This window comes from Aedes aegypti, chromosome 2 (genome assembly GCF_002204515.2).
Source record: "Aedes aegypti strain LVP_AGWG chromosome 2, AaegL5.0 Primary Assembly, whole genome shotgun sequence".
Classification (NCBI taxonomy): Eukaryota; Metazoa; Arthropoda; class Insecta; order Diptera; family Culicidae; genus Aedes; species Aedes aegypti.
The window spans coordinates 155,189,794-155,407,305 of record NC_035108.1 but is presented as its reverse complement, the minus strand read 5'-3'; the positions used below and the strand labels follow the sequence as shown (position 1 = coordinate 155,407,305).

At 36.9% G+C, this 217,512-nt stretch overlaps 1 protein-coding gene and 1 long non-coding RNA gene across 12 annotated transcripts; both read left to right on the top strand.

The window, feature by feature from the left end:
- Window positions 1-3,542: 3,542 nt before the first annotated feature.
- On the top strand, window positions 3,543-216,002 carry LOC5569585 (anion exchange protein 3). 11 transcript variants are annotated; one of them, XM_021842861.1, is made up of 12 exons: window positions 33,171-33,682; window positions 72,729-72,906; window positions 185,626-186,072; window positions 201,727-201,833; window positions 202,315-202,450; window positions 202,515-202,955; window positions 203,026-203,172; window positions 207,062-207,451; window positions 211,757-213,651; window positions 213,714-213,908; window positions 213,979-214,207; window positions 214,548-216,002. In XM_021842861.1, exons 2-12 carry the CDS (start codon window positions 72,847-72,849, stop codon window positions 214,620-214,622), a joined length of 4,122 nt encoding a protein of 1,373 aa, XP_021698553.1. In that variant the 5' UTR covers window positions 33,171-33,682; window positions 72,729-72,846; the 3' UTR covers window positions 214,623-216,002. The 11 variants fall into 11 exon arrangements, with proteins under 11 accessions (XP_021698562.1, XP_021698553.1, XP_021698563.1 ...); XM_021842862.1 differs by lacking the exon at window positions 33,171-33,682 and adding an exon at window positions 72,232-72,286; XM_021842860.1 differs by lacking the exon at window positions 33,171-33,682 and adding an exon at window positions 72,427-72,647.
- LOC5569587 lies at window positions 173,128-173,684 on the top strand. Its single transcript, XR_002500104.1, has 2 exons — window positions 173,128-173,242; window positions 173,362-173,684. It is a non-coding gene; the product is annotated as an uncharacterized LOC5569587 (long non-coding RNA).
- Window positions 216,003-217,512: the final 1,510 nt, after the last annotated feature.

The following is a 217,512-nucleotide window of genomic DNA, read 5'->3' as shown; positions in this document are numbered from 1 at the left end:
TTTGTTTAAGTCAAAAAAATTGTTATCATTTATTAGATTTTGTCACATTCCTTGGCTTAAACTTAGATAGGAGCAACCCCAGCGTTAAAACTAAAACCCCTCTGGAGTTTTTGTCGACTAAGCGAACGTCAAACATGATTAAAAGTGTCAAGGTTCATTAAAGGACCAAATTTTAAAATTAAAGTTTGAATATGATATATTCGTATTTTGAGCTAAAATAGTTGAAGTTATATGCCCTTTCGTGTTGTTAAATAAAAACAAGATTTCATTAAACGTTTTAGGACCTTTTTGTTGTACGATATAACTTTATCAGATAGTTTGGGGTGGGCTCCACACTTTGAGTGTACGCATAAGGTTGATCCGTTGCTGGCACTTCTGATGCAGATACTTGATGTGCTTTCCTCAGGTACATTTGGAGTCGAACTAGATCCCTAAATACAAATGTGAAAGGCCATGAGTGAGTTCCCTACTCATGAATTGATGCTCGATCTCTGCTGGGTCTCGCTTCCTTGAAAAAAAAAAAACAACTAACTCAGTTTTTTTTTTCGGGGAGAATTGTCTAAAGTTTCTTGCAGTGGTCTTTGCAGATCATCCGCCCCTAGTCTTGTTACAGAAACAACGGCATCATCTGCAAGCTGGCGAGCAGTTTTCCACGCGACAGTCATCAATTTTTCTGGCTTAGAAATTGTTAAACGGAGGCTTAAACATAATCCCTGAGGGAGGCCCATATAACTAATTCGTGAAGTTTTTGAGGTTCCGTGAGAAAATCTCATACGTTTCTCAGACAACAAGTTATGCAAGTAGTTGGATTGGGGCAACTTAAGAAGCTGCACGCTGACTGGCAGTGGAATATTCCACTGGTCAGATAAATGGTACAGTACCGTCCCTCTCTTCACATGCTTGAATTGAGCACGAACATTGGGGAAAGACCACACTCGTGGAGTTTGTCTGAAAGGATATCTACACATACTGAATGAAAAGCCCCTTTAAATATCCAAGAAGACTGAACCCATTTGATTCTCATTAACCGTTGAGGCGTTAAGGAAAAATACACATTAAGTAGGGCTATCAGGATATTGAATTGAGAAATATCCTGAAGAGCACTCATCAAATAAAATTCTACCGTTGGAATTACTTTGCGAATTATTCCATGAGCGACGGTTGGCATTAAAGACACCTTTTGACTTATTGCGAGTCAACTTCCGCAAGTCATTTTGAAGTAAATTAACTTGTTGCCCAGTGCATTGAAAAGGCATATAGGCAGTTTCAACAGAAACACCCAATTGAAACTTTGGTTTCATATGGCAAAAACAGTTGATGTTTCATACGCCTATGAATGATGATTGCAATTCAACCACATGCGCCATCAAGTCGATCATTACGATACACGCTAAGTCTGAACCAGAAGATTATAAAAATCGAATGTACATCGGATTTTTTCTCGCTAGAGATCAGTATTTGATCCATATTTTCATAATCGGAAGGTTTTGAAATATCATATTCGTTGATTTTCTTGTATCGACAAATCTATTCGATTATATATTGTAGAGCGGATTCGGAGAGCGCATTTTCCTCCAACCCAAAATATTAAAAATACATTTAAAAAATTATGAAACCATCCAGCTTCTTTTCACAGCAAAATAAACCGAAGAAGTTTTTTTGCTGTCCATGAGAACTCTGATATTTCTTGAAGTTCTGAAAGTTACAATAAATCGGTTCTCATATACTGCTTCAAGTCTTTTGGTTAAGGTTATTTACATCTTCAACAACCATTGATGAAACCCGATTTCCTGACAAAATTTTCCGAAATTTGTGTGAAAAAAGTTTTTCTATATGAACTTATAAGAATGTGTTTGATCAAAATATTTAAATAAGCATTGTCAAAAATTAGTCAGTGAAAATTCGGGTTTTCATGGAAAACATTCAAAACATTAGTTGACCAGTACTGAAATCCAGCTAAAAAAATACATATTTTAGATTTTGAATACAATTTACTTTTATTTTCACATGTTTTGACATTGATGATACTTCCAAAGTTATCTGTGATTAAAAAATGCTTAGATCTACGTTTTATTTCGTGAATTCATGTTTAAATTCATAAGAGCTGAAAAATGGATTGCATAACGCATACTATTTTTTTTAATCGTAAAGTTGTGTCTGCGTGGTTTAAAAATGAGCATGCTCAAAAATACAAAAAAAATAAAATAAAAATGTGAAGATGGGGAATTAATATTTTTTTGATGTGTAATCTTCTAATAAATTGAGTGTTTCCTTAAATTTTATTACTCGTTGTTTTCCATTTCTCCCATAGCTACTAATACCACAGACAAACAGACTGATGTTTAGTGAATAAACGAAAGTGGAAGAGACCTACTCAGAGATTTTTTTTCCAGGACGGTGTCCAAAAAAGATTACCACCGTTAGCTTTCGCCGGTCCAACGAAAAATCGAAGGCACGGGTCTTAACAAGGATCGTAAAGGGATCAATAGTAGAAAAATAGTACTGAAAAGCACTGAGAAGTACAGTTTTATTACTTTAGGTAGTTTTTAAAAACTTCCGAGAGCAGAAAGCGTTTGTATACGCACAGCACGAGGGTGCGATGCGCACTGTCGCTACGCCACTGATCTCGCCTTTCCTACGCGGTGCAGCACGTTTTGGTGTGGCACTATGGGCGGTTTCCATACAGACTGGCGGCCAAAAATATTTTTTCCATCTCATGTCGTATTTATGAGTTTAATGATACAAATTTGACGTTTTATTTTCAAAAACAAGTTTTCGAGACTAACTTTTGAATAGGACCTATAGCGAAATATTAAACTTTGTTACTTATAATGCATATAAGCCATTTATGCGATTAACGTTGTGCAAACCATTATAAATATTAGAACTTACATAGAAATGATGATTTGAATGATTTAGCGAAATTCAGTTATTTTCTAAACTTGTTTTTAGCTGTTTTCAATAGAAAATGGTTAAAAATATTGGAAAAATTCAAAAACCCTTAAATTAAAAAAGTGCAAATTTGTGCAGCTAAATTCTTTACGATCCTTTAGTTTACATCCCAAAGTGCCCTTGGAACTGAATTTAAGCCTGGGACAACTTGGGACAAAAAAGTACTCGATGTGAGAACTAAAAGCTTATTCGATTTTTTTAATTGCTTCATAAAAAAGACATCATAAAAGCCACTATTTTGAAGCTTTTTTTATTTGTTTTATTGTTTCTAGGAAGCCTTTTTTGTAAGCTTTCAAATGGTGTAAAAACATTTTACATAAGTATTATATAAAAAAAGTTATATTAATTTGAGTAAACCATAGTTTTTGTTAATAAAAACAAGTTTTTCTCCATAGGCTCAACTTTGGCACCTCATATCTGAGTGTGCAATGCAAATCATGCCCTAATATTTTAGGGATTTCTTAGCAGACATGTTTACAATGAAATGGCGAACAAGAATTGAAATTTGGGGCACATCACTTTTTTGATTATTGGCCACCTGATAAGCCATAGTGTGTGGTCGCGAGTCGTGTGCCTTTCGCACTATTTTTATTGTTGCTTCGGCTGATTGATGGTGTGAACGCACGTTTTGAGCGCTCTTGCACAGTTTGTAATAACCGCCGAACTGGTGTGGTGATCGATAGATTCTTACTACGGCAATAAAACTAGACCACGTTGCACGGCTTTCGGTTTCGGAAACCGGCGGTTGCGGTATTAGGGTAGGCTCGCCCGATTTCGCTATATTTGGTCCTGATCGGTTGGTGTTCTCGCGTTGGAATTCTAGACACGTTCTTACATTGGGAGTGCGGCTGGTAGAAGATCTACGCTCGCTGATTGTACCGTTGTGATCGTCCGTTCTGTAACGTATGTGATCTTGGTTGAAGTGAAGGCAAATCGGGGTGTGATTAAAAATAATTTAGTGCTATGGTGAAGTGTTTTGTAGGAGTTTGACCTCACATTGATGGACAACGTCGCTAGGGTTGCTCTAAATGAATAGGATGTGAAGTAAAAAGTCCAGATAGCTTTTCAACCGTGTTTCATTCAAGTGGAAGGAATAGAAAGCACGTGAAAGTAACCAAGCAGAAAGGAAACATAAAAAACTCCGCTGGGAAAAGAAGAGAGCAAAAATAATCGCTGAATCGATATTAGCAGTGCATTTAACGAAAATGTAGAAAAAAGGTAAGGTGAAACGAAAGTAAAGGGATGCTGCACATTCACAACACTAATGTAGCATGGGCACAGAAAAAGTAAACACAAAACATAAACACCGAAGTATGCAATGCAATGTGTGGCATGAGACTGTGTTGGTGTGTGTTGATGTTTGGATTCTTCATGGGAGTCACGTGACTTGAGCATATTCGTTGCAACGGAGATTCATTTTCGTGTCTGTGTGGTGGTCAAGTTATGCAAAAGATTATTCCGGTATGCTTCTATGTTGTTTTGGTTTAGCTCTCTCTTTGCCAGGGGGTTTGAAGAATTTATGGTTGCCATGCCAGTTTTCATATCTCGAAAAGTGTATTGCGCGAATGCATGAAACAAGTTTTGTATAATTGAAAGAATAATGTTTTGGCTAATCAAATTTTGACAAGAATGAAGTGCAAGGAAAATACAGTGAATATAAGGGCTCGCCAGTGAACGGAAAAACGTTTTTGTGACCATAGGAAAATGAACAATGCTCATTCAAAAACTGTTCCATAATAAATTAAGCTATTTATTATTAAATTTATATCACGTTCCATAAATAAACAAAATTGCTTCATAAATTACATCAGTGACACCGGTTAAAGCCCAACTGAAAATGGCACAAAAGTCAAAACTGAAAAAGCAGTTTTCTCCTTTTAAAACAAAAAATCGAAAAAAACACAATCTTCTTATGTGGCAAAAAAACATCTGTGTGTTTTTACTTTCTTCGTTTCGTCTATTTAAAAAAGAAAACTGCTTTTTCAGTTTTGACTTTTGCATCATTTTTACTGGGGCCTTAAACCATTTCCTAATTTAAGGTGAAAAGTTGTACCACAGTTGAAAAAAAAAACAAATTGCATCATCAATTTCATAAAATATCACCAAACATCAAAAATGCTTCTGAAAGGCTCAAGTTAAATTGGTGCAAATCTCAAAACTAAAAAATCAGTTCCCTCCAAAGTAAACGACAAATCAATAAAAGTAAAAACAAACAGCTATTTTATTTGCGAAGTAAAACAGCTGCGTGTTTTTACTTTTATTTTTATTTGTCGTTCATTTTGGTGAAAACTGTTTTTCAGTTTTAACATTTGCTTCATTTTCACATGGGCCTTAAATACAATCAATTGTTTACCATAAACTATACCATATATGCAACTGCTAAACTAATATCCTTTGTTCTTACACATGCAATTGTCATTTTTGTATTACAAAATCATCTCATATTGGTTTGTGTTAGGACCTTCAAATTAGGGATGCACAAATTCACAATTTTATTTGTTTCTTAAGTTAAGTCCCCCAAGGAATTTTGGAATATCTTCAAAACCAGATGACAAATGATCAACATCGACACAGATCCTAAAACTAGAAGAGTTTTTTGAGAACTTTTTAAAAAATGGTGCAAAAATATTGAAAAACAAAAAAGTTATAACGATTTGAATATTTATTTTGCGATAAAAAATGAAGCTGCCGGTAGAGGGGTTAATAATAGTGTAATTTGAATTTCGTTTAGATCAAATTAATATTAATTATGGAGCATTGCTACATAAACTATGGGTACATTTTTTGGTCGCTATGGGTCATACTTCTACATATATGGCAAATTGCGTAACGGGGAGGGGGAGTAGGATCAAGCGACTCATACACATTTTTTTCACACAAAAAGTTTTACAGAGGGGGAGGAGGAAGATCAAAACTTTTCAATTTCAGCGTTACGTATTAAATGGATGCTGCCAATGGTGTGTTTTAAAATAATTTTCAAATTTCACCTGTACATTTGAAGTTATTTATGAAGAAATTTAATTTGAGGGGCCCAAACACAAAAGTGTGTGACATTTTTACCAGCTTTGAGTAAGGTATACTAAACATTCTAGAGAGCTTTCAAACGATATTTTTGGGTGATTTTCCCATCCGACGGAAGAAAAAAAAAATAATAATTTGAAGCATGACTTGATTTTTTAGCTTCTGAGCAATTCTCGCTGAAACCAGGCCGCCATCGGCACACATCGTTAGAATACCACAATGTATTGTTTATACAGTCGACTCTCCACATCTCGATGTTCTACACCTCGATATCTCTCCCTAGGTCGATGATTTCATAAGTCCCTTCAGTCTGCATACATTTGACTCTCCCTATCTCGATATCCTCCATATCTCGATGTGTTTCTGTTGATTGTTTGTTCTCAATTTTCTCTCCGTATGTCGATATGACCAATATCGAAGGTTACTAGACCAATGTCTTGGGATTCAAAACAAATTAGGAACACAACATGACGTCTGTTTGTGTATTACTTTCTTGGCAACGGAGTGTTTTTGACGTAGAAGTACGTCTCTCTTCTCTATACAGGAGTGAAATTGGAATTTCAAAACCAAGAGCGTTACGTTGGCATGAAATATTTTAAACGTTTATAACTTTTCGCTGGCTTAACGAAATTTCTTGATTAGCATCTCAATCGAAAGCCAAGACATCAAAGCTTCATGTCGTTTACTTACTGAATCCCACATACCTGTCCAAATAGTTTAATAACTGTTTTAAAAGAGAACGTTGATTTCAAGCAAATCTATAAATAGGGGTGGCTAGAGAAAATTTGACGTCATTTGCTTTTCACTCTCCGATTGGCTCGCATCTCAGCAGGCGACAGATCGGCTTGTTCTGACCGGGCGTGCTTCTCAGGCACAGACATCGATAGCGAAGGACGCCCCCGTTTGTCTTGCTTCGCTCAAATCAAACTGTCGAGCGAGCGAGAGAAGATGCCGTCCGAAGATAAAGCCATCACCGCTGCCGCCGCCAAGAAGAAGAAGAGGAAGCAGTCCACAGGAGAAATTGCGGTCGAACTGTGAACACGGTCTGGCGAGTCATTCTCGCTTTGTGGTTCACCGCTTGTTTGCGTTCACCCAGCCATCGTCATCGCCGCCGCAAATTTCATCGGCCGAGGAGCTGTTGACTCGCGCTTCAAAATTTCGACTCGTGATGAAATCATCATTGGTGGTCAAGAAGCAATCCCGTTAGGAGCAAATACCAGAAGCCCCCTGAGTTTTGCTGGTCCGAGCAGTGTTATTTATCCGTAACAACATCGAAGCTAACAAAGCCATCGGTTCTTTTCAGAGCCATCAAATTTGTGGAAAAGAGTTAAAAGAGAAATATTTGCGACTTTATTTATAACTTCTAGTATTCCTAAATCAATTTCACGGCCTCATACAAAATTTCATTTGTCGTGAATAATTTATGACTCAACCATTTGAGATTGTACTCGCGGACGCTGCTGCAGTGCCGTCGGGGTGAGTGCACAACATTTCACAACGATTGCAAAATAGAGTGGCTTTTCCAACAGCGCCTTTTATGTTCCATATTTTATGGGAACACTTTGATTAGGAAAATTATCCCATGTGACAAAATTGCGACATATTTAGAATGCTTTTGAAAAGACATTCTCATTGAACAATTGTAATAATTTTGGCACCCATGGATCAGAAATTTACCGTCATAATAAAGAAAACTATTAATTATCAATAGCTCGTATTGAATATTTAGGGAATGCCAATCATTCCAACAATTCATGTTCGACCAATTTCTCACGTATTAGTATTCTCCGCAATTTTCAAATAATTCCAAGCAAAACACATTATTGGCACATACCCATTTCCCAGATTGGTCGATCAGAAAGCGAAGAGCACAAAAGGGAGGAGCATCATCTGCTATTCCAAGGTTATAAAACATGCTGCCTTCGTTGGATTCAGTTTCATTCCATTTCCGCTTTCGAGCTGGTAAGAGCTCTTGCTTAGCGAGAAGTACCTCGCTGCTAGAAGCATGCTGAGCTGTTAATCCAGAATCTGGTTTGTGAAATCGCTCAAGATTTCAAAATTGAGCTACGTTTCCAGATTTCAACTAAATCCCTGTGATCCGCTACCCTGTTGCTGTTGTGCACCCATGAAATATTTAGCTGGTTTGTCGAATAAACTGAGAACTTATTCACATTTTTTTCTTCTTCTTGGCATTAACGTCCTCACTGGGACAGAGCCTGCTTCTTAGCTTAGTGTTCTTATGACGCTTCCACAGTTATTAACTGAAAGCTTTCTTTGCCAAAGTTTCCATTTTTGCATTCGTATATCGTGTGGCAGGTACGATTATACTCTATGCCCAGGGAAGTAAAGAAAATTTCCATTACGAAAAGATCCTGGACCGACCCGGAATTGAACCCAGACACCTTCAGCATGGCTTTGCTTTGTAGCCGCGGACTCTAACCACTCGGCTAAGGAAGGCCCCAACTTATTCGCATGCATTTGCAACTTTTTCGATTTTCCATACAAAATGACCAACTTTGGAAAGTTAGATCTCAATTATTTATGGAAATATTTTCGAATGAAACATTCACAGAACATCAGATGTAACTTGAATTTTAACATATATTTTTGAAATTTTTTCCAATCACAAGTTTATAAGTAATAACGGTTTGACTAAACTGTAATTTTCGACGAAAAATTCAAAACTTTTTATCTTAAAATCTGATAGCCTTACACAAAAACTGTCTCCAACAAACTTATTCATCTCGTCAAAATCTACAACGTTTCTGAAGATTCCATGAAGCTATTCCTTCAATATGTTTAGTTATGTCAACCATAAAAAATCGTCAAAAAATTCTTTTTAGTCAAACCGTTATTGCTTTTCAACGTGTGATTGGAAAAATCACTCAAAAACATATGGTAAAATTTAAGTTATGTCTGATATTCTGTTAAAATTTCATTCAAATCAGTCCATAAATAACTGAGATATAGTTTATCAAAGTTGGTCGTTTTGCATGAAAAATCAAAAGAGTTGCAGTTTTTATTTCTCAGCGAAGAATCACACCATCAACGAAAATAGCGCGAAAGCAATAACCAATCGCGTGCGAGTAGCGAACGAAGTGACGAAACAACCAAGCGAGAGCCCCACCACTCGCCATCGGTGAACGGAGCTCGAGCAAATAAAACCACTGGTTGTTCTGTTCCCAGCTCATTCACAAATCGAACGGCATAACGAACGGATCAAGCAGCGGAGCAGCAAAGAAGAGCGCGTGAAAGCCACAGCAGTGTGCGAGTAGCGAACGGAACCAGAGAGCAAAAGCAACAACTGAAAATCATTCAGTGGACGGATTAGTAGTCAGCGCCAACCGGCGACCTGTTGGAAAGTAACGCCAGCAAAATATACACCATCTGCCTCTCCTTACCATTCATATTCTTGTACTTGATGAATTCAATGAAATGGTTTGGTTTGGCGATGGAGCAAAGAGTTATTTAGGATGATTTTACTTAACAAAGAGTTCTTGATTAATATTCCAATCAATAAGAGTTGTTTTGAAAAAGTTCACTTTTATCAGAAATTTCTGCTTTACCAAAGAGTTGTTAATGAAATTCCAGCAGCAAAGGGTCGAGTTTCTCCCCACGAATATTTCCAGCCAGGACCAGTCATGGAGGACAATCCATCCCGAGCATCACGGCCCCCGCTTCTAAAATTCTCGAGTACGGAAATTGGAAAATTAATGCATAATGCTCATCTTGTACATCCCTTGCCAAGACATCAATTTCATATAGCCTATTTCTCATATTAACGCAATAGACTAACATGTAGAAAAATTTCAGATCAATAGTTGCTTATTACAATTGGTCAGGAAACAGTTTATTGAACAGTATTTAAACTCTGTCGCAATTTTAATACATTTTCCAATATAATACTCGAGAATTTAGGAAGTGTTCCCCCATTATATGATAAATCAACGATGCTGTTAGAAATATTGCTGTTTGCGTTTGACGTGCAAATCCAGTCTAGCTGAACTTAAAATGCGGTAACACCAAGTAACCAAAGGATTCTTAGCAACCATGATGCATATCACCGCCAACCTAGCAAAGAAAATCAAATTTTGACTTCGCCTTCCTTGTTGAAAATCTTACCGCATTTGGTGTTCCCGCATTTGGTATTTGCATTTCAAATGCACACAGCAATACCATACAATGCTGAGTAGCATGATGTTATTACGGTCCGACGGCGCTGCAGTGGTAAATTCTCAAATTCATATAATTATGTGGGGTAAATTATGTGAAACAAATTATAGTATACCGCGATATTTAGATCATTATAGATAAATCAGTAAATATCATCCAATAAACCCTTTTGTGAACGTATGTTGGCCCAGAAAAGAGCCGATTGAGCTTGGATGCTGTGACCACGAGTTTACCAGGAGGCGAAATCTAGAAGCGCGGATCGGTCAACCTAGAAATCTTGAGCGATTTCACAGACCAGATGCTGGATTGGCAGCTTGAAGAATGACAGCTCAGCAGATTTCTAGCAGCGAGGTATTTCTCGCTGAGCAAGTTCGGAGGAGCTCTTACCAGCTCGAAAGCGGAATTAGAATGAAACTGAATCCGACGAAGGAAGCATGTTTTATAACCTCAGAATAGCAGATAATGCTCCTCCCTTTTGTGCTCTTCGCTTTCTGATCGACCAATCTGGGAAATGGGTATGTGCCAATAATGAGTTGGGCTTAGAAATTGCGCAAACCACAGAACGACAAATGGTTCTTTTCAGGACTACCAAAATGAGTTCAAAAAGAGTTAACTTCTGAAAACTTCATCCGATCAATAACAACACAAAACTAGTACACTTACAAATTCATACACATGACAAATCAAATTATTAATCATCGTAGTTCTACGTCAACCCCGCGGTAATGTAATAGACATTACCCACCCCAAATTTTTTTTCTATATATTACACAGCGTAACAAAAATGACATTTTTGCGTGTCTCAAGGATTAAATTATGTGTCTCTAGTAGATTTGGGGATGCTGAATCTGGTGCCATTCTCAGAAATGTTCCAGCACGTCACAATTTTTAGCTACAGGTTGCCAAAGTTGTATAAAACAATGGTTTTATTCATGTTTGCATGAAATTTAAAGTACGATTTATCAAATTTTTTTATGATCTAATCCGCCAAACATGCAAAATAGAACTTGAACTTTCATTTCGGACATAATTTGATTGAAATTGCGCGATTAAATTTCGATTAAACCGATTTTTTCAACATGCTTGCAGTCTCCATACAAAATTCTTCGTTTCTTCTATATGGCAAAATACAACAATTCTCTAAACCATCAAAAAATAACTTTTCCGCATCGAAAGTATTACAAACTTTGATGATAAGTATTGTTATACACATAAAGTTTGAATTCTGTGGCAAATTAAGCCAATATATTACCTTACAAGCTGGCAAACTTGCATGCAAGTTGGCTGAAATAGTCATTTTTTGCATTTTCAACAGTCAATATCTTAAAAACTAGACGTGCTATGATATTTCTGAAAACGGCAATGGATTCACCAACCCTTAATTTAGTGAATAGCAGTATTTTGGTGCTGGAGACGTGTTCCGCAGTGTTATATATTACTATATATTGGGTATTGGGGAGGGGTAGCCTAAGGGAGTTAATTTTTTTTTTTTTTGTAAAATATTGTTTATTTAGTTCTGGATAATTAATAACATATTGATAATATAAAATATTAATCTGCTAGATTCAGCATGAAATCTAGTCCATCTACATCTATTCTATTATTAACTGATTCATTAACATAGTTGATGTATTGAATGAAGATTTTTAGAGATTTGTTTCGGTTCACTTCTACAACATTACTAAGAGCAGGTCGATAGAGATCGTTGAAGGTTAGCCTTTGCCACCCTCCCAGAATCGTCGTAATTTTCCGTTGCACGAGAGACCATGCCTGAGCAACTCGTGGGCACTCTCAAAATTTATGCTTCAGTGTCTCGATGGCCACCACACAGTGCTGACAGTTTGGATCGTTGGCTCGTCCCATGATGCTCATCAATCTTCGATGTTCAATCTTCTCGTTGACTAGAAGGTAAAGATCGCTACGCTGCTTCGACGAAAGTCTTTTTGATGAGATATTTCTCCAGATTCTTTTCCAGTTTTGTCCTGGTTCATTTCGTTCTACTCTTGGTAAATCAATTTGATCCAAGTAGAAAAGATGTATTTGCTCGCTGGTAGGATTTAGCTTGATGTGATGGGGAAGCAAAGGAATTTGTTGGGATAAAAGTTTTAAGCAGGGAAATTCGGTCGTAGGTGCAATGTTTTGGGCAAGTTGGGAGTGATAGAAGGGAGTGGAATCAATTTCTTTTAGATAACGGTTGATTAGAAGAGCTTTGCATTTGATTGCTGGAAGATGCAAATTAAGCTCCCCATTATCTCTGCTGCGCGCTAATTGAAACATCGGTATTCGTGCTGGCAGCCCTCGAAACAAGAACGTTCCCATCGATGCTGTTAGTTTCGCCGTGTGCGCGCACTGTGGTGGAACTATGGACGCGAGGTACCATACCTTCGATGAGATGAACGTATTCAAAAAGCACCACCTTCTGTTGTAGAGTGAGGGATCGCATACATGCATCCAGATGATTTGTGCGATTCTAGACACAAGGCTGTCCTAGTTCAATTTCACCATCTGTCTCACGGAGTTGGTAAAAATAACACCCAAAACTTTAACTGTCTCCGCTGTTTGCAGACCAGGTATCATCAGTGGATCCCCATTGATGAATCCAACATCAATCGCTATTGTTTTTTGCATGTTCAACTTTGCGCCGGCTACGAGTTCGTAACAGGAAAACAGACCAAATATACGGTTGATTGTACTGGTTGCTGTTACTATAACAGTGATGTCGTCAGCGTATGCGACGCAAAGATCACCACCACATACCCGCTCCAATCGTGTGAGAAGAGGGTGAAGATAAATCACAAAAAGCAGCATCGACATCGGGTCTCCTTGACGCACGGAGCGTTCAATTCGAAACGGTTGAGATAGTCGCCCATTAATCAGAAGCCGTGACGAAGACGCGTTTGCCACTCGAGAGAGCCAGTCGACGAAATCTGGATTGAGTCCCAGAGAGAGGAGGGTTCGGTGCAGGAACTCGTGGGATACGCGGTCGAATGCATGATCCATGTCGAATGAGATCATTTTCGCTCTTTGCTTTCGCGCGATCAGCTGAGCAACACGATCCTTCAGTGAAAGAGTAGCTTGGAAGATGGAATGCTCGGTATTTGCACATTTTTGTGCGTCGCTCAGAACTCGATGAGTCTGTAGGATTTTTTCCAATCGTGCTTTCATGACCCGACTGAGAATTTTGTAGTCTACGTTTAGCAGGCTGATCGGACGGTATCCTCTCGTGGACCCATCGCCGCCTCTCTTTTTGATCAGCACAATGGTCCTATCAGCAAATTCCGGGGGAAGCTCGTTGGTCATTGCTTCATTCATTACGAAGTACAGTTCACGATGTATGACGTCGAATGATCGTTGGTAGAACTCAGCCGGTAGACCATCGGAGCCGGGTGATTTCCGTTTCTGAGAGGTTTTGATTGCGCTCTTGAGTTCGTCGATTGTGATCTCTGCCATTACAGCAATATTGTCTTCGTCGTTTGCTGGGATAGCTCTCTCAGTTTCAAACCTTTCTTCCGCGTCTTGTCTCGTCTCTTCTCTCGCATAAAGGTTCCGGAAATATCGGAACATGTGCTGCTCAATTTCAAGCGAGCCTCGAAGTTGATCTCCTTGCTCGTTCTGTAATTCTGTTATCACAGTTTTTTTCCTTCGTCTGTCGCCCACCTGGAAGGTGGACAAGCTCTCTCCCGCCACAAAAGTTTCGTTGATCCTGATGAAATTTTGCGCAAATTGACGTTGTAGCGTTAGCATTTGTGCTTTTACACGGTTGATGGTCGATATCATGCCTGGATTCTGGTAGTAGCCGTCATATGCGATTCTTAATTGCCCGTAAAGGCGCTGATGTTCGGCGTTGAAAATGTTGAATGCTTCTCTGGATTTCCAATGATAAAACGATTTAATTTTTGGCTTCGCGTACGACAGCCACCATGCCAACCAGCTGGGAAAATTTCTCCTTTGCCGGGTCCAAAACTGCCAGCGAATTTCGAATTCTTCGATATTTTCAGCTTGCAAAAGGTGAGGTCGAAGGGACCAGAAGCCGCGTCCTTGTTCGCGGCCAAGGTGGGGGAGACAAATTCGCGCTGTTAATGCCTTGTGATCGGTGAACGCACACACGTGCGTGAACGCATTCCGTAGATGTTCGCATAACCCTGTGCTCACATATATACGATCTAGCCTAGATGTCGCGTTGTGTGTGATGTATGTGGGTGCAGGTGTGTTGGGATATAGTTTCAACCAAACATCGTGTAGTCGCAACTGTTGTACGGTCGCCTGCAGAGCTGGACTTGTATTGGGACTTGTTGAGTCCCCCTGACGTAACACGCAGTTAAAGTCTCCTGCAAGGATGACGTGCTGCGTGTTGAAGCGAAGATAATAGGCAATCGTACCGTTGAAAAACCTTTCCCGCTCGGCCCGGGCAGCTGTGCCTGACGGTGCATAGACATTGCAGAGCGTCGTGTTCTGTATCCGCAAAGCGATGAGACGACCATCTAGGCTCTTCTCTACATGGGAGAACCGAATGTGGTCTTTGAGTGCGATTGCTGTTCCCCGCCTGGCGTGGTCTACATTGAAAATGACGGTGAATCCGGGGAGAGAAAGCTGATCATTCTCTACCTCTTGTAGAACAATGATATCGAGATCGAGTGTTCGGATGAAGGTCCGAAGTGCTTCGATTTTCGTGGCGTTCGTGATGTTGTTGATATTTACGGTAGCGAGATTGTAACTGGTGAACTCAGCCATTAGATTGCTTCGTACCCTCCTTCTCGCTTGTTTCTTGGTTCTCCTCCACGCGGGGCTTCTTGCCTGGTGGTCGGACTCGGAGTTGTCGCTTGGAGGCAGCTGAGCCGACGGACGAATCTGTTTCGTTGCCATCTGATGTTCCACTAGCAGATCTGCGAAACATTCCACAGCTAGCAGAAAGCTGTTGACCTGTAGTGGCGGTCACTGACCCACCTAACGGGGGGAAATTTTGTTCGGAGGTGATTGATGGTGGAGGTTGTTGTGGCTTTTGTTGCGGGATTGGTTTCGGCGGTGGCATTGATTCTGCCTGCACGGAGTCGGGGTTAGTTTTGTTCGCTTTGGAAGCGGTTTGGTTCTTTGTTTTGTTGCCCTGGTTTGTACCAGCGGCGATCGTAATGTCTGCCTTGTGGCTGGTGTGGCTCATCTGCTTGGCGGCATCAGCATAAGACTTTTGCACAAGCAGTTTCTTGTTTTGCACGCAGGTTAGTCCTACATGCACATAATCCCGGCAATGCTTACATGTGTTACGCTGCCCGAAATAGCCAACGGCTGTCAACTCTCCGTCAATCGTAACCCACGATTCAATGTTTTGCTTCACAATCATCTTGACGATTCGAACGCCGGTCAAGACACCTGCGAAGTCGACATCGATTCCGCTCCGTTGCTCACGAATCTCGATCACATCACCGTAGTTTTCGAGAAATTCGGTGATTTTTTCATCGGACACATCTCCGTCAAGTCGTAGAGTCTCACCTCTACCGCTCCATCCTCCATTGTTATCCGCAATGGATACTTTTTTCCATCGACAGATATTTCGTGTTGGTTGTCGTGTTCTTCGCAAATACGTTGCGCCAGCGTTAGATCGACAACCTTCACGAACGTAACACCGAGAGCTCTGCTGTTTTGAATTCGCAACACATCACAAGGTTGAAGACCCAGAACCGTCGCACAAAATTTGTAGACTTTAGCAACGTCTGGTTTCTTCGGCACACTTGAAAAGTCTATGCGAAATGTATTCTCCCGCCGGCCCATGACGAAGTTGCGGTATGCACATAGGCACCGATGGCTTAGCGACGAGAAAAATAACCGAAAACGAAATTTATAATTTGGTTTGGGTTCGACTTCCACGGATCGATAGCAAAAACGCGTCTATTTAGCTCGGAAGTTGAGCGCTCACTGTTAATTGAACTGTTGACTGGATGAAAGTGCGTGGGGTCGCCAGCCTTTTGTCATGAGCAAACAGCCTTAGTGTTGTCTTCCAAAGGTCTTCAAAGATATTAACTAGCCCTGCTACAACAAACCATCAGGTAGATCATTCCATCCCGGTATGATTCTGCAGCCATAGGTAATCCTTGCGCTGATGGTGGCTAAAAATCATCATCATCACTTTCTTGGCAACGGAGTGTTTTTCAATCTAGTATTCATCAGAACTGTGTTCTTTGTCTCGATCTCTCCGTATGTCGATGGTCCCTTCGATATCGAGATGTGGAGAGGCGATTGTAACTAATTAGGCTCTGTTCTAGTAAGCACGTAACGCCAGGAAAAAAGAACAAGAAGATTGAGCGTTATGGTAGCCTTAATATTCAACATGTGCTAATAAGGTGAAAAAAATTCTATTACTTAAAATCGAGATGGCGTCAAAATCCAAGATGGCCGCCAGATTTTTTCACTCAAAATAATACTCTTATTCTTCACTCAACTCGAAGAAAATACCAACAAAAATGATGTTTGCATTTATTGCACTCGCCGTATACGTTAAAATCGTAGAAGATGATTTATAAAATCGTTCATTTCATAGTGTAAATACCGTTGCCCATCTAGTTTTTATAGCCTATCTTACTTAGTTTTTTTCAGCTTTCTGATGGTGATCTCAGAATTCAAAATGAGCGGTGCGATAATAGTGGAAAAACGGTTTTTCTGACAAAAATCAAGATGATGGCCAAATTTAAAACGACCAACAATTTTTTTTAGCTTCAAATGAAAGCTATATCCTTCCTCTATACGATGCCATTAAATTTGTTATGTGTTTCAAGGAATATATGAGACATACCTATGATTTATTAAGAAATGGGCTTTTTTACATGCTATTTAGTTAGCTGGCGTACAAGGGGTCCACCAATTTGAAAAAGACGAAAGGACCACCCTTTAGTTTTTTTCATATACTAGCGATCAGTGGCATAAAATTGAACATTTCTGCGAAAAGAAACTTCAAAGTATATTTTCTCAAAACTAGGCTTTTGTCACTTACACTACCTCATTTATCCATGGAACATGCCACAAATTGTAATGGTGAAGAATTATTGAGCATTAAATAGGCTGCCCTCGTGAACTCCATATACTAAAAACTTCACCCCTTCACTCAACGTTGATTTTCGTAGATATTTACCAACTAAGAGGGAAGTTCTACGAGTCAATGTATACTTTATTTCACGGTGCCCCGATAGACCATTATTATGAAAAAAGTCCATCCAATCTGAGCCCAAGGCTCGATACCTGAGGTCATTTTGCATCTCTGAGCCATTTTTTTTTAAATCGCTAGGAGGAATTGCGAGAAATCTCAATTTGAAGTTTTTGATTTAGAAAACACTATATTCCGATATGGGAAATCATAGCACTGAAAAAATCTACAAAAACGCTCAAAAAGTTGGCCAAACTGTTCTAATATATAATCGTTAAGCCCCAAACACAATGTGAATGGCAGCACGGTACAACGGCAAAATGGCAAGCCCATCTTGATCTACATCATACTTGTCAAGTCCAGGTTGAAACTGATATATTGACATGTCATTCACATCGGTGTTGCCGTTTTACCGTTCTTGCCGTTTATTATTTTATTTATTAGAAACATTTACAACTGGCTTAATTTACCAGAGTGGCTTAAGTATGTTTTACATGACTTAAGCCAGTAAGCTTAGTTTAATAGAATAAAATCTAAGAAATAAACTTCAATATACAATTGATGCGTTTGATAAACGTGAAACATTTGATGCTGAATACTTTTAATTACCAGATTATTTTTCGACTTTTACACTAAGTGACCAGCCCACCAAAGTCTGCCGTATTTATTTTACTTAATACAATTTGCTTATTCGTACATCTGGTACTACTCTTGATGGTTACGTCTAGTTTTCCACCAAATATTGCGCTCAGTACTTTACGTAAAAATATTCTGTTCAACATTCTCGGCCAAAACAGGATTATAACTACACAGGAAACATGATTGTCATATGTCACAAGTGTTCGAAGATAAACAAAGCCCTTAACAACTTCAAACAAATCTCCAATAAGTACTACTTAAGTATTAACATCACTAGGACTACCACTCTATATATCTGAAACCATTTACCACGTTATTTTTTCGGGATTCATTATCAATCTGTTTATTCATTTATACACACTTAAATTATTTTACGGATTCCTGTAAAATCTCAACAGCTGAACAGTTCGGCGAAATAAACTAACGGAGTACGGTAAATTTTTACAGTATTCCGTTAAAAACCATAGGAATCCGTAAAAATTCGACGGAATTACGGTGTTTTATTTCACCGAACTGTTCAGTTGTTGAGATTACGGTGAAATTCACCGTAAGAGCTTAGTGTGTAGGTCGCGTTCGACTTAGTAACGAAAATCTAGTTGTTGTAGGTAATATCAAAGACTTCAAAATAAGACTTACAGCTAATTAAGCTGACAAATACAATCAAGTGTAAGAATGGTAAACGAGGAGCCTATTTGTTTTAGTAAAATTACATGGAATGAAAAGAGACGAGTTTCCAAATCTACTGTTCAATATTGAGTGTAGTAAAAACACGTGCCCTGGCTGCGAATATTTTCTCTTACGAATTACTTAACAGGCTTAGGGAGCCACAACTTGCAAAGGGAAACAACATTCCTACTCAACAACTCCAAATTAGGAGACTGTCAACCATCTTATTACACTGTGGAAGAATCACCTGGAATACGACTTACTTCACCGGAGATCTAACACTGACTAACTTGAGGCGATTGCAAGACTGATGGCCACATCACGCACACACTAATAGTACGATCATAGCACCAGTGTTGTGAAAAACTCAATTTCTCACAAATCACGCTTGAAATTTATCATGCGTGAGTTGTCAATCATGCAACTCAGCAGTCAAAAAATCATGGATGAGTTAGCTCAACTTTTTGACTCATTGTCTCGTATTTCCACAGTTTACTCACATATAGCAATAATTTATTGTTAGTCTGGGTAAATTATAGTAATTCTTTCTAACGTAAATAACAACATTCGGGTTTCACAAGTTTTTGCCGAGTTTCGCGACTGAATTATTTTTTACGGTTTGAGTTGATTTTGCATCAAAATCTCAAGCGTGAGATTTGCGAAGCAGATCTCTAATGAGTTTGCTCCAAGGGGTGGATCACTCCTGATGCATCTGATGCATCGGAATAATTTCATGCATTTAAATGCACGTAAATGCACACTCAACAAATTTTCAATTCATGGCTTGCTCCAACTATTCGTTGTTGTTTTTGTCAAAGTGTCAAACTCATTCTTCCATACTCACTCATAAACGGTTGACCAGAGGAACTAAACACATTTAATACCTGTAAAGTAAATTGAGAACCGAATATCGGCATTTGGGCAACAGCTTCATCAAAACGGGTTAAATCTCTTCGTGGATAGTATGCAGTTCAGTTACGGGGAAACGCAGCTTTATGTCTGTTATAAGCAGGACTGCATCCGGAAGTGACTGTTTTACGTGCTTTATGACCCTGATAATCAAATACCGTTATATCCCGCCAGCCTAATGATAGGTTGGCCACTTGCTGGCATTTATGCGAAGGTTAAATAGAAATAAATGGAAAGTTCAAGGCAATGTTTCCTGAAGATTTATCTGATTATACCTATTCATATCAATGTCATGTTTTCTAACTTGGGCAACCACGGAAGGTTGACTTGCTTTCCAGCGAGTTTTCTACATGGCCGGGAGCCTGCGGATCCCTGGTTGTGGTGTTAAGTGGGTCTAGACTCTAGAGCAGTGATTCCCAAAGTGGGCGAATTCGCCCCCTGGGGGGCGATTTTTGGGACGAAGGGGGCGAAAATTTTCAAAACAGAATTTGGGGGGCGAAAAATCCAGTAAAGGGGGCGAAAAGTCTAATGTGGGAGAAATTGAAAAATGACTCATAACGTTTGGAGGACACACGATTTGATAGAAATTTATGCTAATGCTTCTGAAGGACAATCAATTTCACTCTAAACTATTTCTAGTTTCACCTTAGATCGAATATACCTCTGATCTAAGCATGGCCATTTTAATTTATTCTAGATAACACTTGATGATTGTCAAAAGAAAATATTTGTGTTATGCATTCAGATTTTTTTCATATCATATGAGTTTTAAGAATTTTAGATTTTCTCAAGATCAGAATGATTTCAAGATACGGAGAGCATTGATAACACACATTGACACCGTCTCCAGACATTTAGCTGCACAGACTGTAACTTAACACTAGACAACGGACAAGCATGCTCCAGTGGCACAGCCACGAAACATTTTTGGCGAATAGTGTCAATGGCTGAAGCGGGAATCGAACCCACACCCCATGGCACGATGCGATCACTGCTTGACGATACTATCCACTGGACACAAAGCCCACAATACTCAATCTGTATAAAAAAGTGAAAAAGTTTTGTATACCATGAGTTGGCTTGAGAACGGATCAATGGATTCGAAACACTTTCACTGTTGCATTTGTTCTGGACTTTAAAGTAATCATCCGAAGAAAAAGTTTAATAAAATCTCTAGAATAGTCGGAAAATGTAAGAAAACTAATCTGTAAATTTGTTTAGGAAATTTTATGACTTGATGGCAAGACGAAGTTTTCCAGGATCACTAGTATTTAACATAAAGATTTTTTTAATATTTCTATTGTTAGCATCCAGTTTTTCACAGTAAAAAATATGTTGTACTCTTTTTTTGTTATTTAGGTTGCACTTTTTCTTTTCAATCTTACTTCTTATGGTACAAATATTTTAATTAACAAATCTCTGAAAATTTGGCTGACAAAATCAGGTTCCAACGATGAATTAAAGCCATTTTGTGGAGTGTATATTTTTTCCAAAGGAAATATGTTTGATATTTTTAACACTTTTGTAGTAATATACGAGTAAACTTGATAATTTTCTATAATATTGATCAAATGTTTAGTACTGTATATAGATTAATTCAAATATATGAACTTGTATATTAACCATTCATCAGGGGGGCGATTCCAAAAAATATTGGCCTCGAGGGGGCGAAAGTCGAAAAAGTTTGGGAAACACTGCTCTAGAGCTTATCGTACCCTACTTGTCCTCTATCCACATTGAAGGAAATAAAACAAACTTAACAATAATTAACATAGTTTTTGTTGCTATATTTCCACTTAGATTTTAATTGAAAAACTCGATGTGGAATTCCATCCGTCACCAGTAAGGCACAGACTATGAGTTTTTCGGTAAAGATGTTCCGGTTACTCCTGCTTCTAAACAGCACTGTAATCAGGAACTTGATGCCTCAAAGACCTATGAACGGCATCGAACATGCATGCATTTCAAAAATAGTATATTTTTTCCATTCTTCAACAATCTGAATATAATGAAGTTTTTATTTAATTAGTTGCAGATTATAAATAAAATAGAAAATAAAATTAGACTTTCACCCTTTCACAACAAACAACGATGCGTTACTATAGCACGACACGATGGTGCGGATCAGGGCTAAGTTGATTGGAATGTCGAAAAAATGCATCTGATGCAATTTGATGTACATTCGATGTACACTGAACAAGTGATCCACCCCTTGGTTTGCTCTCACGAGAGAGCGTATTGATTGAGATTTTGAGTGTGAGTCTATCAACACCAGGGTTCTGAATTATCGTATCAATGATGCGAAATCTACGATTTTTCGCACGTAAGGAGAACGCTTTTTCGCTTCCTCACGTGAATATCTTTTTTCGCTCACACTTATTTTCCCTAGAGTTCGGTTGGAGGATAACCGAAAATCATTCCACTCCGGGGATAATTTCTTTTTCACCCCATCATATTTTCGCTCACCAACTTCTCCCGAGAATTATCACTATGTGGATAAACAAAAACTGGTGCCGCCGACGGGATTTGAACTTAGAACATTGCTAAAAACAGCCGCGATGCGTGCACGCTATCCATGCTACCACATCAACTTGACGAATTCAGCAGTTAATTTGATGCATAAAAGCAACTGCTGCTTGTGGCGATGGACAGATGAAAAGTTCTGCAGAGGAGAATGATAAAATAAAATTCGCACAGCTGTGGAGTTGTGCCATTATCTATTTTCGCTTTGTTTTGTAGACGGAAATTTCGCAAGGTAGCTTTTCGCTGAAAATTTGTGGTGATGGAGAAATCCATTATCGTGAGAGTGAGTGAGAATTCGGAAGCTTGATCAACACTGCATAGCATACGCACGCATGCATTACCGTCTCAGCTGTTGCATGCATTACCGTCATAACTGTTGCTTGATAAAGGCTTATCTGACTTCATAGATCCAATATTTCGTTAAACATTTTGCGATCCTTTATCGTACAACACTGAAAAGTGTTTCGAAGACTAAATCAGTTTTCAACAATAATGCAAAATAGCAACGATGAATGCAAGCACGTCTAAATGGAACATCATTGTCAATTTTCCCTGTAAAAAAAAGCTTATTCTTGGCTCTCTAAACACATCTATTTGAGAACAGGAGCCAAAACTATTGAGCGATTAAAAAAGGCAAACTTCAGTGTGCTGGTCATTTTGTGCGAATGTCGGAAGAAAAAGTTGCATCAATCAGTTCAATCAATTTTGTATCTTTTTTCAGTACTATTGTAAAATTTTATTAAAGATTATATTGAAATTTTTAGTCAAAAACTTCCAATCGAGATTTCTGAAGATTTAAACAAGGTATTTTTATTTTTCAAATTGGTTCAGAGGTGCAGAATGACCTCAGGAATCAAACTCTGTGCTCAGATTTGATGGACATTTTTTTCGGTCTGCCGGGGCACCGTGTATTTAATTTCAATAGTTCGTGATTAGGGTGGGTTTATGACAAGAAAGAGTTCTATCAATTTTTCAAAACTTGATATTGGTTCTCCTTCAAAATGTAAACAATTTATCAGTTTTTTTCTATCTTATGTTTTGCATATTCATGATAACATGAAAACGATTAGAAAGATTAAAAAAAATCAATCGTTAAATTGTGGTAACAAACAGTTTTATGTGAAATCCAGCAAGTTACTGCTTCAAGTGTGCATTTTTTGTCCAACGAAGGAAGCATCACTCTTTAGCATTCAATAACCAGTGGTACAGTGGGAAAACATTTATAAAAAATGGTGGTCCTTAATGTTATTTTTTTTTTTTCAAAGTCCTCGGAGCCGTAAAACTCACTTCACTGGAAATTTAAATAGTAGATCAATCTTTAACTTTTAACAACTGGGAAATCTTCACATGCATCAGAAATTTCGTCTGGATCAAGGTCCAGAAAAATAGAAAGTTTTATGAAAACTCAAGCCATTTGGAGTTTCCCAGCATTCGAATCGCTTTAGTATAAAGAATTCATATCACACAGTTTCATTGCCAAAAATTGGTAATCTGAGAGGTTTCAAAAAACTCGAGAGCGGTTGTGCTTCCGGATACCACCAGCATCACCACGCTCTTTCTGTGTATAACAAGCGTGCTCATTTTATGGTGCGCGTATTAAGTATACGATGCGGACCGATATTGGTTAGAAAAAGATAGGAGCGTTAAAAATTAAAAAAAATCCATATAGAAAATCATCCTCACAAATGAAAATGAACCAAAACTTACATACGTTGGTTCAAGAACTAGGGGATTGGGTACTTTCATGATTTCCTAAGGGTTGGAGGGGGGGGGGGGAGTTCTTTTCGATCGAATTGTCTGAAAATTTGTAATACGAAGCACTTCAATACGAGGCAGCAAAAATAATGTTTAGATTGAAAGCAAAAACAACAGAAAACTAAACATGTTTGTTAGCTGATATCTTATATATTGTCGAGCTGTCATCGTATTGTTCCAAATTTTATTGATCGTTCTATTTTCCAGATTTGGAATTAGGAAAGGTTTAGATAATCCTAGTTTGGCCAACAAGTCTACTTTTTAATTTCCTCCAATTTAACAATGCCCGTACGTACCCGATAGTAGCTTACGCAACAAGTTGCAGATTGATGATTTTGACAGCAATTGTCGTACATTTATTCAACGAGGCTCGCGGACGTTAACGTTGCGTTGCGAGTTGCGTACAACTTACAACAAACAAATGTTGTATGCAACTCGTTACAAAGCTAGATTTTTACACCACTCGTCGTAATTATCCAACTCGGCAAGCCTCGTTGGATAAATGCACGACTCGTGCTGAAAAAATCATTATTTTGGAACTTGTTACATAAGTAACTATTTTGCAATTTCGTGGAAGACCATTTGAGTATTTATAGTACTTATAATCTTTCTTCTCTTGGGGTACAATCACCATTATTTTGCATTGTGTGAAAACAGTAGTAATTAAATACACATCTAAAAACAATTGCGTTATGAAAAAACGTCGCCTGATATCAGTTGCGTAATGAATATTACGACGCATAATTCAGTGCAGGAAAGTAGGCCATTAAATGAAATTAAATGAAATTTTCATTAAAGATTGGCGTGATAAGAACAACCTATTACGATGAGAAATTGCAAAATAGTTGTTTTTGTAATTTCTCATCGTAATATGCTGTTTTTCATCACGCCAATCTGTCATTATACGGCCTACTTTCCTGCACTGAAGTATGCAGTACGGGAATAGTCATTACGCAACTGAAAACAGTGCTGTAATGATTCGTTACGCAACGCTTTCTTGATTGTGGGCTTCGTGGCCTTGCGGTTAGCGGCGTCAGTCGTCTAGGCGTATTGTGCCACGGGGTGTGGGTTCGATTCCCGCTCCAGTCGGTGGAAACTTTTCGTCAAAAACGAAAAATTCATCGCTGGGCTACTGGGTGTTTCGTGTTGTCCGTTGCCTAATGTTAGTGATCGTTCAGTCTGTGCAGCTTATGTGCTAAAGACGGTGTAAATTGTCTTTTTTTTTTTTTTAAGCAACTAATTGGAGTTGCGTAATGAATCATTGCACAACAATTTTTCAGAAATTGTAAAATGATGGTGAACGCAATCCGATATAATTTCTGATACCCTTCTACGAAATTGCAAAAAAAATGTTGTACGTAACTCGTTGCAGAACTCGATTTTTACAGCACTCGTAGTAATTATCCTACTCGGCAAGCCTCGTAGGAGAAATTTACGACTCGTGTTGTAAAAATCTTTAGAAAAAAAATATGGGATGAATTTTTGCAAAAATCCCTGATAAAACTTTTGAAAAAAATCTTGGAGAAATAATATTAAAATAAAAAACGATGAGAAATTGCAAAAAGGAAAAAAAGTTCCAGGAAGAAGTAAGGAGAAACTTCATGCCTAGGGAAGTCTAGAAAATTTCCTTTACAAAAAGATCCTCGACCGGTGGGAATCGAACTCTCAGTATAGCAGCGCGTTTACCGCTACGACCTGGGAGGGAGGCCCAGATACTACACACGAAATATGAAACAAAACTTTTCCAAACTGCAAGATAACTCCAGTTCACCAACGACAATCAAGGCAGGCTGGAGAGAAATCGCTAGTTTTCTTTTGTTGTGCACTTCCGATCTTCCTGGACAAACATGGGAAAAGGGCCATAGTTTTCTGTGCATGTTATTTTCATTTTTATCTGAAAATAGTGTTTCAATACTTACATTCAATCGAAATAAAAGGTGCTATCGTGACATTACTGTTTGAACGTGCAGGAATTGTTTTTCAACCCATTCGTTGTCAACATGGATGAAATGCAAAAATTTATTTTTATCAATTACGCGCTTTTTTCATGTTTGTCCACTCTTTAGATCTGGGCTCACAGTGACAGTTCATGACAGCAGAAATCTCGACTCACCTTGACGTACAGAAATTTTGAATCGGTTTCTCCTTCCCAGGCTACGACTATTCAAGCTTCTTGGCATAGATTACTCATTTTGCAACTATTCATATGCAAAAAAATATAAACTAGAGTATAATTCACGTTTTGCTGTTGAACGTTCATATAGAAGCCTTTATGCCTTTATTTTTAATCAATTCCACGATATTCTCGAACAAAGTGTGTTTATTTACACCGTTTTGACTCATATCCCGAACACTTAAGGCCAACAGTGGCTTCAATTGCATATGATAGGCATAAATAAGTTGATATTTGTGAAAATTCTAATTTCTCGCCAAAGTCTAACTGTTAGCTGTTGGGTGTGCTGATAAAATCGTTTGTTAAAACTTGTTAACTATTGTTTTTACGTAAAAGTATGGAGCAACATTTTGATTCAAATGCCAAACACTGTGTTCATTCTGTTTCATATTCCGAACAGCATGAATAAATCGTAATCAAATGAATAATTTCGCAAATAAATTTATCTGATCTGAATCTACTGGTCTCAAACTAAAGAATCATTACTACTCCCGAGGTATAAAACGTAAAAAGGTGGAAAACGTTAAAATTGAATTGCAATTGACTGCTATTACCTTGTTATTCGATGACATATTTCAGTGAAACATTTTAACCATATAAAAACCGAGTGTTCGGAATATGAGTCTGTTCGGAATTTGAGACAAAACGGTATATGCTTAGTTATACATACTTCACTAGCAGTGAAAAATGTATGGGTTCGAAAATCCATATGGAACAATTATGCTGTAGGGGGCAGTAGGCAGTCTATTTTACTTATAGAAGTAATAAACCATAGAAGAAGAATGTCGCTAGCGTCGCAGCAGGAACATCTTTTCCTGGCGGAGATAGGCGGGGCTATAAATGTCAACGCGAAAATGTATGCAGTTTGACACTTACGTACCCAACATGTTTCTGAGCGAAAACAAAGGGAAAACCAGCGACATTATTCTTCTATGGTTTATTATTTCTATTATTTTACTATCACTATTTTATGGAGTTTCAAAGAGTTCGTTACTTACACCAGATAGCCTAGTTATAGCAAAACTTTAAATCGGCTTCAAACCTCTTAGCAAAATGTAATTTGTTTTAGTGGACCCATTTTTGTGATCTAAGTCATAAATTTCAATAAAACGCTACACGCCTTGAGGTTGCAATTCCCTGTGTCCTTTGTTCGAATTTGTTCGAAATATACTTAATTATTTTTTAAAAACAATTCATTTATGTTGGATTCAATGCCCAAACATGAGAATCAATCAATATCCATTTAAAAAAATATTATTTAATACAAATTCCTATGCGCTTACAATGGATTTTATCATGTTTGTTTCAATGTAAAACACATATTTTTGAAATTTTACTATACATTGTCTGTAATTTTTTTGAAATTTAAATTTGTTGCTCAGACTAACCTTTTACAAAGGACAAGACAACATTTTAGTTTCTCTCGTTTGCTCCAGGCATACCTTGTTGTATAATATATATCTGTCTTTAGCAGAGTTGCTTGCTGTCACTATCAACGCTTGAAATTAGCTGATTTGTACAGGCCGACTGCGATACAATTCGGATCATTCCATATCACATCAACATCATGCTCTCTACTCCATCACCAGTGCATTAATAGCGATAGACTATGGATATCACTGATGGCTCAAGTTAAGCCTTAAATTAAGCACATAAAATGGCAATTTATCAGTACTATATTCTTGATAGTGCTGCAGACGGATTGAAACTGTGTGTTGGTCACTGAAAAACACTAATAGCGTGGGTAATTACCACGTGATCACTCATTCTGCAGTGATTGTGATCTAGAGTGCGATGTCACATCACAGCTGTTGGTTGTCAGATCCAAGTGATATTGATAGTTCGCAACTGATACTGATAGTTGTAGTCCATCAGCTATCAGCTGATTTGACCGATATTGTGCAACTCTGGTCTTTTGTGCCTGGTGTAATTTTCCAAAATTAGCCTGTAGTGAATGAAAGAAGCTTCGTATCACACAGGATATTTATATATTAAAAAAATAGCATAGATTTTTCTTTTCAAATATGAACGGTATAAAAAAGTTCATATGAAATTTAAATATTCTAATAACGATTTTAATCCTTATGGCTTGTTCGAAATTTCATCCATTACTGTTTCTTCACCTATAGTTAGATTCGGATGCACATACACATGAATGGTAGCGTTTACTCACTCCTCACCTATTTTGATCCTCAAATACGTTTTTGATAGGGTTGTTAAGCGATGAAAAGTTACAGTTTGTCGTAGCTTGCTCGAAAGAGCACATTTTTTCTTGACACCCCCCTTGGTTGCGCCACTGAGTCGCCTTGATTTTCCATTCGCATACTGCTTTTGATTCACCTCCATAAGTTTTCCGGTCTGAAGTACAAATCGAACCCACACTCTTTACTACAGTGCGCTTGACGATATGCTTGATGACTCTAATCGCATGGCTATGAATCCCTGTGTGAATATGTATTATTAACACAAAAGATATAATTGCGAAACAATATTCAACACGGACCCCGGCAGAGATCACAAACTCCTTCGAGTTGAGGCACGCTGGATGTACGCTGTAGAAGAAGACTAATCCTAATACCATTAAGATAGCCAAAATTCCATGGAAACTAGCGAAACATCTTGAGAAACATCGAATGATGGAGATGATGAATACGGGCTTGGCATGGAGCTTAACCTTCATTGAAAACCGTATGATGGAAGATATATGAGTCTAGTTGCTAAGTTGCCGGAGTAGATTTTTTTTTCTTCTTCTTAATCTTTAATCAGAATTGCTAATGCGATAAAAAATGGTTCGGTCTTTATACCTCTACTACCACTGTCCCGGTGCAAGTGCGATAAAACAAAATTTGCGATAACGCCAAGGAGCCAAAGACCAGTTTGACAAGTTCTTTCGCTTTCCACTCGCCGGTTGAAGTTACCACGGTTACCTTCCATCCTCAGATACCGTCCTTCAATGCTTCAGGAGCCCAGCAACAGGTTCGTCGTTATGCTGCTGCTGGAAAATTACTACAGTCGTTAAAGGAATGACGTGACGATTTTCAAGGTTGGGGAACGCCGCTTGCCGGTTCTGAGAGATGATTGTTGATTCCGGGGCAATTAGGACACACCCATCCCATTTATTGGCGGTGATTGTTTGAGTCACGCAGACTGATCTAACGGTTGTCGAATTGTGGTTTGATTTTTTTTTGTCAGCATCGTAAAATAATACTAAGTGGATAATTTCTTTGTGTTTCAAGTTTAAAAATATATTTGTGAATGGAAACTTTTACGACTTTGTGTGTAGACGATGAAATAAGATTAATATTTGATTGAGTCGGTTGGTGTCACAAGGATGTCTTGTATATAGGAAAGCGTTATTAGCATGTATATTTTTGAATACTGCTATTACACGCATAAAAGTACCATGTTATTATTTATCATTTTTACAATTTCCACCGATTAATGTAAAATAAACTTTTACATAAAGTTTAACAAAAATTAAAACAGTAAAATTTGCTTGGAATCTCTGTAAAAAAAAACTTACCGAACAGGGCAGAAAGACCTATAGTTGAATGTTTACGCATAGCTACAACACTCCAGATCACACTATACAATTCAAAGCGCTAATCTCGAACAAAATACTAAACATGTAATTTCTTAGAGTCTGTTACTTTGGAAAATATATTTTTTCTTACTATTTGTTTTACATCCCATGTGAATCAAAGCCTTTTCTACGACTTTGTATTCCACAGGTACATTCGCAGTTATGAGAGCCGTTATGTTTCTTAAATGCGTTGATCGAATGCAGTAATGTTATTTTATGTTGTATGAGAAAAACTAATCTTAATTTAAATAGCTTGAAAATGAAACTTTTTGTTTCGAAAAAATATTTCAGCATCTTTATGCACAACTAGCTTAGGCTTACCAGAAGAAAATTAACGAAAGGAGGACTTTTTGTGTGTTTTTGTGAGTTGCTTATAAAAAGGACATTTAGATTTTTGCTGAATTTAAAGCTACTCTACCAACCGGATCCGAAGCGAACACCATCTTTGCAGGGTTGTTGTCCGGCATTCTTGCAAGATGCCCTGCCCATCGTATCCTTCCAGCTTTGGCCACCTTCTGGATACTGAGCTCGCCGTAGCACCCGACGTTCGAAGATTTCAAGTGCTTGCAAGTCATCCTCGAGCATCGTCCACTTTCCATGCCCGCAGAGGACTACCGGCCTTATGAGCGTTTTGTACATGGTACATTTGGTGCGGGTGTGAATATTTTTGACCACAGCTTCATGTCGAGGCCATAGTAGGCCCGACTTTCACTGATGATGCGCCTCCGTATTTCACGGCCAACGTTTTTGTTAGCCGTAAGCAAGGTTCTAAGATAGACGAATTCGGCGACCAACTCGAACATATCTCCGTCTATTGTAACAGTGCTACCTAGGTGAGACCTGTCGCGCTTGGCCCCACCAGCTAGTAAGTACTTTGTTTTGGTCGCATTCACCACCAGTCCATCTTTTGCTGCCACGCGTTTCAGGTGGGTGTACAGGTCTGCCACCTTTTCAAATATTCGGCTGACAATCTCCATATCATCATCCATCTCTCCGCATAACACCTTCTAGCGCAATATTGAACAGGCACGAAAGTCCATCACCTTGTCGTAGTCCCCGGCGGGATTAAAACGAATTGGAGTGTTCGCCTGAAACCTTCACACAATTTTGCACACCTTCCATCGCCGCTCTTATCAGTCTCGTAAGCTTCCCGGGAAAGCTGGTTACCCGATCTTCCCTAAGATTACTCGTACCCCGGCCAGCGGCGTACCGCGAGGAGGTAGGGATTGGAGTTGCTGGGCAAGAGGCTAAGGACCACACAAAGGTGTCTATTTTATTCCTGCAGGTGCGCAAGGTACCAATGGCACACCATGCCCAGCCATTTACCGTGCCTACTATAATAGAATTAATAATAATAACATTTAAAATAATCCAAATAATGAATCCAAAGGGTCGGAAAACGATAAGCCTTCATATTTGGAAAAATTCCTACAGAAAAACCCTTCAACAATTCACCTAGATATTCATAAAAAATCCGAGAAGATCTTGTCAAACAAAACTACAAGATATTGTAAGGTACCCACTTTGCATAATTTCAGAAAGCTGCCAATTATCGGCGTTGTGAAAAATTTCATCAAAAGCTGTCCGAAAACCTTGTACGATATTTGTTAAGAATCTTTGTAGAAATCTACCAAAGGTTATTACAACGTATCTAAGTCGAAAATCTTACCACAAAATAAGTTGCTTTGAGTGGAAAATCTTATATTGTTTTAACTCTATCGATAACTGACAGGGCCTTGAGGAAGATCTCGACAAGAATGTGAAAAAATCTGCCTCTGAATGGCGTTGCGGACCCCCTGAGAAGTATGTCATCAAACTGGCAGGAAATGGCAGTCAATTGTAATTCAATTTAAACATATTCCAATCTATTTTAGACCTCAGGAGTCATCACGACCCGCTAGTTCGAGGGCCGTAAAACTAGCTCAGACAAAATTATTTGCGAAATTATTCATTTGAATACGATTTATTCGTGCTGTTCGAAATTTGAATCAAGGTGTTCGGAATATGAGACAGAATGAACACAGTGTTCGGCATTTGAATCAAAATGTTGTTCCACACTTTAACGTAAAAACAATACTACAACTAATAAAATCAACATTATTATTGGTACACCCAACAGCTAACCGTTAGACTTTGCGAAGAAATTAAAATTTACACAAATATCAGCCAATTCATGCCAATCTGATGCATTTGAAGTCCCTGTTGGCCTTAAGTGTTCGGCATATGAGTCAAAACGGTAACTGTTTAATCAGATGAAATATGTTTGAGAGTGGTTGGTTCAACTCTTATTCTGTGAAAATTTTTATTGGGATGGTCTGGTCACATCACACCATTTGCGCTTGCAAAGCTTCAATCGCAGATATATTAAACATGATGAATGCATTATAAAATAAGAAAATATGCTTCTTAATCCTTTCTTGTAAGGGTAAGTCATGTAAAATAAAACAAAAAAATACTCAGTTTAAAGCAGTGAATCAAATTGTCATCAAAGGAGAAGAAAAACAAACAACAAAGCAAGCTTGCTCACAACCGTTTATCTCAACTGTTGCGGATTGGGATACAATCAAAAGCAAAATTGTCATGACAATCACAGGACGCAACATTGTTGCAACCTTTCAAACTCGCGATTAATCATTTCAAACACATAACAAAATTTATTTTGTGGATGCTGCTCGATAATGTGCCAATGTTTACAAACACAGAGAAAGTTCTAGAAATTTGCAATGTGAAGCTCAGAAAATCGATGCGCACTTGGTGATCAATCATTGTCATATTCTGTTCAAGTAGTGATAAACTGATGTTGCGGAAAGAACTTGTTGCAACAAGAATAGAAGATGATAATCTCTTTGTTGTTGCGTGTAGGGTGACAATTGATTCACTGGTTTCACTGGTTTCACTGGATTCACAGATTAAGCAAATCTACTAGTGAATACATTTTATGAATATATTGCATTTTCCATGTTACGATGATTTTCGTATTTTTATGGCCCAAACAACACTCTCATTCTACTTCTACTTATCACATATATTGAATCACAATTCACTTAGTTTCTTATTAATATATATTTCGTGTAATGTAAAAATGCATAATAACAAGTAAGAACGAATCAAACAGCGCAATAATCACTTATTTCTAAAAACAATGTGTATGAGAGCATATTAGAGTTATCTTTTACACATTTGTCTGAATTCGGTAAAACTCAATGGACTTCGAATATGAGATCATAACTTCGCATTAAAATGATTGTCAAACGATATGAATCTAAGAACGCAATGATCACATCATGGTCATAGAGCTTACTACTTGTCGAAAACAACGCTCGAAAGTGGAATATTAATGAACGGACTCTGCTCGGACCACTCGAAGAATGAGGAGCGTCTTTGCTGAACCAATCAGCTTCAATTCCGCGAATTGGATTCTACTTAGAGATACGGTTCAGTTTTCAGCCATTTCATTGGTTTTACTCGCGTCTCCTTAAATGCTCCGATAGAACGAATGCTGGCGGGTGAAGGAAGACCTCGTTAAGTGGACCGGTCAGCAGCCGACGCCGGCCGGGTATCAATTGCCGATGGCCGGTCGTTCGCAGCATGTGCGAAATGTTGGAAAATATTGGTCAAAAACGTGTTTCCCTTTATTCAGTGTTAGACGCGGCACGAGATAGCACGGTTTTTTTTTCTGGTGGAGAGCTTGCGCATGTTCGGTTGGATTTTGTCAATTCATCGCTCTGGTATTAATCACTTTTCGGTGGTTCGCGAGTGCCATTCGCTTGTCGTACGATAGAAAAGGTGTCGTCCTATTATCAGCTTACACGCTTAAACGAAGCTACACAAAATTGAGTACGATTCGCAAAAAAAAAAAAATCGCTTCAGGATCATGTGTGCAATTTTAATACAGTCTGAAAAACTGCTCCTGGGATGATTTCGTTTTTTTTCGAAAAGACAAATGAATAAGCTTCGCAATACGAAGCCTCTCTGTGTGTCGCGTAATTTGAGAAAATAAAGCTGAAATTAGCAAAAAAAAATAAAACAAAAAAAAATTCAGGATTGTTACGTTTTTTACCTAGTTTGTGTGATGTTGCATTGTTGATACGCTTTCGTCTATCTTCGGCTTAAAAGGACGTGCAGTGGAATGGAACGGGCGTTTCGTTGGTTCAAAAAGGTATGGTAATAAGTGGTTTGGCCCGAAGCGGGGCAGTAATCGCGTCAATAGCGAAAATCATACAAAAGCAGAATAAAACCGGCGATTGATGAACGCCAATCGATTGAAAGCCGAACTGCATGTTTGTACCGCCAATCTTCGCCAACACCATGGCAAAACGGAGTGTTTGTATGCTATAATTTGGATTCATTCGCAGGAATGATAGAGCACATTGAGCGCAAGCAAATTTTACCTAGTTTTGTGTAAGTGTGTGTATTAAGCAGTTTACTAACGATGAGTTGATTGACCTGCTGAGACCTGCAAGTGAAACGAATGCTTGTAACTGATGAGTCAAACTAAGTCTAAAGTGAGAAAGTGTGTAGCGATATACTATTTAAGTATATCGTCCCAATAATTCAAAGTACATCCATGATGTTCTCTTCAAGCGTATATCTCGATCAAAAACAAAATGTGGTTATTGAAAGTGCCGAATGTTTCGGATATATCACTGAGAAAGGATACCATAAACGTGAAATCTATGAATAGCTGTTCCAAGGCCAGCGATATCATACGATATTTTATTGGGAGCGAACTCCCCATCAGCATCCTTATCAGCAATGAAACAATAAACAGGTATTCCTTACAAAGTTTAAATAGTTGACTGGATTCAGTTCCTCAATTTGAATCCGACAATCTAGGACTTGAGCTGGTTGAAGCAAGAGTTTTGAAAGCATATCATACATGGTTATCTTTTCTGAAGATGTCTGGACTTAATTCCCGGTCCATCAGAATCAGTTAATAACTGTGAAAGTGATTATTGAAAACTACGTTGAGAAGTAGTCTGTGTTCCAGTCCCCACAGTGACAAGAAAATGGCGAAGATAGGGTTATCTTAACTTTAGTAAGGACCTTGGGTCTTTTTCGGTCCATTTAAAAATTGCGGAACCGGTTCCTGGAGTCCCGGAAGGTGGCCAACCTGAACAATTCGATGAAACCACTCGGATGTATGCCCCAAAACCAAATAAATTGTGCTCAATTTTTACGATTTTTATGTTTGGATGTATTTTACCAAAAGGATTAACGGATTGCTATTTTGATCATTTTGGAGCACCGGAATGGCCACATGGAAACCCATAATATGGGATCACTAAATTTTAGCACCAAAAGTAGGCATGCGAAGACTCAATCTTCATGATTTTGAATCCCTGTGACTCTGCTAGTTCAATTCACTGCGGAACACGATTTTGTCTCAAGCACCAAAATACCGCTATTTACTAAATCAAGGGTTGTTGAATCCATTGCCGTTTACAGAAATATCATAGCACGTCTAGTTTTTGAGGTATTGGCTGTTGAAAATGCTGAATTTGATTAGGGTAGGTGTACTAGTTATGGCCATAGTGGTTCCCTATTTCGCCATATGTAATAACTTGAATGTCTCAACACTTTGAAAAGTTTGTTTGTATTTTAGCAGTAAGATATAGGATATATCTTGATGTTAAAACATTCGAAAAGATTAAAAGTTATCCGAATTTTGCATATGGCCAAATAGGGAACCACTATGGCCATAACTGGTACACTTTCCCTATTTCAGTCAAATTGCATGCAAGTTTTCCAGCTTGTAGGGCTTAATTTGTCTCAGAACTCAAACTTCATGTGTATAACAATACTTATCAACAAAGGTCATAATACTTCCGATGCTCAAAAGTTATGTTTTGTTGGTTTAGAAAAGTATTGTATTTTGCCATATAAAAGAAACGAAGAATTTTGTATGGAGGCTGCAAGCATGTTGAAAAATTCGATTTAACCTCAATTTAATCGTGCAAGCATGCAAAATAGGACTTCAACATTCATTTCAGATATAATTTGATTCAATTATATCTGAAATGAAAGCTAAAGTCCTATTTTGCATGCTTGGTAGATTAGATCATAGTATTTTTTGATAAATCATTGTTTAAATTTTATGTAAACATCAATGAAACCAGTGTTTTATACAACTTTGGCGACCTGTTGCTAAACATTCTGATGTGCTGGAACTTTTCTAAAAACGGCATCAGATTCAGCAATTTCAAATCTACTAGAGACACATAATTTGATTCTTGAGAAACGCAAAAATATCATTTTTGTAACGCTATTTTATAGATAAACTATCACTTTGGTTCTTCTGGACCACCGGAATAACCCAGGAATGATCCCCGGAGATACCCGAATTGTGGGAAATTTCAGTTTTTGTACCAAATTCAAAATCAGTTTTTGTACCAATTCAAAATCATGAAGATTGCGCCGTCGCATGCCTAGTTTTGGTACAAAAACCGAAATTTGCTACAACACGGTGGCCATTCCTGGGTTATTTCTGTGGTTACAAAGAGTCAGAGTGGTCATTTATCTGAAATTGAACAAGACGAGTCACAGGTATTCAAAACCATGAAGATTGAGCCTTCGTATGCCTTGTTTTAATACGAAATCTGAAATGTCCCACAATACGGGCATCTCCGGTAGCCATTTCTGGGTTATTTTTGTAGTAACAATGAGCCAGAGTGGCCATTCACCTATATTTGAACTAGAAGAGTCACAGGTATTTAAAACCATGAAAATTGCGCCGTCGCATGCCTAGTTTTGGTACAAAAACCGAAATTTCCTACAACACGGTGGCCATTCCTGGGTTATTTCTGTGGTACTAATGATCCAGAGTGGTCATCCATCTAAAATTGAACTAGAAGAGTCACATGTATTCAAAATCATGTAGATTGAACCGTCGCATGCCTAGTTTTGTTACCAAAACTTAAACATCGCACAATACGGGTATCTCCAGTGGTCATTCCAGGGTTATTTCGGTGGTCCAGAAGAACCAAAGTGGTAATTTATCTATAATGGAACTAACAGAGTCACAAGGATATAAAACCATGAAGATTGAGCCATTCCATGCCTACTTTTGGTGCTCAAACTTAGTGGTTCCATATTACGGGTTTTCCGGTGGCCATTCCGGTGCTCCAAAAGGACCAGAATAGTCATCTATTCATCATTTTGGAAAAATACAACAAAAAATAAAAAATCGTAAAGTACAGTCAGGTCTCCTATTAGACACATGGTTGGGGGGCGTAATAGGAATCTACGTTATAGGAGACCCAGGGCTTATGGGATTTCATCACTTTGGGGGTGTCGTTGAATATCTCGTATGCCAAAAGAGATAGTACAGTACTGTCTTCGGCGAAGTTTCAGTACTAAGTACGATCTACCTTTAGGAGTTGAGGATCATCCTTTTAGTTGAGAACTTGGCCGGTAGGGGCGCTTTTTCTGATTTGCACTATATGAACCACGAGGGATAAGAATGCAAAATTTTGTAACATATGATATCTCTGAATCCTGATGTTTTGGAAGGTTGGTATCTTCGGAAGAGTTGTTAAGTAGCTCAAGGGCTGACATGTGGTGGTCATTGTGATACGGAATTACGCCACCAGGCGGCGCTAGTGGGCATGGAATTTTTGTTTTGCGCATAGCTCAGAAGCCCGACCACTTAGAAAGATGGCGTCTTCGACAAAGTTGCTCAGTATCACAAGGGCTAACATTATTTGAGCCGAAAGTTTCGAAATTTTGCCACTAGGCGGCGCTAGTGAGCAAGAAATTTTTATTTCGTGGATAGCTCAGTAGTCTGACCACCTAGAAAGTTGGCGTTTTCGGCAAAGTTGCTCAGTGTCACAAGGGCTAACATTATTTGAGCCGAAAGTTTCGAAATTTTACCACTAGGCGGCGCTAGTGAGCAAAGAATTTTTGTTTTGCGCATAGATCAGTAGCCCGACCACTTAGAAAGATGGCGTCTTCGGCAAAGTTGCTCAGTATCACAAGGGCTAACATTATTTGAGCCGAAAGTTTCGAAATTTTGCCACTAGGCGGCGCTAGTGAGCAAGAAATTTTTATTTCGTGGATAGCTCAGTAGTCTGACCACCTAGAAAGTTGGCGTTTTCGGCAAAGTTGCTCAGTGTCACAAGGGCTAACATTATTTGAGCCGAAAGTTTCGAAATTTTGCCACTAGGCGGCGCTAGTGAGCAAAGAATTTTTGTTTTGCGCATAGCTCAGTAGCCCGACCACTTAGAAAGATGGCGTCTTCGGCAAAGTTGCTCAGTATCACAAGGGCTAACATGATTTGAGCCGAAAGTTTCGAAATTTTGCCACTAGGTGGCGCTAGTGAGCGAAGAATTTTTGTTTTGCGGATAGCTCAGTAGCCTGACCAAAGTTGTTCAATATGACTCTAAGCTATCGACTATCCTCGCATTGTCACGTTTAAGTAAAAGTGCCTGGAGAAAAATATATACATTATTTTTTATAATCGGATTAAAGTATGGCTAGTATCCTAGTATTTTCGACGGATTGGGAGAATTTTTAATCAATTATTTGATATGAGAATGAGTGAGGATCCGTTAACTACTCAAATATGTGATCGTTAGCTTTTCATATGAACCAGCGAAAAAAATATGTATGTTTATTTTTATTTCGTCATTGCATGAACTTCATTTCTTGAACATTTTCCAAGGTATGGATTGAAAAGAAATGAAGTTAGGTTGGAATGTCAGTCATTACTAATAAATTGGGAATTCCATTCGCTAACAATCTTAATGAGATAACTATGACTGGCTTTATCTCTTTAGTTACACGACACTCTTGTTTGATTATTTTTAAAATATAAACCTTCTTTTTCATAACGATAATTCAATCTCATAAAAAAAACTTTTTCTCCCGATTTCTACGTATATATAAAATCTCGAAACTTTCGGCTCAAATAATGTTAGCCCTTGTGATACTGAGCAACTTTGCCGAAGACGCCATCTTTCTAAGTGGTCAAACTACTGAGCTATCCGCAAAACAAAAATTCCATGCTTACTAGCGCCGCCTAGTGGCAAAATTTCGAAACTTTCGGCTCAAATACTGTTAGCCCTTGTGATACTGATCAACTTTGCCGAAGACGCCATCTTTCTATGTGGTCAGGCTACTGAGCTATGCGCAAAACAAAAATTCTTTGCTCACTAGCGCCGCCTAGTGGCAAAATTTCGAAACTTTCGGCTCAAATAATGTTAGCCCTTGTGATACTGAGCAACTTTGCCGAAGACGCCATCTTTCAAAACAAAAATTACTTGCTCACTAGCGCCGCCTAGTGGCAAAATTTCGAATTTTTCGGCTCAAATAATGTTAGCCCTTGTGATATTGATCAACTTTGCCGAAGACGCCATCTTTCTAAGTGGTCAGGCTACTGAGCTATGCGCAAAACAAAAATTCTTGGCTCACTAGCGCCGCCTAGTGGCAAAATTTCGAAACTTTCGGCTCAAATAATGTTAGCCCTTGTGATACTTAGCAACTTTGCCGAAGACGCCATCTTTCTAAGTGTTCAGGCTACTGAGCTATGCGCAAAACAAAAATTCCATGCTCACTAGCGCCGCCTAGTGGCAAAATTTTGAAACTTTCGGCTCAAATAATGTTAGCCCTTGTGATACTGATCAACTTTGTCGAAGACGCCATTTTTCTAAGTGGTCAGGCTACTGAGCTATCCACGAAACAAAAATTGTTTGCTCACTAGCGGCGCCTAGTGGCAAAATTTCGAAACTTTTGGCTCAAATAATGTTAGCCCTTGTGATACTGAGCAACTTTGCCGAAGACGCCATCTTTCAAAACAAAAATTACTTGCTCACTAGCGCCGCCTAGTGGCAAAATTTCGAATTTTTCGGCTCAAATAATGTTAGCCCTTGTGATACTGATCAACTTTGTCGAAGACGCCATCATTCTAAGTGGTCAGACTACTGAGCTATCCGCAAAACAAAAATTACTTGCTCACTGGCGCCGCCTAGTGGCAAAATTTTGAAACTTTCGGCTCAAATAATGTTAGCCCTTGTGATACTGATCAACTTTGTCGAAGACGCCATCTTTCTAAGTGGTCAGGCTACTGAGCTATGCGCAAAACAAAAATTCTTAGCTCACTAGCGCCGCCTAGTGGCAAAATTTCGAAACTTTCGGCTCAAATAATGTTAGATCTTGTGATACAGAGCAACTTTGCCGAAGACGCCATCTTTCTAAGTGGTCAGGCTACTGAGCTATGCGCAAAACAAAAATTCTTAGCTCACTAGCGCCGCCTAGTGGCAAAATTTCGAAACTTTCGGCTCAATTAATGTTAGCCCTTGTGATACTGAGCAACTTTGCCGAAGACGCCATCTTTCTAAGTGGTCGGGCTACTGAGCTATGCGCAAAACAAAAATTACTTGCTCACTGGCGCCGCCTAGTGGCAAAATTTCGAAACTTTCGGCTCAAATAATGTTAGATCTTGTGATACAGAGCAACTTTGCCGAAGACGCCATCTTTCTAAGTGGTCAGGCTACTGAGCTATGCGCAAAACAAAAATTCCATGCTCACTAGCGCCGCCTAGTGGCAAAATTTCGAAACTTTCGGCTCAATTAATGTTAGCCCTTGTGATACTGAGCAACTTTGCCGAAGACGCCATCTTTCTAAGTGGTCGGGCTACTGAGCTATGCGCAAAACAAAAATTACTTGCTCACTGGCGCCGCCTAGTGGCAAAATTTCGAAACTTTCGGCTCAAATAATGTTAGCCCTTGTGATACTGATCAACTTTGTCGAAGACGCCATCTTTCTAAGTGGTCAGGCTACTGAGCTATGCGCAAAACAAAAATTCTTAGCTCACTAGCGCCGCCTAGTGGCAAAATTTCGAAACTTTCGGCTCAAATAATGTTAGCCCTTGTGACACTGAGCAACTTTGCCGAAAACGCCAACTTTCTAGGTGGTCAGACTACTGAGCTATCCACGAAATAAAAATTTCTTGCTCACTAGCGCCGCCTAGTGGCAAAATTTCGAAACTTTCGGCTCAAATAATGTTAGCCCTTGTGATACTGAGCAACTTTGCCGAAGACGCCATCATTCTAAGTGGTCAGACTACTGAGCTATCCGCAAAACAAAAATTCCATGCTCACTAGCGCCGCCTAGTGGCAAAATTTTGAAACTTTCGGCTCAAATAATGTTAGCCCTTGTGATACTGATCAACTTTGTCGAAGACGCCATTTTTCTAAGTGGTCAGGCTACTGAGCTATCCACGAAACAAAAATTGTTTGCTCACTAGCGGCGCCTAGTGGCAAAATTTCGAAACTTTTGGCTCAAATAATGTTAGCCCTTGTGATACTGAGCAACTTTGCCGAAGACGCCATCTTTCAAAACAAAAATTACTTGCTCACTAGCGCCGCCTAGTGGCAAAATTTCGAATTTTTCGGCTCAAATAATGTTAGCCCTTGTGATACTGATCAACTTTGTCGAAGACGCCATCATTCTAAGTGGTCAGACTACTGAGCTATCCGCAAAACAAAAATTCCATGCTCACTAGCGCCGCTTAGTGGCAAAATTACGAAACTTTCGGCTCAATTAATGTTCGATCTTGTGATACAGAGCAACTTTGCCGAAGACGCCATCGTTCTAAGTGGTCAGGCTACTGAGCTATGCGCAAAACAAAAACTCTTGGCTCACTAGCGCCACCTAATGGCAAAATTTCGAAATTTTCGGCTCAAATAATGTTAGCCCTTGTGATACTGAGCAATTTTGCCGAAGACGCCATCTTTCTAAGTGGTCAGGCTACTGAGCTATGCGCAAAACAAAAATTCCATGCTCACTAGCGCCGCCTAGTGGCAAAATTTCGAAACTTTCGGCTCAATTAATGTTAGCCCTTGTGATACTGATCAACTTTGTCGAAGACGCCATCTTTCTAAGTGGTCAGGCTACTGAGCTATGCGCAAAACAAAAATTCTTAGCTCACTAGCGCCGCCTAGTGGCAAAATTTCGAAACTTTCGGCTCAAATAATGTTAGATCTTGTGATACAGAGCAACTTTGCCGAAGACGCCATCTTTCTAAGTGGTCGGGCTACTGAGCTATGCGCAAAACAAAAATTACTTGCTCACTGGCGCCGCCTAGTGGCAAAATTTCGAAACTTTCGGCTCAAATAATGTTAGCCCTTGTGATACTGATCAACTTTGTCGAAGACGCCATCTTTCTAAGTGGTCAGGCTACTGAGCTATGCGCAAAACAAAAATTCTTAGCTCACTAGCGCCGCCTAGTGGCAAAATTTCGAAACTTTCGGCTCAAATAATGTTAGATCTTGTGATACAGAGCAACTTTGCCGAAGACGCCATCTTTCTAAGTGGTCAGGCAACTGAGCTATGCGCAAAACAAAAATTCCATGCCCACTAGCGCCGCCTGGTGGTGTAATTCCGTATTAGAATGGCCACCACATGTCAGCCCTTGAGCTACTGACCAACTCTTCCGAAGACACCAACCTTCCAAAACATCAGGATTCAGAGATATCATATGTTACAAAATTTTGCATTCTTATCCCTCATGGTTCATATAGTGCAAATCAGAAAAAGCGCCCCTACCGGCCAAGTTCTCAACTAAAAGGATGATCCTCAACTCCTAAAGGTAGATCGTACTTAGTACTGAAACTTCGCCGAAGACAGTACTGTACTATCTCTTTTGGCATACGAGATATTCAACGACACCCCCAAAGTGATGAAATCCCATAAGCCCTGGGTCTCCTATAACGTCCTGGTGTGTCTTATAGGAGTGAGCGTAATAGGAGTGCACGTTATAGGAATGCGTTTAATAGGAGACCCGACTGTATTGGACACAATTCATTTGGTTTTGAGGCATACATCCCAGTAATTTCATCGAATTGTTCAGGTTGGCCACGTTCCGAGACTCTAGGAACCGGTTCCGCATGGACCATACTGGACCAAATTTTTCAGGGGATGTGCACCGGTAATTGGTTTCTTATTACAGAGATGCCAAAATCCATCAACCGAATAGGACCAGTGTGAATTACATATACAAAACTGCGATGGAAACTTACTTTTCGGATGTTCCGGGTTTCCGGAACCGGGTATGAATAACTAAGAGATTTTAGAACCTCTATTCACAGTCCACGTGAATGCCTATTCAACAATATGAGGACGATTCAGATTTTCCGTCTAGTTACGAAACATTTCCTGTGAGGAAAGATACAAATATTTCAAATCATTTATAGCAAGCACAATTTTGTCCCAAATTACTAAAAGTGGAATCAACAAAGTGCGTGCAAATTTATGAATCACGGGATTAATCAAATCATTACGTAAAATAAATTTTGAGCTTTTTCAACTGTATACTAATTTGCCTTGGTGATCTAGGTTAGCAAAGAAATCTGTGATAACCAGGCCTTCAGATCTATAAGCGTAAATATTATTCTTTCGAAGGTTTATGAACAACATTTTTATTCATATACTGCCGTTATACGCATAAATGTCCCATGTTCCAGAATATGAAACCGAGAAAAAACGCGATTAAAGATTTTAGTACATTTATGCTCCGTATTGGTGAAAGTTATGACAAATTTGAATACTATCTTCATAAAAATATGAGGCTATGGGTGTTCTTTATAGTTAAGAACTGGTTTCAGCGGAAGAATTCGAATTTTGCTATGAAATTCAAAGTGGGACGGTTATGCCTAGAAATACCGCGTTTTGAAGGAATTTCTACGCATTAGAGCCCCACTAATTGTAGCAGACCGATTTTGTACAATCAAATTGCTTTTGGTGGTAGCTTTGACGAGAGTTTTATACCGAAAATGGAAGATGTGTATTGTAAAGCCTATGTTAAGGGTCCAAACGAAGTGGGGGATGGGGATCCCATCAGCACACGACCAAAGTTCTCATCTGTGTTGATTACCCGATCTTCTCTTAGGTTGTTCGAACCCCAGCCATTGCCACGAGAAGTTAGGGATAGGGCAGAAGGTTATGGACCACAAGAAGGAGTCTATTTTATTCCTTCATGTATGCGAAGTACCAATGGTACACCATGCCCAGTATTTACCTACCAAACGAACCATAATGTGGCATTCAATTTTCAATTAGTTGTAGTTTCTAAAAAATCGTTAACATGAATACAACTTCACACCGCACAAAAATACAGGCAACAGAAAAATGTAATGAAGACATGAGCTCAGAAAACCAGAAACATCAAACAAATGTACATGGTCAAGCAAGTTGCTGAAACTAGATAAAATTTTGCGTCGAATGCTTCTGGATGCATCCAATTTCATTCATTTTTTCAAAAAGTTTCAAGAATTTGAATTTAGCAAAAAATTTCGCCTAGCTCAATTATTTTGTCTATCCCTGTACAACACCTGTCTTAGAACACTATTGTGCGAAACAGGCAGTGTTCCACATGGGATGTAAAGCCGAAAAAAAAGATGATATAAAACAATTTGACACAGCTCAATGAATCCTATAAATTTAGTATTTTATTTGCAACAGTTTTTGGAAAATACATAGTGGGACAGATATGCATAGAAATTCAGTAGCGAGACAGTTATGCGTAGAAATTCAACAGTGGGACAAATTGACTTGGTATGCTTTTCATAGATTGTTCGAACAAAGTATATTTTTAAATTGTTTTCTAATAATGTAGGTTAAAATAGACTTTTTGGCTACAAAAACTTGAAAATGACAAAAAGTAACACATGAAAATATATTCCGTCATGTTTTGAGCTCAACGAGCGTTCAAAGTTATACAAGAACTTCTTTGAGTACAGGTCTTCAGATCAACAAGCGTAACAGGTGATTTCTCGAAGGATAATATTTGGTTTATTCAAATGGAATGAACCCACATGAGTGTAAACCTTGTTTATTTATCGTGAATATATTACTGGTTACGTATGTTGATCTGAAGACCTTAGCTCAAAGGAGTTCTTGGATAACTCTAGAAAGCTGTTAGACTCCAAACTTAATAGAAAATGTTTATTTGATTCTACTTGGATGTGAACCTTATTCATAAACCATCGAAAGGGGTCTGGTTACGTAGAAACTTGATGGCATAATTAATTGAGTCTGTATAGGTGAAAACCTTATTCATTATCGTCAGAAACGTAACAAGTTACGCTTGTAGAACTGAAGGTCTTTACTCAAAGGATTGACCTGAAGACCTATGCTGCTTGGATAACCCTAGAAAGCTGTTGGGCCCCAAACTCGATAGAATGTGTTTGTTGAAGACCTGTTCATATTAGAAAAAATGTTTGGAAATCTACTGGTGAAGCAGTATTCTGAATTATGATGCTGAGAACAATGTCTGGTCAAATCTTTAGCTCATTTGAGAAAGAATTCAGTATGCTTCAAGTAAAAGATGTGTTTTTGGACTAATTTCAAGGTTTGAATAATCATAACCAGCATGTAGAGAATCAAAACCACTTGCTTTTACCACTTTTTGAAAGCTAATTGTTTTCTGTTAAAGTTTGTCGAACACGCTAATAAGATTGAATTGAGTTTTGACCTAGGAGAAGGTCACTCTACGCACTTCAGTCGGCACAGCTTCAAAGCGCCAAGGTGCGCCAAGCTACGCCAGACGTACTACGCATGTATCCAAATTATTCCAATTTGTATTTGTTCCAATTCTAAATGGGAGATCGCTCTCTCCAAGTTTAGGTTTTGGATAATTTTTATGAAATCAAACTGGATACTTTCAATAGAGCTACCAACCTGTTGTTACAGGAAACCTATCTGAAAAAAGTACTTTCCAACCCAAATGTGACGTAATTATATTTGCTACTAGAGGGCTTTACGCTCAAAACAACTGTGAACCCGCATGATCTGCCATTGCTGCATAAGTTCAAGTGGAATGCTGAACAATCGCCTGAATTGCGAGACAATTAATGACAATTCCTTTCAAATTAACGCCTTAATTGATTCTCCGCGTCTGTCGCAAGTGTAGTGTGTATCGCAAACGTATGATCAGTTGAAACGTTCGAGTCAGCACAACCCACTCGGTGCACTGCGACTGACTCAATTTGAAGACTGTACGGACTTTGCTATAGGTAGCTATATCTATTGCATATGAACAAAACACACGATTGACAACATCAACGGCCAACACCAATTGATGCGCTCGTGCCCAAATTACTCGTAAGAATAACAAAGCCATTGGCGCAGCAAATGGGTCGATTAAAATCAATGAAGCAACCATAAGATCAATTGATATTGTAACCTGTCTCATACGGTAGATAAATCAATTGACTATGTTGATACATTGCGATTTGTTGCCTGATTGATTGAACTTTGATTGCCGTGCGATAAACATCGGAATGTAGAAAAGTGAAATGCCGGGAAGATGAGTAGTCATGCGCAATAACTATGAGCGTCGTCATGTCTAGTCTGCTTTCGTAGAAGTTAGCAATTAATGAATGTCAAATCTATCAGTTCGATGGCATAACGCGATAACTCACACTAAATCGTTTACACGTAACTCGTAAGGCAGGTCTGGAGCGACTGAAATCAGTTGACTCATTTTCGAGTACCAAAGCGGTCTTATATCAGTGCACTCTAGCAGGAATACACGAAACACGAGAAACATTAAGTACATAGATGACTCGAATTTGACAGCCCCCTTTTCAAAACTTTTTGTGGTTCCCCTTGAAAATTTAAGCAATTTTTTAATGTTATTTCTTTTGAAGGGAATCCCTCCTATTGTATTTATTTATTTATTGTATATGGTCTTCGATAAAATACACATTCAGAGTAAATTCAACAGAATTGTAATAAATTTGGAGAAAATTCGATGATTAAACGGAGACAACAAACAGTTCTACACGAAAAGAGCCGACAAAATCGGTATATACATTAATTCTCTGCCCAAAATCTCTCAGTATAATCTTTCTTCCTCACGAGTGTTGTCTTAATTAGAGATAGCTGGCATTTGGGTAAAGGCAACTTTTCTTATGTTTGGGTTGAATGAACTTAATTCTGCGTAAAACCAACCCAAAATTCAGTATTTTTTTAATAGAGTTAATAGCAAACATGGGAACATTGAAAATGTAGCCAAAATCAGAGTTCTTATAAGCACTTCCACATTTATCAAGTGAGAGTTTCCTTTCTCAATTGACTTTTTTTCGTGTGGCAAGCACGAAAATGGCATTGGAAATCGAGAAAATTTCCCTTACGAAAAGTTCCTAGACCAGCGGAATTCGAACACACGACCCTCAGCTTAGTCTAGCAGAATAGTTGCGCGCTGATCACGGAGTTCTTTCTGGCAAATGTCTAAAGGCTAATTTAAAGAATTCCTCCAAATCTCTTACAGGGGATCTACCAGTTCTTGACCACCATTAGAAATTCAAGAAGGATTTTTGAAATTTGACACAATTCCACAATCATTCCAGAAATTACTTCGGAATTTCCATTTGAAATACACTTGGCGGTTTCTGCAAGAATTCCTCCAGAGATTCTTCCAGGATTTTGTTGAAGAATCCCTCCAGTGTATTTTCTTCGGGAATTTCTACATCACCTGTTTCTGGTATTAAGCATAAGCAAAAGCATAGATGACCGTATAATTTGTAGTTGCTACTCCGTGATTGACCAGAACAATCGAAGTTGCACATAGATTTACTGAATGGGGCTTGGGATTAGCTTACCATTCCCCAATGTGCACAAATCGAGAGCTCAAATTTTAAAAGTCACGTCCTTACGGTCATCGGGGAAGGGAAGGAATGTTAGTTCGACAACCGTTGTTACTAGAGACCGAGATCACCTCTGCATCTCCACAATTGTCATGGAAAGGATATTGGGTTAGTGGGATAAGGTAGAGATCTGGGAGTCACCAATGTTTGGTGATGCGATCCATGATATAACCACGCCTAATCGGATTCGCGAAATAATTCGATAATTGAATTGTACGCCGAACAAGTGTGCGTCACTCGCCCACGCAAGAGTAAGTGACGCGATCAATAGATCAAACACTACTCACGATCCGCGGCGCTTTGTAATTTCACTGATCGAACGACGCGCGACATATTTCATCCTGTCCTCATCGCCCGACCCCGCAGGGGCAAGCGACAAGATCGAAGGATCAAACACTACTCTACATCACCTGTTTCAGGTATTAAAAAAATCTTAAAATATTGGAAAATAGATGAAAAAGTTTTAAAGCAAACCGTGAAATAACTTGTAGTAATCCCCAGAGAAGTCGCTGATAAAACTTCTGTAATAAGTTTTGGATTATTTTCTTGAGCACTCTCCAAAAGAATCTAAAAACATTTTTTTGGAGGATTATTTGACGAAATTTTCAAAAAGAGCGTCCTTAAAAGTATGATTTCTTGTTTCAATATGTACTTCACCACCAATATAAAAATTTAGACACTTTGAGTGCTTTGCGAAGCCTCATGCAGTCCGATTCATTTTCGCGTGCTTGGAGTGTTGTTTTTTTCAGTTGGCACTTCATTCGCGCGCCATCGGAGTTATTTTATATTCCTGCTAATACGTTTGTTGACGCTGCGATTGTAGTTGTTCAGTCGAGGATGGATTACCAATTGGTGAGCTCGTTTCATACTTATAATAACACATTTGTATCATAACACGTATTTTTTTATGAATTTGTTGAAGAAACTATGAATAGTTCGTCATTTTAAGTGTTGACATAAGCGCTTATTCATGTTTTATAAAATTTCGAGGTTCAAACCTTTGAATAGTTCGATGTTTAAGATGTCGACGCATTGATAGATAACTTTTTAAACAGAGGTTACATGAATCGCATCACTTACCAAGGGGAATCCTGATCATGTAGCTTTGAAGCCCTCCCACTAACAACACTCCTTCCCGTGGCAACCATGAAGATGCAGAGGTATACTCGGTCTTTAGTAACAATGGATGTCACACAAACATTCCTTCCCTTCCCCGATGACCGTAAGGACGTGGCCGGCGCCGTTATTGACATTACTAATTTCAGAGTCCTCAAAAATGTACATTGAAGATGGTATGCTACTCCCAAGCTACATCATTTGGTTCCCTGTATAATTTCGATGATTCTTGTCAATCACGGAGTAGCAACAACGAATTGTACGGTCATCAATGCTCATGCTTATACTCATGCTCAATATAAAAATTTAGACACTTTGTTCGAAAATGTTGCGGAAAAATAAAAAGTTAGTGTAAAATGTTAAAAATAAAGGCATAACAATTTCTATATGAATCTTCAACCCAAATAGCAATTGCAAAACGTAAATTATGTTCAGATTGTTGTTATGATCAACAAAATAAGTGATTTCATATGCTTATAACTTTATGAGAAATGGATGGAATCGGATGCATTCGTAAGCAGTCGACGGCTGGTATAGTATCAGTAACTTGCTTGGCCATGCATGTTGGTCTCCGGACACCGGAGATGTTCCGGATGTTCCTAGGTCATGTCAAAATGACATTTTTCTGTCGCTAGTATTTCTGTGCGGTGTGAAGGTGTATAGATGTTTACAATTTTTCTAGAAACTAGACTTAATAAGAAGTTGGATACCAGTGGATGCATTAAGATTCGTTAGAAATCTTCAGAAATATGACCATTTCCGTAAAACTGGTTCCATATTTTGGGTCAGTCATATTTGTATTTCCAATCATGTATATATTTTCCGGAGCTATATCCAAATTAGCATCAAACTTCAAGATGATGCTTCTGGCAGCATATTCAGAACCATCAGACGCACTTAACTACTCTAAAGTAGGTTCCAGTGGCCAAGTGGGGAAGTGGCCAATTAGGAAATTTGATACCCATATTGATATTGTTCCAAACATGTTTCTAAGATTCTATCCCATTACCCTGAATGCGATTTCCCCGAATGCCATTACCTCGAACACCATTACCCAGAATGTACCATTACTCCGAATTCCATCTCCCCGAATGTTATTTCCCCGAACTTACAATTATCTTGACATGATGATATTGATGACATTTCCCCATGATATCGGAATTGGGGTAATGTCATTCGGGGTGATGAGTCGTTCGAGGTTTTGGAATTCGAGGTAATAGCGTTCGAGTTAATGGCATTCGGGGTAATTAGATTCGGGGTAATGGGGTAGAATTGTTTCTAATTGGCCACTTCTCCTAGGGCACCTAGAACCTACTATAAAGTGGTCATTACATCTAATGGTTCTAAATAAATGCTTATTTACGCTAAATTTATGCTTAATTTAGAACCATCATTTTTAGTCTTGCCATTGGAACTCGCGAGGGCTGTTTCCCAAGCCTTACCATTGAAGTTTTACATACATGACTTAGCTTTCCCGTAAATTCCCGTAAACTGAGCAAAAGCTTTTACTTCACTCAAATCCATCTGTCAATTCATTTTCTTGAGCATTTACTTAAATTGGTATGATGAAACTGAGCATTTGAGCATTTACTTTTCGAACATCCATATTCGTGTGAATAAAGTTGAAAAACCTGAGTAGATGCTCAGAAAATCCTGAGTCACACAATGACCATGTTCAGTTGAAAAAATCAAGCATACAAATTATATTTAAATCGTGAAAAGAAGCATGTACCGTTTTGATTCATATTACGGGCACTTAAAACCTCAGTGAAGTCTAACTCATCAGGAAGCATATTAAATGAATCATCGCTATCGAGCCTTCAAAACATTTAACTTTCGAATGGTGAATAAAGATTTTGATTTCTCAACATAAATACTTTTAAATAAATATAAATGTGTGGACTTCATGATTCTTATTCCGGACGCTTATTCTTATTCCGGACGCTTCCTAACTTTTGCCTCATATTCCGGACACTTTGATTCAAATTCCGGACAGCTCATAAAATCATAGATAGAAAAGTCAAATAATTACCTTTTTGCCTCAAATTCCGAACAGACTCATATTCCAAACACTCGGATTTTGTATGACGATGTGGTTGAAATGTTTAGCTGAAATATGTCATCAAATTACTATAAAATGGCAGCCAATTACAATTCAATTTAATCATCTTACAATCTTATTTATACCTCGGGAGTAGTGATGATTTACTAGTTCAAGGTCAGTAAAGCTGGCTCAGATGAATTTATTTACGAAATTAATCATTTGGATGCGATTTATTCGTGCTGTTCGGAATTTGAATCAAGGTGTTCGGAATATGAGACAGAATGAACGCAGTGTTCGGCATTTGAATCAAAATGTTGTTCCATACTTTCACGTAAAAACAATACTAAACAAGTTAACAAGAACATTTTTATCGGCACACCCAACAGCTAACAGTTAGGTTTTGCGATTAAATTTAATTTTTCACAAATATGAGCTAATTTATGCCCTCCAGATGCATTTGAAGTCACTCTCGGCCTTAAGTGTTCGGAATATGAGTTAAAACGGTAATTGAAATCGGCAAACCACGAAAGAGGCGTTTAAGGCAGCTGAGCATTATTAATTTTCATAGATGTCTATGGAAAATGTTGACTAAAACAAGCCTCGAAAGTGATAACGTTTGGACGGCAAAAATTGAAACATTTCGTATGAAATGTTTCCCATACAAAGTACAGTGTCCGGAGTTTGAAGCTGTCCGTAATATAAATCAAAACGGTAAGTAATCCATTAGTTGTGGGTGATCCTAAAGTTGCGGTGTTGCCATTTATATCGATTTCCTAGAATGAGCCATAAAACCGACACTGCCAATCGACGTATAGGCTTGTTGATACACGGAATTAATTAAGCATCGAAAACATTATGATATTTATTGATAAGTATGCTTAAACATATTGAAATTGGGTTCTGTGGTAAATCTAGCAAATAAATCAATGCATGCTGGAAAACTTGCATGCAAGTTGGCCAAAGTCTGGCTTAATTACGCAAATGCCAGTATTATGGTGCTTGGGACAAAAAAAAACTATTCCGTGGTGTAATTTATGACACCTTTCACATTTGTTATGGCAACACTGAACAACTTCAGCCGTCTATTGTACCTGTAGAACAAATGATGTTCGACGTTAGTGAGAAGGAGTCTGTCACTGCAATTGCCAACAAAAAGGGGACAGAGTGAATAACGTGCTCGACGTCGTATGGCAATTGGATGTGTAAAAAAGTTATTGGTTAAATTACGTTTAAATAATATGCTAACTTTGTACGCTAATCATATGTTGCTAAATTAGCTAGAAGTGCGTTGAATAGCAGAGATTTGGGTAAGGATACTACATATGTATCGGTACTCAACTATAATTGATCCGCATTCGTAGGTTAAGAGAGGTTATAGGTATAGGCAACTAATGGTTACCTTCCATATCGACCAAATGTTGGATTAAATAGGTCAAGGCAAGGTAAAACTACACATTTTTATCAACTATGATATATTCTACTTCAAAATTATAATTGTAGTATTCAGAGCTCAATTGCGACTCGCCATTGAAGGCAATAGAGAAGTTGGAGTGGTACGGTAGAAGACCATGTAAGCAAAATAAAACTCTTTGTTGGATTATTTACTAAAGCTTTAAATATATTTTAGCTTTGAGCTGTGTTGAGTAACTCCGCTGCTACATCGATTTCACCGATCCGAACAACATTCTTATATGGCGTTTTTCTAAGCTTTTGCATTACGAAAGTTTAAAAGGGAACGTAACTCTATATTGTTGTAAATTCTCTTCAGTTATCGAAATGAAGGAAAAAAAGCTACTTAATTTGATTTCTCGGTTGGATAAGGGGTCCAGTTGAGAAGACTTTAAAGAGTTCATTCAGGGTTCTTAGATTCTTCTAGAATTAATTTCTGGTAACTATTACTCCAGTAACTATGCTATGTACATTTTTGCACGATCTTCTGGAAGATTTATTTGACGAATAGTGTGTGTGTGTTTTTTTTTTTATTCGGTTGCATGCTTTTTTTCGGGCGGGTAACGGAGTCAAGATCAATCGTGTCCGGTTTGCATTATGCGAGTGCCAAAAAATATTCGTGTTCAGTCGAGAATGGATTACAAACTGCTGAGCTCTTTTAATGCTTATAAATAACACAGGCAACATTGCGTGTATGTTATTCCAAAACAAACAAGGGATGGTTCGACACTACAAGTGTCGACATGAAGCCAGTATATGTAGTTTAATATACACATACTTTACAAAACTAGTTTTAAGTAAGAGTAATATTTTTCGTCCTTATCCATGAATCGCATCACCGACCAAATGTGACTCCCAGATCTTTTTCCTCTCCCACTAACAAATACCTTTCCCATGGTGATTATGGAGATGCAAAAGTGTTCTCGGTCTCTAGAACCAACAATCACTCATAAACATTCCTTCCCTATCCCAACTGACTGTAAGGACTTGGGCGGCGTTGTTATTAAACAATAATATGATAAAGCTGCTAAAATGTGAACTTCGTAAGTCAGTGGAAAGTCCCAAGCAACCATTGATAAGTACAGTAAGTTGGGGCCTTCCTTAGCCAAGTGGTTAGAGTCCGCGGCTACAAAGCAAAGCCATGCTGAAGGTGTCTGGGTTCGAATCCCGGTCGGTCCAGGATCTTTTCGTAATGGAAATTTCCTTGACTTCCCTGGGTATAGAGTATCATCGTACTTGCCACATGAAATACGAATACAAAAATGACAACTTTGGAAGAAAGCGCTCAGTGAATAACTATGGTAGTGCTCAACACTAAGCTGGATTAACAAGCGACAGATAAAACAAACGAACTAAATATGTACGTTCAAGTTTCACGCCTGTTAGTCTACCCACATCGCTAGATTGATTGATCAGGATTGATCCAGTTTCATTTCATATGCACTTTGCTTGACAGAATTTCATTACTAATGGCCCACATAACCATATGTATAACTGTCAACACGTTTACCCTTAGCGATGCACGTGACTGGTAGTGTGATTTATTTTCATGTGTTACAAGCTCGCAACCTAATTTATGCCCACTACTGAATGCAAATGTAAAAAAATCGCTACTCGCTGCAATATGATCTATGGATGACGACGATTGGAGCGGACAAAGTGGATACGTTTTTTTATTTCATTTAGTTTACTTCCGATCCGCTGATACATATGTGCAACCAAAGCGTGCAAGGTGAGGAGCATCCATGTTCGCATAAGTGACGTAAACGCCATTGAGAATTTTGACACATTGACTCTATTACTCAAAGTATGAATGAAGATGCTGTGTATTAACAATAAAGAGATTGTTTCAAGCCTCTCCTAGAATTTTGCGTGGTTCAAGCGTCGTTGAATTATCGAAAAGATGTTGAAAACTATAGTGGCACATACGTCGATTATGCGAACATGGGCAGTCGTGCTGTAGATTTAAATTCGATATAGTGGTGTAGTCACCGAAAAGGTGGGCACTTGCTACAAGTGGTAATAAAAGATAAAAATAATTACGTACCTTATTCAGTTATACGAACATGTGTTGTAGGCATGTAAACATCAGTGAAAATCAGATCACATACTGCAATGAACTGCGATGATGGAGGTATGACACGCTCATGGTTGGGTTTGGCACAAGCTGCATGAAGTAGAAAAGCGATTAAATGAATCATTGATCGTCGTAAGGTCGTAAAATGAGTAATTGTTCACCTGATGATATTTAATTTCGCATGACTAGCGAAATATATTGCTTCACAGCTCAAACATGCACTGAATAAACATCCTTTTTTAAAAACGTCACTATATGAGCCATTATTATTATCTTTATTATCTCCAGCCGGAGGCTGGTTCGTCTCCAATATATGAGCCATATTTACCGGTATTTTATAAGTTTCATATTACATATTTGAAAGGATTTAATCTTCAACCAGATATACTATCGGGTCCCTAAGATGAATGATTCAAAAGGTTACTATACTTTTTCAAAATGTCGATTTTCCGAATATCGGTTCTTCGAACACCAGTTCCACGAATGGCAATTCTCCCTATATCCCGTGTCCCCGAAAAGCTTTTGGCACTCATAATTGTCATGACCTTATACGTTTCAAGGTGGTGAACTTTTATTTGTTTTAATTTCTTTATTAGTATCATTCCAAACATTACATTCATTTCTTATATCTAGGTGTTCTGTGTTATTAGACAACACTATCATCCTAATTTGGTAAAACAAATTTAAGATTTTATTAACATTTTGTTAACAACATATAACATTTCATTTGTCGTAGCAGTTTAGATTTTTTACAGGTGAGTTGATTTCACCTACTTATAAGAGAAAAAAAAACGCTTTAAATATACTTAACCTAACTTAACCTAAACATATAACGCATTTATCGTGGCAATAGAAGATTGTAACGATTTTTGCCTGAAATTATTTATTATTTTATTTGACATTCGTTCCAATGTTTCAACATTGGATATTCTATGTAACTCATTGGTACTATACCAGGGAGGAAGCCTCAGAATCATTTTCAAAATTTTATTTTGAATTCTCTGCAGAGCTTTTTTTCTGGTATTACAACAGCTAGTCCATATTGGTACAGCATACAACATGGCTGGCCTGAAAATTTATTTGAATATCAAAAGCTTGTTCTTAAGACAAAGCTTTGATTTTCTATTAATAAGGGGATAAAGACATTTTACATATTTATTACATTTGGCTTGAATGCCCTCAATGTGATTTTTGAAAGTTAAATTCTTATCAAGCATGAGCCCTAGATACTTAACTTCATCTGACCAATTTATTGGAATCCCTCTCATCGTGACAACATGTCTACTTGAAGGTTTCAAATAAAGAGCTTTTGGTTTATGTGGGAATAATATTAGTTGAGTTTTGGAAGCATTAGGAGAGATCTTCCATTTTTGCAAGTATGAAGAAAAAATATCCAAACTTTTTTGCAATCGACTACAGATGACACGCAGGCTTCGACCTTTGGCGGAGAGGCCTGTGTCATCCGCAAACAAAGATTTTTGACATCCCTGAGGTAACTCAGGTAAGTCAGATGTGAAAATATTGTATAATATTGGTCCCAAAATGCTGCCTTGAGGAACACCAGCTCTTACAGGAAGTCTTTCAGATCTGGAGTTTTGATAATTAACCTGAAGTGTACGATTTGACAGATGACTTTGAATTATTCTAACAATGTATGTTGGAAAATTAAAGTTTTTTAATTTTACAATCAAACCTTCATGCCAAACACTGTCGAATGCTTTTTCTATGTCTAGAAGAGCAAGACCAGTAGAATAGCCTTCAGATTTGTTGGAACGGATCAAATTTGTTACACGTAAAAGTTGATGAGTGGTCGAATGTCCATGGCGGAAACCGAACTGTTCATTGGCAAAAATTGAATTTTCGTTGATGTGGGCCATCATTCTGTTCAAAATAACCTTTTCAAAAAGTTTACTGATGGAGGAAAGCAAACTGATTGGACGATAGCTAGAAGCTTCTGCAGAATTTTTGTCTGGTTTTAAAATTGGAACAACCTTAGAATTTTTCCATTTGTCAGGAAAATATGCTAATTGAAAACATTTGTTAAATATATCAACTAGAAATGATAATCTACTTTCTGGAAGTTTCTTGATGAGGATGTAGAAAATTCCATCATCGCCAGGAGCTTTCATATTTTTGAATTTTTTAATAATAGTTCTCACTTCTTCCAAATCAGTCTCCCAGGCATTTTCGAAAACGTTCTCTTGATTGAGAATATTTTCGAACTCCTGAGTAACTTCATTTTCAATTGGACTAGTAAGTCCTAAATTAAAATTGTGCGCACTTTCAAACTGCATAGCAAGTTTTTGAGCTTTTTCGCAATTAGTTAGTAATAATTTGTTTTCCTTTTTCAATGCCGGTATAGGCTTCTGAGGTTTTTTCAAAATTTTAGATAATTTCCAAAAGGGCTTCGAGCCAGGGTCCAATTGAGAAATTTTGTTTTCAAAATTTTTGTTTCTTAATTGAGCAAAACGCTTTTTGATTTCTTTCTGCAAATCCTGCCATATAATTTTCATAGCAGGATCGCGAGTGCGTTGAAATTGCCTTCTCCTCACGTTTTTAAGACGGATCAAGAGTTTAAGATCATCGTCTATAATCACGGATTCAAATTTTACTTCAGGTGGTGAAATAATTGAACATCTAATATGGCGGATCTTTTAGGTTTCACCGTCCTCAGCATTTTCGGCAACGGTGGTAGGTCATTTGGCATAAAGTCGTTAGGCATAAAGCCGTTTGGCATAAAGTCGTTTGGCATAATGGTCATTTGGCATAAAGTTGTTTGGCATAATGGTCGTTTGGCATAATAGCCATTTGGCATAATAGCCATTTGGCATAATAGCCATTTGGCATAATAGCCGTTTGGCATAATCAGTCTGAAACCAAGCATTTCTTAAGATGACATTCGTTTTAACGTTTCTATTGAATCTATCTGATGACATCAGGCTTGTTTTGGAGTTAATGGGTTACATGTATGCCCTGATTCGTTACTCGCCACACCGTAACGCACATGCGCTAGTATCTACGTACGAAAAATCGCTAAAAGGTAACCCGAAAAATATTTGTATGGCGAAATGCATCTAACGAATTATTTCTCAAAATTGGGAACTATTTTCGAAAAAAGATTTAGTACCGGTTGTGCGTAGAGTTACTGTGCACGTGCTGTAGCCTTATGTGCAGGAGCCTCATTGCTTGCAAGCGCACGGGCGCTATGTACATTGTGAGACCTTTTTTGGTGCGCCTCATTTTTCTTGAGATGTGTCTCACTGGGGTACCATGCGCTCCGTCACATGTGCTGTTTAAAATTCAGCGCAATAATTGTGATTACAAAAGTTTTCAACGAGGATCGAAACTGTAACTCTTGGATCGCGAGTCTTCGACCATATCATGTAGACCATCTAGACACCTGCATAATGAGGCGAAAATAGTTGTAGAGGCTTTTCGTTACTAAACAGTTGTTTCACAACTTGGATACCAATGGTGAGTCGTAGCGCCGAGCAGCGCATGAGACGAATCTCCCCGAGAGCACATCACCCAGCGCGCGTTTTTAGAATTTTCGTGAGACTCCGTCTAGCGCAGCACACTAAGATTCCGATGAGCTGTGAGACGGTTTGGCTAGAGGCTCGTCTGTACATTTATGTTCTCCTGAGAAATATGTAACTCTAGTTGTGAATAAAAGCTTTAATCAAAAAAATATTTGGTAGGCGTGATAGCCATCATCATCACGATGGCTATCACGCCTACCAAATATTTTTTTGATTAAAGCTTTCATTCACAAAAAAATTGAAGTTCGATGCCTTTCCCCGTACAAAATAAAATGAGAAAACTCCTGCTGATCAACTGTGAACAAGAGCAAAGCAGGTAATCCATTGACACAAAATGACACTTTATTCAACAATCATATGCTCTTGAATAAACTTAAGCATATGAGGAAAGTTATTGCCAGTAGTATTTTATTATTTATCCAGAAATTACCCTTCTTCCAAATGTTAATTCTTCTTTGAGCTTTGCCATTGGAATAAATTTTTGCACTGAAGATTTCGATGTATTTAGCACAAATTTACCCTTCTTTCAAAAGTTCTATGTTTTTTTTTTCTAAATATGATGTAACCATAATTATAGGTATAAAAACTGTTGATTTAAAATTTTAATAAATTTCACCTTCTTCTATACATAAGCTGTTTTTTGGAGCTATATTTTTTAAATATTTTATGTTTCCATTTGACAAAAGGGCATTATTCGATAACATTGATTTGCTCAAATTTATAGCACTCATAAGGGGTCGTCCATAAATGACGTAGCTTTTAGGGGGGAGGGGGGCTTCACGAATTTGTGACGATGTGTGACGAGGGGGGGGAGTCCTAACTAGTGAACGTAGCATTTTGAATCATTTCGGTTAAATGAGGCGCTGAAAAAAATGGCATACAATTTTTTTCATCAAACTTGTTTTTATTTCTTTTGACTTATATTTAAAGTAGTGTTAAAAAATGATGAATCAGCTTCAAAACATTAATATGACAAGATTGAAAATTATGTAAACATTATATTGTATTCATGTCTTAATAAATTAGATACATCATCATGGCTTAGAATCATTGAAAGATGCTCACTGTATCATCAAAACGTATTTATTTTGACAAAAAATCAAAATTTTGAAAATTGACCAAAAGTTTTTCTTAGAAAAACTTTTTTAATTAAAAATGTCTCCATCATGAAACTTTGTCCCAAACATCTGTTTACTATCAAGACTCTGTGGTGAAAATAGAAAAAATATTAAAAATGAGGATTTTGTGTAATTTTAAATTTAATTTTTGTTTTTGATTTTTTATGAAAATAAATAAAATATTTTTTCAGTGTATATTTTTTCTAATAGTCCAAACGTTTCACTACTACTTCTTCATAGAATATTTTTCTCTAAAATCAACAGTTTCCGAGTAAGAATTTTTCAAATAAGTTGCATGAAAAAATTTTCAAAAGCTACAATTGAGTCGAAATGTTCAATTTTTCTATGGAAAATGCTTATTCTACCATACCAAAAAGATGTGCAAAATTTAATCCAAATCGAAGACTATCGAGCACAATTTTTCATATTTTCGACTCATTCTAGATGGAATTCGTCAAGTGTAATCTTTTCTATATCTGGCCACTGTTTGCTAAATGGATTTGAATTCGGATAATAATAACAAATATCCATTTCAAATTAAATAAGATAAAAATAATCCTCTAATATCACAAAATTTCTTTTCAACATATTACAAAATTTATTGTACTTGTTGCTGTTACCTTCATCAATTCAATTAAAGATTTTTCATTTATTCTGCATTTTCAGCTTTAAACTTTTTTTTCATGGTAACAATAACAAAATTAATACAATTTAGCCAACAACTTAAACAGTAGAAGTTTATTCAAAACTATTTTCCAAATTACTTTTGAGCGCTACTGTATTTTAAACTATTCTTCTTCTTTATGGCGTTACGTCCCAACTGGGACAAAGCCTGCTTCTCAGATCAGTGTTCTTATGAGCACTTCCACAGTTATTAACTGAGAGCTTTCTTTGCCGGTTGACCATTTTTGCATGTGTATATCGTGTGGCAGGTACGAAGATACTCTATGCCCTGGGAATCGAGAAAATTTCCTTTACGAAAAGATCTTCGACCAGCGGGATTCGAACCCACGACCCTCAGCATGGTCATGCTGAATAGCTGCGCGTTTACCGCTACGGCTATCTGGGCCCCGTTAGATTCGTTATTCGTTAGATCATCCTTAAATTTCAGTCGGTAATTAATATAAAACTTTGTATTGAAATTCTGAATTTTTTGGTTTAACCCAACTACTAAGGAAAGTAAATAAAAAAATGATAGGGGGGGGGGGGGTTACTTGATATGCTACGTATTTTCCAAGGGGGGGTATCAGCATTTGTGACGAAATGCTACGAGGGGGGAGGGGGGGTGTAAAAAAAATCAGTGAAAAATGCTACGTCATTTATGGACGGCCCCTAATTGTCGTAACTTTATACATTTCAGGGTGGTGGACGAACTGGCCATCTTAAATGCACCCTTCTTTATTTAATGACCGGTTCTTTTGAGTTTTACCGTCCTCAGCGTTTTTGCCAACATGCGTATAGCCAAGAATGACAGAATACCTCCTTCTTTTGATTGCTTATCGTTCTTTCTTCTTGACTATCCAGCCACTGAAGACTATTATGGCATCTATTTAAACTGCATCACTTTTGGGGAAATCGGTCAATCGGGGAAATGGCATTCGAGGAACTGGCACTCGGGGAACCGACATTCGGAGAAAGGACATTCGGGGAAAAGTAGTACAATCATTTCGATGATTCTGAACACAGGAGCGGACGAATTTTCGGACCTCTTTTTAGTCAAACTCTTACTTTGTTTCGGAGTTAGCTTTAAGCTGAAATAGTTTTAATTCGTTAGGTTTTTTTTGCATGTTTTTACAATTTTAGGTTACCTTACATTTAGTAGTCCTGCATGAGATAATCGTCCGTCTTAAGTGTAACAATCGTGTATTCCAGTTTCTGTTTCTGTGCTATAATTTAATGTTTGTTTAGGATAACCAATTCATCTAGGAAACAATTAATTGCTTACATGTTATTTAAATCACTTAGGCTAAGTAGAAACACATTTTTGGAAGTTTAGGAAATATGGAAATGAATTCAGATTTTATCGTGACTTTGCACCTTTGTATAAATCAATAATGACAAATTAGTTTGCTTCTGAGATTTCTCTCTGTCGCTTTGGCCGTTTGACAGTCGCTGTCCTATCAGCATTCGCCGCGGGTGGTACTGAACGGCTGGTACCGAACTCGCTGATAAGGGTTGCCAACACAATGGTTGATGTCTTTTCATTTTATTATGCCTCAATTTGTTTGGCTTCCAATTTTCTATTGGATTAATCATAAATTTTGCCTTCTTTTAAAAATAGGCTGTTCTTTTATATTGACTGTTTCAAATTATTTTATTTAGTAAAGCTAAATGTTAATCATTTTTATTTTTTGCTGTTTTATCAACTCCTGCAATGCGTGCTGCTAAAATGATAATTACTTTAAAAGTTGCCAATAGTCAACATATTTTTTTTTGCAAACGCATGGTGCTGCAAAAAAAAAAATTATCTCAATCACAAATTTTCTCTTCTTCCGATAATAGACGATATTTTTTATGTACACTTTCAACATTAAAATTTATATTGAATCGTTGAAAAGTATTGCTACAAATATTTTCTTTTAAAAATGTTTTGTTCATTTGAGTTATGCTGTGAGAAGATTTTTTTGCGTTAGAGCCTCAAACATTTTAAACGAAAAATAATCTTCTCTCGCATATAGGCTATTTTTGCATTATGCTGCATTAATAGATCTTTGGATTTTTTTATATTTTGCAAATAAATTTTCCCTTCTTTTATCAAGTAATTTTCATCAAGTGTTACAGACAGAGCTTGATCTGCAGCGAAAGATTCTATGAGCGTTCCTTTTATAAATATCTGCGAACTTTCTTTGCCAATTTAATATTTTCAAATATGTATATTACAACAATATACCAACAAGCTCAACTATATTCTGGGATGTAGTGAAAATTCTTATTCCGAAACGATCTTCCACCAGACCCGTTACGAGTTTTATTTAGTAAAGCACTCTTATTTCACAACAATTTTTGACATTCATAGCTTGGTAAATCTCTGAACAAACACCACGCTTTTTGAGAACCTACCAAAAAATGTTGCTATGACCTCGGTGGTGTTGATCTCGGTAAAAGCTTAAAAATGCCGATTTTTATTTTAAGTCAATCATTATGCCAAACGGCCATTATGCCAAACGACCATTATGCCAAACGGCCATTATGCCAAACGACCATTATGCCAAACGACTTTATGCCAAACGGCTTTATGCCAAACGACCTTATGCCAAACGACTTTATGCCAAACGGGGTACAATCTTCGGCAACATGTGTTTAGTCGAGAATGATCAAATACATCATTGCTTTGATTACCTATCATTCTCTTACCTATCATTGAACACGCGCACTCAGTTTTGGGGAAATAGAATTCTGGGAAAAGGGTCATTCGAGTTGCTGGCATTCGGTCAAACTATATACGGACCAAAGAAGTTCTAGGAAAAGTAGCACAACTAGCCTAAGAGCGTAACCTGGATTTCCGTCAGGGAGGAAGGGCTGTTTAGAGTACCGTCATATATATCCTTAGAAAAATTCCTGGTCGAATCTTCCATGTGATTTTGAAAAAAAAAAACTATAAAGAAAATCATTTTGAAGAATATTTGCTCGAATATATATACAGTCAACACTCCACATCTCGATGTTCTACATCTCGATATCTCTCCCTATGCCGATGATTTTTTCAATCCCTTCATTCTGCATACATTTTCACTCTCCATATCTCGATATCCTCCTTATCTCGATGTGATTTTCGTTCCCAATTTTCTCTCCATATGTCGATATGCCCATTATCAAAGGTTACTAGACTAGATTTTAGAGATTCAAAACAATTTACAAAGGCGAAATTTTGTTTGTTTTTAATTTTCTTGGTAACAGAGTAATTTTCGTTAAAAAATTGTTCTATGTCTCGATCTCTCCCTATCTCGATGGTCCCTTCGATATCGAGATGTGGAGAGGCGACTGTAATACAAATGGATATTTTTATAAAGGCACCAACATGTTAACGCAGCTTTTAGTGACACAGTGAGAAAACATTTATTACGAAAAAACAGACAGCAGCGAAAATGGAACTTACACGTTGATCATGCATCGAATTAGGTTTAAAATATTGTTTTGACTGTTGTGTAAATAGGGGAAAAGCACAAACTTTCAACCTACAAGAATTCTGTGCCACTTTCCAAATTTCCATACAAAGTAATCTTAAATTACATGGATTCTTCAAAAATTAGTGATGAGCTTGAAATATCTGACCTACTAATACTTTCATTGTTAGGTTTGCTTCTTTTGGTGGTTCATTGTCAAAAATTCTGCTTCCTCTTAGCATTATATTTTCACTGGAATAGAGCTTGCTTCTCAACTTAACTTTTTCTAACAAAGATGCCATTTTCGCCTTCATATATCGTGTGCAGACACGAAGATACTCTGTGCCCAAGGAAATCATGGAAATTTTCATTACGAGAAGATCCTGGACCGACCGAAAATCGAACCTAGACACCATTGGCATGGTTTTGCTTTGTAGCCGTGGACGTCCCCCACGAAATGTGCACAACAACAAAAAAGTCATCAATCACATTATTATCTCGTTAATCAACTTTTGACGCTCAATGGTTCGTTGATAATTTACATCCAATTTCAAGTCGCAAACATAACAATGTCACACTAACGCTTTATCGGTTGGGACTTGAAATTAAAAAAAAAAAACTTAATTTGGTCAAACGCAAAGATTAGAACGATTGATACGGAAACGAATAATGATCGGCGGTCATAAATTTGTAATGTCAGTGTAGACTGTATCGTGGGAGTTTATGATCATGGATAGAGTTTGTGTATCGAAAGGGTTTTGCCGTGAACTTTAAGATAGCGCTGATTTTAATTCCGCTCTTTTATCTTTTGCTGACATTATCAGTCACATGTGTTTTATGATTCGATCTATGACAGATTTCTACAAAAGGTTTCCGGAAGTTTAAAACAACTGAATCAATAAAATAGTAAAATAGTAAAGATTTAGAAAATCTGAAAGTTATCAATAAATGTGTTAGTGTTCATTAAGGAAATTTGAGCAAAACTGTTATTTATCCTTTCATTACTTTGTTTAATCGAATGAACCACGCTTTTGAACATATGAAGCGAGAGAAGCAGGAATCTGGTTCAGCAATATATTGTATGAGTTTGTTTGCTGGTTTGAGGGTCGTTCGCTTTTATTTGAATAAACAAATAATACTGAGTAACCAACAATTTACTTTCACGTGAATTATCCCGTGGGTTGCACCGAAATCTTTACAGCTTATTCACTCTACAGTGATATTGTTCCTATCTGACTCACCGTGACCCTACTGAAAACTATTTGGCTCGGGAATGATTTGGAAAACTGTCCACGAAAATGTAGCAAAATGTGCAAATGGGTTTTTTAGATTGTAATAATTATCGAATCGGAAGACGGAGATAGAAAACTTGCATTTTTTAGAGGAGGAAAGCTAATTCTTAAAACAAAAAAAGCAGAATGGGAAATTATGGCGCAGCTGTACCATTCTCAAAAAACACACAATTTCTATAAATGACCTCTTGCATCCTGCTTAGTTCTTCGTACCGCGAAGCGAAGTCTGCAGTGGTGGTCATAGAAAAATCTTTACTGATAAATGTGTGATGATCGAAAGGTAGATGCAACACTTCGACAAACACTTGAAGGACGATGAGAGCATATTCAGTAAGATGAAAATTAAAACAGTGTATAAAATTATACTAACTACAACTTCACTTGAAGCATTTGATGGTCATTTGAAATTTGATAATTTCAGTGGTTTCATATGAACAAAGTAACCTTCACTGGAAACTCCAATCAATCTGCAAAAATCAACTACGCACTACTAAAAAATCATCTGGATTTACGTCTTTCGGATGTACCTCTAAGTTTGTGTCATTGAAATTTGACGTCTGATTCAGAGATTGTCAATAATATTAACATCATTTTCGCGGACCCTTTCATATTATTTTTTTTCAAATACATTTTAAAGAACACATTTTTGTGTCATTTTGATTCATATCATGGACACTCAAGCCCCCGGTGAAGCATAACTTACCAGGAACATTTAAAACCAGTGAATCAATTGTCAATTAACACGCAGCAACAAAGACATTGCCATCTCTTTTTATTGTTGCAACCAGTCCTTCCGCAACAACAGTTTATCACCAATTGAACAGAATATGACAATGATCGATCACCACATATGCTGCAATTTTCCGGGCTTCACATTTTCGAGATCTTTCTCCGTGTTGGTAAACATTGGCATCGGACAGCATCCATAAATCAAAGTCGGTTTTGTGTTTAAAATAACTGACTATTCGCGAATTGAAAAAGTTCCAACAATGTCATGACAATTTTAGTTTTGATTGTATCCCAATCCGCAAAAGACGTTGGGACAACGGTTGTGTGTGAGCTTGCTTTGTTGTTTGTTTTTCGTCCGTTTTGATGACAATTTGATTCACTGTATAAAACAAATAATTTTGTATAATTCCTTTGCGTTATCAAACTTCCAAACCATTCGACTTTCGAATGCACATTGGTCCACGGAACGAAATTAAGTGGAATAAATTAATAACTTGAGAAATATAGGAGATAGGGTTTTTGTGTCTTCTGAACATTTGTTTGTCTGGTCAAGGAGCGTTATATGCAAAAATGTCCTAAGCGCCACCTTTTGAAATTCGCTCTCGAACTTTTTTCTTTCAAAAGACAGCACAACAAAATGTTCTTCAATATTGAAGATTATAGAAAATATGAAAACTTTGTGGAGTATCATTTTTTTTCGATTTCTAATAATTTGGGAGCTATAGGTCACTTAAGAACTTTATGGTCAAAAATCGATTTTTCCTCAATACTAACAAAAATATCAATTTTACAGGCCTACTATGTTCTGGAGAGTTTTAGATATGAGCAAAATACACATTTTCTCTGGAGACGTCATACCTCTAAAATTTGCATATGAAAAGATATAAGCGTTTTTGTAGTTTTTTCATTCACTTTTCCAAGTGTAACATTTCAAAATGGCGCAAGTAAATCAAAAACTTTTCCTGCTACTTGAATAAGCATGTGTTAAAGTGTATTTTAAGTAACTTTGGTGATAGAATTTTTTGATTTTCTCTAATAAATTAGTTTTGAATTATTTCTCATATTAACTTAGAAAACATTTTTTCCGACGTCTTGGGATCGATAAAATCGAAAAATACTATCATGAAAGTTTCATAAAATACACTTTAAGAGATGCTTATTCAAGTAGAGGGAAAAGTTTTTGATTTCACTAGCGCCATTTTTAAATATTACGCTTGGTAAACTACAAAAAAGCTTATATCTTTTCATATGTAAATTTTAGAGTAGGCCTGTAAAATTGATATTTTCGTTAGTATTGAGAAAAACCCGATTTGTGACCATAAAGTTCTTAAGTGACCTATAGCTCCCAAACTTTAGATATGGAAAAAAAATTATGTTTCACAAAGTTTTCATAATTTCTATAATCTTTAATATTGTAGAACATTTTGTTGCTCTATCTTTTGAAATAAAAAAGTTTGAGTGCGAACCCGACCAGAAACACATAACAAGATTATAACACATTCCTATCAGCAGCAGTTAAAAATATCAGAAGTTGATAAAATTTTGTTTTCAAGATGGCTTTGTTCTCAACTTGTTATATATTTAGTAACACATTTATAACAACATTTGTTATATTTTTGACATCGCATTTAAAAGTTTGTTGCAAATAACATCCGATCCCGACCAGAAACACATAACAAGATTATAACACATTCCTATCAGCAGCAGTTAAAAATATCAGAAGTTGATAAAATTTTGTTTTCAAGATGGCTTTGTTCTCAACTTGTTATATATTTAGTAACACATTTATAACAACATTTGTTATATTTTTGACATCGCATTTAAAAGTTTGTTGCAAATAACATCCGATGTCATAAAAAGTAACAAAGTTTGCAATAATTTTGTTATTTTGTAACATCCTTGCAACACATTCTGTAATAATTTTGATATAATTGTATCAGGGTGTGTTATATTTTAGTTTAATTTGGTGCAAATTTTGTTAGAATTTTTGTTATTTTAACTACTAACGGTACATGTTTTATAACAACTGGTGATATAAAAAAATCATATCAAGGGAACACATTCTGTTATAATCTTGTTTTTTCCGTCTGGTCGGGAATTTCAAAAGGTATGAAATTTGGCGCTTAGGACACTTTTGCATATAACGCACTTTTGCCTTGACCAGACAAACAAATGTTCAGAAGACACCAAAACCCTATCTCTTCTATTTTTGAAGTTATTAATTTATTCCACTTAATTTCGTTCCGTGGACCAATGTGGAATGGTGGGTTTTGATTCCGCAGCATGAATAATTAAAAATAAAAAGAAATGTGTAGACTTCCCTTGATTCTTATCCCGGACGCTTCCTCACTTTTAACTTATATTATGGAGACTTTGATTTGAATTCCAGGCGGCTCTTAGAAATCGTAATTAGAAACTTGAAATCAACAATTGAAATAGCCCAACCATTTGTGCGACGTCTAAGGCAGCTTGGCGTTTTAAATTGTAATAGCAAATGTATGTTAAATGAATCTCGAACTTTCGAACGGCAGGAATTGAAACATTTTGTGTGAAATGTTTCTCATACAAACTAGAGTGTGCGAAATTTGAATGAGAGCGGTAATAAGGTAAACCCAAGTAACCAAATATCACTCTAATTCACCCTGCATGCTAATATTGTGCTATTGTACAGCTGACACGCCCTAAATAAGTCGTTCAACAGCACTATAAGGTGAATTAACAAGCTAGTTGTTACTTGGGAATGAGTTCCACAAAAATCATCATTATTTTTAAGAGTAATGAATTAGTCAACATCACATGAGAGTAATTTCCGCTGAGAGCGCCATACAATTTAGACTATGAAATTAAAAAAAAATGTAAATTTAACAATTCTTGTTGTGTATAGAAACTGTTTAGATATAGTATAGAAACTGCTTCAGCTGAGATAAAATTGGTAGACTCCATTAGTTTTTAGAACCCTTAGGTTTTTAGCAATTCTTGGCTCACAAAACATCCATATCTCAGAACTTTCTTCTTAGACATCTTCATAATAATATGTTTTTGACAAAGGGAGCATAGCAGCTTTGTTATCAGGAATTAAATTTTTGGCAGAAATATTTAATTGTCCTGTCATATTGGAAAAACTTCGAGCTTGAGGACAATTGTCTCATCCCTTTTCCTCTATGATCAGTTGTTCATGGAGGTACCTTTATGATATTTTTCTAGTTTTCCGTTAAATTTTAAACTCGAGACAAAAAAAAACCTTGTTCAGAAAAGTTAGGAAGTCATCATTTGCCATTCAGGCTCCTGTCAACGTTCACATATGACGATGTAGCACAATGACAGAGCTTCAGAATTCCTGCGCGAATATTAAAAAAAGAATGCAGGAGTGATTCAAGAAAAATCTTGAAAAATTCTAACAATAAACCTATGAAGGAAATATCCGAAGATTACCTCCAGGAATAATGAAGAAATATGTATAGTGAACAGTTGCTTAATATCAATCATATCAGCTGATGGCTGATGGTCTAAAACTATCAATATCACTTGCAAGCTATCAATATCACTTTGATTGGACAACCAACAGCAGTGATGTTTCAATCTAACTGCAACACTGTCAAAAATATCGTACTGACAAATTGCCATTTTATCTGTTTAATTTAAAGCTAAACTTGACCCATCAGTGATTTATCCATATTCTACCGTATTGCAGTCGGCCTGTACAAATCAGCAAATTTTAAGCATTGATAGTGACAGTGAGCAACTCTGATAATTTTGCCTAATTTCAAAGGCTTATGAACAATTGATGAAATTGGATGAATCCGGAAACAGTCGACGGCAAATTTGGTCTAGTTTCAGGAACTTGCTCGGCCATGCATATTGGCCACCGGACACCGGAGATGTTCCAGATATTCCGAGGTCATGTCCAAATGGCATTTTTTCTGTCGCTTGTATTTTTGTGTGATGTGAAGTTTTATAGGTGTTTACATTTTTGCTAGAAACTAGAACTAATAGGAAGTTGAATGATGCTGGACGCATTAAAATTCGTTGAAAAACTTCAGAAATATGACCATTTCCGTAGAACTCACTTTTTTCAAAGTATTTGTTTTGGCACATGTGAGTCATGTAAAACCATTATTTACAATATTCATTTGTAACTACGCAATAATTGAATATTATTCACGAAGTGTATGATGAAGAAAATACTTTAATATTGCTTACCTAACTGCAGATCGTGACCAAATGCCTAATTCACCCCTACATGGGATACAGTGGCGCAACCAAGGGGGGGGGGGGGTTTGGGGGTCAAACAACCCCCCCCCCCCCAGAGCCGAGAATAATATAAGGCTTATCTTGTATATTTCTGTAGTTCATTAACATTCTACACTTATTGATCAGTAATTTAGGCTCGTATTAACACTCTGAATTTCAGTGGTTTGAACAATAACATTCTTATTCTATGTTTTCTTTAAATTCTTGGGCCCCTGAAGAGGTTAATAAAACAAAAATATTTGCAAACTTGTACTATAATATGGTACTGAACAAAATATAGTACAAGTTGGTCGTTTTATCAAAACAAAATGGTCGAGTTTGGAGGATTGGATCTCGGCTTCTAGTACTTGGATTGACTTAAAATTTACATCCTAACTTGGAAATACATAGGCTAGCCGGAAATTCGCAGCTTTAAAAAATCAATCTTTTGAGTAATAATAAATCTCCAAATTTAACAAAAAGACAAAAAGGGCCTTCCTTAGCCGAGTGGTTAGAGTCCGCAGCTACAAAGCAAAGCCATGCTAAAGGTGTCTGGGTTCGATTCCCGGTCGGTCCAGGATCTTTTCGTAATGGAAATTTCCTTGACTTCCCTGGGCATAGAGGATAATCGTACGTGCCACACGAAATACGAATGCGAAAATGGCAACTTTGGCATAGAAAGCTCTCATTTAATAACTGTGGAAGTGCTCATAAGAACACTAAGCTAAGAAGCAGGCTCTGTCCCATTGAGGACGTAATGCCAATAAGAAGAAGAAGAACAAACATAAAACTGTTCATTTCACTATTTTGCGAAATTGATCAATAATTCAAATTTGTTTTTCGAACTATATTATTAAGTAAAAATTTTGTATTCAAATTAAATCAAAGTGAAAGTTAAGACATTTTTCACACGATGCGAAACATACGATGACAAAAAAATTTGTGTTTGAAATATCATAAATTTTTTGCTGAGTGAAATTATGTGAAGTGAGTGAAAGCTTATTTATGAATTTCAGTGCAAATTACAAAAAGCCCACAAGAAGCCAAGACCCAGGTCTCCAAGTTTGATCTTTTAATATAAAAAGCGACCCGTGGCAATTTATTCTGTTCAGTGCTGTACGACTATAATATTGTTTTGCCTTTTCTGAAAACTTAACTGAAGCATTTGTGTCAGAAGTTGGTCATCCATTCAAATATATTGGGAAAAAGGTCCCACCCGCAGCATAAATAATCTTTCAATTTGCTCATTACATTGCAAACTTTCCCGACCTTCAGAGCATATGAATTTCCGTAGAATCGTTTCTTCAATTTTAAAAAATTACTCAGATAATGTTTTCTCCTTCTGCATATCGAATACTGTAACATGGGACGACAACGAATGGTATGGTAAATATTCAACGAACACAGATAAGTTAATGCTGATTGAGCATTATCACGCGTTATGTATTTCAATCTTGTTTAATGAGTTTAACCAAGTATGCACATTCAAAACAAAATATACTAAAACTCTACAACCCATTTTTTTGTTGAAACATAGAGTGCAGAACCATTTGGGCACTTCCCTGATTCACTTTGGCATGGGGGGTTTTTCTCGGTAGAATTGTCTGAAACTTTTGTGTAAGAAGCGCATCAGTACGATGCATATTGTGGCCAAATATGAGCGCTCTAGCTTTTAAAAAACCCCACTGCCGAAGTGAGCTAAGAATGGGGTCTGGCTTCCTCCTTTCCCAAAAATTTTTACCTTCAAGATATAAAAACACCCCCCCCCCTTAAACCAAATCCTGGATGCGCTACTGATGGGATAAAATAGATATTTTTAAGATATCGGAAAGAACGATAAGTTTTTTTTAGCGAAAATAAATATATACCGTAATTCGGGGTGTAGTTGATCAGCGGGGAGAAGTTGATCATTCCTGTACCCACATGTTTAGACTGTTATAAAATCTATGACCCGATTTCAATTATCACAATTTCTGAGTTGTGGCATTACCTGATAGCTACTCTTGATTTTCATAAATTCGGTTTGGCATTCAAAGTAATTATTTCATGGAAAAACAGATTTTATATGAAATGTTTGATGAACTGTTAAAGGGTTCTTCTCCAAACAATCGACTATTTCCACGGCTATACAAAGCTACAATTTTAATAAACTGTTTTATACATTCCAGATATGTTCTGTGTACCCAGTTTTGAATTTGTATTGAGGATACAAATTCTTTTATTAGAGAAAAAATGATCTTTTTGCAAGAGGGTTGCTTATTTTAAAGAAAATTGCCTACCTTTAGGCGTTTGATGTGGTGTAATCTGTAATTCACAACTTTAAATTAAAAAATTAATCGATTTATCAATAAGTTGTAAGATTTTTAAGTCTTGATTCAGATTCAGAGACCCCAAATTTAGTGAATAGCATACTTTTTTATTTAAGGAAACCTATCGCAGTAGTTGATCAACTTCACCCCGGAATCAAAAACACCACTTTTTGATATCCAAATAATGTTTTTGTTATTATGATAATAATTCGTCATAATTTCGTTTATATAATTTGTTAAACATTCAACCTGTACAGGTTTTAAAAATATTGGGATGATAATACCTGCATCCCGCTAGGAATTATAGCACAGAATCGCTCAAAAGTGATCAACTTCCCCCCAGTTTACGGTACTATATATAAAATCTTAACACAATTGAAAAGACTTTCATGCTAAATTATGTGTTTCTACAATGATGGCAATACTAATCATTGAAAATAATTGATATGTTCCAGTTTAATCACTAATACACATTTGTACAGCATTGAGAGTAGGGTGTCCATTCTAAGAGTGTGTGACAGAAAAATAATCAAAACCTAATATCCAAGTTCATAAACTCTCAATTGAAATATTCAAATATAATAAATTGCTCTAAGTTTTGCCGATGCAACCGTTAAATTATTATTATTATGCTTTAAAGTTTTTGATCCATTGCAAAACTTTTACGAAATATGTATAAGTTTTGTTCTCATGCTTCAAACTACTTTGTGGTCCTAGACCACACAAAAAAAGATGCTGGATTACGGAGTTACACTTTTCATTTTACAGTTGAACTATATATCCGTAGGGCTCACCCTGAAGTAGAATCAATAAAAAATGAACGCCTGAGAATCGCCTTATCAGCGATTGTTTTTTGAACTTTGTAAGACGGCGTGTTTTTTAATCATCAAAAGCAAACATCTCGATAAATAGATATGTTTGAATGTTTGCCTTTAGATCTTACAAATAAAACAAGGAGCGCCTCACGATCAGCCCCACCGAAAACAAGAAAATGGCAATAAATACCGCAGGAGCATTGCGTTCGCGAGCCAAAAAGTCCATATCTTCTACTACCGTTCGCCGCAAGCTTCCTGCGGGCTTACTAGTGAACGAGATAACAAAGCTAAGTTGTAAGAGCTACTGTTTCAACTTTATCACTGTCGTCACAGGTGTATCGATGATAAAATAAACGGCTTCGACGACGACACGTCAAGACACAAGTTTATCATACTCAATGTAGAGCTTCATGTGACCGCTGAGATAATCGAATTCGTTCGTTGACACCCTTTGATTTATTTTTTCGGTTTTTTAATTTTGAGTGTGTGATTACTGAATGCCTGGGAAACGCGTACGAAATTGTACCTCTACCGCCAGGTATCAGTAACGATTGCGCACTGGCCGGCAATTGTTCTATTTTTCTCGAGTTGTGTGGTACCTTCGAGTGGGTTGTGCGTGGTTGTTAATCATCGTAACATTTCGTTTGATTTCTAGGTCTCTAAATTTTCCTCTAATGCATAAAACTTTGTGAAGTGATCAATAATGTGTATCTTTTTTCTCTTGTTTATTTTTCAGAAATTTTCACGGTTTTGAGTTGTTCAGAAAAAAAACAAAGAGGTGTGAGTGGTGATTTGGAGGAAAATTTAGTGTGATTTATTTTGTGCAAGAAAAGTTTAATGCTGTTTGAAGAAAAATGAGTCGCCGAGATAATAACGTCAGGAAGCTGTCATTTCTTGGTTTCAACACTAAAGAGGTGAGTAACAATTAGTTTTTAGGAGAATGTGTGGAATTACGAAAATCAGATTTCTTTCGTATCTACAAAACTAGAAGGAACATGTTTTAGAAAACTATAATCAGTTTAGTAGTACATTCTACACGTGGAAGGTCTTGTTCTATTCACATTTGTTGATAATGCTTTTGAGTTTTATTACATAACATCAAATATTCTCCAAAATGATTAACGTTTTGTCCCTGAATCCCTTTTTTAGTCGCTGATGAAACTAAGGAAAAAGATTAAAACAGAGATAGTCATTTCAGTTATTTGCAAATACATATATATTTGAATGTTTTCTAGAAAAAAATAAAAAATCGATTCCCTATCAACATAATGGATGACTCGATATAATGGTCCCTTATGGCAGCATTCCAAGATTTTTTTTTATTCACAACTTGATATTTACTTAAATCATTTTTTTTAATATCAAATCGCGGAATTTCGGAGAGTATATGAAAAAGTTCTGCCTTTCTATTGTTTATTGATCAATACTGATCGATTTGAACCAAGGCATCTCAACTGGAGGACCGCGGACTCCTAAGGGGCCATGACGACTTCTCAGGGGGTCCACGAAGTTTTTTGTAAATAAGTGTCGATGTTTAAATTGATGAATAAATGTGAGGAATCTATTCTTCTTGCTATTTTTTTTCAAAAAATATCATTATTTACAGGACACAGATTTTTTTATATTTCAAATATTTTGAAAAGTTAAACTATTTTGATTTTGATATTTACATAATTACAAAAAAATACTTATAATGCAATATTGTCAATAATAAATAAACATAATTTTATGTTACCTTCATCGTTTGATTTGTTTCAAGTTCGAACATTAAAATGAAACTCACATCGTTCCGAGGAGTTCCTGGCAGATTTTCAACTTAATTATTGGCAGTTTTCACCAGCTCTCTGAAGAGATTCTTGGCCAAATTCTGAGGCCAATTAGTGTCGGTATTAAAGAAATCCGAAATCATTCACTGTGTTCACTCATACCACTGGTAGAATCTTCTCGAACCTATCAATATAATTTTCGATAACAGTTTTTGACTGATATTGTCAGTGTAAATTAATGAAACAATTCTGAAAAAAAAATAGATGGATGTCTGTCAAGAAGAGCTGCTAGCAAAATTATTGACCATTTTTTTCAACGACCGTTAGCTCCCAAAAATTCCATCAGAAAGATTCTTAAAATATCAAAGCAGCTTGCTGTGATGATACTTGTATTGATCCGAATTACCGGACGCTTCGAATCCCGGACAGCGGTCTTAATTCTGTCAAAAATATTACATCGTCAACTTTTATGAATACAGAATGTAGAAGAAGTCATATATATGGATCTCAAGCAAAAATGGAATTAGGTTAAAAACTATCGATAAAAATGCGGGCGTCTGGCTTTCGAAGCGTCCAATAATTAAATGTAAGATGCTACCAAAGACACATTAAAGACCTTCATGTCCCTTGCAGTTGTCCAAAATTTTATGGCTCATAAAGTAATCTAGAATGCCGTGTAAAGTGTACTGCGATCTGTCAAACTTGGGTACCTTTTGCACTACCGAGGGACCAAATGCAGTACTAGGAGTGGTACCAAATCTGAGCCCGAGTGGGACGGACCTGATGCTACTTAACCTGGCTTTGGAACACTTTCTAGGAACATCGTGTGTTTAAATGGTGCCTTTGACCAAAGAAATCTAAAAAAAATCTTGTGAAAATCTTTAAGGATGGCTCTCGAAGAAACCTTTCTCGTACTCTTCTCCAGGGAATGTTTTTAACAATTTGCTGGCACGAGTTTTTGTTGGAATCTTTTCAGCTGCTAAAGTTTTTGTACGACTCTGGCAAGATCTTTTGTTGAAATTGCTTATCGGACTCTTAGAAAGATCAGAGAAGTTATTGGGACGGACCTGGTGTAGTGGTTAGAACACTCGCCTCTCACGCCGAGGACCTGGGATCGAATCCCATCCCCGACATAGTCACTTATGACGTAAAAAGTTATAGTGACGACTTCCTTCGGAAGGGAAGTAAAGCCGTTGGTCCCGAGATGAACTAGCCCAGGGCTAAAAATCTTGTTAATAAAGTCAAATCAATCAATCAATCAGAGAAGTTATTTGTTATTGAGTTTTGCATCGTTTTAGAAAAACGTTGAATAGGATGGCCCTTATTTAAGTTTAAATGAATGAATAAGTTTGATGAAATTTGTGGCTGCGCTCTTCTGTAGGTTGATCCATCAACTGTGTTACTTGCTCTTGTGGAGGAGAGCGATGCAAAAAATGTAAGGATCAGTCCGCATCAGTAGCGTTTGCTCCTTCAATTATATTACTTGCCCTTGCGAGGGAGTGCGATGCACTATGGAACCGACACAAAAACAGAACGAAATGCTCGCGAGCATAAGAGTGCTGATTTAATCGCATCTGCCTGCTCGCGAATAAATGAAGTGATTCGTGAACGTGTTCGGAGCGGTTCAAAGTCGATTGCGCTTTGAAAAAAAAAAAATATTACTCCTCCTAGGTTGCTGATTTTCAAGATTTTTTTACTAAAAACTGGTTCGGTTACTCACGAGCAAAAAGAAACGCGAACTTTTTGCTATTTGTTTAAGTCACAAACAGGTGGATATGAACTTACTCACACCAAGCCTGTTCGCGAGTCTGTCATGTTTGTTTGCGTCGATTTTCACTTGTGATGCAAACATTTCCACTACTGATATGGATCAGTCGTGTCCGGTTCGCGTAGCGGAAAGAAAAAGCGGCATGATTGAGTCACCCACCTTATCCCACCAGCCCAATATCCTTTCCATGACTGAGGAGATGCAGAGGTATATTAGGTCTTTAGTAACACTGGTTGTCTAATTAACATAACATTACGGGGAAGGGTAATGGGCTTGGCTGGCGCCGTTATTGACTTTTAAACTTTGAAGTCTCGATTTGTGCACATTGAGAATAGATAGCTAATCCCAAACCTCATTTTTTATCTCAATTTCGATTGCTCTGGTCAATCACGGAGTGCAGCTACGAAGCGGTCATCCATGCTCCTGCATATGAAATTTGTGGCTGCACTCTTCTGCTAATAGAAGATCAGGGATTGAATCCTGAGAAAATTGAGAGAATTTCTCACGTATCACTCTCTGTAAGTATCATAATATGCTACACATTATGAGAGACTGTTTATCGTACACTGCTACAACTTTGATCAGATTGGGGGGATAAAAGTGCATGATAAAACCTCTCTAAACCTGCTCCAAACCTGGGAGACACTATTGCTAATGGAAGTTCGTACCAGTAAAGAAAAACATCTATCCCCAACGGTAAATAAGCGAGAAAAATGGATTTTATCATCGCTCTCTCTTTGGGGCTCTCGTTCTCTGCTTCCATTTATCAAACTTGTTACAACTTGCGATACATTGACGATCGTGGACCGCAACTGATGGGATGTTTTTCCTCATACTCAAATGAGGGCAAATTCTGCAATGCCTGTAGTAGATGTTATTTTTAGCAACTTTGTCGAAGGCGCTTTTGATCTTATTCTTCATTTGAGCTGAGTAAATTGATTCTGGAAGTTTTAACTTAGGGTCTTCAGGAGAGTTGAAGAGGAAGTTATGATACACATTTTTTTTCTGAACATTGCAAATTTGTAATTCTTGTGATTTTTAAGTTATAAGTAAATTAAAGCAGAAAACTATGACAAAGGACTTATGGACTGTCTATTAATTACGTAATACAAGTAAGGCAGTTTTTAGGCCCCACCCCTAATGATAAGTTTGTTTACATAAAATTTAATGATAATTTATATGGCTCATAGGAAAATACAGTAAGGTAGGGTGGTGCTCTCATAACATTTTACCCAATAAATGGACAAAAGGTGGGATTCAAACCCACGATTCTTGTATGCTAGACGAGTGCTTTATCTACTAAGCTACCCGAGCAGAAGAAAATAACTTCTGAATACCAAACTAAGGTATTCCATACCAGATAATTTACAATACTTACAACCTGAATGAGGTATGAATGAGCCCTGCATAAGAGGTAAAATACCTCAAATAATATCTCAAGCATATTCTACGAACACCAAACTGATAACTAGATCAAGTATTGTAATACCTCAATAATACTTGATGAATTTTCATATAAAAGTGAAATTTTTCAATACTAGTTCAATACCTCCAGCAGACCTCAATAACTGACTAATACCTCAATGAAGTATTTTCAATTGTTTTAAAGATATTTTTTTCAATACCATTATAATACTTAATTGAGGTATTGACAACTAAACAATACCTGATTGTGGTATGATACCAAAATATGGTATGCATAAGTTATTGGGGAGTTATTTGTATACTCGGGATACCCAGCCACTTGATGACCCAATAACTACAAGCTTCGAATTTAAATCCCCACAATTCAAGCAAACCGTTCTTATGACCTTTTTCTTCTTCTTCTTCTTCTTCTTCTTCTTCTTATTCTTTTCTTCTTCTTCTTCTTCTTGGCATAACGTCCTCATTGGGACATATCCTGCTTCTCAGCGTAGTGTTCTTATTAGCACTTCCACAGTTATTAACTGAGAGCTTTCTTTGGAAAATTGCCATTTTCGCATTCGTATATCGTATGGCAGGTACTCTATGCCCAGGAAAGTCAAGGAAATTTCCATTACGAAAAGATCCTGGACCGACCGGAATTCGAACCCTTTCGCTTTCGCATGTATGAAGAAGCAGTGTCAAGTCAGAGCATACCAAGACCATTTTTTGTCCTTTTCATGTATTTTATTTTCAAACTGAACTTTAACTACAGTTTTTTCAATAAGTGATTATTTAGAAGTTGGGTTCTATGCACTTTTTTCAGAATTAGAATATCCCTTGATACTATACTTCATAGAAATTTACGTCAAAGTTGAAGTTTTGAAGTTCGTAATGAGAAAGCCTATTTTTCACTTCTGGATATAAAAATGTACTGAATTTTCATCAAACTTCAACAAAAATTGTAAGTCAAATTGGTCAAACAAAATCTCACTGGATTCTCACTAAATTCTGAGCGTTAACTTTACACAATTCTGGAAAATTTGCAAGTTAGATCCCTGGCAGGACTATTGAAAATGTTAGGAAGAATTTTAGAAAAATCATGGGTATGATTCTTATAAAATAATTTACCTGAATTTCATGGAAAACTTATGCAAGATTCTCATGTGTGTTGGTCAGGATTTTCACAGAATATTTGGCAGTATACTGGATAAAATCAATACTGAATTTGGAACATAATCATGAGGGCATTCACATAATCCTAGGTGAGATTTTATTAAAAATCTGGAAGAATTCGAATAAAATACGACGCTGCAGTTCAGTAGTTGTCCTATAAATTCATTAAATACAAGGCGAGATGCTAAAAAAAAACTCGATTAAGGTGGCAAGCTATAATATTTACAGATATTAAAAAAAATTAAAAACAATTTTTTATTGGAGATTTTGTTAGATATTATTAAAAAAAAAATTTGTGGACTACAAAAAGTTTGGCCCGCCATCATATTTTGTTGCTGAGATTTGGCCCGCGATTCAAAAAGGTTGGGCAGGCCTGCTATAAATAATACCTATAAACCTATAAATAATTGGAAATGCACAGACATTTCAACAGCTCTGACATTTTAATGATAAGAGTCAGTCAGATAATAATTACATGTCAGTGGCACGCTAAGCCTAAAAATAAACCTTCAACTCTTATCATGCATTCGGTTTGTCTGAATCTAACCGGTAGCTTCGAGACCGTGCCAAATTTATGAAAGAAACAACATTTGAAGCTGCACGCCGGTTTCTAATCGGCAAACGTATGACGTGCAAGGCAATCTGGAGACAGATCGATTGTCGAGCACAATTCGGGGCAGAAATTGCCGTGAGATAAGACTTCGTCAGTCTACTCTGAGCCGGAGATTATTTGGGATTGATACTTGGAAATGGAAAATACAGCAGGTTATCAAGGAACAATAAATTATTCAAACGAAGATGGATGTAGGAGATTCATCCATAATGTGATTTACGTGTCTGCACACTATGCATGTCCTCTTCTTCTTAGCCTGGAAGTTGCATTTCGACTAGTAAAGAGCCTGTTTTTCAGTTTAGTGTTCTAGTGTTAGGAATGATCCTAACTTTGGGACTAGGAGCCTCGAATAGCATTCGAAATGAGCCAAAAGATGCAAAAATGTATATATTATTCTTGAGTTCCAATAACATGAGAATAGATTGGTAAACATAATTCATAGACAAGGCCTTGCAAGGGAACCCCATAGAACATCGAAAAATTATGCGAAGAGTGGTAGTCATGGAGGGAGCTTCAGAATCATTTTCAAAATTGTATTTTGAATCCTCGGTAGATTTTTTGTTTCCTGGTATTACAACAGCTAGCCCATAATGGTACATCGTACAACATAGCCGGCCTGAAAATTTATTTGAAGATGAAACTCTTGTTCTTAAGACAAAGTTTTGATTTTCTGTTATTAAGTGGATACAGACATTTTATATATTCGTTAAATTTGGTTTGAATACCCTCAATGTGATTTTTGAATGTTATTTTTTTATCTAGCATGAGCCCTAGATGCTTGACTCCATCTGCCCAAATAATTGGAACCCCTCTCATCGCAAAAACAAGTCTACTTGAAGGTTTCAAATAAAGAGCATTTAGTTTATATGGGAATATTATAAGCTGTGTTTTGGAAGCACAACGAGAAATCTTCCATTTTTAGAAGTACAGTCACCCCACGCAGTTGAATCACCCACAATTTATGAATCAGCTGACTTCAAAAGACAAAATTATTATCAAACTCGTCACAAAACATCACAGAATTATTTTTACTGATAAGAAACTATGTGTAAAAATAATTCTATGATGTTTTGTGACAAGTTTGATAATAATTTTTTTTTTGAAATCAGCTGATTCATAAATTGTGGGTGATTCAACTGCGTGGGGTCACTGTATGAAGAAAAAACTGCAATCTCCTTCTGATGACACGAACGTCCTTTGGCGGAGAGGCCTGTGTCATACGCAAACAATTTTTTGTACATCCCTGAGGTAACTCAGGTAGAAATAGATTGAATGGGGAAAATAGGAGTAAGAGATAAATAGATATTACTACGAAATACGAGGGAAGAGACAAGTCTGGGATTGAAACCATAACATTTTTTGCTCATAAAGCAAAATCAATGGCCATTAGATCACTGACTCGGTTATTTTATTTGGTGAAATAAAGATGAATCGAATTATCATTTTAAACCTTCTTATCGAGTAGCCAACTGATAATGAGTGAGCAATCGATCAAATTTTCTGCAGTAATTTAGCGTTTTCGTCCAACTATTTAGTATTATAATTTTTATTTTCATTCAGAGGAGCATCCCTATACGACACTAGTGGTCTAGGTAGAACCAAGGGGCGGGACAGCCTACTGATCTTGAGCTAGATGGTATGTTGCTTTTGAGCACCTCTCAGCAACTCCACTCGCCCGCCTCCTTATGACATAGCAACCGTTAAAGTTGGGTTGTTTTTTCGCAATCGAAAATTTGCGCTTGTTGTAGGTATGCAGCCAACAATCCTCATCAGAAGTCTTCTGCTGAATGAAAACGCTCATCTTCAAGTTGAATTATAATAGAAAAAACAAAGCTTTCTTGGATTTCATTTATCAATATTTCACCTCTCTGCAGTAGAAGTTAATGGGCATTTATTATAGTTTATTTGAACCGAAAATCATTCGTGATGCATAACGTATATTTAGGTATAGGTGATACCAATTACTCTCCAAGAAATCTTTAAAAATTTATATTATAAGGTAAGATAAAATGGCATCGATAAAATTTTAATAACATGAAAAATTCAACCACCAAAGCATTTGCTGACAAATGGAACAAACCTTAGAGAAACCTGCTATAGTTTATTGAAAATTACGTTACTAACATACCATTAAAAAAAAAAGTTTATGCATAAGTGACTTCAAACCTCAATAAAAATGCTTATTGAGTGAGCTAAATGCAATAATAAAAATGCCGTTTTGCGGTCATTTAAAGCCTAAGTGAAGTTAAACTCATCAAAATGCATGTAAAAAAACATTCTACCGTTTTCATTCATATTACGGACACTTAAGGCATCATTGAAGTATAACTCATCAAAAAGCATGTACAATAAACCATTCCGTTTGATTCCTCTACGTTATCGAACCTTTAAAACACTTAACTTTCGAATGGTGAGTAAAGAATTTGGTTCCGCAACATGAATAATTTTAAATAAATAGAAATGTGTGAACTTATCATGATTTTTATTCCGGACGCTCCATCACTTTTGCCTCATATTCCGGACACTTTTCTGTTCACCAAGATGACTATCAACAACTTCGCGCCCTCAACTAAAGATCCTGTCCGTATCTTCAGTAAGCAACGAAAACCATTTTAGAGCTCGGCGTGATGGCCGATGCCTCGGTACTCAAGACTGCACAAAAATTATCAGGACTATCATCATTCTTTTAGTAACGAAAATTTAAATGATCTGTACTTATCGAATTCTAGAAAAAAGTAAACTCCGTACAAAATTTGTTGAAAACAGATGCAACATCGAAGCAAATTTGACGGCATGAAAAATGGATTGAAGTTTTTTGAGCAAATGTGAGTAACTCAGAGTTTGCTCGATGCGCATAGCCTGCTCAGAGCAAGGTTGTCCTCCCCCTAGGGTAGAACAAACATTGACAACACTTCAACCCAAGAAAGCTAAAGAAATTTCAAATCCAAAGAGATCCTGAACCGCAAATTAAAAGTAGCTGTTCTTTTTAGCCGTCGTCTAAGACTAAGAAAACTCTATGGGTTTAAGATAATTCATTATGACAACGTTACAGGTAAACTTTTTTATTTTGTCAAAATGTTCCAGTTCTTGAACAGATATGACAGAAATAGACCAAACTGGGCACCCAGCACAATCTTTGACATTTGTCTTATTTGCTTACTACTTGATACTTGATACTCCACTGCGTTGAATCTAGACCGAATGGACAATTCATCTCAACTGGCCGATGGCCTAGTTCAGGTTCTCTACTAAATATTATTTTTACTTGCCATTCTTCCGGCATACGTACCACGTGACCAACCCAACGCAGCCTGCCATGTTTTATGAGTTTGACGATATCCACTTCTTTATATACTTGGTACAACTTATCTGGCAACGTCGCACGACGTTGCCAGATGCCATTTTCTTGTTTACCACCGAGTATTGTTCGCAGCATTTTACGCTCAAAAACTCCAAACGCTTTCCGGTCGACCTCTTTTAACGTCCAGGATTCACTTAAGCGACTTAAGCTAGTTACGGAGCCCGTAAAAAGCCCTATTCGTAGCTACAAGACGCATTTTCACCTCATCGCACGTCACTAAAGTACCAAGATACCGTTAAGTCACCAGTCACCGTGCGGCCTCCATTCACCGTGCACATATACAAATTCCTACAGAATATTCATACAATTTTCACAAATTATTTTTTTGTCAGCAAAATAAGATAAAACTGATGAAAGGAAGTAGTTTTTGTCATAAGCATTTTTAAAAACCTAGTTTATGTAGTAAAAGTCATGTGAATTCTGTTTGATAATAAAATTTGTCAACACTCTTAGTAGGAACACCAAAAATTCACATTTTTCATTTTAACGATAGAATATGATTTTTTTTTCAAAATTTCAACAAGTTTTAATTGTGGATACTATTAGTAAGATGTATTTCATCGTATGAGCAATGAGATTTTATGCAAATTAGAATTTTATATTGTGTTTCAGTCGAAACCCAAATGCACGGTGAATGGATCTCTCTCAGTATGTATGGTTCCTATTACCGTGCATTAGTGTAAAAGGCATGAAATTGTTCGGTCATATTGGATTTATTGTTATATCGTCATTAAACTACTTCATACTTAATTTTTGAGTGAATATGGAATGATTTGGACTATACAGCCAAACCTCCTATAACGATTTTAATGAAAAAAAATTATTTAGCCAGTTTTTAAACTTTTTATGGATTTTATTGTAAATGAAGATTTGAACAGTCTTAAAAATGAGTGCGCTCACTATTAGCAACATAGTTGCTCCATCAACAACGTTTCTTCAAGAAACAAAATTTTAATCATGGCGAAATCTATACGCACGGTGAATGATGCACTAGTGTGCACGGTAAATGGTGACATAGAACGGTACGAGGCGACCTTAACATGAGATTTTCAAACATAATTTTTGAGTAATTTTTAGTTATGCATCACTAGTTTTAGATTTTTCCCTGAATTATTATATAATTGTACGCTACGTAGTGGTATTCTAATACGCTTCAAATTATTTGGAAAAGTTATATTATTTTTGGAAGAGCAAATTTTTCTTAAATGCACGGTGAATGGTAGCTTGACGGTACACAAATTCTTCCACTACTTCCAATTTTTCACCACCCAGCACCACTTTGCTACCAACGTCACGATTGGAACTACGCTGTCTACCGGCGATCATGTACTTTGTTTTGCTGGTATTGACGGTAAGCCCAGAGGGGTGCGTACTCGAATATTTTGAACAATCAATTTGAACGCAATATTTTCCACCAGTGCTAACCGTTGTTTGTTTGCTTGTCTCGCAGGAAACCATTTTCAAGGTACTTAAAACTTAAAACACTTCACACAAAGCTTCTGCAGTTCGATGCAGGCCAAAGATCCAATCAATCAGCCGAATCAGATATTTTCTGACCGTATTTTAATAAGAAATATATTACAAAAGTGTGACAATACGTGTAAAAGGTATTAGAAAAAGCGTAAAAGAGTGGGGAGGGGTCTAGAAATCCCGAAAAACGATGGACGTCATATTTGAATCGTCCCTTATCTATTTCTAATAGAAATAATGTAGAAATTGCTGTAATGTTCTGTTGCTATGTTCCGGAATTTTTATTTTCTTTTTTGTTGCTGAATTTCGATACGATTTCTAAAGAAAGCTAGTGCACTAACAATATCCGGAGATTACCGCCATTAGTAGCAAAATTCCGGGCTTATCGTGAGATTCACAGGAGAGGCTGATATTGTCTGGAATAGGCAGTAGAGTTCATTCATACATCGGGCATACATTCTTTCATGAATTTACGATTTTTTTCAAAAGTGTAAAATTTTGTGGAAACTGTTTCCAGTTAGTTTTTTTTTATTCCTGAGAAAATTTGCTTTCATTTTCATAAAAAAAAACTTTGTTTCTACGATGCTTCTTTCTTGAGTTATGATTCTTCAAAGAAAAGGCTCAAAATGGCACATTTGCACATTTTTTTTACAAAATTGGCCATAACTCAAAAACGAAAAAAAAAGTAAATATCAAAAATGTCAGCGATCATGAAATTATCTTCTCAAAAATATTTTTTTGAAAGTTTTCCACGAGTTGGAGCATAGTTTTTCCGGCTTTTCTTTACGAATTTTCTCAACGGTAAATAATTTTGTGGAAAACTTTTTCCATTATAATTTTTTTTTATTCCTGAGAAAATTTGCTTTCATTTTCATAAAAAAAAACTTTGTTTCTACGATGCTTCGTTCTTGAGTACCGTAATCTGGGGTAACATTGATCAGCGGGGTAACATTGATCGGGATGACTCATCTTGTTAAACGTTCAAATAAAGATTTATTGATGAACCATTTTCGAACCATGAATGGTGCCTCTGTTTCGTATATTCATAAGCTAATGATAGTTAAGGTTTTTTCCAAAATTGCGTTTGATTCATGCGCAAATTTGTCAACTTTTTGAAACAATGATTTCTATCATTTTCACTGACACCACCGATAATTCATGTCTCACATGAGTTCTGCAGACGATGCACATTGGTCCCAAAGCCATATCTAGGAAGACAAAAACGATTGCGCCTAAACCGTCAATTTTAGATATATGGTGTCTTCGGCAAAGTTACTCCATATTTTTCAGACATTTTTTTCAGAGATGTGAAATTAGGGTGGCCCATATGGTTTACGAGATCAGCACATAAACTTTTTTGCTGACGCATTTAGGACTACACAATGTTCTACAATGTTTTAGAACAATCGATTTGGAGCAACTTTGCCGAAGAACCCAAATTTCTATCTCTTATGGTTCGCGAGTTATGATTTTTTTTAACAAAAAAGTTAGGGTGGTACTGAAAAATCAGTTTTTTCTTGATAACTTTTCATACGATAATTTCTCGCAAATTTTTTTTCCGAGCACTTTTAGAACTTTCGATTGCGCAACTTTTTGCCGAAAAAACTACTGTTCTATCTCTTATGGTTACAGAGTTATCAAAAATTTTCTTCGAAAAATTGTTTGTTTTCAAATGCCGCTATCTCCGAAAGGCGCAAACGGATTTTCAATCTTCTGTCGGCATTAAAAAGATTGTCTCTTTCTCTGTTCATGGTGAAAAAACTGTGAGGACGTTTTTTGTTTGAAAAGATTGACAAAATTTTGAAAATAATATGTTTCTTAACGAAAATTGTCCATAACTTGAAAAATATTCGAGATAGCTCTTTGGTGCCTTCAGCAAAAATGTGCTTAATTGAAAGTTCTGAAAGTGATTCATACAAAGTATTCATGAAAAATTATCGCTTTAAGAAATATTCACCATAAACCGAATTTTATATCATAAAGAAAGCGAAAAAAGAGATGTTTGCTGGAACAACCGGAATAACTGTATGTAAAGTCAGCATGGGATGTTTTCGACTTATTTCCGATACATGGTTCACCGCACAATAGAAGGCCGTAGGCCCTTATACATGAATACACTAGAATACAATTTGGAAGAATTTCAATCTCAGTCTCATGTTTCGTAGGGCGCATTATAGCCATGGCAGAGCAAAACAATGCTAGGAAAGGCATCCACCACATAAACACCCCGCTTGATGAGCAAACACTCAATCACTCGTTGCCTGGGTACACGATGGGGCTATACGATATAATTTCACGTCCCATCCGTCCATCCCTCCCCGCATGGTCCAACAGTCCTCGGCGGCTTCCCAGCTGTCATGTGTTCAAACAACCCGCTGAACGTATTATCGAAAAGTCATTATATATCATTCCGTTTGTGAAAACACTAAATGACCGAGTATATGAGTATTAAAAAAACAAAAACAGAGACTAAACAAATGCCTTCCAGCATGGCTGAGCGATATGTGTAGGGGGTGGCTGGGGTAATATGCACCGTCGGGGCAAAACGCACCTTGTCAATTACTACACAGATGGATGAAACGCTGTAAATGGTTGACACCTTAAGAAAACTAAACAGGGAACAGAACACTAAAATTTGAAAGTTTTATTCTGAGGTACCATAGCCCGGGGTAACAATGATCATTATTTATTACTTAAAAAAAAGCCAGGAAAATTTTTAAATTTTAATAATGGGGCGTAAATAATTAGTATAATATTTTACAGAATTTTCGCGTTTTGGACAAGTTTTAGTGGCCCCAAACTTTTGCATGATACTCTATATTTAAGGGTGACCCAAAACTTTTGAACGGGAATGTACGTGCTGTTTGGTCTACATTTTGCCACATGCACCATAGTTCATTTTAACCCAGATCCCCTTACTCGGTTCCACTACATTCTCCGTAGTCGGCCGGCAGCGTGCTTCTTCAAATGGGGAAAAATGACCTGAACAATCGTTCACCGACTGATGTCGGTAGTTTATCGGTTGATGGCACCGGAAATGGACTCCTCGCAGGCCCGTTTCTAGTCGTAGTGCAAGTGCCGTCGCGTGTCGCTCACGTTTCTATCACGGACCATCAAGTGCTCCAGATTTGAATCTGTTGAATCTGGATTTGTCTCTCTTGTTGTGGTGCTTACGAAGATTATGACCCATAATCATGTGCTCGAGAATTACTCATTTCAAGTGTTGCCACTTAAGTCATGCGGCTGTGAAATAACCTCTGAGTGAGGCCTGATAAGACACCTCATAATCACTCCAGTTGAACCACTTGCTAAAAGCGGAAAGCAGTTCTAAACAGCATGAGCAAAGTGTCCCCATTGGTCAAGTTCAGGGTCAAGGCCTTTCCGGTAAGTACCCGCGTAATTTCATAATGGACCGTGAGTAGAACCTGTTGGAATCCGCTCATCGTTAGGTGGTTTTCATTCTGGTTATCATCATATGCTATGGGAACGGGACCATGTGTCTCGAAGTCGTAAAAGTTAAATAGCTCAATGAGGTTCAATGAAAGCGGGAAAACGTTTATATGGTAATCGGAGTCTAAAAGGAGGAAAACTAACAAGATATTTTCATGCCCAACATGGTTTTAAATGCTATTTCGAACATCAAATCGTATTTTGTTGTTTGTTTGCTTATCAGTACCCAGCTAGAACAGCTTAGTGCGTTCATCTAGGAACAACAGATAGTTTTTATTCCGCTAGACATTTTAGATTCTTGTCCAAAAAATGTGAGCGTGGATGTTTTTTCGCTTAGGCACACATATATTAACGTAGATTACGAACAAGTGAATATTAAGTGCAGTAATTGTAAGGCTGCTCTTAAGATTCTACTTTTGTAACCATCATGGGTACCGTAAAACGAGGTACCTTTGATAATGCTTCGGTTCTACAATATACTAAACGAAATGACTTAATTTCTGTTAATTAGTTAAGCCAAATGAATACAAAAGTAAACAGTATGAGTATGACACTTCATTTCAGAACTATTTCAGTAATAATCGAGAATATTTGAAGCTTAAAATACGAGTTAAAACAATTGAATAGTTATTAGCATTTAGCAAACACTAACAAATAATTTATTCTAAGATCTTGATTTGATGAATTTTTGAAGAGTTCGTCACTTATCCTTGACAGCTTTAGAACATCAATTCTGTCTCTTTTGAATCTCTTAGCGAAAAGCTTTTTTGCCAATTGGGGTTATTTTCGTAATCAAAGTCAGAAATTTCCATGTAGATTTGAAAGCTTAGAGGTATGCAACGCTCTACGTAGTTCATTTGAATTTGTTCGAAATGTAGTTATTTGTATTAGAAAAAAGATTGATTTATGTTGAATTCAATGTTGAAACAAGATAATCAATCAATATATGTTCAGAAATATAATGTTATACAAATTACTGTAAACTTATGGTGTTTGTCATGCTAGTCTCAATCTAAAACACTTGTGCATGTGATATGTTTTATAAACTCTGTAATTTTATGCATAAAATAAAATCTACGTTCAATCCATTTCTAACCACAAATATTTCAAACAGTAGTTTAGTTGTGGATTTTTTTGTGTTTACATGCCTATTAAGAAAGTTCTAAAATCGATATCAGATCTTGTTTTTAAAAGTCTTCTATATAAATAAATATCGAAAAGTGTTTGTGTATGTCACGAAAAGGTTTGAGAATGAGTCAACGGGCTTACCTTATTCTTCCAGAGTTAGGTTCTTGAAGTATTCCGACGTGTTCGTACGTAGAAAGTTCGTGTTTGTTGGGAAAGTTTGCTGAAAGTTTGGGAATGCTGAAAAACTATCAAAGTTACCCTGTTTTACGGTACCAGTAGAGCTTGTTCAAAAAATAAGCTGGAATACTTTTTTCATACGAACTAGATTGCATTTAAGCCTTATTGCACTGCATTCCATTTACACGTTTTTACACGATTTTAATATGGTTTGGCGAAGTTATGGGTGGTGGGGTTAAATAAGTTATTTATTTTTTCTCACCTTGTCATGTTTCTCGTTCGAGAGAATGGGATAATAAGGCATATGTTTTAAATTGATTGGTGGATATCTCTCTTAATTTGACTTGAAATATTTTTTTTTTTTTTTAAGAATGGGAAAACGTTCATGGGAAATATAGTAGCAAACAAGATAGAGTGATATTGGGTCGAAGGAACTGGGATTGGTTCGCACAAGGAGCAAAGCAGAAGAATCAATCATTACCCAAGGACTAACCAATAACAATTTTTATGACGGACAATAAGCATTTCAAAATATTAATAATTCTACCTACATGTTAGCAAGCTTGAAAATCCGTTATTTTCAAGTTTATTTTCGACGTTTTATTTTATACCAGTCGGTATGTAAACGCCGTGATGCCCAAATACAATATTTTTGTAATGTGGGCTTTACTGCTCATTTTTCTTATTTTTTTCTTCATCTTCCCTTGCTTTTTGTACAACGTATTAATTATCGTCTACAACACACTAAGCCGGGTTTTCATTATCCGAGTGGTTAGAGCCCGCGGCTATACTTTGCTGCTTTGCAACGCTGAATGTGTCGGGGTTCGAATCCCGGGCAGTGCAGGATTCCAGGGTCTTTTCGTAATGGAAATTGCTTTGACTTCCCTGGGCATAGAGTATCATCGTACTTGCCATACGTATACGAATGCGAGAAATGGAAATGTTGGCAAAGAAAGCACTCAGTTAATAACTGTGGGATTGCTCATAAGCAGGGCTGTTAAATGTCATGAATATCACGTGACTTTGACATTTGAATATTGCTAATATCATCCTTCCCTGTGGAAAAAGTCATCGGAAAATGTTTTTCCCGGTGACCATTTCCGAATTACTATCAATTGAAAATATTTACTGATGCTATATTTCAATTGGAAGGGAGCTATAAGCATTTTATTTTTTTCAAAATTTTGACATTTAACAGCACTGCTTGTAAGAACAAAGCAGGCTTTGTCTCAGTGAGGACGTAATGCCAAGAAGAAGAAGATCTTTAGGATAAACAGATTATCTTCATTCTTCGACATCAGAATAATAAATTCTTAAATAATCCATATTTTCAATCCCAATATCAGTGGAATTACGATTGCTTGAAAATTGAAGTTTTGTAGGGTCAGGGAATTGAAGGCCAGAAATATTCAAGTACAGTCAGGTCTCCTATTAGATACATGATTGGGGGGCGTTATAGGAATCCGCGTTATAGAAGGTTATAGAACTTGGCCGATAGGGGCGCTTTTTCTGTTTTGCACTATATGCTATGAGGGATAAGAATTTAAACTTTGTAGCATATATGATATCTCTGGATCCTGATGTTTTGGATGGTTGGTGTCTTCGGAAGAGTTGTTCAGTAGCACAAGGGTTGACATGCTGTGGTCATTCTGATACGGAATCACGCCATCAGGCGTTGCTAGTGAGCATGAAACTTTTGTATTGGGGTTAGCTAAGTAGCCTGACCACTTATAAAGATGGCGTCTTCGGAAAAGTTGTTCAGTAGCACAAGGGCTATAATTGTGCAAGCCTGTTAATTTACAACTTTGCCTCAAATCGGTGATAGTGAGCATGTAATTTTTGTGTTGCAGATTTTTCGGCATCTTATTTGCTTAGAAAAATGGCGTCTTCGGTGAAGATATTCAGTATCTCATGGGCTAATTTAATTCATGATACTCAAGATTTTGCCAATGAGTGGCGCTTTCGAACGCGAAACTATCGTTTTGCAGATATCTCAGGATCCTTAAATTAAAAAAAAAAATGACGTGTTCGTTGAAATTATTCAGTAGCTCAAGGTTTGTCATTATTTTGGCCATAAAATATGAAATTTAAAAACAAGGTAGCGTTAGTGAGCATTAAACTTTTGCGTGGCGTCTTCGGCAAAGTTGTTTGTAAGCATGATATTTTTATTTTGCATATATCTCAGGATCTTGACAACTTGGAAATTTCTGGAAAGTTCGTACAAAAGTGGATGGCTTTTTAAATTCTAAACAGTAGATTTTAATTTCTCCATAAGGCGGCGATAGTGAACATGAAATTATTGTTTCACAGATATCTCAGGATCCTGACTACATGAAAATATTATGTCATTGGCAGAGTTGTTCAGTTGGTTATTAGCTAGCATTATTTAAGCCAGTAGATTAGGGAGCCAACAGTTGCATGCTAACTGGAGTTGCCTGGTGGTCAAACTTTTGTAACGACCATAGAGTTAATTTATGTTTAGTTCAATGTTTTTCGTATGCTTCAAAATATTTGTCCATTTAAATAGTTAAATATATTGAACCAGTCTATGGTTAAGCAATTCACTCCCTGCATGAACATTCTTCGGAGTTCACGAGTAGCATCCTCCAAACCACATGGTAAATGAGTTCCGTCTGAAGCCAATTCGCACATGTTATGTGCCGCCCAAAAAGCAACAGCGATAGCACTCTAGCCAAATTTGCGCGTGTGCTTCTGAGCATTGACCCTCAAGAAATGCATTCAAGGTATATTGAACTTTCCCGAATGGTTCGCCTCTCTTTAGGTCGGAGATAGAGACGAGCCGTTTTGACGAAAGCCTTGCGGTGAAGAACAACCCCCTCCCCCTGACCTTGAATGTTTCGCGAACATGGGAACGAATAAATCTCGGGTATTTCTTTCGGGAAATATTTCAGATTTGATAGCGAAGAGGATATGCATCTCGCGACATATCTGAGGATAACCCGACCTTGATCGATCACTTCGTTCTGGCTAGTGGAAGAGGCAGGAGTGATCACAGTTAAGTTTCGCGCCGTGATGTGTCTTTGAAGGTAGATAATTAACATGTGGTGTCTATATGTTACATTTAATAAGTCTTTCCCGTGTAGATCAGTCGAGTAGCTAGAATTGATCCGTTGAGATTGAGTGCATTTAGTTAGCAGAAATTACGTGCGAGTGTCTTCGAGATCAGGTAACCGTGTGCCTAATTTATGTGCGAATTATGTTGTGTGTTAATCGTGTCGTTGAACGACACCACGTGCTCTTAATTAGGTTTGTGGCTTCCTGCGGAACCGAACACATCACACTACCCATCAAGATCGCTTCTGACCCCACCGTCAGCTACGAGGTTTATCCCGGGGGTACGGAAACCGGAAGGGGGCTTGCGCACGTTATTCGCGCCCCAGGCGAAGGTAGCAGGCACCCAGCATTCATCAACGAATTGTGCCAAACGTGAAGAGGAGTTCACCGCCGGCGTCGCGTCGGCCGTCCCCGTCAGGGCCGCATAAGCCCACAACCGGAGAGAAAGAGAATCGGAGAGCGTCACCACCAGCACCCATCGACGCTAGTTTCGCCCAGCGGCGCGTTCACTGACGAATGAACGGCCGTCTGCGGTACCCGTAAGACCCTCCAAGAGTTTGCAAACCGTGAGTAGAAATCATGCATGATTAGAAAATAAGTCCATGCGCATGGCTCAGTTTAGACCCGCTATCGTAGCCTATGAGTCGGTAGCGTGGCTATACCAGAAATTCACGTGGCTACCCTTAGATCCCGCGCTTGCGCCGGTAGTCACCACGAGCACGCACACACGCACACCCCACAAATGAACATCTGCACGTAAGCACTCAACCCACATGACGACGAAGGTAGAAATAGATAGAAGGGAAAGAAAAGAGTAGGCCTAGGCTAGAGTAGTATGAAGAGCGAAGAGAGAGAATAAATGGAGAAGATGAATATTAATGTTATGTTGTGTATATGTTGATGAGTAAAGAGGGGAGAATAAATGCAGGCGAAATTTATAGAAAGTTTATGTTGCTGAGAGTCGAATAGTGAAGAGTCCCCAATAAATGTCTACGTAAAGATTTTGCATGTTAATTCGGTAGTTTTTGTATTTAATTTATTTTACTTTACTGGGGCGGTTCCCCGAAACAACCATTGATGCTCCCTATTTTTCCTCTGGTTAGATCGATGATTTGTCAGGTCGGCCAGTGATGAGAACCTAGCGAGTTAGTTTTGCGTTGTCATTTCGTTCGTATGTTTCACGTAATTTGAAATCCTGTCCCTTTCCCCTTTAATTGTTCTTCCAAAGTTGGACGTCAGCCGACTCGTAAATATATCTGATCGGGAGTAATTAGACCCAATCCCTGGGGGTCTCTACGGCCGGGCAAGCCCTAAACTGGTAGGTGGTCTCCGAAAGGAGTGGCGCGTAAGCCACCTTACTTTAAAACCCGAAACGCGCAGGCTGGCGTGTTACATTTGGCGCCCAACAAAACAAGGCTTTTCATTCGGACATTTTGTAATTTATTAATGTGTTTTCCGTTCTATAAATAAGATGTATATTTTTTCATTTTCTCAATAAATTATTATTTATTTGGCATAATCTACTCGTGCTATAAATTATTTATATCTTTGTTTTGTGATCAAGTTCCTACTCAGATATTTATTTATTTACACATTTATTCATATACACATATATATTATTTTTACAAATTTATTTATATACCTATTTATTTATTTATTTGTATATTTATATATTTATTTATTTATTTATATGTTTATTTATTTATTTATTTATTTATTTATTCATTTGTTAAATTATTGTTGCTTCGTGTTAAATTATTATTGTAAAGTTCATGCTTTTCTGTAAATTTCCTTTTTCTCAATTACGAATAACAATTGAACTCGAACAAGAATTAAAATGGGTCGTACCTATCCTCGGGCAGAAGATCTCAATCAGGAAGAGATCGATTATGAACTCCATATTCGCAATCAACCACAAGAGGTATTTACGCTTGATTTGGCCGGGAAGCAAAGACACTTGAGAAGTTTATTTAAAGATGATTTAAAAGAGGGCAGGTCTTACCGATCGCCTTTTTCCATTTCGGATGAGGCACAACATATTCAGGGAAGAATCGATACACTTGAAAAAGCCCTCGAAAAGAAGGTAGAGTCGAAGTACGAATCAAGGGTCTTGCATTACGACCATAGAGTTAATTTATGTTTAGTTCAATGTTTTTCGTATGCTTCAAAATATTTGTCCATTTAAATAGTTAAATATATTGAACCAGTCTATGGTTAAGCAATTCACTCCCTGCATGAACATTCTTCGGAGTTCACGAGTAGCATCCTCCAAACCACATGGTAAATGAGTTCCGTCTGAAGCCAATTCGCACATGTTATGTGCCGCCCAAAAAGCAACAGCGATAGCACTCTAGCCAAATTTGCGCGTGTGCTTCTGAGCATTGACCCTCAAGAAATGCATTCAAGGTATATTGAACTTTCCCGAATGGTTCGCCTCTCTTTAGGTCGGAGATAGAGACGAGCCGTTTTGACGAAAGCCTTGCGGTGAAGAACAACCCCCTCCCCCTGACCTTGAATGTTTCGCGAACATGGGAACGAATAAATCTCGGGTATTTCTTTCGGGAAATATTTCAGATTTGATAGCGAAGAGGATATGCATCTCGCGACATATCTGAGGATAACCCGACCTTGATCGATCACCTCGTTCTGGCTAGTGGAAGAGGCAGGAGTGATCACAGTTAAGTTTCGCGCCGTGATGTGTCTTTGAAGGTAGATAATTAACATGTGGTGTCTGTTACATTTAATAAGTCTTTCCCGTGTAGATCAGTCGAGTAGCTAGAATTGATCCGTTGAGATTGAGTGCATTTAGTTAGCAGAAATTACGTGCGAGTGTCTTCGAGATCAGGTAACCGTGTGCTTAATTTATGTGCGAATTATGTTGTGTGGTAATCGTGTCGTTGAACGACACCACGTGCTCTTAATTAGGTTTGTGGCTTCCTGCGGAACCGAACACATCACACTACCCATCAAGATCGCTTCTGACCCCACCGTCAGCTACGAGGTTTATCCCGGGGGTACGGAAACCGGAAGGGGGCTTGCGCACGTTATTCGCGCCCCAGGCGAAGGTAGCAGGCACCCAGCATTCATCAACGAATTGCGCCAAACGTGAAGAGGAGTTCACCGCCGGCGTCGCGTCGGCCGTCCCCGTCGCATAAGCCCACAACCGGAGAGAAAGAGAATCGGAGAGCGTCACCATCAGCACCCATCGACGCTAGTTTCGCCCAGCGGCGCGTTCACTGACGAATGAACGGCCGTCTGCGGTACCCGTAAGACCCTCCAAGAGTTTGCAAACCGTGAGTAGAAATCATGCATGATTAGAAAATAAGTCCATGCGCATGGCTCAGTTTTGACCCGCTACCGTAGCCTATGGGCGATGACATATTGAAAGAGAAGAGAAGTGAAGTGAAGTGTTGGCGAAAAGAGAAGAGAAGAGGTAAAAATGGTATGGCATATTGGAAGAGGTTTCGAAAGAGTTTCAATGCGCTCCGTGTTTTCATTGATTTTGTGCTTCGGCAACAGCATGCTGCCTGCGACCGGAGAGAGAGCGCGCACGGCTGCTCTATTCGGTTTCTTCTCCTTTCCCATGTCCCATTCGCATCAACAGAGGCCTGTAAAGGCGACTCTGTAGAATGTATCAAGTTTGTTAAAATCATTTCTCATCAAGCAGGAAGACTGCTTCTCGATGGCGTGCGAAGAAATCTACATTCTTTGGATGTGATCCATAACCGTAGTAAACAATAATTTCCTGGTCCATGTTATGGATCACTAGTTAGAAGTGCTAATATTTGGTATTTAGAATCAACAATCAAGAAAAATGTTTTCCAATGATGAATTCATACTGAATCGAAGCATGTTTTATGCTATAACATGTTTTTTCCCAAACGAGCATGTTTTATGCTATAACATTTGAATTTTACCACCTGTGGGAGCTTATGAATGCTGACGGCACTTCTTACAGAAAACGACCATATAATGATAGCTGTGTGGTACCAACTAAACATTTGTCAAATACACCGTTATTTAGCGGTTGAACATTACAAATGGAAGAAGACAAATAGTATAACATGGGAAAAATATGTTTTACGTAAACATTTATGTTTTGGGCAAGTTATTCGATGTTGAACGCCAAAGTGATCCGTCACTGTGAGTGATCCGTAACTGCGTGGGCGGAACAACATAAAAATTGGAGAAAAATATAACAGAATAAATAAGAAATCTAGAAACGTTTTTCTCAATTAAGAAACAAAAATTTTGAAAATAAAATTTCTCAATTGTACCTTGGCTCTAAGCATTTTTGGAAATTATCTAAAATTAAAAAAAAAACCTCAGAAGCCAATACCGGCATTGGAAGAAGAAAACTGCTATGCAGTTTGAAAGCGCGCACAATTTTAATTAAGGACTTACTAGTCCAATAGAAAATCAAGTTACTCAGGACTTCGAAAATATTCTCAATCAAGAGAACGTTTTCGAAAATTCCTGGGATACTGATTTGGAAGAAATGAGAACTATTATTAAAAAATTCAAAAATATGAAAGCTCCTGGCGATGATGGAATTTTTTACATCCTCATCAAGAAACTTCCCGAAAGTAGCTTATCATTCTTAGTTGATATTTTTAACAAATGTTTTCAATTAGCATATTTTCCTGACAAATGAAAAAATGCTAGGGTTGTACCAATTTTGAAACCAGACACAAATCCTGCAGAAGCTTCTAGCTATCGTCCAATCAGTTTGCTTTCCTCCATCAGTAAACTTTTTGAAAAAGTCATTTTGAACAGAATAATGGCCCACATCAACGAACATTCATTTTTTGCCAATAAACAGTTCGGATTCCGCCATGGACATTCGACCACTCATCAACTTTTACGTGCAACAAATTTGATTCGTTCCAACAAATCTGAAGGCTATTCTACTGGTCTTGCTTATCTAGATATAGAAAAAGCATTCGACAGTGTTTGGCACTGAAGGCTTGATCGTAAAATTAAAAAACTTTAATTTTCCAACATACATTGTTAGAATAATTCAAAGTTATCTGTCAAACCGTACACTTAAGGTTTATTATCAGAACTTCAGGTCTGAAAGACTTCCTGTAAGAGCTGGTGTTCCCCAAGGCAGCATTTTGGGACCAATATTATACAATATTTTCACATCTGACTTACCTGAGTTACCTCAGGGATGTCAAAAATCTTTGTTTGCGGATGACACAGGCCTCTCCGCCAAAAGACGAAGCCTGCGTGTCATCTGTAGTCGATTGCAAAAAAGCTTGGATATTTTTTCTTCATACTTGCAAAAATGGAAGATTTCTCCTTATGCTTCCAAAACTCAACTAATAATATTCCCACGTAAACCAAAAGCTCTTTATTTGAAACCTTCAAGTAGACATGTTGTCACGATGAGAGGGGTTCCAATAAATTTGTCAGATGAAGGTAAGTATCTAGGGCTCATGCAAGATATGAATTTAACTTTCAAAAATCACATTGAGGTCATTCAAGTCAAATGTAACAAATATGTAAAATGTCTCTATCCCATTATTAATAGAAAATCAAAACTTTGTCTTAAGAACAAGCTTTTGATATTCAAACAAATTTTCAGGCCAACCATGTTGTATGCTGTACCAATATGGACTAGCTGTTGTGATTGTAACCAGGAAAAAAAGCTCTTCAGAGAATTCAAAATAAAATTTTGAAAATGATTCTGAAGCTTCCTCCCTTGTATAGTACTAAAGTGTTTCATAAAATATCCAATGTTGAAATATTGGAACAAATGTCAAATAAAATAATTGATAGTTTCAGGCAAAAACGTTACAATTTTCTATTGCCACGATTAATGCGTTATATTTTTAGGTTAAGTTAAGTTAAGTAAATTGAAAACGTGTTTTTTCTCTTATAAGCAGGTGAAATCAACTCACCTGTAAAAAATCTGAACTGCTACAGCAAATGAAATGTAATATGTTGTTAACCCTCTAATACCCAAATTTTTAAGTATTATTTTTCGTTATCTAAAATCGTTCTAAACACACACGTTTTGGGCATTTATTTATTTTTATTCGCAAATTTTTAAATTTTGGTTTTTGATTTTTATAATTTTTATTTTTGAACATCCCTAGCTTTTTTCATTTTTTCTTGAAGCCTTTTCTAGTTGTTGATTTTTGGCAATAATAAAAATTTAAATTGTTACGGTATTTTTAAAAATATTAAATTTTTATTTTTTTTTCGGAGCGTATTTTATTTTCCGTGTAACTAACGGAAAAACAGGTTTGAAATGATTTTAATACCACCAGGCTCTTCTTTTGTGATAGGTTAATCGTAGAAAAATATAAAAGGTACGATTTTTTATATTACTCGTTAAATGAAGCCCAGGCATTTGTAGGTTATATAAGAATGCAATTTTTCAAACAATTTCTAAAAATACAAAAAAGTTTCAAAACTCATAAAAAACTTTTCTTATATGCGTGTTATGAGTCAAGGTATAAGCCAAAAATAAAATCATTTTGATTTCCGAGCTACGAAAATATACACAAAATTCCAAAGTGTACCCCGTCTAAAGGCGGGGTTGGGTATTAGAGGGTTAATAAAATCTTAAATTTGTTTTACCGAATCAGGATGATAGGGTTGTCTAATAACACAGAACACACAGAAGAAATGAATGTAATGTTTGAAATGATACTAATAAAGAAATTAAAAAAATGATATCTATCAAGCCTACCGAATATTTTTTCAAAAAAAGTTATAATTTTCGAGAATTTTGAAAATGAATGCCTTTTTCCAATCAAAATTAAATTATTAAGCTTCTGCTGTTATGAACGAAAAATTTCTTTAAATTCACTTAACACTTCAGTCGTCGCGCTGTTGTATTTTGTACAACACTTTTGAAAAAAAAATCGCTTTTCGTCCACAACAGCAGTGTGGTGGTTTGACGGTGGTGAACCGCGCGACGACTGGAAGTTTAAACAATACACTAGTTATAGATATAATATCATGTTTGTATCTATGGAATGAAATAGTATGTTAATTGCATACCTTTTCTACGAGTACTTTAAATGGTTTATGGGAATCTTTTCTAAACTTGAATCATCGATATTATAAACAAGATCACGAATGGTTCCAATTGCAGTTAATGTTTAAGTAAATATTGGTATTCCGAACGGCTAATAATCGATCAAATTTGAGAGCAATTTCCCGTTTTATTGAAGTAAAAGCTATGGTTTTAATGATTGATAACAAATCGACTCTCTTATTTATAAGTCATGGAACATTGTGGTTTTCCTTTTTTTTTTCTACGGAATGGCCGAGTGATAATTTTGCTTTGGGGAATTTAATGTATAAGATCAATTCAGTGGTACAAAGCATACATTTTTTTTTCAAATATAAAAAAGAACTTTTCTTTTGTGTTTGTTAATTTAGTTTACTCCCAACTGTTTTCAACAGTTCGAAATTCACGCGCAATATTAGTGCTGCCAATAATAGTTCGAATTATCTTCAAGCGTTTTCGCGCGTCGAAGCACCACACGAACTGCTTTCACGCTTGACCACACTTTCCATCCCTCTTCGCATCGCTTCAGTATGCCAGGTAAGCGCGATTTTCATACAACATGCATGGAGAGACCTTCAACGCGTACGCTCCTCTTTCACATCCTCGCTTTCTGTCTGTACTAAGTAATATAGTTTGAGATTTTATCAAACATGCCTTGTCGATTTTTTATATACCGCATTGACAAGTGATCCACAAGGAGCAAGTTTGTTTTACGTAAGCCATAGTGTTACACAAAATATCTAGATACAGTGAAACCTCCATGAGTCGATATTGAAGGGACCATCGACTCATGGAAATATCGAGTAATGGAACAGCAATTCTTTGGATGATAGTGTTGCACACAATATTTCACAAAATTTTATTGAACTGGTGCTTGATATTGAATCGTAATCAAGAACTCTAGGAAGATTTCCTGTTTTTAGAGGAGTTTTACAAACAGTTACTTAAGGTTTATCCGATCGAATTGCCCGGAACCCATAATGGCGTTGTTTTGGTTTTGTTTCACATTGGGCTGGATAGATTATTTTAGATAGGTGAGGTTGGGACGGAGAATATTGCTTTTACCTTGAATTTCAATTTTCGATGGAAAATCCATCTGATTTTTTTTTCTAATTTAGATGTCAGTATTATCATTCTGTATTTCTGTTTATTTGCTGTCAAATCATCTAACAATGAACAATCTGCTCTTCAAATCAGCAAAAAGGAGTCACATAAAGCCAAGAGTACTCTGAAAATTATACAAGAGTGAATATTCAAACTGATGAGAGTTTAAATCAAAGCCTGAGCTTACATGATCAACTGATCATATTCTTCGACATCTTTTTATCTCGATTTATGAGGAAAATGTATACAGGAAACAAGACAAATAGAAATAAGGAATATATGATTGACGAATTATAATTATTCATGATTGTAATAAAAATGTTGAAAAATATAGATATTTAAAAGAGAGATTAGTGCTGAACAAGCAAAATATTATTCAACCCTGTTCTTGTTTATATTCAAATGCCATTTCGATCGAAAACAGTTTTTCATTTTCGCCAACAATACCAAGTAGGGATTCTTCCACCACATTTAATGATAAAAGATGTTCTGAAGTAGTTATCAACTGGAGAAAGCAATAAAATAATATAGAAAACAAAAATACTGATTACTGTGATGCATCAAAACCCGGACACCTAAGATGATACACATATTCAAATGCTTGCATACGATTGGTTAATCGTTATTTTATTATGTATTACTTTGGGATGATAGCTTTTAGGTTAGAACTTGATAATTTTCACCAAATTTACAATGAATTTAATGAAAATTGAGTTAATTCTGCATCATGCCGTGTCCATTAATCCGGACACATGAATCAAAATCCGGACATTCAAAAAATCGCAGTTGTTCTTAAAAAAAAATAAAAACCATTAAACATACCTTGATATCACGATACAAAGATTCATGGATTTGTAAAAATAATGTTGTTCCTCTGTTGGATTATACAGAAACATCATAAAACGTAGGTTTTGAAGTCTTCAAAAGATACTTGTGATATGTGCATCGTTCCCCCAATAATTACACATAATTTACAAACATTTTCAGTTAATACTATTTAAAATCACAACGGTACAACATTCAACGAGTTTTCCAGGTTTTCGAACAATTATGATGTTGTATTTCTTTTTGAACTTTGAAAAATTGTTTGCTAACACACTGTGTCAGGATTCGAAACCACACATATAAGTATCCGGACAGTCTTTTTCTAGCACAGAATTACATGCATTTCATCAATTTCTTCGAAACTATTGACTTTACGGAGAACAAAATACAAACAAATCACTACAGAACATGAATCACATATGATAAGCACGTAACAAACGCGTGATGAATCGCGAATGGCGCATTGAGTAGAATTTCTTTGGTTATCGTTAATTTTGAAAGCAAACGCGTCCTAGCGGAACCGACTTTTGTTTTTGTCTTTGTTAATGATTTACAAGACTAACTTGATGTCGATTCATGTTACAATGGTCAACAATAGTTAACATTAATAGTAGGAATGATATTCTCACACTAGGAAGGATATTTAACATTGAAATGATTGAATTTCACCAGAGTGTCCGGATATTGGTCCTGTCCGGATTTTGATTCATCACGGTAACAGTTTATCAATAAATCAGTTGTAATTATGATAAGTTACAAAAGTTAATTCATTTAATTATAAAATTCCCTATTTGTGGATTTAATTTACTAGCAAACGTTCTGATCCGTGCTCCATTTACGCCAAGAACGAGCGCAGTCATATCATATTCCTCTAGCGTTCACTAGCGTTCTTGCGCGTCGAAGCAGCAAATGATTTCCACAGATCTCTTTGAACCTCTTTGCTTCGCCTTCAGTATACCAGGTAAGCGCGTTTTCCATATAGTTTGCATTGAGAGAGCTTTGACTCTTTTCTCTTCTCTCCTTTTATCCCTTCTCTACTCCTGCAATATGTCATCGCCCTATGAGTCGGTAGCGTGGCTATACCAGAAATTCACGTGGCTACCCTTAGATCCCGCGCTTGCGCCGGTAGTCACCACGAGCACGCACACACGCACACCCCACAAATGAACATCTGCACGTAAGCACTCAACCCACATGACGACGAAGGTAGAAATAGATAGAAGGGAAAGAAAAGAGTAGGCCTAGGCTAGAGTAGTATGAAGCGCGAAGAGAGAGAATAAATGGAGAAGATGAATATTAATGTTATGTTGTGTATATGTTGATGAGTAAAGAGGGGAGAATAAATGCAGGCGAAATTTATAGAAAGTTTATGTTGCTGAGAGTCGAATAGTGAAGAGTCCCCAATAAATGTCTACGTAAAGATTTTGCATGTTAATTCGGTAGTTTTTGTATTTAATTTATTTTACTTTACTGGGGCGGTTCCCCGAAACAACCATTGATGCTCCCTATTTTTCCTCTGGTTAGATCGATGATTTGTCAGGTCGGCCAGTGATGAGAACCTAGCGAGTTAGTTTTGCGTTGTCATTTCGTTCGTATGTTTCACGTAATTTGAAATCCTGTCCCTTTCCCCTTTAATTGTTCTTCCAAAGTTGGACGTCAGCCGACTCGTAAATATCTCTGATCGGGAGTAATTAGACCCAATCCCTGGGGGTCTCTACGGCCGGGCAAGCCCTAAACTGGTAGGTGGTCTCCGAAAGGAGTGGCGCGTAAGCCACCTTACTTTAAAACCCGAAACGCGCAGGCTGGCGTGTTACACTTTGGATCATCTGACTCGAACTATGATAGTCCTTTACTCACTAAATTTATCGAAGATTCTGAGATATGCAATATACACAAAATGTCTATGCTCACTGGCGTCGCATGGTTAAAAACGTTTAATCTCATGGCTCGAATAAATTATCATGTACACAAGCGGCACCTGGTGCCAAAATTTTGAATCTTCTTCTTCTTTCTGGCGTTACGTCCCCACTGGGACAGAGCCTGCTTCTCAGCTTAGTGTTCTTATGAGCACTTCCACAGTTATTAACTGAGAGCTTACTATGCCAATGACCATTTTTGCATGTGTATATCGTGTGGCAGATACGAAGATACTCTATGCCCTGGGAAGTCGAGAAAATTTCCAACCCGAAAAGATCCTCGACCGGTGGGACTCGAACCCACGACCCTCAGCTTGGTCTTGCTGAATAGCTGCGCGTTTACCGCTACGGCTATCGCGTTTACCGCTACGGCTATCTGGGCAATCAGCCGGCTCAAATAATGATAGCCTCTGAGCTACTCAACATTTATTTTGAAAACGCCATCTTTCTAGCGGTCAGGTTCCTAGAGGAAAATTTGTGTAGGTTCCGATTACTATCATGTTAAGACTTACGCAAAAATGTTTCTAATTAATGCCAACGTGCTCCAAAATAAAATTTATCCTCAAACCCAATTCACATGCCTCATTGATTCAGCTTTGTAGGGTAACTCGGTGTAATATGCCCCAACAGGGCAATACGCCCCTCTTCATTTTCACAGGATTGAGGCTTCTTTTACACGTAAATATGATCACATATCTTAAATATCCGCGAAAAATTGATGTTGCGCATATATTTTCATTGAGAAGTATAAAAAATCAATAGAAATTCTAAAAGTATCGAAAATCAGGTTTTTAACGTAAAATTATGCGTCCGATAAGCACGCCTCGTCGTAAATGAAGCCCATTCTTTACCTGGGAGGGAGGCACCGAAACTACACATGAAATTTGATACAATTTTCTTCAAAACTGCAAGATAACTCCACTAGTTTTCATTTGTTGTGTACCTTCGATCTTTCTGGACAAACATTGAAAAAGGGCCACAGTTTTCTATGTGTTTAATTTTCAGATTTTATTGAAAACAGTAAAAAGAGCCTCGTTACATTACGTTATATTCAATTAGAATAAATGGTGCTCTCGTGAAGTTACTTTTAAATGTGCATGAATTGATTCTAATTCGATTTTTGCTACTTTTGATGAAATGTAAAAATATGCTTTGGCTTAATACGCGCTTTTATCATGTTTGTTCATTGTTTAAGATCCGGGCTCACAGTGACAGTTCGTGACAGCAAAATCTTGGCTCACTGTGACGTAGAGAAATTTTTCATTGGTTTCTCCCTCCCAGATTCTTTACTATTGTACTTATTACAAATTTTTTTACCGGAACCCTTTAGGCTTAGCAAGTGGTGGAATCCTCCTTGGAAACATTTCTACATATTACGTTGAGAACCATATTGCCCGGGTTATTTTGAAACGTGAACATCGGGACCGTTCACAAAAAAAACATCTTGTACACTTTTTTGAGGCAACCTGAAAAGAGAAAGTTGCGTGCAGAGCATGACCAACTAAATAAGGAACTCCTTGACATACAAAACTTTAGAATGGAGGCATTTGCTACTGCGATAGAGCAGTTTTTCCTTAAGGGGGCGTATTATACCTTTTTACCTTACTTGTTCTTAGTTCGACTACAACTTTGATAATTCAAAATATCAGTGAACATTTACATCTTGTGACTTCAAGTCATGTTCACAAATCTACTTAAACCTAACTTGCAAAGAATAGTAAAATTGATGAGATAATCGGCACTCATGCAAGTGATCACGTATCAAATCAAAGTTTGTCGATGCACGCTTTGTTATGATTTTTGTAATTGTTTTTTTATATGTCAATAAACCATCAGATATGTCGATAAAGCACAACAAAATGTTGAGGAAACATCGTAAAATACTATACACTCAACTAAATAAGCTTTGAGTCAGCTTAATATTGTTGAATTTTGAAGTTTGACATTTTTAAGTTCAATCAATCAAGTACAACCTTTGAGTCGCATGACCGCTACAGTCATAAAACAAAAATAATACATAACACTGTTCGACAAAATAAATTTTTGGATGGATCAGGGATGCGTCTATATGGGTCTTGAAGTTCCAGAAAAGTGTAGAAAGAGGCTGTTTTCAAATCATTTGCAGCATCCTCTGATTTTTTTTTTGACAAAGTTTGAAAATTTGGTATTTTTAATCACAAAACGTATAATAAGCAAAATATCAATATATTTTCAAATTCAATTATTCAACCATTGAATTTGTCAAATCAATATTTTTAGCACAAGATCGCTTTGGGGAAACGTGCACAATTTCAGAAGAATATTGGCATCATTTTATACATGAATTTGGAATGTTAACGATCATTAAACAAGCATATGAGGATGTGCACCATAAAAACACTACTTTTTTTCTATTTCACACATCTGATTCATTATATAATAATTATTATAGGTTCAAGTTGACGCTTGATTATGATTTGATTCATTGCTCCATTAGATAAAGCAATGAGCAATGCAATCCAATAACATTTGATTTCAACAAGGATACGACTACGGAAAATTGATGAGTCTGTTATGTTTATATGGGCTGGTTGGTCTAATAAACTCTTAGCAGGAATTCAAAATTATGTTGGACACTGACTGAAAAATGTGATAATTTTGTTATTTGCGATTTCCAAAGATTTTGATAGGCACTCATTAAGAATAGTTTACTTATCATGATATTAATTTTCATCAGAATATCCCTAGAAAAATTACAGAATAACCTAAAATAGCAACAAATAATTTAGTAATCAATGATGCATTTCCTCAACAAATAATGTAAAATGAATGTACCAATGCATACAACGATTGACCTTGTCCTTGATGGCAGTAGAATAAATCGATTATTTAGCACTCATATTTTGCAAAACACTTCACTCGACATGGAATATACTCTTCGCTCTGCTATGCGTTTTCCCTTTCCGATGCGGTACGTGAAATTATTATACCTGTAGTAGGTAGATATTATTTCAATATCACCCATATCGGTTTCCACCGCGTAGTTCTTGCATTACGATTGGTATGTTGCATGTCATTATGTATCTAGGTATTGAACTAGAATTAGCGATCAACTTGCATGGCTGGTACCTCACGTGTATCCATTTGAGACATCATAAAAAATTTACGACTTTTTACATCGTTAAGACTCGGTAATGCACAGTATGAAAATGTTGCCTTTGGCGAACATCGCTTTTTAAAATAATTGTGACCAGGTTACAGATCTTGGCGTTTATATAATTTTTAAATATTTTTGATTAGGATTTTTTCAATTTTCAAAGGAAATATATGATTTTTTCAGGATCCTCATAATTCAAAGTTTGACTGTTGGAATATATAGTTTATTTTAAACTAATCTCGCAACATGACTAAACCAGTAGGCAAATGAAAGGTATCGTATTAAAGACTTCATTTTTGTTAATAAGTTGAAAAGACCCTAAAGAAATTCATGCTTTTTTATTGAAGGAAATTTATTAGATGATCATTATTACATATTTCGATACTAGAATCATTTGTTCATACATCATTCATATAATTTGTATAGAACAATATCCTAAAATAAACCATACGTATTGATGTATTTGTTCTGTGAATCATAAATAAAACCACAACAAACTTGTTGGAGCTATAGTGTCGGCACTAAACAAACCTTCAATCCTTTCACCCCATTTTACATGTACACAAACAAGTGGTGCTGATACACAGCTTAAGACCAACAATAGATAAGGTCTCAAGTCTATAATGTAAACAAAAAAGTTTTTTGCTAATTTTCATTATTATTATTATTATTATTATTATTATTATCTTTATTAAGGAGATTTTTAGCCCTATGACTCAATTTTCATAAATACACCGTGGTCAATATATTTTCATACACTTGTTCTTTCATTTGCTATACCGTTTTGATTCATATTACGGACACTCAAGGCCTCAGTGAAGTATAACTCATCGAGAAGTATATAAAATAAATCAATATGAATGTTTCCTCCGCGTTATCGATCTTTGAAAACACTTAACTTTCGATTGGTGGGAGAAGATTTGACACTTTGATTCGAATTTCGGACAGCTCATGAAAATCATAGAAATAAAAGTCAAATCAATAAGTCAACTTGCCGAACCACTAAAGAGGCGTCCAAGGCAGTTGGGTATTATAAATTTTCATAGATATGTAAGGAAAATGTTGACTAAAACGAGCATTTAAAGTGAGACCTTTTGATCGGCAAAAATTGAAACATTTCGTGTGAAATGTTTCCCATACAAAGTTGAGTGTCCGGAATTTGAAGCTGTCCGTAATATGAATCAAAACGGTACATTTACTTATTGCAGTACACATATAGTTTCTGGTATTTCATTTTACTCTAATAGTATAAAACTAACGTTAAAAAGCTTCTTAGATGAAGTAGAAAAATTTGCATTTAAAATGAATTTTTGATCTTTTTGGTCTAGGTTTTAAATAAAAATCATTAACAAAAAACAGAAACTTTTATCAAATCAAATTGTTTCTAAAACGATGAATATTGATGAAATAGAATATTGGATCTGACTGAGTACTTATCATTCAAAACTATACATGAAAATTGGACTAACATTTTTCACAAAAACCCCATCTCCTTTTTCGCTAACCAGGATATTGTCGCAGATTTGACCTTTTCAAAATAAGACCTCATTTAAATAAACGACTGAAAACAGAAAATCGAGTTCAAGCCTTGTAAACAAACGTTAACATCGCAAAGTTGATTGAAAATACGTTTCAAAATTACTAAGTAGATGCTCATTTTGATAAGCGGCAACTACTTTTTTTACTGTTTATTCTGCCATTGTCTCGATGGTATACCGTGTGGGACCGAAATCCGTACACCTAAGAAATGAATCTAAATCCGTCCACTTCATACAAAACGCCTACTATTTGTATGAAGTGTACGGATTTTGAGCCTGTACGGATTTCGGTCCCCCAATATACCTTATCACTTTTTCCAACGGGTTTCTGAAGACTATTGTATTTTGTACCGCACTACATAATGCTATATGTACGTCAGCCAATATGTGCTTCACAATTTATTAACAAAAAGACGATTTCGTTACATTTGCACGAATAATAATGTTCAATGGCAATAAAAACTAAACTGAACCAATATTTTCGAAATTGGGTTGTTTGCCTCTCTCACAACAGCAATGTTGTCAACAGAGAGTGGATGCGTTGACCGAACTTCGAATGTCTGTGGAATAAGCCAAATTTGGGTTTTATCGAGTTAACCTAAATCAAAGTTGTTCTAACCCACTAGGGAGATTTCGGAAACTAACTATGCGTAGAAAAAAAACAAGTATATTCAAAAATATTGAATAAAATGGTTATAACATTCTTTGCAAAGTTTGTTTAATGTTACATTCACTTTATATTATAAGCTAATTTGAATTTTTCGATTTTTGAACACTTTTTGTGCATAGATATTGTGTGCATAAAATTAAAAGATACCCTATAGGACTATAGAGAATCACTGGAATAAAATAAAATAAACATAGGATTCGGAGTATTCTAATAAAAAAAGCATAAAATTGTACGTCTGAAAATATGTTTTTGAGAGTTTTCCGTAATTCCGAGAATTTCCGGGAAACCGCAATTTTTTTTTGTATCCCAGGAAGTTAATTCCCATAACAAATGGAAAGCACAATCCTACACGTAAATTGACTTTTTACATCATAATTTTTGGATGATTTTTAAAAGGCTGAAACTGAAGATGCTGAAAAAATGAACCACAACTAAAATACCTCAACACATCATATAGTTTTATCTCAAAAAGGCGTGAATTCACTAGCCTCATCAGCATCAGCTAGCGTCTAAAAGACACAAATCAAAAGGTCTCAGAAGCTTTGGCTGATACAAAAGCTCCATTTACTTAAAGTCGTATTTTAATAAGATTTTCGGGAAATTTATTAATTAAAACCAATTTGTTTATTGACACTCTGGACGATAAAAGAACATGCAATGCTTAAATTTCATGGTATGGATTTAATTTATTATTCGAAATAAGATTGTGTAACTTTTGGGCTTGGGGCTTTTTCTATTGTTGGTCTTGAGCTCCGAACACGCCCATATCGTCGATATCGCCCGTGCGAGCTTTCAATGTCCGTGGCAATGAAAAATAGCGACTGATATCGTATATGTTTGCATTACGTCGTAGCTAGGAAGACATATATGCCTGGCTGCAATTCCTGCTAGCAGGTACAACCGAGTCACGTGGATTGGCTGTCGTTCGGGGCGCTTCAATAAAGCATTTCTCATTATGATTGATGGAACAAGATGGTTATTTCGGTGCCGCGCGTTTCCACCGTTCATAACACAGGCACCTGTTTTATCTTGGAAGACATGGCGTTATCTTTCTGTCCATTACTAAATTGACTGATTGAATTATGCAAACGGCAAATATGATTATACCAAGCAACACGCAGCACGCGAGACTAAAATTAATTAGACTTTGTAAACTTTGGACTTTTTTCAGTTTGAGTGGCCACAATCGTAGTTGTGTATAAAATAAAAAGAATTACTATTTATAGGTCACGTGTACCACGGTGCGACCATTTTTGGGTTAGATAATTAGACTTGTTGGGGCCTTCTTTAGCCGAGTGGTTAGAGTCCGCGGCTACAAAGCAAAGGCATGCTGAAAGTGTCTGGGTTCCATTTCCGATCTACCCGGTCCGAGGATTTTTTCGTGATGGAAATTTCCTTGACTTCCCCGGCCATAAAGTATCATCGTACCCTGCCATACGATATACGAATGCGAAAATGGCAGTTTTGACAAAGGAAGCTCTCGGTTAATAACTGTGGAACTGCTCGTTGAAAACTAGGCTGAGAAGGCTTTTATCCCAGTGATGACGTAATATCAAAATAAGAAGAAGAAGAAGAAGAAGTGTCTGAACCACTGTAGACAAAAGCGATTGTACCCCGTTTGGCATAAAGTCGTTTGGCTAAGGTCGTTTGGCATAAAGCCGTTTGGCATAAAGTCGTTTGGCATAATGGTTGTTTGGCATAATGGCCGTTTGGCATAACGGTCATTTGGCATAATGGCCGTTTGGCATAATGATTGACTTGGAATGAATATCGGCATTTTTGAAGCTTTTACCGAGATCAACATCAACGAGCACGTAGCAAACTTTTTTGGTAGGTTCTTAACAAGCTTGGTGTTTGTTCAGAGATCCTCCAAACTATGGAAGTCAAAATATGTTGTGACATTAGAGAGCATTACTGAACTACTGGTGGAAGATCTTTTCAAAATAATAATTTTCACTATACCCCAGAACATAGAGTATCTTTGAGCTTGTTGTAATATACACATTTGAAAAAAGTACATTAGCAAATAAAGTTTGCAGTTATTAATAAGGGAACGCTCATAGAATATTTCGCTGCAGATCAAGCTCTGTCCCAGTTTGGACGAAAACTTGATGAAAATTACTTGATAAAAGAAGGGAAAATTTATTTGCAAAATATTACAAGCTCTTATCCAAAGATCTATTACTGCAGCATATTGCAAAAATAGTCTATATACGAGAGCAGATATTTTTTCGTTTAAATTGTTTAAGGCTTTAACGCAAAAAAAAAATCTTTTCACAGCACAATTTAAATGAACAACACAATTTTAAAAGAAAATATTTATGGCAAAGCTTTTCAACGATTCAATTTTTATTTTGAATTTGGAAGTGTACATAAAAACACAGTCTACTATCGAAAGTTGGGATAATTTTTTGATAATATTTTTTCCAGCATATCTCGAAAAGAGATCATGCGATTGCAAAAAAATATGTTGAATATTGACAGGTTCTAAAGTAATTATCATCATAACAGCACGTCAGGAGCCCAGATAGCCGTAACGGTAAATGCGCAGCTAATCAGCAAGACCAAACTGAGGGTCGTGGGTTCGAATCCCACCGGTCGAGCATCTTTTCGGGTTGGAAATTTTCTCGACATCCCAGGGCATAGAGTATCTTCGTACCTGCCATACGATATACGCAAGCAAAAAATAGTCATTGCCATAGTAAGCTCTCAGTTAATAACTGTGGAAGTGCTCATAAGAACACTAAGCTGAATAGCAGGCTCTGTCCCAGTGAGAACGTAACGCCAAAAAGAAGAAGAACAGCACGTCTTTCAAAAATTGATAAAACAGTTAAATATAAAAGTAGTTGACATTAAGGTTTACCAAAAAATAAAATTTAAAACAGAATAAATATAAAGAACAGCCTATTTTTAAAAATTTATGATTAAATCAATATAAGATTGGGCGCCAAAAAATATTGCGGCATAATAAAACGAAAAGACATCAACACTTGCGTTCAGAATCATCAAAGTGATTGTGCTACTTTTTCTCAAATGTCATTTCTCCGAATGTTTGTCCCACGAATGCCAGAACGATAAGCAATCAAAAGAAGGAGGTATTCTGTCACTCTCGGCTATACACATGTTGGCAAAAATGCTGAGGACGGTAAAACTCGAAAGAACCGCCAATTAAATAAAGATATAAAATGTATAAAGTTACTACAATTACAATGCTAACAACTTTTCGGGGAAATGGGATAATCGGGAAAACGGGATATTAGGGGAACTGGCATTCGGGGAACTGGCGTTCGGGGAAATGACATTCGGGGAACCGACATTCAGGGAAAAGTAGTACAACCCATCGAAGTTACTGCAGTAATCGATTTCTCTTTTCGTTGATAACTTGAGTAGATCAATGCCGCTTTTTTGTCAGGTGAAAACAATAAAATATTTTAAAAATATAGCTCCAAAGAACAGCCTATGTATAAAAGAAGGTAAAATTTATTTAAACTGTTTTATACCTATAATTATGGTTACATCATACAAGGAAAATAAATAGAACGTTGAAAGATGAGTAAATTTGTGTTAAATACATCAAAATCTTCAGTGAAAAAAATTATTCCAATAGTGAAACTCAAGAGAAGAACTAATATTTGAAAGAAGGGTAATTTCTTCAGAATTCAGAACAAGCCTGATGTCATCAGATAGATTCAATAGAAACGTAAAAACGAATGTCATCTTAAGAATTTCTTGGTTTCAGACTCATTATGCCAAACGACCATTATGCCAAACGACCATTATGCCAAACGACTTTATGCCAATTGACCATTATGCCAAACGACTTTATGCCAAACGGCTTTATGCCAAACGACTTTATGCCAAACGGCTTTATGCCAAACGACTTTATGCCAAATGACCTACCACCGACAAAAGCAATTGATGATTTTTTTCAGTAAGGTACCGTGGGGTAAGTGGATACAGAAAAATCAATAGTCAACTTCATTGTTATGTACAGATAATGTGAATAATGTAATTCAAACTTTTTTTCTGTGGATAACAAATGAGGGACTAATATTCTTCAAATCGTCATTAATTCGATTTTTCTGATTGTTATGTATTGAGTAGGAGGGACTTGAAAATTTGCGACAAATGATCCACTTGCCCCACCATGGTGGGGTAAGTGGATCACCAATAACAAACATCTGTTCTCAAAACACATGTGGTTTAATTATGTATAGTACGAATGCTATTACTCTCGTTCTTGTTATTAGAGCTATTAATGTTACATTTTAATACTTTGAAATTATAAAGTATCTTTATTTAACCAAAATATATGCATATACATATTTTACACATTAGTTTACACTAAATCGAAAAAAAAAAAAAATATTGGAGCTAGAATAATTTGAAGAAAATTCATCCATTTATACACATAAGTTATATAGAAGTATTGTAGGATTATTTCTAACTATGTTTTATAGAAACACTCGTAGTTGAAAAATATTAACTACATTTACTATTGAATAACAAACTGAAATCCTTTTATTCTTTTTATGAATATTTTTGTATCATCTGTCTAGAACAATTTATATGCCCAAAGAAGGTACGATTATATGTTTTCAAGTGGAAAATGATTATATTTTGCTCTTCTACAACTTAGCTTAGATAAACCTCGAAAAATTTCGTGTAAATTTTAAAATTATTACTTTTTTATACCAGGGAGGTTAAAATAAACTTTTAGGTGGAATAATTCAAATTTTCTTTGGTCAATTTTACAAATTTAAGCTGGGAATGAATAAAGTTAAGGGAAAACAACATTTGCGGATACTAAAACTTATTAAAATTATCGTAAGCAGTCTACCAATAAATAATAATAATACTTGATCCACTTACCCCACCCCATTAAAAAGTAGGGGTAAGTGTACCATGTACAATATATCTGTATTTATTTATAAAAAATCACATATTTTTCATTGTGATTTATTCAATTAGAACTGAAAAGGTCACCACGTGTCGAAAAAACTAATAGTATTAGACTTTAGACAGAGATACAGTGAATCTTTGATTAATGGAAAACGATTTTCAAATGAATTAATTTTAGCAGCAAACAAGTTTGCTTGTGTTAGTGTACGTGTAGTACCAGTTTTGCAATAGTATCAGTGTGGGCGTAAGAATATAACCTAAAACAAAGCAATGGTGCGAAAACATTCAACATATTCAAGTATTTATGCTGAATATTGACGAATGATCCACTTACCCCACTGATACACTTCCCCCACTGTACCTTACCGTAAAATAAGGTACCGTCGATGGGGGTGAAAATGGGTCTAGGGGGTGAGATTGGGTCGAAACAGAAAAATATGATTCATGAAATATTTCAGCTAATAACGCTGATATTACTAAAAATAATAATTCATAGGTCAGGGAACATATTATTACACGTAATTTATCACAATATACATTTTAGCAATTAATAGTTTTTGTTTACTATATCAATAAACTTGTATGTTGAAACTAGATAAGATTTACAACATTTAATTTCTCTGCAAAATATCACGCATGTACTTTAACCTCTATCGTTAGATTAGTAGAAGGTTGAAAATCTTTTCATTACACTTCACACGTATATTCCGTAATCTATTTGATTTTTACACAAAAATTTCATTTATTTTCGATACGGTGTCTAAAACATCAAAAATGGGGGTGACCCAATCAAGCAAGAACGATAGTAAATGAAATTGCAAGACCACTTTTTTGACATTTTACGGTGCTGGGTGTTCTCTTTTTTCATTAAGATGTGTTTATTCTTTCTAAGTACAGCATCTCTGAATCATCAAACAAGTCTACTAGAGTATTCCGTGTATTATATAACATTGCAACGCATTTTGACTTCTCAATCCAGCAACTGTGTTTCGTGCGCAGCAACATCTTAAAATTTTGTCAAATGGATTTTTTGGACTTTAATTAGTTACAAGCAGTGTTGATAAAGTCACACTCAAAATCTCAATCAATACGCTCTCCCATGAGAGCAAACTCATTAGAGATCTGTTTCGCGAATCTCACGCTTGAGATTTTGATGCAAAATCAACTCAATCAACTCAAACCGTAAAAAATGATTTAGTCGCAAAACCCGGCAAAAACTCGTGAAACCCGAATATTGTTATTTACGTTAGAAAGGATTAACATAATTTTACCAGACTAACAAGAAATTATTGCCGCGTGTGAGTAAACTGTGGAAATACGAGACAATGAGTTAAAAAGGTGAGCCAACTCATCCATGATTTTTTGACTGAAATTAATCTATTTGCGAAGGCTGGGTTCAAATCCCAGCCAAGCACGTGGATTCTTATCATAATTTCACCCATAATTTGTCCATCTTTACCACGCGTAATGAGTTAATTAATTTATTTGCGAAGGTTTAAAATAATCACTGTTTCAGTATAGCTTTGGGGAAACTGAATAGGCTTTATGGCAATAGGGATGGGATTTTGAAGACAATTTGAGGAAAAAACAAGAAAATTTATGTAAACTTGACGATAAATGTTGGGTTTACATATTTTTTCTCATAGCTCTTCAATTTCTTGGTATATTCGTTCTTGTGAAGCATCTTAGATATCTTTTCGTCTTGTTTGCATGGTATTTCATCAATATTTTTCAGCTATGAATGGTTTTGCAGTCATATTCTCAAAAACAAATTATTTCAATTACAGTGACCCAATGTCACCCCCTCTATGGGGTGAGATTGGGTCATTTTTCATTCACTTGTGGTGCCGCTGTGAATAAACATTTTTCTTTAATTATTTGAACAGTTGTTATCATCAAAGGACATACACACCATATTTGAAGTTCATTGGAGTGAAATTAATAGTTATTCAATAAATAAATCGTACACACTAAGCTCATACGGTGAATTTCACCGTAATCTCAACAGCTGAACAGTTCGGTGAAATAAAAGACCGTAATTCCGTCGAAATTTTACGGATTCCGGTGATTTTTCACCGAATACTGTAAAAATGTACCGTACTCCGTTAATTTATTTCACATATCCCCTTTTGACTCATTCTCACCCCCAACGACGGTAACTTTGATAATTTTTTTCTTCATCTTCATAAGCTCATGAACTGAAATTTAACTCCGAATAGCCTTCAAAAAGCTTAATGGATATCTAGGGTAAGACGGAATTTTTGAACGGTATAATTTCGGGCTAAATGCTGAACACCACATAAGAAAAGTACGAGCAATTGAACATGTAATGATAAATAAGACTGTTCAACAATGATGAATTACCCTATCACCATGCTCGCTTTCAGATAAGTGGTATCTCAACTACTTAGTCCATTTCACTTGTTGCAAACTTATGTTTAACATAGGATTGATAAAATAACATAAGAAGAACAAAAGAAGGTAAGATTGATAGAAGAACATAAGTGCCATTTCTTACTCCAGTGCCACACTACCACTTTCAAAATTCGGACAAGCCAGCTCACTCTGCCACCCAGTGAAAGCATACTGATGAACAACTTCCAAAGCAAAAGAATTCCTAGGCCCCAAACAGTGGGGACCACTCTCTGACTGGCATTCTCTCTCATTAGAATATTCACTCTCGAAACCCACTTTGGATTGTATTGTACAAACACTAATGTATGAGGAGTATACTACCAAATGCACCACTAGTTATTACCAGTAATTTTTACTGCACATCTCTGTTCTAAAGTACGTTACAATGCACTTTAAAACTAATTTTAATTGAGCACAAATATGACCTAATTTAAAATGTTAACTCGATCTCACGATAACGGGTCTGAATTACCGTAATTTCGGGTGAGATTGATCATTTTTCACGGTTTTTCTAGTCTGTTTTCTATAATGTTAACAATACCAAACAACTAAATGCAGGAAAACAAGTACGAAGGTGAGCCTCATCGACTCATGTACCGAAATTTTCTAACAAATGTCTTTTTAGTGTTAACAAATATCTCTAAAATTAAAAAATTGAAATTGATCACTTGTCAATGCCATTATTGTTAGTTTTCAAAACAACTCTACATGATAAATTTGAGCTCCCTGAATCCGAATATGCTTGTCAAAATCTTAACAATGCAATATTTATATAAATAACGAATAGTTCAATTTCAAGAATTACGCTGAAAACGCCTAAATGTATGCAATTTCCTAAGGAAATCAATTATATCTAACAGAAATTCAATTATTTCAACCATTTGAGCTAATTGGTACGAGTTTTGGTGATGAAATCTAGTGTGCGGATATATCTCAAGCATCCTCACAAACTTTCAGATTTATACTATGTTCAAATCCTTACTTAGAAATAGAAGTTTTTAGGTGTATGTCAATACTGTACCGTGCATGATTTTGAAATTTTACATTATTTTCATAGTAATAAACATTCTTCAACGCAAAAAACTTCACAACACACAATTCGACAATAGTTACGACAAACAACGTTCATTTGCTGCAGCTTACATTGATATTTGTGCTCCATTACGCATAAATAAAATCGTGTGATACGATGATCAATTTCACCCTTCTGATCAATTACACCCGATTTTACGGGTCCTATAACACTTCCCCGAATACCATTACCCCGAAAACCATCTCCCCGAAAACCAGTACCCCGAAAACCATTACCCCGAATGCAACGTTACCCCGAATGACACATTACCCCGAAAACCATTACCCCGAATGGTAAATTACCCCGAAAACCAGTTCCCCTAATACGACACTTCCCCGAAAATGAGAAGAAAGAAATTCTTCAAGGAAGCTCGCGAATTTGAGCCTGAAAGTTTTCGGCTTAGTAACTACAGTTATCTCTCCCTAACTCGATATTGAAAGGATCATCGAGTTAGGGAGGTATCGAGATACAGAACACATTTTTTTTCAATTTTCGAAATTTTGATTGTTTCGACAAAGTACATTTAAAATAGTAAATTAAATGTGAAAAATAGTAAATTTTTTGTACATTTGCCAACGTGACACTTTTTGCATAGTCTTCAAAAATTTAATTTTTTATCACCCTGAAATGACCTGTGAACCTTCATTTTACTATCACTATAATCATAATTATCAAATTTATGAAATTTATGAACATTTGGAGAATATTTGGAAATTTCCATGAAAATATCGAGTTAGAGAGGTAAACTTGCATAGGAAACTGAAACAGATCGCATCGAGTTAGGGAACATCGAGTTAGAGAGGTTTCAACTTACAGAGGGATCATAGTATGCTAGATTGAAGGGACCGCGCATTCCATCGAGTTAGGGGAAATATCGAGATACAGAATATCGAGTAAGGGAGAGTTAAGTTACTACTATTCCTATTGGTGATTTTTTATTCTTTCAAACATCGGCTGTTCTTTCGAGGTTGTATAATGGCAGTGTAAAAATTTTAATCAATGATTTTCTCTTCATTGAGTTATAGGCTGTTCTTTCGAGTTGTACCGTTTGAGTTGAAGTTTGAGCGATAGCGGTAAAAAAATCGACTGCCAAATTGTCTTGAGCGAAATTCAAAGTTGGCAGTGACTTCAAAAAATAAATGAAAATAAGCCCCTGCATTACTTGTCTGTATTACATCTTGTCAGTATTACAATTTCCAAGAAGAGATTTGTCCTTCTTTTAGTTATCGGCTATTCTTTCGGAAGTTGCACTAGCAAAGTGATTGTTGGCATCATAATTATTGACGCTTTCAACAGTGATTTTTTTCTTCTTTTATCATAGGCTGTTCTTTAGCGATGTACTTTTGAAATAGTGGTCAGTTTAATATCAGTTAACATTTTCATCTGACATTTTTCAAACCATAGTCTAATGACATTTTAGAATATGTTGAACTCGCATTGCCTCCAGCAATATAAAAATATAATTATACATTACCAAATAATATAACGCTTTTGAAAGAGGGCGGGAAATGTCTCTAATATTAACATGTCAGCATTATCATCAGTTCGAAAAATGATTTATTGCTGTGAACACAATCATTCTCACAAAATCAAGTACACGCCTGTGAGTAAAATTTGGGTTCTCACCTGGCTCATGAAGAATAGCTGTTGATTAAAAGAATAATAAATCTTTGATAACATTAAGAACAAAAATTCAAATGAAAATCAAAATTCTATGAAATAGGTATATGGGATTCATTTGTCGGATCTTCAATTTTTCGTGCCAAGAAAATTCGGGGTTATGGTCCATTCGGGGAAATGGTATTCGGGGTAACGGACTATTCGGGGTAATGGTTTTCGGGGTATTGGTTTTCGGGGTACTTGACCATTCGGGGTATTGACTTTCGGGGTGATGGTTTTCGGGGTAATGGTATTCGGGGAAATGTTATAGGATCGATTTTACGGTACTCATTCTTTTCTCAACACTTTCATTTAACACCAAATCCTCGTAAACCTCGATTATCGATTCTCGATTCCAGTGCCAGTGGATCTGAACTGTTGCTTCGTTTTGCAAAAATCACTCCGTACCACTGGATCCCAGAGCATTATGTCAGACAAAGAGATTGGAAAAACGAGCTTGCACGGTCAATGCCGGTGGCGATAACGACTCTATATTGGGGAAATGCTCTTGACATTGAAATCCGGGAACAACAACTAATGTTTTCTCTCCGTTAATTCACACACACACCCGCGCATGCACATTTACGAATGGTAGATTTTCCCTGGTACAGCTGACTGCGAAAAATGAGGTCACATGGTTAACCGGTCTCTGTGGGTTTCCTGGTTGCAATTCACGGCATGCACAGGATGGGGCGTTTTTGTTCTCTTTTGACGTAATGTTTTTGTGGTAGTTGTATTGTTATGAAGAATGCCTTTAATCTTGTGCATCATATCCTTCGTGATGAAACTTTAATCCGAGTCAAAGCAAGTATTTGTACTTGATTGTCGTCATTTCCATATTTTGAGTTCGCAGTATAAGATTTACTTGTTAAACAAATATTTCTCTAGATCAGCAGGCCGCATGTGGACTTCGATGTTCAATAATGTGGCCCACGGAGTTTTTTTGGGGAAATCAAAACTATGTGAAAATGAACTCTTAAGCTTATCAACTTCTTAAGAAACAGAAAATTGAAGAAAAGAGGATGAAATCTCAATAAGATTTGATACTGCCAGACAGCACTTGATCTGCTTAGCAACTTTATCAAAAACATCAACATTTTATCTTCTCAGGATCTCAAGATATAGAAGATTGGAAAGAATTTGTTACTAGCGCCCTCTAGCGGATGAATTCTTAATCAGATTTATCATTGTCAAAAAATAGTCTTTGATCAGCCAAAAGACTTTGCCGGAGACATCTTGCATATTAGGATCTCGAGATATGGAGGGTTAATGAAAATACGCTGTCAGCGCCACCTAACAAATGCATTCCCCATCAGATTTATCACTACCAGATAGGCGCCATCTACAAATTGCGTAACGCTTGAAGGGAAAGGCTCAGCCGTTACGAATATTACAAAGTTTTGGGAATTTTCATACTGAAAGCGCTACGAAGGGAGAAGGAGTTCAAAATTTTCCAATTTCAACGTTACATAATTATTGGATACTACAATAGTCTTTGATCTGCTGAATTACTTTGCTTAACCAAGAAATGTGTAATTTGTTGTTTTATATTTATATTGTTTCCGAAGGAACTGTTCATGGTTTTATTAAAAATGCAGTCATATATGGTTAAAAACACAAATTTTGTTTGTATTTGATCATAAATGGATATAAGTGAATGAATGTATTTTGAATGAACTTAGTATACAAAAATAAACCGTCATTATTAAAGTAAGATACAGATTTTTCAAATAACTCTAGCTTTAAAAGGGGTCATACACAAATTACGTCACGCTCCGAGGGAAGAGAGGGGGTCAAGCCAAGCGTGACAAGCTTTACAAAAATTTCGGAGGACTCATACAAACAATGTGACAAAGGGGGGGGGGGGGGAGGTGGTCAAAAAAGTTGGAATTTAGCGTGACATAATGTGTGTACCATCCCAAAGCAGCAAATTTCTGCAAGAAACAGGAAACGTGTTTTGTAAGATAAGGATGCCTTTTGGTGAGCATGACCATGGATGCCCGTTTCGTAGTTGCACTCCGTGATTGACCAGAACAATCGAAGTTACACAGAGATTTAATAAATGGGACTTGTGATTAGTTAATCATTCTCAAAATGCACAAATCTAGAGTTCTATGTTTAAAAGTCAATAACGACGCTGGCCACGCCCAATGCGATCATCGGGGAAAGGTAAGGATTGTTATTAGACATCCATTGTTACTAGATAAGGTACCGTGGGGCAAGTGGGTAATGGATTTCGCATAGTTGGGATTCTTCAAATCCTAGAGACTTTAAATTAAAACAGGTCGTGTATATTTTTTAGCTTGACTCTCACCAAATATAAGCAGTATGCTGGAATTTATTTTTTTGTTAAATTGAAGAATAAAGTACAGGAAAAGTTTTTGAAAAACGTCTCCTTACTTTTCACTTACCCCAAAAGTGGGGCAAGTAAAAAGTTCATCGTTTTGCACAATAAATTCAAAAACTTATATTCACAATTTCTATTACCTTTAACATCTGTTAAGGCGTCCCAATGAACAGCAACATAAGTAACATGTAAACAAAGAAAATTTTATTTATTTGAATTTTCTTCTGTTCAGTTACGTTTGTTGAAATGAAGAATCACAACCTGTCTTCTAAAACTGTTTTAAAATGAATCATCTTTTTCACATTTTTTCGCCGTGTACATCGCTTAAATTTTGCATACAATAAGCTCGCATTCAAAAACTAGGGAGTTCCTGTTATTTCCCACAAAAAAAATTATTACAAAATGATAAGCCGATTTATTCAGTTACTTTCGACGTTTTTGTTCCAGTGTAAAATCGGCTCAAGTAGTGTTTTGTTTTGATTCGTGGTTAAGTCACTTTGTCTCTCCATACAGCGGAGCGGCGAAAGTAGTGGTTAGCTTAGCTTAGCTTAGACTGACTACACATATCAATGGTTGCTATTCCGTGATTGACCGAAGTCAGTGAAAATGCACAAAGAATCAACTAGAAGTTCGGCTGGGATTGGCCATAATCTTCTTCAGTGTGCATAATTCAGTGCCTCTATTTATACAGGGTCAATAACGGCGCCGGCCACGTCCTTGCAGTCAGGTGGGATTGGGGGAAGGAATGTTAGTATGTAACCTTTGCTATTTGGAGACCGTGTTTCCCTCTGCATCTCCACAAAGGTTACTGGGAGGGATGTTTGTTAATGGGAAGGATCGTTGGGTCACAGGATTCACTTTGATAAGCGATTAGACCATAATAAATAATTATTTGTGAGATATAAACATGCTTATATGTAAATATAATATTTTCATTTGATATGAACAATATCTATGTAGAGAAAAATTATGCCGACACTTGAGGTGACGAACCTTTCAAAGTTTGTTGAATAAAGTGAACCTTTCGGAAGTCTACACTTGAAGTGTCGAACCATTCAAAGTTTTATTTTTGATTACAAAAATAAAGGTAAAAAGAAGAAGGTGTATTGAATAAAAAAAAAATTAGACATAAATAATTTATGAATCAGAGTTTATGTCGACACTCACAGTGACGAACCATTCATATTTTTTTGAAACATCATATTTACATCTCACCGTTGTAACGATTAACGGTTCAGTCATACATATTTTATAGAATAGGAACAGTAGCATGAAACGAGCTCACCAATTGATCCGTCATCATTGAGCAGCAACAATCCTCTTTCAGCTTCAGTCGTTTGCTCGGCTATATAAAAGCACTCAGAGAAAATAGGCGCGCGACCCGTGATGGAAAACAACTGACGACTACTCGGGCTTTCTTGAAGCACTGCCCAGGATCAAGCGTCAATGTTGGAAGATCATAAAGAACTAATCGAAAGCGGCACTTTTTCGCTTTACTCGATCGACGCGCGACATGTTTGATCCTGCCCTCATCGCCGGCCCGCGCAGGAGCAAGCGTCAAGGTCGGAAGATCAAACACAACTCGGAGCGGCGAAAGTAGTGGTTAGGTAGCGAAAGTTGAAAATCTTACTTTCGTCGTTTTGTAATTCCGGAAAGTAAACGTTCTAAAAGTGAAAAATCGAGTTGGTTTAGAGCAAAATGTGTAGAATTTCGTCTGCAAAACACGTAGAATCGATAAAGTAAGTTTGTATACTTTTTTGACTTGAGTCTGTTTGAATAATTTTTCGAGATTTGACAACCTTTTTTTTAGAGAAGTTCCATGATTTGGCCATGATAATAGCTTTTAAAGCTTTGAGAGTAGTTTTTTTTTTATTATCAGCACGTTCTGCTGTTCTATAATAATTGCGAACCTTGTATACTCATAGCTACCTAAAGAGAAAACACAAATTCAATCTATGATGAGAAACTTTTCACTTGCCCCACGTGATTAAAAAATTGACGGTGGTTCAATTTAGTTATTTTTAGGTCTATGTCAAATTTATTCTAAAAATTTTTATATTGCAGTTTAAAACTATCAGACAACTTAAAAGTGGTACAGAATATAATTTTCCGCAACTTTTCCCCACTGAAAATATTAAAATAAGATTGCGCGCCGCCAACTTGTTACAGAGTGATAGTTGACAGGTTAACAATCTTTTGCCCTATTATGCAATAATGGCTGAAAATTCTCAGAAATCTCTTGCCTAACGTTATGTTCGCAATGGCCTCAAAGGTTTACGCAGGAGTTTAAAACATTAATTCACATATTCAGTTAAATATATCAATTATTTTCATTTACCCCATTTACCCACTTGCCCCGCGGTACCTTACCGAATATACCTCTACATCTCTACAGTTGTAACAGAAAGCATATTGGGTAAGTGGGTTTGGGGGGCTAGTGATGCGATCCATAATATAATCACGCCTGATCGGATTCCCGATATTACTCGATTACACATTGCAGGTCAAATTAGTGTGCTTTCAGTCCCATCGTTTGCTCCCGCTGGAGCAAGCGACACAATCGATGGCCCAAACACTACTGACGATCACGTGTGTGTAATTTTGAAAATGGCGGCGACATGACGCGATAAAACAACTTTCGTTTTCCCTTCCTGAACTACTGAATTACTAAAACTTCAACCAATTTTTTTTTCATCCACACGACCTGATATAACGTTGAACCAAATGCTTTCAAATAGTATAAAACAATATGGAAACTGCATGCCTTATATATGATTTTGTACTTTATTTTAGTACACGTTTTGACTTCAGCAAATTTGACGGTGAATGTCAGAGAAATCGATATTTTAGTACATTTTCAATCAAGGATCATAATAATATAAAACAAAAGGTATATTGTAAAATGAAAAAAAAAACGAAATATTTTTTTTAGTTTTGGCCGCTTTGGGACGATTTCGGTGATTTTCGACAAAACTCATCCTGAAACAAAATATATGCATATTTTAGTGTGTTTTCAGCAAGTAAAAAGCACACTAATAGTAGTGGAAGCTGAGTAAATTTGATTCCAGTCTATTTTGACGGAATCTAAAAAAGTTTTATTCCAAACAATTTTGTGTAAATTTCAGAGCAGGAAGTTCATCAGAAGGTATAACAAATAATGTTTTAGAAGCAGTTGGCTCAAGAAAAAAGAAAGCAAGATCTTTGCAAAATCTCAATATCTTTGCGTATATTCCATCAGAACATCCCAAATTTTCAGAACTTCAAGATTTGAATAAGTAAAATTGAACATACATATATAAATTATTTAATTCCACATGTGTTTCTATTCAGTAGTATTGGATTTAGAACATTTAGGCTGGCTACTTGATCCAACAACTGATTTACTGCCATTATAATTTAGCTGATTTAAAATACCATTCAGAAACATTCAATTTTTTAGAATTGCCGTATCTTTGACGATAATTTTGACAGATTTCGATTTAACAGTATTTTCAATGGTTTCCGGCTCTTTCAGTCTAGAGAAGCAGCTAAAACGCCTTTTTCATCTACTTTCCTACGTTTCGGTGTATATTTCACCTTCTTCAGGGATTTCTATAATTATGTGTTGTAAAATAAATGTGTTGTAATTATGTTCGATATTCATAAGTGTTGTGTGTAACTTACAGAGGTTGCGTTTTGTTGTTGTGTATGTGTGTGTCTTGTCCGACATGCTGTCTACAGGTTTTGATGATGGCGTCCCACTACGGCTAATTTACTGCATAAATTTTATGTTAATTAATGCAACTTTTACACTTACTACATGCGTTTCGTTTTTGTTGGTCTTCGCTGTTACTATAAAACTTTTTGTTGATATAAAAGCTCGTGAGGAAACAACTTTCGCCCGCTCCTACGCTGTCTATAAAGCTTTTATAGACAGCTGGGTTTTTTATCGCCCGCGCACTACTGCTTATCGTATCTAACTGATTGTGATGTGTTTGTGTATTTAGACTTTAATTTTTGTAGTCTATTGCGTTCTTACATTTTGGAGGTGTGTTTGTTGGAAATTCTGTCTATGTTGTTTATTGGTATTTGATCTATTTTTAATTGTATGGAGAATGCCTGCATACATTGCACACTGGTCCAAGAAGCTAATTTAGGCGGACATGAGGTTTTCGTCAAGTTTTCTTGATTTTAGAGCCATAGTTTATTCTGAGAATATGTTCAAAATTTTCAGTACTACAAAATGTACGGAACAAAAAATGTTTTACGGTGATCGCAAGAGTGACGCATACGCCAACTTTTTTATTTTAACGAATCGTAAGTTGGTATGTTCAGCAAAGTTGTAGCAAATGATCATAGAAACAACTTTGCCGAACAAACTTTTTCTCGGTTTTGCTTCAGTGCCGAGATAATTAAGTATTTTTAATAAAAAATCGTTTTTTGCTCTTAAGTGTTTTATTTTTTAGTTTTATTGGCCTACTATGTTCTACAAAGTTTTTATACTTATCATTTTCTACAACTTTGCTGAACATACCAAAGTTGTATTTCTTATGGTTTTCATGTTATTTGAGTTTTTCATCTTAAAATTAGCTATTTTGTATGCCTTGTATCTCAACTATGAGCACCTCAAAAAAATATATCTTTCCACCAAATGATTTTGCAGTCTTTCAAGTACCTGTGCGCAAAATTTGGAGAAGATGATATTTTTCTATCTCGTTTAAAATCTATTTTACTAATAGACGATATGAGATAAATCCATATTTATTGAATATTCATACATGTTCAACTCACAAAAGTCATGGCTACCTAAGCATATCAAACCAAAAGTAACACGTGTATTTATATAGGAATATAAAGTACATCGTTTTTCAGTTGTTTTCGATTAACTTGGAAGCTTCTGCAAGAAATTCATCGTCTTTTCCTCTACCTGTATTTAATCTATTCCTAAGCAAGATTACCGGGTTGAAAGTCAACATAAGCCGTATAAAATACATACACAAACTTTACAGTCCGATTGAATTCTGTGGCATGATTTCCCAGAATCTTCTGATGGATTCTACGTTTCATGTTTTTCTTTAGTAATGCGGCATGCCGGACAACACCACTTCCGTGCAATAGTTGTAGACGTATCAGTAAATTTAACAGCATTCTAAAGGATCGCCACGAAAAGCCCTCGAAGGAAGGTTAGGGCTGAGACTGTACGAACCTCTTCCAGCTGGTAGGAACTCAAATGGTCGTAACACGGCATGCCGCTTTTTAACCCTCTAATACCCAACCCCGCCTTTAGACGGGGTACACTTTGGAATTTTGTGTATTTTTTCGTAGCTCGGAAATCAAAATGATTTTATTTTTGGCTTATACCTTGACTCATAACACGCATATAAGAAAAGTTTTTTATGACTTTTGAAACTTTTTTGTATTTTTAGAAATTGTTTGAAAAATTGCATTCTTATATAACCTACAAATGCCTGGGCTTCATTTAACGTGTAATATAAAAAATCGTACCTTTTATATTTTTCTACGATTAACCTATCACAAACGAAGAGCCTGGTGGTATTAAAATCATTTCAAACCTGTTTTTCCGTTAATTACACGAAAAATAAAATACGCTCCGAAAAAAAATTAAAAATTTAATATTTTTCAAAATACCGTAACAATTAAAATTTTTATTATTGCCAAAAATCAACAACTAGAAAAGGCTTCAAGAAAAAATGAAAAAAGCTAGGGATGTTCAAAAATAAAAATTATAAAAATCAAAAACCAAAATTTAAAAATTTGCGAATAAAAATAAATAAATGCCCAAAACGTGTTTAGAACGATTTTATATAACGAAAAATAATACTTAAATCGAAAATAAAAATTTGGGTATTAGAGGGTTAAGGGAAGTAGATATTGTATATTTCTTTCACTACTGAACTGCGAAGTGTGGCCTCATAAGTCCGAAAGTGTGAATAAAAGTAAGGGATTGCATTGAATCCTGTTGGTGTCTTCAGAGCACTTATTCTTCGATTTACGAAGAATAAGTCGATTTAATTCAATTGCGCACTTTTGTTAGCGTTTCCGCACTTGTAATATGGGCTTCTGGGGTAATATGCACTGCCGGGGCAAAACGCACCTTGTCAATTTCTCTGAAATAAACAAGTTTTAAGGGAAAAATACTATGCGGATCGATGAAACGTTGCAAATTGTTGACACCCTGAGAATATGATAGATTTTGGAATAGAAAGGAGAGATAGAACAGTAAATTGGAAAAGCACGATTCTGATGTAACTTTCCCGATCATTTCACTTGTTGTTTTGAACGCGATGAATTGAGAATTTTTACAACCTTTCACCATAAAACAGATAATTAGAGACTGGGTAAGTTGTTGATGACATGATTTGGCGAAATAACACAACGATTTCTACTTTCCATTGCATTTTCTGTTGAGCGCCCGGTTGGGGCAACATGCACTCCATTTGTCGGGGCAGAACGATCCATTCCAGAATAAACTACAATCATAAAAGTTAGGTCATTTGAAGTCTTTACTAATGTATTTATGCACAATTGTATCATCTTGTAGACGAAAATCATCCAAAATTCGTGTTTTTACGATAAATAAAATTACGTTTAAAACACGATGGTGCATCTTGCCTCATTGTTGTGGTGCATCATGCCCCTTTGTTAAGGTGCGTCTTGCCTCAATGTTGTGGTGCGTACTGCCCCAAAAAGCGGTACATCGTGCCCCGCATCAATCTTAATTCACGCAAAAGCAGTGTTTGAAAAAAGTTAATTTTTCCAATAATCTAATGTAGTTATGATGAAAATTCGCTCAACACCATGTAGGGTGAACTGAAATCAACTAGATTCGTGCATTAAAACACTACATACATGTTGTTTAGAGTTCATTTCGGCACATTTTCCTTAAGTGGTGCATATTACCCCAAGAACCCCTAACTTCTTTTCACGGATCTCAATCATTTTAAAAGTGGTCAACTTTAATCGGAAGATTAACGAGAAGGCATTTGAACAGTTTTTGTCAGAAACGTACTGTTAGTATCGCCAGTTCTACGATTGGTATGTTCTCTCTTCAACGGTGCAAAAACTACTTTCGCATGGAGTGATGTTGTCCGGCATGCCGCCGAAGAAGCATAAAAAATGCGGAATAAATCCATCAGAAGATTCGATTCGATCGATGAATTTCTTGCAGAAGCTTCCAAGTTAATCGAAAACAACTGAAAAACGATGTACTTTATATTCCTATATAAATACACGTGTTACTTTTGGTTTGATATGCTTAGGTAGCCATGACTTTTGTGAGTTGAACATGTATGAATATTCAATAAATATGGATTTATCTCATATCGTCTATTAGTAAAATAGATTTTAAACGAGATAGAAAAATATCATCTTCTCCAAATTTTGCTCACAGGTACTTGAAAGACTGCAAAATCATTTGGTGGAAAGATATATTTTTTTGAGGTGCTCATAGTTGAGATACAAGGCATACAAAATAGCTAATTTTAAGATGAAAAACTCAAATAACATGAAAACCATAAGAAATACAACTTTGGTATGTTCAGCAAAGTTGTAGAAAATGATAAGTATAAAAACTTTGTAGAACATAGTAGGCCAATATAACTAAAAAATAAAACACTTAAGAGCAAAAAACGATTTTTTATTAAAAATACTTAATTATCTCGACACTGAAGCAAAACCGAGAAAAAGTTTGTTCGGCAAAGTTGTTTCTATGATCATTTGCTACAACTTTGCTGAACATACCAACTTACGATTCGTTAAAATAAAAAAGTTGGCGTATGCGTCACTCTTGCGATCACCGTAAAACATTTTTTGTTCCGTACATTTTGTACTACTGAAAATTCTGAACATATTCTCAGAATAAACTATGGCTCTAAAATCAAGAAATCTTGACGAAAACCTCATGTCCGCCTAAATTAGCTTCCTGGACCAGTGTGCATTGCACTCAATCCTTCGGTGTTGGTTCGTCTGTTAATGAGTCAGGATCCATCATTGTTTTCGGAATTTTCAATAGCAGTTTTTTCGTTCAGAATTAAGAAAAAAACACAGGAAAATGTGTTCACTGTGCTCTGTTCTCCAACCGAAACACAGTGAACACATTTTCATCGAATAATGTTTTGTTTTGAACATAAAAACTGCTTTTGAAGTTTCGATGATGACGTTGAAGAGCGTTGATCGTTAATGGTGTTTTCGTTGTTTACAATGTACAATGATTTAACTGTCAGTGAATCAAATTGTCATCAAAGAAGACAAAAACAAACAACAAAGCAAGCGTTTGTCGCAACTGTTGTAGATAAGGACACAATCAAAAGCAAAATTGTCATGACAATCACAGGGCTCAGCATTGTTGCAACCTCTTCAACTCGCGAGTAATCAGTTATTTTAAACACAAAACCAAATTTGTTTTATGTTTGTTGTTCGATAATGTGTCAATGTTTACCATTACAGAGAAATTTCTCGAAAATTCCAATGCGAAGCCCAGAAAATCGCTGCGAACGTGGTGATTGATCTTTGTCATATTCTGTTCAAGTGATGATAAACTAATGTTACGAAATAAAATTGTTGCAACAAGAACAGGAAATGACAATGTCTTTGTTGCTGCGCGTTGGGTGACAATTGATTCACTGAACTGTAGAGTTACAGCTGCATTAAGAAAGGAGCATCAAATCTCTTCAGCTTTCCCTAAGCTCTTCTAGATTACATGACCACCTCGATTTATCGTATGCAACAAAATATTATTGAAGTAGAAAAAATCTAATCTTTAGTTATGATTAAAGGTCACGAATGTAAACTAATGAGTAGAGAATGTTTCATCAACATTTATGATTTGGACATTATGAACATATGAACATGGTAACGGTGAGTGTGGCTTGTTGTTACCGAACAAACGAATAGATTTACACGTTATTGAATAATGCTGTGATGAAGAGGAGATCCTCCTCTACTCCTCAGTGGTGATAGTTTTTATCTGTATTCATTCATTTGCTTTCAAATAAGGAACTACGCACTCGGTTACCAATGACTTTCAGGCCGAGATCATAAGTTATGCGAGATATGTAACATTTTGAAGCTTTTCAGAACATTTGCAAGTAATTCATAATGTGCTTTCGCTAATCATCATAAAAAGGAGTACATGTTGGTTAGATGAAGGTTAATATCATCAGACGCTTAGGCAAATTGTGTTCAGGAATCAGTCCGAAAGAGTTTTCATCAGATGGTGCCACTGCTGTTCTAATGTGGTGCTTCTACAAAATCGCCCAGACGATGTCCTTATAAATACATTTTGCACAAATAAAAATATCATCATCACACAGGGATGAAAGGAAAGCACAGTGTTAATAATGTATCTTTTATCTTTTTGTTCCAGGTATGTTTATCGGCGTAAGAAACACTATTAAACTCATAAAACTACTCTGTGGTATGTATATTGCTAAAGTCTTTCAGAATGTGACAAACCATTGGCAAAAGATTCTTGTAGTTACTGTAAGACCCCCTACATTGTTAAAAGACTATTAAAAATAAATATACTGTTTATTTTGCAAAAACTCAGCAATGACAAATTTTTGATATTTTTTTTATTTCTTTATTAGCACCATTTCAAACATTACATTCATTTCTTACATCTAGGTGACCTGTGTTACAGAACACTATTATCCTAATTTGGTAAAACTAAATTAAGCTCTTATTAACATTTTCTAAACAACATTTCATTTGCCGTTAAAACATTTTTTACACGTGAGTTGATTTCATTTGCTTAAAAGAGAGAACAAACGCTTTCAATTTGCTTAACCTAACTCAATCTAAATACATAACGCATAAATCGTGGCATTAAAGGATTGCAACGATTTTTGTTTAAAATTATCAATAATCTAATTTGACCATTTGTTCCAATTTTTCAACATTGGATATTCTATGTAACTCATTAGGTGTAGGGTATAGGAAGGAAGCTTAAGAATCGTTTTCAAAATTTTATTTTGAATGATCTGCAGAGCCTTAAGACAAAGTTTTAACTTTCTGTTAATGAGTGGATAAATACATCTGATATATTTGTTACATTTGACCAGGGCTTTTAACCTCAATAAGATTATTGAAAGTTTAACCTCAATAAGATTATTGAAAGTTAAATTATTATTATATATTTATTTTATATTATAGTTAACTTTATTTGGCCAATTTATTAAAACCCGTCATCGTGACAACATGTCTACTTTTAGGTTTCATATACAGAGGTTTTGGTTATATGGGAATATTATTAGTTTATTTTTGGAAGCATTAGGAGAAATCTTCCATTTTTGCAAGTATGAAGAAAAAATATCCAAACTTTTTTGCAATCTACTAGCAGATGACACGCAGGCTTAGTCCTTTGGCGGAGAAGCCTTTGTCATCCGCAAATTGATATTTTTGACATCCATTAGGTAACTCAGGTAAGTCAGATGTGAAAATATTGTAAATTACACAGCGTAACAAGAATGGCGTTTTTGCGTGTGTCAAGGATAAAATTATGAGTCTCTAGTAGATTTGGGGTCACTGAATCTGATGCCGTTCTCATAAATGTTCCAGCAAGTCACAATTTTTAGCTACAGGTCGCCAAAGTTGTATAAAACATTGGTTTCATCAATGTTTATATGAAATTTAAGGTATGATTTATCAAACTTTTTTGTGATCTAATCCACCAAGCATTCAAAATAGGACTTAAACTTTCAATTTAGATATTATTTAGCTTAAATTGCACGTTAACATTTAGATAAAAGCGATTTTTTCAATATGCTTGCAGTCTCCATACATTTTTTTTCTCTAAAAAAATATAATACTTTTCTGAACTATCAAAAATTAACTTTTGAGCATCGAAAGTATTATAAACTATGTTGATAAGAATTGCTATACACATGAACTTTGATGTCTGTGTCAAATTAAACAAATAAATTGCCACACAAGCTGGCAAACTTGCATGGAAGTTGGCTGGAATAGTCAAATTTTGCATTTTCAACAGTTAATATCTCAAAAACTATACGTGCTATGATATTTTTGAAAACGGCAATGGATTCGGCAATCCTTAATTGAGTAAATAGTGGTATTTTTGTACTCGATGCAAAAACGTGTTCCGCAGTGTTATTGTGTGTGTGTGTGTGTGTGTAATCCAACTAACACCCACTGTCCGGCAGTGATATTATGGAAAAAATCTTTCTGCAATGCTTTTTGATGCTATTGCAAATAGCTTTAGTCCAGGAGTTAGAAGGTGATAGCTCTATTGCAGATCCAGTGACCCATTTCAGAATGGCTGGAGAGACACGTCCATTCAGAAGTCACTTTCACCAACAATAAGCCCCGCATGTGTGCATTACCGTTATCAAATGAATAATGATAATACAAACACACTTCCAAATCCAAAGATATGCTCTTTGAAACTGGCACGTATTTAGTTTATTAAGGTTACAATACAGATCAGAACAATCTCACCAAATTTCTTGACTACGACGCTGTCGACCCAATAATTCGAAGCACTTCCTTCATATTTTCACTTATTCAAACAAGACACTCGGTCATCGCTAGACCGCAGGCGCAAACGGTATTACTGTGTGAATTTTGTCGTGATTAACTCGTAAACATCGAGGTAGACATCAAACGTGATACACAATTTGGCTCAAAGCATTAAACACTGCGAAGCTTCATTGATTCCGGGTGGCATAGTACCATCCAAACCACCTAAGTATTACAATCGCAAAATTAGAGCTTCAAAATCAGCCGTACACCAACACAATACACTACCGATAGTCAAAAACTTCACAGATTCACTATTTTCGCACGGATTACGCCGATAAAACTTCACAAAGCAGCACTTTTCTTCTAAATGTATGTCGGGTGGCATAGCACTACCAGCCGTTTTGCTCTTTTATCGGCCGATTCGTTGGAACTGATATAAACGTGACAGCGAATTCAAAAACGCAGCCGCTCGCACGCACAGCCTGCTGCGATCAAACGTGTTCCGCAGTGTTATTGGTCCCAAAATGCTGCCTTGAAGAACACCAACTCTTACAAGAAGTCTTCCAGACTTGGAGTTCTGATATTTAACCTGAAGGGTACGATTTGACAGATAACTTTGGATTATTCTAACAATGTATCTTGGAAAATTGAAGGTTTTTGATTTAACTATCAAGCCCTCATGCCAAACACTGTCGAATGATTTTTTTTCTTCTTACGTCCCCACTGGGACAAAGCCAGCTTCTCAGCTTAGTGTTCTTATGAGCACTTCCACAGTTATTAACTGAGAGCTTACTATGCCAATGACCATTTCTGCATGCGTTTATCGTGTGGCAGGTACGAAGATACTCTATGCCCTGGGAAGTCGAGAAAATTTCCAACCCGAAAAGATCCTCGACCGGTGGGATTCGAACCCACGACCCTCAGCTTGGTCTTGCTGATTAGCTGCGCGTTTACCGCTACGGCTATCCGGGCCCCTCGACCAGTAGTATAGCCTTCAGATTTGTTGGAACGAATAAAATTTGTTACACGAAAAATTTGGTTGGAATCCGAGCTGTTCATTGTCAAAAATTGATTTTTTGCTGATGTGGACCATCATTTTGTTCACAATGACCTTCTCAAAAGTTTACTGATGGAGGAAAGCAAGCTGATTGGACGACAGCTTGAAGGTTCTGCAGGATTATTGTCCGGTTTTAAAATTGGTACAACTTTGGCATTTTTATTTGTCATGAAAATTTGTCAACTGAAAACATTTATTAAATATATCAACCAAGAATGATATGCTACTTTCTGGAAGTTTCTTGATGACGATGTAAAAAATTCCATCATCGCCAGGGGCTTTCATATTTTTCAATTTTTTAATGATAGCCTTCACATCTTCCAAATCTCTCTTTCAGGCTTTCGAAATCCTGAGTTACTTGATTTTCAATTAGACTAGTGAGTCCTAAACTAAAATTTTGTATTTGATCTAACTTTTGCCACTGGCTTCCTACTTCTTCAATTTAGTATTCTGACTAGTACTTGCAAAATTCTTGTTAATCTTGTTAATGGGCACTCGGCTAATCATATAATCATGAACTATGCAAATACTAATAAAATACTAAATTGAAGCGGTAGGCAGAGGTGGACGTACATAACGAGAAAATGATACTTTTTTTACAGTTTCAACGGATTTAACGCAATATTCTTTTCACAAGTTCGCATCCTGAATATATAACTGGAAGAACCTTGAGAGACACTATTGAAATAAAGTGGCACTGCCGGGAGTTGATGAAAAAAGATGACATCGCTTGCAGTGCGGTACAACAAATTCGCAATCCGACGAGAAAATTCCAGTTATCCAACTGAAAACAGAACAGTACTTCATTGTCATGGTGTCCGGTTTGGGAACACCGTTAGACTGTGAGCGGCTTATTTCTTAGCCTGTATCTCAAGTATCCCTCCAGCTGCGGCATCTGTCGGGTAGTGAAAGAGAGAAATCGTGACAGGAATCTCAATCTAGATGCTCGAAACTTGAACAAAGCTTATTTTCTTGCATTACAAGTTTATGTGATTAACTTGGTATGAAATTGCAGAAAATGACCTAAATGGAGCCGGGATATGAAATGATGGCTTTTGCTTCTGGCTATTATTATAGGTTAGTTGTTGATCCACGTGGTCAACGCATTGTAAATTTCAATGAAGACCGATGGAGACGCACGGTTTTCTTGTTCGTTTAGCAATTCGAAATCAGAATATAACATTGAGGATAGGTGTACCATATTAGGACTAACGCTTGAAGATTCATCCAGTTTGGTTTAATTCTTTTGTTTACGAATTGCGCTTCAACTCTTCGGTTCGCTTATTGATGAGAAGGGTGAGCATAATAATAAATTCAAGGAACACTCACCCAAATTATTTTTACACGTCTTGAACAGAAAAAAAATTTATAACAGGATCTACAAATTAAAAGGGTCTATAAAAATCTATATAAATTAAATAACATTTTTATGGATTAAGAAACAACAATCTAGAAAGTAAAATTTCTTAATTCGTAGGTTTCTGTTAATTATCAGAACTCCAAGCCAGACAGATTTCATGTAAATCCTGGTGTTCCTCAAGGCAGCATTCTGGGACCAATATTCTACAATATGTTTACATCTCACTTATCTGAGTTACCTCAGTGAAGTCAAAAATCTTTGTTCGCAGATAACACAGGCCTCTCCGCTAAAGGACTTCTAGAACTCAACTTATAATATTCCCAAATAAACAAAAAGCTCTTTTTTTGTCACCTTCAAGTGAACATGTTGTCACGATGAAAGGGATTCCAATAAATCGGTCAAATGAAGTAAAATATTTAGGGCTCATACCAAATAAAGCTGTAACTTTCAAAAATCACATTGAGGGATCTACAGAGAATTAAACATATTTTTTGAAAACGATTCTGAAGCTTCCTCCCTGCTACTACTGCTACCCTACTAATGAAAAACACAGAATATTGTGTATTGAAGCATTGTAACAAACATCGAATGAAATTATTACTGATTTTAGACAAAAATCGTTGCAATCTTCTATTGTCACGATAAATGCTACATATGCTGGTTGTGCTGGACTATGAAATTGAAATCTTTTTCTTTTTTTCTCATATAAGCAGGTAAAATTTATTCACCTGTAAAATTGAAACGGCAATTGAAACGGAATATGTCGTTAACAAAATGTTAATAATAGCGTAATTTAGTTTTAGCAAATTATGATGATAGTGTGACCTAACACTGAACATGTAGATATGAAGAATGAAATAAATGTATTGTTTGAAATGATACTTGTAATGGAAATAAAAAAAGCTTATAGTTAAAATTTCGTTTAAACATAAATTTATGTAATACATCATAATACGTACATCAACGTTTGATTAATTTTGGTGAAATCGCAATGAACTTCTTCCTTGCTTATTCCAAAAATCAACAAACCACTCAAAACAAATCCCTGCGTAACCCCACATGATTTTTTCCAGGATTCAGTTACCGCACGTGATGAACTTGACACTCTATCGCTCTGGGTGGCTGGGATATTTGGTCACATGTATGTTATTGCATCGATCCGCCTAACGCTTGTATAGTGAGCATGTTATGCTATTGCAATTCACTGACCTTCCCTGGGAGCGTCGGAAAGAGTCAACACAGTTGCACCCCAGATGAAGCAAAAATATAGGTACAGATATTTTGTTTGAAACTGAAAACTCGATGCATTTGAAGGGCATCCGCAAATATTGAACTTCAGATGCTGACGAGTGGTGTGGAGCAGTGTAGATGAGGGGTATTCCGAATGCTGCTGGGATGCAAGTTGGAATCAACGAAAACATTCTCTTTTAAGGCAAATGCAGTTGTTGGAGATATGTTTGTAGAAATTTGAAAGAGTAAAAGAGAATGCACAGAATTGGAGGGGAATAATTGGGAGTGAATCTTGAACTCACTATCGCTAGCATGTGGAAGATCAAATAGAAAATGAACTGAAATTGATTGCCCAGTGTTGCCAGTCAATTCATTTTATTAACCCGTTGCCTAAAATTCATGCATTTGGTCACATTCAACTCACTATACAACAAATTTTGTTTTGTAAATGTGCCGAATTGTCAAATTTATCCCGTATATGGTCGGTGTTCAGACAGACCGGACTAGCTCATATTTTGGCGTTCTAAAGATTCGTTAAAGGCTCCATCAATCCTGATTTTTCCTATTTTATTTTGATACCGATGCATTATCAAAAAGATATGTTCCATTATAACAGCAAACAAGGGAAAAAAATCAGATATTTCGAATTAAAGGAGTACGTTTTTCTAAAAACCATGAAAAAGCACTTGGTTCAGTCTGTCTGAACACCGACCATATACAAACTGCAAAATCGGGAAGCCATATCTGATGTAATCACCAGAGAAATAATCTATGACAAAAGGTCAAAAGACAAAAGGTCTAAAGGACGGAAGGTCGGAAGACAAGAGGCTGAAAGTACAAAAGGTCGAAAATCGAAAAAGAAGGTACTAGGGAATTTTCTCAAGAAGCTAATAATTTTAGATCTTTTATGTTTTCTCCCTTTGTCTTTCGACTTTGTATATTTCGACACTTTGTCTTTCAACCTTTTGTCCTTTCGAAGTTTCGTCTTTCTATCTTTTGTCCATAAACCATTGATGGAAATCAATTTTTGCAATTATTGAATGCCCAAGGCATTTGGCCAGCAGACTTTAAATCTGCTCTAAGATTTTTGTAACACGTACAGTTTTTGAGAAAATTGTTTTTTTTGTTCACAATTTTTTTTCTTATTTTTATGAAAATTTAATGCATTTGTTCCACAACAATTGATTGCATCTTCTTATTGGTATACTCGGACATTTTTTATGACGTATTTTTTTCTAGAAAGGTCTGATCTTATCACAAAATGTTACAATTATGAAGGAATTGATTTTTTTTACAAGTATACAATAAGTATCGATAAACGGTCATGTATTTTTTGTATTTTTCCAGCTTTACGTCCTCACTTAGATAGAACCTGCTTCTCAGCTTACATAGTGTTTTTACATGGATTGAAAACTGATTCTTAAACGATGATTTATAAGTTTTAAAATTCATAAATTGACTAGTTTATGAGTCATGAATCTTCATAAGCTGAGCATCCAACAACACTGAGCACTGAGTTTTGCACCAACTCATTCGTATAGATCACCCACAATCGAACATGATGAATTGGTTGTGCGGTTGAGCATGCGGCTTACAATTAGATGATTCTTCGTTTGAGTCCTGGTCCTGGCATTTTTTGTTTTTATTTTGTTTTGTTTTCATGTTGTCGGATTGAATATAACTTGATCATAAATAAATGCATTAGTTGATGTTTCATGCATTTGATTTATGATTCCGAGCAATCAAAAAGAATAATATAATACGTGTAATGCGTTAACCCTTACGGCCATGATCTATTTTTACTGCCAAATTTTCGTGATCTTTTGGCTATAATTTCCATAATTTTAAACCGTGACAATATTCAAGTTTCGTGACCGGTAGGACACCAATTCGCCGATTCATCAGCCAAACCACACCGGTTACAAAAGGCGCGTGGAGCAACGTGAACTCCTCGCACAAAATGCTTTACAAACCTGACATTTCCTTTTGCTTTTTCCGCCTGTTTTGTCATGGATCAATGCACGAGTTCACTAATTTGATTTTTTTTGGAGCCGAATTCACTGGTTTCCATGGTTGCATAAACTGTGTTGTCATATTCATCAAAATGGTTTTGGTGAGCGAATTTGATGAATAACGCCGTCAATTTTTGTTGCATAGGATTTATCGAATGTAGCGTGGTTGCTGTACCATACCCAGATTAATTTCTCGAGTGCGTGCTCGGAAAAAAGAACATTGAACACTAAGAAAAAAAGTCACCGAATAACTAAAGTTTATGCATTAATAATTATTGTCTACTATTCTTTGATTTATTCTCGGATTCTTTCGGAAATTTATTTAAGATTATAAGTTCAATCTTTTTAGGATTCATCGAGGAATTTCACAGTTTTCTGGGATTTTTCTGAAAATCCTTCTGCGATTCTTCGGAAAATCTCACTGAGATTCATCCTGGAACTCCTCGTCAACTCTTCCGAAAATATCTCTGGAATTATCCCAAAAATCTCTGAAATTATTCCGGTAATCCTCATGGCATCTCTTATATGAAATCCTTCTTAAATTTATCAGGAGATCCCTCTATAGTTCTTTTTACATACAAAGGTATCGACCGTGATAATCATATTTTGAATTTGTTTAGCGGCATATCGGTTTATTTTGCTTGAAGTAAGAGCTGAATTTTTCCAGAATCCATCAGTAATTCTTTCGTGAATGTCCCTGGGACATTTTTTGGATATCGCTCTTAGATTCTCTCAGGATTACTTCAATTCTTCTGGGATTCGATTCTCCCAGAAATCCATCTGAAACTATAGTAAAACATCTCATCTTTCACTGTTAGATTATTCCGTTCAAATTTTTGGAATTCTTCCGAAAATGGAAGAAATGGAATGCTTCCGGAAATTTTCTGGGAAAATTTCGAGTATTTGTTTTGAATTCTGATACAATCTCCCTGTGATTCTTCGGGAAATGTTTTTGATTTTTTTTATGTATTGGTTAATTTACATTTTTGATTTATTAGTTAATCTTCAGACAATCACTCTTGAATTTAAATGGTAATCTCTTAAGATTAAACATTTCGGAATCTGTAAATGGCCATCACAAATGTGCCCCTACTCACGTTTTCAAAAGCATTAAACTGGAGAAATAGTTGGCAATCGTTTCTGATCTTCTTATGTTAAGCTTTCTGCTTCTACACAAAACCAAAATAAAAAGTGCGATGTTAGAAGTTGATTCCAAACTGTTTCACCTTAAGAAAACTTCCGGACAGCCCTCTGGAACTCTTAAAAAATATACCAGAGATTCTGACGGGAATCTTTATAATACTTTTATAAAAATTACTCTGAGATAGTTCCGGAAATTCCGTATGAAATTCTTCCGTAAATCTCTCTGAAGTTCTTCCGGGCATCACTCTGAAATTATTCCGGAAAACTTTCAGAAATTCTTCCGGATGTCTTAGTGAATAATCCCAAAAACCCTGTGAATTTCCTGAAAATCTTACAAAAATTCTTCCGAAATAACTTCTGAGATTCTTTAGGATATCACTATGAAGTACATCCAAAAATCCATCAGTAATTCTTCCATAAATTTTCATGGAACTCTCTTAAGATGTTTACGACATTCCTTAAGTAATTCTTTCCCCAAAATTAATTCTACAATCTCTTTGTGATTCTTTCGCAAATTGTCCCGGAAATCTTTCTTCAATCCCAAAAGAAATTCCCAGAAGGATTTTCAGAAGAATTCCAGAAAGATATTCGGAAAAGTTCTAGAATTATTGCCTGAAGAATCCCAATGGTATTTCCGGACGAATAACAGAACGATTCACGGTAGAATCCCAGGAAAACGTCCGTTAGCATCCTTGAACGATCTGGATATCTGGATGATATGGTATTTCCGGATGCAGCTCAGAAGCTTTACGGAGGAGCATGAATAATTCTCGAAAAAAACGGAAGAATCTTTTAAAGATATCGTGTAGCCTTACAGCAACATTTTCGGAGAAAATCCAGAAGTATTCCAGAAGAATTTCCGACAAAATCCTAGGGAGATACTCTATAGAATAATCACACAAAGATTTCTTGAAAAATAAAGGAGGGATTCCCAAAAGCATCGTAGAAGTAATTCCAGAAGAACTTACGAAACACTCTTCGAAAAAAATCTAGTAGGAAGTGTTCAGAGGATCCTCAGAAAGGTTTCCGAAAGGATCTCATAAGGTTTTCCGAAAGATTCGTCCAAAGATATCCAGAAGAATTCCAACAGGATTTTCGGAGGTGTCCCAGAAGTATTATAAGGATATTGATAAAAAAAAATTATAGAGGCATTTTAGAAGAATTCCAGAAGAATTTTCAAAAGTATCCTCGAAAGATATCTGAAAGTATTGTGGATTTCACCCCAAATGGACCGTTACAAAAGTGTGCAAGCTCCTTGAAAGTATGATAGCAGCTCAGGGTTACGTCGAACATGATGGTGTCTGCAATGCACTTACTCCTTGTAGCTCACCGAACAAGTGCACCGAATGATATCGTACACATCAGGTTAGTTATCAGAACTCCAAGTCTGAAAAACTTCCGGTAAGAGCTGGTGTTCCTCAAGACAGCATGTTGGGACCAATATTTTACAATATTTTCACATATGACTTACCTGAGTTACCTCAGGGATGTCAAAAATCTTTGTTCGCTGATGGCACAGGCCTCTCCGCCAAAGGAACTGTATGTCATCTGTAGCAGACCGCAAACAAAATTGGATTTTTTTTCTTCATATTTGCAAAAATGGAAGATCTCTCCTAATGCTTCCAAAACTCAACTTATAATATTCTTACAAATATCAAAAGCTCTTTATTTGAAATCTTCAAGTAGACATCCTGTTACGATGAGAGGAGTTCCAATAAATTGGTCAGATGAAGTTAAGTATCTAGGGCTCATGCTAGATATAAAATTAATTTTCATAAATCATATTAAGGGCATTCAAGCCAAATGTCAGTATCCACTTATTACCCTAGTAAAAATTTTGGGTCTTTTTCGACCCATTTCAAAATTCAAATCAATGTAACTTTTGATTGGAAAAATCTAGCAATTTGAAATTTTCTGACAATTATTTTTTTGTGGGAAATTTTGTTTTTGCGGAAAAAAAGGTTTGAAACACCCCTAGGGGAGCTTCCATAAAAAAAAGCTACAAATTCTGACTTAGAGTCGTTTTCGACCTGAAAATTCAAACAGCTTGCAAAAACCAGTGTGTTGACATAATTTAGTTCTGTTGGGCTTAAATGAAAGGCACACATGTCTAGTATCAGAAACCCTCCCGGATTTGGTCACTGTGGCCACTGGGAACCTGCTACATTTGAAAAAAGTCCCTTTAGAGACCCTTACTTTGACAACCAGTAGTTTCGTAACTAAACAAGTAATCTGAATCGTCCACATATTGTATTATTGTATTGAACAGGTATTCACGTGGACTGTGAATAAAGATTCTCAAATCCCTTTGTAACTCATCCAAAAAGTAAGTTTCCATCGCAGTTTTGTTTATGTTATTCACATCGGTGCTATTCGGTTGATGGCTATTTTGGCATATCCCCTGAAAAATTCGGTCCAGTATGGTCCATGCAGAACCGGCTCCTGGAGTCCCGAAAGGTGGCCAATCTGGACAATTCGATTAAATTACTCAGATTTATGCCCCAAAACCAAACGAATTGTGCCCAATTCTTTACGATGTTTTATGTTTGGATGTATTTGCCAAGAGGATGAATGTATGGTTATTCTGGTTCTTTTGGAGTTCTTTTTCCACCGGAAAACCCGTAATATGAGAACACAATGTTTTAGCGCTAAAAGTAGGCATGTGACGAATCAATCTTCATGATTTTGAATCTCTGTGACTCTGCTAGTTCAATTATAGATAAATGGCCACTTTGGTACTCCTGGGCCACCGAAATAACCCAGGAGTGACCACCGGAGATGCCCGTATTTTGGGAAATTTCAGTTTTTGTACCAAAACTAGGCATGCGACGGCTCAATCCTCATGATTTTGGATACTTGTGACTTTTCTAGTTCAATTATAGATGAATGACCACTCAGGCTCATTGTTACCCGGAAATAACCCAGGAATGACCACTGGAGGTACATACAATTTACATAATCTGCTGGTTTAGACATAGCGTGTAGCTTTTGTAATACCAGGAAGAAAGCTCTGCAGAGGATACACAATAAAATTTTGAAAATGATTCTGAAGCTTCCTCCCTGGTATAGTACTAATGAGTTACGTACAATATCCAATGTTGAAACATTGGAACAAATGTCAAATAAAATAAATCATAATCTTAGACAAAAATCGTTGCAATCTTCTATTGCCACGATTAAAACAAATATAATACAAAGTGCTAAGCGCAGGCATCAAAAACTTCAACTACTCGGCTTATTCGATGAATTTCGCATTTACATCATCAGTTTGGGTTTTCCCAAAATTCATCTGGGTTGAGCAACTACCGCAAGCACATGCTTTGCAACACCACGTGGAAAAACTGTTACCTCTCAAAAAGGAATTGTGCCTTATTCTCCTCCAGGAGACGACGGCTTTCTCTCGTTTTCCCACCCCGGAAGAGTGGATTCAGCCCGGCACCTTGCTCAAATCTGTCGACTGAGAGAAGCCGAGCCCGAGTGTGAAGAAGAGAAGCAAACCCGAGCCATGACCTCCAAATCCGAAAGGAAAAGCGTCAAAACCGAATTTTCCTCCGCTGCCAGAGCACAGATATGATTGAAACTCGGACCGGTAGACATCATCGCGTGTTTAAGTCGCGTGCCAAAGGTGTGTCTGGGAGTGCTCCCTTCTAATCCCATCGTTCACTGGATTGAACCAGATTCAGCCAAGATAGGAAGATTGGCAGAAGGGAAACTTTGCATACAGTGTGATTTAATATCGCGTGGTTTCGTTTTCGTGGTCCGAAGGAAAAGTGACATGCAAGGTCGAATCGAAAGCCAACAGTGCCCAAAAGGATGTCAAATCTGAACGGAGAAGATGTGTAGCTGGAACTGGTGAAGAGTTTTTTTTTTTGAGACTTAGGCCACCCCCCGGGGGACAGTGAAAATTCTCCACAAGGGAACGCGCTTCGCTTGACATTGAGCCCGTCCTAGTTGGTTGTCGTCACTTGAGTTTGGCACGGAAATAATCTATTTTTGATTAACGCAACATTGGATTGATTTGGCCTGTTGGTCTCCCACTGGCTGAAGGAAAAGCTTTCTTGGAAGCGTTTTTACAAGTGTTTATCCTTTTTCTTCTTTTTCTCAGTTAAGCTTGATTTTTGGGCCTACCCCTGTTCTGAGTGGCGTGCCTTTTTAACTTAGTGGGGATAAAGGAGCAAATGGTGCTTGGCCGACTTCTGCTGAATATAAATTAGATATTAAGGTTTATCGTTCCCACGGTTTTTACGATTGTTTTACGGTCGAAAAACTAATTCACTGTACCAGTAATAACATATTTGCGTGTTTTAAGGAAGTGTGTCTCCAATGAATTTGTGGTTGAATTTTAATCTGATGTTGAAATGTTGAAATCATGTTGAATTTTCAGTCAAACCATCGATTACATCATAATCTACAGTTTATTTTATTTTTTGGCTTTGTGGCCGCGGACTCTAACCACTCGGCTAAGGAAGGCCCTTTTTTAACCCGTATAGGCCTGAGTGACAGAAAAAAAATTAAAACCCTCACCGCTCAGCGAATTCTTAACGGATTCAAATGATTTTTTGTCAGTTCACTGGCCCACATATCTAGTTTTTGGAAGTGGTCAGAGAAACTCGGAAATATTCTTGTGGCCGGAGTAATTTCGGTGGATCACTGGGTCAAGTCGGGTGAGAAGGTTACTGTGCGTTTGTGCCCCTGAAGGTAGGCAAATTTCAAGTCACAGATAATTTCCGGAATCGGCTATAATGTGGTCACTACTTGACGGAATTTTAAGAAAATTGCATCAGTGTAAACCTTTTGAGAAACGATTGAATTGGATAACTATGAGTCCTGCATTTGATCTATCCTAAAAATGGCCATTTTCGGGTCCCGGGACGCCTCAAACTTACAATAAAGTGGCCAATTTGTATCTGAACATCTGTGCTAAGCTTATGGGAACGCATTTTAGTGCACAATTATGTTTGATTATTACTTTTCGAGAGTTGAAATGGTTTAGTATCCATCAAATCTACAGCCGGTTCTTCCGGGCATCACATCCGAATGGCCACATCAGGTATATTTTAAACAGTGCAAAACTCTTCATTTATAATGCTGAATATCAGATCTTAATGATTTATGCAAATTAATATGATTGCCATTGCAAATAAATAAAGGTAACTTGGCATGTCCCAAAAAATAGCACTTTTTTACCCGACCTGACCCAGTGACTCGCCAGAATAACTCCGGTCACAGGAATATTTCCGAGTTCTTCTGGCCACTTTCAGAAACTAGATATGTGGGCCAGTGAACTGACAAAAAATCATTTGAATCCGTTAAGAATTCGCTGAGCGGTGACGGTTTCAGTATTTTTGCTTTCACTCAGGCCTATAAGGGTTAATTTAATATCATTCCAAACATTACATTCATTTCCTAAATATAGGTGTTCTGTGTTGGGCAGCACTATCATAATAATTTGGAAAACTAAATTAGGCAATGTATCATTTAAATAAAAACATGTTACATTGCATTAAACGCAACAATTCAAAATTTTGAATTAAAATCTCTTGAGATAAAGATATTGGCTTGGATGGCCGCAATGTGATTTTAAAAAGCGTTTTTTTTTTATCTAGCATGAGTCCTTGATACTTAATTTTATCTTACCAATTTATTGGAACCCCTCTCACCGTGACAACATATCTACTTGAAGGTTTCAAATAAAGAGCTTTTGGTTTGTGTTGGAATATTGAGGTACGGTGTGGTAAGTGGATACTGGAATATAATATTAGGTAACCTAATCTTTTTGTTCAGTTAATGTGAATAATAATGGCAATAAAACTGAACTTGAATTCTTCATTTTTTCTACCTTCACGTCCTAACTAGAACAGACCCTGCTTTTATCGTATTATTCTAAATAAGAAAAACAAAATAATATAACAAACAGTCGAATAATTTTGGGTGTTACTCTATCAGATGTGAGAAAAATTTCCATCAAAACCTAATGAGATCCAATCAATATAACAGATTGCTATTACCAGAAAAACAAACATGAATGGAATTGATCCATCTTCCTCGAATGAGAATTTATGGGCATACCGCTAAGTGGTGATACTTAAACCACAATGTTTTCCTCGCCACTACGTTCGGTTGTTTTCACGGCCTAATTGATTTCATGCTGTTTGTTTTTTTTTCTCTCTAGCTCAGATCATTGATTCGTTCGCCACGTGAACTCCATTTTACGTGTACTATATCACATCGCATCCTGCGTCATTCGCACATTGGAATTCAGAAGACAAAACGTTGGCTGTTTATCTGCGTTTGATTTTGGCAGGGAGCTATTATGTATGTTTGATTGTGTATGAGTACAGTGTAATATTAAGCTGATGTCAACTCGTATGGAAATTGCAAGCTTGCTTTTCTCCATTAGTAAACCTTTTGAAAAGGTCATTTTGAACAGAATGATGGTCCACATCAATGAAAATTCAATTTTTGCCAATGAACAGTTCGGGTTCCAACATGAATATCGACCACTCATCAACTTCTACGTGTAACAAATTTGATTCGTTTCAACAAATCTGAAGGCTATTCTACTGGTCTTGCTCTTCTAGATATAGAAAAAGCATTCGACAGTGTTTGGCACGAAGGCTTGATTATAAAATTATCAACTTTAACTTTCCGACATACATTATTGGAATAATCCAAAGTTATCTGTCAAATCGTACACTTAAGATTAATTATCAGAACTCTAAATCTGAACTTCTGTAAGAGCTGGTAGTTCCTCAAGGCAGCATGTTAGGACCAATATTATTATCAATTCTGACTTACCTGAGTTACCTCAGGGAAGTCAAAAATCTTTGTTTGCGGATAACACAGGCCTCTCCGCCAAAGGACGAAGCCTGCGTGTCATCTGTAGTAGATTGCAAAAGAGTTTGGATATTTTGTCTTCATACTTGCAAAAATGTATAATTTCTCCTAATGCTTCTTAAACTCAGCTTATAATATTCCCACATAAACCAGCTTTCAAACCTTCCAGTAGACATTTTGTCACGATAGTCAGATAAAGTTAAGTATCTAGGACTCATGTCAAATAAAAATTTAACTTTCAAAAATCACATTCAGGGCATTTGAGCCAAATATAAATTTTTTTATTCATCTCATGCTGAATAAGTGCGGTGAAGACACTTGGCCGTTCCGTTGCAATCCCACAATTCTGTTAGCGATTTCAAACTTCTAATTGTACTTGTTATTTGTGCAATGCGCTTTAATTTTTCCGTGCTCCAACGTAACATTTCGAGCGCAAGTTCAAAAAAAAACTGCCATCAGAAATCGTCCCAACCGCGTTTATTCATTTCAGTAACTTTTTTTTACCGTCATCGTTAGCTCATTCGTAATAACAGCACTCATTTTACAGGCACATTGGCACCCAAAAGTCTGATAAGTGGTAAGCTTTCATCAAACCTGAAAGAATAGAACCATTATTTGGTATACAATAAGTAAATATAAAATACTTTTTCAATTTTCTCCAAACCCAGCTAACAACATAATGAAAATATTTGGCTTCTCTTTAACAACATAATAATAATCAACAACCGCAAAGCTTATTGCGACCCAGCTATAAAAATTATAGTGTTGGCAAAAAATGTCCGAAGGGGATGAATCAAATTTTATAGCAAGCTAGCATAAAAAGCTGGATATTATTCGCAATGAGTTTTTTTACGGGTGGCTTATTGGGATTCAGCATTTCTTGCTCAGCCGCTGGATAACATAACAGACGCTGTTTGAGCCGCACCTCCTGGTGAACAGACGCTGGAGACGTACAGTCAGCGACATAAGTTAGTAACAAAATGCTGTTTTTCCATACAAAATGTCTATGTTTGGGGTGCTGTATCTCAGCTTCTGGTAGTCCGAATTGGCTGAAATTTAGATGGCGAACTACAAATAACTTGAAATTTTGCCTGTAAGGTAATTATTACATTGCAGTCATTTTGCATAAAGTTTCAGAGGGTTGTTCAAAGACAAAAGTAAGTAACCGAGAGATCCAAGGCTGATATCGTCATGGTCTCGGCTTATTTTCCAGGCGACGCGGAAGATGTTCCTCCTCCAGAGATTGCTGCGCTAACCTCTTACTGTGAAACAAAAAACATTCCCCTTGTCATCGGATGTGACGCGAATGCGCATCACACTGTATGGGGAAGTACAAATATAAATCCTCGAGGTGAGTACCTTTTACAGTTTCTATCCTCAAACAACATAGACATATGTAACACAGGTGACAAGCCTACATATGAAAACGCCATACGACAGGAAGTGCTGGATCTGACTTTATGTAGTCAGTCCATCTCCCACAAAATAACAAACTGGCATGTTTCTGATGAAATATCTATGTCAGACCACAAACACATAGTCTTTGAATGGGAAGGGGGTCTAACTATTGCAAAATCGTTTAAAGATCCTAAGAAGACTGATTGGGAAACCTATTCAGCCACTCTCCGATCCGAAGACTACATCATAAATCCTAATATCAAAACAGTACTAGAGTTAGAAATGGCTTCTGACTCTATAAAAACCAAAATTCTTAATGCATATCAAGAAAGCTGTCCGACTAAAACTGTTAGGTCGAGCAGAGATGTTCCTTGGTGGAACAACCATCTTGAAAAGCTTAGGAAAACTGCACGGAGGGAGTTCAACCGTGCCAAACGCTCTACTGATTGGAGCCTATACCGAAAGGCTCTGACAGACTACAACAAGGAAATAAGGCTAGCTAAGCGGAAATCATGGGTCCTCATGTGTGAAAGCATTGAGAAGACTCCCGTAGCTGCCAGACTTCAAAAAACTCTATCGAAAGACCACCGGTTCGCTCACTGTGGATCCCACAGAAACACTGAGTGAAATGCTGAGGACTCACTTCCCTGATTCAATCCCTGACGCGATCGTGAACGCTAATGGCAACAGACATAGCGTCTCTGGTCAACAAGAGCTCCTGTCATGGGACTCAAGTACCAAAAGAGACGCATTGAAGGTTGCCAAAGAAGCCTTTACACGAGCAAGGGTGGAAAGGGCAGTGAGATCCTTTGAGCCATTTAAATCTGCTGGCATGGATGGAATTTTCCCAGCGCTTATCCAGAAAGAGGAGCAAACGCTTATTCCTCCCATGATAGAGATTTTTAAGGCCAGTTTAGTCTTAGGACATATTCCAGATGGCTGGCGTCAAGTTCGAGTTGTCTTTATCTCGAAGCCGGGAAAAAAAGACAAAACCAATCCCAAAGCATACAGACCGATTAGTCTGTCGTCAGTGATGCTTAAAATAATGGAAAAGGTCTTAGGAGAGTTCATAAATTCAAAATTTATGGAAGCAATGCCTTTTTCCAAATACCAATTCGCTTACCAAAGTGGAAAATCTACGATCTCAGCACTACACATGCTAGTCAACAAGATCGAGAAAACATTTCATGCAAAGGAAATCGCCATCGTGGCATTTCTTGACATTGAGGGTGCATTCGATAACGCTTCCTATTTGTCTATAGTGTCAGCAATGCATAGGAGAAAATTTGACCCATGCATTGCTACCTGGGTACATGCTATGCTAGCAAATCGCCGAATCTCATCCGAGTTGAGCGGATCGTGCGCCACTGTCATGGCCACAAAGGGGTGTCCTCAAGGAGGGGTACTTTCACCTTTGCTATGGTCTCTAGTGGTGGATGATCTACTTAATAGCCTGGAAAAAAGAGGATTCGAGGTTGTTGGCTACGCTGATGATGTTGTCATCATTGTACGCGGCAAATTTGAAAGCGTTGTCCTTGCAAGAATGCAATCAGCTTCCGATTACACGCTCTCCTGGTGTCTGAAAGAGAAACTGGGGATAAATCCTTCAAAAACTACGATTGTTCCTTTCACAAAGCGCAGAAAGGTACAGCTGCAACCTCTTTTCCTTAATCAAACACAATTGGTTTACTCAAATGAAGTCAAATACCTTGGCATTACGCTTGATGCTAAACTCAATTGGAACACACATCTTCAAAACATGGTAAATAAAGGTCTCAATTCTCTGTGGGTCTGCTCAAAGACCTGTGGAAAAAAGTGGGGCCTAAAACCTAATATGATCATGTGGATATATAAAACCATCGTTCGGCCTAGAATAGCCTACGCTTCCCTTGTTTGGTGGCCAAAAACAAGCGAGGTTACGGCTAGAGCCAAGCTGAACAAAATCCAACGCGCCGCGTGCGTCGCCATTACTGGTGCAGTTCGCAGCACCCCTTCATTCGCCCTAGATGCATTGCTTAATCTGCCCCGGCTAGATCAATTCATAAAGCTGGATGCTGAGAAAAGCGCTCTGAGGCTAAAACGATCAATAAACCTTCTGCCAGGTGATTTAACCGGTCACCTAAGCATACTAAACGAATTTTCTATAAATCCAATTGTAGAAAAATGCAGTGACTGGATGGAAATGGTTGTGAATTATGACATATCATATACGGTGTTCATTCCTTCTCGCCAAGAGTGGCAAGAAGGTGGACCGAGTATTCCTCCAGGTTCAATCAAATTCTACACTGATGGATCGAGAATGAACAATCGTTCTGGATCTGGAGTGCACGGACCAAGAACCAAAATCTCTGTCCCTCTCGGACAGTGGCCTACAGTTTTTCAGGCTGAAGTGTATGCTATCATTGAATGTGTGCAGCTCAGCATAAAGAGGAATTACAGAAATGCCACAATCTGTATTTTCTCCGACAGCCAAGCAGCTCTTCATGCTCTGAAAGCTTACAATTTTAACTCAAAATTAGTGTGGGAATGTGCTCTTGCTCTAAAAACCCTAGCCATCCGCAATCGAGTTAAACTATATTGGATCCCCGGGCATACGGGTCTAGAGGGTAATGAAATTGCCGATGAGCTAGCCAGGAATGGATCGGCCAATACATTCATTGGTCCTGAGCCATTCTTTGGCATATCAAACTGCTCACTAAATATTGAACTGAACAGCTGGTTGTCCAGGCAAATTATATCCAATTGGAATACAGTTTCAAATGCGAATCAATCTAAAAGATTCGTCACAATTAATTCGAAACAAACACAAAAACTCATTGGTCTCAACAAAAGGGACCTCAGCACCTACACCGGTCTTATAACTGGACACTGCCCCAGCAGATACCATTTACAAAAGATCGGAGCCATCCAAAACCCAAATTGCCGTTTCTGTAGTGAAACGTGCGAAACCTCACAACACCTTCTCTGCTCCTGCAGTGCACATATACAACGAAGATCCAAAATATTTGGCAAGCCCTTTTTGGAGCCGGCCGATATTTGGAACGCATCTCCCAGGGAAGTGGTCGGCTTTATCAGGCTGATCGTACCAGATTGGGGGATTCACAATGCTGCAACTTAGGACTTCTGCCCATCAATGGCAGATGGCCAAAAGTTCAGTCACCGCGCAAAGTATTCCGGTGGCGTTCCCGCCACTGAGGGTCTTTGTAAAAGCAAAAGGGTATATCACAATAGTTCTAAAAAAATGGACGCAGTGATCTCACACCCGACAGAAGGAGGAACCGAGAGACTTTGTAATTTAATTCGAAAACGGTAAGTCGTGGAAAGTTGGTGTGTTCTTCAAATTTGTGTGACTTCTGAAATTGAACAACTTTGTGAAACAGATCAACCACCCACAACTTACCGATTTAGAATTAAATTAAAAAGTCTCTCGGTTACTAACTTTTGTCTTTGAACAACCCTCTAAAGCTCTATGTAAAATGACTGCAATGTAATAATTCCCTTACAGGCAAAATTTCAAGTTATTTATAGTTCGTCATCCAAATTTCAGCCAATTCGGACTACCAGAAGCTGAAATACAGCATCCCATACTTGGGCATTTTGTATGGAAAAACAGCATTGGATTACTAACATATGTCACTGGCTGTACCTCCTCAATCTAGCTGATGTCAGAAGGACAACAGTGCCCAGGCTGCATTACTAGCTAAGTACGCAATACTTAGCTGGAGGTCTTTGTCGTCGTTTGACCCGTGGAAGCGTGAGGTAGGAACTTGTGAGGGCCAGAGCTGTGTTAAACGCTTCTTCCTAGTTGTCGACTCACCGTTTTGCAGCCCAAACTCATGTCAATCCGTTATCCTCTTAGAGTTAAAATATTTCAGAACAAATAAGCGCTGTTCACATGTCCAACCAGTGTATTCTTAGATAAATAATGCATATCAATGAAAAACTGCATTTTGGTCATACTGGCGCTTACGTCGACGCACAGTGCGTTGCTCCATAGACAAAAATCAAATTTCAAGTTATGTTGTCCGGCATTAATAAGTATCCACAAGTGTTCATAGATACCATCTACTATTGAAACAAGCATTTCTAAGCTATACAAAGCATTAAATTCACTACAACCAGCATCGAAAGTGACAGTTGTCGGCATAGCAGAAAAAATCAATTTTGTCACATGTTTTCAGCATTCCTTTCAATTAGCCAGGAGAGTTTTGAAAACAATCTATTCAATCAAAATCTTCAAGAGGACATGGCTAAACGTTGGTAAAGTATATTTGATGTGATAAGAACACCAATTTTAACTTTGAATATAAGAAATCGGCACGTTAAGTTGGCTATGAAATCAAACTTGTGAAATACTAACATGTAACTTTGATTATCGATTCAAAAAAAGTTCCGCCGAGTTCCACGCTAAATCACGCACAGACATGTTTCTCAGAGTGTCCTCTGACAGGTCTGAAAATTACAGCTGCAACTCCCTGCAACTCTTCGAGATTTTTGACTATTTTTAGGTATACTCCTTAACCAGCACAAGTATGAAAATGAGTTGTTTATGATAAAAATCCGAAAAACTTGTAACGCTATGTGGTCTCGGCTCAACCAGACATTACACCATAGCAAGTTTATGCTTAAAATAATTTATTGGAAGTGTAATTCCCAAGATTTTAGTCAAATTTTATATTAAAAACTGAAAAATTAAAGAAAATGCGATTTTTTTTTGCTTCAAGGCGTATAAGTCACTTTTGCAGCTACGAGTGAGAAGAGACATATTTGGAAATAACTTCTTACATCATTATGAGCAATACAATTATAAATTGCAAAGTTTTTCATAGAAACAATGAAATTGGCGCTTGGGACATTTTTGCGATTATGTGTATAGTATATGTCATTTATGCAAATTGTAGCTCATTTGACCAGAAACAACTTTCCCTTCCATACCAAAGTGCTCAAATGTGTTGATCTTCCAGTTTTGATTTTTGTCCCACATCTCCATACATTCAACGCACTGTGCGACGATGCGAATATGGGCAGTGAAGGGCTTGTGCAGTTTCAGTTTCCATCCAAATTAGCTCAAATTTTGGGTTGAAACTCAAATTATGATTCATTGGGTTGAATCATGTGGAGTAAAAATGAAAATTTGAATCAGGCTGATGTTTGCCTATCTCAAAATTTTCTCCCTCTTTTACTTCATCGAATGGTATCAAATTCCACCAAATTGTTAACCCAAGCACGTAATTACACCACCCAAATATCATACCCTACCCAAAAACCTTGCAAATTTTGTGTCCACGCAAATTGACAGGCAAAACGTTTATGAACCATTAGTCATTACAGAAATTACAGTTGCGGCGTGAGCCACACAATTACACTTCGTTAGCTAAGCCAAGCAAGATGACGCTAGGCAACAATTTCCTTTCCAACTTCCTCTGCTACTGACTGAAGGCTGCCTGCAGGTTACTTGACGGGAGGAGAAGTGTTTTCTACTTTGATAGCTTTTGCACCAGATTCCTCATCCCGACCGCCCCAGCCCCAAGGATGGTTGGAAAATAGACCGTGGGAAATTCGCTAGACGAACACGGCAAATCTCTGCGAAAGTGCTATTTATAGAAATTCAATATAACTTGCCCTTTCGGCTCCCTGTCGCAATCTGTCATTCGGAGACGACGTCGGATGAATGGTGCCAATGTTTGTGAGCTGGATGCCTGGCGTTCCCATTTTCTGCGTTGGTGAACCCACTGGAAGCTGGTGTCCGGAGCAAGGAAAAAATATCCATTTTATCTGGGAGATGACCTATCACATTACAACGCCCTAGCCGGGCGTCCCGTAGAGTAGCCTAGATAAATAATATATGAGAAATGGAAATAGTGTGTAATGCATTGTTGAAATTCCAGCTTCCGATATTGCTCAGTCCAACGGTTGGAAGGAAATAGAAACGTTCAAGACCTTCCGAGAAAAAATGCTTTATTTTTTGTTAAGCTGAAAAACTTGAAAGCATTAGTATTTGTTGAGTCATTCTCATTATGAAACTCTCGCGTGATTAACGATAAGGGTCTAGAACCGTGGTCACCAAAGTGCGGCCCGTGGGCCGCACGTGATGTCTGTATCTCTCAAATTTGATAAGTTCCTCCAAGTTTTTCCTCGGGATGCTGTTCTACTGCCAAAGTTATCATGAAAATGAAACTAAATGATTATGAGAATTACCCATTATCAGAAATAACAATAGTTGAAAAAACAGGCCTGAGGATCACTGGTCTAGAAGGTTCTCGTTTGTAGCATGTTTTTGGATCATACGCCTAGAAATGAATGTGTAAGACCCTGTTTTGCATTTTCTAAATATTTTCGAACAAATATTCTATTCATAAACCCTAATATTAAATTCTTTGGGACTCAAATAACCATAGGCGCTGCAATTCTAACATAATGCGAGAGACAGCCGTAGTTACTGCATTTCAGCACTCGACAGATGCACACATTCTCTTGTTTTATATTTTCCGGGGATGTGTCTCCTACGCGAATCTATGACATTTGGTCGAAAGACATTTGGTCGAATGACATTTAGTCGAATGACGTTTGGTCGAAAGTACATTTGGTCGAACGGACATTTCGTCGAATGGACATTTGGTCGAAAAGATTTAGTTGCAACAGAAAACATATGATATTTGGTCGAACAAACATTTCGTGGAAAGGATAGTGGTCGAATCTTAATCGTATGGAAATAGAGTTTTACGTTTAGTCTGACTATAGTCGAGAGTAGCATTTTGTCGCTAATACAAGAGAGATTGAATAATTGAACAAGTATCAGACATTTTACTAACAATCTCTGTACGATTAGCAAATTTTGTTATTCAATTTGATGGACGCTCTCTCAACATATTGATCAACCTCTTGCGTTTTTAATGTTTCATGCTGCTGGGGTCATCCAAAAATGACGTCCATCATTTGGGGGAGGGGGGGAGGATCTACGAAAGTGTGACAGTGCATGTATTAGGTATTGGAAAAAGCGTGACAGAGGGGGAGGGGGGGTCTAGAAATCCCGAAAAACGATGGATGTCATATTTGAATCTTCCCTTTTTCGTTCAGGTATGTTCTGCAATTCGAGATAAGTTGATCTTAAATGGAAGTAAGCCATTTTTTGTCTCCTCAGTAAGCTCGTCTTCTTTTACCCGATACATAGAATCAGCACAATTTGCATTTTTAATAATTCAAAGCTTCTACTGCAAACTACGTTATACATCCGAGGTCATAAAAGCCAAATATTTACTTGAGGAATTTTACTTAGCTTGAAGAAACAATAAGCCAATTGGCCATGAGCAGAGTTACCGACACCTAAAATTCACTTTGCCATAAATGTTTTCCTTAAAGCAATTTTTTGTGCCGTCTTAATTATGATTTCCGCGTTCAAAAATCTTATCCACTTTCGTAAGCTGCAAGACCCGGAATTCAAAGAAAGATCCCAAGCACTCTCTCCGAATTCTTCCATCAGATGAAGATCATCAGTTCATTACAAAGAACGATGTCATTTCAAAAGAATAATAAATAATGCAAGCATCATGTTCACAGCGTTGAGTAATAAAATAAAAACTTTAGCATTTTTTCAAAGAATGATGATATTTTCAAAGAATAATAAATTCACTAGAACTAAATATTTCAGTCAATGTATAAAACAACTGTTTCCGAAAATTGCATTTAATCAAAAGATGTATGGAATTTGAGAATAAGACTACATACAATGTCCCATTTTTTTATTCAACAACAGGTAATGATTCAGATTACCTAAAATAATACATTATCTCACCAACTTTGTAAAACTTAGAAAACAATAATTAATTTCACCGAGTGATAATAAACCATTTAAAAAAAAAGCTTTCAACCAAATTTCCGTTCAACCAAACGTCATTCCAGCATAAAAAAAGTTCCAAAGCAATTCGACCAAATGTCCATTCGACCAAATGTCCTTTCGACCAAATGTACTTTCGACCAAATGTCATTCGACCAAACGTCATTCGACCAAATGTCATTCGACGAAATGTCCTAAAGCCCTCCTACGCATGTAGTAAGCATGCGATCGCTCACAAGAATGAAACGGGGGCAATCGAACACGACATGCTCCGCTGTTTCCTCCACACCAACACAATTGGAGTACGCAGAAGATTCTGAATGCCCAAACCTATGCAGGTACTGCCTATAGCAACAATGTTCTGACAGAAACTGCGTCAGTTGGAAGTTCACTTCTCCATGGTTTATTTTATACCAATCTGACAAATTTGGTATCAGCCGATGGGTCCATCTACCTTTAGTGGAGTTATCCCATTCCTTCTGCCAACCTCTGAACGTTGTCACTTTATACATGATAACGGTCTCCTCTGGTACCTCTTTGATTGAAGCATTGGACATCTTCCTTGATGATGCTTTCCAACCGCCTTAGGTTTTTGTTCGTTCTAAGCGTTTTTGGCCAGATAGGTCCTCCGAACCTCAGTATGGGTAGTATGCATTTGCAGACATCATCTTCGAAAGCGCCACTATAGCCGTAGATTTACAGGCATATTCAACGTGGCTAGCGAAGCTGATCTTGTCATCGGTCATTACCCCAAGATGCCTGAGGGATCGCTTGGACTCTATGGTTCAATCACCTACCGAGATAAGCGCCCGTTGCTCGGAATTGCGGTTGTACACCACCACCTCAGTCTTGTGACGGGACAGCCCTAGTTTCCTAGAGTTCATCCATTCCTCAATTATGGACCGATGCACGAGTTCACTAATTTGACGTTTGAGCGGTGCCGAATTAACTGGTCTCCATGGCCACATAAATAACACGGCACCGCTAAAACGTCAAATAGTGAACTCGTGCATAGGTCCATGGGAATAGAGTGCACTGCTCTCAACTCTACTTGCTCCATCGATTCGCTATTGGACACTACGGTGATGTCGTCGGCGAAGCCAACAATCTTAACACCCGTCGGAAGGGGCAGCCACAATACGTCATCGTACATCGCATTCCATAACAGCGGGCCCAGGATTGAACCTTGAGCTACTCCCGCGGTAATTCGAACGCTTTTCTGCCCCTCCTCTGTGTCATACAGTAGAATCCTACCATCAAAATAACTTTCTAGAAGCTTACACTACTGCTCCGGTATCTTGAAGCGGTGAAGTGCGTGTGCTATTGCTTCCCAGCTCGCGCTGTTGAACGCATTCTTCACATCCAGAGTGACAACCGCGCAGTAACGGATACCGCTTCTTTTATGCTCGATTGCCACCTCAGCTGTCGAAACGACCGATTGGATAGCGTCCAAAGTAGGTTTACTTATCCTGGTTATTGGACAGGCCGCCCGCACCTTCCGTATACGGTACTAGCCTGTTGAGGATCAACCCCTCCTGCCCGTCGTATCTAGTAGACAGATAAGTCTATACGCCGACGGGTCACCTGGTGGTTTCCCCGCCTTTGGTAGTAGCACTAATTTCTGTCGTTTCCATACATCCGGGAGGATTCCTTGATCTATGCAGCGTTGCATCGTGGTTCTGAACATGTCCGAATCCGCATTCACTGCCGCTTTTAAGGCTACATTCGGGATGCCATCGGGTCCCGGTGTCTTGTTTGACGCAAATTATATCACAACTTCTGCTAGCTCTTCTTTCGTCACCATCGCCCCTTCTTCTCCTTCATCTGCCGCATACGGCGCTGGAGACCATGGGCTTGTGGGACGATGCGGGAAGAGTACATCGATTATCGATCGCAGCAACTCGGGCACCTTTGGTCTTAGCCATTACCACTCTGTAGGGGTCACCCCACGGACTCGAATTGGCACTCTGGCGTAGACTATCAAAGCATGCCCATTTTCGACGCTTGGTTTCCTTTTTGAGAGTCAACTTTGCCTCTCTGAACGCTGCACTGCATTCTTATCTTTGTGCTTCTGTGCGTACGCGTTGCATTCTTCGTCTAGCCCGAAGGCAAATTGCTCGAAGATTTGCAATTGATTCGAATCGCCAGTACACTGGCGGCCTGTTCTCTCTAGGAGGGGCTTTTCTCGGCATGGAAGCTTCATACGCTCGTGATATCACAGCAACTATCTCTTCACTGTTTAAGTACAGAGCGTTCCGTTCGCTCCTCAAGGCTCCAGTGAATACTTCGCCGTCGAAGCGCGCTGTTTTCCAATCTCGGGCTTGGGTCGAGTTACATCGCGCTGCCTTCCGCCTGGTATTATACTATAGCGAATCGATTGATGATCGCTATGAGTATAACCGTCATCAAGGTTAGGACTACAAATACCCTTGGAAATAAATTTTAGCCTGGGACAACTTGGGACAAGAAAGTATGAAATGTGTAAAGTTTCGACATAAAATCAAATATATTTTTTTCTGTGCACTCTCCGCATTTTTCCGACCTAAAGTACGAATTTTTATTTCATTTTATTTTTGTTAGATAGCTTTTTGAATAAGCTTTCGGACAATGTATAAAGATCTGTATAACATATTACGATTATGCAGTATATTGTATTTAATGTGTACCTTGTGTTTGCAATGAATTCTTCATTTTTCTTAAAAACTCTAACTTTGACATACTGTATCAATAAAAATATAAAAGATCTTGCCCTGATATTCCAGGAATAACTTAATAGAAGTGTAAGAAAAAACTATCAGAACAAGTCATTTTTCAAATTATTGGCCACCTGATCGCCCATAGTGCAGTGTCTAGGCTTTTGGCCACACTTTTCTCGATGTTGGTCGCCTCCTTTCTTGGCGGGAACTTTAGCCGGTTACTGATGGGTCCAGAAGCATCTCCTTCACATTCCGCCAGTTGTTTGTTTTGGTTGATCATCTTTTATGGGTCCTCCTAAGAGCCGCTATCCATCTCCGCCTTTATGATCCAAAGGTTATCTATGCAAGCAGGGAGGCCATGCTAGGGTTGACATAATCCTCTATGGGGTACTATGTTCGGAACCGGATCGGCTCAAGTCAGGTAATGGCATCTGAGCCAACTCCCGCCCGGTTGGAACAACCAGGTGACGAATTTGGAACGTATTCTAAGGCCTGCCACGGTCTTGTGGGACGGAGGCAGTCTGCGCCATTAGCCCACTTGCCGTTTCGGGCCAATGTCACCGACCCTTCTAGTATGTCGCCGCTGTCAGTTTCAACGCATATTATCCAATACATTAGTCGGTCGCTGCCAGCATACGTAATTGGGGACGTACTGGCGTTGACGCGACCAGTATGCCACAATCAGGATCTTATTAAGGACCATTAGCTCTTTCTAATACCCGGCATGAAACTACCCTCTCAGGGCAGGTCAACCTAGTTAATAAGAACCGATGTCGCACTAAAACAACCCAAACGTCTCCAAAAACTAACCAGAACCAATTCCAAATCATAAAAAATACCGAAACCGAAAAATAAATCCAAAATTAGCCAATGGGGAAAATGCTTATTCACTAAAAGAACCCAAACACTAATCTTAAATCTAGCCAAATACCAATTCGATTGCATTAAATTTCAACGAGTAATTATTTATTTAAATTCAAACAAGCTTCATCCCTACTGAGACGTCACGATTTAATTCAAGTTTTGATTTTATCCTTGAGAAAATTCTTATTTCCTATAGTCAGATCTGATCTTATTCTCCTCGACGACAATCCCTCGTCGGTTGTCCCATGCGGTTTACCGATTGCAAAACTTCACGTACTTACTCACCAATTGGTGTGGGTCAAACTTACTCCAAGGACCGGTAAACCAACCTGTGATTCGCGCGTCGGCGTCGACTATAGGGTAAAGGCGTCCCCTTGTAGTGGAGTGAAGAGCTTTGGAACGATGCTCACGCCTGACGACTTATTGGCGAGCGAAATGTCACACGAGCGTTGGTAGCCGATGTTGCACAGCTATTCAGGGACGGGTGCCGTTCTCGGGAACTCACAGCCTCTTGGTGGCGGCCGATTGTAGTCCCAGCTGTATCCGAGGGAGGGCTTCCGATTTGTACTAGCCCAGATTAGCCGCCCACGTTGATTGGGCAAGGAGGGCCTGATTTTTTATTCACCAAATCAACGCACTCCACTATAATCAAAGAACAATCGCGATCCAGACTTAAAAACGGGTTGAGCTAATTTAGAAGAACGCAAATTCCACCCGAATGCGTACAGAAATTGTACTATTGTTTTCTTTTAAAAGGCTAATTTGGGAATTTTTATATAAGCCCATCGGCGCAATTTAGTAGGAGCGACGAGAGAAATTCTGGTCAATTTTCTAAGACGCAATAGGTTTGAATTTCCGAAATATTTCTTTGGTTCTTTTCAATGTACATAGGTGGCGGCTTGTTTGGTTTGTATTCGGGCTAAACTTGAAGCTATGCTGTCAGTTTGCGACATTCACGACGAACTCTAGTATACATAACAAATACAAACAAATTTTATCAATGAGAACGAAAACTACAAATAGGGTTCTGAATGACGTTACAGGTTGACACTCCTGTAAGTTTGGGCTAGGGTTCTTTGATACTTTAAGCGGCGCCGCACAATGGTCCGAGGGCGGCCAAAACCTCAAAAATTTAAGTTGTTTTATCCGAACAGTACTATTTTTCCCGACATCCTCAACACTTCTGTTGTTCAAATCCAAGGTTTGAAGCAGATTCATTAGAGTTTGATTTTTATACAGCTCCTTGAGTGGACCGTGGACATGATTTTTCAAGAAAATTAATATTTACGATCCATTTTTCACAAGCTATTTATGATTTTAAAGAGAGCTCAAGCCGCAATGGTATCTTCAGAGAAGTTGTTTGTATATACATAAAGCACACCTGAGTTGAATAAAAAATTTCATTATATTTATACAAAGTGAATTAGAGTTAAAATTGTTCATAAAACATATTATTTTTTATAAAAGTACCCTAAGACATTAGTAGCCCGCGAATGCCCGCGATGGGAATAAGTTCATTCGAAAGCTAAAAACAAGAGCTTTCAAGTAGGGTACAAATTATTTTGCGAAAACTTGCGATAGACCATTTTCAACGCGTTTGAAGGTGTACGGAGTGCAATTCTAATTAAATAATAATAATCCTGTAATACGCTAGTACGTGCATTGCAATCGCAGTAGCCATGAATTGCATCCCGTCCCGAGAAGAAACGAAAAACTCGCGCCGATCTTCTACTTCTTCTTTTTATTTCTGGCGTTACGTCCCAACTGGGACAAAGCCTGCTTCTAAGCAGGCAGGTGTTCTTATGACCACTTCCGCAGTTATTAACTAAGGACTTTCTTTGCCGATTGACCATTTTTGAATGTGTATATTGTCTGGGAGGTACGATGATAGTTTATGCTCTGGCAAGTCGAGAAAATTTACCTTACCAAAAGACCCTCGACTTGTGGGATTCGAACCCACGATTCTCAGGTTAGTCTAGCTGAATAGCTGCGCGTATACCGCTAGGACTCTCTGGGCCCCTATGTATGCAATATTTTGGTGTTATACCTTAGTTAAATATTGTCTATACTTTTATTTGATATTATTAGGATATTGAACTACCTTGAATTTAAATTTGAGCTGTCACTAAATAAAATAACACAAATTATCTCGGCTTATTAAGATGGTTTAACGAAACTATTTCCTTCGACATGCAGCCTCCAGATAAAATGAAACAAATTGGAAAAAAATCATTCCCTACGTGGACTTGCTTTAGCTGTTAAAACAAGTATGATAACAGACTGAAGCTAAAGACATGATATGCTGAAACGGATTAAATGAATGATACTTGCATAAAGGCAGGGTTAGATCTGCAATGTTTATGGACAAATGTGCATGACATTTTCACATTTTTTTTTTCAGCCGTCACATGAATTTCAACATATATTTTTGAGTGGTTTTTCCAATCACGAGTTCATCGTAGTGTATTTTTTACAAATTTGAAAATATGGCGCATTCAATAAATAAGGTGGTCATTAAGACGAGATGAATATATTTACTTATGATGGTTTTTGTGTAGAGCTTCCATATCTTTGGATGAATAGTTAATGTTTTTTTGTCAAAAATTGCGCTTTAGTCCAGTTGTTTTTACTATTGGAGTTGTGCATGGAAAAATTACTCAAAAATATATGTTGAAGTTCAAGTAATGCTGTGAAAATTTCAATCCGTCAATAAATAACTGCGAACCAGCCCGCTTAAGTTGACCATTTTGTATGGAAGATTGGAAAAGTTGAAAATGTATTGTCTAAACCTGAATATTCCAATTATCAGTCCAAAACAAGAAAAAATCGAAAATAAAAGTCCATAATAGTTCAATATGGCATAAAATATGCTTTTGATAATGCGTCTTTCAGTTCAATAAAAAAGTCAATGGAAAACAGGCATTTCGATCCTGGCATTATAGCTTGGATTATGGAAATGCTGAAAAATAGAGAAGTATCTGCTGAATTGGGAGTATCATCTATAACAATAAAGACCACTAAGGGATGTCCTCAAGGAGGCGTATTGTCGCCTTTATTATGGTCGCTTGTTGTTGATGATATTCTTAATAAATTGACAGAACAAGGCTTCGAAGTTATCGGTTTTGCTGATGATGTGGCCATAATAGTTCGTGGAAAGTTTGAACATACCATCACAGATTTAATGCAGTCTGCACTAAACTGCATTTCGCGGTGGTGCCAAAACGAAGGGTTGAATATAAACCCATCGAAAACCGTTTTGGTACCGTTCACTCGCAGACGGAAAGTAACTTTTAAAAATATAACAATTGAGGGATGTATTGTCCAATATGCATCCAGTGTAAAATATCTAGGAGTTATTCTAGATGATAAACTTAATTGGAACTTGCACTTAGAGCAGGTAATAAGCAAAGCCACTATTGCCCTGTGGGTGAGTAAGAATACTTTTGGTAAAAAATGGGGTCTCAAACCTAAAATGATTCATTGGATCTATACGGTTATTGTAAGACCCAGGGTAGTTTATGCCGCACTAGTATGGTGGCCTAAAACAAAGCAAAGCACAGCCCAAAAAAAGCTAGAAAAATTGCAACGTTTGGCCTGCATGGCTATGACAGGAGCAATGCGAAGTACGCCATCAAAGGCCTTAGAGGCAGTTCTGTATAAGCTTCCACTACATCAACACGTGCAAATGGAAGCTGAAAAGAATGCACTAAGACTGCGAAGAACGAATATCTTTCTTGAAGGAAATCTTTCCGGACATCTAAGTATACTTAAAGATTTTCATATTAATCCATTAGTAGTCATGAACGAAGACTGGATGGAAAAAACCCTAAACCTAGATATACCATATAAGGTGGTTGAAACAGACCGCCAAATGTGGGAATCGGGTGGGCCTAGTATTTCACCAGGATCGATTATGTTCTACACCGATGGTTCTAAAATGAGTGATAATACAGGGGCTGGAATAACAGGCCCAGGAGTTAATGTTTCAATACCAATGGGACAATGGACAACTGTTTTCCTTGCAGAAATATACGCCATCTTAGAGTGTGCTTCTATATGTCTTAAAAGAAAGTATAGACATGCAAGGATTTGCGTATTTTCAGACAGCCAGGCGGCTCTGAACGCATTAAAATCCTATACATGCCAATCAAAACTGTTGGGAATGCATACAAGTATTGAAGCAACTGGCTATGAAAAACCAGGTCTCCCTGTACTGGGTACCAGGCCATTGTGGAATCGAAAAAAATGAGAAAACTGATTTTCTGGCTAGACGAGGATCGAATACTCAGTTTTTAGGACCAGAACCCTTTTGTGGAGTTTCAAAATGTGTAATACAAATGGAAATAACAAAATGGGAGCGTAATATGATACAGTCGAACTGGATTGATACAAATACATCAAGACAGTCTAAACTGTTTATAACTCCAAATAAACAAATTACAGAAAAACTTCTAAACTTAAATAAAAAATCATTCTGTATAGTTATTGGACTATTTACAGGACATTGTCCAGCTAGATATCATTTAAAGAAGATGGGTCGAAGTCCAACTGATTTCTGTCGGTTTTGCGACTGTGAGATAGAGACCTCTCAACACTTGCTTTGTGAATGCTCAGCACTATTTGCGCAAAGAAGACAGTATTTCAACAAGGGCATACTGAGTCCTTTTGAAATTTGGCAAGGAAATCCCAATAAGGTAGTTGAATTCATTTTAAGAATCATTCCAGATTGGGGTACGTCGCACTATCAGTCAACGGCAGTTACTCTTAATAGTAACTTGTCGTCCTGAAAATATGCGAAAAAATAAACAGGGGTATACCACAATAGATCAACTTAATGGTCGCAGTGGTTCAAATCCCAACAACAGAAAAAAAAAATATGTCAAATATATGATTTCAGCTATTTTGAAGAGAGTTTGAGGTTTTGTCCGACATTTGTTCTAGATCGAACCACTGTGCGCCGGTCGCTTTGACAGAGTTGCATTTGGTGTTTTGTGGTATTTATGAAGGTTCATCAGAGCCCACTGTGAACTCCACCACATCCTGGACAACTCCCCAACTCGTAGAAATTCTGGGGGGGTCCGTTGAGCCCCTGGACTTTCGTCCCTGCTGCCCCGGATCTTACCTCGTAACGCACGTAATAATGATCTACCTGCGTTATGGGTGGCCAAAGATTGATCTGAGCTTTCCTAACCGTAGCCACTAACCAAACTATGCAGAATTAAGCTTTTTGCAATCTCAGCACGAAAAAGATTAGCAACTAATACAAAAAATAACAAACATTGAGGCATGATAGAACGAAGTCGTTTACTTGAGCTTCCGCCAAGCACTCTATGTACCACCCTAATTTTCAATAACACCAAACAAAATGCCTAACTAGTACAAAAAACTTTGTAATAGACCGTTTTTGTGTAATGTTTCATTCTGTAACTCCGCGTAAATCTGCTTTCTGGACCACTGTGAAATGTATTGAGCTTCAGTTTTCAACTCAAAACAATGGAACAAGCACAAAAACTCACTTTTATGGCTAACGAATCTAAAATGTATTAAAAGTATTAAAAACTACCAAATTGGGTCTTTTTTTCTGAATATTCTAAAGCCTGTACATGTGATTCATAAGAACGAGTAAAAAGCGATTATTACATGCAATTTAATTTTAAAAAAATAGGTTACAGTCTTTTTGCGATCTTTTTATCTCGTGTTCTACGATTCAATAACTTGCAGGCTCATGATAAATTACCGAATATTGCTCGCAATAATTCTGTATTATTTTATTAGTAGTAAGCTACAAGATTTCCAATAATATTAATTATTCCTTTGGAATAAATAACTCAATTGATATCTCAGCCCAACTTTCTTATTTCTATATTGTCTGACGTAACTGCAACATCCAGTCAGCAAATCGATAAACCGTTGTTATCTTGTACGAACTTTAAAATCATCAATACATATTTGCCATCTCACGTAATCTACCGCAATCAAGCTGCAACATCAGCAGGATACCGACGAAGGCGGCACCTAAACGACGGGATCAGTCAAGTGAAATTAAATGCAAAATGATAGCTTTCGGTATGTCCTTGTGGAGAAATTTCTTCCTACTGTTCTCTGGGGAGGGGGACCAGCTTTTAGCTGCCAAGTCATCTGGGGGGGGGGGGGAAATCGTGTGCATGAGAAAAACAATCTAATATGATTGTACGTTTTTCGACAGCTATCTCTACGACTTACGCTCGGTGTCATCAAATTGAACGTCCGGAAGAGTAAGGGTTAGCACAAAGAAGACAAAAGACTAAATTAGTGAAAATGAGGCGAAGAAAAAAAATCTCCTTTCGAGCATAAGGAAGACGAACTTTAAACTGTTATCCGACGCAGAAGCTTCTCTTATTGCTCAAACTACAACACGCAACGGTGTGTAGAGAAAATGGTGCTATAGTTTATTGAAGAAAAGTGCAAAATCAATATTTAAGAGAGCTAGTATATGGCTTGCGCCCAGGACACTTGGGCTAAGAAGAGCAAGCAAGTGTTGTGTAGCTTATTAGCATATTTTCAAGGAGCTCTCCACTTGATTGGAACTTGTTAGGGAGAAGTGGTGCTACAAAGTCGATACCAAACGGAGCAACAGTTTTATGTAGCTTAGTAGTGTGGTGTTTTATTTTTTTGCGATCAACCTACTCCTCTATCGAGACGAAATCCAACGGTAATGTTCAATACCGCCGCAACATCATTTGATCGACCATCTGCTGTCACTGCTACTCTCCATCACAGTCATTCTGATTCCAACTGCTATCGGTTGTATCAGCAGAAAAGGCTTCAAAAGCGCCATTCGGCTACATCGGCTATCGTTAGTGCACGATCATTTCAGCAGGATTCCCTCAGGTCCTCAGCACAACCCTGTCCCAATCCTTCCAGTATCCCGGCTTGCTCATTGAATCCCGTAACGCATCACATTTTTCACGATTATCATGAACCACAACGGAAAAGTCAGTCCGAACCCGTGCAGGCGCTGGGTGGGCCACGTGTGCCCAAAACACGCGGACTGTTTCGAAGAGTGACCCGCAAGCTGATCGAGTGGATCCGTGGCTCGATCGTCCCTGGAACAAATAAGGTTACTAATTGGTGTTAAATTAAGACTTTTTCCAAATTTTGTTTCTAACAGTCACTCACTGCTCTTCGGTAGCGCTGAAGAGTTTTTTATCATACAAAAATTGGTGAATAAAGTCCAGTTTGACTAAGTTTGCGTTTGTACATAACCAGTAAAATTAGTATAAATTTACATAAACCATGTATATAAATGTTCTTCTCTATTTTTTTTTTTAAGTTTTAATTGAAAATTATAATTTCTGTCCAATTGTGAATTTCTTATTTATTTGACTTCCAAGATTTCCAAGTTGCTAATTGTAAATTGAGTTTAGAATCAGCGCAAATCAAAAAATGTTTCTTGGAGAAATAGTTTAGATTTATTTTCGAATACTTCAGATTTTTCTACTTACACACTTGAAGGAACTGTAACATTTTTGTAGCCACAATACAACAAAAAACGCCCATATATAGAAAAATTTGTGCATTTACTTTTATATTTCTAATCATTTCTCCAAACCTGGCGGACACTAGTGGAAGTTCGTAAATTGTTTATTGTGCCAGTAAAGAAAAACACCTATCCCCAACGGTAAACAAGCGAGAAAAATGGATTTTATCATCGCTCTCTCTTTGTGGCTCTCGCTCACTGCTTCCATTTATCAGACTTGTTACACCTTGCGATACAATGACGATCGTGGACCGCAACAGATAGGATGTTTTTCTTTGCTTGCTTTGATCGTGCTTCATACTCAAATGAGAGCGGATTCTGCAATGCCTGATAGTAATACTAATAATCCTTACAACCAAATTTGTCAACCAACTTTTCAACACTCACGCGCAAAAGTTTGGATTAACCTCCTCAAAAACATACAAAAGTGTTTGTCCATGATAACATGTCCATTTGAAATTCTCTATGGCGAATGAATGACCTTAAAATTTGGATCTTATTACGAAAAAAATGACACTCATCCTTGAAGTGGCTTTTTTTACCACTTTCCTCTGAATGGAGATGCACGGTTGCTCAATTGCTCACTTATATTAGTGGATTAACGATATAAACATTATGGAGTAGCATGGCACTTTATTCCTTGCCACGTTAATCAGTTTTGTAGTGTTCTCGACAAACGACCCCAGATTACCGTAGGTAGATTAACATCTAGGCTAATTTGCCAACATTCTAACGATTAGGGCACTGTGCTATATGTATGCATCCATCACTGCTCAAACAAACAGCGGTTAGCTTAAAAATAAATCACACCGAAATGAATCGCACTAAATCCTTGGCATTGACTTCGAACTACCCAACCAAGCGAATGAACGGCTTTTACGGCTCAGATCGCCCATAGACAACGCACAGATGCTAGCCCAGTGGTTTTCAACCGGAGTGGAGTTCCCCTCTAGAAGAGAATTTGGTCTTCCTTGTGTGCCTCCAAAAAAATAAGGAGATGTTTAAATAATATTTCTCAGAACTATTGACCGATGCACGAGTTCACTATTTGACGTTTGAGCGGTGCCGTGTTATTCATGTGACCATGGGAACGAGTGAATTCGGCACCGCTCAAACGTCAAATTAGTGAACTTGTGCATTGGTCCATAGTCACACTGGTTTCTGAAAGGGGGAAATGAAGGTAAAATAAATCAAGAGAGGTATATGGAATAAAAATAAAGGTTGAAAACCACTGCGCCAGCCAAAACGGAAGGAATATATTACGACTAACCGGAATAAGTGGATAATTCATAACGATGGTGTTGGTGGTGGTTGACTCGAAGAGGGTGCAGGTTTGAAGCATATTCATTTTAATGCATCAGGTTTGTGTACTTGGCCGCCTTCACTGCCCAGCTGATGCACGCTTGCGATAAATGCAGCGACCTACCAACCGGACGACAACGAGTATATTCGTGTTTATGTCGTATTAAAGTTGATAGATGGTTCGTGTTGCTCAAATTAAAAACAGTGGGTTCGAGCAGCAGAAAAGTGCCCAACATTTTGCTACGTACAGTCAAAATGGAAGCTACCATGTGTCCACATCATATTCATTTTGAAAGACGATTACTGTCATACAAGTTTTTTTCTGTTTGAAATCTACCAGTTTCTTCTGGTATCAAACATGGGAAACATTCGCTCAGTTATGGACCAATGCACGAGTTCATTATTTGACGTTTTAGCGGTGCCGTATTATTTATGTTACCATGGGAAATAGTGAATTCGGCACCGCTCAAACGTCAAATTAATGAGCTCGTGCATTGGTCCATTGCGTTTCCCTCACTCGCTTCCACGCCAAGTCGGGAGCGAGACAGCCGTTTCTGCAACCAAGCCGCATTCTGCTTCTTCGGCGAGCGCTAAGCGAAACAAAAAACGGAAACTGATTGAGTCGCTACCGATTCTAAAAGCCGAGGGCAACCAAATGATTGTTTACATTCTGATTCCGTTCGAGTGGCATTCGGGTTTGAGTGCAGATGAGCGTTCACTGACTGGCCATACACACTACGGAATGATTAAGGTGAAGATGAATCGAAGCCAAACCTTAAATTTTCAAGAGCACGGATCTGGAGAACCAAACATCCGTTTGAGCTGAAAACTTAATCGATTGGTCACTCGCTGGTGGTGACCAATCGATTAAGTTTTCAGCTCAAACGGGTGTTCGGTTCTCCAGATCCGTGCTCTTGAAAATTTGAGATTTGGCTTCGATTCATCTTCACCTTAAGTGAGTGGGAATCCGCTCAATCAGTTCAATACATTCGGCGAATGGACGCTATATGCGTTAACTCGTGCCTCGCAGATACAAGTGTATTGGTTTTCAGGCATTGCAGAATTCGCTCTCATTTGAGTATGAAGCACGATCAAAGCAAGCAAAGAAAAACATCCCATCTGTTGCGGTCCACGATAGTCATTGTATCGTAATGTGTAACAAGTCTGATAAATGGAAGCAGCGAGCAGCGCTTGTTTACCGTTGGGGATAGGTGTTTTTCTTTACTGGCACGATAAACAATCCACGAACTTCCAATAGCAATAGTGTCCCCCAGGCTTGGAGCATGTTTAGAGGAGTTTTATCATGCACTTCTATCCCCCCCAATCTGATCAAAGTTGTAGCAGTATACGATAAACAGTCTCTCATAATGTGCAGCATGTTATGATAGTTACAGACAGCGATACTTGAGAGATTCTCTCAATTTTCTCATGATTCAATCGCTGCTTCTCTTCGTGTTCCTTCCTATTCTCGCTTTTACACAATCGGTTTCTACGCTGTCACCCAGTACGGTTCAGCTATCATTGAATATTCGGTAGCAACAGATGTTTTGTTATTTTTTATCGGTGGCATTCGGGTGAGTGAGTGAATATTTCCATGCTGATGTATCAATGGAAACATCCAAGAATTTTCCCTGTTTATTCAACATTTCAAACATTTTTTTTGGGAAAATCTTTGACCGTAGACATGACTCCACAAGATTTTCGTTGGAGTATTGCAAGGAAACCAAAATAAATTTAATCAATATTTTACTGTGGACATTTATTCATCAATTCTTCTAAATACTTTTTCTTGGTCTATTCTAGAAATTCCTCCACAACATTTTTTCATTGCGCTTTTTAACTCCAAACACGTAAGGAAATGTAGGATTTACCCCGAAATTCTTCCAAACATAACATTACATAAAATACCCGAATTTGTCAGCCCTTTCAATAATGTATATTTGTGTATAGTGAAGTTTTTTGTGTCACAGAATGTTTATTTCTATGAAAATAATGCAAAATTCCAGAATCAAGTTTGGTGTGAAATTGATAGACATCCATAAACTTCTAGTTCTAAACAAGGATTTGGACATGGTGTACCTGAAAGTTTGTGAGGATTCTAAAAATATATCTCCAAAACAGATGTTACTATCAAAAATCTTACCAATTTGCTCGTTTTGTTGAAAAATTTGATTTTCTGCTACAAAGTAGAGAAATCCTTTGGAAATTGCCTACATTTAGGAGTTTTTCGCGGTATTCTTGAAATTTAATTATTGATTATTTCCATAAAAATTGTCTCGTTAAGAATTTGGCAAGCATATTTGAATTCAGAAGGCCCAAATTAAGTATGTAAAGTTATTTTCTAAACTAACAATAATCACATTGGATGTAGGAGCAATACACGTGTTTGCTAATTATTAAGACTGCAGTGCTGAGAACATTTAAAGCAAGCTAAACTATCCAGTCGTTAACAATAAACATCGTGAATTCACAGATTATTTCAGAAGTTCCGCCACAAAATTTATTCCACAACTCTCTATTAAACACATGCAAATATTCCTAGAAAAATCGTCACACGCGAGTGGACCTATTATTTATCAAACTACAATAAAATGCCTAAAATAATCTCACTGACAATTTTCAAATCACATAAATTTTTGCGGGAATTTTCTAAGCAACATTTTGTGGTATCCAAGAAAAATACATGAAGCATTTTCTTCATAATTTTGTACATGAAATTTGACTAAATCTTAACACGTATGTCCCCAACCCCATATTCAACTATAATTTAAAAATTCAAAGTAGTGGTTGTCAGCCCTTTTCTGACGAATTTTGGAGATCTTCTCATGGATCGATCACACAATGCTTCTAGTTTTAGGGACTGAGTTCGACTTTCGGACAATGATCGTGGTTTCGAATGTATCGGGAGTAGGGTAAAGGTCATATTTTGGACCCCTCAAGGAAGTGATTTTGAATTTTTGTCCCATATAATTTATTGCACAATATAACCAAATCAACAAATATGCCATAATGTAGAGAAAAGTTTCCTCTTCAAGATAAAAATACTCACATGATAATAGTCCAACATACGTCGAAAATGATGAAATTGTGAAGCACTGTATTTAATTATTTTGGACATCCCAATATATTTTGGACCCACAAAATATATATTTTGGACCTTTGGGTTCTACATTCGATTCGAGACCAGGCCTAAGATACAGTTTGTTTAATATGCTTCCGCATAGTCCAATCCATCAAATGGAATACTGAAGGCCTTTTATTTTTTAAGCCCAGAAATTAAAAAAAAAATGTTTACACTCGAAAAAATTCTGACGGTTTCAATTTTAGTGAGTGACGTGTTGTAACGGTTGCGTGGATGAACCGATTGAATTTAATTAATTTCAGTCAGAATAAAGACATTTCCCATGCGCAAACAGTTGATACAAGTGAAAAGCAGTCCGATTTATCCAAATTACTTGCAAACTGAGTTAGTATTTTAATTTAAAATGGGAAATTCGTTAGAAAATGACCCATAGGGTCCAAAATACATAGAGGTCCAAAATATATTGGTTATCCTACTGGGGTTATACCCATTTCCGTGAAATTGGCTACTTTTGAAACAATCGTATTTCTTTTTGTAATTCCCAGCAAAATTCATAGACGTGATTAGGGGAATTTCTGATCAAGTTTTGGAAGAACCTACTTTCTGAACTACTAAAAAATCTGAATTTCAAAGATTTTTTTTAAATTCTTGGTATATTTTCTTGACAAGTTGGTTGTTATATTCTAAGCAGAACTTCTGCATGAGTGTTTAGATGAATATTTGAATAGATTCCCCTACAAAATTTAAAGATGAATTCAAATAGGAAATATCTCGAAAATTTCTTGAAATAATATCATAAACAAATCTTGAGATAAAACTCAGGGGTATAGTTGGAAGTTGATTAAATTATTCCTGGAAGAACTCCTGGAGTTAATCAGAAAAAATGCTAAGGAAAACCTCTAAAGAGATTTAGAGGAGTAGTCTAGTGATTGGTTATCACTAAAATTACCAGAAAATAAAACCTGGTGGTATTGTTGAGGAAATGTAGAAGAGATTCTTAAAGAACGCATCAAAAGAAGTTTCCTGAAGTACTTTTTTGTATAGATTCAAAAAGCATTCCAGTAATAATTTGTGAAAGAACTCCTGAAATAATTCTTGCAGGAGTTTTTTGTCATTTCCGCAAAATCTCTGGATATTTTTTTAATAAAAACGTTAGGTGGAATTCATGGCGTAATTTCATATAATATATCAGAAGTATTTTCCATAAAAATATCTTGATAAGATTCTGGAGGCAACTCCAACGATGTGTATATTAAGGATTCAGATCACTTACCATGCCCACACAGTTACGGATCACCTTGACGTTCAACATCAGATAACTCGCTCAAAACATAAACGATGACGTAAAACATATTTCTCCCATGTTATACTATTTGTCTTCTACCATTTGTAATGTTAAGCACAACATTCAATCGCTAAATAACGGTGTATTTTACAAATGTTTAGTTGGTACCACACAGCTATCATAATATGGTCGTTTTCTGTAAGAAGTGCCGTCAGCATTCATAAGCTCCACCTGTGGGAAAATTGCAAATTTTATAGCATAAAACTTGCTCGTTCGCTTCGATTTAGTATGAATTCATCTTTGTAAAACATTTTTCTTGATTGTTGATTATAAATACTGAATAATAGCACTTCTAAATAGTGATCCATAATATGGACCAGGAAATGATTGTTTACCACGGTTATGTAATGTAGGTTTCTGCCATTTTAAGCATTGGATTCGACATTTTCTGACAATAGCACTAAGGATAAAACTAAACATCGAGGTTTGTAAATTTTATTTTTTAGCAGACAAAAATGGGTGGAAAACTTGGTGTGGAGTGAAAACAGTTCATATCTCAGTTACTACAATACAGTATCACAAAAAAGGCATTTTACCCATGTTTCCAGCTCTAACACTGCTATTTTTTTGCATTAATACCGTTTTGATTCAAATTACGGACAGCTTCAAATTCCGGACACTCTACTTTGTATGGGAAACATTTCATACGAAATGTTTCAATTTTCACCGTTCAAAAGTTCTCATTTTCAAGGCTTGTTTTAACAAGCATTTTCTATAGAATCTATGAAAATTTATACTACCCAACTTCCTTAGGCGTCTCTCTAGTGGTTAAACGATTTCATTTGATGATCTGATTTTTCTCTTTATGATTTGTTTGACCTGTCCGGAATTCGAATCGAAGTGTCCGAAATATGAGGCAAAAGTAAGGAAGCGTCCGGAATAAGAATCATGTAAAGCACACACACATTTCTATTTATTTAAAATTATTCATGTTTCGGAATCGAAATCTTCACTCACCATTCGAAAGTAAGAAGGCTTGAAGTTTCGATAACGAGGAGGAATCATATGGAGTGATTTATTTTATATGCTTTTTTGTGAGTTATTCTTCACTGTGGCCTTAAGTGTCCGTAACATGAATCAAAACGGTATGTGACACATTGTTAACTTTCGCCAAATTATGCAATACAGATGCATTGAGTTGAAAATCTCTTGATTTTGCGCACTGATACGTAATATGTCACAATTTGATCCATACTATGAAAATTGATCCTTAATATGGTTTTCAGAAACCGATACAATTTTTGATTTTTATGCAATCCTATGTAAATATTACACTCAAAACAGTTCACTAACCGAAGTTTCAATTTGAAATGATTCAATTCGTGCTTTTAAATTACAATTTTACGCATTCCATGTCGTTTTACTGAATTTTATAGGTTGGACTCCACACTATTTGATCCATAACTGTGGGGTCATGGTACTCGAACATGGGAAAAACATACACTATTACTTTTTGTGAAGCTGAAAATCAAAATTCAAAACGTCATTTCACAATCCTCGTTTCAAGAAACAATTCTTGTAAATTGTGTTCCTAAAGTAAATCCATGAAAGTTGTATTCGCTTCATATTTTGCCTTTGATTTTCTTCGCTTCTAACACATTGCAAAGGGTAGCTACAGTTTATGACATCAGTAATTTCCATACCATGATGATGTAGCTTGCAACGAAGGTGGTACGCATTGTATTGATTTTTGCATTCATGCAACGACACCATGTAGTAGAAAACGGTGTCAAGAGTAAAAATAATGCTTATAGAAGTGGTCCGATACGGTCATAGTAAGTGTTAGGATACATACAGTATAACATAAAATATGTTGTTGTGCTGAAAATTTATTTAAAAAAGGTTCTTTGTTAAGTTTTAAAGTTTGAGTGTATCATTTTTCTGATTGAGAATAAAATCTCATAAAAACAGTCTAGAAATTGTATGATATCGCTTGTGACGGCCACAAAACTTTCCCACCCGATAATCCCAGTGTAGTCAGTTACTGCAACCATAATACAGCCAATTACCATCTAACTCAATCTCGAGCCCTACAACGATCATCATCAGCTGTCTGGTGGCGATTCAGTGCTCGACCACCGACCCGTCGACAGCGTAAGTAGAAAACCAATTTAAATCCGTCCACTGACTGTTGGCAGCTGCCGTCATCGTTCAGTTCTACCGGTTTCGGTGTCGCATGAAAATTTAATCAACGATAATGTTTCTCTTTCAAGTGGCCTGACAGGCGTTTTCCCACTAAGATGGTGACGATCCAAGCGGCAGCATCAGTAGCCCTGCCAAAGAAACCAATCGCCTCCTCCAACAAAAATGTGACGCAGATGTCGTCTTCATCGGTTGGTAATCGCGCCAGTTGCGGAATTTGGCAAGCTTTGCGGGCAAGCTTCGAGCGGTACCAGACGTTTACCAGTTCGGCTTGGCCCTACCGATAAGGATTTTGCGTGCCGACTGCTCGAGAAGTGATTTGCTATATTTAATCAGTCGAATCGATGGAAACAATGAGGAAAGGCAATAAAGTTCGGTTCTGATAAAGAAATTATATTTTGGTGCCACAATTTGCGAACGAATGCCATAAGAGTTGTGTGAATTTTGGGCGTGTGCCACGCTGCTTGATTGAATTTTGTCGGTGTGCCTGTTCGAAGATAATGAAATTGGGAGGCGTAAATCATGGGCCAATGAATGTGGGTTTATCTTTGTATCTCCACGAAAAAAAGGTGACGATGTTATTTTCGACTGGAGTTATTGATTCAAATAGAATGGCTTGAAGGGAGGCAAGGGGGATGGTGAGCAATATGTTCTGGATATATTACTAAATTTAAAAGTCGTGATCTGTCACCATGCCTGTCACTCTATCTGTAATACAAGCAAGCACCGTTGTATACATAAGGCAGAACTTGCATACACATTGAAAGCAGAACTACACTATGGATAGAAGAAAAGTAGAGAAGAAGACTAATATTATGCTCAAAAATGCTCTACTTGATTGGCAGTTCAATGACCAAAAACTTCTACAAAAATTACTCAAAAAAAGTATTATGGATCGATGCACGAGTTCACTATCTGACGTTTGAGCGGTGCCGTGTTATTTATGTGGCCATGGTAACGAATGAATTTGGCACCGCTCAAACGTCAAATTAGTGAACTCGTGCATTGGTCCATTCCTTGCGATATCCTGGAGATTCATTCTGAAGTAGGGCCAAGTGGCCCAAAATGCACTCATAGGGTAAAATTACCCAGTTAAAATTTAAATAAAATTAATAATATTTAATAATTAATAACTTTCGCTTAAGCCGTAAACCACGTTTACCCATATGATTAAACTAGGTTTAAGGCCTAAGCGGGGGTGAAGAAATTGACCCTTAGAGTACTTACCGGGTAGGAAATGCTTAAAATTACTCCATTTGTAGTATATTATCATTTATAGCACTATGGTTGCTTGCCTTTCCACTCTAACAGAGAATTTTTATAGAAATAGGTAACTTCTCAGGAATGCACTTGCACTAGCAAGTGTAATATAACTGATAAAATATATTCATACACTGCAACATCTTTCTCTAATTAGTGATAATTTAACACATTGGTTTCAGCCGTTTTTTGAATCGAAATCAATAAATCAATAATCAGTGAATCAACAAAGCCAGCCATCTTGATCTCGATGCGGATCCGGTCAAAGTTGAGGAAAGAACACGATAGGGATGTTCTATTATTCTCAATATGTCGTAATGTCGATTCTTTTCTTTACATATTCAATTTTTCTAGAAACAAACATAAAGTCAAGCAAATCGAGTTTCAGTTCGAGGTATATTTATATAGGTCAGGCCTGCCCAACGTACGGCCCGCGGGCCGCATCCGGCCCGCCGCCTCATTTTGTGCGACCCGCGAAGAGTTTCAAGCGCCTTCTCATATCTGGCACTTATAATAGCATAACCAACTAGATGTTTCAGCATTTCAAGGCTAATTATTACAACTATGATTCTTCAATTTTAAGTTATTTCAATCTTCCCCATAGTTTTTTGATCCTTCTAAATGTGCTTGCTTTCTTAAATGTGTAAAACACCTTCATTTCCAAAAATATAGCCAACGTCTATGAAGAATAAACACAAGACATCTAGTCAATAACTTTCTTCACCAATAAATGAACAAAACTAAATTTATATCAAGTTCGAACAAATGTTGTGGACAAAAAGTTTAAGGCCAAACACAATTTTGTTGAATCATTAGGTGGATTGTCGCAAATTCCTGAGCATGAGTTTTATACAGAAGAACGATTATAACAAACATGAAGCAGATCTAAAGGCAGATTAATAGATTATAAAATTTGATACAGGGTTCTAACATAAATGTAAGGTGAAGATCAATCGAAGCCAAACCTCGAATTTTCAAGAGCACAAATATAGAGAACCAGTCACTAGTACCTCGCTGGTGTTGACCAATCAATCAAATTCTCAGTGCAAACGGTTGTCTGGTTCTCTACATTTGTGCTCTTCAAAACTCGAGGTTTGCTTTCGTTGCATCTTCACATTAACGGCAAACTTGGGCAGGATTTTTACCAAACGTAGAGCTAAATTTCACATTTTTTTCGTGAGATTACACCAAATCCCATGCAGGTTTCCTGTGAAAGTTTCTCAAACTAGCCTTAGTTAAATTCTTACAGAATTCTAAGCAGGACAGACTTCCTCAGATTTTAAAACATGACTTTATATTAAGTTTTGGGTGGGGTTCTGAAGGAATCCTAAGGACAATTTCCACATCCGGGCAGTCAGTCTTAGAAAACTATGAAAAAGATTATCAAATAATACTAGATGAGATTCTGACAAAATCGTATGAAATTTTCTGATAGAATTCTGAGAATGTTTTTTTTTTAATATTATAAAATCCTGGACAACATTCTCACAGGGTTTAAGAATGCTGGGCTGGACGTCATAATGAGCACAAGTCTCACAGAATTTCCGGCAAGATTATCATAGAGGCGAATATCTATTTTCAATTTCTTCAAAAGAAATTTTTATCACTTTTATTTGATCTCTAAAAAAATGAAATTGTTGCATAAAAAAAGTTTGGCCCGCCGCAATACATACTTTCGGATATTCGGCCCGCGATTCAAAAAGGTTGGACAGACCTGATATAGGTGGTATACCAGATACCAGTGAAAGCATAAATGGGAGACAGATTATATAACACCTTAATATCCTTCATTCTTGACCAGTCTTCAATTTCTCTATCATTTATCATTATCATACTTATCTTTCGATAGTATGGGTTGGATTGATTGATAGGAAATCATATTTCTAATATTAATAGACGTAATTTTGAAATCCAAAATGGCGTCTTTCGGTTTGAAAAAAAATGTTCAAATCCATATATGCAATATGGGTATTTTCGGAACGGGCACGACGAGGGGATGACGATATCCGGCCACATTTTTGAATCCAAGATGGCGACCTCCGATTTGGGAAAATCGTTAAAAATCCATACAATATGGGTATTTTCGGAACGAGCACGACAAAAGATGGCAAAAATCGATGTCGGACGCCATTTTGAAATCTAAGATTTGGAATTTAGATAATTTTCTATGCCAAAATTCCAATATATATATTCGGATCAATCGACCTAGTCTTTCTATCGCATCAACTCATATATCTGTAAATTCCCAACAACAGAACACCATCACAGCACGATGACATTCTGTCAGGGCAATATATATATATATATATTTTTTCTCAGTATTTTGGTGCGTCTTACCCCAATATTTTGATTCGTCCTACCACAATGTTTAGATTCGTTCTGTCCCGTCCATTTGCATTTTGAACAAGTACTGTTTTTGAATGCTTCCTATTATCAATATTTACATCAAACAAACAGTTTTTCTGGAAAACTATTTGATTTGGTTATATAAAATATTGTATACTACTGTGTTACGTTACAAGTTTCTAGTAAAACCTTGTTACATCCCTGTAATATGAGATTGAGCATTAGTCGGCATTTCGAACCATTTTTCCCTATTTGAATCTCATCAGGACCTTCTCCATGAACTCTTCTAGGTAGTGTATCAGTATTCCCCCTAATATATCGTCAGGAACTCTCGAATATATTTTTACATTTTCTTCAACACGTCCTTTGAGATTTGCAATTATGTTCCTCCTGATAGTCATTTTGGATTTTTTACATGTGTTTCTTCTGGGATTCTCAAATAAATACATAGGATTGGTAGAAATTATTAATTGCATTTTTCCTGTTTTTGTTTCAGGCGTCCTTTTTATTCATTATCAGAAAGCACATAAAAACAAAATCATCATAAGATTTCTTCTAAGAAATCTCTTGAGATTTTTTTCAAGACATTCTTTTGGAAACTCTCTTATTACTACCTTCTCTATAACTGTCACGGTTTTATTGGTTTAAAACATATTCTAAGTGTATCTCCAAGGATTCTTAGGATGTACCAAAATTACTCTGAGAATTCCTTTAAAACCTTTCTGTTTATTCTCCAGGAAAGGTTGCAATAGAATATACTAGAAACTCACAAGCTTCATAAGATATCCAGAATTTGCCCCAAGATTTCATCAAGTGTTTTCAATAGTTGTCAAAAACGATTTCTCATTAGATTCTTTTTAATATATCTTCTGAACTTTCTCCAACAATTTTGTCCATAATTTCCTAAGCATATCTACAGGCATTTTTTTTTTATTTTCTCAAATGAATTGTAATAAATTTGTAATAAATGTGTTTTTAAAGGAATAATTTTGACGATTTTAGGAGAACTTTATAGAAATTTCCAAAGAAGAATATCCAACATAAATCCTGCAGGAATTTCTGGAGAAATTCATTTTCCTCGTATGGAAAAATGTACAGTGTACTTCTCAGTGCCCTAATTATCAACAAGATTGTTACAAAGTTCTTCTACTACTCCTAATTTTCCCCGAACGTAATTTTCCCGAACGCATTTTTTTTTTTTGCATTCCTCCGTTTGTATCACTTCAATTCAGGAATGTACCAGAAAAGTCCCCAATGATATGGTGGCAAACTAGAAAGAACGATAAGCAATAAAAAGTCATTCTCAAAAAGTCAAAAAGTCAATAAAAAGTCATTCTCGACTAAGTAAACAGATATGTATTGCAAAAGATGCCGAGGACGGTGAAACTTAAAGGAACCGCCAATCTAATTATGAAGAGATCATTCACCAGCCTGGAATGGTTGAAGCTAACATTTGAATGCGAATCGCTTTTCGGGAAAATAGGCTTATCGAGGAAACGGGGTTTTCAGGAAACAGACATTCGAGGAACTGTTGTTCGGAGCAGTCTTCTAAGATCATCCTTCTGCTCCAAGATTTAAACAAGCATGCTTTGAACTCATCAAAATGATCGGGATCCCTTTGAATCCTGATTTTTCAATCCCAGCGTGCGTGATTCGTGCAAGGATTCAATCCCAGAATTGAATCCCTGTCATTGAGCATATGTAGCCAAGCAAACGAATGATATAGAATGCTCCTCATCTAAAACATGATTGTTTGACGTTTTGTAGAGGATAAGAACAAACGGGATTACCGAAGGGGAAGTGGTATGAAAGGCAATAACATATACATCGTAAGAAATATCAAAAAATTATATCAAACAAGTCCAAGTTAGTCCAAACGTCGGTCATTTGAGGAGAAGCGAATCACAGCTCTATTTTTGCTAAACCAAGATACTAAATTAAAATAGTGATACTGAGCTCCCAAGTTTCACTCGGATTGTCAACGACCTGAAAGAAAGCTATCGAAAATTGTCGCAAGTCCTCCAATTCAGGAACCAACTGTACATGCTGACATTATTCAGACTTATCCCAAGTGTCCTGTCAGACAGGAATTTTCAGTAAACGCTCGAGAAATATCAATGCTAACTCGATTTATTTCTACTAGCAAACAATTGATCAAGGATTGAATCCTAGGATCCAATCCTCTCATACACGTGACAGGATTCATTGCATGCCTGGATCTAAACAAAAGATGCGCGTGAAATTAATCTCGCTCCGATGGTTTTGAATCTCAGTAGCTCTTGGAGTGGGATTTTTTGAAGACTGGTTCGGAGAAACGACATTCGAGAAAAAGTAGCACAACCTGTTCTACCTGGGACAGAGCCTGCTTCTCATATTAGTATGCACTTCCACAGTGGTTAACTTAACTGAAAGCTTTCTTTATCAATTGACCATTTTTTCATGTACAAATCGTGAGGCAGGAGCGAAGATACTCTATGCCCTGGAAAGTCGAGAAACTTCCATTATTAAAAGATCCTAGACCTCCGGGAATCGAATCCGAGATCCCCATCTCCCAATTAACACTTAGTGCAAATGTAAACATTTCCGAAGCTTCCTTTATACGTCTTTATGCTGAGTAAATGCGCTGTACATACGAACGAAAGCTTGTATGCGATCCTTTTACCAACAAATCTGGCGAATCTACTCAACTATTTTTAGGCTGTGTTTGCAGCTCTTATGCATATCGATCATTGCATTGTCTCGACTGTTATACTGCCCATAACTGCATATTTGTAACATTCGACAAAAGTAGGCATTGAGTAAATGGAGTACCAAGTATGCATTTTATGGCAGTATGAGAGGAAACTAAAATTTCTAAAAATTACCAGGAACTCAAAAGTGCTTATTTGAGGCTGATATTTTGCACAACTCTTATCGCATACTAGGTGAATAGTCAGAAAATAATTCTGATAGAAATTTCATTGCTATTACATTACGAGGCTCATTCATAATCTCAATGTGACTGTTATGCGGTTATAATTACCAATGTGACAAAACAACTTGATATTTTTTTCGAATTTTCTAGAACAATCTCACAGATTTCAGTAAGTTGATCGAAAGTATTTATCATTTGATGACTCTTCCCGGTATTAACTCCAATTTGTCAAAAATGCCGAATGTGACTGTTATGCAGTTATGGGCAGTATAGGACAAGTAGCTATATAACATCTTCGGAAGGCGCTCAAGGAACTCACGATCTCTGCATTCACAAGTATCGACACTGTCCTTGCAGCCACCACAGAATATATCGAAGGTAAAGAAAACACACCGTTTTCTTCGACATCGCAAACGGTTCACGTAATATTTTATATTGATGTTATAAGATGTTATAACCATGCTTATACCACTTCATCAGGCTGTAAGTGTGTGAAACGTCAAACGCAATGTTTATATTAGAGATTTTTGCTAGTTGTGCGCTATATAACAAACGACAAAACGTTTCTTATATACCTATATTATTATTATTATTATTATTACTTATGTTATCTTATGTATATATTAAGCAGCATAACAAGTATATATTAAGCATAGAATTAGCCAGATGCACGATGGCGACTTTTATTCCGCAACATTAGGTTGTTACTGTTTACGGTGTTGAGTTACAGCTTTGTAAAAGCAGCAGTGATAAAAAACGAAATATAGTCAGCTGACATTCGTAGTTGCAAAACGTTTGCGTTATAGCTGTATTAACACAAATCGTTCTACTTTTGACAGGTTTCATGTTCATTCAACTGTTATACAACAGAAAGCAAATAATCTTGGCTTATAGCGACAAAATTGTTAGTTGGGCTTGGTTTTGCTGAATAGCTGCGGGTCTACCGCTACGGCTACCTGAATCCCAAACAAATTCTTGCATAAATTTCTCTAACTCTCATATCGCAATATGCTACTTTTTTTTAAAGGTTTTTTAAAGGTTTTTTAAAGCTTCATTTGAACTCATTCCAAATCTTTTCTGATTATGAAGGTTTTGGAGATATTTCGATATTCCCTTTGTATGTCAACTCTAACTCAATTAGATCATGATCAATAATTTATGAAAAATATAAAAGTACTTTTTTTTGTCAAAAATCTTAGTTGAAAATATTCTACAAACTATCGTTTTTTGTGTGCAAACTAAAAATACTACAGATACATATACTACAGATAACCTTGCTCAATATTTGAGATCAAAACATAAAAACTTCAACAGCAAGCGATCTAACGTTCAGTCATGCAACCCACAAATCCAGCCCGGGTCCGGTTCTTACCGGATCGAGTCTTTTTGTCACGATATTTCGTGCAAAGACAGTTTTGCCGAGAATTATCATCGCTCATTAGTTGGAGCAATTAATTTGGCCGCCGGTTGTCGCTCGCTTGGTGTCGAATTGCGTTTCTAACTCCTATAGTAACCAACCGCCATGCATCATAATAGTGCCCTGGTCGGTCGGACAACTGACAATTGTATCAGCTTCGACAGTGGCTACCTTCCTGAGGACTGTGACGATATAAACTTGTAAAATTTAAAAGATGATACCTTAAACATCAATGCGTTTGAACACTTCAAGTATGTTCCGTTTAACAAGCAATAGTCTCAAAAATATGTCAAACTAATATGTAACAACATGCCTTATGCCTGTGATAGTAGATCAAAAAGAGCACTAAAGAAATTTTTTTCGCCAATTGGACACAAAATCTCAAGCACTTACATCTTGAAAAGAAAAAAATCGAATATTGTTGTTAATTTATATAAAAACCAATCTTCCTCTTCTTTTTCTTGGCATTACGTCCTCACTGGGACAGAGCCTGCTTCTCTGTTTGGAATTCAATGAGCATTTCAACAGTTATTAACTGATTGCTTCCTTTGTCAAAGTTGTCATTTTTCGCATTCGTATATCCTGTGGCAGGTACGATGATAATCTATACTCGGGTAAGTCCAGGAAATTTCCATAACGAAAAGATTCTGGACCGACCGGGAATCGAACCCAGACACCTTCAGCATAGCTTTGCTTTCTAGCGTGGACTGCAACCACTCGGCTAAGGAAACCGATAATCTGAAATTAATTTCATTAAAATGAAGGGCTAGTTAGATAATTTGACATTTCTTTGCTCTAGCAAGCTTGGAGAGAAAGATTACTTTGAAAATGTTTAGGTATTTTGAGTTCTCTATGAAAAATGGTGCAAAAAACATACAGAACCACAAGAGTGCGCTCGAGCGGTAATTTAAAAACTCTAAACACATAATAGAAAGAAAAAATCGAACCGTGATTAATTTAAAAGAACAACGAATTTTCTTTTTGGACAGATATCGTGGCTAGGTTTTCCATCGAAAATATTTTGAATTTTTTTGATAAACTTAAACATACAGTTTATGCTCATAACATGAATATATCTATCGTTTTACACACACACGTTTTTGACTAATTATGATTGGGCAAAGAAGCAAACTTTCGTTCGTGGTAAAATTGAAGCATATTATCAAATTATAATTAATTTTTGAAGAATGGAAAGAAAGCTGTAACGATACAGGACGTTGAATTTTCAAAATTTTGTTCGTCCCAGTCCTTATCTGGTTGGCCGATCGAAGCGGCGCGTATGAAGCAATTACTCCATCGAGTGTTCGATCAAAACAATTTGATAGGCTCCGACAGAATGAATAATTGGATTTTTAATTGATTGTTTATTTTTCAACGAAGATAAAGCTGACGCCGACTCGCTTGACGCGGGAGGGTGAAAAACAGTTTTAAAGTAATGTAAATATTCATCATAACTGCAGTTTTTCTGTTCAAGGACATTTATTTCTTACAGTTGAAATGTATGATACAAGCAAAGTGAAGATTTTAAGGTATGGATGCGAACTGTTTAGAAATGACTTTTTAGTAATCTACAAAACATCATTTTAGGGTCCTATCTATTTAAAGGTTATTATTATCATTCTATTTGTTAAGGAGATTTTATGCCCTATGGCTAGTTACGAATAAGAAAGCTTATAAATTGTAATTGTTTAGAAGGCAAAGCAACAAATATTTCAAAGTTTCTGTGGGGTTTCTTGAGGTAAATTCAATTCGTAGTCATTATTACGGTTATGAAAGTTTTTATAAAATAACATGAATTTTTTTTGGCATGTTGCCAAAATCAAACGGGCACTGTATTATAATCATTAGCTTCAACAAAGACTGAAAAAGGTGTCAGGGAATCCCATTTAAACTAAAGCCGACTTATTTATACATTTTATTTAAATATATAAAGGTTCCACAAAATATCAAGTAAGGTACCGTGGGGTAAGTGGATTCAGAAAAATCAATAGTCAATTTCATTGTTATTTTCAGTTAACGTGAATAATGTAATTCTATTTTTTCTGTGGACAACAAATTAGGAACTAATATACTTCAAATCGATATTTGTTTCGATTTCTCTGATTGTTATGTATTGAGTATGAGGGACTTGCAAATTTGCCCCAAATGATCCACTTACCGCACCATGGTGGGGTAAGTGGATCACCTATAAAGAAAAACTAAATTCTCAAAACCAATTTCATGTAATCATGTATAGTAAGAATGATATAATATGCTTTCAGTTGGAGTGTATATTTTGCTCTTTTGCATTTCAGCTTAGATATGAACCACGAAAAATTTTGTTTGAATTTTTCAATTACCGTTTTTTAAACTAGAAAGACTGTACAACACTTTTAGGTGGATTAATTGAAATTTTCCCCGATCAATTTGACAAATTCAAGCTTGGAATGAAAAATATAAAAGGAAAACAACACTTGATGACATTGAAACTTATTCAAATCCGCGTAAGTAGTCTGCCAATATTTGATAACAATACTTGATCCACTTACCCCATCCCATTAAAACGTGCTGGTAAGTGTACCATGACCAATCTATCTGTATTTATTTATAAAAATTAAATTATTTTTTTCATTGTGATTCATACAATTAGAACTGCAATATTCACCACGTGTTGAAAAAAACTAATAGCATTCGATTTCAGACAGAGATATGGATTTTCTATCGACAGAAAACAACTTTAAAATTAATTCATTTTTGCAGTCAACAAGTTTGCTTGTGTTAGTGCACGTGTAATATCAGTTTTGCAGTAGTATTAGTGTATACGTGAGAATATAACCTAAAATGAAGCAGAGGTGTGAAAACATTCGAAATATTTAAGTATTTATGCTTATTATGGACAAATGATCCACTTACCCCATTGCTACATTTCCCTCACGGTACCTTATTCGGATTTCGATTCTTATAGGAGTTTGAATCAAGATTGCACTCTACAAATTTCGAATCGATCTATTTGTAATATTTTTTGAAAATCGAATGTCCACAGTTTAGTATTACTAACAGTTGTGTAAAATATGGTTGACACAAATAAATGGCCGGAGGAACTTGGAGCATTCTACCATGATTAACAAACTTCATAATGCTTCGATTCCTACGGCAGCAGTATCGACTGCTTTTTCCTTTGAACGGAAAATTGTAAACGTGAGAATACAACATGCCTTGTTCATAGCAGTGATTAAATTTTATCTTATCGTGGGCGTTATCATTTACTGACACTCGCCGCCGGTTGAACTGGCTCAACGAGCAGCGAAAGCAATATCTAGCTATACAGACGCTTCCGATCGGAAGGGTTCCGCTGTTTACAGTAGAACAAAAACAATTGTTTGACTTCAATTACGTGTTACTATTTGTTATACTGAACTGCGTACAAATAGCACCATCCAAGCTCTCACAGAAGGAAAGCCGCTCGAAACAAGCTCCAAAAGCCATTATCGAAGCAACTCTGACGCCAGAATAAAACAGTTTTATTTGTATTTTCGACTCAAACTCCTAGTTTGATCAATATTCTCGAGCAAACAGAAAAAGGAAACATCCATTTTTGCATCGGGCATTCGCCCAACGTTATTCCGCCGTCGGAAAATATAAATGAGAATAAACAAGCTCGTCCTTGACATTGGTAGCTTTCCAATACTATATAGCTTGAAAATTTAAAAATGTTCCAACTAAAGTTCCTTTCCTCTTTACACGCGATCCATGTACCGGGGGAAAAAACCAAGGCATTCAAGTTCAATGGTAAAAATGCCAACCCAAATGCGTGTTGAGTCAGCTAAGTTGATAAGCAACTTGTTACACCTTTCAACGCCCTATTAAACACCGGTTGTAAGGAATCGGTCCCGGTGGTTGTCGCCCGGTAGAAATGATATTCAACATGTGGTCAACAATTGTTACATCTATAGATACAAGACACTGACTGTGTGGCTTTTCGTGTGCTTCGCATTCCTTGTCTTCACGCGAGCTGCACCTAGCCCTTTTCATAGTCAAACAAATAGAAATCTGCTATCGATCTAGCAACAACTACCGATGTTGTCGTCACGCGAGATACAAAAATGTACTTTCGTCAACCGTTTTGATCAGACATCATGTTTGTTGGTCAAGAACATGTGTATCTTTTATTAGATAGTGTTAGATTGTAGAACAAATGAACAAATAAAAATACTGAAAATCAATTATCCTTCACAATATTTGATCAAATTGTAACTTTAATATCCCAAACATTGTACATGATACTCATGAATCATCAAATGCTTTCTAAATATGCAATCATAAAGTTATCAATTAAATTATTAATCGTACAAAACAAATGTTACAGCATTAACTAACATCCACCTTCCTTTGTGTTTTCTATTCTTCAACCCCTGACAGACAAGCAACGATGATCCCAACCACGTGCAGTTGGACGATGAGATGGAAAAGGTGTTCGGATCGGTTGGGACCGATAAGGAGCGGTTTGAACTGAAGCGCCTCAACGATGAGGTGCTGGTGGACAACTCGCCGTTAAAGTACGACGAATCACACCGATCCGTGGATAATCGTCCGTTACTGTCCTCGGCGGCCCTTCGACCGATGGATAGCCCCGCTGCAGGCGGCGGAGGAGCAGGAGGAGGAGGAGGTGGTGGGCCAAGCAGTGGACAGCAGAACTCTCCACCGATGAGCACTCCAACGAGTCCTATTTCGATTTCATCCAAAAGCGAAACTACCACCAGACCATCGCATGATACGACGCTGGCGGACAACACGTCCAACGATTTTAGCGAAGCTGTTCAGGATGAACCTGTGGTGGACCAGGGAACACTGCAAGGGGAACAGTGGGTAAGTTGGTAGTGGGCTAATTCTGGGACAACTTTAATTTTCCTACTCAACGCAACAATAAACAAGTTACTATTTACTATATTTAAATCATAAAAAATTCGCGATGTTCCTAGGATGTTACTGTGGATTTCTTAAAGCTACTTAAGATGTTCCACGAGCTCAATTGAAACTTCACAGTTCATACGAACTCGTTCGGTACTTTATTCAGCCTAAAGTTCTCAATGAGCTCTTATACGTCTTAACCTACCTGTGCCTTTGATAATACGCTGTTCAACACAGATTTGATCTTCATTTCCTCAGCCAAATTGGCGTCAAAACAAGGATCTGCTTCTCAATTCCATAACCCGGATCGTTTTCGGATTTGACGTTCGTATAAGTATCCAAAAGAGGCAAACGTTTTAAACTGTTGCACAAATGCTGTCAAAGCTGTGTGCAAACGGTTGCACTAAAACAAACGAATTCTTTGAAAAAGGCACACGATATGTGTCCGAAACTTTGGATGTTTGTATACATCTGTTTTTGAACACTGATAGCCATAACCTCAAACATCAGTAAGCAGTCGAGTTTAGGACTTATTTAGGTGAATTATAACTATATTTTTACATTACAAATCTCAAAACGAATATTTTAAAATGTTTTTTTTTATCTAAAGTTTTGCTGAACAAACTTATGTCAAAATACCCATTTTTAGTTATAACAGTTTTAACTGGAGGGGCAAGAGTTTGAATCTAGTTTGGGGCAAAAGTTCGCTGACTGAAACACAAAATAACGATACTTTTATGACAGGCATACTCTATACCAGCCATAAACTTGTAGATTGAAAAAACGAATTTAGTACTATACCATTTAATTCCACTAGAGTTTGTATCCTTTGACAGATACGCGTATTTCGACCTCAACTGTAAGGCCGTCTTCAGTGTCGTGTACTAGACTCGATTCGAGTTAACGGCTGACAGAACAAAGAATCATCTGAATGTTTTCATTGGTGTGTTTTGAAAGTAAAATACTGTGTATATGGCATTTGAAATTTGGTTGCCTATAATAGTCGCAAGGTGTCGAAGCCGTAAGTATCCCTACTTCCCAAAATTTGAGTGTGCTGTTCTTAATCGTGTTTCGTGAAGCGATATTCAACGAACTTTTAACCCGCTGCGTGGTCAAATTGATCAGTAAAAAGACCTCAGTCAAAGACCTTTCAAAGTACATTGACAATAACCAAAATTGGCAACACTGCTGTAATAAAATCGATTTTATTGTCCACATATTATTTTCATAATATTTTATTCCGAGGTTACCAATTGAAATATTCGGTGAAAAACGTTTGCAATTCGCTGTAGATCGATAAATATGCGTACATGATTTTGAAAGTATGAGACATTTTAGTAAAACGACCAGAAAGAGTCAAAGTTATACTTAAGACTGCGGTTGAAACTCATGATTTAGGTCTCGTTTATACAAATATAGTTTCATTAGTAATCTTAACTAGTTTTGAACACGCTTTTTACTTTTCTCTTCTGATGGGAGTGAAAGGATGGTGTCAGTGCCGAATTTGGGCTTCGAGGGGCCCGGGTCAGATCTCTAGAAGGGGGCATTTGGTACAAAGCATATGCAATTTTAGTATACTGTAAATTCGGGTGAAATTGATCACAATGTCATATGATTTTATTTCTTAATAATAGAGCTGTAGATATTTGTTACATTAAGGAATTTTTGTTTGAATGAAAATAATGTAAAATTCCTTTTTTTTTCGGTGCGACATTGACAGACATCTATAAACTTCTAATTTTAAACAAGGATTTAGACATGATGTCAACCTGAAAGTTTTGAAGGATTAAGTATGTAGAATTGTTTTCAAACCTAACAATAATTATTTTGAAAAGTAATTAAATTCAACCCGAAAGAGAATTATCTAATTATTTTTATTTCAGAGATGATTTTCAGCACTAAAATCACATCTGTATGGAAATTTCGGTAACTGAGCCAATGAGGCTCACTATCGTACTTGTTTTCCTGTATTTAGGTGATTGGCATTGTCAACATTATGGAAAACAGGTTAGAAAAACCGAGAAAAATTATCAATTTCACCCGAAATTACGGAAACGAAAATCAAATATCCGCAAAACTCCAAAACATTGTAATACTTCTCGAATTTGATCATACTCACTTCGTGAATGTTGCGTAACATAAATCATCTAAATAAAATACCTGATGATAATATTGAATTTTGACTGCATTGTTTTTATTCAAGTCCAAAAATTAAAAATGTTTTAGTTGATTTTAAAACTAGATTCATTTATTCATCAAAATTTTGATAATAATAGCAAATATTACATAAATATTTTTTTAGTGTTGCTTCAGATATTTCACTTCAATAATTTTGAATGACAGCAATAAGCGAATTGATTAATTGTGTTAGCAAAACTATTTTGATAATCTATCCACTTGGCCCAGTTATTCAGGGACCAAAGGAAATATAATTATGTTCATATTCTGTAGATTTGGATCAATTTTAGTAGTAAAAATTGCAAAACTTCAACAAATTCAGTGGATTTGGATCAAAATTATGGTAAATTTCAAGTTTTTAAAGAAATTTCAATATTTTAACAAAACTATGCAAAAATTAATATAAAATTGTAAAAAACTAACAAATGCATGGAAAACAGTACATCGGAATATGGAAACATTGAATTTCCTGTAAATATTCAGATGCATTTTATAGAATGACAGAGCCCTGATAGTGACATTATAAAAAAGTATAAATTATCGAGTATCTTCGTCTTTTTGAGATCACTCCAGGACATAGAGCACTAGCTGTGATATTTTGCTATATTATATTAAGCCGAGACATATTTCTAAGTTTTTAATCTAACCATAATGGTTTTCATTAACGAAAAGAAGGATTTGCATTAAAACTAAAAAACATCAGATAAAAGTCGTATAAAATATACTTCTACCTTCATAGTCTTACAATCGTAACAACTCTTGTATGTCCCTTGATCGGGGGGCCCGGGGCATTTGCCCCCTTGACGAGCCGCTTTTGTCAGGATTTTTTGGGAAAACTATTTTGCTCTTCAACCAAAAGCATTTTCTAAGATCTTATATTTTCATAGCATTGTATCAATAAATAAAAAAGATATTGCATATACAAAGTGTCCACTTTATAAAATGAACAGTCCTTAATGATATTGTTATTGCTTGTGAGGGATTGTGTGAGGAGCAACGTCATTTCCATGCCAGATGTATAGGATTGTCCTATGATGCAGGCTGTGCTTGTTTGCACCGTAACATATTTTGGATGTGTGACTCGTGTAGGGATGCAATAGGGTCCTAAAATGTTTAATAAAATCTTGTTTTTTTTTTTTTTTTTTTTTTTTTTGTATCATTCCAAACATTACATTCATTTCTTATATCTAGGTGTTCTGTGTTATTAGACAACACTATCATCCTAATTTGGTAAAACAAATTTAAGATTTAATTAACATTTTGTTAACAACATATTACATTTCATTTGCCTTAGCAGTTCAGTTTTTTTTACAGGTGAGTTGATTTCACCTGCTTATAAGAGAAAAAAAAGTTTTTAATATACTTAACCTAACCTAACTTAACCTAAACATATAACGCATTAATCGTGGCAATAGAAGATTGTAACGATTTTTGCCTGAAATTATTGATTATTTTATTTGACATTTGTTCCAATGTTTCAACATTGGATATTCTATGTAACTCATTGGTACTATACCAGGGAGGAAGCCTCAGAATCATTTTCAAAATTTTATTTTGAATTCTCTGCAGAGCTTTCTTCCTGGTATTACAACAGCTAGTCCATATTGGTACAGCATACAACATGGCTGGCCTGAAAATTTGTTTGAATATCAAAAGCTTGTTCTTAAGACAAAGTTTTGATTTTCTATTAATAAGGGGATAGAGACATTTTACATATTTATTACATTTGGCTTGAATGCCCTCAATGTGATTTTTGAACGTTAAATTCTTATCTAGCATGAGCCCTAGATACTTAACTTCTTCTGACCAATTTATTGGAACCCCTCTCATCGTGACAACATGTCTACTTGAAGGTTTCAAATAAAGAGCTTTTGGTTTATGTGGGAATATTATTAGTTGAGTTTTGGAAGCATTAGGAGAAATCTTACATTTTTGCAAGTATGAAGAAAAAATATCCAAACTTTTTTGCAATCGACTACAGATGACACGCAGGCTTCGTCCTTTGGCGGAGAGGCCTGTGTCATCCGCAAACAAAGATTTTTGACATCCCTGAGGTAGCTCAGGTAAGTCAGATGTGAAAATATTGTATAATATTGGTCCCAAAATGCTGCCTTGCGGAACACCAGCTCTTACAGGAAGTCTTTCAGATCTGGAGTTCTGATAATTAACCTGAAGTGTACGATTTGACAGATAACTTTGAATTATTCTAACAATGTATGTTGGAAAATTAAAGTTTTTCAATTTTACAATCAAACCTTCATGCCAAACACTGTCGAATGCTTTTTCTATGTCTAGAAGAGCAAGACCAGTAGAATAGCCTTCAGATTTGTTGGAACGGATCAAATTTGTTACACGTAAAAGTTGATGAGTGGTCGAATGTCCATGGCGGAATCCGAACTGTTCATTGGCAAAAATTGAATTTTCGTTGATGTGTGCCATCATTCTGTTCAAAATAACCTTTTCAAAAAGTTTACTGATGGAGGAAAGCAAACTGATTGGACGATAGCTAGAAGCTTCTGCAGGATTTTTGTCTGGTTTTAAAATTGGAACAACCTTAGCATTTTTCCATTTGTCAGGAAAATATGCTAATTGAAAACATTTGTTAAATATATCAACTATAAATGATAAGCTACTTTCTGGAAGTTTCTTGATGAGGATGTAGAAAATACCATCATCGCCAGGAGCTTTCATGTTTTTGATTTTTTTAATAATAGTTCTCACTTCTTCCAAATCAGTCTCCCAGGCATTTTCGAAAACGTTCTCTTGATTGAGAATATTTTCGAACTCCTGAGTAACTTCATTTTCAATTGGACTAGTAAGTCCTAAATTAAAATTGTGCGCACTTTCAAACTGCATAGCAAGTTTTTGAGCTTTTTCGCAATTAGTTAGTAATAATTTGTTTTCCTCTTTCAATGCCGGTATTGGCTTCTGAGGTTTTTTCAAGATTTTAGATAATTTCCAAAAGGGCTTAGAGCCAGGATCCAATTGAGAAATTTTATTTTCAAAATTTTTGTTTCTTAATTGAGCAAAACGTTTCTTGATTTCTTTCTGCAAATCCTGCCATATAATTTTCATAGCAGGATCGCGAGTGCGTTGAAATTGCCTTCTCCTCACGTTTTTAAGACGGATCAAGAGTTTAAGATCATCGTCTATAATCACGGATTCAAATTTTACTTCACATTTTGGAATTGCAATGCTCCGGGCTTCAACAATGGAATTTGTTAAAGTTTCAAGAGCATTGTCAATATCAAGTTTAGTTTCTAAAGAAATGTTAACATCAAGATTAGAGTCAACATACGTTTTATATATATTCCAGTCGGCTCGTAAATAATTGAAAGTGGAGCTGATAGGATTGAGAATCGCTTCTTGGGATATTTGAAATGTTACAGGGACATGATCAGAATCAAAATCAGCATGAGTAATCAGTTGGCTACAAAGATGACTAGAGTCGGTTAAGACCAAATCAATCGTAGATGGATTTCTAGAAGAGGAAAAACATGTGGGGCTATCAGGGTATTGAATTGAGAAATATCCTGAAGAGCACTCATCAAATAAAATTCTGCCGTTGGAATTACTTTGAGAATTATTCCATGACCGATGTTTGGCATTAAAGTCACCAATGACAAAATATTTTGACTTATTGCGAGTCAATTTACGCAAGTCAGTTTGGAGCAAATTAACTAGCTGCCCAGAGCATTGAAAAGGCAAATAGGCAGCTATGAAAGTATATTTACCAAACTGTGTTGCAACAGAAACACCTAAAGTTTCAAAAACTTTAGTTTCAAATGATGAAAACAGTTGATGTTTTATACGCCTATGAATGATGATTGCAACTCCCCCACATGCCCCATCAAGTCGATCGTTACGATAAACAAAAAAGTTAGGATCTCTTTTGAGTTTAGATCCAAGTTTTAAATACGTTTCGGTAATAACTGCTATATGCACGTTATTAACCGTAAGAAAATTAAACAGCTCGTCCTCTTTACCATTCAGAGAACGAGCATTCCAATTTAAAATATTTAAATTATTATTTGGATCCATTAGAAAAACGTAATCCAATAACAATTTGATTAGTAAATTTTACACCAACTTGGACTGCTTCAGTCACCACTAGCTTTGAATATTGCATCAATCATTAGATTCAATTGTTCAGCTAGAAAATTAAAATCAGAGGCAGACATGTCATGTGATTTCCCATTGGAATTTCCGGTAGACGAAGAAGCGGAGTTACCTGTGGCGGTAGGGTTTTTTCCATTTGATTTGAAACAAGTAGAATGGGTACCCATGGATCGAACAGGGGAGGAGTTCGAATTTCCTGCTACGATATCGGCAAAGGATTTACCGTGGGTAGATACATTCGAAATTGAAAGATTCGAACGGCTACCCGACGGATTAAAATTAGTTTGTGAATGAGCTTGATTATGATCTTCCTGATGGGTATGATTCATGATCAAGCGATCGTTAACTGAAAAATGAGCATTGTTCGATACTCTACCAGGCAAATTCCGGAAACGACCGTTATCGTAACGGATATTATCTTTCATCTGCCTGGCACGAGCCTCAATGACCCTTTTGCGTGAAGGACAATTCCAAAAATTGGACTTATGGTTAGCCCCGCAATTACAGCATATGAATTTGGTGGTATCTTCCTTCACTGGACAGACGTCCTTAGCGTGAGAAGAACCTCCGCAAATCATGCATTTAGCATCCATGCGACAATTTTTTGTACCATGACCCCACTTTTGGCACCGACGGCACTGAGTGGGGTTCTGGTAATTTCCTCCAGGTTTCTGGAAATGTTCCCATGTTACACGGACATCAAACAAAAGTTTTGCTTTTTCTAAAGCTTTAATATTATTTAGTTCTTTTTTGTTAAAGTGAACTAAATAAAATTCTTGAGAAAGCCCTTTCCGAACAATGCCAGATTGGGTTCTCTTTTTCATAATGATTACTTGGACTGGGGAAAATCCAAGTAAATCATTTATTCCATTTTTGATCTCTTCAGGAGACTTATAGTCACTTGAGAGACCTTTCAAGACAACTTTGAACAAACGTTCAGTTTTGTCGTCATAAGTAAAAAACTTGTGCTTCTTCTCTTCAAGATGTTTGAGAAGAAGTTCACGATCTTTAAGAGTTTCCGGCAAAACGCGACAGTCTCCTTTCTTTGCGATTTGGAAGGAAACCTTGACTCCCCTAATGGAGTTCAAGATCTCCTGCCTAAATCCCCCAAATTCGGAACAACTGACCACGATAGGCGGCACTCTTTGCTTCCTCACTTGAATCAAAGAGCCTGGGCTAGAGGCTGCTTCGATTTGGTGTTCGGAAAATTTGTCTAGAGCATCGAACTGATTGCTCATTTCGATACAATTATTCATTTCACCCTTGGAAGAAAGTTCGCATTCCGGGGAAACGTCCTTTCTTCCATTCTTGCCACGTGTAGTGATAGTTTTAAAACCCACTTTTTTGGAAGGAAGTAGTGAATTCAGAGATTCACCCTTCCTTTTGTTAGTTGTTGATACCATGTTTAGTTAATAAACGAGAAAGACGTGACCTTCGAGAGGTTTTTTCCCTAGACGGTGTCCAAGAAGGATTACCACCGCTAGCTTTCGCCAACGGGTCCAACGAAAAATCGAAGGCACGGGTCCAAACAAGGATCGTAAAGGGATCAATAGTAGAAAAAATAGTACTGAAAAGTACTGTTTTAGTAGCACTGAAAAGTACCGTTTTTAATTTTAGCACTGAAAAGTACTGTTTTTGTAGCACTGAAAAGTACTGTTTTATTGCTTTAGGTAGTTTTTAAGAAAACTTCCAAGAGCAGAGAGAATTCGTGTACGCACAGCACGAAGGTACGATGCGCACTGATTGTTTTTATTTAATAATACGAAAGAGCATGTTACTGCAACTACTTTTGCAATTTTTTCCGCTAAAATAGCAGTTATGTCATATTTAAACATTAATTTAACAATTGGGACGTTCGCTAAGTCGACAAAAACACCACAGGAGTTTTAGTTTTAACACTGGAGTTGTTCCTGTCTGACATTTCGGGAGGGACACGGAACACAAAATACACTCATAATTTGAGTTTAACCCAAGGGGTGTGACAAAATCTAGAAAAAAAAACATAAAAACATATTTTTGGACTTAAACAAACGAAAAACATTAAAAAAATTGAGGAAACATGTGTTTTTGGCCCAAACTTAAGCGTTCGGCACTTAAATTGGGGCAGGGCTTTAGGACCCTATTGAGCGCGCTTGGTTTCGCAAGTCCTTCATCGAAAAAAATAACAGCGGTTTGGAACTAGAAACGAAGTTGATTGCATAAAATCGGAAAATAATCGAATAGATGAGATTGTAACTCAAATGATGACCAATTCTGCTGCATCGTCAAAAGAGCATAAGCACAAAGTCTCCTGCTATGCTGTACGGGACGTTATATGCCGATCTCCGTTGTCTTCTACGAAGCTAAACGCAAGCGATCTTGCGTCTCATTCTCCAAACGAAAGCAATACTCAACTGTATGTTACCAACATTGCACCGGATGTAACCGAGAGTGAGATGGTTCGTGAATCTCTAGGAACTAACGATGAAGTGCACGTGAAATGTCCACCATCCTGGAGGGATATTTCATCCTGGAGGGAAATATTTGAACTATATTTCGTTTAAAGTTACAGTCGACGCACAGTTCCGTAATTCTGCCTTCAAAGCATCAAGTTGGCCAAGTGGAGAGCGATGTCGTGAGTTTAGAGACTTGTACGAATCAGTATGGCGTCCTTCCACACGAACATATCACACTTCTATTGTAATTTAGACAAACTGTTTGTTATATTACAAGTCTTATAATAGAAAATGTGTAGATATGTTTGAAGTGTTTGGTTTTTGTTTTTCTTAATATTATGTTTGCGAATGATTGTTAGTTAGTGTAGGTTGAAGATGAGTTCAAAAAAGTGTATAAATAAATTGTAATCAGATGACACAGTATGTGTTTGTTTGATAAATTGAGACATGAATTTGCGAAAAAAAAACGGATTTTAGTGAGACTCGTTCTCAAGATTCCGTATACGATAGACCGGCGCTTTAACTAACTAAGCTACAGAACACCTTATGATTCTGCGGAATAGAAAGCCAAACTGCATCCCAGTACTAACCATTAACACGTCTTTCGGCTTAGATGCCGAACCTGGGTATTTCCCGGAAATTTCTACAAAAATTCTTCCATTTACACCCGACTCTGTTTTTGCCGTGCAAACAAAGTTTTCAGTTCAAAATTTCAAAAACCGTGAAAAAAGTAACACCTTTTCTCAACGTTTCATTTAAAAATAAGGTTTTGGCGAAAAAAATGTATGGAAACTTTTTTTGCACGGCCGTGTAAAAAAAATCCGTGCTAAAACAGAATCGGGTGTATTCTATTTTAATATCTCTAGAACATGTTCAAGTATATACTCGAATTTCTTTGAGAATTCCATTGCGAATCGCATCAGAAACTATGCTAAGAACTCCATCAAAGATGATAATAAATCTTTAAGCTGTTTAAAGTAATGGAAAGGTCGTTTTTTGTGTTCAAATCCTATTCAGTTTGTTGAAGAATTGTAAACGGGTATTAACAGTCCCTGAAGGCGTACTTATACACTATTTGATTGGTCGTCAACCTTAACTTTTTCAACATTAAATATTAAAACATGGTGGCATATTTTGAACCATAAATTTTCTGAACTAAAACCCTGTGAAGGAAAGTTTTAGGTTCATTAAAATTTTATATTATCATGGAGTTCTGTTTGATCTTTCGACCTTGACGTTTGCTCATGTGGGGGCGGGCGATGAGGGCAGGATCAAACATGTCGCGCATCGGTCGAGTGAAAGTGTAACAAAAACCGCGATTCTTTAGTTGTGTTTGATCCTTCGACCTTGACACTTGCTCCTGTGGGGGCTGGCGATGAGCAGGGTTGCCACATTAAAATCTGATTTTTTTCCTTGAATTATCTGTATTTCTGTAACCTGGAGCAAAATATCTGTATTTGCAATCTGTATCACTAGAAATTGGGATAGTCAGAAGAATTACTCAATAAATTCAAGAAAATGCCATTCTTTTGCTATTACAATGCTGAATTGTCACATCTAAGCTTGAATTTTAAGGTTTTCAAAAGTGTGTATTTTCTTTTTGCCACATAAATCTGTATAAATCTGCTTTACTCTGTATAATTTTGGCAGATTTCTGTGTACAGAATCTGTATATCTTTATTTTTCTGTAATCTGTATATAAAGTTTCTCCGTCACAAAATATTCAAGAAAACCTGTAAAATACAGATAAATCTGTATACGTGGCAACTCTGGCGATGAGGGCAGGATCAAAAATGTCACGCGTCGGTCGAGTGAAAGTGAAAAAAAACCGCGGTCCATTAATTGTGTTTGATTTTTTGATCTTGTCGCTTGCTCCTGTGGGGGCGGGAGACAAACACTTGTTCGGCGTTCAATGCGTTTTTCGAGTAATATCGCGAATCCGGCAAGGCGCAATAAGGACTGTTCATTTTATAAAGTGGACACTTTGTTTATGCTACATCTTTTTTATTTATTGATAAAATCGAAATCGGTTTTCTGTGCATCGTTTAACTATTATTCTACAATGCTATGAAAATATAAGATCTTAGAAAATTCTTTTGGTTGAAAAGCTAAATAGTTTTTCCAAAAACTCCTAAGAAAAGCTGTTTGTCGAAGTTCAACATTATTTTTCGCAAAACAAAAACCCTAATTTTTAGGAACAAATTGTATGTTTGTATTCTTTACTATTCTACTAAAGGTATAGCTTTGAAAAAATCTATTATATTCCACCATTCTCTGACATGAATTAACTTTAGTGATTTACCCATTTATGGCCAAATTTGCTGATACACCATTTTTTCACTCCCAGCAAAAGAAAAAAGTAAAAAGCGTGTTCAAAACTAGTTTGGTTTACTAAAGAAACTATATTTGTATAAACGAGAGCTAAATCGTGCGTTCAAACCATAGACTTAAGTACATATTTTACTGTTTATGGTAGTTTTACTAAAAAGTCTCATACTTTTGAAATCTTCTACGCATATTTATCGATCTACAGCAAATTGTAAATGGTTTTCTCCGAATATTTCAATTGGTAATCTCAAAATAGCATATTATGAAACTAATATGTGAAAAATTAAATCCATTTATGACAGCAGTGTTGCCAATTTTGATGATTGTCAATGAACTTTGAAAGGTCTTCTAAGAATAAAACAGTTGTGTTTCTATTAAGCTTTAAATGTGACTTAGGGACTTAATAAGTAACTCTATGAAGGCGTAAGTTATTTTTCATTATAATACTATATTAGGACTTCCGTCAGGACATACTTTTAACCAAAAAAAATCTACTCATATCAGTTCCCTTCAAATTTAAAATAGTTTTGTCTAAAAAATATAGGGGAAAAATGATTTTATTATAAGGTACCGTGGGGTAAGTGGGTACAGAAAAATCAATAGTCAACTTCATTGTTATGTACAGCTAACGTGAATAATGTAATTCAAACTTTTTTCTGTGGATAACAAATGAGGGACTAATATACTTGAAATCATCGATTATTTAGATTTTTCTGATTGTTATGTATTGAGTATGAGGGACTTGAAAATTTGCGCCAAATGATCCACTTGTCCCACCATGTTGGGGTAAGTGGATCACCAATAGAAAAAAAATCTGTTCTCAAAACAAATGTGATGTAATTATGTATAGTAAGAATGATATTACTCTCGTTCTTATTATTAGTGCTAGTAATGGTATATTTTAATACTTTAAAATTAAAAAGTATCTTTATTTAATCAAAATATATTTAAAAATATGTATACATTAGTTTACACTAATTCGCACAATAAAAAACATTGTAACTAAAATAATTTGGAGAAAATTCGTCCATAGTTATACATAAGCATTGTAGGATTATTTCTAACGATGCTTTCGTTAGTAGTTTAAAAAAATTAGTAACATTTATTTTTGAATAACAAACTGAAATCAAAAAGATTCATTCATACTATTTATGAATATGTTTTTATCATCTGTCTAGAATAATTTATATGGTCAAACAAGGTAAGACAATATGTTTTCAATTGGAAAATTAGTATATGTTGCTCTATTGCAACTCAGCTTAGATAAGCCACGAAAAGTTTCGTGTGAGTTTTGAAATTATTATTATTTTTTTTTTTATACCAGGAAGGTTAAATAAAAACTTTTAGGTGGATTAATTCAAATTCTCTATGGTCGATTTGACAAATTTAAGCTGGGAATGAAAAAAATAAAAGAAAACAACATTTGCGAATATTAAAACTTATTCAAATTTTCGTAAGCAGTCTGTCAATAAATGACAATAATACTTGATCCACTTACCCCACCCCATTCAAAAGTAGTAGGGGTAAGTGTACCATGCACAATATATCTGTATTTATTTATAAAAATCACATATTTTTCACTGTGATTCATTCAATTAGAACTGAAATGCTCATCATGTGTCGAAAAAACTAATAGAATTCGATTTTAGACCGAGATACAATGGATTTTTGATTGATGGAACAATTTTGAAATTAATTCATATTTGCAGCTCACAAGTTTGCTTGTGTTAGTGTACGTGTAGTACCAGTTTTGCAATAGTATCAGTGTGGACGTAAGAATATAACCTAAAACGAAGCAATGGTGCGAAAACATTCAACATATTCAAGTATTTATGCTTAATATTGACGAATGATCCACTTACCCCACTGATACACTTCCCCCACTGTACCTTATCTGTAAAATTTTTGTTACACAAATACACCCGATTCTGTTTTTGCACGGATTTTTTTTACACGGCCGTGCAAAAAAAATTTCCATACATTTTTTTTCGCCAAAGCCATATTTTTGCATGAAACGTCGAGAAATGGTGTTACTTTTTTTGCACGGTTTTTGAAATTTTGAACTGAAAACTTTTTTTACACGGTACGCATCCCCCATGCAAAAACAGAATCGGGTGTAACTTGATTTTTTCCATCAGGCTTCTGATTGATGATGCTTTCAAATAACAAGCCTTTTTTGAAAATAAAAATATAAATTGTCGAATTTTCCAGCCAATTTCTAACAATCATTGATTTTGATAACCTCAAAAAATCGACCGTTCTAATCGTTGTTCCATATTCGTGTGAAATTTAATTATTTTGGAGATTTTTTATTATCACAACAATGTACAATACTAGTCGAACGATGTGCAGAAAACAGATTGAAATTTCATTGATGAATAAAAAAGATACAGCATGCACAAGGTGTCCACTCTATAAAATGAACAGTCCTTAATTTCAAATTACATAATTATCGTTTACCAAAACGAATCCTTTACCCAACCTTTTCCCATATACAAACTCCCAGTGTTTACTTGTGGAAGTACAGAGGACTCTGGTTTCCATAAAGCAAGTAGCACGTCAACATTTCCCTCCCATCCCCAAATTGACCTGCATTCGGACGCATCCGGCGCGATTATTGTTTGTTATAATAATGAGAGCACCAGTACTTACACATTTAGGATGCTACTGATCCCGAGTAGTGTTCCCTGTGTAAGTACAGCTGTTCTTGCAATACGGAGAAGCATCTGCAGGCGGTCAATCATGCTCATACTCATGCTCATGCTCATGCTCATTCAAGTTTTATATTATCATGATTCCACGTAATGCGTGCTACGGTGTGCAACTTCGAGATGTGAAATTAATAGCAATCAGTTCTGTTTTGGGAGTCGTCAATCATACGGATTTGACAATTAATTAATCAACAAGCTTCTAATTCTACATTCGATTCTACACTGACGATCCGAAATCTGATTCGGGTGAGACCGGAACGTAGACGAGGCAGTATTATCAGAAATTTTACTCCCAAACATGTCCTCAACTTTATGCGTCGGGAAGTATTGTACATGAAGAGGTAAAGCAAATGTTTGCACATTGATTGCGGAATCTTACCTGTTCTGTCCTCGAACATAGAGCATTGTAGTATTAATGGGAACCTGAAAATTTGTAACAGTCATATAACTGTACCACTGTACTGTAATTGAAAAATACCGAGTCCACACTTCGCATGGATGTTCGTGTGGTTCAATTTCGGTTTCCATTCTGACAAAATCTTTGTTATATCAAACATTTGTTTGGTTTGTATCAGTTAAAGCCCAATATGTGTCATAGTGTACTGATAACATGTGATGGACTGTTTCAACATTAAATAAACCGCATTCGCTCTGCGCGCGTTTGTATACATGATGGATGGATGGATGCATGTGGGTTATGAGAAGGGTCTTTGTGAACTGTTGATATTTGAATTCGAAACTTGTAACCTTCTGAGTTATTGGGTTTCCAAGTGGCTCGGTGGCTTAGTTGGTTAAGCACTCGTTTAGCATGAGTCCGAATCCCACCTGAACAGGTGATTTCTTTTTTCATGATTTCACTCATAATTTATATCAAATTTATGAACCGTTAACTTTGATTACGAGCGATTTTATGAACCACAATTCTTGACTCAATAATATTGTCGTACACAGCTAAAAATATGTTGTAAATTTAAGTTTATTTTCATGCACATATTAAGAGCATCAAAATAAACTGAAATGTCAACGACAAATCGCTTATTTTTCAATCAAATGCACTTTAAATTTACACGATCATGTAACATTCAAGCATCTTTGGTTGAAAACTAAACGAAATGCCGTAAAAATAGATGAATTTGGTTTATTTTTACTCTATGTCTCAGTTTACACTACATTGGAATTTCAATATTTTTATCTGTGTACTTCAGAGATTTCTTCAACGATCCATTAATAAAATCCATTTTAGAAAAAAGAAACATAAGATTTTTTCTTTCCTGGAATAGTCAGCATATTGGATTTTGTTGGAAAATCTGTAGGTTCATCGACTATTAAAACCATTGACAGGTTGACATATTTGTAATTGAGGTGCACCATTCCCCAAAATAAGTGAAGAGTTGTTCCTTTGATGTAATCACAAGAAGGTTTTCCATTTACAGTTGTACCTAATGGAGAAATGCTAAAATGAATCAAGTAATTGAATTCAATCAAAAACAGACATATTCCTACGTATGCTATACGAGGCAAATTTCGCCGTAAATTTCCTTTTCAAACTCATTTCAAAGATATGAAGCTACACCTTCGAATCATGTTCCCAGTAGTCAGCAAAGGAGACAAGATGACTTAATTGCTATATTCTCCGGTAGGATGTGCACAATGGGCAGCGTGAAGTGTTTCAGTTCGCAGAAACGAAATCAATTCCATTGCTGTATCTAAGCTTCAAGAAATTCTCCGTATTCAAACCATATTTCCGTTGCGTTGAGGTGGAATTCAAAGCGAACAACAATTGGACCGTCAGGTGCAAATGAAACAAAATCTGAAACCTTCCGTTGCTTCGTCTTTTCTAGGATGCGAGCGCCAGGAGAAACGTTCATTTCGACAGCAAGGACCGTCCCCCACAGTTCGAAGGGCTTCAGATTGAAGACAGCAATGAGGAACGTCGACGCCGTACCGAGTAAGTATTGGGGTTTGTGTGACATTTGTCAGAAAGTCGTTTGCCAGAATCTATCTGCCAGAATGGATCATTTGCAGAATTGAACCACGTTGTTCATTTGATTTTTAATCTGCTAAAAGTTCAGTTTTCCTTTACCATCGTTTTCCATTGTAAATCCCAAAAAAAATGTTTTGGCAGCGATAATTTTTTATGTTGACTTACTTTTGAACTAGTTTTCGACACGTTACCAAAAATCTCTTCTAGTTTTGAAAGTTTGTGTTTTGTGAATAACTTTCTGGCAAAAATCCAATGGCCAATTGATTCTGGCAAATGTCTGGCATGTTCTGGCAATCGTTCTGAGAGCACGTTATTCGATAATTCTGCTCGTGAAATTTTGCAGCCGTTGTTCGAAGCCGTAGCAATCATTTTACAACTTGATTTTGTCTGGTTTCTATTCTTCAAATCGCATAATGTGCTTTATTATTCCTCATAATCCCCACAGGCGTCATCATCCCCATAAATCGAGGAAGTTCTCCTTGCAAGAGTACCATCCTGAGTGGAGGCGTCAAAGTGGAGCAGAAGGCGCCAGCACCACTACCAGGAGGGTTTCCGTGCAACCCGAGGATGCCACATTACAGGTAAATTAGTAAAAAAAAATCCTAATGAGGGATAGGAATGCTAATTAATCTCTCGGCCTAATAGGAAGCCGACATTGACGAATTGACCTCTCACCGGTCGGATGACCCTCGAGCGTTGCGCCGTCACAAGGTAAGCGCCCAGTCGCAAACGCAGCCGGGCGGTCCTTCGATGGTCAACATCAACCGGAAGGATGGTGACAAACTGCAACATCTGCTTCCGTCGAACAAATTCAAGAAAATGTATGACCACAGCCCCCACGAAGTGTTTGTCCAGCTGGATGAGCTTACCGGATCCGGCGAAGACCGGGAATGGAAGGAAACGGCCCGTTGGATCAAGTATGAGGAAGACGTGGAAGAAGGCGCCGATCGCTGGGGTCGTCCGCATGTTGCTTCACTGTCGTTCCATTCGCTGCTAAATCTACGCCGCTGCCTCGAGACCGGAGTGGTGTTGATGGACTTGGAGGAAAAGGATCTGCCCTCGGTTGCTTACCGGATTGTGGAACAGGTAGGCGGTTTTTAGCCAATCAATTTTATGAAAAGTTTTTGGAATATAATTCGTGATTTCCATTAAACAGATGGTCATCGACGAGCTGATCCACGAGGATGACAAACCTACGATTATGCGAGCTTTGTTGCTCAGACATCGTCACGTGAACGAACACTCGCACGGTGGATTCCATTTCGGACCAAAGCGGAAGTACAGCAGCTACAGTAGCTTACAGGTAAGAGACTCACAATTCTAGCTTCTGCCTTTGCGAAACATAACAATGTGCATATACCATAAATATCCTTCTCAATGAACAATAGTGTACATATTCATTCGGTATCCGATCATTCTGTCATCGACAATCGAATCATTCCGAGCACATACACACACAAACAGTTTCATTTTCTCATTCAACATGAATTGAAACTTATCGAAACATACATCATGTAGATTGAGTTTCAAATGTTTCATCCTATAAGGTACGTCACGCTCTTATTAGAGATAGGATAACGTGACAGGATGTTCAAAAAATATACTTGCGTGACGTACCAAATGGATGCTTCTTCCTAGGATCTATTACAAAAAATGCAAATCGCATGATGCTGCTTCACCAAACATTTGATTACAAAGTAGTAGAGATGTTTGGTTCCCTACAGCATGATTAGGCTTACACTTGAAGACGTGGATATAGGTTTCAGTAAAATATTGGCTTAGCATTAAAGTGCTCAGTTTTTATATAAAAACAAAATAAATTTAATAAAAATAAGTAACTTCTCAAATTTTTCCATTTGGAACGCTAGAATCTACTGTGAAGATTAAGCGGAAACCATCAAGTCTAAGCAGGCCCCAATGAGCAGGAAATTTATATGGGAAAAATCAATCAAATGAATAAGAAAGACTGTTCCAATTACAGTTCAGCCATAGATGACGCTGCAATTGATGAATTTCTTCCGTTTTAGATTCGAACAAAAAGAACCGTGGAGAAAGAAAAAACAAGTTAGGCAACTCTTTAGAAGAAAAACAAGTTATATTCAAACATCCTGTTTAATGCAGATTCTTCTCTATTGATCGGGATAAAGTCTTCAAGTCACTAAAGAAAGAAATTCATGGCTTCAAATGTACTTGGAACATACCAATTTTCTCGATTTTGTCATACAAATTCTAAGCTTGTGGAGCCCCATTAGACTTTAACAATAACTGTCAAAATTTTCACGTTGTCTTTTTGAGGGGAGGGAGTTTGGTTGTGCTACGAAGATTATGGCCCACCCTACTAAGCAATTTTCTATTCATTTGATCTATCAATTGTAACTACACACTAAAAAAAACTAATATTACATATGACGTAAATTTCATGGTTCATGAAATGACGTGAATTTGATGGAATTTGAACTTAAAAATACGTCAAATGAGGCTAGTTTTTTTACCAAATACATAGAATACATAATGCGAAATTATATTATTTTGTCAAATACAATTTAATATAAGAGCAACAGTTAGGTGGGATTTGAACCTGTAATTATTACATATATATTTTATGTGTTATGGAATTTATTATCATTATTTTTCGCGCTTTGGGAGTTCGCAACACGAAAATAGAATTTAATTCCACAGCCAAACCTCTTTTTACGCTCTAAATTCTAATTCACGCTTCCTCTTTATGCACTCCGAAAATTCCATCTTACGCTCCTACCTGACGACCAACGCTGACAATCCCGCCATTTTGAAATTTTCGATTTGAGGGAATAACTAGAAACCATTATGGATTCTGGATATTTACGAGACGGGACCAAGAAGATGCCAAAAATCAATGTCCACCTTGAATTTCAAAATGACATAGCGTGACAAGCCATATAAAATTGTTAAAGGTCTCATACAAAAAGCGTGACAAGGGGAAGGGAGGGGGTCAAAATTTTCCTATTTAGCGTGACATAATTTGTGTACGATCCCATATAGTACAAATTATTCCAATGTATTTTGTCGCAGAAGGCCTTTTTTCTATATCTATGAGTTCCAATGGTAAAAAAAAAAATAAAAAAATATTTGTCAAAACACGAATTATGATTTATTTAAAACAAAAAGGGATAAACCTATTAGGAAAGGGGTGGTCTGATACATTTCAATAGATTCAAAGGAATATTTTATCCAAATTCGATCTAAATATGTCACTTAGTTTGTTCTAGAATAATTCCACAAAAGTTTGCCTGATTTTGGATTTTCATCAACTTGCATTGAACTTAGGTTCAAAAGCTCATTAAATATTGCTATTGTTAAAGTTTCATGAGTTTTTTTGTTGATGTAGGAAGTTAATAGAAAACACTAGCAGTTTTCTATTTAACATTTAATTCCTATTCAAGTTTTCAAAGTGTAAGCCTCAAAAAGCAATTTTGATTATTATATAATTATCATATTCATAGTATGTGTGTATAGCGAGAATAGTTCAATTATCATCAAATGATTGGATATACTTATTCGACTGTAATAGCGGTAGCAGCATGTAGATGTGTATATATTCACCCCTGTAGAAGAGCCCGTACTCACATGTAATTGATATTGAATATCTAAGTTTGATTACAACCGGTCCTACAAAGTCACGTAAAACGTCAATCATTCCCACACCGCCGTAATCGGTAAAAATACAGAAAATAAACCACTCACTAAAAATAGTTCTACATACGCCAAACGTGAAAGATGAGCTTGCGGTTGGGTGTGTCTACTAAAACCCGTTTAGGTTTATATGACATCTAATCATGTATGAATGCAAATGTGTTCTATGCTTTGCCGCAAGCAAATGTAACTGCCTTTCCGCCCGTCAGTAATTATATTAATTAGTTGGAAGTCACATTCCGATGGGCATCAACTCAGAAGGATGATTACCCTAATGGGTTGTCATTCATGTTTGTGTAAATGTTCGAATACCTTTTATCTGCAAAGAGATATGCACTAATTGCAGAAACCAAACTCGTTTAATGCAAAATTTACTTAGAAACATATTTTGGAATTTTTAATATGAATTTTAGAATTTCAATCGGATCACTCAATCTAAACAGATTCACTAGTTTTTAGTATATTACCGGTTGAATAACACATATTCAATACCAATTCAAATAGTGTATATAGCGACATTGAATCATCAATCTCAATTTCATTCCTTCTTTATTTTCGACAATTTTTTTTCCATCTTCTTATTCATTCTGCTTTTTATCTATCCGCTATCGCATTTCTTTTCTTCAAACTTCCTATTTTCTTTTCTCTCTATCTTTATTATATATCTTTTATTTTAGCATCTCGCATTTAGAATTCACGATCGAAGCATGGAGCATTTAATATTTTATATCGAAAATCAGCAATCTAGTCAATTGGTAAATCTAACACACTGTACATACGCGAACGTCCCCGTTCCAAAATAAAAAAAAAAGCATGTAGATTAGCGTGTTAAATGTGAAGAGCGTCGTGAAACGTGTTTGTGTTCGGGCCTAGGAATGGGAATATATTCTAGGGAAGGCAACTGTTACTGACTCAGAAAAGTGAACGTCTTCAAAAAGTTGTTTTTCTGATGAATGTTTCTCTGTCTTCACCTGAGAATAAAAGCAAACACTGACCGTCAAGCTTCTTGAGTGGAAATAATCGTGCACTGTGCCTTGAAAATTATTGTTCCACGTGGGGAAACATGTTGTATCTTACTTCATTGTTGAATGGTTGGTTTGTTTCGTTTGGGTATCCTTTGATCCGTTGTAAAAAGTGATGTGTGTATAAATATATATGTATTTTAACGCCAGTGCTTATGTCGATGGAACCATGTTTTTAAGCATTGTACTCATGATAATGCAATTCATCTTATCCATTAAGCAAGTTTCACATTCTAGAGTAGCTATCCAACATACCGAATCTGAAGCAAATTTATCTCCACTAATCACTGTTACCACCATCAACTCCATTGTACGCCTACTCTCAAGCCTTTGTACTCATCTCGTCATTCGTAAGACATTATACAAGTCCGCCACATATCAAACCATTCAGACCATGTTCGTACAATTAATGATCCCATTCCACTCTCTTTCTGGTTACGAACAAATGGAACGGACTTTGCTTACCGATAACAACCTTTAATCCTTCGTATTTTAAAGTCGCTATCCTTAAGAGCCGAGGATGGCAATGGTGAGGTAATTGTTGGCGTCCGGAGACTTAACTCGTTCGTAAGTCCCACGCAAAGCTACACTCTTAGCCCTCCCTCATTGCATCATCCCAACTATAGCCCTAGTTTAGCATCTAAACAACATCAGAACAATGGCCATCAGCGGCATACGGTCCAAAGACAACCGAGCAGTGGGAGTACATCGGGTGGTAGTGTCCATCATCACCCCTTTAATAGTTCGCAACATCACCAGCAGCACCAGCGGCACAAGCGCAGCGAAAGTCAGGACAGTAGCTGTGCACTTCCGGTGGCCATTACCACGGTCACGAGTGCCGTTGGTATGCGACGAAACTCACCTATCTCGCTGACAGTTGTTAATGAAGTAATGACCGTGCCTCACTGACACTAAACTGAAATCTAGAGAAACATTCTTTTTAGATTACATCGCGCTACATTTTTTTGGTTTGTTTCTATGCTGCCTGTCTAACTTGATTCATTTTCTCACCCTTCACATAAGTATTCCCACAAAAGTTTTTCCCATGGTAGATTATACAAAAGTTTTAAATTTTCTATCCTACTCTTGTTTGCTTGTTTTGTTCAAAAGAGTCGACTTTTCCTTACTCCGTGTTAATGTCTTTTTAACAGTACGTTTGATAAAAAGTTTGTTATCGCTCCCCATGAAAAAAGAAATCGCTTCTCATCAATTTTCCATTCTATTTTGTTCTGTTCCTCTAAGTAGCATAAACATTAGGGTGGGTCATCCGTTATATGAGAACATAGAAAATGTACCGTACTACACCACATCGAAGTTTTTTTTTACTCCATTCGAGGTCCCAATCAACTGGAATCCATGTTCCAAGGAAAAGGTTCCAAGAAATTTAAATACACTAACAATGAATCCAATTTAACCCGTAAAGGAGTGAAAAAAAAACAACTAAAACTCTCTCACTGCGAATGCATAACGGATTTCAATCATTTTTGTCAGTATACTCGTCCACATCACTAGTTATGAAAAGTGACTAGAGGATCTCGGGAATGTTCCTGTGGCCGGAGTTATTCCGGAGGGTCAAATGGGTTAGGTCGGGTAAAGAAGGTGCTGTGCGTTCGGGCCCCTGGAGGTAGGCAAACTTCAAGTCACAGATAATTTCCGGAATCGGCTCGCTATAATGTGGTCACTATGTCAAGGAGCTTTAAGAAAATCGCATCAGTGTAAACCTTTTGAGAAACGATTGAATTGGATAACCATAAGCCCTGCATTTGATTGATCCTACAAATGACCATTTTCGGGTCTCCGAGAAGCCTCAGATTTACGATAAAAAAGCCACACGTATTTTTGTGAACTATTATGATTGATCTCTACTTTTCAAAAATGAAACGGTTTAGTATCCAACAAATCTATAGCCAATTCTTCCGGGTATTAGATCCGAGTGGCCACATCCGAGAATATCAGATCTCAATGATTTATGCAAATTTTAATGGATGTCATTGCAAATAAAGATAACTTGGCATGTCCCAAAAAATAGCCGTTTCCAACCGACTTGACCCAGTAACCCACCGAAATCATTCCAGCCACAGGAATATTCCCGACTTCCTCTGACCAATTTTAGAACCAAGATATGTGTGCCAGTATACTGACAAAAAATCATTTGAATCCGTTAAGAAGTCGCTGAGCGGTGAGGGTTTTAGTATTTTTGCTTTCACTCATGCCTATGCGGATTAAATAGTAATGAGTTGTTTCAAAATCACTATTTTCTGCTAACATTCCAGTGTTCAAGAGAATAACCAAAAATAATGTATCCCAAAGGCCCACCCTAGTATTACATTCCTTGAATTGCTAATGTCGTATTTATAAAAAAAACGGGGCCATCTATGAGGCGAGGAGGCTTTTAAAGATACAGTAATTACCCTCCAGAACTTTTCATAAAGCAGTTCATCCCTGTAGGAAGTGATTTGTCAAGTTTTCGAAGTAGCATGTTTTTGTCAATATTATTTTTTTTTATTCTTTATCATGATTCTTGCTCTTACTGTAATTCGCTCAGACACTTTAATTTTCTGGATCTACTAGCATTTTACAGTTAGTTTCTTTTAAGGTTTATGGAAGTGATTTAAAAAGTTTTCAATTATCGCTCGGAAGTGCTTACCCTAAATGGATTTAGGAAAACAAACTTGATTAAAAAAAACACTCAACACAATGACTCACCAGAGTATTAAATTTCTTGAATTATTAGTGTCGTATTTACAGAACAAACAGGACCATCCATGAGGTGAGGAGGCTTTTAAAGTTACAGCAATTACCTTCCAGAACTTTTTCATAAAGCGGTCTATCCCTGTAGGAAGTGATGGATTACACTGCGGAACATGTTTTCGTCTGAAACACCAAAATACCGCTGTTTACTTAATTAAGGCTTGCTGAATCCATTGCCGTTTTCAAAAACATCATAGCACGTCTAGTTTTTGAGATATTGGCTGTTGAAAATGCAAAATTTGACTATATCAGCCAACTTGCATGCAAGTTTGCCAGCTTGTAAAGCAATATATTTGCTTATTTGCTTTAATCCGCTACAGAATTCAAACCTTATGTGTATAAAAGCATGACCAAGCTGAGGGTCGTGGGTTCGAATCCCACCGGTCGAGGATCTTTTCGGGTTGGAAATTTTCTCGACTTCCCAGGGCATAGAGTATCTTCGTACCTGCCACACGATATACACATGCAAAAATGGTCATTGGCATAGTAAGCTCTCAGTGAATAACTGTGGAAGTGCTCATAAGAACACTAAGCTGAGAAGCAGGCTCTTTCCCAGTGGGGACGTAACGCCAGAAAGAAGAGAAGAAGAAGTGTATAAAAGTACTTATCAACAAAGTTCATAATACTATCGATACTCAAAAGTTATTTTTTGGTGTTTTAGAATAGTATTGTATTTTGCCATGTAAGAGAAACGACATGTCGTTGAAAAAATCGTTTAATCTAAATTTTATCGAGCAATTTCAACCAAATTATATCTAAAATGAATGTTGAAGCCCTATTTTGCATGTTTGGATTAGATCACAGAAAAGTTTGATAAATCATACTTAAAATTTCATGTAAACTACAATTAAACCACTATTTTATACAACTTTGGCGACCTGTAGCTAAAGATTGTGACGTGCAGGGACATTTCTGAAAACGACATTAGATTCAGCGACCCCAAATCTATTAGAGACATATAATTTAATCCTTGAGACACACAAAAATGTTTTTTTTTCGTTATGCTGTGTTATTCTTTACCATGATTCTTACTCTCACGGTAATTAGCTCTGACACTTTAAACTTTATGGATTTACTAGCATTTTTACAGTTAATTTCTCTTTTATGCCTGGAATAGTGCATAGTTACACTATCTCCATGTCAGCAAAGAAAACTTCCACTCAGAATCGTACAAATCAGCTTGAGCTTTAATCGTCCTTTTTAAATTCTCCCCTTCAGACGCTTTTTTGCACTCTGTTGCTTATATCTTTTAACTCAATTGATCATTCTCAAAATTTTAACAGTATTGCGATTAGTTGCACCTCCAAAGGCATCCACATTAATTTGGATACCGGTGGCCAATCCAGATACACGGCCAAAAATCTAGTGTACACCTCCTATTTTACCAGTGATTTTTGATAAAATTTAAATATATTTGGAATGTATTCAAAAGTTGATTTTCATACTATGCCAAAAAAAAGTCGTATTTTTTCGACAAAAGATGAACATCGGAAGCCATTCTGGTCATTTTGAATACTGATGACCATTTTAAGTTCAGTTTCAGAATCACATTCTTAGTTCCAAGAGATCGATTTGAGGGCAATTTTGAATTTAGTTAAGAAACTCCGATATTTAGTTCAAGAATACAAATATTTTTAAGAAAGAATAATCTTGTGGCAAAAATTCTAGGGGACGGCCCCTTGAAAGATCTTTAAAACACAAAAATGTTAAAATGTATTCTGAATAAACCGTTAGTCTCAGTGTGAGTACAACCCATAAATGTTTTTGAAAGTTTCCTTGGACTCTGCAATGTAAGGAATGAAATCCGAAGTATAGTAGTCTTCGGAAACTTGAGGTTGATTCCTTTATGAATAATAAAATAGTCTATAACGTAAAACATCCGACTTGCCCTTTTATCTGATAGTTAAGTTTTAAGTAGAAATAAGTACATTTTTTTTATATCTTTATTAACGAGATTTTTAGCCCTGGGCTAGTTCATCTCGGGATAAGTACATTTGTTTACCAATGGACATCGAAATATTTCTATAATCATCTACTTCTGAATCCTACATTTTAGTATCTTCTCTTAAAACCCCTCTATGCCGACTTGTTCCATGTTCTATGTAAACCTTATGATACGCAAAAAAAATAAGCGTGGACCATCAGTTTTAGACAACGCTGTAAACTTACAAGTTCAAATTTGTTAAATTATCCTCCGTTTTCATTTTTGTAAATCTTTGCTTCAAGCATGATCTGTCAGCCTGCTCGCTGTGTCAATCGGATAAACGCTTGATGTTTTTTTATTTGTTTTAATTGGATAATTTTGTTGATTATGTGAATAATGGGTTGCTTTCGTGTGATTGTATATTAAAAACGCCTTTTAAATTTTATTCACTGATATATTGTTAGTTCATGATAATAACTCCCCATTTCCATTTTCATTCCATTGCGAACTCTCCCCAGAGCGTGGACGACAAGAAGCCACGAATTGTGCCATCGAGTGAGATTAACGGCCACGGACATGGCGAGACCAAGATCAACATGCACGAAGAAACGTACACCTCGTCACAGGAGGACATCAAAATGCGCACCCAGAAAGAATCGATCCTGAAGCGTATACCCGAAGGTGCCGAAGCCACAACAGTGCTGGTAGGATCGGTTGACTTTCTGGAGCAACCAACGATCGCTTTTGTCCGCTTGGCAGAGGGTATTCCGATGCCTAGTATTACGGAGGTGCCGATTCCGGTACGTTTCCTGTTCATTCTGTTGGGACCAAAGACTGCCGAGCTGGACTACCATGAAGTGGGTCGATCAATTGCCACACTTATGTCCAACGAGCATTTCCATGATATTGCATACAGGGCAGACGATAGGAAGGACTTACTGTCGGCTATTAATGAATTTTTGGACGATTCGATTGTGCTGCCACCTGGCAAGTGGGAACGACAGGCTTTGTTGCCGTTCGACGAGCTGAAGGCCAAGAGTGATATGATCCGACTGAGAAAGAAGAAAGCAATCGATGAAAAGATCAAGAGCAAACAGCCACTACTGACCAGTGAAGAGGAGAAGAAGCTTTTGGCGGCAGCTGAAGGAGATGGGAAAAAGCCTACTAAAAATCCTTTGGAGAAGACCCACCGATTATGGGGTGGTCTCATAAATGATATTAAAAGGAGGTATCCGATGTATAAGAGCGATATTAAAGATGGATTGAACACGGAAACTCTTGCAGCTACTGTATTCATGTACTTTGCTGCCTTATCAACGGCCATTACATTTGGAGGTCTTGCCTCAGATAAAACACACAATTTGATTGGAATTTCTGAAACTTTGGTATCTGCGTCGATGGTTGGCGTTGTGTTTCATTTGTTTTCCGGTCAACCGTTGGTCATCATCGGTACCACTGGTCCTCTATTGCTATTCGATGAAGCGCTCAATCAATTTTGTATCTCAAACAATTTCAGTTTCTTGACGGTGCGAGTCTACGTAGGTATTTGGCTAGCCGTTATTGCTTTAGTTGTGTCTGCCTTTGAAGGTAGTGTCTACGTACGGCTATTCACTCGATTCACTCAAGAAATCTTTTCCGCTTTGATCACATTGATCTATATCGTTGAAACTGTTATGAAGCTGGTCTACGTTTATGGCAGACATCCTCTTTTGGCAGAGTATCAATACAAAAACTTGACCATCACACCGCAGCCATTGCTCGAAAGCGAATCCAACTCAACAATTGATTCTTCGGTTGGCCTCCTAGCGGAAAGCCTGACGGCAGTTGCAAATGCCACCGTAGCACCGTTATCTGATAACTTACTGCCTCCATCGGATGTCGTTGGACCATTGAATCAACCAAACACAGCCTTATTCTGCACAATTTTAACCTTGGGAACATTCTCGCTGGCTTACTATCTGAAATTGTTCAGAAACTCTCACTTCCTGGGACGTAACGCTCGACGTGCCCTTGGTGATTTCGGCGTGCCAATCTCGATTGCTATCTTCGTGCTCATCGATTATATGATTCCGCAAGTATACACCGAAAAGCTCAGCGTTCCGGAGGGTCTTTCTCCGAGTGACGAAACCCGTCGAGGATGGATCATTCCTTTGGGTGGAGTCCCTAGCTGGATGCCATTCATGGCCGGTATCCCTGCCCTGTTGGTATACATCTTGATCTTCATGGAGACCCACATTTCCGAGCTGATCGTAGACAAACCGGAACGCGGACTGAAGAAAGGATCGGGTCTGCACATGGACATCGTCCTGCTGTGCTTCCTCAATACGGTGTGTGGATTCTTTGGAATGCCGTGGCATTGTGCTGCTACCGTACGATCGGTGACACACGTTTCCGCAGTGACTATCATGTCTAGGTAATGTCTGAATAAATCAATCCCAGTTTGACAGCAAACTTATAATCAAATTCTAATTACAGAACTCATGCACCTGGTGAATCTCCACACATTACGGACGTTAAGGAGCAGCGTATCTCCGGATTCTTCGTTTCGCTGATGGTGGGCCTTTCGGTCACTATGGCACCCATTCTGCGACTCATCCCTATGTCCGTGCTGTTTGGCGTTTTCCTGTACATGGGTATCGCTTCCATGAGTGGAGTTCAATTCTTCGAAAGGTAATGCTATCAGGATACATTTGATTGATTCAATCAAGACTTATTATTATTACTTTTCTCTCATTCACAGATTGCGACTATTCTTCATGCCCGTAAAGCATCACCCGCAGGTGCCGTTTGTGCGTCGGGTGCCTTCCTGGAAGATGCACATCTTTACGGCGGTGCAGATTCTTGCCTTGGCCATGTTGTGGGCCGTCAAGTCATCGGCCTTCTCTTTGGCGTTCCCGTTCTTCCTCATCATGATGGTGCCAATCAGGAAGCAGATGGAAAGAATTTTCAGCCCATTGGAACTCCGAGCGGTAAGAAATTTAGATATTTTCGGTTTGATCTTGAACCGCCATCACCGTCGTGTGATTTGAATACTGCTTCTGGAGACACTCTTCATGTCTGTCACTCTCTGGCACTCTTCATCGATCTTTCCCATCACTCTCATTCCTCTTTTCTCACAATCGAGAAACCACATTATACTCATTCTTGACAAAGGCTCGTTCCACTCTTGACATGCTCTCAAATCACTTTTGATGGCAACAATTTTACTCTTTGCTAAAAAATGCAACTTTTCAGTGGTTCTTGCTTTGATTTTTGCACATGAAAATTATAATGCACTGTTTTACTAACAATTTATCTCATATCTTACAGCTGGACGGCAGCCAACCCAACGAAGGAGCCGAAGATGAACCTGACTTCTACGAACAAGCGCCAATTCCTGCTTAAGAACTTAAGCAGCGTAGTATTAGGTGAAAAGTGCAACCAACATAAACCAATCCAATCTGTATTGTGTATTGATTTTGCGACGTTTATTATGTTTGAAAAAGCCGGAACACGTTATTCGTCACGATTGTTTCACTTATTTACAACTTGTATGGTAGAATTAGTGCAAAATTAAGAATGCAAAATCAATTCGTCCATGCATATTATACATTGTTTTCAGAACAGCTCGATCGGACGAAACTTCTATGAAGTACAATAAATTTTTGTTAAATGTTTACCAGTTACTCATCGTGCACACAAATTTAGTGAGGTTGAGCGGTTAGAGTCTATACTTATATTTTTCTACGAATGTGTTTTATTAGTCACATGACTAGGATAACACCATTGAATAGAAACAATAAATTTCAAATAAAATTGATACTTTCTCTACGCTAAATTTTCCCTTCGAATGAAATTCATACAAAAAAATCAAAATTAGACAAAATCAAAATGAAAAGTTGAGTAGAACAATTAAATTTATATTAAAAAAAGTAGATTTCCATTCATCATATGTAGATTAGTAATATTTTCCTATTACCAACAGAACTTCAAAGTGTCCAAACGTTAATATAATAACATTGTTGAAGACAAACTTAACAAAAAAAAATCTGAAAGGATGTGCAACAATCTGTGATCAGTATTACTTACAAGTGTACCCCCGCCCCTGTACAACAAAGAAAATTCATTTGATTTCAGAACCATAAAAAGAATATGCAGAAAATCGAAACGGTGCAAAAAGTAAGGTAACGAGAAGCTTATCGTTGGAAAGAATTCAGGAACTGTAGCAGGAAAGTAAACTCATACAAGGAAAGAAACATAGAGATGAGAGTATTTTTGTCGATATTTATGAGAAGAAGAAACTGCTCCAAGAGCAAACGAAGATAGAACGCAAAGCACTTAAAAAGGGATCCACGAGTTACTTAGATGATGCATGCCATATAAAGCTGTTTAAAGAAGTGAAACTTAGAAAGTCACAACTATAAGGGTAACAAATTAGAGGTTTTTAATTGTTTCAACATTGATGACACTAAAAAAATGGGAGCGATATAGGATAGAAGATTGGCGCATAATCCACGTATAGACTTTTCACTTGTACAATTAAACTGTAGTTAGTACTCTTTACCTCCTTTGAAATTGGAAGAAAAGAAAGCAAAACTAAATTTTCATCAGCCTCAAAGCTGCTACATTTTAGTGATAGTTGAAAACTCGGCAGAGTTAATTTACTCTTCCGATCATAAAGCAAAAAACACACATGATACTTAGGATCGCTTAACCTAAAAATAGAGATTATTACTTGCATCCTATAAAAAGAAAGCATAAATTAAAAGAGTTAGCGAAACACAAGATGGAATTGTTGAATAGATAGAAACGAAAGAAATTTCCCTCATAGTATTCTCACAAAGTTTTCAAAAGTTCGGGATAATCCGAATATGGTGGAAAACCAACTAAAATTTTGGTTCAACAAAACAATCAATAGGGTCCTAAAGCCCTGACTCAATTTTAGTACCAAACGCTTAAGTTTAGGGCAGAAACACATTATAACTTAATTTTTAAATAATTTTCATTGGTTTAAGTACAAAAAACATTTTTTTGAGATTTTGTCACACCCTTTGGTTTAAACTCAAATGTTGGGTATATTTTGTTTTCCGTGTCCCTTCCGAAATGTCAGATAGGAACAACCCCAGTGTTAAAACTAAATGCCCTCTGGCATTTTTGTCGAAAAAGTGAATGTCAAACAAGATCACAAGTATCAAGGTTCATATTTGGAACCATTTTTAAAATTGAAGTTTAAAAATGTTATAGCCGTTATTTGAGCTGGAAAACTTGCTAAAGTAGTTGCAATAACATGCTCTTTCGTATTATTAAATAAAAACAAGAATTTATTAAACATTTAAGGACCCAATTATATTATTGAAACCAAAGGGCGGCCCCAAACGAGCAGCTACCCAAGTAACCACCGCTAATTCCCCATTTTGGGCATATAGGGCTGTTATACGACTAATGCAGTGCATATCAGCTAATAAAAGCCCTATACAGTCGAATTTCGTTCGTTGCACTATGTTTAATTGCACTACGTTTTAATTGGGCTCCCGTTAGGTGGGCTATAGCCCATGTAAAACGAAGGCAAACCATATTTTCTGACATAAAACGAAATTTGTCAATGTTGGTAGTTCTGGTTTCTTTTGTTCTTCACTATTTGACAGCTCAAAACTCAGCCCGACTAGTGAAAGTCTTTCACTAGGTCGGCTACAGCTTTAGTGCAACGAACGAAAGTTGACTGTATTAGCACGAAGGGCGAACTAAAGTGCTTTTTTTAGCTGAGGGGGGTTCAAATCCCGCCGGTCGAGAATCTTTTCGAGCAGGAAATTTTCTCGACTTTCCAGGGCATAAAGTATCTTCGTTCATGACAACGATAAGCAATTCCAAGAAATATTAATTAGCAGTGAAAGCTCTTAGTTAATAACCGTGGAAATGCTCATAACAACAATTCTCGATTACTTTTTGAAATCGATTTAAGTAGCTTCTATACGGTTTTGAGAAAATTAACTCAGAAGAACCTGTCTTCTAAAACTGTTTCAAAATGAATCACCTTTTTAACATTTTTTCGACGTGAACATTGCTTAAATTTTGCACACAATGAGCTCGCGTTCAAAAATTTTAGAGTTCCTATTATTTCACACAAAAATTTTATGACAAAATTATAAGCCGTTTTATTCAGTTACTTGCGACATTTTTCTACCAGTGTAAAATCGACTCAAGTATAGTGATGCCACATACACAGATTTATCTGTAATTACACAGATTTTTTCCTATTCCGGCCTACAGATATCTGTGATCACAGATCATAGATTTT

Coding starts and splice junctions, on each gene's coding strand:
- LOC5569585 (XM_021842861.1), top strand. CDS start 72,847: ATGAGTCGCCGAGATAATAACGTCAGGAAGCTGTCATTTCTTGGTTTC. Junction 72,907..185,625: donor TTGGTTTCAACACTAAAGAG/GTGAGTAACAAT, acceptor AACCCCTGACAG/ACAAGCAACGATGATCCCAA. Junction 213,652..213,713: donor GCAGTGACTATCATGTCTAG/GTAATGTCTGAA, acceptor TTCTAATTACAG/AACTCATGCACCTGGTGAAT.